Consider the following 226,028-nt stretch of genomic DNA (forward strand, 5'->3'; position numbering starts at 1 on the left):
TGTGCCTCTAGACAAAAAGTGGCTTTGTTGAAAAATAAAGTGAAGGTGTTTGGGTCTAAAAGGCAAAGGGAGAGAAGCTCCTCAGAAGCTGACATGTTCCTGGCAACAATGGGTGTCTTGGTAGGTCTCCGAGTGCCATCGGGGTGTCCTCGACCACGGTGCTACCATGGCGATCACGAGCCTGTAGCATAGGGTCCCCCTAGGGTAGTTTTAACACTGTGTTGTTTTCCTAACCCCTTGTTTCGGTGTAGTTGTTGTAGCAATCGCACAGGCAGCCGTCCACGCCGGCGCCACAAGAGCCCGTTATAGCTCTGCGCGCTGCCCAGACCGGGAGGGAGGGAGGGTCGGGGGGCTGGGCCGGGCCCGGCCGAGGGCTCGTCCCCGGCACCGACCCCTGTGCAGGCGGTCCCGGAGCCCGGTCAAGCGAAGCGCAGCCCGAGGCGCCGGCCGGGCCGCCCCACTGGCACCCGCCCGCTAAGGCCTGGCAGGAGGCTGGGAGGGGAGCAGCGGGCCCGGCTCGGCACCGCTGTCTTGGCTGGACACCAAGGGGCGCGGGGCCGTGCCGGGAAGGCGGCGGCGTGTCGCGGGGCAGCCACAGGCCCCGCTGCCGACCGCCAGCCCCGGCCCGGCCCCGCCCCCGCCGCTCTGGCCCGATGCGCCCCGCCCCGCCCCGCCCGGGGCCGCCAATGGGGCTGAGGGCGCCGGCCCCGGCCCCGCCCCGCGCGCGGAGCTCGCGCCGCTGGCGGGCCAGGCGCGGCCTGCACGTCGGCGGGGGCGCGCGCGGCCGGTGGCTCCGGTCGCGCGCAGGCGCGCACGGAGCCGGTGTCGGCGGCGGCGACGGCGCAGCGGGGGCCGCCGCTCGTCTCGGCCGCGGCTGCGGATGGACGACCGGCGGCGGCGGGGCCCGGGCAGCGGCGCGGCGCCGGAGGAGGTGAGATTGGGGGCGGTGGCGGGAGCGCCCCGCGGGACCTGTCCAGGTCCTGACGCGACGGCAGGTGCCGGTGGCGGCGGGCCCGGCCGCTCCGCACCTGTTGAGCGTGGAGGGTCGGGGTGGGTCGGGGCGGTGCGGGTCGGGGGTGCCGGCCGCCGGCGCGGCGGGCGCAGTGCGGCGCGGGGCCCGGCCGTGCCCGGCGGCGGGGCGGGGGCGGGCTCCCGGGCGGCCTTACCCGGCCAGGGGCCACGGCGGCGGCGAAGCCATTTTGAGGGGGTGGCGGCGCGGTGGGACGTTTGGCCCCGGTCGCCCTACCCCGAGGAGCCACCCCGCCGCGGCTGCCCGTCGAGCCCACCGCCCTTTTCCCGGTTCCCGAGGACGCGGCAGCCGCGGGGACCGGGGTGGCTGTTGTGCCGCCCGAAGCCTGCTGCCGGCGGGAGAGGGTGAGCGCGGAGGTACGGGGACCTGGCCGCCTTCTCGTCCAGCGGAGGGGCTGGGACTGCCGCCCCCCCCCTCCCCGGCACCCGCTGCCCGCCCTCTGCAGTGGGGAAGGCGGGCATGTCCTTGCCGGAGAAGCTCGGGCGTGGAACGAGGGTTCACCGTGTTTCTTCTCGATGTCCCTCCTGGTTAAAATACCCTCAGACCCCTTTTTTTGTGGGGGCAGGGGGTGTTTTAGCGTGCCATCTGTTGTTATGGACCACGATGGGTTTGGGTTTGGTGATTCCTCCTGGATTTCGTTGGATTTAGGAACAAAACTGCAGTCGCAAGGTCTGTCGTGGTGCAAAAAGTCAGTTTTGCTTAAAAAACCCATCCTGTCACACGTATTTTTAGAAATGGAAGGGGGTTGTGTTCCCCTGAAGGTGCCTGGCTGGCCTGGGCCAAGGGTCTGCTGTGGGCCCGCGCCAGCGCTTCCGTCTGCCCTCATCCTCACCTTGTGTCACTCCCAGCTCTGGGCGAGGGAGTGCCGGTGGTGCTCAGCCAGAGAGGAGCCTGTGGAGGAGTTGGGGCACTGGGCTCCTCAGCCTATGGAAACCACAGAACAGGTGGGCAAGCAGTGTAGCCAACAGCAGCCAGGCTGGTCTCTCAAAACACACTTGGCCCGGGCATCTATTTAGTTCTTCGGGCAGATGCATCTATGTGCCACTGCCTAACCTCTTTTTTTTTCCCCCCTCTCCGGTAGGTAGGTTCTCCCAAGCAGCAGCAAACTGCAGTTCATGTTCCCACGTTGCACTGTGTCAGATTTGAGTCCCAGGGCTCTGAACTTGGTGCTGCTGTTCAAGGGCTTTCCCTGCTGTTTGTAGCATGTTTGTTCCCTAGGGAATCTTTTTCAGTGGTAAATTAAAACTTTTTGGGTGTTGTAGCATAAATGAGATTGCGGCATTGTGTTGGTTTATTTTTGGGGCAGGCATGAGCAATGGAGAGCTTGCCCTGCCTGCTGGGCTCATGTGGACACGCCACTCAGTGAGCTGTCTATCAGTGCCATTCGTTGTAGCCTCATTCTCTGAGCCATCGTGCTGGAGGGTGGCAGCAGGCCAACCTGCAGAGCGCAAGAGATGTTTAGAATAATTAGTGATGGAATACCCTTTTAAAATAATTGTTTGGGTTTATCTAGCACTCAGTTGTAGTGATATCTCCCTCTAAAAATAGGCAGGCCTCCAATGTAATGAGTCTCATAGTATAAACAATCATGTCTTGAATGACCGTTGTTACTTTTCGGATGTCCGCGATAGATGCTTTTGGGGGTTTTGCCAAATCCTCTCTCTGTTTAACTTTAGGGTTTTTTAATGTGGTGAGTGATGTAGCTCTTGGCCCTTGTGGCGTGTAGTGGTGCAAGGGCCAGAGGAAAAGCTCGGTGACCCTCACTGTTCAGGGCTGGCACATTGGGACAGAACGCTTCCCACCCTCCTGGGGCTGCCTATGGGTTGGGTAGTCCTGGCTTTTCCACACAATTCGTTCTGTGTTCAGAGATGTGGCCAGCTGTTCACTTTGACGGGTGACTGTGCATCACTTGTGCTTTGGGGTCTGTCCTCGGGTGATGCAGACACAGCTCCCTTGGCTAGCCCTTGTCTGTGCTGGTTAAGCACATGGATCTTGTGTGATGAGGAGAGAACAGCTCTGGCATGATCGCAGCTGTGCTGCTTGCACCAGTGTGCTCACCCCCAGCTCTTCATCCAAGTGCTTGGCTTTGCCGCTGCCTTTCTGGGATGTCCTCCCCAAATTTGCGGAGGCACAGCTGCATGAACGAGCAGCTCCTGCTTTTGGTAATTAAGAACAAAGGGATTTTCTCACGTGTGGCTGTATGGTTTATCAGAGCAGAACAGATGAGCTGTGTCCTCAGCCCCTCGTGCACACATGCTTTGTCAAGTTCCTTTCAAGCAGCCAGCATGCTGGCTGAGGCTTCTCTGGCGTGGCTTGCGTGCGAAAGCTTTGTCTCTGCAGTTGAAGTGAGCACAGCCCAGCAGGAGGAGAATTTCCTTTATGAAGACTTATTTTCTGAGCAGGTACAGCAGAGGACGTTGTGCTTCATGTTTGAAGCGGAGGCTGGCTCCTAGATTTGCTCATGCTGTGCTCACAGACCTCAGGCTATTTTTACATTTGCCCCTGGCTTATTCGGATGTATCTGCTCTGATGAAAGGTTAGTGTCTGTCTGTGGGCTGTGTGTGGTTTGGGAGTGGAAATGTGGTGCCACAAGCCTTTGGGAACAGGTCTCTTGCTTGCTGTGAATACATAAGTCTTCTAGAGTGCTCTTATTTATGGGACTCTTTTTATAAGCCAACTGTTTTGACATAAGCAAGTAAAACCTAGTAAATGGCTATGCTTATTAGCTCAGATAAGACATCATCGCAGTTTGAGGACTTCAGCCAGGTCAAGCTCTGCTTCTCTACAGCATAGTCATCCCTGTGCTCTGCATACCCTGCACCAGTGCCTTCAGTTGTTTGCAGCTGTCTGCTCCCTATATGGGAACAAGGGGTTCCTGTTAGGATGATGGCACACACGCGTGTGGGACAGATCAGAAATGAAATGCGTCCTGTAAGCATCTCAGCATCAGTGTTTTTGGGATGCCCTCTGTGACCTGAGGAAGTTTTGGGGATGGTCGGTGGCCTCATGGAGCATTGCACCAGCTGCAGTGTTAGTGGTTCTCATTGGAGCAGGCTCCCCTGACACTGAGCTCACCCGAGTGCAAGGAGTGTCTGGAGGATGCTCCTAGTCAGGCACTTTAGTCTTGGGTGGTAGTGCGAGAAGCAGGTAGTTGGATTTGATCATCTTTATGAGTCCCTTCCAACTTGAGGTCTCAGGTGGTTCTCTGTGCCAGGGTGATTTTCGGCAAGGCTGGAGTAGGCTGTCTCCAGGTGCTAGCAGCAAGCGTGTCTTACCACGTCGGTGCCACTTGCGTTTGAAGTCAGTTCAATGGGCACAGGACCCTGATGCGTTAGGTGAGGATCTGTGCTTGAACGTCTAAGGACGTTGTCTGGTGAAGAGACACGTGGCACTTGCTGTTTTTGTCACTTCTGAGACCAGTGAGTGCTTGGCACCTTGGAAATTCGGGCCTTCCAGCTTCTATGCTATGGATTTCAGTGTAAGTAGCAAAGATTGAAGCTACAGTTTTGGACTATATTTATAAGGAGAAGCTGTTATTTATATGCCTTGGTTTTCAAGGAAATACCTTTACAGTATAAATGTTGCGTGACTGAGAGGGGAAAAAAAAAAAGCAACTTGGCAAATGGATTATGTAATAAATGAAATTATGTTTTAAAGCAAATTTCTTTCCTGTTTGCATACAAAGTGGCTGTATTTTGCTCTTTCCTACCATTTAACAAAAGAGTGCATTTTTTCAGTCCTTATAGTGAATGTTTTCTGTACAGTAGGTACGAGAAATATTTGATTTTGCAATTTGAATCCTTGAACAAGCCATCAGCAGGCTCAGGGAGCCAGATGTGAGTAGCAGCATCTGTAGCTGACCAAAGCAGCAGAACCTCGGTGCATTCAGAAAATAATAACAAAAAGAGGAAACCCATGTAACTGATATTACTCTGGGAACTGAGCTTGTCTCGGAGCGATGCCTGGGACAGCCATCCTCTCAAGGATATCTGGTTGCAGAGGGAATTGGGATCTCTTTATGCTCTTTGGCTCTGGGTCAGCCATTGCATTTGTCTGTCCCCGTGCCGAGGGAATTGGTCACCTCCGCAGAAGCCGTGCGGGTTACCTTGAGCCTCCCGTGCCGGCAGGGAGCACGGGGCTGAGTCGGCGCTGGTTGCCGAGGGCTGTGACTCAGTGCTGACCCCTCGGGGGCCAATCCAGTCCACTGCCACCAGAGCCAGGGAATAACCTGATGGCAGGAGAGTCTTTTGTGGTGATCTGCTGGTCGGAAGGGTCTGGGAACGCCAGACTGATCTTGGTAACGATGGATGTGTTGGTAGGTGCTGGTCGTTGCTGAGCATTTGGATGTGATACAGAGGGTCTGTGGGAGTGCAGGGGAGCTCAGAGGCCAGAAACTTCTTTCCTTTGTACTTGATAGCAGAGTGTAATGATTTTCTGTCTTTGTTGAGTGTGTTGGTTTTTTTCTTTTTTTATTTTAATTAATGTTATTTTCAATGTGTTGGTTTAAAAAAAAAAAAAGTACTTGAAGAGGAATGGTGCTTTGCTTTCCTTGGGGAGAAATTTCACCCCTGATGTCATAGGTTTAGATCTCTTTGTGTTTCTGGCTCTTAAAGTGAGGATACTGTCCATACTGTTAGGTCAAGATTGCCTCATGAACAAATGTTTTTGTCAGGACCTCCTGCCACTCCCATATGTTTCTGAGCTACATTTGCTATTGCACCAGCATCGCTCTGTCAGTACCTGAATGAAATTAGTCCTCCCATTGAACAGTCCGTCAAATTTGACAGGAGGGTACAGGTGTCACAGGTAGGCATCAAGAAGTCATGTCAGGGCATGATTCTGTGTGAAGGAAGCTCTCAGGCTAGTGCTCTGCTGGAAAAAAGACTGAGTGCAAATGAATGTATTATTAGACATCGGAGGATCTTTGTGGTAGGGAGACAAACAGGACATGGAGTTTCATAAGTAGTTCCAGTAGAGGCTGAGTATCTTTATTTTCCTTTGTGAAAGTGGCGAGGAGCGATTTGATGAGCAATCTTGCGTTGTCAGAGGTGATGGAAGGGTACCGTCCTCCGCCCTGTCTCTTGGGGCTGAGGTGGAAGGCGGATGAGTGAAGATTTTAAATTTCACCATGAAGGCTCTTGCAGTTGTCTGGGAAGATGTCCTTTGATAGGTGCCATGTTACCACTTGGGCCAGGATTTTCTGCACAGAGTGCTTTTGCCAGAGATGCAGAAGGAAGGCCTGCTCAGAACTGAGGAGTATCGCCTTTTTCCTGTTTGCATCAGTGCAAGTATAGGATGTTTGTACTCCTGTTCTTTGCCATTTTGGTTTCTGAGGCTTTTCCTTTGTTAAGTATAGTGAAACAGGAAAATATAGGTTTATTTAAAAAAAAAAAAAATTAAAGAGATTTTCCTAGAATGGAGCTCTTGGACCTGTATCTTGCATCTTATGGGTCTGATACTGAATATCCTGACTATTCCCATAAAGAGAAAAGGTGGGAGGAATATACTGTAGTTTGGATTTGAAGACAAGAAGAAATCTTCCTCATTTGATGATGAGTTTGGTGCTGCGTGTCAGGATGAACTTTCCAATTACCTCGCAATCTATGGCTTTTGTTGTTATAAAACTTCATCTCATAAACAATCTTGTGATGGGCCTCTGGTCATTTTAGGCTTGAGTATTAAACCACTACCAATATATCATTGTCCCAAACTCTATGTGTGCTCGCACTCTTAATTTTCTGGTGTCTCTCCTTCCTCCTTTCTGCTATTAATTTTGTCATATCAACTCTGGTAAGAGATGAACTGTTTAAAATTTGATCAAAAAGAGTATGGAAGCTATGAACTTCTTTCATTTGTCAGGCATAGCATGTGAAAATGAAGTTTTTACATAGAGACTTGTGAGGCCTCAACTAGAAGAATTTTTTTTCTCATTTAATCTGTTTAAGTTTTGAGATTTGCAGAGATAATTAGTACCTTCCATTCTGAAGGGCTTCTGCTGAGAGCATTCGGTGTATCTAAAATGAGATTGATTTTTATTGAGGTTGATTTACTCAGCTCCTCGTCTTTATTAGCAAATGAGTTTTTAGGTTCACTGCCTTTTTCCTTGCTTAATTATACTGTAATATTTGGACACACTCTGCTGGGAGACTATTAGAGGAGAAAAAATACCTTTCATTTCTTTAGATGCAGATTTTATAAAGCTTTGTTTACAAAGCCCTTTCTAAATCGAGTTTTTATTTTTCACCTCAAACATGAAGCATAGATACTGAGTACTTAATAATAATAAAAAATCTTTATATGACTTTCAGCAAGAACATAGCAGGACCTTTAATTGAAAGGTATGATCAGTGCAATGCTTTCATTAATAAAGTTTGCACATCTGTGCAGATTAGCTGGAAAATAAATGTGGACAGCTCTAGCAGACTTCAGGTAGGGATATCATAAACACCAAGGTACGACCTGTAAATCAGACAGTTTGTGCAGCACAAGTTACTGGGGACTTGGGAGAGTCTTGACAGAAAATATCTTTGTAGGCTTGCCCTGTTCTTGCAGCAGCTGGCAAGGGAAATGTGTAGCCCTCAAGGTGATGGAGCCTTGATATGGTCCACCTTGGATGCTGCTAGGATAGTGTGGAAAAAATGTATACTGATCAAAACCAGACTAAGATAATGCACTTCAGCACTGCCTCTGTCCTTAGACTTGCCACTTTTTTCACATGTAAAGATGGAGGATCAGTAGTGGTATATTTAAGTCTCGGAAAGGTGAGAAGAATGAACATGAGCCGATGGCTGAACTGTGCTTTGTTTGTGAGAAACTTGCAGTAAAGCTATCTTCAGGGGGAATTGGGTTTGTGTCTCTCCTCTGCTGCCCTTGTTTTTGAGCTTGCTCTTGACACAGACATGTAGCTTACACTGGGAGACCGAAAGGGGGATAACCTCTCTTTTGTCAGGAGTTCATTCACATTTTTAATCCCCATAGCCTTTGGTCAAGCTTACAGTCTGGAAGGAACTTTGTAGCATGTGTGTTTTATGTGTTTTCTATGCTATGGAAATTAGCAAGGGGTTTTATGTAGGGAGAGACATCCTTTGTGACAGCTGCTTAATCTGCATGAGAAATAGCCTGGCTTTCTCACTTAAATTTTGGTAGTTTTGGTAGCTGAAACATGTAATCTGATTGAGTCTCCCATTTGAACACTGATTCCTTGCAGATTTGTGTCCCCTTGGACCTGTTGCTTGTGGAATCTGCACAGAGTTTGGTTGCTGTTTCAAGAACCATTTGGGTTAGAAAAGACCTTTAAGAAAATTGAGTCCAACTGTTAACTCAGCACTGCCACGTCTGCAGGTATTTTGAATCCTTCCAGGGATGGTGACTGTTCCAGGCCTGACAGCTGTTTCAGCAAAGAAATTTTTCCTGATACTTAACCTAAACCTCTCCTTTCACAACTCATGGCCATTTCCACTTGTCCTGCAGCCTGAAACGTAGGAACAGAGACTGACCCCCATCTCACCACAACCTTCTGTCGGGGAGTTGTAGAGTGTGTGGTCTCCCCTAGCCTCCTTTTCTCCAAGCTGAACACCTGAGCTCAAACACTCCTAAGAATACTAGTGCTCTAGACCCTTCACCAGCTTTGTTTTGAAGGTGTGGGTGGAGTCATATTCCATGTTAGTATGGAGTAATCTTTTCAAGTTATTCCAAAGTAGATTCCTTTTTTTTCCTCTTGAAGCTTTTCAGAGCAGCCATGTGGCACAACGCATCCATTTTCTTGGCAGTGCTGGCTTTGATGTCTTCTCTGGAGCTGCAGCCCTTCCCTTGGTTAGGAGCACTCTTACAGCCAGTAAAGTTATCATTCAAGTGCTGAGAGCAGATATGCCTTCCTGAGATTTAATATGCAATATACAGACATTCTTGTATTGTATTTTACAGATATTTTTTATCTCCTGCCTCTTACCAGTGCTAAGCAGTATTGTGCCACTCGATGTTGCCTGATGCCATGTTTTGATAACAAAGTGGAGCTGGAAATTAATGCTTAACTCAAACCAGTGATCCTGGCAGTTGGGTGTTGTGTTGCTTGTCTCTGCTTCAGCTCACGTGGAGCAGTGAGGTGGCAGCACGAGCCTGGACTTCCTTCAGAGGACAGCAAGTGCCTGCTTGCTGAGCTAGGGGAACACATCCGCTGCCTGTAAGTTTCTGATTGGATTGTGCTTCAATCACTAATGAGCATTCAGCTTTTGATTAATCAGCAGCTAAATTGGGACCCTCGGCTGAGTTAGCAGGTCTTGAGAACATGAAACAGCACAGTACAGCTGACTCAAGCAAAAGCGTTGAGGTCTGGTAGGAAGCGGGTGTCTGTGCTTTTGCCAAAGTGCAGGCAAAGGGGCAAAGTCTCCTGGACCAAAGAGCTTTCAAGAAAGTGCCAAAAGTCTGCTTTTAATTTCATAGTCTACCTTATGCACTCGGACCAAGGAGGGCTTGGTGGCTTCCCCTCCCAGTTCATGAGGCCTGTCAGGTCCTTCTGTCTTAGCAAAGCCAGTGGTCTGATTTTTCCTGTGTCTTTGAACCTCTCTGCAAGAATCTTGGAAGTTACATTAAACCCAGCTCTGCTGTTTCCCGTGATGGTGATAATGAGCTGGAAACACTTCCTGTCTCTGCAAAGGGAGCATAGTCTGAAAGCCTTTGGGCAGTTTATCCCCTATTGATGCTTTTATATCAAAGTTGATTTCCATAGACCTTGCTGCTAATGAAGGCAGATAACGAGGGACAGCAAGTACTACGGTAGCCACATCTGTTTTGTTTTGTTTTTTTTTCTGGTGCAGCCTAGTTTCTCTTCTTTTATCCCCTGAATGCTATTCTTAGTAAGTGGTTGTTTTTGTTGAATTGAGTGAATAATCAGTATTTCATTCACTGTCCTTACATATGCTTAAATATAGTATTAACGTAATCTTCTTATATGCTTTTCCTCCTGCTGCTCCTGAGTTGATAAAGGAACCAGGTTCACTGTTAATAAGATCTACGAATGAACTTGAATGCAAATAAAACAGTTCTTTTGGGCTTTGGCTTGTGTTTATTGCTAAGATGCTAATTTATTTCTGGTTTTGGGGAGAAAGCATCATTCTTCATGTAAATAACTTCTTGTACTGCCCCACCACCACTTGTTTTCTTTGGTGCTATTGAGAGTAATTTTTCTGCGTACAAATTCCTTAGCTACAGTCTGTGAAATAGGTTTGGGGTTTTTTTTTTTGTTGTTATTGCCCTACCTTGACAGTAAAACAGCTGTCTGGTGGCAGACCTCCTATTTAACCTTCGAGGAGGATCGATCGTAATGAGAAGACCCGGGTGGTAACTGACGTCTCTCCATCTCATCCAGCCCCCCTGAGGCCGGGCTGGCAGGGAGCACAGTCTGGGCTGTCCCTGCCACGGTGGGGAGGAGTGTCCCGCAACCACACAGCCCCCTGGGGCCGGCCGCTGCGGTGGGGGTGGGGGGCTGTCCCGTGGCCCCATGGGCCCGGCAGCCGCGGTGGGGCGAGGGGCTGTCCCGCTGCCCCATGGGCCCAGCACCCGCAGTGGGGGCGGGAGGCTGTCCCGCTGCCCCATGGGCCCGGCAGCCGCGGTGGGGGCAGGGGCTGTCCCGCGGGCCCGGGCGCCGCGGTGAGGGGTGTCCCGGTCCGCCGGGCTGGAGGGCGGAAGGAGCTCTCCGTGGTGCCGAGCGCGCACAGTCACGTCTCAGCCGCGCGGCGGGCGCTGGTGAAGGGCCGAGCGGCCGGCACAGAAGCCTTCGCCCGCCCCGCTGGTTTCGGCGTGACCAGGGTGGGATCTGTGGCATGGGAGCAGGTCTTGCTTTGGACGTGGGTCCCGAGGTATCTAGTTTGTGTAGTCGCTGCGTTCGGCGGCTCTGCTCCTTGGCGCTATCAGGACTTTCGGCACACCATAAATGTAAATGTGGACTGTTAGGCCGTGGCCACTTTCCTGGAGACACGGTAAATAGTATAAAGCTTAAATAAATACAGCCAGTGTTCCTGGAACTCTGTACGTTTTTCTCAGCCCTCCCTTGTCCCATCACTGCATTTCAGATGATGAATGGCAGGCTTTTTTGTAGCCCAGACAATGCTCTGCAGTATTAGACTGTATCCCCAAATCCACTGTTCATTTTCCATTTCCTTTGGCTGCCTCGTGTTTTGGGTTTTTTTTCTTGGCCAAAATGTCCTGCTCTTCACATAGGGTCCACTCTGGTTTAACAGTCACAGGCAAGACCTCAGTTTAAGGTAAACGGTGATACTTCTGCAGCCAGTTTTGCCAGCCCTCTTAGAACTGTATGTGGCTTCTCTCGGCATCACTGGTGTCCTGGCTCTTTCAGCGTAAGCCTACTTCAAGTTCAGAGTTGTCCTTTGTTCTTTCGATCTGTTCTTTCCTTAGTAACTCATTCAGTGACTTTATTTTAAAAGAAAGTTGGTTTTCCAGTCTCAAGTGAGCTTCTACTGATAGCTGTGAGAATATTTTTGAAATAGCTGCTCTTGATTGCTTTGAGTGAATCTGGAAGAGACTGGAAATACAACATTTGATTCTTGCAATAAAAGCTCTGTTGAGGAATATGGCTATTGACTGTTACTCTCTTGCCAGAGTATCACCTGATCTATAGGACTGATTGGATGAAACAGCCTGCATTGAATTCTAAAGGAAAAAAAAAGCAATATTTTGAAGGTCACAGCTTTTATAGAAAGTAGGGAAAGGAATTGCTCTCCTGGTAGCTTTCAGTATAACATAGCTCCTTAGCATTAGCTGATGTTTTGGCTTTGCTATTTCTGCTACTTTGTGGCTTCCACATCTTCCTTGCCTTGTTCTAGTTGTTTCTTGCATAGGTTTGCTATGTTCCTATAGTCCAAATGGAACATAAATTGTAAAACAAACATGTTAATTGAGCCAGGATAGTCTCTTTGCCTGGGAAGAGGTAGGAAGCACTAACTCTGTCCATTTATGTGCAGGGCTTCCTCTGATGAGGAGACCCAGAAGAACAACTAGATAGTGGACTGTACTGACAAAAGGTGAATTGTTTAAAATGGAATACTGTACTGTGACTGTAAAATATTTTCTGCTCTTGTTATTAAGCTGTAACAGTCATCTTGTGTGAGTCCTAACTATGCCCATAACTAGCTCTTTGCCTGCAGAGCACAGGGACAGGTTCGTGATGGTTGTTCTGAGATGTATGTAAGTCTCTCTGATGTAGAGGTATGGTAACTGTCCCATGACACATGGAAACAGCACATCCCTCTGAGCAGTCAGAAGCCTGCAGAAGTTTGGGAAAGTGAGTATAAATGTGTATTTTTGCATCCACTGCTACTTAAAATGCATACAAACTCCTCTTGCTCTATCAGTTTGGTGGACTTCGGGTGTATGTCGTTCTGGCAGTACTGTTAATGAATACTGGGATGGTGGAATAGTTTAGAATAAATGACTTTTGGATCAATGTTAGAAGGCTGCTGGCATTCTTCTTGGAGGTTTTCACCTCACAGAGCTAAAGTCTTGATTTCTTATTTATTGCATTGTTTAGGAAACAGCTAACTCCCTACATTTCTGAATAAATATTTTCCTTTTTACTTCACAGAAAATGTGTGCAATATATTAATACCTGTAAAATAATTGCATATATATCTTTTATGTTCAGAACTTTGTCCAAAATAAAAATTTTGGTCTAAAAATAATTTAGATACAGTAAAAAGACACTGAAGTAGCATGATCTACATTCTACTCAGTAACATGTTTTCTTCACATGTGAACTGGCTACATCCTGAGTTAATTGCTCTTCTGAGTTGGTGTGCCAGGAGGATGGAGAATTTCCACCCTGTGGTCTGTACAGAAGCACTACTTGTCTCTATTAATCTCTTGCTGCTTTAAAATTCCTGGAGACCTATGATGAGTGATCTTTAGAATATTATGTATGTGTTGGTGTACATGTGGGATATGGCATAGATGGAGGAGGGATGTGGTGGTGGTATAGGTGTGTATGTGCCTTGTTAGGTGGGGAGGATGGCAGTAGTATCTTGTACTGCAGCAAACAGCTTGGGTGCTGCTGCAGTGCTGTGGTTTTGGCTGGAGTGGAAATGCAACCAAGCAGAGGGAAAGAGACACATGGCTCTCTGGTTTCCAGCAAAGTTGCAGGGAACCTTCACCTTCTTCCCAGGTGAAGGCTGGCTTCACTCAGTTTTTCCATCTGTCCTGCTGGGGGGCTCAGGACTGGGTGCTGCTTAGCTGCTGCCATCCTACAGCATGCATGGAGTGCTTGGCAGCTCTCCTCCTGTTCCTCCCGAGGCCACTTGGAAATGCTTTCTGAAAGGCTGTAGAAGAATGAAGGCTCTCCTGTCTGATCCAGTGTAGTCTTTGCTCTGCCATCATCAGCCATTTGTATCAATTCTGCCTGAAAAGCATAGATTATCTCTTGCTTTTCTATAAAAAGTCCCGTTTGGTTCTGTACAGCTCGCTCTCCCTGAGCTGATAATTGCTTCCCTTGTTTCCTCTCCCTCCTGTATTTGGCAGAGTCATACCCTGTTCTGTGAGACAGAGCACCTCTTGGGAGACTTCCCTTGAACTCCCGATGGCACGTCTCACCTGTAGTCCTTTCCTGTTTGCTTTCTGCTTTGACATGATACCAACTTGCAAGAGACTTTGAAGATGGGCAGTGTCATGTATGCAATTTTGCCATGCCTCCTGCAGTGACAAATCCCTGCTATAAATAATTGTCTTGTATTGGTAAACTGTCACCAACAAAATGTTCCCTCTGACAGGTCTCTGTCCTCTTTTTAAGATCTCTCATTCTGAAAGTTGCCATCATCTTTGCAGAACTAGTTTATTATGGTGTTCAATCAAATACTGTACTGATCTATATTTATCGATATGAGTGGTGTTAACTCTAAGTCTGACGCTTCCTCATTTGACTGATGGTGGTGACCGCTACAAAAACCATGCAGTTTCTTGAGGGGGAGACACTGGCAAAAGCCATTGGAAAATCTGTGTGAGGTCAGTAGTCCTGCTTCTAACCAATGCTCTGCTGATGCACTTGAAATCTCTAGTAAACTGCTATTGTTGACCACTGAGGTCCCATGGGGTATGTGATCCTCGCCAAAGCTTCTCATTCTGCTGTAACTTGGCAACGCTTTCTTTCTGGCCAGTCTTACTCAACAGTTGGCTCAACCAATATGTAGAGGAAATAATTCCCATTCAAAGCGGGTTGTCTTTTTCTTCAAAAAATAATTTTTACATCTTCCACCATAAATATTTCCCCAGCTTTCCCAGTTGTCACAGTTATAAGGCTGCATTGTGTATGAATCAGCACTTCCGTGGGTTCAGAATGAAGTCCTATCACAACAAAAGGCAGCAGCAGCCGCCATATAGATTTCACACTGCCTGGGAAATAGAGATATTGGCAGCAGCACGGATGAAAACAAGCCCAGAAGTACTGACACTGAGGAACCAATGTCACAACAGGAAAACCCCACCAAGATGTTGTAATTATGCTAAACTATAATAAAAATAATATTTGAAGCTCAACATGTGTAACCGAAATACCATTTATCTCAACCATTGTTAAGACTTAGATTTTATTAACTCCATGGGGGTAAAAAACCCTGTGGCTTGTATTTTTGTCCTTTTTTTTAAACCAAAATTTTGTCAGCTCTCTCCTCCAACATGACTGCTAATAGCTGTTACTGCCATAATATAGTTTTGTGAGCAGCCACCAGTTGACTCTGACCTCCTGCTTTCAAGGGAAAACTAAAGAATTTGTAGAGGACTATTGTATACAGATGCATAAAAGGCAGAGAACACTCCCTCATTTCCCTCCCTTCTCCCCCCCAACCCCCAAAGAAAAGTCAGGAGACAGCTTTTGGCATAAGAACCAAGATATTAGCTAGCTAGGATCCAATTTACACTGGAAAGTGGCATTTACTGTGATAGAGAAGTGTTTTCTCTTACTAATCAAAGAGAGATTCATCCCCGAAGTTCCCATGAGGTTATAAAGACTTGTACTTTGGAGAAGCAAATCACCTAGCTTTTGTGGAGTAATATTTATCTTCAGGCCCTGCCATTTCATTGTTTCGATTTTGGGGATCATCTGGATCCTGTATTTGGGTTTTTGCTAAATGTGCTAGACAGAAAATCTGCAAGCTATGAACCATAACCTCAGCATGTGCTGAGCTCTGTGTTTTTAATGTTTCCTTCTGTTTTTGTTGGATTGACTTGAATGTTGGTAGTTTGAAATACAAGCCAGCCTTTGCTCCACTGGGAGGGGAAAAGCACAGCCCAGTGGTACATGCCTGCTGAGTGCCAGCCTGGCTCTGACTGCACTGAGAGCTGCAGCAGGCCCAGACATGGGGAAGCTCCTGGCACGTAGCTATAGCTGTAGCAGGTGTTGCTGCTGGGTAAAGCTGGGCTGCTTGGAATGCTACCAGAGAAAATCACAAGTGACATGGGAATCTTCTGGCTCTGGGAAGCTGTGTGGCACTGGACATCACAAACACAGGGCAAGGTGGGGTTTGGGGTGTCAGGTGAGAGAAGCATTTTGTATTTCTCAGGGATAGTGAATTATTCAATCTTGCTGTGTTTTGAACATCTGTGTTTCTATTCAAGATTACAGTAGGGAGAGCAAGTCTTATGAGGAGCAGCTGAGGGAACTGGGGTTGTTTAGCCTGGAGAAGAGGAGACTGAGGTGACCTGATCACTCTCTACAGCTCCTTGACAGGAGGTTGTAGTGAGGTGGAGGTTAGTCTCTGCTCCTGAGTAATGAAGGATAGGACATGAAGAAACGGCCTCAAGTTTCTCCAGGGGAAGCTGAGATTGGAGATTAAGAAGAAATTTTTCCCTGAGAGGGTTGTTAGACACTGGCACAGGCTGCCCAGGGAGGTGGTGGAGCCCCCATCCCTGGTGATATTGCAAAGCCGTGTAGCTGAGGTGCTGAGGGACATGGTTTAGTGGTGGGCTTGGCAGTGTGAGGTCAGTGGATGGACTCAATGCTCTTGAAAGTCTTTTCCAACCAAAATGATTCTATGATTCTACAGCCCTTGAATCCATTTTTTTTTCAGCTCTAGTTTGTTTTATGGTTTTTTTTTTTTTTTAGTGGAACTTTTCAAACACAGAAGCAAAGAAAAAAATTGCATTGTATCTGGAACTTTCATCACTGACTGATTAATTCTCCCACTCTTAATTATAAATAGTTTCAGATTTCTCTTGCTAGGAGATTATTTGGGGCCACTTTATATATTTTAGTTAGTAGATAAAGTAAAGTATTTGTACTCTCATTAGTCTTATGCCTTTGGCTATCAGGAGCAACTTTTAATACTCAGCAAGAGATGTTGTATTATCTGAAAAGGTATTAATCAAACGTTATCTCAACTCAAAAAGACTAATGAAGAAGAATGTGTGAGTTACCTACTGACAACTCAGCCTATGAGGGTAATGCATCAAAATGGTCCTGTAGTCACAAGTCTCTACCTTGATACAAGTTTTGTTCTGGTTGCCCTCAGCTGTGGTTTCTGCTGAAGAATCACAACATACATGGCTTTTTCAAACCTTTTTCTGCATGCAAGTAATGCAAGCCAAGGGTCTGTTGTAAACATGCCGTCCTGACCAGCATCCTCCTTCTCTCTTGCTCTTCACCTGCCCTATTCAAACTCTACAGGGTTTTTTCCTTTGCTAGTCTTGTCAGGCTCAGGAATGTATTACAATTTCTTGAGTAAGAAGGTGGTAAGCACCATTTCTGCACAACGTGGCTGTAAAATGTCTCATGCTCTGTGATGGCAAACACTCTGCCCACACACCAGAGTGGTGATGGAAGTCAGATTTTACACCATAAGTGTGGTTGGTGGTGTTTTGGGTTTTTTTTAACATACAGATATTTAATATTGCATAACACAAGGAGCTACTCTGGAAGGAGAGATCCCCGAGAGCCAGCTGCAGCTGCCACGTCCTGAGGGAGGCTTCCAGAAGCTCGGAAGACTGACTGGGAGTCAAGCCCTCTCTAAAGTTAACTTTAGTTTCTTCAAATCTGCCCATATTTGTAGTGGGGGAAAAGCAGAAATGTGATTTTAGAAGTGAAGGATAACACTTTTGTATTTTTAGAAGTCCAGCAGCTGGTTCTTGCAGAAACACTGCAATGGTGAGACACACTAAAAAATCCTGGAAGCTGCTGCTGTGGAAATGCAGACTGTGGGCAAGACTTGAGTTACAAACACAGAATGCTTTGAGTGTGGCCTGCCGAGGCTGCTGCCCACATGCTGCAACTGCCTGAGCTCAGGCCTCTACGGGGAAGAAAGATGTAAGATACAGATACTGTGTTTTTGGCTTCCAGCTTGTGTGATCCCCTCTTTCCTCACCTTCTGTGGCAGGGAAGGGCCATTGGGTGCCCACAGGTGGGGCACAGTCCTTGCTTGTGATTGAGCCTCAAAGCTGGGCTGTGAAAATAGCTGTGGTTGGACTGGATTAGTGAGGCAGAGCGGTGGGAGCTGGTACGTAAGTGATCCTGTAAGTAAGAAAGGGCAAAAGTTACATCTCAGTGCAGCCTTTAGCAACTCTTCTTCCCAGCTCCCTTGGAGCTTAGCCCTTCTGTCCCTGCACTGCCCCCCTGCAGGCCCCAGCTCTGCCTGGTGTGGGTATGTAAGCATAACCAGGGAAGCAGCAAGAAACTACTGACCGGAAATGTGATTTCCAGCTAATCAGGCCCCGGTGCTTTGTTCAGGAAAACAATGTGATTTGGGTTTCTTCCATGGTGCTTTAACTTCCGTGTGTGTGGAGTTCCTGTAATGTGCAAGTTAAAGCCAAAGGATTAAAGAGCTCTGAAACCCTCCCACACTAAAGCCATAACATGTATTTAAGTAATAATAATAATAAAGCGTGCAGTGACAGTGACCACAGCCTGTTGCTTGAGCAGGGCGATTGCTGAGATGGTAGAGGCCTTTGGGTGCCCTGGCTTTTGGTACACGTGTGCAAGCCACAGTTTCTGTTTCCCCAGTTTAGTCTGTGCTTCCTGGCTTTTTGTGCATAGTGGGTGCAGTTTCATGCTGTTTCTCCCAGTGGGGGAAGCTGTTGGCAAGCTGCAGGCTTAGGCAGGATGGTTAGCATTGCAGTTCATATCAAAGGCTAAGCCTAAAATGTGCACAAACTATGCCAGTGTTAAGTTCTGTTTCTGACCTGTCCATTTCTTCTTGGTATACTCTTTTTACTAAAGTTGCAACACCCTCTTCTGCTGTTTAATCCCCATATAGGCTCTCCTATGAAGACAGACTGAGGGAGTTGGGGTTGTTCAGCCTGGAGAAGGCTCCAGGGAGACCTTGGAGCAGCCTCCAGTCCCTAAAGGGGCTGACAAAAAACCCAGAGAGGAATTTTTTACAAGGACATAAAGTGACAGGACAAGGGCTGATGGCTTCAGACTGGAAGAGGGGAGATATTTAAATCAGATCTTAGGAAGATCTCATCCCTTTGAGGATGGTGTTCAAGGCCAGGTTGGATGGGGCTTGGAGCAACCTGGTCTGGTAGAAGGAGAACCTGCCCACAGCAGGGACTTGGAATGAGATGAACTTTAAAGTCCCTTCCAATTCAAACTGTTACAAAGGCTGGACTCGATCTTAAAGGTCTCTTCCAGCTGAAATGATTCTACGATTATGTAAACCACAATCAAGTTCTATTCTTCTCACTGATAAAACAATGAAATTAATTGTATAGGCTGCATAAAATAGGTTTTTTTCCTGCAGTCATTTTTGTGTGTGGGTATGCCTATGCCCCTTGTCAACAGGAGGGGTTTTTTTAGTCTCCTTCATGTCACTTGTCCTGTGACAAGTGCAGACAGGTAACTCTAGTTTCAGTGCTCTGCTTTTAAATCCAGCAATAAATCATGTTGGTTCTTCAGGCTGCAGAAGTGGCCTGGGAGCTCTGAGTGAGGTGTGTTTCCTTATCAGGCACTACTTGATGTGCATGTACTTCATCCCACCTTTGCTGATAACTGCTCTGTCTCCCAGCTCTCTTGGCTGACACCTGTTATAGCGGGAGCTGAAGGCAGCTGACAGCAGCGGCTTGGCAATCTCGTCAGAAGTCTGTGAATAAGGTGTGTTGTTTCAGAGGTCCTGAAGTGGTGAACTATAAGGACCGTAGGGAGTGACTTCCCATGGTAAAGCCTAGAGAAGATATTTGTGCATCCCTAATACAGGATATAATCTCATGGTTTTGAAAGCTGTTAGACTGAGTCACAAGTACTTTGCGTCTTTTTACTAAACATTAACAATTTCTGAGACATGTTTCTGAAGCCTAGTGTTAAGGTACAAAATCTTTGTACGTAGAGCATCTCTGCTCTAGGGAGGAAACAGGGATTAAAATAATCAGCCTGCCACGTTCTGAAGTCTTAAAAATATTACTGCTGTTCACATGAGGAAAGGTTTGCATTCCTCTTGGAGACAACAGCTTTCAGTAGCTTTCTCAGTTGGTGCAGGAACGTTGGTTTCTTAGTGAAGTGTCTTCCAGTGCCAGAATTGGTTGGTGCAGCAGGGATGGGTGGACTGCCCCATCCTTGCTGGTCCTCCAGCCCAAGTTCTTCTCCACGGTCTGTCTGTGGTTTCAAAAGTTGCTGCTTATTCTCAAGGTTGCACTATTGTACTATTCCAATTTGACTGACATGTAAAACAGCTAAATGAGTAATGTTAAATGTATAAATGTTATCTATAGTGAAATCATGAAAAACAAGATTAAAGCCTAGGTTCCCCTGAAGACATTTATGGTAGTTTTGCTCATGTGAATAATTCCTTTGGCTTTGGTCACATTCTCTTCTAAGACATCCTCTTACACATGGGATATCATGACCCTGTAGGAAGGAAGAGTGGCATTAAAATCTCTGATTTTAAAATAATGTTCTCTAATGAAATACAATATTGAGGTTTAAGGCTGTCACAAATAACTCATCAGCAGGTTGTTAATAGAATTTCTAACATAGAGGACCACGAATTTAAAAGCCAGAAATGAAAATTTCCTTGCTGGTATGACATGAATATGTGAAAACATTTTTGGTGAATGTCCCTATTCCTCCTTCCCCTGTCTGTGACAGGAGGAAAATGCTGTATTAAAATGACAATTTTCATTAAGGAGACCAAAGCCCAGGTAGCTCTTCACAGTTGGTCTGTAACAGGAGATACCTTTCCCTTTGGAAACTGGTGGTAACAGTTGGAAGCCGGAAAGATGCCTAGATGAGAGACAAGGTGATAGTATAGAAAAATGCTGAGGGCCAAGTTCTAGAAATTAAATACAACCAACCAAAAAATACCTGTCAGATGCATGTGCTTCGCTGCTGGAGCACATTGGCACTTGCCAGTCAGTTCAGGCTGGAGTAAAGGTTTCTTCCAGCTGCTCACCTTAGTCTGGGGTTGAGAGACTAAAGCAAGTTTATTTTAATTAATTAAGCTCCTAGCTCCTCTGGTGCCTAGGGAGGGTGCAAATCAGTTAGCCAAAAACATGACTGTGTCTGCATGAAAAATATACCGTCTTCTGAGTTTCTTGCCTAACCTGCCCATGAAATGCATTGACAGCCTGCATCAGGATGCAGACTAAGCAAAACTGAGCTGAACAACGCAGCTGACTTTATGCCTCTAAGCAGTGCTATTTCCTGAGCTGGGAAGGGCAGAAGGTACTGGATTTAACATACCTCTTGTTTTTGTCATGTAGACATGTGCAGCTGAGATGCCTCAGCAGCTTACCTGTGTTTTTTCAACACCAGAAAAGTAAAATAAATAGGAAAGTAAATATGTAATGGATGAAAGTAGTGGGTTTTGTCCTGTCCAAACAGTAGTGGTCAGTGCCTCCAGACAGCTGCCTTGCATTTGGGTGGTTCTTGCAGATTTGTGCCTTGAGATGGGACCTACTGTCCCTTGTGGGTGGGTGTTTTAGACGTCTCTGTGATTGACCATCCTTTTCCCCCCGAAATGTTACAGAACTGAATCAATGTTTCTAACATCTTGCAGATTTAAAATAGGTTGGAGAATGACTGTAAGTTATTGGAGGGGAACATGGACACATTTGTGTGTGTGCCCAGCACAGGAGTGCCTGCTCCCCTTGACTTCTCCACTGGTGTCACCTGGGGCTGCAGCTCTCCATGGAGGAGCCTGGCTGGGACATCCCATCCTCTGATCCCATAACCTGGGTCCCTGATCATCTGTACTGAAGGAGGTGGGCCTGGGATGAGCTGATGGCTCATGGCATGGGGGCAAGGTGGTGTTCAGGCAAGGTGACAGTGATAGCTATGGAGTTAGAGTTGCCAGACCCCCGCTACTGGCTCAGCCAAGGAGACCTCCAGTCCCTTCAGGGAGGGAGATTTTCATTGCATAAGAAAAGCCCTGAAATCTTTCTCCTTTCTCAAATATTTTAGGACTATTTGTTGATCAATGAAGACCTCAAAATTATAGCTGGATGCACTTCTCAATGCCTTTCAAAAGGCTGACAGGTTACCTCTCAGGAGCTAGAGATGCTGTTTAATAACATGAGATGCAGCCTGTGTCATGAAGTTGGTTATCAGATGTCTGTTTTGATTCTCATTGCCTCAAAACATTTTCAGTTGAAGTTTAAGAAGTTAGTATTTTCAGGAAATCCTAAATATCCAGCATGATGTATTCTTCAAACGAGTTTCAAGGATCCTTTGCTGCCCTGGGCGAAATTGTGTTGAGGGTGTTCCCAAACATTTTTTTTTCCTTTTTTTTTTTTACTTTTTAGTTGTTATTCCAGTCATGTGATGAAAAAGAAGAACTCGTCTCAGGCTTGCTTTTGAACTCTTTTACTCCTGTCTGTGACAGGAGGAAAATTCCATATTATAATGACAATCGCAGTTTTGTGAGGGAAGCAAATGCCAACTGGGTGACTGGCACAGCTATCCTTGGGGCTTGTTTCCTGACATTTGTATGGGACTAAAAGTTGTTTTACTGTTTTTTTGGGAAGTACTGATGTGAATTTTTTTTTCATCAAAAGGGTTTTCAAGCCCTGGCACAGGTGGCCCGGGGCTGTGATGGAGTTATCATCCCTGGAGGTATTCCAAAGCCATGTAGCTGTGTCACTGAGGAATATGGTTTAGTGGTGGCTGTGGCAGTGCTGGGTGAACAGTTGGACTCTATGAGCCAACTTCAGCAGTTCTGTGATGGGGAGATACTGCAGGGAGGTACTGAGCTCGTAGAGGAGCCCATTCTGGCAGGCAGACACTGATCTCTGCAAAAGGTGGTGGGGAAGCACGATATGACTTGAGCGAACCTTGAAGTATCCATCATCTACCAGGCAGAGCCAGGTGGGACATGGAGAAGATGTGAAGTTTGTTTTTATAATGGCAGTATTTCTCTTTCTTTGCTGTTTAGTGTCTTTACTGGTTTAAGGTGTTGCAAGTCTTATTTCTTTCCTTCACTCATCTTTACCGCCCACGACCTTTCAGCAGTGACCCTAGTTTTGTCAGCCCGTGCTTGCTGGTAGAGGTGGGTTAGTGCCAGACCACGGGCTGTGGGCTGGAGGCTGGTTCTCAAGGGCAGAGTGATTTCCTGCTGAGTGAACGCCCTTGGAGCCCCAGGCAGGTGTCTGCACACATACATGGGATTTTGCCCCACAGAAGCAGCACCCGTCCCTGTCTGGGCAAGCTGGTAGCACCCGTCCTGCCTGCCCTGCCTGCTGCTTTTCAGCTCTTTCAGTACTGGCTTGGACTGCTGGGGTTTGCCAGACAGAAAACTAAGAGTTAGAAACATATCTACAGTGAAAATTCGAGTTATTTTCTAAGTAGGATGATAAAACTGTTCCTTATGTGCCATGCCTGTGGGCTGGTTCCTACCCTGTCAACTGTGTGCAGCTGTCAATATGTAAGGATTTTTTTGTGCTTAGTGGTGAACTTATTTTAAGTTCCAAGTCTCCTGAACTGTGTTTGTTTGGAGCTTAAGGAATTACTGGCTGGGGTAATATATAGGAATATAATTTCTAAAACAGCTCAAAGTTCTACTAGTGCAAAAACGCAGTTAAAGACTACAAGCAATGTGTTGTCTCTGGTTTAATTGTAACTTTAAAGCAATGTTCATGTAGAAAGGGAATTATCAAAAAGTCATTTGAAGAAAATGATTTTTTTTGGTAGATACTGAATATTGGATACTAAAATTTCACATCACACACAGTTTATAGCTCATCCAAGGGTTTCAAAGAGTGTTTGTTGTAGATATGGGGCTACCGGCTTGAGAAAATATTAAAGGGAATGGTAAATCATCATGCTGTAAATACTGTATCCTCACTTGGTGGGCTCAAGTATAGGCCATTGCAGCGGGAGAAGCTGACTTCAATTGACACTGCTTTGAGCTTTGTAGGCATTTTTACAACTTCATGCTAAGGCCAATGTAGTGTGGGTGTATTTTTCTAGCTTGCTGGGAAATTGAAATGTCTTTGAAAAAAAAAAAAGCAAGTAATAGAATCATAGAATGGTCGGGGTTGGAAGGGACCTTTAGAGATCATCTAGTCCAACCCCCTTGCTCAAGCAGGATCACCTAGGTCAGGTCGCATAGGAACATGTGCAGGCAGGTCTTGAAGACCTCCAAGGAAGAAGACTACACAACCCCTCTGGGCAGCCTGTGCCACAACTTCTAGTATATAGACATTAAATATCGTGTCAGATCCTTTCGTGTCTAACTTGCCAACTCTAGTGTAATCTATGACATACGCATCCAGCAGTTTGCACTGTCCATAGCTGCGCTGTGCATGTTGTACCACTTAAATTTAGGGAAAGCTTTCATAGAATGCCAGCACCCTCTTGTGGGCAGTGTTTGAGCAGAGAAAGTTTATCTTTTCAAGGTGCACATACCCAAATCCTTCACAGGTATGGATGATGTCCTCACTGTGATTAACTGCTGGACTGCCTGTGGGCTTTTGCAGAACACAGCCACTTGACTGAAAGACTGTTTCTTTGCTTCTGTGATTTGCTGAACCATTTTAGAGTAGTGAGTCTTCACACTCATAAAGTCACAAATATTTGTTTATAACTAGGAAGTTATCTGGGAAAATCAAGCCGTATGTTCCTGACTGAGCAGCTGTGCAGTTTATAGGTATTCATGGAAATAAAAGGCCTTTTTTTTGTAGCATTAGTCCTTCTTGTTATCCTGTATTCTTCTTACATTACATCTGCTGTTTCTTTCCCACCCAGCTGCTGGTAGCTGAGGGATTTTTCCAGTTTTGCAGGCATTTCAGGAGAATGCGAGCTGATGCTGGTGGTACCAAGAAACTGGTGTTTGAAAAGAGTGTTGTAGTATGATGTGTCATTTATATGGATTAAAATCAACCACTAAAAAATAAAATTTAAGATCTATATTAAAAAAAGATTCCAACAAGATGACAATTTGAAATGTGCTTACAGGATAAGTTGGCTGTGCTAACGCAGAAGTTGATTTTAGTTTTAAGCCGTTATTGGCCAGATTTTTTTGCTGACTCTTTCTGCTACAAGGTGCAGAGATTGCAGATTGAGTTCTGCTAAACAGCTGCTTCTACCTCTGGGATGTTTCTCCTGGCCCCAACTACTAATCTTCAGTCTTGAGATTTGGTTGGGTTTTTTTTCACCCAGCCAGGAATGTCCAGAGTTGTTTCTCCCCCTCCCTTGGCTGGGGTTACAAGGGAGTTGGCTCTATGGGTGTGTATATGTAACATATAGTATTTTTTCTTACAGAAACAGAAAATTTGTCCCTTTTAAGGTCAGGAGTGTCCATTTGTAACGCACTTAAGTTTGTTAAAGGAGAAAATGCTAACTGTGTTTCCTCTTTCTGCAGGTTGCCGAATCAGCATGTGTCTCTAATAGTTAAAAAGGTAAGCATGCCACGTTTGCAAATATATAGTGAGATTCTTTGTGTTCTGGTTGATGCATTCAGGTCATAACTTGGAGGGGGAAATTGATGTGAATGTATTTAAAGAGTTATTTGTTGTTTTATATATGTTTGTCCACTGAATCCCTTCGAAGATATTGGATCGATACAGTTTGAAAATAGAAACAGTACAAAGAAATATCTATCAAGTTGATGTACTTATTACACAGAATTACTGTCTGCAAATTTGTGTCCAGTCCATATTCCTTAAATAAATATGCAAAGCTGGCAAGTAGGACCTGAGAGTTTACTGAGTGTTTGAGCCAAGCTTGAAAAGCAATAGTGGTGGAAATACGTCTGATTTGTAAGTCAGCCTTCTAACACCAAATGTCACCCTCCCTGCATGACCCTTTTAAAAACTGGTTTTTGATAACATAACTTTGAGGCTTTTTAACCTCTTTTGAAAGTATTTTAATTTTTTCTTTAATTAGCCATTATTTTCCTTAGCACTACCAGCTAACTACATCTTGCAGAGAATGATGGAAATGCTGATGTTACTTACTGGGGGATATAGGATGCTCAGTTTTCTTCTCTGAATGGTTACCACGTTTTCCTTGGAAGCACATCTTACATACATTTCTGACTTGCATGGGTATTTGAGGAGTCCTTCAGAAATCATGTGTGTTAAAAACTGGAGTTCAGTCCTCAAATTATGCCAGGATACAAACATAGGATACAAACGTCATAATATATGTTCCCAAGTAGTTTAATGTAGAATAAATCTGCGAACATCCTAAGTTATTTTTAATGTGGAGCTAGGCTTTAGTCTTCTTTGGTCAATGGAGTAATGGATGTAAAACTAACTGTGTAGTATCACAGTAGATGGTGCTGTTGGAGTGGGTTTAATCACCCAAGGTGCTGAACTGCTGCGGCATGTAGTATCAGAGCTCTTGGGGCTCCTGCTGTGCAGCCAGCAGCCTTGTGTTTTTAAAATTTGCTCTGCCAAGCACATGCTCAGGCTGTAATTAGCCTATACAAACTCTAGTGGATGCTACTAATTTATATTCATTCTTGCTGCAGTACACAAAACCTGAGGGAAAAGTGCTATTGGCCTGTAATGCTTGAAAAGGGCACGAACTGTATGTATGTATGAAAAAAAACCCCAAAACACTTAAAGTACTTACAAAATCTGTTATGCAATTATTTCACCACAGAGTGTATAAAATAAGCTGATAACAACGGCCATATCTGTAAGTAAGTGAGATTTTTCAAGGATGTGTTTGGTGCGTAGAGATTTTCATATATTACCAAAAAAGTTAGTTTCTTTGTGTTCTGTGGTCAAACTTCTTCTTGTCCTCTTTCTCTGTTCCCCAGAAGCTTTCCAACTTTTATCTGATCTGAAGTGAGTGTCATGAGTACCTAAGATGAGACAGATTGTTCCTGTGAGTTTTGTGAAGAGCGCCAGGGGAAGGAGACACTTGCTAAGTGCTGTATCAGGCAGAAGGGCTGCACTGTGGCCTCTAGCCTCCTGGTGCTAGGGCACTTAGAAAGGAAGGGACTATCGGTGCCACAGCTACAGGGTCTCCATGTTGAACTTAAAAATACTCACAAAAACCTGTCTTTCACAAGCCAAAGTTTGTTTATAAAGAGGCTGGAGAATGCTGCAGTTAATGCAGACATTGAGAAGAGCATGGGAAACAGTTATAAAGGATGCTGAAGGCACCTGGGTTTCACACACTAGCATGTTTAAATGTTTCCTTGCTTGTATCTCTCCTTGTTTCTGAGATATGCATAAGGCTGATGCCACACCAAAGACTTGCTCTCCTTTTTTTAATAACAAAATAAATTGCCTTTCCACACGGAGTAGCAAGGATGTCTTCAATGCTGTCCTCCTAAGAAAACTGTCCTTCCTTGCCCCTTCCACTTCCCAAAGAGTTAACTGTCACATGTGCCTCTCGCGGTGGGTAGGGAGGAGCTGCAGCCGGTTCATCGTTGTTCATCGGCCAGCGCATCCATCGGTGTTCAGCGGGCCAGGGCGGGGAGCGCGGGGGTAGCCCTCCTTTCGGGGACACATCGCTGCCTCGCTCGGCGGGGCGAGGGTGTGCAGCGGGCTGGTGTTGGGGGCTTAAGCGTGTGCATGGCTGTTCCTCTGGCCGCGGCTCTCGGCATGGGGACCCTCCTCAGCGCGGCCCGGCGCCGCTGTAAGCGGAGGCGGAAGAAGCGGTCGGAGCGGAAAGGTAGCGAGTGCTTTAATTGCCGGGCGGCTGAAACGGGGCGGGGGGTCGTGAGCGTGGAAGCTTTCAGGTGAAGTGTGACCCCTCATTGCTATTGCAGTGTTTCAGTACGGGTTTGTAAGAAATACAGTTTATAAGAAATACTTGGAACAGCATCTTCCATCCCCTCCCGACATTTCATTTCACTTAGTCAAAGTTCGGAAGAAGAGCACTTTGTAACAAATACGAAACTTCTCTAAAGCTGCGGCTTTATGACTTGTATTCTCTTCTAATAAGCCGTTTATTTAATCTGGTTTTGGGGGCATATATGCCATTCTCTGTTAACATGCAACTTTGAGTAGTCAATAAGTTTTCCTTTCAGGATATATCTAGTTTTTCCTCGATGCTGAGTGTAAACAAACATAGCTGTTAAAAGAGCCATTTACAGCTTTGTGTGTGTGTGTACAGTGAATACACAGAATATTCCAACAAAAGGAACACAAATTAATTCTTTCTTCTCATGTAGTGCACACTTGCTATAGCCAACATTTAATGAAAAAATCTTTCAAGTAGTCTCTTGGGGAAATAAAAGCAAATAGCGTTGTGTTGGCTAGTGCATTTTTAAGTACTTCTGGTGTTCTTGTCTTCAGAAATAGTCTGTGGGAAATACAGACTTCAAAACCCAGAGAGGGTTAGAAATGTCAGTATACTGTACTTTTTCATGACTCCACTTAAATTAGCATACACTAAGCTGTTGTTTTCCTGTTTGAAGTGGCTGCACGTATACCTTTAGAAAAGGGGAGATTTTTGCAGTTCTGCTTGTGATCAGAATAGTGGAGGGTGGGCTGCTTTGCAGAATCACTTGACTTCGGTTACTGTACTTAGCTAAGAGCTGGGCTTTGGTTTGTCACTGCATGTTACAAGCAGATATCCTCTCTACTACCCCAGCATAGCGCAGTTGAAACCTGAATTTATTTGAGCAGTATACCTGAGTTCATGCAGCCAAGAACGGTCCTATTCCACATGTTCTATGCTGGATATGCACTGACCCAAATGAACTTATTAATATTTATGTCAGTTATTCTTTAGCGTTATTTTTGAAAGCTCTGTAACTCTCTGAGCAGCAATGAAGCTTTTTCCTTTTATTTTTTTTCTTCAAAAAGAAAAGTTTTTCCAGTAATCTTGGAGAGTATTATTCTACTTTTATCACTTGTCCCAAAGCAGGTTTTTAGGATCAAAACCTGAGAGTTCATTCACAGCTATTGTCCAAGGCAAAGGCACAGCTTCAGTGGAGTCCCTTTGGAAGCTGTCCTTGCTCAGATGTCCCCGATGATTACCCAACTTCGATGCTGATGCGATGCGGAGGCTTATTCTGCCTGTGGGACCTGAGAGGTTTCTGGATGTCTGTTGCTGAATGGATCATTTACAGGCAGCAAATGAGTTGTTTGTTGCAGTTTGCTGCATTATGAAAGCTGCTTCAAGTCAAGTTTGGAAGGTCAGAGAAGTGAAAAATGCTGTTCCTTCTTCAAAGAGAAATGATATCTGAATTATTCTGTAATATTAATGATTTCAGAAGTAACCAAGCATGCCTTGGCAGGAGAAGAAGCACCTTTCTGTAGTGATCAGCTGGGTTCAGAATCCCTTTTCTGAAAAAAAAATCTACCTCCAATTTCTGACAGCATACATAGGTCCTATATGGAAGGACTCTTAAAAATCTTTTTTATTAGCTAATTGTGTACCTCTGGAAGCCAAGGGACAAAATTAAAAAATCCATGGACTGCAGTGGGAGCAAGTTTGGAAGATCACTCTCCTGGTTAATGTGTGTGAAAAGTGGTAATGAGTTAGTACTTAGCTGGGGCAGAAAGAATTATCTCCTACATGTTATCAGTACTGCTTAAATGTTATTCCCTAGAAAAAGTAGATGTTATTTGGACTTGATCAATAAGTAGATCTAATTAATTCTCTTCAAAATATTTTTTGACTATATGGAGGTGGTTGTTAGAAGTGAGTTGTAATGGAAATCATCTATAAAAAGCACACGGCCTTCTTGCTGTAGTGATGTGCTTGGGATAAGAGAGTCATAATGAAAAATACACAGATTCCCTTCAGAGCTTCCCACTCACTGACCTCTTAACAGAGACCTTGGGGTGCTTTACTTCAGGTTTTAGGCATCAAAGTCTTAGCCTTGGTAGGACAGTTCTGGAGTAGGGCCGAGTAGGGTCAGTCTAGATCACTTGAGCCAAGCAAAGGTAGGAAGTCTGGATGCTTGTTGAATCCGTGAACCGAGGATCTGCATTTGTTAGTATACTAAAATAATACATACATGTTAGTAGTTCTTTTTCTAGCTCTTCCCTGCCTGGGAAGATGGTGTGCTCATGGCTTTGTATACAGTGGTAACACACTTTGTTGAGTTGAAATGTAATGATGGAATCATGTAGATGGCACAACCCAGACCAATATGCTCTTCTGAAACTTTTCCTCTCTGTGCAGTTCCAGTTTCCGTGCCTGCAGCACAACATCCATGGACCCAAAGCACGGGGAAGCACAGGTTTACTAGCCTGGAATCTGTGCTAGGTGACTTCTGCAAAAAAACAACCAAACAAAAGAAAGCAGGCCAGCAAGGAGAACAGCATGAGGGTAATCCTCTGTTGCAGTCATGGATGCTGGAGGAAAGCTAACTTTTTCTCCAGTGTATTTTTTATAAGGAAAAGTTTGGGAAAAAAATGTGGTCATTCATTATATGCCAAGAATATGTTTAACTCATAAATATATATAGTTAAACATTAAAAGGATTGAAAAGCTTTGTTAGTACATGTAGACTGATGGCTTAGTGTCCTTTGGCTGCAATATTTATTACTCTAGCATTGCATCCTGTATGCACCTTGACAACTCTTCTGTTAACTGGCCTTCTTCCTGGATGCTAATTTTAATTGAGGCTTCCAAAATCTATTTAACACCCATATTTAAACTGTAAAAAAAATAAGGTGTATATTCTGTCTCTTACAAACTTTGGTAATACCAGCAACATGAATTTATACTGAATTTATATAACTAATTATGCAACTTGAGTTCCTTCTAGCAGACAGGAGCTTACTTTTCTTCTGCTTTGAGCTGGAGGAAGAGGAGATTTGACTGAGGGAATGTGATGCTGAGCCCAGGCTGATAACACAGCTCCTTGAGAGGGTGTATCTCTGGTACAGCAGGACCAGGCAACTGTGCAGCCTTTCTACCTTCTGCCTGGGCACAGGAGGGTCTGAGCAACTCCAGAGTAATTAAAAAGGGAATTGACCAAGTCTTTTGTCCTTGAGCATGGCAGTGGTGCTGCAGGAGTAACTGGAGCTAGTTTGATGTGCTAAATAAGGTGACAGTTATTTACAAGTTCTGTTGATTACAGTCAAATAATTTCCTCTTAATAGACTGGAGTTATGCTGATGCTAGATAATGCAAATGTGGCAGTACGGTCAAATATTTCCTTACCAGCTGTAGTACTTCTGCAAGAATATCGGTGATTTGTTGACTATTTTTTTTGAGGGGGGGCAGTGTCTTTATGCTGTCCTTCAAACCAAGGCTAAAACCAATGGAAAAATTAAGCTAGGTCTGAGTTTACCTAGCAAAGCACCGAGATGTGTGCTTAGAGTCAACAGCCATATAAAAGCATAGCTTAATAATTACCTAAGCTTTTAGCAACATCTGAGTAACAACCAGCACACAGACTAAGACGTCTGCTGTGCCAGCTGCCCATCTTGTGCTGCCAACTTGGCCCCTTTTCCTACTCTCTCTCCAAATTTGGGCAGCAGCAAAATTTTGAAAACTGGGTTTGTTAAGACCATGGTGACGCTCCGTCTGGGCTGTGAGGGGTAAATGCATCCGAGCATCATGTTTCTGAGGGCAGCAAATCAAAAGGAGAGCCAAATTCTTCCTATTTTTCTTCTAATTCAGGCTATGACCTAGTACTTGCATCATCTCTCTCGGTGACACTTTCACTTGACTCTGGTCACAGATAAGAGTTTCCCAGCCACCTACTCATGCTTTTAGTCTTTAGTGTAGATGGTGGTGTGGACTTCATAAAAATTGATCTGTAGCTACCTGTTGTCTTTAGGAGTACCTCAACTGCTTAAAGCCTTTAAAGAATTTTATTATCTTGGGAGTGTGGGGGTTTTTTTGCTGTCTCATATGCATTGAAGTAAGTAATTGTGAAAAGAATCTTTATTGAAAAGGAAAATCAAATTTTCAACGACCTTCCATGTCCTTTCTCTAAAAATTAAGTAAACTATTTTCCAGAGAAATTTATCCTGAACTGATACTCATAAGCTTAGAAAACAACACCTTTTGGAATATAGAAGCATCTCACTTTTAAAAAAAATATTTGAACTACTTTTTAAACAATAAATATGCTTTGGTTTCAGTTAATAGTTAGAAATATTTATTATTTATCACTTTGGTTTTGTTGTCTAATCAGTTCAAGGGAAAGTGTACTAAGTCTTCACACTTGCTTCAGCTCTATGTTTTAAAAGCCCAGATATGGTTAGTAAGTACATATAGTTCACGTGTGTACACATGTACAGTGTAAGGTACTGGCAGAGGTAATTTGAAAACATGTAAGCATCCCATTCCTGAATTCAGCATGGTGTATGATAAGCCAAGGCTGATTGTATGAAGTTCAGGAAGGCTCAGTGCTCAATGAGTCACAGCCACCTCAGGCAATGCTACAGGCTGGGGCAGAGGAGCTGGGAAGCTACCTAGAAGGAAAGGGGATTGATCTATGGCCACCTGAAGATGAGTGTGTCCAGGTAGCCAAAAAAGCCAAGGGCATCCTGGCTTGTGTCAGCACTCGTTTGACCAGCAGGATCCAGAGCCAGTGGGCTGTACAGGGCACTTGTGAGGCTGCACCTTGAGTGCTGTGTTCAGTGTTGGACCCCTCGCTCCAAGAGGGACATTGAAAAGCTGGAACATGTCCAGAGATGGGCACTGGAGCTGGGGAAGAATCTGGAGCACAAATCTACTGGGAAGTGGCTGAAAGACCTGGGGGTATTTAGTCCGGAGGAGGATGAGTAGGGAGACCTTCTCTCTGCAACTCCCTGATGGAAGTTACAGTTGACAGGACATGAGGAAACAGCTTCAAGTCGTGCCAGGGGGAGTTTAGATGGGAGATGAGGAACAATTTCTTCCTCAAAAGAATTATCAAGGCCTGGTGTAGGCTGCCCAGGAAGGTGGTGGAGTCTCCATCCCCAGAAGTATTCCAAAGCTGTGTAGCTGTGACTGGGGGACATGGTTTAGTGGTGGCTCTGGCAGTACTGGGGTAATAAGTGGGCTTGATGAGTTTAAAGGTGTTTTCCAGCCTCAGTGATTCTGTGGAGATGTTGCGGTTTGATTCTGATTCTGAAATGCCTTGTTGGTCACTGCTTGTTTGTCATGCAATACACGTCATCACGGTGAAGTAAAATACCAGTGCTTTCATGATGATGCATAAACATTGTTTTTTGTAGCCTTTCAAAGCCAGAATTTTTGCCACAGCTGCAATTTAAATATATGTTGACTGTGGTATCTGAGCTGTTTATCTACTCAGAATGAGTGTTGCTGCTTCTGTTACTGTAGAGAAATGTTTCCACTTAACTGCTGTACGTAACCGTGCATAATACTGTCCATGATATCCATCAGAGATAATCTGTTTGGTGACAGTTTGAGTATGCCAAGATTTATAGCCTTACTGGTAGTACAGAGATAATTAGGATTGGAATCAGGCTTTCTCTATGGTAATAGGAAAGCACATTTAAGCAGCTTTTATAGGACAAATAAAAGTAGCCCATTTAGTAAAAGTTCTGTTCAAATTTTTAAGCTCTTTAAGGGAAAAAGACTTACATGATTTGCATGATCCTCTCCCCTGCCTCTCTCTATCTGCTTTAGCAAGGACAGTGACCAGGAGTGAGAGAGATGCCCAAGCCAGTGCTGCTGCAGTTAAAGCATGGAACCTTTTGTTGTAAAAATCTACTGAGCCAGGCATTTCGAGGGCTTATGAGGACCTGGAGCACGTAGGGGTGTGATCTTGCCCATCTGACAATGGCCCTCCTTGAGCTGTTGCACTGCTGAGGGCCCAGCTGGTGACAGAGATCCTCTTGAATGTGTTATGCTGGTGTTCAAGAGTACACACTAGGATAATATCACAGGTACTCCGAAGTGGCATCTTCTTTCCAAAGTCTGTTGCTTCCCAGTGGAGACTGAGGAAATCTGAACTACTCCATGTCTCTGACTCTTCTTTTGCACAGCACCCCAACAAAACCCGAAGCAAGGCCCCTTGGCATGCTGTCCTTTCCTCCCACTGTGCCCTTGGGCATCCTAAGTGAAAGCAGTTGTCTTCAAGCTGTAGGTTTCTTTTTATATTTTCTCTGGAAAGTGCTGTTTTCCCTTTGCAGTTCAGTCATCCCGTCTTTCTTGGTAAATGTTTCTGGTTTTTGTCAGTTATTGCTGGCACTTGTGTACTTGTGATTGATGCCAAGCATCACTGCTTCAGCCCCTGTGTGTCTAGGGACACACGGTACTGCAAGAAAGGCAATAAAATACATACTTGCCAAGGTTAAAGAATACACACATTTGCAATTTCTTGTTGAGCAAACGCACTAGCATGGCAACACGGTCACCTGCAGGGAAAGGGATGGCAGTTCTTTCAGTATTCAGCAGCAGCAGCTCTGCTGCCCTGTTCAGCACAGCAGGGTGGATTTCAGTATATGGATGAAATCCAAAGGCTGTTGAAGTTGAAAAGAAAGGGAACTCTGATCTACTCCCACTATATGATTGAAAGGATTTTCTGATTCCTAAATTCTGTCTGAAAAAAGACTGATTGAAGTGCCTTGTTTGTTTTACTCTATTGAAATATACCAGTTTGTGGCAATTTCAGGTAGTGGTTTGTTTGTTCCCTGTTATTGCACTGGGACAGATACTGTCATGAGATGAGGACTCTGATAGCCAGCCTGAAGTATTTGGGATTGTGGCTGCTGTAGCCTGCAGCTGGGATAAAACGTGATGGGAAACTCTGCATTCCTCTCATTTTAGCTCAGATGAGGAGTAGCCCACCTAAAATACTTCAACAGCCCACTGATGCTAGAGGGATTTGCATACGGGTTGGAGCTGTCTCGTGCTGTGTCAAACAAGGCATGAGCATCTTGGGGGGTGAAGCCTATCAGCTTTAGTGGTGTGGGAGGAAACAGCAATGGCACGTTAAATGAGACGTGGGCTCACAGACCTGCTCCTGAGAGGCAGTTTCTAGGACTGTTGGGCATTGCAGCAGGAGAGAGCTTTGGGGTAGGATAATAACCCCTACCCCTGATTCTGAGAGGTAAATATTACTCCTTTTTGAGTCCTAGAGGCAGTTTCTAGGACTGTTGGGCATTGCAGCAGGAGAGAGCTTTGGGGTAGGATAATAACCCCTACCCCTGGTTCTGAGAGGTAAATATTACTGCTTTTTGAGTCCTTCAGGGAGTTCATTACTGATGTGATAGTGCTCCTGCAGAAGTCTGATGGGGTGGTCATGGCTCATGTCTTTGGGCAATGAAGTTCAAATTCGTCTTGCAGCTGTATGGGAGTGGTTATGGAGCTGGACTAGACATGAAGAGCAGCACAAATCTATGAATTGAAAGGGGAAGGAAGACCAACCTGCTATGTAGAGAACAGGTGTATGTACATGTACCTAGGTTGGAAACAGTGGTCTAAGAAGCTCTTTGAATCTGTGCATGCTGCCTGGAAAACAGGATTTGTTACAAACCAGTGGAAGTACACAAAAGTGAATGATGACAGGAGCATGGAGGAGAGATTACTTCTCTGAAACCCACAGTTTACCTAAAGCTGTGATACATGTAAGATGGAGTTTACATGGTCATTTTGTACATAGTTTTGGATTTAAAAAAAAAATAGTGATTTTTTTTTTTTCTAGGTGCTTCCAGGAGTCTCAGAAGGAGTATATGTGGGTCAAGTGCTTTAGCTCTGTGCACCTTGAAATTTTGCACTGCTGGTGACAATTAGTGAGAAGTTTTACTGCTTGTATTATTTGTCATATTTTTCTGATCTGCTGGAGTTTACGCTGTCTGACTAGTGGGGAATCTGCACAGCTTCATTGTGCTCAGAAGCATGGTTTTGCATCTTTTGTCACTGCCTTTTGTTTGTGCAGAATACTCTTAGTCACCTGAATCGATGTTGTCTCCAGATAGGGTTGGAGTGTGAAAAGAGATCATCCTGCCTGGGCAAAGACCATCATTTAGGTTACAGACCAGGATGATTGTAAATGTTTTGCAGTGGTGATGGGAGATTCAGGATGTCAGCAGGCGTGTGGGCTTTGTTTTTGAAACGGTGTGAAATGGTGCAAACACAAAGATGTATTTCTTTCTCATTCTGCTAATAGAGGCACAGTGTTACTGTAATGATTGCTAATGGCACATGTTACATTTTCAGTTAGGGCTGCTAGCTCCTGCTGTGAAAAGTAAGCTGTAAAGGTTGCAAATAGTACTGTGCTGAGGGTTTGTTTAGTTGAGGATAAACAGATTTCATTGGCTTAAATTACTGAGTAACAGTATTTAGAATGGATATTGAAGTTGCAAATTTACACATCTATATGTATATTTTAATTTCATTCTTCATTTCTCAGTTTCTGATAGTTGTTCTTGGACTACAAGTTTCTTGATGTTGCTGATAAGTTCCATTTAACATTTGCATGTTAATCACCTATGTGCCAGTGGTTGCAGTTTTACACAGATGAGTGGTTCAGGTGGCTGTTGGAGCATGGCAGTGGCTGGTGCACCTGTGGCTAGGGAGCCAATGCCATCCTGGCTTTTATCAGCACTAATGTGGCCAGCAGGACCAGGGCAATGATTATATCCATGTACTGGGCACTTTTGAGGCCACATCTCAACTGCTGTGTTCAGTGTTGGGCCCCTCACTCCAGGAGGGACATTGAGAAACTGGAACATGTCCAGAGATGGGCATTGGAGCTGAGGAAGGGTCTGGAGCACAAATCTGATGGGGAGCACCTGAGGGACCTGGGGATGTTTAGCCTGGAGAAGAGGCTGAGGGGAGACTGAGCACTCTCTGCAACTACCTGACAGGAGTCTGTGGCCAGGATAGATCAGTCTCTACTCCCAAGGTATAAGTGACAGGACAAGAAGAAATGGCCTCAAGTTGTGCCAAGGGAGGTTTAGATTGGAAATTGGGAAAAAATTGTTCCCCAAAAGGGTTGTCAGAGCCTGGCACGGGCTGCCCAGGGAGGTGGTGGAGTGTCCCCACCTCCCTGGGGGAACACAGATGATCACTTGAGTTTTTTGGTCACGGATGATCACTTCAGTTTTAGGAAGGCTCTTGGGTCAAGATTTAACCCAACCAAATGGACATTCATCAATTGGGGGCTGCGTAAAAAAGTACATCTTCAGTCTTGTGACTTCTTGAATTGACTGTGTCGAAACCTGCAGACTGAATTTGATGTTAGTTTGAATTTAAACAAACAAACAAACAAAAAAACAGAATAAGAAATACCCCAAGCAATATTGACATAAAATAACTATTTACTCTTTTCAGATGAAAAACACTGTGGTTCATCATACAAAACTGAAAATCTTGCAAAACTTGTCAAATTTGCAATTCTGTGGAGTGCACCTCAGCTACAGAAATAAGCACTTTAGGGAAATACTGTGTGAAAACTGAGCAAAACCCGTGGACAGCCCAAAGCAAAGCCAGTCCCCAAGCTGCTGCTTTTAAAGGAGATTTAATGCTTTACCTTATATATCGGTACTTTAAAGCTTAAATATACCACTCTCTGTTTTCCAGACAGAAGCAGTCTCCGCCAGCCAAGAAACCAGCAAAAATATTTCACAATGGATGTAGACGATGAAGAAAACATGAGTAAGATGTGTTTATTTACACAGTAATAAACTACATAATCATTTCTGAAGGTGACTTTTTCTCATGAACACAGGGACGGCTGCAAAGACACTTTGGAAGTGAAAATTAGAATTACTTCTCTGTACATTTTAAAATACAGTATAGAAGAGTACATTGGAGCTTTTGCATTAAAAGTGTTTCAAATACACATGGTTATATGCTGATCTTGTTATATCACATGCTTCATACTTTTTTTCCAACTGGTGACTAATCAAACACAATATTTTCCTGTTTTGAACCAGCAATGAAGAAGAGACATTGTGAGTAGAGCAGATGCCGAGGGTTAGGGATCAGTCAGAAGGGACGGGTGAGGCGAAGGAGATGGACTAGAAGTGTATAAAGTAAATGAGGGAAAACGGAAATGGAGGAAGGAAAAGAGAAAGGAGGAGCTGGAAGAGCTCCTTGCATGGCTGATTATTCTCATTATATGCTGATTGTTCCAGCCCTGAGCTACTAAATTATTGAAGTGAGTTTAAGCACAAAAATTGTCAAATCTAGTGATCATTTAGTGAGCATACGCTGTCTCAGTGCTGCGAGCTTGCCAGCTCTGCGGTATAATTAAGGTCCAATAACCTGTGGAGAAAAGCGTCTCCCTAAAACATGATATAAATATTTTTCATGTTATTGCCCTTTCAACTATCTTTTGTGTGTGTGTGTGAATGAGAAAAAACGTTCCTTTGCTGATGTGCTGTGCCTGAGTGGAAAGAATTGTGTATGATGCAATAACAATTGTGCTTAATTTTCCCCTGAGTGACAATGGCTAAACGACGTGTCTCCAGCAAAGTTGACAATGCCCAGCAGTGCAGGAGGCTTTGGAGCACAAGAGTTGTAGTTCAGTCTGAAGGAGTTACAGAACATTTTTATTGAGAGATAAAGAAGTTTTTAAAAACCCAAACACTCCCCCTTCCACCTCCTAAGTATTATCTGGACTACAATGCATCTTTTTTTCTTTGACTAAAACAGTGAACTCAACTGGAATATGCTTGTTAACACTTTCTTTTCCTTGGTATAAAATAAATTACTTCAGATGGATGCTTTAGCTATTTCTAATAGTGGTCTCCCTAAGGAGGGCTTCAAAAAAAGTAAGACCTGTAATTGTATAATTCGTGTAAGATAATTTTTTGGATAAAACATCTTCTTATCTCAATAAGGAATATATCTGAGCACGAATAAAAGTTGCCTTCCTGAACTGGAGAAAATATCCTTTTCTTTATTAGGGGCATTCTGCAAGTGTCCTTCAGCAAAATACATGATTTTTGACTGCTTCTGGGTAATTTTTTGTTAGTGCATCAATTTGGGGAATCATTCACTGCAGTTTTTGTCTTGTCAGAAGACTGGCTCTATGGAGTTGTGATAGATGTATTTGTGTAATTGGAGTTTTCTCCCAGGAGTGTGTTTTGGGATGTCATCTGTGTCATGTGTTTGAACGGAAGCTGCAGATAAGTGTCTACTTGGATGAGCCCAGTTAATAGAAGGAACAAGAAGACTTTCCTGCATCTGTGTACCCATACAAACATAACAAATTTGAAATATTAGATCATCAGATCTGGGGACAGAAATGAAAGTTCAAATTCTTAAGTTTTCCACCTTCACTTGTGCAAAGGTTTTTTTGTTGTTTTTTTAAAATTACATTTCTGTATTTTTCTATCTCTTAAAATTGTGACATGTGATATCAGAAGTTGCCTTTTAAATTTTTAAATTTTATGTAACTCCTTTCTGAGAAGTATCTTACAAGAAGAGAAGGTGAGCATAGGCAATATTCATGGCTTGCAGTTGCGTAACCAGAATTGCTCTACCAAAGACAGAATTAACTTTGCATTGGTTCAGCTGCAATGCAAGACAGTAAGGAGGTTAAATTAATATCCTTGAGAAAATACAGTTTTTCAGGCTGCAGATTTTAAAGTCTTCCTGAGTTACCTGTTGAACGTAGAGATTAGGGGAAATATATATTTTATTAATGTTTTGATTTGGTTTTCTGTCACTCACTGTGAAGGGTATGTCTGCAGCACTCTGAGCGCCCCAGGAATCCGTGACAGAAACCTATCTGCACGTTGTCTCATTATTAAATCAGAGAACCCTGCAGAAGCATCGATATGATAGAAATACATCATTTAGTAGGTGTAAGTTCACCCTATTACCTGTCCTTACTGAGTACATTGTGGGCAAGGGAGAAGTGGGGCATTGTGCAGAACAGGGTACGATAGCATATTTTCTGTGATCATTTTTCCCCCGGCTTCTAAAAAGATGCTCAGAAGAGGTCACATGTTTTTTTCCTGCCTGTTTTTTTAATGGAAAAAAAAAAGAAGACCGACTTAGAATTTTCCCAGGCCAGTAAATGAGAGCAGCAGTACAAGGGGTAGCTAGAAACATCTTTCAGTTCAGCTAAGAGTCATTTAAATTTAATTAAGTGTGCTCCAGATCCGACAGAGCAGGGAGAGGGTTGTCTCTCAGCAAGCAGGTAATGGAAGTTCCCCAATGGATAAAGCATCTTAATTACAGACACCTTTTAATTATGGGAAGTAAAACAAAACAGAAAGAAATCAGCACACTTGAATGGAAGATTTCTTTCTTTATTGCCATGAACATTTTCTATGCCTCTGTCCTTCTCTCAGGTTTATAAGCTTCTCAAACAAGATTTCAGGGGCAGGACTTTTCTTCCACTGCAGTTGTTGGCATGTGACACTGTCAGCTATGATTTTTTACTAAGGTATACAGGCATCAGTCAAATCTCTAATCAAAACTGACGACTAGTTTTGGAGATTAGAAAATAGGCTAGTCTTAGGAAACGTGTCTTATTCTTAAATCACGGGTAGTATGTGAATGAAAATTAATAATGCAGGATGAAAAAGACTGCAGATGAGAGCAAGAGGAGCAGCTCTACAGTGCATCCAGCTATGGATCCAGTCCTCCATGTCAGAAAGCATACAGGAGAAATAAGGAACTGCTTTTGAGAAGAAAAGGATGACCTCGGGACAAGGGTCAGTTAGAGCCGTGTGATGCAGGGGAGGGATGGCAAGGTTGAAGTACTGGAGATATTGGTACAATCATGTGCAACACAATGCAACACATGTGAAATAAAAAGCAATAGATGTATTGAGACGAGCACGTGCAGATTTGAATGGGAAATCATAGAATCATTTTTATTGGAAAAGACTTTTAAGATCATCAGCATTTCCATGCAATGTGTAATGAAATTGTGAAATGCACTGCCCAGGACATTGTGGATACAAAGGGCTTATGAGGTCTTGAAAAGCAATTAGAAACATTTCTACTGGAAAACCCTCCTTTGATGACTCCCTGCCAGCCCAGGCCTTTAAGGCCACCCTGGGGAAGGGCTGCTGTCTCCTTGCTGCAGTTTGATGCCGTCTCTTGGGATCTGCTGGTGGCCTCATCACAGTCAGGGAGCCAGGTGAGGTGAGGATGGGCTAGTAAGGCCGTTCTTAGCCTCTCTAAAAGGGCAAGATGCCTGGGAAAGGCAGAGGTGTTTCTGGACAGTCAGGAGAGGTTGGACTGGAGGAGTTGCTCCATGTCTGAATGTAGACAAGATTAAATGAGATTAATTCTCTGACTGTGACAGGTAGTGATAGCGAATGTCACTTTTTGACTAATCTGTCAGATCTTCTCTGGCCTTAAGGTAAAAGACCTCAGCACTGCTGGGCAGGACAGTCTAAAGAAAAGGACCAAAAGCACAGTTTCACCCTCAGTCTGAGAAGCAGTTGCTCTTTCTTGCAAGTCCAGTGACTCTGTATATTGGAACAAACCTAGGTCCTTCAGGTTCACACAGAAAGCTTTTCTTTCCATCATGTGCAAGGCTTGGATTACTACCATGATGTAGAAACTTGCTTGCTTTCATGGTCTCTGGATTTAACTCAGGCTGCTAGCTCCCTTCTTGCTCTCTCTCCTAGTTTCAACTCCAAAAGCTAAGAAGCCTAGTAGCTCTCAGGCAAGCGGTAGTTTTCTTTCTTATTGAGACAAGGTAAGTGTGTGAGTTTCATTCCTACTTCCTACAAGTGTCCTCTCTCTCTATCAGGGTACTGTTTCTCCATCTGTATTATGAGGTGTATTAAAGAGTTCCTCTAGCTGCTGTACTTACATGCCAAAATCTTTTTTTTCTACACTCAGCTGGAGTCTATTCAACTCATATCTTCATATCATCATTCCTTCTGGGATTTCCACAGACACTGGTAGTAGTCTTTCTATAAAAAGAAAGATAAAAAATAGAAGCAATTAATTGGTGTTAACTTGAATGCTTTCTGTTTAGCCAAAGTCCATTGGTCAATAGCCAACTTTTGGTGCCACTAGGAAGAGCAATATTACAGAAATGGTGCTTTAGATGAGATGTAATTTTTGGAGATTACAGCTCCAGGTCAAAATTCACTGTAAAGAAAGAATTAAAAATTCACTCTATGGTCCATAGATTTATTTACACACACACACATATATATATATATATATGTATATAAAAAGAATATATATACATGAACACTGTGTGTTGACAGTTAACAGCCCTATTGTACACGTCCTACAGGCAACGTCATTTGGGGCTGAATGTTGCAAGAGATACTTTATTAAATGTCTCAGATTCCTAGTAATGAAATCATAGCTTCAGAATAATTAGTGTTTAATTCTTGACCAAACTTGATTTACTGGAATTTAATGTTCAGTGATGTGCAATTATTTGTTGTGCTATTGTGATTTAACAAAATGTGTTCCTGCTTTGGCTTTTTCTTTTGATCTTTGTTTCTTCCTTCTGTTTTTCTCTTCGAGCACCGAAAGGAGTAACCTATCGAGCTTTTGCTGGAGGATGTTATAAATGAAAATTTAGTAACCATTCCATCAGCTTTGTAACCTGGGTGAAGTGATGTGTGCGTGGTAGGGGATTCTTAGGGAAGACTTAAAACGTGGAGGAAATTTGTCACTGTGGATGAGAGCTCCCACCTTGGTTTGCTCTCATTTCAATTAATATTTATCACCTAGTATCAGTGTAGGTGTAATATAGATATTTTGAACTTTTGTAACACCAGAATTAGAAATACTTGACTTACTGAATTTGTGTTTTCATTCACAAATACAAATATAAAGCACAAATAATTAGTTTCATTAGTTTTAGGGTAAATATGAGGGATTTGCAGTTACAGCAAATATAGCTCTCATAGATCATTACTCCAACTTTGTACTTCAGAAAATAAGTCATTAAATTAATATTATAAAGCTTTTTCTTCCCTCCCATTAAAATATCATCATTGTGATTACACAGCTTTTGTCACAATTCTTGTATGCTGCATAGTCTTGAGGATCTTTATCATCATTTTTGGTTTTGTAACTCCATGACTGCACTTTTACTTACTTTGCAAGGAATTTCAAAATAGCTTGCAAATGACAAGCATAAGATTTTTTGATGGAAGGCTGGGTAGAAATACATCAAGTTGTCTTGTGGTCATGCTGGCACAGCAGGCAGCTACAGTTGCTGAGCAGGGTGGAGTGAGGTGAAAGGAATGTCCAAGGAAAGGCGTAAAAACCAATTTAATTTGGAGAATATGGAATAGCTAAAGAGAAACAAAAAGCATTCAAACACTCGTCAGCCATGGTGCTGCTGAAAGAGCTGCCCAGTTTTTCATGGCTCAGGTTGTATTTATGTAACTTCTCAATTCAAGCTACTAAAATTTCTGAGAAAAAAATTGTAAAAGAACTAAAGAATAACATAGAATTAAATATCCATCCCCTAGTACTGGTCTTAAGCATCCACTTTTATTTTACTGAAGGCACTTCTTTGTTTTGTAGGTGTGTTCTACTCTGACTGATATTTCTATTTTAAAGCATTTTTTTCAGGCCAAACGTGACTTAAAAGTTTGTGATTTGAAAAGAAAGTATGACTTAAATGGAAAAAGAAAGCTGCATTAGGTTTGGGTTTTTTTGCCATACGATTGTATCAAACGTTTAGTTTGAAAATCATTCCTGAGTGTGTTATTTATTGAATTAATTGAGAAGTTCTGTTGCGTTATAAATATCTCTCATCGTATTGCAAAATGTTTAAACTGTGAGCACACATCACTTAACCAGTTACAAAGAGAGATAAAGGAATCTATAAATTTTGCATTTACAAGATCCTGCAACGAAGGCATTGTAAGTTACTCTTTCTGGGCACCGCAGGTTCGAGCAGCACCGATGTTAAAGAAAACCGCAACGTGGACAATGTTCCCCCCAAGGACGGCGGTGGGCAAGGCGCCGGGGAGGGGGTGCAGCTCTCCAACGGTGGTGGCAGCAGCAGCAGAAAGCGTCCCTTGGAGGAGGGCAACAATGGCCACTCCAAATTTCGCCTGAAGAAGAGGAAGAAAACACCCGGCCCCGTTCTGCCAAAGAATGCCCTGATGCAACTTAATGAGATTAAACCTGGTTTACAGTACAAACTTCTCTCCCAGACCGGGCCAGTGCATGCCCCCATGTTTGTGATGGCAGTTGAAGTCAACGGGCAGGTATTTGAGGGGTCTGGCCCGACCAAAAAGAAAGCCAAGCTTCATGCTGCCGAGAAGGCTCTGCGGTCTTTTGTCCAGTTTCCAAATGCCTCAGAAGCCCACCTGGCAATGGGGAGGACTCTGTCGGTCAACACGGACTTTACCTCTGACCAAGCGGACTTCCCCGACACCCTTTTCAATGGGTTCGAAACGCCAGTCCCTTCCGATGCTTCTTTTTACCTCGGATCCAATGGGGACGGGTCCTTTAGCTCTAGCGGGGACTATGGTTTGCCTTCGGTGGCCATAGCCAGCAGCCTCTCCCAGTCACCTCTCCCTGTGCCGTCGCCCTACCCCTCTGCCAGTGGGAAGAACCCCGTCATGATCCTCAATGAGTTGCGGCCGGGGCTGAAGTACGAGTTTCTGTCAGAGAGCGGGGAGAGCCATGCCAAAAACTTTGTCATGGCTGTGGCTGTGGATGGTCAGACTTTTGAAGGCTCGGGAAGGAATAAAAAGCTGGCAAAAGCTCGGGCGGCCCAGTCAGCCCTGGCATCCTTGTTTAACATGCAGCTGGACCAGACCCCATCTCGACAGCCCATTCCCAGTGAGGGGCTCCAGTTACACTTGCCACAGGTGAGAGCACTTTGGGTTTTGTTGATATCTTTGGATAATGAGCAAGAGTAGCCAAGTCATGCATATTGAGTCAGCCTGAACAACGTTTCTGCTGTTTATTTTGCTTCTGTAGATATGTAGATATTAGATGATTTATCCACTTATGGCTTCTGACAATTGCATGAACTCTTTGTATTCTGTTGGACAGGGAGGAGGCTTTGCTGCTGATGCTTTCAGCCTTGATCATGTCACATAAGAGAACACCAAGGCCAGTGCACTGCCAGCCTGGATTATGGTTTGTGCTGAGGAAAGGTTGAACTGCATCTTGCCTGTCTTAGAAGGAGTTCAAGTCAGAATTACTGCTTTAAAATTGTTATTGGAGGTTTTTAGCAGAGAGGAAAATAATTCTCTTCTTCAAACTGAAATTGTTGGCATTAACAGAGCTGAATCATGGAAGTCAAAGGCAGATTAACTGAGGCCAATGCTGTCACCACATATTTCCAGGGTCTAAATAAACAACAGACACGCAGTACATGTATCCAAGATGTGTGGTTGAATAGCTGTCATCAGAAGGATTGTGCTCTAATCAAATCAGTTAATAAGTATATGCAAAGTACTTAGGCAAGTAAACCAGGATGAGAAGCAGTTCAAATCAAATAATTATTGAAGCAGGGAAAGTATTGAACGTATCAGACATAGACCAGAAATTCAGTGTAGCTAGAATGAAGTTGGTTGGTTGGTTGTTTTTTTTTAATGAAGAAAAAAAATCTCTCTTTTTTGCTTGGTTATGTTTCTCCCCAGTGAAACTACCATAATGATTGTTTAACTCTCTCTGCTGTGTCTCTTGGGTCTTTTTAATGATCTTATAGGCCTGTCTAATTCAAACACTTGCCTGTGACTTTTTTGCAACTTTCTATTTGTTTATTATGAGAATTTCAAGGTTTTGACCTTATCTATCTCATAAGCTTTGTTTTAGATTTTTGTTACAGTTATAATATACCAGTCTGATTTGATAATGTGGGGTTGAAGAGTGGAAGTAGGTATTGTGACTATTTTATGTTGTTTTCTCAAAATGCATGGACAAATATGCATCATGTCGAAATCCCAATGTGCTTTCTTTTTTAGTGTTGCACAATTGTAACATTATTGATGAACATTTCCTTCATTTTCAAGTGTAGGACCATGCTATTTTAGGTAGTTAAGATTTTTCAGTAGATTCAGTAATTTCAGACTGCATTCTCCGCTGTGCTTTTAAAAGTAGATTTTGTCCCAGACACCAAACAAAAAACATCACAGCCAATGACTTATATGTTACTAGTTCTTGAATCAGCAAAGTGGTAAAAATTGGATCTGGAATAGGGAGGTGGAAAGAGCACAAGGTAAGATGTGAAAGAGGTGTCATTCTAAGAGCATGAAGCTGTTTCTCCACCCAGCAGCCCAGTGTATAACACCTTACATGGACTCTTTTCTTAAGTGACTTGAATGGGCTGCTGGGCAGTACTGAGTCTTTCTGAGCTCCTTGCCTTTGTCAGGTTTTGACTGAGCCCCAGGTAGCTGTCTCAAAGCCTATGGGATGATCAGGTCCTTCAAGTCTAGGGTATGGTGTTCAATAACAAAAAGCCAACCCATGAAAACACAATTTTAATTTTTTTCCAGTGCCCCTGCAGTGACTGGGATACCAATATTATGTACAACAGTGTACCTCGGGGCTTGCTTGTGTTTCACCTGCCTTACAGAAGCAAGGCAGCCGAAGGCTGCTCCAGTGCAGAGGAGAACCCATGGGCTTCACCCAAATGCAGTGGGTGAAAGAAGGAGGGTACTGGGACTGCCTCATGTAGACCCAATTCAAAGTCAGTTATTTCTTTAGAGGCTTCTCATCAGCTTGCCATCAGGATGCCATCATCTTTTCTGTAACTCACTGTGTTGGATTACTCTGCTTTAAATTATAACGAGCCGCCAGGTTATTGGAATTGTATACATTATTATAATATTGTATTACATAGTAGTGATTTTGGTCTGGTATGTATTAATGATTAATCAGGGAATTAAACATTTGTCATGTTTTCAGGTCCTGCTTTATTTATATTCTTTTTTTTTAAACTGAGTTGTTTTATTTTTTTACAGAGTGTTTACTCAGAATGTGTAAAGATGTAAATGAGGCTAGGATTTGTTATAACTCACAGAATAAATAAAATGCTGATTGGGTTGGAAAAAATGGAAGCTAGAAACATGCAAAGTGAGGAAAAATCCAAATACCAAATGCTTAGTGGAAATACTAAAAGTACAGCGTGGTTGTGCTGATGAATTGACTGCCTGGGTGGCAGGTTCAGAACCTGCCTGTAGCTGGTGTGTTAATTTGTGGTGTCTTGTGAGAAAACTCATGGAGCAGAAAGAGTGGAGAGGAGAGATGATCCCTGCTGCAGTGATAGTCCTGAGTGTCAGCTGAGGATATGTGTGATTCTGCACCTCCCGATAGCCACAGGCGCTCCAGAGAAAATGAAATGCACAAATAATACCTGCAAGGTATCAAATGGTGCAGAAAGGCAGTTGACATCAGAAATCAGCTTATAAAATGGGCATAGGTATAATCTTACAGTCTGCAGAGTGGGTTATCAAGGTGCTGATCCCATTTATAGACAATCTCTGCAAGGCGAGCTTATCGGCTTGCTTGCAGCTTGGCCTTTTGTGAGGCACGGAAGCAGCAGGAAAATCTCTTTGCTAGAAAGTGAGTAAAGCCACTAAGTCACCATATGCCTCAGAGCAGCTGTGAATGCCCTGCTAAAGAATTCAGCCTTTGTGCATTTGTCACCTTGGCAGGGAGTGTGTAACAGTGGAAGAGGTGGCCAGTCTTAGGTTACAGGGACATGCCTCTCCAAAACAAAGAAATCATTTTTATAGTTAGGTACCGCTGTGTGAATTGATAGCTGTCCTCACGTTGCTCCCCACCCCTCAATGCAAAGAGTCGTCCTATATTCTGCAATAAGCCACAGCACATACCAAAGGTTCTAAAATATGTGGCCTTTGAGTTTTATACTTTTCTGTGGAAGAAAACTGCATGTTTCAGCACACTGTGATATATATCTTTAAAAAGTTGACGTGCATATCTTGTCATAAGTCTCCAGAGTTGGTAGGTGATGATAACTGGAGAAGACAGCAAAATGTGAAAACTATTATTGCAAAGTGCAAATCTGATTTCTGGAGCAAAGAGTGTTGTTGAGTATTCAGTCTCAGCAAGAGCCACCATGGGCCAGGCAGACCCACATATCATCCTGTCCCCAGTGCTCTGTCCCTGCCAGCAACCCCAGCACTGGGAAGTGGGAGGTTTGCAGGGGATGCTGTTGCTAGTTCAGGCTGTCTCCAGCTACAGAGCTGGTCCTGCTGCAGAGCATCACCTTGGACACCTCAGGAGATAGGACAAGGATGTCCTTGGACGTCTCAGGAATAGCAAATGTTCGGTTGGACTTCCCTGCTTCCTCTTTTTTGCTGTCTTTACCACCCAGAGATGTCTCCCAGAGATCACTTGTTTTCTCTCCTTTTTTTTTTTGTTTCTTTTCCCTTAGATGCTCTTGGCTTCCAAAGAGAAGCTGTGAGAAGTCTCACACTTCTGTCTGATGGTGCTATCCCTAAAATAAATACTCAGGCCAATACCAAATATCTTGGAAAAAAAACTGAGAAAAGGGCATATTAATTGCAATACTTCCCCAGTACATGCTGCTAACCTTCAGCAGCTTGTACCTCAAGGATGTTCTTGGCCAGAAATGGTGTCTTTCTCTCTGAGAGTCCTTGATGGATTAATTTTTCCTGATGAATTTCAGCCCTTTCTTGAACATGTATAATATTTTATCCTCTACAGCATCTTGTAGCAATAAGTTCCACTGTTTAACTGTGAATTGCGGGAAGAAACATCTCATCTTGTTTGTTTAGAATGTGTGGCATGGATCCTGGTTTGCCCTGGTAAAATGATGTGTCCCACTCTTTATCACCAGTAATGAGGGGCACTTGGTGACAGTTACAGTGGAGGCTGCTGGTCCAGGCTGCCAGCACTGCTGATGGAAAGGATTCCCATCAGGTGGCAGGAATCCACTGGTGAATGTGTCTGCTTTAGGCCACAGGTGGCTTCTGTTAGGAAACATCCCATATAAGCTTTGTAATGATATTTCCTAGATTTCCTCAAGCTATTTACTCAAAAAGTTAACTGATTAGTCAGGATGCAAAGAGGTGGAAATGAGAAAACTGATATTGTAAATATTGAAGCTTAAATACATAGTTATTTAGATTAGTGAAAGCTGGACACGAATAAGCAGTGTAGCTGTTGAGGAAATTACTTTTTTTTTAATCCACTGCAGAAATCTTTCACCTGATTGTGTTGCAAATTCAGTTTGTCCTGTATATCATTGTGGACAGGCATTGAAACAAGACATTAAGCAGAAGAAATGGAGTTAGAACCAGTACTGCAATGGCTACTTTTACTTGGAGTGCTAAGTTAATTCTGTTTCAGCCTGGGCAGGGAAATATAAAAGGAGTATTAAAATATAGAAAAGATATACAAATTAGTGATGAAAATAATCAGAGATCTGGGAAAGCTGTTTCTGCAGAGGTACTGAAGAGCTCTAGGCAATTTGTTGCAATAGACTGCTTAGTGTACACAGGAGGCTGAGAATATAACAGGTTAAAACCTAGCAAAAAGATAATACTGAATACATTTATGGGAATTAGTGGAACATCTTTCATATGAAGAAAGGCTGAGAAAACTGGGGCTGTTTAGTCTATAAAAGAGAAGGCTGAGGGGGATCTTACTACTATTTACAAATATCTAAAGGGTAGGTGTCAGGAGGTTGGGGCATCTCTTTTTTCTATTGTAGCTAGCAACAGGACAAGGGGTAATGGCATGAAGCTGGAACACAAAAAGTTCCATTAAAACATAAGAAAAAACTATTTTACTGTTGAGGTGAAGGAGCCCTGGCACAGGCTGCCACACAGGGGAGGGTGTGGAGTCTCCTTCCTTGGAGGTCTTCAAAACCCACTTGGACACGTTCCTATGTGACCTGATCTAAGTGAACCTGCTTCTGCAGGGGGATTGGACTAGATGATCTCCAAAGGTCCCTTCCAACCCCTACCATTCTATGATTATATGATATGTTGGTATAATTGCTGTGGAATTGGAAGAAATGTAAAAGATACATCTGCATAAGCAGTGAGAGGCCCTACTGCTGGGCAGGAGTTTCTTTGAATAAATACAGGGAACTTTGGAGCTCTAGAAAATAATTCCCTTGTTTTATGAGTCTAGGTGTGAATAGTGCGTACTGGGCACTGCCAGAGGAGAGATAATGGGCCTGACTGACCTTTATTCTATCTACTCTAGGCACTGCCACTGCTCATGAGTATGTGAAAGTTCACATGAGCCCTAAACTGTGAAGGTAAGAAGAAAGAAAGTTGAGGAAGAACATTTGTGCTTGAGAAGGATAACTGGAAATTCAAGGAGAGCACAAAAGATTGGGAGGTCTTGGATCAGTTCCCCAGCGAGAGCTGGGTGCTATCAGCCCATACAGTGCACCTGTTCCCACTGCCTTTGGTTCCACCACACAGGTGATCACCAGTATTTGTCTGAGGCTGTCTCCATGGGCTGCTTCAGGCACTCCTTCAGATCCAGACAGACCTCAACTTCATTAGCTTCAGAATATTTTAAAACTTTCATGGTCAGGGAGGTTCTGCTACAAGATAGATATTGATCAAAATCATTCTGTATGTGTAGAAAAGAAGTAGATTCAACTCTTATCAGAGAAAGGAACAACACACCCAAAATAGCTTTGAGCTCACATGGCTTAACGAGCAAACTGTCAGCTATTTTAGGTCTTTCCTTTTTGGAATTACCCAACTTTGAATAATGATTCAATGCAGGAGCGGGGGTAGAGAAACTGCATGTCAGATGTTGGGACAGTCACTGGGAAGGTGAGACACGAGTTCAATGTCTGTTCCAATTAATCTTATATATGTTAAAGAGAGTGGAGTCAGAATGAGAAGTGAAAGATCCCTACCCAGGCTGGCCAGTGGCCTGGGCTTGATGTAGAGACAGCTTCAAGTCCTTGATTTGGAGATGGGGACAGCAAGGGCATCTTTTTAGGCCAATAAGTCTTGTTCCTGGCACTGCAGTGGTCTGTTCATGGCTTACTTTATTCCCACCTCTTCCATGCTCTGAGTAACTCTTAACTATGTTAAAGTGATAGGCCACCTGGGAGAGAAGGATAATTATTCTACTTTGTCAGGTGGGTGTTCTTACTAAAAATCCAAACCTTAGTAACTGAATTTGTAGATGTTTCACAGATGTTTATTCCTTACCACCTACCTTTTGTCATGCAATTTGAAGACCAAGTAGAATAAAAAAGTCTTTAATGTACCTGCACATTTTCTGGCAGTGGCTCTCTCACCCCTCCCCCAGTTCCTCCTGTATTGTTTGCATGTCCAGTGGCCATATTGTCTCGCTTGAGTTCCACTGCATCCTTCTTATCGGCCCTCCCCAGTGTCTAGGTTCATGTTCATTCAGGCATTATTAGATTTCCTTGCCAGCAGCTTAGTTCCACACTGTTTGAGAGGCAGCCCCATCTTTCTGTGCCAGCTTACACCTTCCCAGAGGAACTCACCGTGTTCTCACTTATATACCAACACCACAATTTCCTCTGCTTTGCTTATTATATGGAAAAAAAAAATCTTTTGGGGAAAACCTGATGAGTCCACCCTGTATGCAAACTTCCTACTCAATTGCTGTTCAATTAGTCTTTTCGTCAACAGAGTTGGAAGGTAAGTTGGCCATGGGTTTCCTCCTGGAAACACCTGGCAGTTTCAGTTCCCACCTCTTGATGAGAACCTCCTCAAGCCACCCCTCTTTCCCCAGGGAACGTGTGCTTGCATGCCTCTGTAGATTAGCCTCAGTTTGGCCAGGTAGGTTGAGGATCTGTGCAGTGAGTTCCCCTCATTTGGTGGTCCTGGAAGAAGCATTCCTCATGGTCACCCTTGGCATCTACTCGGTTTTGATTCAGCATTTTGGAATCATAATTTCTGGTATATGCTGAACTTTGTGCTTTTGTGTAGCTTGGCATCATGCTTTTTGGTTTTGTTTTTTTTTTGCAGGAGGGGTGAACAATGTTGTTTACCACCTGCAAGCCTTTCTGACTGGCTTTGAAGCCTCTCTAAAGCATGTATTCTCTTTGTGGATCAGGTCCATCCCTATTTGGAGAAATTTGTTTCACTAGTATATTCCATCGTTCTATGTGATTTTACATCCCACGGCAGCTTCTCAACTGCCAGCCATGTTCTCCTGTCCAGTATGTCATGATGTAAGGTAGAGCAAAAAATATATATATTCTAGAAATGAAAGCATAAATCTTGCAGCTGGGAAGCACTACCCATAATTATGCAGTGAGGCTATGGATAATAAAACACTGGGATGGGGACTGTTTGTTGTCCCTGCAGTGATCTGCATGCATGGCTGCAGGGAGGTTAATCATTTAAGCCTTTTGTGTATTAATTTTCCATTCTAAAACCAGGGTGATGATAAAACTGTCGCATGTTGTTTTTCTTTTGTATATTTACCCCAAAGTTCAGCTTTCTGCATTAAGTACTGACCTGATTAAATGCAGATTTTGTGCTGTGTGGTTGTGGTGCTGTCAGATTGTAACATGATTTTGGGTCCAGCAGCAAAACCTTGTTTGAAAACAAGTGCCTGACCAGGTATGTTTGTAGCCCCTCAGCAAACTGGTGTCCCTGAAAAATTTCTTAATCTGCTGATAATAGTTTCCAATTTGTGTTCCATTCAAATGCCTCATGTTTGCAATGTTGAGAGTCTTCTGACTTTACAAGTTGTGCAAAATGTTCACCAACTCTTGGTGCAGATATGACCTCAGTCACCACTGACTGCTGGTTGCTACCTCCTGTCAGATTCTGGAAGAAACTGTCGAGCTCTGAAATCATGATACGTGAGCTTTAGTTACTGCTTCTTGGGCTGTTAAAGCTTTTCTAGAAGGAAGTTAACATTGAGAGCTCCTCCACATTGTTTCTAGGCTGTTGGTTCTCATGAGGAGCATTGTAGAGAAAATGGTGCTGAATCAGGTTGACAGTCTTCAAACCCTCCTTTTCTTTTGACCCTGGCAGCCTATTTGTAGAAATGATTGTGTTCAAGAGTTTGTACTGTTTCAAGTGGGTGCCTTCAGGCTCGATAGTCATCAGCCCTGTTGCTTTGGTGTGGCCCCTCTGGAGGGATGAGAGTGGTGATATTCCATTACCAAGAGCCTAAATACAGTTTGTAATCAGAGGACTGTCAGCTACAAGCATCCTTTTGGGCCTGAGGTAGTTGCTTACGTGTTTGTTTAGCCCACATTACATGCCCTTGGGTATCTAAGACCTCTACATGGCACTGACAGATGTGACACGTGACCTGTGTCCTTCTGGTGTGTCAGCTCATGGTGGTTACTGCAGAACATCTCGAGTGCTGCCTGGTGCCAACACAAAGATAAACTGAATTAAGATCTTTGCACCTGGCACTCTGAGGTGGGAGCTGAGCCCCGTCCCCAGCTGTCCACTCCTGCTCTCTCGCTGCTGGGTCCGAGCGCTGGTGGAAGGTAGGTGGAGGTGGGCTGCCCTGTCTCTCTGCCAGCTTGGGGACCACACGTCATGCTGTTGATTATATAAGTCACCTTTCTTGACCACTCCCTTGATCACAACCTGCTGTGCTAGGTATGCTGTTGCATAGATTGTCCTGGGTTTGAGTTTCTTTTCAGGTGAAAATTCAAGAATTTGATCTTGACTCAGCTCTTCTACCTGTTATTGTTCCAGCTGCCTTAAAAACTGGCAGGTGAGATTAGTTGCAGTGTTGAACTGTCATTTGACAGGAGCAGGATGGGTATTTCGAAGTTTTCCTCAATATTGGAAGTTAGCCCCCCTTACAGCCTGACTGACATCACTTGCTGACCCTGCTGGCAAAATGCAACAAGGCTGTGACTAATACAGTTCAAATTTTCCTGAAGGTGAAACATAAAAATCCTTCTAATTCTGAGGTAACTTATTTTTGGTTATACATTGAGATTTGCTACTCCTAAATTTAGGTATGTCTAGTAAAAGTAAGACAGAGAAAGTGTTTAACCAGCGTTGAAAACAGATTTATTCTTATTTATGTAATAGCTAGAGAGTGAATTTTATTGTGATAAAATGTTTACACGATGGTTTGAGGAGCCTGGTTTTTGCACTTCAATCTCCTTGTCAAGTCCAATGTTGAGGATACTGAAATGATGTCTTTTGAGGTTTGAGCATGAACGTATAGACTTATCTGTCTACCCAGTTGTCCTTCTGAGCCTCAAATGTTCATAACGATTGTGAGCATTAGGTACTTTGATGCTTGGCTTAAGGCTCTCTGACCCTGTTTTAACAGATGTGGAGCACACAGGGCTCTGTTTCCACTTAGGAAGAGCTGGCTGTGCTCAGTGTGCCTGAAAACTGGACCCAGCGACCTTGTCGACGTACTACTGATGCCTCAACATCCATTTCTGAAGTGAACAGTAAAAACTCAGTTTAATTGTTGTGTCAGATAATTTTAAAATCTTTATCACATAGTGCTGCTGTAATTTTTCACTTATTCATTTAATTTTCTAATGAATGTTTCTGTGTGATCCTACAGGTTTTAGCTGATGCTGTTGCACGCTTGGTTGTAGATAAATTCAGTGACTTGACAGAAAATTTCACATCTCCACATGCACGTAGAAAAGTCCTTGCTGGAATTGTCATGACAACAGGTAAAGAAAAAAAGAGTACCATTTAAACTGCTTAAATACAACAGCTCTGTTTGCATTCTAGGAAACTATATTTTTGTCAGTCAGTCAGTATTGAAATATGTTTTTACTGTTTAATCTCCAAGCTGCATGAAACATAGAACTTAAGTCTTGGCTAAGGACAATTAGAGGAAAATTAGACCTTCTGTTTTCACAGAGTTCCTGTCTTCTGCCAGATTGAGGCATCTGAGAAAACTCATGGGCTATGAAATACACGTCCCTTTTAAAATTAATTGTGCAACTTTTTGGAAGGGAATCTAAAATAGATTTCACTGCATCGGTCATACAGATGGCATTCTTGGGTTTTGGCATATTATGTAAGAAATTATGTGTGCTTTACAAGTTTTTAAGGTTTTGCACTTCATTAGAGTTATTCTGACTGTGTTTTATTCTTAGTGCTTTGTATCTCAGCCATTTTAGTAAAAATATGTGAAGAAAGCAGCTTCTGTTTCAGCAGCTGACACTGGTGTGCATGTAGAAGCAGCAGTAATGCTCTGGTTCTCTGATTGCTGGCATGAGATCCGTCCTCTTCCAGATCACCCAGAAGGGTGAAGTTCTGCCCTGAGCTGATCTGCAACCGTGCTGCTGCTGAATTTCCCTCAGGCTGAGATTTATCTTGCTCTTTAGTCCATCTGAACCCTTGATGAGACATTCATTCTGGGCCTCTTATGAAGCATTCCCAATTAGTTGTACAAGTCAGACAGGTATCAATGATAAATGTACATCCTTTCCTTGGTGGTTTGGGCAACGCCAGCCCTTTCTGCCTGGGGGATGTTGGCAGGGGCCTCCTCCACAGACCAGAGAGTTCTGAGGGTGCTGATTTGGGTAGAAGATAAGCAGGGAATGTGACAAGGGGACAATGTGACTCGGGCTCTGTCACAGGATATCCGTGGTGGGCTGACCCTGGCTGGCATCCAGACAGCCACCCAGCCTCATTCACTGCCTCTCCTGGGGAGAGCATGGAAGAAGAGCAAGAAGACTCAAAGGTAGCTATTGCCATAACCTTGAACGTCCTCTATTCCTTTCTCTGAGCTCTTACTGCTGAGCACAATGCTTATGGTGTGGGATATCCCTTGTTCACTGTCACTCAACTGTCCCAGCTATGCCCCCCCAAGTCTCTTGCCTGCCTGCCACAAGCTGGCCTTGGGAGGTTGGGAGAGAAAGCCTTGATGCTCCTTAAGTGCTGCTCACTGGCAGCTGAAGCATTTGTGAGGTACCAAGACTGTTTTAGCCTCAAATACAGAGTACTATGAAGAACATTCTGTAGTTTTATTTAATGTATTTTGTGATGTTTAACAAGTTTTTGTAGTCATTACTGTCTCGTGTCCACAATTCTCACAAGAGCTGGCTGACTGAAGAGTTAAGACTTAAATAACACACAAATACATTTTGATTAACTGTAGGAATAACTTTACACTGAATTAGAAACCATCTTTGCATGGATGTATATGTGGGGAACCCCTGGAATTAGATGACCCCGTTGCATAGCCTTGTGTGGCAGAGTAAGGTGGCTCCCTGCTTCCCTCCATGGCCTTCTCCTCCAGCCCAGGGGCAGGAGAGGGCAGCTGGGCTCAGGTTTGGTTTTTTGAAGGCCTTCTGTTTCATTAAGAGGGAGAGCTCAGAGAGTATATATCTCAATTACCTTTTTAATTACTCAGTTACTGATTCCTTTGCTAATTACTCTTTAGAGTCCTTGCATGGGCACTCTGTTGTGCAGCCAGAGGTTCTGGGGAGATCCTCCGGGTGCTTGGAGTGCGTTGAACATGGGATTTCTGCTTTTCCACACCGCAGTACCTATACTGTGGGAGGAAGAGAGCAGAAGGCTTTAGCGGGGCTTGGCCGCTGCCTGCCTCAACTGGTGAGGCCTCAAGAGCTTCAGAGGAATTTGTGTGGCTTGTTGGAGCTTTTTCTTTGCCAGTGTTTTGCTAGAAGGATGTAACATTTTGACCTGTCTCTCTGGATTTCTCACATGACTGACCTTTTGTGTCTATGTGTGATAAAGACAGTTCTTGGTATAGAAAAACCCATAATATGTTTTTAATTCTACTGTATGGAATGGTTTAATACCAAGACCCACACTTCTTAAAAGCATTGTACTACTGAGAAGCTTTACAGGAGTTTAAGCACTTAAACTTTTTCATTCCCTAGTCTTAAGTTTCGTGTTGTGGGCTCAATAGCCTTCCATAACGTGTGGCTGTTGTAATAGATGCATACCTTTCAGTTTCTAAAGTCACTGTGAATGTCTGCAGAGGTGGCCAGAAGGTGCCATGCAAGCAGCTGGCTGGCTGCCTGAGGCTCAGAGAAGCAGCACTGTCTGTGGAGCTCAGACTTCTACAACTCTTCCTGAAGCATCACTTTTTCCCTGCAGGTTTTAATTTTCTAACTAGTCAGAACTCCAAGAAGAAGAACTCCCAGGAACCGTAGACATGCTGGTGCAGGGAGGGTTTGGCTGAGTGAAGCTTTTGCTTTAAAGACAGAGGAAGCAACTTTTTTTTTAAAAGAAGCAAACAAAAAAAAAGTTTTAAAACCCTCTGGTTTCTGCAAGAAGATCCCTTGATAGACTAGTGGTGATTTCAGTCGCGTATTCTTCCCGAAATGTTGTTTTCCAGGTACAGATGTGAAAGATGCCCTGGTAATAAGCGTTTCCACGGGAACAAAATGCATCAACGGTGAATACATGAGCGATCGTGGGCTTGCATTAAACGATTGCCACGCGGAAATTATCTCTCGCCGATGCCTGCTTAAGTTCCTGTATACTCAACTTGAGCTTTACCTAAGGTATGCTGGGGGGAAAAGAAAGATGAGGCGATCACACAGTGCTGAAAAGGTGTCTGTGTGAAACATCTGTCTGAATTATTTCAATGTGAAACACTTGTCCTGTCACATTAGGATGTTTACTTTAGAACCCGAGCCCTTTACCCTCAAGTTTGACTTGAACAAAGCATGTATTCCGTTAGGTGTCAGTCATTAGAGGGGAGGACAGAAAACATAATTGGGAATCATTTTTGTAAACTGTAAACACATAAATCAAAATAATCACAAGGGGACTCAAGGGTGATGATGTCTCATTTGCCTGTAAGTGCCTGGAAGCTTATCTGAGGATGCAAAGGGCTTTCTGTTTCTTGTCTCAATGGTCTTTTAATTTTGTTAGTTGTAGTAACTGTTAAGTTTATTCTGTAAAATTTCCAGACATCCCGTCTTGGTTTTTAATGCCTACTAAGTCTGACCAACTTATGTTTCTTTATGTGATACTGTCAGTTTTGACTCTAGCTTTATTCTCTGTTTCAGCAATAAAGAAGATCAACAAAAATCCATTTTTATGAAGTCTGAGCGTGGTGGGTTTAAGCTGAAGGAGAATGTGCAGTTTCATCTCTACATCAGCACATCTCCTTGTGGTGATGCGAGGATTTTCTCACCCCATGAAGCAGCACAAGAGGGTATGGTAGCAGTCCGGCTCAAGCCAGGGAGTTCTTTGAGCATCTACTAGTAGAACAATTAAACAAAGGTGTCATCTTTCCTTTAGTCTAGATTGTGCCCATGAGACCAAGAAGGCCAAGGGCATCCTGACTTGTTGTCAGCACTAGTGTGGCCAGCAGGATCGGGGCAGTGATTATGCCCCTGTACTGGGTTTGTGCAGAATTAACTGAACTCTGTCACTGCTCCTATTTGTAATGGGGATGTCTGTCTGCCCCTGGTCCATCCAGTAACTTCATTCTAATGCTGCAGCATTCAGAACAGAATGGGAGAGCTACCTGCTGCATACTGCTCCTTCCTGGCAGGCTTGATTTAACTGCAAGTATGTTTTAGAGGACTGTATTTGTGAGAGATGTCTGATGCTGCAGCTGATTTGCAAGAAGCAATAGAAATTGTTATAAAAACCAGCACTTAGCAAGGCAAATGCCTTCAATGCCTTTTCTTTTTGTGATGCTGTCTGTAAAATGTGTTGATCTCCTGACTGACTGTGATTTTTGTCATTTAGACCAAGGGGACAGGCATCCAAACCGCAAAGCCAGAGGACAGCTACGGACAAAAATAGAATCTGGGGAAGGGACCATCCCCGTGCGCTCTACCACCACCATCCAGACGTGGGATGGCGTCTTGCAAGGAGAAAGGCTGCTTACCATGTCCTGCAGCGACAAGATAGCCAGGTGAGATACCGGATGATGGGCTGCTTTGCTGTTGCTCTTGTTTTGGTGCTGAGCAAGAAAGGAAGGTTACAGGATGCCAGCCATGACTGGGTCAGGTCATTGAGTACCTTATGGCCAAGCTCAGATATAGCATTAGCAGTGGCCATAACTCCCGAGATGAAGCTCTCATTCTTCACCTCCCATGGGAGTCAGACCTTCTGCTGGCTTCAGGGGCAAGGTGAAATGATTATCTATCATACCAGCCACTACAAAGTGGGACAGCTTTCTTTTGTTTCTTTATCACTTGGAAATAACAGAGGAATGCTTTTTTCCCCCCTCCCTGAAGTAGTATAATGTGAGCAGAGCAGTGCAATATATATATGTTACATTTGAATAAGTTCCTCTGACCTGCATCCTTGCCCCACCATTGAAAATGTTCAAGATTGGGGATGGGGCTTGGAGCAACCTGGTCTAGTGGAAGGTGTCCTTTCCTATGGCAGGGGATTGAACTAGATGATCTTTAAGGTCCCTTCCGACGCAAACCAGTCTATGATTCTGTGATAGCAAAGATGCATACGTTTTCCGTGGGTAGAGTTGTATTGTTTTATACAGGGGAAAAGTGTTCCAGCTAAAAAATGGGCACTTTTAATTTTTAACTTCAAAAATATTTTCATTTTAGTTTAAATATTTTTGCTGCAATTAAATATTTTGTTTGTGAATATTAATGCTTTTATTAATAGTATGTTCAGTTCTTGATTGTCCTTTTTGACAAAGATTGGAAGATTTTGTTGTTGTTGTTCAAAACCATAAATGGACAAGTGATTACCCCCATAACAGTCTGGCAGCAGTATCCTTTAAGAAGTGTCAGAAACATGGGAGAGTTGCAACACATTTTTTTGAAATGAGCCCATGTTTGCAGCCTCCGCGTTCCTGCAAAATAGATGAGAAATGCCAAGTTTTTCGGCTGATGATATTTTTGTTGTTTTTTAATTAAAATAGCTCTGCTGTTTTGTCGAGTCACAGTTAGCCTGATTCAAAATGTATTGTGTTAGGTGGGAACTATTCTTGTGTACTGCATATGCCAAATCAAAGATCCAGGAGGAAGGTGACGCAGTCGCTTTGCCCCTCCAGCCTTGTCTGAAGTAATCTGCATCTCTGCTGAAGGAATACGTTTTGCTTCAGTTTAAATCCCCATAACATAACTGGATAGGGCCTTTCAAAAGCAAGGACAGTGGGTTGTTGAAAGATAATTCTAAAAAAAAAGTAATTTCAGTTTATTTTATAATATTTTCAATAAAATTCACCAAATACATTCCCCAGCTTCGGGCCAGGGACTTCTCCCAACCACCCGACATGGTAATTGTGCAACATTCATTTGACTTCTTGTATCACATCATCATTGCTGTGAGTTCAAATGAAAAAAATGAAGAAAGTTGTTGAGTTAGAACACATTTGACTGTTTTGTTGATTTTGTGTGATGCAGAACAGAATCCATCTCTCGCTTGCGTAGCTAGCTGTCACCTCTCCTTGGGGCTAATGGGAATAATTTTGTTTGTGCCAGTGAAGGAAGCAAATAGAACCCCTTGACACAGAACAAAGGCTGTATGGACGGGTAAGGAGGCCCAAATTTTCATATTCTTTTTTTTCTTTTCCTTTTTTTTTTGACTTTTCCCTGACACTTCTGACTGTGTTTTGTCCATTTACATTTGAAAGAATGCATTGCTCTCTAGTGCCCAGCAGACGTGTCCTCCAGTCAGCCTGAGGCCTGTGAATTTCCACCAAGCTTTCCCAAAGGTTCACAGTTCCTAGCCTGGAAAAGACATGGATAAATTTGGGATGTAGGATTGCACAAGCAGGAAAACTTCTTCCATCTGAACAGCCTCGTCTGTGTAGGTCATTCCAAAGTCATGTAGCTGTGGGACTGAGAGGGATATGGTTTAGTGGTGGCTGTGGAAGTGCTGGAAAAATGGTTGGACTGAATGATCTTAATGGTTTCTCCCAACCTCAACAACTCTAATTCTGGGATTATTGTGTATAGCCCAAGCTGCTGTTTCCAGCCTCTGAGTGTTTTGTTGCAGTGTGCTGTCTAGCACCATCCTGAGCCTGGCAGGAGCATCCAAAAAAACCTGTGAGAAGTATGGAAAGACCATGACTGTAATCCCATTTGGGTCAGAAGCATTAGAACAGGGTTAGCCTAGGGTGACACTGCAGTGTAGTGTTGGGGTGGTTTCTGTGACCAGAGTAGCTGTTTTAGGACATTAATACACATGCATTCATTTAAAATGTATCCTGACCTGGTACCATGGAACATTGTCCTTTTTTGTCATTCTCCTTTTGATGTGTTTTTCCACCCACATTCATTTTAAGTTTTTGGCTTCAAATACTTACTTGACTTCTCATGAAACAGTCCAGTTGTGGCTAATGTCTTTCTGAGAAGAGCAGAATTTTTTTTTTTCACCCTGTTTCATTGTTAGGCTCTAGGAATTGAGAAAAGCCTTAATGTTAGGTCAAGTTAAAAACGGGGAAATGGCTTTCTATTTTAAAGAAGGGAAAACATTATTTATGATAATCTTTTGTGTGCAAGAACATCACGTGCCCCTGCACTGCCCTCATTTTGTGCTTATTCAGAGTAGAAAATCCAGATGTGCTTTTCCCCAATGACTTTGTCTTCTTCATCCTGCCACCTAATTTTTGGGGACTGATGAAATTGCACAAATGCATTTTACAGCCCTAGTCATGCTCACTACAGGCTGGATGTCTGCAGCTGTATCTATGCACATCCATCTCTGAGTTCAAGAGTTGTTTCTAAGTGGCAAGCTCCACAGCAAAGCTGGTGTCCTTTCTGAAGAGCAATAGAAAGAGCAGTTCTCCACACCAGTTCTTAATCTAAGTGACAGTGGCTGTGTGACATGTCAGTAAAAAACCTAGGCGAGAGTGGTAGGAAACCTCTACCCAAAATATGGCACCTAAATAACCAGATGTAGCCTCGCTTAACCTCTCACACCTGTGACCTGAGTCTTGATCCAGGCCCACTGGTATGCAGCAAATCCAGGCAATGCCAGAAAAGCTGGGATGAGTCCAAGCTGTGTGGTTGCCAGGCTAGGTACAGCTACAAAGGAGACGAGATTATCTTGTCTGTGACTGCAAATTTGGCCTCAGAATACGGAAAAAGATGTTTGTGAGAAGTACTGCTGTCAAAGACCATGGACTTGTTGCACTTACTGTTTTATAGTGTGGGCTGTTGACAGAGCCACTTGGTGTAGAAGCTCTGAGTCCACCTTGTGTAAGTGGCCAGTGAAAGGCATAAACTGATGGTAGAGATTCAGTTAATCTCTTAAGGAAACCGAGATAAATTGGATTTAAAGTCAGAAAAGAAAGCAGACTGCAGTTAGATGAATGAAGCCAACCCTGCCAGGCAATGAGAGTAAAGCCTGTCTGGTTGTGAAGACAGACAAGTGCTTGTCACCGAGCTACAGAGGTGAAGGCTCCCAGAGGGCTCTGCAGGCATCCCTGGGGATGCTGCTGGCCTCAAGCTTGCCAGGCTGGTAAGAGCAGTCTCAGAAGCCACCAATGTGCAAGAAAAGCCCCAGGTGCAGCTACTGCAAGCACAAGTACCTCCTGTTCAGAGCTAGCAGGAGCCCCTGGTCTGTGGCCTCCAATGCCTTTGTGGTGAGAGACTTGTCACCCCACATCTCGGACACAAAGAAGTCCAGGGCACCTCTTGCTTCCCATTGCAATTTGAAAGACCTCAAAATGTCCTTGGTGTCACAGTGAGCCAAGCCTGCCTTTGGGATTACTCCCTGAGGTGCTGCCATCCAAGCTGCACACCTCTGTCATGGAGGTGGGCAGGAGATGCGTGTGGGGAGGCAAAGTGAGGATAGCCTGACACTGTCTCACACACTGATGTCTTCTCTATCTTACCAGCAGTTGCAAGTTAAAGATTGTCAGGAATACATTGTCAGAAAAAATGCCTACTAAGTCATTTTCCTTTCTTCACAGTCATTGCTACTTATAAATTATACAGATAAGTGCAGCACTTTGAATTGTAAACACATGGCTTTGTCACATTTGCATGAATGTAGCTCCATCTTTTTCAACAGTAAACCCTCATTTGGTAGTTGTAGGGCACTATTCATCTTCCTGTGGTGAATTCTGACACCAGCTCCACGTGCACACCATTGTAGGTGCAGCACATCGTGACTCACCTCCCCCATACTGCTGTCTGTGTAGAAATTATTGAGAGGGGTAGCTAAGATGTTTGGTATTAATGTCAAGCTGTATTGCCTACTGCTGTTAGGCTCCCCTCAGTTCTGTGTTTTTCTCTAAAACAGCACAAATAAGAGCACTCCAATGTAGTTTGGGTTTTGGAAAGTTCAGAGGCGAGTTTTTATCTGAAGTGTGTCTTTTCAACCTGAGTTGGTTCTTTTTTTTGCAAGAGATGCACTAGGCACACTCTGTGAAAACATTGCTGCAGAGTTAAATTTTACCTACAGCTTCAAAAGGTGAAATCAGCAGACCTTGTAGGGATCCACTGTAGATACCCTGGCCTCTGAGCAGAAGTGTGACAATACAGCAAGGAAGAAAGGACTCCTTTTGATTTGGTGTAGGTCTCAGGTTTCTCTGCCCTCATTTTTAATGTAGTATGATTGAGAACAGCAAAAGAGTTGAGAAGGTCATCTGTCCTCCAGGTGGTTATCAACAAGATCTAAGTGATGGTTATAGAGTAAGTAGGATAAATAAGTAAAACTCAGGTTTCTGCAATGCAGTGCTCATCTATAAAATCTCAGGTGAGCACACTACACAGAGAGTATCCCCTGTGTAAATAGTTAAGAGTTGGACACAATCCATGTCACAAATCTGCAAAGGCCATTGTTGGGGTCTGGTCTGTAAAGGTGGTGAGAAGTAGTGGTTTGAAAAAGCATTTCCCTGTGTGCCCGAGCACAAGATTACTTTGTAGATGAGGTAGAATATGTGGCAAAATCTTGAGGACAGGGAAAATGTGGTGTTTTGTTCTGACTGTAGCTATGCATGTGTGGGGAACTGAGAAGCTGAGAGCACAGTGCGGGTATGAAGCACTGCAAACTGTGCTCCCAGGGAGACAACTCAGCAGCATTCTGGAACTAAAGTCAGTTTTCATTCACACCTGAAATTTTTCAAATGTCTCAATTTTTCATGTCAAACAAAAATACTCAATGAAAAGCAGGGGTTTTCTATAAGAAAAAGACAGCATGAAAAAAGGTGATCTGCCAGTACAACTTGAAATCAGTAAGATACTCTGCAGGAGAAAGCATCGTTTGTGCGGCGCTTGTTTGCTTTCCAGCAGGAAGCTGCCAGCTGCCCTTGGAGCGTGCTTTCGGCAGCACATCTTCTGACAGAGCCACGGATGAGGAGCCCCCAGCACGCTGCCCCGTGCTGTTCCCTCCTGTGTCCTCCATCTCCCTGCTGTTGGCTCTGACCACACAGTTGTTTGTGGAGCTGTGCTTTAAACCACACTAGAGAAACTGCCTCTTCCAAACACAAGGAAGGGGGTTGGGATTTTGTTTTAAAAAACCTGAATGATGTCACTGAAGGAAATTAGCAAGCTGAGGAGGATCAAGGTGACAATAGGAGAGGCCTCTTCAGTCAGGCTTGGCACTGATGAACTGATGGGGTGCAGCTTCACGCTGTCATCCACTTTATGCTTTTTTAACTGTTTGGAGCTGCTCAGTGGCCAGATAGTTGAATAAGGTTCTAATTTCCTTTCACTTCTCCTGGAAAGGCAGCGGTAGCTCTTAGGTGTTATGATGGGAATAATATAGGTGCAAGCAGGGACCGTTGCAGCATATTGTCTGGCCTGTCTGAGGGAAAAGGAAAGCTGTGAGTTTGATTTGCAGTTCATTTCGCTTCGCATGCTTAGTACGTTTCTAAGTACTGCTAGAAAAACGTGAGAAATGTTGTTGCCTTGTCAACCATAGCAGGGCTTAAGTATCACCTCAATGAGCCCTTGATAGAGTGAACCCAACTGCTTGGTCACTCAAAGTGACCTTCTGTCTCACAAAAGGCAGCTCAAAAGTGAAAGGCCAGTTTGCAATGAGTAATTGCGCCTTCACTTGAATTCTGGCAGCCCCTCAGCTGCCTTTCTTTATGCTGTGCATCACTTGCAAAACTGCAGAGCTGAAGCTGAGAGAGCATAGCTGATGAGCTGGCCACAGGATCCCCATCCCCAGGCACCCAATGTTCCCCAGCATTGGGTGGCCATTGTGCCAGTGGAAAGCTGCTCAGCTCAACAACCCTGGCTGGACTCAGCTACCGAGTAATGCACCAGTGACTGTACTGAGATCTAGGCATCCAGCTCAGATCAAGGCACTTGCGTGGAAATGTTGGCAATCTGGACCTAAATCCTGTGGTTCATGCTTCGTGTCCATATAAAAGCTTGTATTTCAAATGTCAGGTTTACTTCAAAGTCTTTTAAAGGTTGTGAAAGAAAACTCTTATAGTACCTTAAAAGAGGAAACGGCCTCAAGTTGTACCAAGAGAGGTTTAGGTTGGAGCTTAGGAAGAACTTTTTCCCTGAGGGGGTTGTTAAACAGTGGCACAGACTGCCCAGGGAGTTGGTGGAGCCCCCATCCCTGGAGATATGGAAAAGCTGTGTAGCTTTGATGCTGAGGGACATGGTTTAGTGGTGGGCTTGGCAGTGTGAGGTCAGTGATTGAACTCGATGATAATGAAGGTCTTTTCCAACTGACACAATTCTATGGCAAGCCTCTTGGATTTTTCCAGTGACAAGTTGAACATTGGAGGATATCTTTGTGCCTGGGAGGTGTTCTTTCCCCCTCAGCACACCTGCTGTCTACTTGCCTTACCTCTGGTGTTTCCTGTATGCTGCTTACACTCCTACTTTAGTGCTTTTATCTGTTGCAAATGTGGTGCCATCTTCTTGCTTTAAAGGTAAAGAGAGCTTCTGCATGGGTCTAGTCTATGATCTGCCCAGTAAGACTAGACCTGAGATCAGGTCACTTGATGTGGGAGCTCTGTCTTTCTGCCCATGGCTGGTGCAGGAGAGATTCAAACTGAGCTACTGATGGGAAAATTCTTTTTCTGATTTCTTGAGCCATCAAGTGGCCAAGGTCTGTGTCTGCTCTACTGCAGTGTGCAAAGACTCCTTTTTGTGTTAAAAACTACATCTGGGCCTTGGAACATTTGAGTTTATAAGCTAGATGTAAGTTGCTTCAGATACTTAGCCCTTTTCTGGCACTATTTTATCAGGAAGACAGAATCCTTTGCTTAGTTGTTTCACTGGAAAGGCAACACTGACTTTTATATAAAAGTTTTCTGTAGTCAATATTACTCTTTCTGCTCCACACCTCACACTTTGTAGGGAAGTACAATAGAATTTGGCCAATAGCTTCCAAAGAACGTTCATCTCTGCCTTTCTGCTGGTTTCTGATACAAGTATGTGTTTCTATTGATAATTATATCTCTTTTTTTATTACAACAATTGACCTCTAAAGCTGGTTTTATAAACCTAACATCCACCATCCAACCCTGCCTAATCAATATTGAGGCTTTGGTTGTGTGAATGGTTTCTGCAAAGCTTGTCCTTGCAGCAGGCCAGCTGCACCAAATCCAGCACTCACGAGCATGTGATGCAGCAGCCCCAGAAAGCAGCAAACATGCAGACAGCCAAAGAGTAGCTGTTGTAGTACCAGTCTGTACAGCTCAGCTTGCAGGAGCTTGAGCAAGTATCTGCACTCTTCCTCTCCTATTAATCAAAACAAGTTGAGAAAGGCAAACTTTCCTTTTCTGCGCCAGAGGTCTCCAAGTGTGGGAAGAAGCAGCAGAACTCAAGCTCTGCAAACACTGAAGGCTGAAGCGAGGGAAGGGGTCTGGCACAGCTTTTATTCAGGGAGCTAGGGCTTGCCAGAGGAATACTTTGACCTTTTCCAAAATGTCCATCCATCACTCAAGTGCTGTTCATGAAAAGTGAAATGTGATGTGCCTCGTCAAAGGAAACTCACTTCCTGTGTCTGCAAGTTTCAGACACAATCCTAAAGCTCTGCATTTGCAATGCTTGGTCTTGAATTCTTTCCAGGTGTTTCCTCCACAATATTGTCCATGTCTGTAGCAGTCTGTATGCTTCCTTATGCTTGCTGTAGGTAATATTGTAAATAACAACAATATTGTGATTCATTCGGCCTTTGAAATACCTGTGTGCTTACAAAATTCTAGTCATGGCAAGGTCCTTAGAAAGGTGTCTTGGCCCTGGGAAGTAATAACTTTCACTGGATATCTTTACTCTGACATTTAGTTGCTGATGGTATTTACATTGTTCTACTCTTGCTTTTATTCAATGTAAAATGTTACCTTTTTATTAGCACAGTATTTCCCCTCACTCATTAGGACCAGCTCTGTTAAGTACAGGTGAGTAAGCTAATGCACATTGCTTCCATTTTCATCTAAAGTAAAGATGTGCCAAGGAGTTGTTTCCTTGGGTTGCAGGTTTTGTTTGAAGTTTTTTAGGAAACATGTTGTGAGCCTGGTAGCTGACTTTTAGTTCAGTTTTTGCAGTAGTGAAGCAGTTGTGCCACATAGTTTCCAGGCTGAGCTGATGCTGATGTGTAGCTGTGCCTATCCCAGCACAAGCTGCAAGAAACCCTGGTAGCAATATCCAGGTTCACCCGTTTTCCTTAGAAAGCCTTGCAACCTGGTCTGGGATGGGCCTTTTAATGACAACAGCCATTCTGTTACGAGCACAAGAGCTTTCAGCGTGCTCGTCTGGTTTATTCAAGCACCAGAAGAAACTTTCCTGCTGCTCATGTCTGGGTGCTGCAGTTGTGCTCAAGTATGATATTTTGATACTGCCAAGCTGTTTGCAAGTACACCTCAGAGGCAGGGACAATAAAAATACTCTGCAGGAGACTTTGAAGTTTTAAAAAGTACCCAAAAACTTTCAGTGCCTGGCTCCCATGCATGCTATATCCCTGCCACTGGACCTGATCACTTGTAAGTCACAGTGGTGCAGATGGGGATTTATGGTTGGAGTCTAGGAGGCAGCTGAAGTGAGAAAAGAATATGTGCACTGTTTGCATATTTGATTCAGTTTTGACCCTGCCTGTGGATATGGCAAGCAATTACAGCTGTCTTTTCTGGCAAGAGGGTGTGGGTAGTTCGGCCAGGGTGTCAAGGACAAGCTTTCCCTATGCTGACGAGGTGCTGAGGTCTTTCAGGCAAAATCTTTCTTGTGTTCTAGGAGGGGTGGTTTGCCCACTGCCACCACCTTTGGAGGCTTCAGCTACTGTTTCTGACTGAGAATCTCACTGTTGGCTTCCTCTGATTGAATGATTCTGTCCGTTAGGGTGCTGGAAAGTGCATCATCAGACCTCTTAGTGGGGCAGTAAAGTCACGAGGTCTGCTCCTGATATGGGTGCTGACAGTGGACCTCTTGCTATGGGTCATCTTACTCAGGATTTTGTTGAGCATCCCATAAGCCAATCCCTGCAATTCTGTCAGGTGCCACATCTATGCTACCATAGTTCATGTGCTGACCAAGAGGAAGGGTTGAAAGTCTGGTCTGTTGTGATTGACTGCTGTTATGTCTGGCAGATGTTACTTGTTCCATTAAAAAGAAAGTTGTTTTTTGTTTTTTTGTTTTGTTTTTCCCTCCCTCTTAGGTGGAACGTATTGGGTATTCAAGGAGCCTTACTTAGCCTCTTTGTGGAGCCAATTTACTTCTCTAGCATCATCTTGGGGAGTTTATATCATGGGGATCATCTATCCAGAGCCGTATACCAGAGGATAGCAGAGATAGAAGATCTACCACCTCTTTATACACTCAACAGACCTTTACTTAGTGGCAAGTATCTAATGGAGAAGGCCGTGCCGGTAACTAAGTCTGTTCCAGTAGCAATGTGATTCTGCAGTTCTCAAAACCTTGCAAGTTACGTACTGTGAGTAAACTGCTTTCTGGTTATGACAGAGAAGTCATGGTGTAAACCTAATATAGCTACTTGGTCAGAAATGCCATAGCAAGGGCTGCCCATGAGTTAAAAGGTGGCAAGTGCTGGGGTATGAACCTTTGGATGTGGCTTCACGTGATTGCTGTCTGGAGCGGGCCCTAGCAGTATGTGAGGCTAGCTGAGGGCCCTGGCTTAGTGAAACCCCTTCCCACCTGTGAAATGGTGTGTTACCTCTCACTGTGTTAGCTCTCACTGTCACTTCTCTTGCCATTGCAGATACTTGTTGAACTGCCACGTCATTAATCAGTATGCTGAGATAGCCACATTTGGTTCACAATTTCTAGACCAATAACCAGCTAGAAATGGATGGAGAGAACATCTCAGCTGCCCTTGGTTGTACTTTCTTTGTGTCATCAATCTCTGTTGGATGCAGCATTAGCTATAATTAGCATGGCACCCAACTTGTTTGCATGACCCAATAATCGTAATATTTTAATCTCCACTTATGTAGGTTAATGCACAAATGCTGCATTTGAAGCCCAGTGGCACATTTTGGGGAAATGTTTTTAATAGAATATTAAATATACCCGACAGACAGCACTATGGCAAGCCCCAGCCTTAGTGTAGTTAGCAGTTGTCCTCTGCAGCTGCTGTTGAACATTTAAGTAACGTTGTGTGGCTTTGCACTGGTCCTGGGCTCTAGTGAGGCTCAGAGGAATGGCAGAATTTGAATTAACATGCCATAAGCTCTGGGTGAGCCGCAACTTTCAGTGGAAAGTTCCAAAGTGCCTGAAATTCCCAAACTGCTTGTTACAGTAAAGCTGTGAAAGCTTAAAATCCCAAATCTCTTATCACAGAATGGTATCCTCCCTCTTGTTGTGTGCATTGCTTTGTTCTGCGGAGCTTGGCTTTTGGCACGTGTCTGTTTATTTTCCAGAGTGGAAAAAAACAAGAAGAAAAAAAAGAAAACCCTTTTAAAGCATGTTTAAAGATTTACATGAATTTTTTAAATAGATTTAGGGAGAGATTGGGGAAAGACCACAGCGAACAAGCAGCATTCCTTTAGATAAGAAAGGTAGCTAATGTGGATTCCCTGCACTAAGACATACTGAAATGTTAAGTAACATATTTGTCCTTATATTAGCAAGTAAGTAACAGTTGTAGCACTCACAGTACCAAATACCAAATTGTTGTATGGGTGTAGCAGCTGATGTATGGACTGTTTCTGCCTGATTTGGGGGAATTTTTATCAGTTCTTCAAGACAGCAGGTTTGGGGCAGGGTGGGAGGAGGTTTTGTTACCCTTTTCACAACACATAATAGTACCTTGTCTTCTTAAAAATCATCTTTCTGCAACGTTGCTGTCAGCTACTTGCCATGAAATAGCACCATCTGTTTAAACAGTTTAGCTGAGCAGTGGAGAGAGTTCAGAAATGTCCTCAGCTGTTGAGCATTTCATGAAAATGCACATCTCAGAAATGTATGGGAAGTGGATTTGGGAGGATGGGCCAAGGATTGTGTTGATGGATTTTTTCCTACTGTTTCGTTATTGAAAGCTTGTCTTCTGACCCATGCTGTTGGCTTCTGCAGGGGCATTTCTGTAGGTACCCACTTGCCCTTTGATTCACGCATTTTTCAATGTGCAACCACTACTGTCCCAAATTCTGCGTTCCTGCTGGTACTGCACACACAGCTGTGTGATGGTGACTTGTTTCTACCAGAGGGATGAGATAAAAGTAGCTGCCTTTTGCCCACTGCCTCACCTGTTTAGCTGAGAAAGTACTGGAAAAACGTGCTTTTTCCTCTCGTAACACAAGTTTTATGTTTGCAGGGACGATTGCGTTAAGTCAAGCTGGGTTATGGTTATCTACTGCTAAAAGTTGACTTTTCCTCAGCTTTCTCTCCTCATGGGAGATTTTCTACTTATACCTCCTTTTCCCAGCAAGTTAAGTGTGACCACACCTGTCAGAGAAGCCGTCTTTCAGCTGGGGGATATGGGAAACCCCTGTGTTGGTAGAAAACTCCCTCCCCTTGCTGACTCTGGGCAGCTTTTGGATGGCAGGCCCTGGCCTTTTGGGATGCATTTAGCAGCTCAGCACTGAGGGCACATAAGCTCTCAGTGAGAGCTGGGCAGCTCACCTGGAGGGACAATGGGTTCAAGTCTTATAAATTCCTAGAATAATCTGAAAAGGGATCTATTTGTCAATCAAATAGAGGGAGGATGATTGTGGAATCAGCCAATAATAAAGTGGCAGTCTAGGGGGTAATCTGCACAGACTCTCTTTGGAGCTGCTGTGGGAGATGGGCATGAATGAGTTCAGCCAGCATGGCAGCAGGGTGGCAGAGCTCAGCAGTCAGAGGCAGCTCTGGAAAATCCTTGAGAGCAGACATCATTAAATGTAGGAGCACAAATAGAGGAAAAGTTTTCCCTCTTCTGCTGTCGGTCAGTTGACAGTTTCGTATGGTTTAATTTCTCTAAAGCTTTTACCAGAATGTTGTCAAAAATTACATTGTTCTTGATTTCAACCTGTTCCTCATGGTGCCCTAAAAGTATTTACTATTTTGGTTCTTGGCTGAAACATCCTGGAGCAGTGTCACATCTGCAGATGATCTTGTCACCAGCTTAGAACTGTCTTAGGTAAGACCAAGGTGCTAAGGCATGATCCATCCAGCCCAGTACTTTCCCACAGGCAGTTAATCAGTGTAACAAAAAAGAAGAAAACTGTGAGCCTTTGCAACTGCATCCTGAGAGTCACAGGTGTTATCTGCAGACCAGGGACATCCTGAGTCAGACATTGAGAATCTTTGTGTTAGAAATCCTTAATGGATCTTTCATTCATGAATTCCTGGTACTGGGTTTACAACCTTTCCCCTCCTGCAATGTAGTTCAGTGAGGAGGGCTATGGCACATGGAAAGATTTGTGCAATGGAATTTCCTCTCTGCTAATTTAGTTGGCGGCTCCTCAGTGGACTGTGTGATCCAGGTTAGAAGCAGCTGTGTCGTGGTGCTTGTGGCATGGCACTTAGGAATATTGCAGAGGTAGAGAAAACTAAGTCCAGTTGTTTTTTTTTTTTCAAACTGAAAAGTCTGCTTTGTTGTTCCTTGCACAGAGACCCTTCCAAGTAAGGATCGTCCCATCCATTTGACTATCGCAGTTTTCAGCTAGTGAGATCAAAGCAGCAGCTGATAATCAAGACAGACAGCAGCACTGATTTGTATGGTGGCATTGTAACATTCTGTTTGGTTCTGTGATCCTTCAGTAAAAATTCTTAACATTTACTTTGCTTCTTTTGATTACTGTTGATCATTGTCTTGACCTTTTGGTAAACCTGAGTATTAGAAACTAAAATCCCATTCTTGAGTGCTCCAAGATCGGCACTTCTTATGCAAATTTGCTTTGTTTCTTCCTCATACATATTAGTATTTATTTATGAGGAATTTTGTCTGCCTTTTTATTGCCCAGTCATCCAATACTGTGAGGTTTTTTTCTGCTACTCTCTGAAATTACTTCTCTTATTTACCTTCTTAAATAGTTTAGTATCATCAACAATCTTACCTCGTTTCCAGGTCACACACTTTGTCCAAGTCTGCACAGAGCCTGAGGGTTTCCAGTTGCATTGGGTCTTCCCAAGAAGACCATCTTCACCCAGGTGCCCATTAACTCTGTTTTTAAGGCAGACATCAGACATCCAGAGCTCTCTACAAGTTAGTATCACACTGGCCATCTCCATCTTCAGTTACTAAGGCAGGTTTTTGTTGAATTGTTACCAATATTGCTGCATTTACCTCTGTGCCCATCATAGTTCCTGCAGCCACCCTGCTGCAGATTTCACGTTTATTGAATGCTATTTCCCTGGCACACCTCAAAACTCCCTACAAACTGGAGTTGCACTGGTCACCTTTTGTCATTGTGAACTGGCATGGTGAGAGGCTGTGTGCATGGCTACTGTTCAGCTGCCTCCTCTTTAGTTTCCTCGAACGTGGTTGAATAGTGCCTGGGTTCCACCACTGGTGTTTGCTTACCTCATATACATATCCCAGAATGTTTTCACTGGCACTTCACCTTGAGGTGGCTCCTTGGCGTGTTGCTTGTGAAGAGGGGCTCCAGGGTGGGCCTGGGAACCCACCTGCTTTTTGCAAGACGTTCGTTTGGGTTTCGTACACAAGAAGGATTCAGCCACCACACACAGCAAGAGCGGTTATTATAAACACTGGTGCCTCAGCATTCCTCTGATTGTTGTATACATTTGCATTTTTATTTCTTTTTTTAACAAAAATAAATCCTTCAGCAGAACCTTTGGTGCTTTTTGGGCTGTTTCCTTGGTACCTTATCCTCCCATTCACATTGGTGTTTTTCAGCTATCTTCTTTTTAACAGAGTTTTTTTGAGCTCTGTCCTCAAAGAGCTGTCAAGCTTTATTATTTATATAAGCACTGGCACAAGGAGCTGTGACCTTTGCTGTTGCTTATTATACCCCATTATAATGTTATTCAACAATAAGTTCTGAGTGATATTCTCTAAATAGCTTAGTTATGTCAGTTTTCAAAGGAGAAGAAAATGGTTTACTTTCTACTCTAGCTTTCCCATTGCTAGTTTCAGCTTATTGTGTTATGTTCATGCAGGTTTGCATTATCAAAGGTGTTGCTTTTCTGATGACCTTTGTTCCCTGTCCGTGCTACCCATCATCTACCTCCAGGGACATCTTTGCCATCTCTCCAGGGCTTGTGCAGATAATTAAGCAGCTGAACAGACTGTTGTTATTTAATTCTATTTGAAATTCTAAGTCTGGATTTTTTTGTGTATTTAATTTGTCAAAATAACCCGAGGAATGGAACTGTATCATTGCCATGGACGTGTAGTGCATACTGGATGTTCCAATCTGTATTTGGTTTGCTCATGTGGGTGCTTGTGTGGTCCTTGGTGGCTGAGGAGCTGATGGGACTGGAGCAGGCCCTTGGCTTGTGCAGGTACTTGTGGTCTCACAGGCCTTGGAGCAGCCCATGGGGCAGGAGTAAATGGTGTTCTGCAGGACTTGATGAGCTACATTTGATCTCTGTAGTGCATGGAAAGAAAGCAAAGGCAATAGTATTGATGCCATTAAATTAAAGAAGAAATACAGCTGACTTGGTCATGTGGTGGCAAGTTCTTAGCCCTCTTGCCTCAGTAGTTTTGGTAAAACCAGATTTTGATTAAGAGGTTTGTCAGCATGGGCCTGTTTCACATAAGCTTCTCAAGAGCAGCCTGGGTGTACGTGCTTTAGGAGACTCTGAGTTGAGATTTGTCTTGTGTGCACCCACAATTTATTATCTGTTTAGGTACAAGCCTTTTATTACGTGCCTCACAGAGCATCCTTGTTAGCACTTCAGTGGCAGAATTGTGTTGTGTTGAGCAGCAGCTCTGGTTTTCAGGAGGCATGATGCACATAGAATCACAGACTGGTTTGGGTTGGAAGAGACCTTCAAGATCATCTTATTCTAACCCCTCTACCTTGGATAGAGACACCTTCCACCAGACTAGGTTGCTCCAAGCCCTGTCCACCCTACCCCTGAACACTTGCGGGGATGAGGCAGATGTAACCTCCCTGGGCAACCTGTGGCCAGGGCCTCACCACCCTCACAGGGAAGCACTTCTTAAGATCTCATCTAAATCTCCCCTCTTTCAGTCCGGAGCCGTCACTCCTTATCCTGTCACTCCAGGCCCCTGTAAAAAGTCTGTCTCCAGCTTTCTTCTTGACCCCTTTTAGGTATTGGAGGGTGCTCTGAGGTTTGCCCAGAGCCTTCCCTTCTCCAGGCTGAACAACCCCAACTCCTCCACCCTGTCCTCACAGGAGAGGTGCTTCAGCCCTTGGATCATCCTCATAGCCTCCTCTGGACTCGCCCCAACAGCTCCATGTCCTTCTGCTAGGGGCTCCAGAGTTGGAGACAGCACTGCAGTGAGTGACTCAGAATGACCACAGAAATTGTGATGAGGGCTTTTAGATTCTTACCATGTCATAAAGCCTTGTTCTTACTGTTTCTTCCTCAAGTGTTGCTTGCGTATTCCTGATGGCACCTGCTTTGCAGGGACTGCTGTTGGTCCTCCCGGGTCGATGTGAGTGTGTGGGTCCCACATCCCTTCTCACCGATGTACAGATGAGTGGGTGTGGATCTGTGGCATCCTGCTGTATTTCAGCTCTGGATGCAGCATCTCTCCTAAAAGAAGTCAGAAAAGAGCTCTTCAGGAAACCTCTGTTCAGATTCACTTGCTCAGCATATCTTTTAGACAACAGGGAGTGGTAGGGCTACTTTTTATTGTTTACTTACTTATTACTGGTTATCAGTTATCAGCCAGGCTGGCATTAGCCAAGTGTAAAAATGCAACAGCTTCAGGCAGTTCAATGTGATTGATACTTCAAAAAGTTTGTTCATTTATTCTATGAGGAATTGATTATAGGAGCTCCACTGCATTTGGCTGTGTTGTTCAGAGCTTGTGGATCTCATATGCTCTCAGTGCTGGGCCCAGAGGTGCTGTGGGGCCCAGGCCAAGTGGATCAGGCCTTCTACTGAGGTTGCCTTGGCTTTGTTAGAGAAGAAAATTGACTTATTGCTTAGTTTTCTCTTGGTGAAACAAGTGAGGCAGCTGAAAGGCAGTTTTGCCACCCCTCTGATATCTGCAGGATCGCAACCCGTGTGCTCCTCAGCTTTTCCATAGCTCACCCAACCCAAGCTCGTGGCCACAGCTGCAGCTCTTAGTGCCAGGTGCCATCCTGCTGCGTGGGGATGGCAGCAGCTGCCCTGATCTTCAGACATGGTACTGCAGTACAGCCATGGTACTGCAGTCACCAACCCAACCCTGTTTTGGTGAGGGAAAGGGATAAAGCACATTGTGGGCAGGACCTCTCTGAATAGGAGCGCAGTCCAAAGTTGTCAGCTGACCTATAACTATCTGTTAAAACATGGTGGGTTTATGGTTTCACATATGAAATGAGATAAGCAAAATACATCTAAATTTGTACACCAGCAGAGTGACAGAGGACTGATTGGAGAGTTACAACTGTCAAAAGCTCACAGTGTCTGCTCTTTCCTATACTTGGCTTATCCTGATCCTGAGAGGGCTCTGAGAGCAGTGATTCCTTAGGCATGAGCAGAACAGCTCTTTTTCTGCTTCGTCATTATTTGCTGGTTAATAATCATTGCTTTGTCCTGCAAGCAAGACCAGATCCTGCTGAGCCGGTTATGGCAGGGTGTTGGTGTTGCTGTCCTCACAGACCTCTGCCACAGACGTCTTGGCAATCCCCTCTACTGAGGAGGCTGGCTGCTCATGGCAATGCCCTGCTAGGAATCACAGAATCTCAAGGTTTGGAAGGGACCTCGAAAGATCATCTCGTCCAACCCCTTTGCCAGAGCAGGACCACCTAGAGTAGGTCACATAGGACCTCATCCAGGTGGGTTTTGAATGTCTCCAGAGAAGGAGACTCAACAACCCATCTGGGCAGCCTGTTCCAGTGCTCCATCACCCTCAGAGTGAAGAAATTCTTCCTTGTATTTCTTTGGAACCTCTTGTGTTCCAGCTTGTACCTGTTACCCTTTGTCCTATCATTGGATGTCACTGAGAAGAGCCTGACTCCATTCCCCTGACATCCACCCTTTACATATTTGTAAACATTAATGAGGTCACTCCTCAGTGTCCTCTTGTCCAAACTCTCCTCCAAAGAGCCCCAGCTTCCTCAGCCTTTCATCAGGAGGGAGGTGCTCCACTCCCTTCGTCATCTTGGTGGCTCTGCACTGAGCTCTCTCCAGCAGCTCCCTGTCCTCCTTGAACTGAGGGGCCCAGAACTGGACACAATATTCCAGATGCATTCTCACGAGGGCAGAGTAGAGAGGGAGGAGAGCTTCTCTTGACCTACTGCCCACAGCCCTTCTAATACAGCCCAGGATGCCATTGGCCTTTGTGGCCACGAGGGCACATTGCTGGCTCATGGGCTGTCCATTAGGAACCCCGGGTCCCTTTCCCCTACACTACTCTCTCAGAGTTCATTCCCCAACCTGTACTGGTACCTGTGGTTATTCTTTCCCAGATGCAAGACTCTGCACTTGCCCTTGTTAGATTTCAATAGATTTCTCCCTGCCCAACTCTCCAGCCTGTCCAGGTCTCACTGAATGGCAGCACAGCCTTCTGGTGTGCCAACCACTCCCATCATTTTAGTTCCATCAGCAAACTTGCTGACAGTGCCCTCTGTTCCCTCATCAAGGTCATTAATGAACATGTTGAACAGTACCAGTCCCAGCACCAACCTCTGAGGGACTCCACTAGACACAGGCCTTCAACTAGACCCTGCCCCATCGATTACAACTCTCAGCCTTCAACCAGTTAACAATCTACCTCACTACCTGATCCTCCAGCCCACGCCTTCTCAGTTTTGCTGTAAGGATGCTGTGGGAGATAGTGCCAAATGCTTTACTGAAATCAAGATAAGCCACATCTACTGCACTATCACCATCTAACCACCTGGTAACATCTTCATAAAAGGCTGTCAGGTTGGTCAAACATGACTTCCCTTTGGGAAAACCGTGTTGACTGGTCTTGATGACCCTCTTGTCCTTTAAATGCCTGGAGACAGTTCCCAGGAAGGACAGAAGGAGAGAGCCCTTTAGCCAGGATGAGGATGAGATGTATATGGCAACGAAAAACCTGTAGGTTTTCTGGAGTACTGTGTCCAATTCTGGGCTCCTCAGCTCAAGAGGGACAGAGAACTTCTGGAGAGAGTCCAGCACGGCACTGGAACATCTTATATGGAAAGGCTGTGGGAACTGGGGCTGTTCAGTCTAGAAAAGAGAAGACTGAGGGGAGATCTTATTAACATTTACAAATATCTAAATGGTGGGTGTCTGGAGGTTGGGGCATCCCTTTTTTCTATAGTAGCTAGCAACAGGACAAGGGGTAATGGGATGAAGCTGGAACACAAAAAGTTCCACTTAAATATAAGAAAAAACTATTTCACTGTTCAGGTGAGGGAGCCCTGGCACAGGCTGCCCAGAGGGGTTGTGGAGTCTCCTTCCTTGGAGGTCTTTGAGACTTGCCTGGACATGTTCCTCTGTGACCTAATCTAGGTGACCCTGCTTCTGCGGGGAGATTGGACTAGATGATCTCTAAAGGTCCCTTCCAACCCCTACCATTCTGTGAAAAACCCATAGGAGAATGTCCTTGGAATAAGAGGTCTACTTGTTAAGAGAGCACTTGGCAATGTGATTTCAGTAGCTCCCGCTGTAACACCTACTCCTCAGTACAAACAAAACACGAGAGTTGGTACGTACTGCTGTCATTAAAAACAGCTTTTCTTTCAGGTATTAGCAACGCAGAAGCCCGTCAGCCAGGGAAAGCACCGAACTTCAGCGTGAACTGGACAGTAGGCGACACTGGTCTTGAAGTTATTAATGCCACAACGGGCAAAGATGAAATGGGCCGTGCGTCTCGCCTCTGTAAGCACGCTTTCTACAGCCGCTGGATGCGCGTCCATGCAAAGGTACGGCCTCCACGGGGCTGGGGCTTCCACCTCTGCTGCACTTCTTCATTCTTAGTCAAGTAGCTGTGCATGCTGCTTACTGCATTCGAAAGCCACTTCCTGAGCCTATTTTAAGCCAACCCTGCCATTAGCTACTGCTCCATGGAGTAATGGAAAAGGACAATACGTTTCTTCAGCTTATTCTTGAATGTTATGGTCCAAAATATGTGCAAGGATTTAATAATCCTTGGTTTATGGCTCAGGAAACAAAGGGTGCTATCCCCTTTGAGCTTGCCTTCTCAATTTTAATGTATTTGAAAGGCGAATCTGTTTCACTGCAGTCAGACCTGCAGAGATTTAGCTCTGTTCTCTCAGAAGTAAAAGCTACAAGAAGGTATCCATCAGTGGCTTTTCAGCATCTAGATTTCTAATACCTTGTTTTAATAATAGCTGATTTTAATAACTCAGTCACTCTCAAACTGGCTTGATATTTTATCTCTCTCCTTTTCTCATCTTTAATCCATGCAGCTTTCCTCTAGCTTGCGCTCCAAGATCCTCAAGCCTCACCTGTACCACGAAACCAAGCAAGGAGCCACTGAGTATCAAGCTGCCAAAGAGTGTTTGTTTAAAGCGTTCTTGAAGGCAGGACTTGGGGCCTGGGTGGAGAAGCCCATAGAACAGGATCAGTTTTCCCTCACGGTGTAATTCACAGACTGCCCATCACACGGGAGAGGGGGTTGCTCTGGAAATTCCTGGTGTCCAGCATTGCTTTCTGGCATCTCCACCGCCGTCAAAACATCTTTTTACTGTTTGGAGTTGAGTTGGGTTTTTTTTTCCTTTCCTTTTTTGAAACTTCATCGTTAACTGTTTCTGTTTCACCTGAGTATTGAAAATCGGTGACCATCCTACACGGAATTGTATATTTTGTAATGGGAAAGTAATTTCTGGTGTATTTCTAGAAATGCTTTTACTGTAGAAGACCTGCAGTAAGGCTGTCCTTACAGTATCCAATGACTCATTTTTTCTGGGTTAAGATATTTTCTTTTTTTAATTCAATGTCATCAAGTGCATGAGGAAATGAAAATTTCTCCAGGTTTTACACCACACTTTCAGGAAGTAGCTTAATTTTTTAAAACAAAAGCAGGTGGTGAAGCTGATTCTACACCTCTGTTAACTTGGTTTTGAACTGCAGGTATTTATAGTGTGTAGAGCACAGAGCCAGAATGGAGTCTGGACAGCTAGTTTTTCCCCCACTTCCTTGCTCTTTAAAACCAGCTGCTGAAAATTTCATGTCTTTGATGTATGTATTTATTAGTCTGTGGCCCAGTTTTTAACATGCAGCTTTTTATTCTGTTTTTAAAAATACATTTACCTCCCATTTACACACATTGTGAAGTCTTCATTTTTTTTAACCATTGTAAACTGGAAACAGCAAAAATAGTTATTTGTAAGTTAAGCAGTTTAGTCTATAACGTGCAGAAACCTGTTTAGAAGTAGATAATTTGTATATCCCAAGAACTCATCAGAATACATAGAACTGTAGCTGTAACAGTGACACAACAACTCCAGAAAAACTGCATTCCTCATTTTGAGGGCACTTAGCCTGAATTGCCAAAATCAGACACTTGCTTGGGTATTAATTGCTCTCCTCTTGGAAATGGAAGGCTCTCGTAGGAACAAAAAGATGTTAAAACTGCTTTCTGTGACTTCCATCTGCTTTCACCCAGGCTTTTGTCTCTGAGATTTCGTTGCCTTTCAGCTTTACATGTGCGATGCTCTTCGTGAAGCTGAGTGGGTAAGTTGCTCTCAAACGTGCTTTCATTTCCTTTGACGATTGCTTAGAAAGGAGTTTCTCCTAAAGGTGTAGACACTTCTGCTTTATGTAAAAATGTACTATAGAAGGGAAATATTGTGAGATCAGTTTGATTAACTGGTGTATAGGAGACAATTTTAAAAACACTTTTTAGTACATGACATTTAGGAGCGGGTATGGACAATGTCCAGTATTGCCCCTCTGCTCATGCGGCGTTTGCCCAAACACCCCCCTTGGCATGTGCCCGTCCAGCTCTCACCTGTGCTTTCTGAAGAGCACCTCAGACATCCCTCCATGTGCCCTTTGCAAACGATGAAGGTGGCGCTTGTGACATGGAAGTTTGTCTGACAAAACCATACAGGTGCATCCCTGCTCTGGCTGTTGGCTCCCATCTCTCCGCTCTGCTTGCTTGTACCATGTGGGACGTCAGGTCAGCAGGCTGGTCTGTACTTTGAAGCCATGTCAGGGGTTACTTTTAGACCCACATTGGGTCAGAGATGCAGTCTAGAGTTGTGCGGGTGTATCTGCACGGGTAGCGGAGTGGAGCGTGGTTCCCCTCGGGAGCTGGACTTACCGTAGTTCAGCCCCAGCATTGCCAGGTGGTTAGCCAGCACTTGGTGTGTTGGAGACTTTGATGGAAAGCCACTTCTGGCCAAGCATAGATGCCAAGGAGATGTCCTGCTCTTTGTTGCTGAAGTAAGAACTCATTTCCAAGTTCAAAAAAAAAAATCAAGCCTGAAAATCACTTGTGTGTTAGCTGAAGCCTCTGGGTTAGTGTCCTGGAAGCCATGCGTTGAGGTGCCAGCAACACCTTTTGGCTGGCATTGTGGATAATAGCAGGTGCTGCTCTGGGAAAGTGAGCAAGTCCAGTGATGCCCTCAGAACAGGCTGATGCTTCCAGAGATTGCTGACCATTCATATGCCATGGGCTGTGTTAGAAGGGCTGTGCTGACTCAGCTTTGCTGGCTACATAAACCATCCTGTCTGCTTCTCAGACAAACCCCAGGTGCTGGCACGGCCTCTGCAAGCACAACATGGCTTTTGCGGTCAGTCTGACTGAGGCTTCAGCTGGGACCTCTTCTAAAACCAGGCAGAGCTTAATGGCACACGGTCAGATTTTGCAAGCACCCAGGCATCTGCCTTTGAGATCAACCTTGTCTCCATCTCGTTGCAGACGTTGTGTCTGTGCCTCGTTGCAGACCTCCTGTCTGTGGCTGTAGCTGGATATGTGCATACGTTTCTGCAGGATTGAGGGGAGGCTGGTTTTCTTGAGATCGTGACTGCTGTTGGGTGAAATGCACGTGTTTAGTGACAAATGAAGTCTGTTGATAATTTCCAGCAAGTTATTTTCACCCATCTTTCTGAAATGCTCATTCAAAAGTTGGTGTCTCTTCAGGTTTTTTTGACGACTAGGAAAGTATTAGCTCAAGCTATTTTTTTTACAAAGTCATAAATATGAGCAATATATTTAAGTAGTATTATAGACATAGTTTTTTAAACTGTTTGAATGAATGATTAAACTGTAAAGGAAATATGTTCCATGCCAAACCTTTTGACGAAGGAACAGCGTCAGGTTATTTATGAGGAACGAGTTCTCTTGTTTATCATTCCGGGATTTTAAAAAGTTTTCCAGGTTGTATGCAATCCATATCTGTCTTCTGGGAGTCAATAAAATGTTCCTTCCCTTGCTTGTTCCTGTTGGTGCATTTAATACGTGGAAAGCAGTGGGCTGGGGAATGGGAGCTGGCCTGCGCAGGGACTTGCAGTGCTGCTCTGTGAGCTGCTGCGGTTCTTTTAACGATTTTAATGTCTCAGGATCTTCAAAGGACTTGAAGAGTAACAACTTTAATGTCGATGAATACTTGAAGTCTGATTTAAGGTATTTTTCTCTAGATGACTGTGTGGCTGTGTTACAGTTTGTAGGCTAGTAAAATAGATAATTCAAGATATAGGTGTTTGAAATATTTACGTTTTGCAGGACCAATTAAGAAAATTGGGGCCTATAGGTTAACACTTGAACTGTCGGTTACAGCTGTACTCAGGACCTGGTAATAACTATAGATTGTTTTCTACCACTGGTGTATGAAGTGTATTGTGTGACAGAGCTTGTCGACAGCTCCTCTTCCCCAATGGCACAGATGTCCACACTGCTCTCACAGCCCTGCTCACCCTCCGGTAGCCAGTGGTGGTAGTCATAGCTCTGCCTGCTGAGGGATGTACAGCAGCGGGGTTTTTGTGCAGCTGTCCGTTCTCCTGTGCTTAGAGAAACCTTTTCACATCTGGTTGTTGCATGGGAAACTCGGGAGTAGAAGATTTTTCTGGGCTATTGCTCTCTGCATCCTCTAAATCAGAAATAACTTGCATCTGAGAGTCTAAGGATCATGGTGCTGGTGTTGTGTTTCGTCAGCCCAGTTCTCTGATGTCTTAAGAGTGGAAAAAAGCAAACTTCACCCTGCTGGTTCAGTGAAAATGTGCCTGAGAGAAAGCTGCAGCTCCGAGTGCTTGGTGGCACAAAGCAGAGCGTGCATCTTGTGGAAGAGCAGTAGTGCTGCTGCCTTTCGAAACAAAGCTGTCTTAAAAAAGGACTTCCCCCAGGAGTTGCAAATCTGAGGGTTGCTTGGTCACTTCTTAGTTTTTTAGAGATACCCATGGTTTTCTCAATAGCACAGGTGCTGGTTGCCATTCCTTGAGTTAGACTTTGGTGCTTGGGAGGCTCACCTTTGTGGAGAAGCTGCTCTTTGAATCCTTTGCGTTTGCATCGTCATAAACTGACCACTGTGAAAATTACCCCTGAGTTTACTGAGAAGGAAGAGGAGCTGCGATTCAGGTATACAGTCAGAGCAAAAATGTCTAATGTTATTTAAAACCTAAAAATCCACAGAAATAAAATGTATAAAATATCATTATCCTGTCTCAGATTCACCGTGTATTTGGGTTTTGGTTTGTTTTTTGCCTAAAACCAAGTGATTTCAGTTGAGTTTGAGAGATCCATCTTCGCTTAGTGTGCTCCTGTTTAGGGAAGAGTCGAGGTTTTCCCCAGAGTGGCCTAGAGCCAAGAGGCAAAGGTTTTGAGAGGGACAAGAAGTGGATTTTGGAAGGGACACCGGCCTGTGTGCCATGGGGCTGGGAGGGCGCCAGTGCAAGGCAGGTCCCTGCTGCACCCTGTGCAGTGGCCTGGGCCAGATGGCTCGCTGGAGCCCGCTGGGGGCTCAGTCTACAGCACCGTGGCTGTTGCTGAGTCGGCAGTGGGGATGAAGCAGGAGGAGGGAGGAGAGAGAAATAGAAACTGCTGCCTTCTCTAGTTCCTAAAGCGGAAACGATGGGATGGGATGGGATGAGGTTTCTGCTCCTTCCTGCTCTGCTGTGCTGGAGAGGCCTTTGAGCAGGAGATGAGGAGAGGGGCCCAAACCAACGGTCGGCTCAGCCACTCACCCTTCCCAGCACTGCCTTTCCTGGGGCTGTCCCAGCAGGGGTGGGCCCAGCAAGGTGTACATCTGGGTGCCTTCCAGGCTGCACTGGGCCAGCTGCCCATCCCTAATGGAAACCAGCCTGTCTGGAGTACTTGCAACAGCGCTGGGTTGAGCCTCCAAGGATGAAGGTTGCAGGGTGGCTGGGGCAGGCAGGCTGGGTGTCACCGCCACAGGACGTGATGCTTCCATGCCGGGTGGGTGCTGGTCCCTAAAGCATGCCCAGGGGATCAACCCAAGCGCCCTCGCTGCCTCCACGGGCACCACGTGCCCAGTTACGGTGTGCCTGATAAAACACTGCCCCTCATTTCTGCTGAGCTGCTTCTGGCAGGAACAATGCAAACCAAGAGGGGCTGTAGAAAACAAGCTGAAGTCCTGCAATCTTGAACCAGCGAGGGATGGTGGACAGCAGGTGGGACCTGAGTTGCTCCCTGAATTGCACCAACAGATGGTGTTTTTAGCCAAAGGTCTATCCCGTTGCCCCGTAATAAACAGGCAGTTAATTGTGCCTGGTCATGTGCAGGAGTTTTACGGGTAGCCAGGTTTTGTTTCCCTCCTCATTCTGGGACAGAGGAGCTGAATGCCGTGTCTGCTGTCAGTACTGACAGCAGCCGCCTTGGTGGGGGTAGCGATGTGAGGAGCTGCTAATCTCTGGAGGGAGAGATCCCCAGTCAAAGTCACTGCAGTGGGTTTTGAGTATCTTCGTCTTTGTCGTACCAGTGTCATTTTTGTTGTGGTTTGCCTGACTCATACAAATTTAAGATCAAATTATATGTGTGAATATATGTTTATATATATATATAGCTGTATATTATTTGCATTGAGCAGTTATTCTTGCTCAATCTTTGTGTGATGGTGCCAACCCATTAGCTTTACCTACCTGGTATCAGGGTATTAAAGAACACTCTCAGGTCCTGTCCTCAGCAGTTACTTTGTTCATCATCCCACTTTGAAGGCAAGACCTCATTTTACTTCTAGTTTGTCACTTCCCTTCCAGCACACTTGTTCCTGTACTGGTATCACTGCCGAAGCACAATCCATCAGCCAGTTAGTCTAAGCAATGTTTTGCATACTATCTTGCTTTGTTTAATTAATGTTTGTACAGAGATTTGAAAATATAAAGAGCTATATCACTGCTGAGTTTCATTGTTGCTTTTGTGTCTTGGTGTCACCGGTGGCAGCAAAACGGTCAGTGCAACATCACAAAATGCTGTGCGTGTCCTGCGGGTGGTGGGTTGGTTACCCCCCGAGGAGCTGGCGAGGAAATAGGCTGTGGGTGTGCTTCTGAAGCTGCCAGCTTATCTCTGAAATCACAGCTTTTGCAGCGAGGGAGGGAGGGATTGCAGGCCTGGGAAGGCAAAGCAGAGGCTGGCAGAGGATGTGGAGAGCCTGGGGTGTGCATTGCCTGTGGCTGGCAAGGGGAAGCTCTGGGAGCTTGTCCACCCGGCCATCGGACACCAGCCCGCTGTCTGGGTGCTGTGTGGAGCTGCTGGCCAGAGTGTGGGAGAGGAGAGGGCAAGGAAATACTTTGAGGGGCCTGCAGCTCCTGTGAAGACGTGTGTCCTGTGGCTGTGTGCAGGGAGGCCTGTGTGACTGCGGCTGCCCCTGGAAAACGGTGCTTTGCAGCTGTGTACTCACATCCCAAGTGCATGCGTCCCTCACTTCCAGGGGCTTGTAGGTGGTCGCTGGGGCTTTCCACTGACTATGTGTCCTCTGCAGGGACAAGCCGAGCCTGGTTTAGACAGCAGCAGAGCAGTTGCTTTGCTGCCTCATGACCCCCAGTGCAAGAGCCAAGAGGCCCCATGGCCTGCAGTCACCCATTTGGTGCATGTGGGACCTCTCAGTGAAGGAAGCCTGGAGTGTTAACACGTGAGGCACTCAGATGCAGCAGCCAAGAGGGACGTCTGCCCTGGGAGCAAGGAAGCTGTCTCAGCCCTGAGACCTGAGAGGCCACCAGGTCAAAGTGCTGTGACATCAGGGACAGAGGATGACGGAGCAGCGCAGACAGCACATGGTGCACCCGCTTTGGAAGGGCAGCGAGACTGAGATGGGTGCCAGGAGCCAGCCAGGGAGGTGATGGGGGCAAGAGGTGCAACATTCTGGATTCGGTTTTAGAGTAGAGAGAAAGCAAATGCACAGGCCCTTCCTTCTAATCACAGCTAAAAAGAAACACCAGGGCTCACAAGACCCCACAGCAGACCCACGGACACGCCTGGTAGCCATTAATCTTTACTTGTTTCCTTTCCCAATTGTTCACTCAAAAAGGGGGAAAAAAATCATCCCTGCCTCACTGCCTAGCTCTCCCAGTAACCATCCACTAGTGGTTACAGTAATCCACATGCATTCTCAGCATTTACAGGCAACCACAGTTGCTGAAGGGTTTTACACATACCCCAGGCTCTGCTCCAGTGCTGGCTGCAGGGGACAGCTGCTCGGGGCCAGATCTGGTGCTAGGACCCATCACAGACTGCTCTGCTATCTCCACCTTGTGACAGAAGGGCTGTGCTGGCAGCCAGGGAGCTCCAGGGACAAGAAAGAACATAGTGAATAAAACCCCATTGGAGCAGGCTCCCACACTGGCTGTGTAAAGGAGGTGAGCACAGCTCTGCCAGGGCTTTCACTCCCTCTGCAAGACTTCCCCTGTGCAGAGAAGCAGACACAAAACACGTGACACGTAACCTTGAAAGGGGAGAGAAAACCTGTCACAATACTCCCTGGAGATATTCTTGCCTCTCAGAACTTCTGCTTTCTATTTTTGCAGTCAATGTGCCTTCTTGCACTGTACACCGAGACAGAGAGACACCGGATCCTGCAAGTCTGTCTGCTCTAAAAATGGAACGGTACAGCATTACTGCCAAGGATACAAAGCTTCTAAGCTTTCCTGGGCAATGGGATAATGAGGTCTGCTCTGTCCATCTTGCTGTACAATGCAGAAAGCAGCAGACTGTGATAGAACACCAGCACATACAGAACTCCCTGGCACCAGCTGTTTTGGTGCAGATTGGCAGAGGAAAGGTACTGTGGCCACATACACACGCATCAGTGTGGTGCACCTGTGTGCAGGGGTATGTTTGTAAATACATGTCGTTGCTAAATACGTTGTCATGCATGGGATGCTGCTGGAAACCCTTGCCCATGGGAGTTGTCACCCCACACATACCTCTCATCCCTGTTTTCAATCAGAGCTGGAAAAGTGGATGTCATCTATTATTTACTTATATGTGAGCTTGTCCTCTGCTGCCTTTGACTCTTTCAGCAAGGCTGAAATGGCTCAGACCAGATCCACTGCTTCTCACAGCCCATCCTGGTGCTGTCTGGCACTAAGGGCATGGGGCTCTATCTCCCACCTGAGCAGAACTTGTGCCTGGAACTTCTGGGCTTTTCTGCATACTCTAGGTCCCAGCTCTACCTTCCCTGGGACAAGCTTTGTGTCACGAAAGGCACCAGTTAGACTCCTTTCACCTTCTCCAGGCTGAAAAGGCCCAGCTCTCTCTTCCAGCATTGTATGCTCCAGCTGCCGCTGGTTTTGGCAGCCCTCCTCTGGACTCTCCTGTCTGCCTACAACCCTCTTGCAGGAGGGGCACCCAGATGTACTCTGCCCATGCCATGGGCAAGACTGGCTCCATATGCCAATATAGCATCTCATGGGCCAGATGATGGGAAAACCCTTGTCAGGGCATCCAGGTTTTATCCAGCTTTCTCCCACGCTGGAGTCCAATGCCAGGGAGCCAGCACAATGTGGGTTACAAAGAAGTAAGGAGCACACACATATCCTAAAATGCTACAAAGCTTTTATTTTTTCTTAATGAGGTGTACATTCCATGTAAAATGCTGCTAGTGCTTTACACAGCACGCAGGCTAAAGAAGGTTTGATGTGGGAAAAGGCACTGCTTTGACCTGGTGGGCTCCCTGCTTCAGAGCCAGAGAGGCTCTGCTGTCGCACAGAGACAGTAACCAGCAATAAACAGCTGGTAGGAACAGCAGAGCTGCTGCTGTCCAAGAGTCCTCACAGTTTCTGCTGCAGTTGCTTGGGAGGGAAGAACCTAATTGTCTGGGAGCATCTGTGAAATGGCCACTGCACCGTGCAGGAGGATTACACATGCTCCTGCTCAAGCCCAGAGGGAAGAGCAAGAGAAGGGTCTGCTCACAGCAAGGTCATCTGGTAGAACTGACTTGGAGGAAAAATGTCTGCTTCACCTTCTGGAATCTGGATCTCCCAGCCCAACTTTGGAAAGGTTTTCTCCTGCTTCAGAGAGCCACGCAGACCTGCAGGGCAAAAGACCACCTGAAGCGCAGGATGGAGCAGCCAGTTCTGCATTGCAGGAGAGCTCAAGCGCTGGAATCGGAACCTGGAGGGAACCATCCTCCATCGGGTGTCGTGCTGTTGCTGTGCCCTTCCCGTGCTGTCGCTGTGCCCTTCCCCGCAGGCGCCTCCGCCGCCCCCCGCCCCGGGGCTCCAGGCACGCCTGCGCCGGCTGTGCCCGCAGCCCACAGTGTGCTCGCTCCCTCCCACACACCTCAGCCACAAATGCGGAAAGTTCATTTGTGAGTTACTGGGATGCTTCATCCATCGTGGAAACCTGAAAGGCCTCTCTAGCAAAGAACCAGGGCCACTGACCTGTGACTGGGTGTCCCTAAAAGGGTGATGACTTTTTGCATCACTCCCACTCCATGGGCCTTGTGAAAGTAAAACAGAAGGAGAAGCAGAACCTTTCTTTTAGCCCCCTACAAAGCCCGTCTCTGAGCCTCTCTCAGCACAGACCCGCTGGGACTGCCAGTAGAAGCAGCTGGTGATCAGGCAGAAATAGCTCCTCCTCTCAGCAAGCACTGATTGCATCAGGGAATCAGAACAACTACTATTTGAAAAGGGAAGATTTCCCCAAGGGCAGGCAGAGTTTGGGCAGAGTTTAGGCTCAGGTAGCACGGGTTACAAACCCAAGATGTATTTTGTGCGATCAGAGAGGGAAACACTGAACACAAGAAAAACAACAGCCAGAAAGGCGGTACAGACCACGGCTGTGTTACAGTTAGAAAAGTTAAAACTGCCTCTTCTTCCCCAAAGAAGGACACAATTTACTTTGTTTCTTACTCAGTCTCAGGACAAAGTTTTGCCTTTTGGGTCTCAGTTGCAGTGTCTGGTGTTGTCCAGCGATCCTGGCTGGGCTGACAGCTGGGGCTCGGGCTGACAGCTGGGGCTCGGGCTGACAGCTGGGGCTCGGGCTGACTTCGTTTTTCTCACTCCCATCAATGTCTGATGAAGATGAGTATTGCTTGTACTTCAAAACTCAAACGTCAAGGGAACACTGAGAAGAGGGCAGAGGACTGAGCTGTGGTTTGGGCAAAGGGAGGTATTTCTCTGCAGTTTTTCCTTATTCCCTCGAGCTCAGCGGTCTCAAAGCCCTTGGATTTCTCTCTGCTTTAGTACACGATTTTCCAGTGAGTTGGCTGCTCACAGTTTTTCTCTTTTTCCCCACAAAATCTGTTGTAAGTTGTTTTTGGATCAAATCCCAAGATCTCCCTTTCCTCGTGGATCCGGAAGGAAAACGTTGACACTGAGGTGCCTATAAAATACCTGTGAAAAAAAGAGATCAGGATGGGGTTGTGAAAGGGGCCAGGTCTGGAACACAAGTAACTGATTTCAGTCCAGTTAACTCATCGTTGAAATGATGTGATAATGAAATTACACATACAGTAGATTATACATCTGTTTTCTAGATATTAATTATATAACATCATGTCATATAGGATCTGTAAACTACTTGGATCTAAATGAATGTTCAGTTTTGCAAGATTGGCTCTTCAGAGAAAAGTCAGGTTCATAACCTTGCATGAGCACAGATCCACTGGTCAATCACGGCCAAGCCCCCATCTTTGTAGAGTTCCAGCTCCTCCCAAGAAGGTTCAAACCTCACCATCTCAGGCAGCAATTTCCTCAGCAGCTCAACTTCTGAAAAAAAGGAAAGATGCTAATTTACTTCTACAGAATCACAGAATTGTTGAGGTTGGAAAAGACTTTTGAGTCCAACCGTTGCCCCAGCAGTGCCGTGGCCATCACTAAACCGTCCCTCAGCACCTCAGCTGCACGGCTTTGCAATATCTCCAGGGATGGGGGCTCCACCACCTCCCCGGGCAGCCTGTGCAGGTGTCTAACCCTCTCAGGGAAGAAACTGTTCTTCCAAACCTCCAATCTAAACCTCTCCTGAACAACTTGAGGTTGTTACCTCTTGTCCTGTCACCTGCAACTTGGGAGCAGAGGCCAACTCCCCCTGACCACAACCTCCTGTCAGCAAGCGAGGAGGTCTCTCTTCAGCCTCCTCTTCTCCAGGCTGAACACCCTCAGGTCCCTCAGCTGCTCCCCATCAGACTTGTGCTCCAGACCCTTCCCCAGCTCTGGTGCCCATCTCTGGACACTTTCCAGCCCCTCAATGTCCCTCTTGGAGTGAGGGGCCCAACACTGAACACAGCACTTGAGGTGCAGCCTCAGCAGTGCCCAGTGCAGGAGCATAATCACTGTCCTGGTCCTGCTGCTCACACTAGTGCTGACACAAGCCAGGGTGCCCTTGGCCTTCTTGGCCACCTGGGCACACTGCTGGCTCATATTCAGATGCTATCAACCAACATCTCCAATAGCAAGTTGCTGCTGTCATAAACTTCCTTATGTTTCCTTAAGCTGATAAGGAAACCTTGGGTGTACAGTTATGAAGCAGATGAACCCAATATCTACCTACAGACTTTACAATGTTTGCTGGGCATGGGGGGCAGTGGGGCAGAGACACGGTGCCAAGGGGGCAATTCTTGGAGGCTGGGAAAGCTGCATAGGGTAGAACAAAGGCTACCAATGGTCTCTCTGACTAATCCCACGTGTAGGTGTACCAAGAGGCCTTTCCTGACAGCAAAATTATAGCTATAGCAAAGGCAGTGCCCTGCAGGCAGTTCTAACACCAGGCATTGACACAGACCCCTGAACACTACTGGGAGGGAGGTGCAGCCCTGGGATAAGGTCGGGGAGTGGGAACCTCACTCTTGGGGGTTTCTGAGCCTTGAGCATGCACAGCCAGGCCCACCCCAGTCTGACCAGGGGAAGGCTGGGTGGGACATTTCAGTGGACTCTTCCCACCAGCATGCCCAGGAGTCTTTGAAACGCTAAGAAAAGTGGGATGAGGAGGAGGAATGGGCAAATTCCATTCCCAGTTTCCCATCATAGAGACCATCAAACCTCTTTATATGAAATCCCTAATGACTGGTTTGATAGCAACTATTCAAACTGGAAGGAAACTCCTGCCCCCTCCTGCTCACTCCTCCCAAAGTGACCCATCTGCCTACCCTCCTCCACGGCGTCAGTGGCTACAAAAACTTTCCCAAGTTGATGTGTCTCCAGGAGGCTGCGGATTTTCTTTGCTGCTCCTTGCAGGGAAGGCACATCTTCTCTGTGACCCCAAATGAAGTCTTTCCTTCGGAGATGAACCCCAAGGTATGGACCACCTAGAGCTGTGCCCGTCTTAACCTAAGAAAGATCAATTGACTGTGAAACTTGAACACACCACTACTCATGCACGGGCCCGATTGCATAATCTCTGGAGAACGCACTGAATTAGCTACTGAAAGTAATTTTAAGGTACGGATTGGCAATGTTTTGGACCACTTACTGCAACGTTTTGATCTTGGGCAGCTTGTATCATACTGGAGAAACTACAGCTTGAAATCTTTGTGAGCAGAAATTGCTCTCCTTGACAACTGTCAGTTTGCAGATGAACTTTACACACACAGGTGATGCTGAACACAAGAAGGCACGCAAGTTTCCTTCAGTGAAATGAGGAACCAAGTGGCCACACCTCAAGGGGTCCCAGTAACTCACATCACATGGGGAGAAGAAGGTACAGTAGCAACATGCATGATCTGAGCAGTGAGAACTAGATTCACATGTATCTTCCAACGTTCCCTGCAGTGTGCAGCCAGGAGCACACACAAAAAATAAACCCAATTTTGGCATCTGTTATGGGAAATGGACTGTTACGATTTTACCTTCATCTGTGTCCAGTCCTCCTTGTAATGGGTCCTGTCTGCCTCATCCGTGGATTGAAGGTACTTGTTTCTGAACTCGTCTCCCACGACACGCAGGTGTTTAGCAAACACCATGCTCCGACGGGTCTGTGGGGAAAAGAGCAAATGCCGAGTCAGAAAGAGGGAGAGCTACAAATGATGGAGAGTTTCACGCACACAGAGCTTCCATGATGCAGTTGCTTCCAGGATGCACCTGTGCAGCACTACAAGGAATAATTTCTAACAATTCTCATCTGAGCTTTAACTGCTGTATCCAAATCATAACGACATCCACAACCAGCGCAGCTGTCTGGTTATTTACACAATACCAAATGAAGCACTGCAGTGATAGATGTTAGAAGCCTCCCCTGTATCTGACAGGGCCAATGTCAGCTGGCTCTGAGATGGACTCATCAATTAGGCCGAGCCCATTAGCAGTGGAGGTAATGCCTCTGTGATTAACACATTTGAGAAGGGGAACACATTGCTGCACAGAGGCAAAAACTGCAGCAGCAGAGTGACAATGTGAAAACATCTCTGCAGACACCAAGGTCAGTGGAGAAGGAGATGGAGGTGCCAGGCACTGGAGGAGAGATTCCCCTGTGACCTGTGGTGCAGCCCACGGTGAGGCAGCTGTGCCCCTGCAGTCCATGGAGGCCACAGGGGAGCAGAGACCCACTCACAGCCCATGCAGGAGCCCACGTCGGAGTGGGTGGATGCCTGAAGGAGGCTGTGACTCCTTCGCTCCTCTGACAGCAGCTGCTCTGGAGGAACACTTATTTCACACCAGTGTATGTAGAAAAGAGAAGATATGAAGGTGTGACTCTCCACTGATGTACTTTCTAAAGCACATGCTCTTTGTATCTGGTTAGCCTGTTATTTCAAGTATATGTCTCAAATCTGCACCTTTTCCAACTACCTCCAAGTTTTGCTGCTTCTCCCTTTTTGTCTGTGAAGATGAACAGCAGAGAAGGGAGAGAAACTTCTCAGAGGTGCATAAAAAAAGAGAAGAGGTCATGGGCCCAAGCTGCAGCAAAGCAACCTCTCTTGGGCTATCAGGCAAGACCTCCTGCCCGCAAGAGTGGCACAGCTGCGGGACAGGCCCCAGATCTCCACCTGTGGGGACTTTCCACCTTCAGTGAGACACGGTCCCAAACCACCAGATTATGTTCTGGAGTGCAAACCTCAAGACCTCTTCCCACCCATTTTTTTTCTGTGAATCTAAGTTTGAGGGAAAAAAAACCCAAAACAACCAAACGCAACCAGTGTTGGTTATGCTCCTTTTCTTGTAGAGGAACTCAGCTAATAGTACAGATGCTCTCATTCTTTTAGATCGTCCCCTCAAAAATGGTGAAACCAAATGCACAACTGCTGGCTGTTGCAGAGCTTCACTGGAGATCGTTCTGTTTCCATACAGATGGTAACACACTCATGTGGTCTACATGCTAGCCTGGTGCTCTTCAATGGATTCAACAGTTGCCTCTAAGCCATTTTGGGAGATCTTCCCTGCTCCACGGTCATTCAGCCAAGATAAATCTCAAAATAACACCTTTCAGCTTGCAGTGGTAGAGAAGCCTACACAAAAATGGTGACAACAGTGAGGGCAACCCAGCTCAGTAGTAAATTAAAACCTTTTGGGACATCAGAGACAGGTTGATTGCAAAGGGAAGCTGACTTGTAACAGTTTAAAAACTTCTTCGAGACAAGAGGGCAGCTGTTAAAAAAATCCCTCCAGATCTTATCCAGAGAGCTATGGAGAAAAAAAACCCAACCACCAAAAACCACGTGGGTAGCTAAAATTGAAACAAAGCAGAGTGTTTTCCTGGAAGTTGTAAATCATTTTGAGACAAGTTTACATCATCGAGAGGATGTTTAAAGAGCCACTGCTAAGAAGTGTGCGTTGTGGATCCACACGGATTTCATGTCTGCTTTTACAGGAGTACAAGTCAGATCAGCAATGATATGAAACGATAGGTGGGCTGCATTGTCTGTTTGGAAAGTCACTCTCAATGAAAAGTTCTAAGTTAGTAAACTCCCATTTGCTCCATTGCTGAACAACATGCCAAGCAACAGCCAGACATTCACATCTTACAAGGCTGAGGTCCAGGTAATTTGGTTTGTAATAGCATGAGTCACTTTCTCTTAGAAACTGTCATTATAGCAAGCACTCTGTATCATGATTTATTTTATTTCCCACCCCTGGCTGAACCTTTTGTCTTAAAATTTTCCCATATGAATTATTTTACCATAGACTCTTGGTTGGAGGTTCCCAAAGTGCTCGGTGTTGCCTTGAAACCCCTGGGAACTTTGCCATTGGAGCCAATGGGGAGACAGTTGAGCCAGTATTAAGCATTTTTGGGAATTCTTTTGAAAAGTCTAGTCTTGAGGCTGACTGTACAGGAAGCTGTACAAAGGCAGTTGCCTAGTGATGGCAGATGTGTTGCATGGGGAAGTCCTGCTGGACAACTCACCCTGCAGCACCCAGCCTTTGGGGACAAGACATCAGGAGCAACTCCTGCATTACATTAATCCACAGCAGCCTGAAGACCATCATTAGCATACACTCTGAAACATAAGACACAAGTTACTTTCAAGAAAAGAAACCCAAGGCAAAACTGAAGCACATATCAGTTATTGAAGTAGAAAGTCTAGAGAAGCTGACTGGGAAAATACTCACATTCCAATAATCTTTCCCTCCGTAGTGGTCATGAAGAAGGTTTTCAGCTCTGTCTAACATCACTGACCTATTAAAAATTGTAAAACTGAGTGCAGTTCTCTTAGGAATAGAGTTTACATTATGATGTTTCTTTTCACAGTTGCCAAGATAAAGCACAGACTATGATCTGTTTGGGGAATGACAGATAGGCTGTCGACCTGCTCTGCACAAAGCCAGCAGTGACCCATGGCCTGCAGGGAGAGAAGGGAACAACATCTCTGCATGCTCCTGCTCTCCTCCTGCATAAATAGCACTCTCACTTCTGACAGTTAAATACAAACCAGCATTAATCCCTCGTGTATTCCTCACAGCACTCACTGCTGAAAAACAAGATTGCCAACAGGGGGAGTGATCCAAAGGGAGAAGCGACCTGTGAGGTGATGCCCAAGCCTTGGAGCTCACAAAAGCCTCTTGGAGGAGGCAGGAGTCATGCTCACCAAAGCAAAACCAGAGAAGATGTGGAATAAAATGTCTTAACAGGAAAACCACAGATCAAGGAACACACAGAGAACACAAAAACTAAACACAAATTTTTAAATGAAGACTTTTCACTCCCATGAAACCTTTTCATATATGCTTTTCATAAATACAGATGCTTCAGGATTGCGTGCTGGAAACACAACTGAGCCATCCAGGCTCTAAGAAGCAGAGGAATTGTAAGAGTTTCAAGTATCCAGGAGTACAGGGGATTTAAGTATAGTTTGTGCTCCAAACACACTGAAAGTGAGCAAACACAGAGAAATGCTTCTGCTGAGGAGGATCAAAGTAATTGTCTGCATCTTCTTCTACTAAAGTGAGAGAAAGCGAATAAGGACCAACTTTGTATTATCACTGGTGATAATCAGCTGGACACTTGCACATAAGGCCTCCAATAATCTGGGAGAGAGGTTAGACTGCTGGCAGAGAAGCAGCACAGCACTTAATGGGAAACTTGGAGGTGAATCAGATTAATAATCTAAATGTGTCAAGAAGATTCCTGTAAGTGACCACTCCTGAAGAGTGACAATACACTATGAGGACCTTATAACTGACTGTCTGATCAAAAGGGCAATCAGGGAGATTGGTGAAGTCATAGTGCACAAGTCACCATGGCCAGTGGAGATTTCAACTATCCCCAGACCATCTGGGCAAGTGGCACAGCAAGACATGATCAGGCAACTGCAGTCCACGCCAAAAGACAGTTTCATGAGCCAGCTGGGCAGGGAATCGCTCTTGACATCGCCTCAAGTAGCAGCAAGACACAGACCAAAGTCTCACAGTGGAAAAGCTGCTCTGTGACAGTGGCCATAAATGTGCTGATCTTCAGCACCCTACCGCATCCACAACAGCCAACAGAAAGCTAACAGTCGCCTTCAGTTGGACTGTGCAAAAACACACGAGCAGTGTCTAGGAGGAGAGGAGAGGAGAGGAGAGGAGAGGAGAGGAGAGGAGAGGAGAGGAGAGGAGAGGAGAGGAGAGGAGAGGAGAGGAGAGGAGAGGAGAGGAGAGGAGCTTATCAACTCCATGAAGTTAAAAAGAATAAGACAATCCAGGTCAAAAAAGAATTCGAGCAACAAGAAATAAAGGCCTGCAATCATAGAATCATGGAATGGTTTAGGTTAGAAGGAACTGTAAGGATCACCTAGTTCCACTCCCCTGCCACAGGCAGGGACACCTTCCACGAGACCAGGTGTTTCCCAGCCCTGTCCAACCTGCCTTTGAATGCTGCCAGGGTTGGGGCAGCCACAGCCTCTCTGGGCAACCTATGCCAGGGCCTCACCACCTTCACTCCAACACAAAGAAAAAGGAAAGCAAAGATGCACTTGGGGAGGGTTAGGAAAACACAGCGGCAAACCTGATGTCAGTACTCACACACAACTGTGATAAAAACTGGAATTAATGCATACCTAAAGTGAATTGGAGAACTATCAACATGGAGCTCTGAACTCTGAAAAACCACAGTAGTCTGAAGACAGAAGTACATGTGGGGATGAGGGAACTTTCACTGACATGACCCTACCAGGTTAAAGGCCTTTTAAAAAGCCTAACAGCAACAGCACAGAAGTGAAGGTACTTGCACAGGTTAAAAAAAGTTTAAAGACAGAGATAAATGTCCTGTCCTCCTTGTAGAGGGAGGTCACAAGTGGAAGGGAGCTGCTTTTCACCACATTCCCGAACAACGCAAAAGGTCACAGCTTGCCGATCATTTCGAATTGCTCAGAGCAGCAAAGTCCAACTGTGAAGAATTAAGAGAAGTCTGATGACTTGCCAACAAGTGGCAGATGAAATCCAATGTGGGAGTGCACCTAGTTAAAAAAATGAAAATACTGGCTTCATTTGAGAAGGAAAGAGCTCTGTGCTAATCACAGATGCCCAGGACCAGGGCAAGTTTGGTGAAAACATCACGGTAACACCCATCAGAGCTGTCTATTGGCTGTCTCTTCCACGGAGATAGGGACATCAGATGAAAGTTGCAGGTTTGAGTTTCAAAAGGAGGTGGGCTTTCATAGGATGCGTGGTTAAGGTGCAAAACCTTTAGGTCCTGTCCCCAGATTTTGGAGATATTAACAATGTGCATGGGGGTTCAAAGAGAGCTGCACAGACCCATGGACTTACTGAAGGATACGAAAGATGGGGAAAAAGTCACTTTTAGCTCAGGTAGTCTCTAAAACCACAGACCTGAAGGGTGTGACAGGATGCAGAGGAGGCATTACACACACTTGCCCAGTTCTTAATACTTTTCCCCAGACATCTGAGTTTATCCACTCCTGGATTTCACACACTGAACTAGAGCAACTTGAACATGGATCACTGCAGCCACCCTTACCTCTCAGATGTTGGTACTTCTTCCTACTCGTGTCTGATCAGGAAATGTGATCTTGCAGGTAAGGCACCTTGTCTGCCTGTTAGGAATATCTGGGCACCACTTCTCATCTTTCTGTTGACTGTCCTCAGTCAAGAGACTTTTGACAGCTGCTGTGAAAGGGCTAACTGTAGGGCTAAACATGGAGATCTCCATGGCTTATTTAACCCAGTTTTCTGCTGTTGCTGGTGAAGATTATGGTGTAACTCTTACAAACAGAAAATGATCCCTGTTCAAAAACAGGGACTTGACTCCTCTGCTTTTATTGGGAGGTTCTACAAATCCTCACTGCTCTGCTTAAGGGGAATCTTTATCTCATTTTCAATTAAACCGTATAGATGTCCAAGTTTTGGATGTTTCTGCTCTCATAACAAAACTGCACTTCTGCTTACAGGGTCTGTGTTTCTCCTATGGATTTATTCCCCTGGTGTATTCGGAGTGATTATCTCTTCTTTCTGCTCTCCCCTGTACCCTGGCAGCTTTTGCTTTGCTATGATGGCTTCAGCTGTTACAGGGCCACATCTGACTGGAAATACTTTGCTACTGGGATAACGTTAAGTATCCTCCATCTCTCCTAAGAGCCTTCCTTTATTCTGATCATCCTAGTGGCATCTCAGAACAGAAAGATGAAAGGTGCTGCGTGCTTTCTCCAAACCCAGCTTGCACTACTGCGGATGGTTGTCACAGGAGAGCAGGCACCGCACCCTGTGACCTGAGATGTGGGCTTGGGGAACACTGGTTCCACCCTGCTCGTTCCCTCTGGACCCAGCATGGAAGGGTAAAGGGAGGAAGAATAAGCACAAGGTGGCAGGGACACCTGGCAACCCCAGCGAGAGTACCAAAGGCTATTTCCTCTTAGGTTTTAGCACTGTGGCATTTCACTCAACTTACAGTTAGATGTCTCTTACAGTGCAAATTCCTTTTGTAGTGACTTTGACGATTGCAGTGATGAAGTACTGCAACAGTGAGACATGCCCTGCATGTTCCCCCCACTGTTCCTACCCAGCAACAGGTTTGTAAGCCATACAACAATAAACTATAAAACAAGGCAACTCACTGTGCTGAAGTGTTCTTCAAAAGGATGGGAGCCATGATAGAGGCAGATCCTTGGACAGACAAACAGGAGACATTTAGGCCCCTCGTTTCCTCATAACCCCAGAACCATCCCCTGAAAGGAAACACAAAGTATTGGTTCACAGGCTCGTATTTTAGATTAAAGCCATACACAGAATGAAACAAATCAACAGTGCACCCTAGAAACACGCTGTATAATGTAAACAAACCAGTCAGCAGCTTCATACTGTTTCTGTGTGAAATGAGATCTTCTGGTGCCAATGTAACATTCTGCTCCTGATGAGGTATGAAAAACAAAGTGACCCCAAGCACGTCGAGGCTCGCAGACACCGCCACAACACTCACGTAAGTCTGTTCTGTTAGAGCAGGGAAATGCTTCACAGAACACAGCAACAAAGACAATGGAAAGCACTGCTACAAGGTACCTGTAGTAGCCATGCTTGTCTTTGGAGTACATGAGCTGATCGATGCACGGCCTTTCATCTACTTTTTCTTCCCATGTTCCTTCTTTCCATCCCTCTGCATATCCTTGTAGGACATAAATCTGCTCAATGAAGGGCCCACCTGATTCTGAGTAGAAGGCAAAGCAAAGCACTCATGAGCACGAAAAACCACAGACCAAAAGGTAGTGACTAGTTTTACTTGCTGATGCAAAGCTGCTAGAAACGCTAATGTGGCACTGCTCCCTCTCTTCCCTGTTTTACCTGTGAAAAAGGAAAGGAAGTTCTGTGTCAACCAGAAAAGCTTAAAGGGTCAGAGAATGTGACAACCTGCTACTCCCATGCAGCTACGTGTGATTAACATGCCAAACAGAACTGAACTGCCACGGAAAGGTCAATTTGAAAGCTGGGTAAAACACACCACAAAGTGCCCAGGTGTTTGATGCTGCAGGGAAGAGTGCCTCCAAGAAAATGACACATACAAGCCCTTCTTCACCTAAACATCAGGGTTTCCAAAGGCGTTTTCCTGAAAGGCTCCTTTCAGAGCTCGGTGCAGAGGTGTGATATTCAGTGCCCTTTATCTCCTCTGCTGAAGGAGTCTGTGACACTGCTGCAGATTATGGCATTCGGTAATTAGCACAACACAGCGCTAAATCCTCAAGGAGTCAACACGGCAGTTCCCATACTTTTAGGGAGAGTCTCTCTCTCATGTACCCTTTTGTACACAAAAAGCAAGTGGTATTTTGAGTACCTGCAGCATCGATGATAAAACAGTAAGCTCAGCCAAGGACCTGCTACACAGCTTCTACTGTCCAGCCAGCTCCAGAAAAAGGTGGCTTGTCTGTATTTCGACATGTCTCTGTCTCCTGACAGGGTTGTTACTAGGGCCAAACTTAGGCAGAAGTATCTGTGACCTTAACAAGAGGCACTACCTGTCTTCCTTCAAGGTCCCTCAGAAGTCAAAAGGACAATGGTGCTACATCAAATGAACTGCCAAATAACCGGGTTAATTCTACCAGTTATTTGCTCAGCACAGACTCTTGCCTACCCATCCTCTTGCCACTTTTTTTCTCACATAATCCCAGAATGGTGGGGGTTGGAAGGCACCTCTAGAGATTATCCAGTCCAACCCGCTGCTAAAGCAGGCTTCCCTCTATCAGGGGGCATAGGAACACGGCCAAGTGGGTTTGGAAACCTCTGGAGCAGGAGATCCCACATCCTCCCTGGGCAGCCTGTGCCAGGGCTCCCTCACCTGAACAGCAAGGAAGTTTTTTCTCCTGTTCCAATGGAAATTCTTGTGTTCCAGCTTGTGCCCTTTACCCCTTGTTCTGTCACTGGCAACCACAGATAGAGACTGGACCTATCCTCTCAATACCTGCCCTTTAGGTATTTGTAAGCACTGATAATGTGCCCTCTCAGCCTTCTCTTCTCCAGGCTAAAAAGCCCCAGGTCTCACAGTCTTTCTTCACCAGAGAGATGCTCCAGTCCCCTCATCATCTTGGTAGCCTTGCGCTGGACTCTCTCACTCTTGAGCTGGGGAGCCCAGAACTACACACAGAACTCCAGATGAGGCCTCACCAGGGCAGAGTAAAGGTGGAGCAGAACCTCCTTTGACCTGCTGGCCACACACTTCTTGATGCCCCCCAGAGTGCCACTGGCCTTCCTGGCCATGAGGGCACATTGCTGGCTGATGTTAGGTTTACTATCAACCAGAACTCCCAGGTCTCTCTCTGCAGAGCTGCTCTCCATCATATCAGTCCCCACACTGTACTGGTGTTTGGGGTTGTTTCTCTCCCAGTGCAGGACTCTGCACTTGCCCTTGAACCTCATGAGGTTCCTCTCTGCCCAACTCTCATGCTGGTCAAGATCTGGCAGAATAGCAGCACAGTCTTCCAGTGAATCAGCCAGTCCATTTCTCACAAAAGGATAAATCTGTGAAGGAAATATCACAAATACCTAGCCAATTGCAGTCTGCAAAATTCCATACTCTACCTGCAAGGAACTGCTCATATTCAATAACGGGGATGTTCCTGTTGAGGCTTGGGAGATCAAAGAACTCAGACCAAGGGATCCGGACCTGGAGGATATCGGGGCTCTGCCAGTGATAAAGGCGTCCCCAGGGAGGCAGAACCAACACCCAGTTTTCACTTTTCCGCAAGGTCTTTAGAAGGGAAGCAATGCGAATGTAGACGTCTCTGCGAAGGTTGAACCCTTCGGGAGGATTGACATCATACAAGAGGTACCTAGGGAGAACAAATCACTATAATTTCATTGTGGAGTTTAACCTCTTGCATATTTTGTTCTTTTTTTTTACCCCACAATCATGTGACACAACACCGTTGGGATGGAAACTGTTCCTCTTTCGTAAGTCTGTGGTACAAGGAAGACAGAAAGGACTTAAATAGGGGGAAGCAGACCACTGCATACTGCAGGAGCTGTGGGGGCACGAGGGTCCCCTCATGGGACATCATCGAGGTGGCCCATGCCACAACCCTTCCCTGCGGCAAGGTGGGATGCAGAGACCAAGGAGTGAACCCCTATGCCATCTTACTTGTCCCATGAGCAATGTGGCACTAGTTAATTCCCGTGAACTGAACATGAAGGCAGGATGACTCTGTCAGCGGGCACAGGGGACGAGGGGATGCAGGAGGGCAGTGGTCCCGGGAGCGTCAAGGACCGGCCCTGGCAGGTAGAATTGGCCTGGGGCTGCGCTGGGGCTGGGAGCGGGGCGGAGGGGGAGTCGCAGGAAACACAGGGGCTGGGGAAGGGGTCTGCCGGGGCCCGGGGAGAGGGCCCGCTCCTCACCGTGTGCGCGGGGCGGCGGCGGCGGCAGGCAGCGAGGAGGCGCCGTGCCCGGCGCGGAGAGCGGCGGGCGGCGGCTGGGCCACTGCGGGCGGCGGGAGAGCGAGCGCGGCTAGGCCCAGCAGCAGTGGCGGGAGGCAGCGGCCGCGACCCCGCGCCGCCATCCCCGCGCCACGTCCGGGGCGGCCCCGGCGGCGGCCCGGCCCCTCGGCGCGGGGGCGGGAAGCGGCGGCCGGAGGGCAGTCCCGGCGCGGGTCCCTCAGAAGAGGCCGGCGGTGAGGGGCTTGAGGCTGGAGCCGGTTCGCCGGTTCAGCTCTTCCAGGATCTCCGCCTCCTTCCGGTACATCTGCGGGGGAGGGCGCAGGACATGTGCACACAGCCTTCTGCAAAAAACCCGTCCGCAAGTCCAAGGTAGCTGGAGAAGGCAGCTCTGCCGTGCTCCTCTTAGGTCCCATTCATCACCTATTTTTGGATCACTCTACAGGCTGCCCAGGTCCTGCAGTCCTGAGGACCGAGGGCAGCCTCTTTCCTCCCTGTGGCACAAGGCCTGCAACGCTCTGATGAAGCCAGCACGTGAGCCAGGATGACGTTTAGGGTACTTCTAAGGAAAAGCTAACGGCTAAATTCTGTTCGCTGTAAAATTAGTTTGAGCATTTGAAAGGGACGAGGAGCAACTGCGCACAGAAACCCTTGCACGTCTCCCGGGGGTGCGGCATTCCCGGCGCGTTCTCCCGCCCCCGCAGCAGCAGCACATCGCCCCCCACTCCCCGGCTCCAGGCCACCGACATACCTGTTGCCACTCGCGTTTTGTGTCGTGCTGGTAGCCAAGCAAGTGGCATAGCCCATGGGCTGCCGTCACCTGCGCAAAGAGGCAAGAACAACGGTGACACAGGTATACATATAAACATATCTCAGGAACGGAGCCCCAGCGGGGGCAGCCCTGGCAGCAGCGCCGCAGCCACTCCGCGCCGACCGGGGCTCACCACGAGGACGCCGTCGAAGTCCTCCCCGGCGGCGCGGCACTGCTCCTGGATGTACTCCACTCCCAGGAAGATGTCCCCCAGGTTGTATTCGTCGCGGCTGCTCGGCCGCGGCAGGTCCCCCGCCGCCACCCGATGGAAGGGGAAAGAGAGGACGTCGGTGGGCTCCGGGCGCTGCCGGTAGGCGCCGTTGAGACGCCGCATCAGCCCATTACCGGCGCAGATTACCCCCACGTCGAAGCGGGAGGCGCCCAGGGCGTCCCGCAGGGCGCAGACGGCGCGGCGGAGCGGGACCCGGCGCAGCGGCACGACCCGTTGAGCATTCCGCAGCGACACGCTCATGGCGACGACGGCAGCGACGGCCGGGCAGCTAGCGCCGCGCCCCCTCGCGCCCCTCCCCGCCCCTCGCCGCGCTTCCTGCCGCGCTTCCTCCCGCCCCTCCCCGCCCCTCGCCGCGCTTCCTCCCGCCCCTCGCCGCGCCCCTCCCCGCCCCTCGCCGCGCTTCCTCCCGCCCCTCGCCGCGCCCCTCCCCGCCCCTCGCCGCGCTTCCTCCCGCCCCTCGCCGCGCCCCTCCCCGCCCCTCGCCGCGCTTCCTCCCGCCCCTCGCCGCGCCCCTCCCCGCCCCTCGCCGCGCTTCCTCCCGCCCCTCGCCGCGCCCCTTCCCGCCCCTCGCCGCGCTTCCTCCCGCCCTCCGCCTTCCCGCTCCCCGCCCCGCCGGGAAGAGGCGGCGGCCATGAATGCCGGGGGTCCGTTCCGCGGGCCGCCCGCCTTCCCGCCGCCGCTGCGCTTCGGGCAAGCCGCCGTTTTCGGGCAGGGCGGCGGCACCGCCGGCCTTCCGTTTGGCCCCGGGCCCGCCGCATTCGGGCCGCCCTACGGGCTAGGCCAGGCGCCGGCCTTCGCGGCGGCGGGCAGCGGCGGGGCCCCGGCGGGCAACGCGCGGTTCAGCTTCAAGCCGCCCACCAACTTGGGCGGCTTCCCGGGGCTAGGCGAGGGGCCGGGCGGCGGCGGCGGCGGGGCCTTCGCGGCGCCCGAGTTCCGCTTCAAGGCGCCGGAAAGCGCCGGCGCCTTCAAGCCGCTGTCGGGCGGCGAGGCGGAGAAAGGCCCCGCCGCCCCCGCCGCCTTCACCTTCTCGCCGCCCTCCGGCTTCGCACCCGAGGCAGGCCCGGAGGCGGCGGCGGCGGGGCCTTTTTCCTTCTCGCGCCCCGCCGCGGCTCTGGGCCGGCCGGAGGAGAAGGGCCCGCGGCCGCTGTTCGAGGAGGCGGGAGAGCCGGCGCCCAAGGGCCTGAAGCGGAAGGAGGAGCGGGAGCGGTCGCCGCGGCGGGCAGCGGCGGGCGGGCGGGCAGCGGTGGCGCCGCCGGAGAAGCGGCCGGTGGTGCTGAGCCGCCCCCGCGGGGGGGCGCTGTTCGGGCGCATGCTGCGGGAGGTGCTGCGCAGCCAGGGCCGCGCGCACCGCGACCGCGGCGACGCCGAGGGCGAGCGGGGCCCCGCCGAGGAGCCGCCGCCGGCCGAGCCCCGGGAGCCGCCTCGCGAAGGTAGGTTGGGGCGGGCGAGGCGAGGGGAGAGCCCCGGGACGGGCCGCCTAGCCTGGCGTCACCCCCGCTTGCTGAGTCGCCACCTCGCCTCTGTTCGCAGATGCGGCCCCCGCAGCCCACGCCCGGCGGGCGCGGGGTGACAGCGTGGAGGGGCCGGGGGGGCCGTCGTCCGGCGAGCTGACGGCCATCCAGTGCAAGAACGTGCCGGACTACCTCAACGACAGGGCGGTGCTGGAGAAGCACTTTGGCCAGTTCGTGAAAGTCCGACGGATCATGACCAGGCACAACAAAAAGATGGCCATTATTCACTTTTTTGATCATGTGAGTGTTAGAAGCAGCCGATGCAGGAGCAGGCTTACATCCCAGTGCTTGGGATGGAAGAGATCTGCACCTCTATTTGGTGACACAATCTGTCGCTCACCTGAGGGAAAACTTTGTATATTGGGAGGGGTGAAAGAAGCATAGACAGCTGCACCTCCAACATGGGTTTGGCTGTCCTGTAGGCATCTGGCCCAAACACCCAGTGGATCTTCCCATTGGTTGTCTTGGCTGGCCCAAACCTGAATCATGTCTGCTGCTGTGTTCTGGCTTGGGCTTGGCAGTACCAAGGGTGAGATGAGCTCCTTGCAGGGTGACCTCGCTGGAAGGACTGCTGTCACATTGGTGCAGAGCCATGTTGAGGAGACAGCTCAGACACTGTTTTGTTTTCCCCTTTGTGCATAAAAACGCACCTTTTCTATCAAGCTTGGAGCTGACTGGAGTGAAAAGCAGCAGTTTCTGTGGAAACCTGCCTTGTCTTGCTGACAGCCTGTAGGTCTCAAGTGAGAGGTTAAAGGAATTTAATGGGAATTGGTTAATGTCTCTGTGGTAGCAATTGCATGGCACATTTGCTAGTAGCTTTTCATACTCTCATACCATGCTCTTTGGTTTTCTTTCAGGCCTCTGCAGTTCTTGCCAGGAAAAAAGCAAAGGAGCTGCACAAAGACATAGTCACATTTTGGCAAAAGAAGAAAACAAGTAAGCCTGTGTTTCTAGATACGATTACTGGGTGATATATAAATGGCGAAGCATGTCCTCTGCTCTTATTTCCATTGATACAGAGATAGTCTCCACAGTAGGATGCTAGCTGGACTGTTTGGTGTGCAAAGCTTCTGGAGGTTATTCTTTACAGAAGCCTACAAATACTTGTCCTGCATTTTATACGACATCCTGGCTGGCTCTGTCTGTGGCAAAGACAAATAGTGGCTGTGCATAGGAGGGGGAAAAAGATCAGCACAAAGCATGTAATTGCTTCCGGAATAATTTCTTGACCCGTGACTTGGGAACGTGGGGAGCTGGAAGGGGTGTCTTAGCCCTTTGAGGTTTTTTCTCTTGTGAAGTTACTCAGTTGCTTCACTGAGCAACTGAGTGGTGTAAATGTCCCACATCCTCAGTACTGTCCTCTGGTACTGATGAGGCTCAGTTGGAAATTATAGTGTTTCTTCTTTAAATTCTCTTGAGTTAATGCCACCTGCAACAGTGAAGTGCAAGGGGGGTTTTGCAAGAGAATTTGGAAACCATTCATGAAGCCACCCAAGAGGAATATGGTGATATTAACTTTGTGCTCCTACCTAACAGTACGGTGTTTCTTGGGGATGTAAGAAAACCTGATCTCAAATACCTCAGTGCCCACTTCAGAATATGGACTGGCTTGTGGACTTCCAGCTTTCAGGAAAGGGTCCTGAGAACTGAGTTAAGGAGTACCCTGTTACGGAGTTTGCTGTTCTGCCTATTGGCAATTACCTGCTGCTTGAACAAAAAAGAGAACAACCTACAGAGAACTATACTTAGAAATGAGAAACCTGGATTCTGTACCCTGATGGGGGTTAGGGCAAGAGGAGATGTGAATATTGGCTGCTCACCCCAGAGGCAAATACTGTCAAGTGTTTCCCTTGCTTTAGTTGTGAGTGCTGCTTGTTTTCCTCTGCAATTCTGGCCTGGGGATACACTTCAACTGTTGACACATGAAAGGGTTTGCCACAGCTTTGACAGTGGATTATATCCTAAACCTGAGAGAGCTTAAATTCCGATGGTGATCGATCTTCGTTTACTGGCAGTCTGCTGACCAGTTAATAGTTATTGCTGAAGGCTAATTTATTGAGAAATACTTGCTTTTTCTAGAACAGTGAAGATAACTAGCAGTTGGTAGATTTGTTTGATAGAGCTTCTAGTGTGAGTTGTCTGGGAGGTTTTGTACACATGTATAAAACGGTGTCTCTTGTTTTTTTTGTTTAAAAGAAAACTGTTAGAAAAGAAAACTTAAACAGTTCATTGTCACCCACGTGGGGGGAAAAAAGGTTTTTCCTTAAAATATTTGACAAGTACCTGACTTCACGTTTACATGTCTTTTCAGGTCCAGCAAAAAGAGAATTTTCATCTAAGGAGAAGAAAGCAGGGGATGATGAGGGACGGCCAAGCAGCGAAGAGCAGAACTATCAGCATTCCCCACTTCGAAAACCTTTAATAAGATCCTCTGCTGGCAGTGGTGTGACTGGTAAAAGGTACCTCTGCTCCTCTGGGCATCTGTCTGGCAGGAAGCAGGGTGCATGGGGAAAAAGGATGATCCAGCGTGTGCTAAGGAGCTGTGCTGGTGTCAGGGTGTGCTTTCCTCCCCTCCGCTGCTTTGGCAGGATTGCAAGCTTGCTGATCTCACGCTTTTTTGGAAGGAGACTTCTAGCTGCTTTGTAGAGCCTCTTACCTTGCTCTGCCTGGTCTTTTTGGAGTGTTTTGTTCTTCACAGCATGAGCAACACTGCCTGAAAGTGAGGTGTTAAGTGAGCAAAACAGTGCAAAGCCAACTAGGCCCAGGCAACCTTGGCACTGTTCTGTGAGTAGTTTCTTAGAATCGTAGAACCCTTTTGGTTGGAAAAGATTTTTAAGATTGAGTCCAACCACTAACCCAACACTAAACTATGTCCCTCAGCACCTCAGCTACACAGCTTTTCAGTATCTCCAGGGATGGAAACTCCACCACCTCCCTGAGCAGCTTATGCCAGTGTCTAACAACCCTCTCTGGGGAAAAAGTTCTTCCTTAACTCCAATCTAGACCTCCCCTGGAGCAACTTGAGGCCATTTTTTCTTGTCCTGTTGTTTGTTACTTTGTAGAAGAGACTGACTGCCTTCATTGTAGGCAGTTGCAGTTCTGTGGAATGAGAATCCCATTTTCAAAGTAACTGGTGAACTTGGATCATCTTGTCTCTTTCCAAGTGAATGGGGTTTGTCCAGGAACTTTCCTGTTCGTGGTGAGGTTGTCCTTGTTTTGTGGTACCCTCACTGTGTGTCTAGTTTGTCAAAAGTCATTTGGTATGCATAGTCACAGAATTATAAAATTTGAACTGTGCTGTGAAGGAATGAACCTTCCTTGATTTGAAAAGTTTGTATTTGGGCCCTGGAAAATTTTTTCATACTCTGTTGCTATAGGAAGCATTTTCACGTTTTTCACACCAAACAGCAAGCTAGTTCCTGGCTTAAAATGCAAACCGCTGTGCCATAGCCGTGCAAAAATGTTGCAACAAGCCATCTGGTTCCGTCTGCTCCAAGGCAGCCTGAGTAATCCCTTTTCTGTTCTACAAAACTTGAGCCTTCACCATCAGGAGCAATTGGCAGTGATGCTGAGGCAGCACTGAGGATTTAACCAGAGGAGCTCCCCATGCCACTGTGAGCTCATAACAACCCCAGTGCATCAGTACGTGCTTCCTTTGATGTGCTACTTCGTGAGCAAAATATTCTTCTAAACAGAGATGTTGATGTCCTAAAGAATGGTGACCTTGTTCAGGCCAGGGCACGCATTGGTGTGTGACTGATAAAAACCTTCTTGTTTTAGTTCTCCAGCAAAGAAGCCTGGTCTCCGAAAGGTGCTGCAGTTGGAGGCAGATATGTTTGATTCCAGTGCTGAAGTGCAGAGCTCGGAGGCCCTGGGAGCTTCATTGTCATCTCTCAGTAATCTGGTAGGAGTAGTGGCTGAGACATCTGAAGAAAGATACCGTCTTTTGGACCAAAGAGACAAAATCATGCGACAAGGTAACCACAGGAGTTAATGACTGCAATGTTTCCTCTGCTGGAAAGAAATCAGTGTTTGGGGTCTGTTGCGAAACTGTTGTGATATTATGGACATGTCTTTAAAGGGAAAGTTTAATGTGGAGCAGTCTGCAAGATACTCTTTTGTCATACATATGTATGACATACCTTCTTGCAGAACATGCTAAAATCTGTTCTGCTTGTTGTACATGCCTATTTCTTGTGGAAAGTAAATAGCAGACTTCATCTTCTGTGAAGAAGGCCGTGTAGGGAGACATATATCCTTGCAGGCTCTTTGAAGAGTTGCCCAAACCCTAAACTCGAGCTGCTACACAGCTGATAATTATTTCAAGAAATGGCCCTTTGTTTTGCAGTGCTTGGTTGTAAACCCTTCCATCCCATTCCTGCCATCTCAGAGCTGACCCAAGACCTTATTTTTAATACTGAATAGTTTCTCTTTCACTCTGTGGAATTGTGAAATTGCCAGTGCAAGGACACAAAAGATTGATTTAGAGGTTTCAGTCTTTCAGCAAAATAGATGGGATGGTGGGAGAAGCTTCTTCAAAGGAAGGGTTCAGCCCTGGGACAGGCCCCAGAGTGGGAGAATGCTGTCCTTGTGGTTTTCCCACTGCAGCAAGGCATGGGCACAGCTTTGTCCTTAGTATTGGTAGAATGGGAATCTCCTAGAGACCTTCTCTCGCCAGCTTTTTTTGTGAACTGTTGCCCTAGCTGTGTACTTCTTGACATCCATCTGTTGACCAACTGGCAGGCTTCAGCTGGGGCATCTGCCTTGCTTAGGACTGCACTGGCACATCAGGGTAACAGTTTGTCTCAAAGACAAAACCGAGAGATGCCGAGAGTTTGTTTAATTTTGTTGGTTTATTTTTTGTTTTAGCTCGGATAAAAAGGACTGATCTTGGCAAGGCAAAAACTGTTGTTGGCACTTGCCCAGACATGTGTCCTGAAAAGGAGCGCTACATGAGGGAGACAAGAAACCAGCTCAGTGTCTTTGAATTGCTCTTAGGATCTGACAAGGTATGAGCCCTCTGTGTGCAGGGGTTTGTTTTTTCCCAGGATGTTTGTTTAATTGCTGCTTATGTAAAGCTGTTGGTGCTGTTTAGTTGATTGCAGGGTTAATTTTGGTGGAAAAATTCCAGAGGCCATTTTGTTAATGTCTTTCAGTTTCCTGTTGTAAAAAAAGAAGGGTAGATTTTTCACTCTTAAGTCATTTATTTAGCTACAGACAGGCTTGTAGAACTATAGGTCTAAAACTACAGAATAGCAGTACTCATCACCTTGAAGGTTATGAGTTTTAGACAAACACTTAGGATTCTGACATAAAGAAAATCGTATTCGCTATCGTAGTGGAGTGGATGTGGGCTGTTAGTGTGATCAGTGGAGAAACTCCTTTTAATGGTCTGCTCACTACTAAAGTAAGGACGTGGATGGGCTGAAACCCTTTCTGCTTCTGGAAAGTTGACCATACTACTTGGACTTCTGACTCTTCTCCACACCTTGCAGGTAGATCATGCGACAGCCATCAAGGAATACAGCAGGTCTTCAGCAGATCAGGAGGAACCTTTGCCCCATGAACTGAGGCCCTCTGAGGTGTTGAGCATGACCATGGACTATTTAGTGACAAATATTATGGATCAAGGGGAAGGAAACTACCGAGAATGGTATGACTTTGTCTGGAACAGAACTCGTGGAATAAGAAAGGTAAGCACTGATCGATGGACGTGTTTGATGGTGGAAGGCCAAAGATCACTTAATGCTGTGAAAAGGGAAGCAAAAAGCAGTAGTAATTGCAGAGTGACTCTAAGCACCATTGAAATGAGTTTTCCAAAGATAGTGCTAGATGGTCTGTACTCTTCAACTGCAGTTTAAAACTATGTGCAATGCTTTATTACCCTGGTCAGGATATAACCCAGCAACATCTCTGCAACCCACTGATGGTGTCTCTGATTGAGAAGTGCACTCGCTTTCACATCCATTGCGCTCACCACTTGTGTGAAGAGCCCATGTCCTCCTTCGATGCCAAAATCAACAATGAGAACATGACTAAATGCCTGCAGAGCTTGAAGGAGATGTATCAGGACCTGGCTAACAAGGGGATTTACTGCAAGAGTGAAGCAGAGTTCAGAGGTTATAATGTCTTGCTGAATCTCAACAAAGGTGATATTCTCAGGTGAGAACAACAGATATCACTTGTTTTCTCTCTTTGCCTCAGAGAAGAATTAAGATTAGGGGTTAAGTCCAGACAAATCAGAATGGGATTCAAGAATGGAAAGTGTCTGTAGTAATGTTTTATTTGAATTTTGTGAAAAGATCATTTTAACAAGTTTTTGGTTTTCTAAGAAAAAAAAAATCTCTATCTCCTTGAATAACTCACTGGAGCTTCTGGTGGTAGTAAAAAACCCCAACCGACCAAAAAAAATAGATAAGTCTTTACCTTTCTCAGTCAAGAAGATTTTTCTTTCCTCCTAAAGTGGTATCCAAGCGTCACTGCTGTATCTGCTCTGGGACTGAGGAAAGACTGTTTTGTGGGCAGAGTCATGCTTTTCTGGTCATCTCTTAACTGCCTTCCTCTCCAGATGTTAGAGTGATGTACTAAAATAATAACATGCTGATTATGCAAGCAGCATTAGAAGTTTATTAATCAGTAAATAATACTGTGAATTTAATTCCCAGCCGTTTGTTTTTGACAGCAGTTGCATGTCTTGTATAAAGCCCTTAACTCCTTTTTGTTCTAGGTTGCTTTTGAATTGTGGTTGTCAGTACAGAAGTGAAAGGTTTGTCTCTCTTTTTTTCCCCACAGGGAAGTACAGCAGTTTCATCCAGAGGTTCGAAACTCTCCTGAAGTTAGATTTGCAGTTCAAGCTTTTGCTGCATTAAATAGCAACAACTTTGTGAGGTTTTTCAAGCTAGTGCGAGAAGCTTCCTACCTGAATGCCTGTATCTTACACTGTTATTTCAGTCAGGTGAGAAAAAGGGAGAGAGGGAAGTTTTTAAACTGTTAATTGGTAAAACAGTCTGCTATTTTGGGGGGAGAATCTTCTTAGCAGACAGCTAGGTAGATGTTTAGCCTTAAAAATAGTCTTACTCTTGCTTCTTCAGAAGTGTGTAAAAACATGTCAAGAGAATTTTGCCATGATATAAAAACCAAATAGTAAAATACTCTTTCTCAGCACTTTTTCTCCCCATAACTGTCTATAAATACATATTGCTTCCTCTGGAAAAAAATTGGGAAGCAGAGAAGCAGGCCTGAGATTTTATTTTAGAGGAAGTACTGACCCATGCTTTCAGAAGGTCTCACAAGCCTTTTCATCTGCCCAAGAGTCACAGAGGAATTTGCTCAAACAGAATCAAAGAGGAGCGGGGATGTAGAGAGCAAGTGGTTGATGATGTTCTGCAAGGAAGGGCAGAGTCCTGCCCCTGGGGAGGAACAACCCAATACACCAGTACAGGCTGGGAGTGACCTGCTGGAGAGTAGCTCTGTGGAGAGGGACCTGGGAGTTCTGGTGGACAGTAAACTAAACATGAGCCAGCAATGTGCCCTCGTGGCTGAGAAGGCCAATGGCATTTTGGGAGCATCAAGAAGTGTGTGGCCTGTAGGTCAAGGAAGGTTCTCCTCCTGCTGTCTTCTGCACTGATAAGGTAACATCTGGAGTCCTGTGTCAAGTTCTGGGCTCCCCAGTTCAAGGGACATGGGGAGCTTGTGGAGAGAGTCCAGCAAAGGATTACCAAGATTATGAGCAGACTGGAACATCTCTTTGACTGGGACAGGCTGCAGGTCTTGGAGCTGTTTAGCCTGGAGAAGGCTGAATGATTGGGTGGGGGGGGAGGGACACCTTATCAGTGCTTATCAATACCTAAAGGGTGGGGTGTTGAGAGGATGGGGCCAGACTTTTGTTCTGTAGTGGACAGGACAAGGGGTAACAGGCACAAGCTGGAACACAGGAAATTCCCCTGGAACACGAGGAGGAACTTCTTTGCTGTTCATGTGAAGGGACCCTGGCACAGGCTGCCCAGGGAGGGTGTGGAGTCTCCTCTGGAGGTTTCCAAACCCAACTGGATGTATTTGTGTGACCTGATTGAGATGAACCTGCTTTAGCAGGGGGTTGGGCTGGATGATGTCTAGAGGTCCCTTCTAACCACCTATTGTGGGATTCTATGAAATGCATAGTGTAAAAAGAATACTAGATCTGAGTAGGTGTTTGTGAGGATGTTTCATGACAAAGTACTGGTTTCTTTTAAACGTGGGGATCTTTAACTTAGAGGTTAAGTGTCTTTTTTTTTAAATTCTATCTTCCCCAAGATTCGCAAAGATGCTCTCAAATGTCTCAATGTTGCCTACACTGTGAGCACTCAGCGCTGCACGGTGTTTCCCTTGGATCACCTGGTCCGCATGCTGCTCTTCAAAGACTCTGAGGAGGCCGCCGACTTCATAAGTTACTACGGTCTGAGCGTGTCTGACGGGTAAGTGCATGGGTGCTTCTGCCCTCGGGCACCTCCTGGGCTTTGACCCGTAGTAGGTGAGGCCTTGATGGGGATGGATGGGCTGCTCCTCTGATTGGCAACTAGAAAAAGAATGGGTGAAGGGCAGGGGCTGGGATGGTAAGCAAAGCATGAGGACAGTGATGGCTGCAGACTCAAATAATCTGTTCTGGTTTGATTGCTGTTACAATTAAAAGGTATTTAACTTTTTCATCTTTCCTCAAGAAATTAGATTTATGTCCCTGTAACTACAGTGACTCCCCACAATAGCTTTTCTTGGACTTTACATCTTTTGTTGCTTGCCTTGGTAAGGTGACGTGAGGTTTCAAGGTTAAAAAACTTTCAGCTTTCTGGAAGATGGGGAAGAATGGGCAGAACATTTCCCCCAAAGAAGAGATGATATTTTGAGCATGGTCTATTGGAGTCCAGAAGCTTAGAATCATAGTAATTTCTGTTGGAAAAGACCTTTCAGATCATCGAGTCCAACCACTGACCTCACACTACTAAGCCCATCACTAAACCATGTCCCTTGGCTACACAGCTTTTCATTAGACAGATGGGGACTCCACCACTTCCCTGGGCAACCTATGCCAGTGTGTAACAACCCTCTCAGTGAAGAAAGAGACACTGCAGATGACCCAGTAGAGAAGAAGTAAATATAATCCATCTTAGACTCTCATCTTGCAGCTTATTAGGAAAGGAAGATGCAATCCTTCTCAGGGAAGTGGACACATGAGAATGGTGACACGTGCAGGATGTGATGAAGCTGAGCAGTGCAAAGCAGGTTTTGGAGGAAGTTGGAGACCAACAGTTTGCAGACAAGTATCTGCCATGGGAATAGACACAATGCATGGTGTGTCTATAGAGACTGGCAATCTCCAGGGACTGGAGAAGGTGAAATGCTTGATCAGGGCAGTTAGTGCCCTTTTTCCTATTAACATTCCAAGGGAATAAATGAGCCAGGCTACAGTTGCCGAGATGGGAAGGAGGCTGCAGCTTTTAGAATGCTGTCATGGGGGACATCGCCTAGGTACCGTGTGCAGGTGGATAATGGTAAATGGAAGAAAAGGCAGAATAGTCTACAGGGGTGCCCAGAGTTGTGAGTGCATCTTGTGCTCTGTGAGGAGAGTGCTTGCTGCCCTTCTGGCTCTGGTTCTGGCCAGAGATCAAGATCCATGCATAGGGAGTAATCATGAGTTTCCACTGTGTGTCTCACTTTATCTTGCTAAGCTGTCCACCTGAAAAGCTGTAGGTTACTGGAGCTTTGAGACTGTGTTCTGTTTTTCCCCAGTGCCTATGTGGAGCTGAACCGCTCAGCTTTCCTGGAGCCAGATGGATTGCCCAAGCCACATAAGTCCATATTTGTCAGCCAGAAGCTAACCATCTCGGTTGGGGAAGTTGTCAATGGTGGGCCCCTGCCCTCTGTGCCTCACCACGTGCCTGTGTCCAGCTTCAACGGACAGAACAAGTACACAGGTGGAAGCACTGCTGTGGATCAAGCTGGTAGCTGCCAAAAATCCAGCATGGAAGCAACAGGTAAGAGCAAACATGTATTTGGGGGCTGCTCAGGAATGTGCTGCTGGGTCAACTCTGCGAGTAGGTTTATGTTACAAAGCAGAAGCTCTTTTTGACTCACGTAGGATGAAACTGGATGGAAATTTGGATGCAGTGAAAGCATGTTTTAACTTCAACCTGATTGGTTAGAATCTGTTGCTTGGCACAGGAAATGAGGTTGCAGATGAGCACAACTCTGCCAGTGTGGGCCAAATAACTGGATGTTGGACTGCTTCAGGCAGCAGCCAACTGCGCTTCACAGTGTGCAGATTTTGAATTGCAGCTGTTGGTTTGTACTGTGTGTGTAACCATGTTGTTTTGCATAGTAGCTGAACCTGTGCTGGTTTTGTTTGTGGTGGAAGTACAGACGCTTTGCCTTTATTCAAGAGCTGTGTGTAGGTGCTCAGTGTACTTGAATTCAAACAGCTTTCTTGGAAATGTGTGTTCTTGTCATTGCACATTACTTCTAATACTGCTAACATTTCCTATAAAATATTCATAAGCGTAAATGAGTCTTTATGATCTATTTTTAACTTGGCAGGCAGCAAGCCTCTGTTATGGACTTGTTTAATGACCTGGTGACATTTCAGATATGCCAGCTTTCAAAGCTAGCTTTGCTTCTATTTTTGACTGCCCTGGTTTCCTTCATTTTCTCTTCTCTCCTCCCCAGAAGGAAGAGCGGAAAGCAAAGGTGTGGATTTAGATGCTGCTGCTGTAAGAGCCCAGCCCCTCACTCACCTCCTGCCCTCGCTACTACCTCGTCAGCTTACGCCTGTGCTGTCTGCTGCACAGGCAGTCTCCCAACCTGCTGGGCAACCTGAGCCTCTCTCTACAAAGCCTCAGCCCATCTACACAGACACAGTAAGGAAATTAAAACCCATCATCACATATTTAAGAAAGATCTGTGTTAACAGAGTTCTTGGGTCATTGTAGTTTTCCAGAATTTGCATGTAGAGTCCAAAGGAGACACTCGCTGCCTCAGTGCTTTGGATGCTTTGAGTAGTTCTTTCCTTGGACTGTTCTGACAAGAGAAAGCCTTGAGTGATGTCAGATGCAAGCCTGAATTGCCAGTGGCTGCTCAGACTCCTTCATGGGACAAACAGTCCCATCTGCTCAGCATTTACTTGAGAAACCTCTAAGGAGACAGCCAGAAAATGATAGATAACAGTCATTGTCTGACTCAGTAGGTAAACTGTGCTTTAGTGAATATTGTTGAGCTATTTCTTAATAGCGTGTATCTCAAATGAGAGATGACACAGTTTCTTCTTGTGGATGTGACTGTTAATGTTGAGTCTTGAATGTGTGCCCTGTGTATCTGTGCTGTTCCCCCTTTTCTCCATCCCACATGTTAGATGTGTTGTAAAGCTGAACCCACCTCACAGGGTCTCGCTTTCCAAGGCATCGCTGCCATATTCTACCCGAATGTGGCTACATTTCAGTGAAGATTGGACCTGGTCATTTGGAATGAAGTCAGCTAGACTGAGAGAAACTCTCCAGCGAGGAAATAGGAATGTCTCAGAAAATTCACTTTTCTTAGCTATGATTTCCTAACTCAAAGCCTGTATTTGATACAGAAAGCTGCTTTGCTTTCTGAGTGGACGTTAAACCACCATATCAAACCACCACTTTTAAATAGTCTAAAGTTTCCAGGCTCTTGTGTTTGATTAAGGTATCTAAGTTTGTAAGTAGAAATACAGGTGACATTGCAAATTAGTCAGTTAAACAAGGCTGAAAGGCCTTGCTCCCACTTCAAATGTGGGCAGGGCTATGTCTCGCTTCAGCTGGCTTCTTCACTGTGTTGCAGGACATCGCCGAGGTGGTGGACGGGCTTGTGCAGGACGTCCTCAAAGGAGAGTGTAGAGAAGTTGGCAGAGCAGGAGCAGATTACGTCACTGCTGCCATCTGGTAAAGAGCTTTTATTGCTGGTATTCTTGGAGCCTGTCCTCGGGGCAGCAGCTTGCCCCAGCAGCACAATGGGTGAAGATCATAAACCTGAGCAAGGCAAGGACTGTAGTGGAGGTGGTATTGTTGACGCAGTGGAGGGCAGACCTTTCTTCAGATGTCTGCCACCTGTTACACACCAGCTGGCCTCACTGCAGACCTTCATAAACTTTGCTTGCATCACACCCACACTGCTGCCACAAGAAGCATGTGTAATGGAAGGGAAGGTGATTGATGGGGGACGAGAGGAGTGCATGCAGAACTGGCTGCTGCTCTGCTTCAAATGCTGCTTCCTCTCCAAGGCAGTCAGTGGAGTTGTAGATATGCGACCAAAGCAGTGTTATTAACATGCCTATGTTTTGGCTATTGCTGCAAAGCACTGGGTCAAGGCCTGCCTTGTTTCCTACCCTGTGCCCCTGTGGGTAGGTTGTGAGGGGACACGGCTGGGACAGCTGACCCAGGCTGGCCAAAGTCCATACCCTCTAATGTGATGGTCAGCTTAAAACTGAGCTAGAGGTGGGGTTTTTGGGCTTCCAAGGTGGCAATAGGTTGGAGGTGATCAGAGCAGTGGCCCGCATGTGGGAAGCAGTGACTGGCTGCCTTTGCTTTGCATGTGGGTTTGTTTTTTTTCCCTTCATTTAGTACAGTGTCTTCATCTGTGAGTCTTCTGGCTTTTATTCTTCCTGTTTTCTCCTCTGTCTTAATGGGGGGAGTGAGCCAGTAGCAGTGTGGATGCTTGGCTGATGTCCAGAGTCATCCCACTGCCACGGAGTAAAGATATGCTTCAGAAATGCAGAGATATAGGGCTTTGAATTAAAACTTCTTGGCATTGAAAAGAGAATTGTTTGTGCACAGCACCTCGGAGGCCACTGTGGAGGAACTTGTGACTGAAGTGATGGGGGAGATCCTCAGGCGAGTGTCTGGAAGCGTGCTGAGCACAGAGAGGGAGCGTGTCAAAGAGGAGAGGCGCAGAGTGGAGGAAGAGAGGTGAGTCGCTCCTTTGGCTATGGAGCAGGGTGGGCTGTCCCCACCTCAGTGTGGGGCAGGGTGGGATGTAACACCATAGCTGGTGCCACCCTGAGTCCATGCACGTGTACCCAGGCCCTGTGTCTTTCTGCCATGCTGGTGGCACTCGGTGTGCCTCAGCTTGAGCTGCACTGGACAATCTGTCCCTTCCACTGTCTCAGCTGATCTCCTAGTTGGTGTTTTGGTGACCTCACAGATCCACTTGGAAAATGGTGGGTGGAAATTTTGGGAACTTTTATGCACTCAGAGCTTACAGAGAGGGGAATATGTCGTAGTCCTGGTGTACACGGGAGCTTTTCCTTTTCAGCAAGCTATTTGTCTGTAGCTTGCTGGGATAGGAATAAAACAATCCCATTGTGTGTTTGAGGGAAGCCTGGCTCCATGCAAAGCTGCTCATCTTTAGAGAGAGAACCCAGCTAGTGGGAACTGTTTTGGGTCAATTAACCGTCCAACACTGCATATAGTGCTTGTGTAACAAAGTGGCAGGTTTTCCAGGGTAAATCTCTTCACTTGTGTAAATCTTGCTGCTTGTGTCGTGCTGCTTGTGTAAACCTTTCCTCTATCCTTCCAGGCAAAAGCAGGAAAGAGAGCAGTTAATCAAACAGTTGAGCCAGTTGGTGGGTATGGAGTTAATGGAAGAAGTAATAAAGGAGAGCATTCAAGAAGCTTCAGAGAATGAGTTAAAGTATGTACACAATCTTGTGTGTTATACTTTGCTGTAGAATGCTTTCCTAAGGGTATGGGTTTGTCAGGGAGTGGTGGGTTTCTTGCTTGGCCTTCTCTGAGGTAACTGTCAATGAGCTGCTTTAAAGAAGGGGAAAAGGTACCTGATTGTACAGGGGCTGCCAGTGCAGTCACACTGCTGGGCAGTCGTGGCCCTCAAGGGTGGAGTGGGTAGAGGCTTCCTCGAGGACAGGGCTGCCCTTGTGCATATTCTGAGTCCCTTATGGCTCAGCTGTGAGCTCGCTCTTTGGAAGCCTGTGATCAGTATAAAACTTGAATGACTTCCAATCAATTACAGGTCTGATTCAGAAGGGCTGTAAAGTGCAGAAGTGTGGAAAATCCCTCCCCTTTGCTAAATGTGATGATCTTCCCTGTGCACACCTCAACTAGTTGTGCTGGTGTTTACTGCACTTCACCATAGGTCTTGGTTTCTCTTTTTGAACCAGACATGCTATAGAGAGAGACCGCCAAGCACGGATTGCCCGCTGCTCAGAGGAAGTCTGTGGCCATGTCATGGACCTCTTCCTGGAGGAGGAGATTTTCCAGATTGCCAAGGAAACCCTGCAGGAACTCCAGTGCTTCTGCAAATACTTGCAGCGGTGAGTTTCCACCCTGTGGTGCAACTACTTTTCTTAAGGAGCATTGGCACAGGGTGGTGAACAGAGTTTGAACTACAGCTGTCTGGTTGCCTTCTTTTTCAGACAGTGTTTGCTGTCAGGTTGTCCCCACTGTAAGGGTAGATACAGTCTTACTACTAGCCTCTGGTGAGTTGTTCACTGTATGGGGGTAGGGGAGCACACCTCATCGGTCAGGTAACGAGCTTGTAGGAGACTCCAGCATAATTCTGTCTGAACTTTCTCACACCACCGGGCATCCTCTCTCAGACACCTGTTTCCTGTATATGCAGGAGGTGTTCAGGGGCTCCAGGGCAGAGGTTGGTTTCTGTGCTGTGCTGTCCCAGGGTTGTCAGGTTGAGGCACATTTCAAGTGGCATTTATCACTGCTACAGAGGATGCAGCTGGCTGGTCTCTCTTCTGTGGAGCACCTTCCCTTGCAGAGTTCTTTCTGTCCTGAAATCAAGTTCATGTGTCTCTTCAGGGTGTGTGTAAATAGCCTTTGGTGCAGTAGGGAAGACTTGAGGAGGAGCTTTAAAAATCATAGAATCATGGAATTATTTGGTTGGAAAAGACCTGGTACAACCACTGACCTCGCACTGCCAAGTCCACCACTAAACCACATCCCTCAGCACCTCAGCTACACAGCTTTGCAATAGCTCCAGGGATTGGTGATTCCAGGACCTTCTCGGGCAGCCTGTGCCATTGTAACAACTCTCTTCCTAATCTCTAACCTAAACCTCCCCTGGAGAAACTTCAGTCCATTTCCTCTTGTCCTATCACTCATTACTTGGGAGCGGAGATTGACCCCTACCTCACTGTAACCTCCTGTCAGGGAGTTGCAGAGAGTGATAAAGTCCTGAAAATACCCAAGAAAACACATTAAAGGATTTTTAATTCATAAATTAGCATTTTTGTTGTAACTCTGTTGGGTGCCACCTATTTTGAATCATTTGATCACAGCAAAGTGCACAAACATCTAGTGATGAAGGCTTCATTATATGTTCCCTCCTTGTTGGTGAATTTGCCTTTTTTAAATGTTCTCTAAAAATGGAACAAGAAAAGAGAGGCAGACTTTTCTTACCACAGTGGATGTTGCAAAAGTATCCTTAGCAGGTGCCACAGGTGTCAATGGAGTTTTAGCATGAGTTGTTGTAAAATGCTCTGCAGAAATAGTGCCCAAGCCCACCACACCCCATGCTGGCTCTGGGCAGGCAGTGGCTTGTGGGGTGTTGAGGAGCCCAGTCTGATCTGCAAAGCAAAGATGAGAAAGCCTGTTTTGGTCTGCAGGAATGTGTATTCATGTGACCTATTTGTCTGTTCTCTCCCAAAGGTGGAGGGAGGCAGTGGCAGCTCGAAGGAAGCTGAAACGTCAAATGAGGGCGTTTCCAGCTGCTCCCTGCTGTGCAGATCCCAAAAACCAACTGAAGGCCCTGTCCCCCAGTGCTGAGTGGCCTATAGCCATGGAGAACTTGTGCAAGAGAATTGTAAACCTGGGGAACGGAGGAAAGCTGGGCATTTCTTGCACAAGGTAACCAGACTTAGTTGCAGTGGCTGGCAGTCGTGATTTTTGGAAGGTAATTTAACAAAGCAACTCCCTCTGAACATTAATTGTGGACATCAGTGGTTTCACAAAATTGTTCTAAAGCGTCCCCCAAAAAGACTCTGCACAAAGGCTAAGTGCAGAAGAATTACAAAAGACTGGAAACCTAAAGAAACCCTTCTTCTGTTAACAGCAGCTTTCTAAAAGTGTCTGTACTACTCAGGTCTTAGTATTTCTTAAGTTTGGTCAAGGTACCTGCTCTATACCCAAAATTACAACCAAGAATCTTTTGTTTTCAGGTTAAATTGGCAGAGAAAAAGAACAGTGCATGAAATGAAAGTTCAGCACTTCTACCAGCAATTGTTGAGGTATGTTGGTCCTTGATCCTTGTTTTCCTTCTAAGCAAATGTAACAAATGCCAGAGATCATACCTGGCAAATCGTACCTGGGTGTCCACTTGCAGCCTTGCTTCTGGAAGGGTTTTTTAAACATGAGGAACTGGAAGATAAATCCATGAAGTGTCAGACCACCTGATCCCAGTGCACTGAGTGTAAATTTAAGGATCTGTTGGTTTTAATTAGTTGATTTTTGTACCTGGGTGGGATGGTGCCTGGGATGGGGTATAGGGAGAGAAGAGTAAATGAGCTGTTACCAACCTAGTTTGTGGCATGAAGGGACTGATCTAAGTGTTTTACTTGATGCAGGAGGTCTGCCTTCTCATGGCTTCTCAGACTCTCCTGTGCCAGGGAATTTGTTGGAGCAGGCCATTGAAGCAGTGTGGAAAGGAAGCAGTACAGGCCTCAAAGCAAGACTCATCTAACAGACCTAGCAGCTGCAGTTCTTGAAGGCATCTGGACTGGGGTGACTGGTCTAGTGGTTGATAGGGCTAGGACAGAGGCTGGACTTGATGATCTTAAAGGTCTCTTCCAGCTGAAACAATTCTATGAAATGGATGGGCAACAGGTCTAAAAAATGGGCTCTGATTTAGTTGGTTTGGACTGTAGCTACTTACAGTGTTGTAACTTGTTCAAAGCAAGAAAAGTGTTCCCCAGGTGGGAATGAGCGCTAGGACATGAGTCTCTTCACCAACTTCTTTCTCTCTTTAAGTGATTTAGCTTGGACCCCCCTGGATCTCATTGCACTAATCACTGAACACATTCCAGTTCAACAAGAACAGGTTTTTTGGAAGGCGCTGTTGGTTTTGCCAAATGATGATGAATATGCAGAGGATGATCCCAACAAGTAGGTGAAAGTTGATTGTTGGCTCCCTTTCTTCAAGCAGAAGAAAACTAGCAGTATACAGTCTTTGATTCACGTTTTTTTTTTCTGTACTATGTCAAACTTCCAGTTTGTTTTTTTTTCTCTAGAGCACTCTAAAGAATACAGCTGTAACTGGCTGCAGTACTCTGTTATCTTCTCCTGATACATTTCATTGAATTCCTTTTGCTCCTACTGAAAACAGAAAACCTTGAGATAGTAGCATTGTGGATAACGTCAGGACCTTTAATGGCTATATAGCAAAATCTTCGCAATGTGAAAGCTGGGGTTATGCTAGATGGTGGTTATTAGAAGTTTTGCTGCTAAAACCATGAAACAACTTTTTTTTAGAAACAAAATTCCCTAAAGCCACTCTTTCTTGTTTGCAGGGTACTGGTGGATTGGTTGAAAGCTAAATTTATGGGAGACAAAAGCTGGAAGAAAAACTCTCTTCATACAGAAGGCAGAATTCAAACTCTCACGTTATTTAACTCTGCTGGCATGCAAGGCAGCAGAAGCATTAAAATCAGTGTGTGTGTCAAGGTGAGTGAGAACAGTGTTATGATACTGCACAGGCCATAAAAGCAGAGAGTGTGCTTTTTCGAGTGGATGTTGTGCAGAGGCTTTTCACACTGTCCAGTCTGATCGAGGGAGATGATACTGGGAGGGATGGGGTGGTTAAATAGGTCTGAAAAATAGGTAAGATTTTTTTTTTCCTCGTTTCTAGTCACCTGAGTAAATGCCTGCCTAAATGCAGTCAAACCTTAGTCATCTTGATTAATTCTTGATGCCAAATCAGGTGCAAAAATGCTCTTTTGTGCTGTGTTGGACACATCTCAGTCCTAAGACAGGAGCTATTAGACATGCAGAGCTCTTGGCAGTGAACGACAAAGCTGAATGCAATTGAGAGGCAACTGCAGGTTTCGGTGTCAGAATAGCTTTGTTTGGCTTTACCCACATTACTGTTGTTATCTCTGTGACTTGTGTAGGTGGCACACGGTGCACTCTCTGACTCTGAGCTTGACAAGGCTGAGACACAAAAGGACTTGCTTGGAACCAGTGGCCTCATTCTCCTCCTGCCCCCTCGAGTTAGGAGTGACAGTGTTGCAGAAGATGATGTTTACTGGCTTTCAGCTTTGCTGCAGCTCAAACAATTGCTTCAGGCCAAACCTTTCCACCCGATAGTTCCTCTGGTGGTTCTAGTCCCTGGTCAGGAAGAAGAGGCCACTGAGAAAGAGGTAGAAGAAGGTAGGTAATTACTTCTGTGCTGTGGCAGACTCATGTGAATGTTTGGGGCTGCCCTGGGTGAACACGTGGCAGCAGGTGCAACGCAGCATCTGGTGAAAGCAGAGACTGGGGAGTACATTCTTCTCAGAGCTTGGCTAGAGATCCCAAGGCTTTAAGAACTGATCAATGTGAAAGAAAGAAACTTGCTTTTGATTTTTCCTTTGCACACAGTCTTTGATCCTGGGAGTTTGTGGGCAAGGGTGGAGGAGAAGAGCTGTGCTATGAACAAATGCTGAGTGTGAGACTGGGTCAGAGTAGGAAACACCCGCTTGTTCTTTCTCTGTGTACATGGTGGGTTTTCTTATTTTTAAGGTTTGATGCTGCAGGACTTGATTTCAGCCCAGCTCATCTCCACCTACACCATTGTTGAGCTCTCAGGTTCTATCAATGACTTACAAGGCACCAGAAAGGTAAGGGCTGCAACTCACATGAAGTGATACTTGACTGGTTCATCATGAACCTCTCCATTTCTAGTGCTGTATAAGGGATGGTTATGTTCTCTGCAGCTTAAATTGCAACTGAGTCATGTGTAATGAGATGTTTTTTCTCTGATGTTTCTGCAATGTAGTTTTTGTTCAAGAATCTCTCTTACCATGTTATTCACACAACTGAACTGGCTGGAGTTGATTCAACATCACTCAGAGCTATTCTGAAAGTGATGTGCTGCTTTTCCATTATCTGTGACTGGTTTGTTTTAACTGATGAGGAATTAGTGGGATTTGCTGTGTAAAAGATCATTTCATCTATCATACTACACTGAGTTCTGTGGGTTATGTAAATCCATCCATGTCCATCCTACTGTGCTGACTTGCCATATGACAGATGAGGGGTAGTAGTGGGGAAACCTTCATACCCCTAAGCTCCCAGCCCTAGGATGCAAAGGATCCTTTCGTCGCTCCTCTGGTTACTGTGAGATTACCCAGTGCTATTCCATCTTGGTGGACAGGACTGAGGGATGCTTCTGTCCTCTTGCACGTATGAAGGATTGTACAGATCTCTCTGCCTCCAGACACGCCGGTGTCTCCCCTTGTCCTTCAGGTTAGGTTGCTCTGTGCTTGGCAGTAGTGGCCTGGAGATGGCTCAAAACTCACAGTGGAAAATGATGCTTATAAGCCTACAATAGTTTTGTATGTGTGAGTCACAGTTGGGGTAGGGATTTGGATAGGTGGGAGAGGGCAATGGCCAAGAGCAACCAAAGGGAGTCAAACCCAAAGCAGCTCCAGCGCTATATTCCCTTCTTGGGGTGTCTGAAGAAGGTGAGAATAAGACAAACCTGGCACGATGCTCCTTTTGAAACCCTCACCGCTTGGATCTCTTTGCAGTTCAAGGACTGCCAGGACTAGATATGGCTTCTCTGGATATAGTCATCCTGAGCCTGTCCAATTTCTCCCAGATAAGTTTTTGGCATCCCCTGTGTCCTGCAGCAGGGAGTTCCACTGCACGACCGCACCTGGTGTGAAAGCCTCTCTGCCTGCTGCTGAGCCTGCTGCCTATGAATTTTCAGTTGTGACTAGTTGGAGAATTACTGTTGCAAATATTGGGATGACAAGAGTTGATGTGTTCCTGTTTTGTTGTATAGCATCTCGAATAGTGTCATGTCAAACTTGGGGTTGCAGGATTGAGCCTTTCGTGTCCTGATGGCTGCAGAGCGATTTCCAACCACCCATGTTTTGTGTGTTGTAGATCTCTGCAGCTGTGGGCTGGCTGGTTTCCCAGTGCCCTGACTCCCTCGAGCTCTGCAGTCAGACCCTTCGGGAGTATGTCGAGGATGGGATTGATGGTGAATTTGGCAAACGCTTCTACCGTGACTGGAAGGAGAGGCGTTCAGCTGGCCTGCCGTCCCAGGAGCCTGGGGCCATTATAGAGCTGTACAACACTGTGCTGCAGTTTCTTTCAGATGTGGCATCCTCAGAGCACCTTTGTGACTTGTCTTGGCCTGTTACAGAGTTTTCAGAGCCTGGGGGTAACAAACTGTTGCCCCACCTGCAGTGGAACACGCCTGATCACCTGGCCTGGCTGAAAAAGGCGGTGCTGTCCTTCCAGATCCCGTACCTCGATCTGCCTCCCTTAGGTGGTACGTGTCCCATGCCGCGGTGTCCTCTGGGCTGCACGTCACTCGCTCAGACGTGCCTGTGTGGTGTCGGGCTGCCAGTCCAGCCTGTAAGGTGTCTGCTTTGGTCCTGGCAGAAATTCTTGCAGTTCACTTTCTTGGGTTTTTTTCCCGCAGCTCCTTGGCGTCCTGTTTGCCGCATGATTTGCCAGTATGTGTCTCAGATTGCTAGTTCTTCCCACACTCAACCACTGATCCAGTCTCAAGTGGAGAATTTGCTGAGCAAAACTTACCAGAAGTGGAAAAACAATACATCTGGGAACTCTGATGAAGATGGACCTTCTGTTGATGAGATCCCTTGGGATGACCTCCTGGCAGTCTGCATTGATCATAAACTGAGAGACTGGAAACCACCCAAGCTGCCTATTGCTCCAGGTACTGCATGCCCTTCTGGGACATGGGTGATGCTTCTGGCATGCATGTGTTCAATGGTGCCTTTATGTGTGTCAGGGAGGGAGCTGCAGTCCTGGTGTTCTTTACTGCACATATGTCTTGTCTTTAGGGTGTGTGTTTAGTGTTGATTATGATTTAACTCAAGCTTGTGATTAAGAATTCCAACTCTGCGTGGTTGGAGCTTTTAGTCTCTTCTCCTGACAGGAGAGTGTTTACATCCAACCCAAGGCCAAGCACTGGTCAGATAGCACAGGTAGCCAGGACAGCTGAGATGGATGGCAGGCTGCTGCCCTTAATGAGCACTTTACTGGATTAATGAGGTTTGTCTTGGCTTCTGTTTGCTTTCGGTTTCAAGCATGTAGGGCTTTTTTGGCACCCTGTTTGTCTTAGCTAAAGGGAGCCTTTTTTAATGAAACAGCTGTTTAACCCACTGAACTTCTATGCACTAGGATTTTTAAAATGAAGATACAGTAGCATTTTGTAGCCTTTCCTGGCAATCTGGTATGTGGTGAACAAGAAATCAGTTCAAGAGAGCTCCTTTTTACATGCAGATTGCGACTTAAAGCTGCTTGAAGGCAAACTTGTCTTCAAATTGGCTTTTCAGTACTGAGCTTTCCTTCTAAAGGGGAAAATCCTTTCCAGTACTAAACATCAGGTTTGGGTTTCTTCACAGAAGCAGTAAGTGAAGATGGTGAGATTCGTGTGTACTTCTTCAAGGAGCATCTAAAGAACTTCACTCTCCCTTTTTCCTGGGAGCAAGCCAGGCTGCGCACGCAGGAGGAGATCCGGCGAGACCAGGAGAGGTGAGGTGGCCCTGGCACTGTCTGTGAGAGCAGCAGGCAGCTGTCTGCTGTGCCATCAGCATCTCTTGCTCAGCCCCAGGGAGGCTGATCGGGACCTCTGTGAACGTGCAGCACTGTTGCCGTGCTGAAAACCAGCATGTAGCATCCCCCAGGATGTAAATGCCCTTGAAATGATGCACAAGATAGTGTGCATCATCCCCTTGAAATGATGAAACCAGGTGGTGAGTAGACTTCATTCCTGTAGTTACCCAAATCTCAAAGAGATTGATTGCTTGAGAGGTGCTTGAAGTGTTAACAATGCAGAAGTTAACTTCTGCCAGAACAAACGCTGCTGATGCTTTGGAGTTGGACTGGTGCTCTAGGTACACAAAGCACAGAGAAAAACCACTGTGAGGCTGGGAAAGAGCCTCAGGATGGATTCTGAATGTGCCCCTCCCCCTGCTTCCCTTGCATTCACCTTCACTTGTAGCCTGACCCGACAGATGAATTAGATGATTTGCAGATTTACACTTTGACAATTAATGCTAATTTTGACAGCATTTTGAGTTCAAAAGAAAGCTTTGTCCCCAGCTTGTAGGAAGATGTCAGGAAAGTCCTGTTGCTAAGAGAAAATGTTAGAGGCTGAGGAGGGAAGGTGCCTTTGAGCTGTGTGGCATTAAAAGATTGGAGATCTCAGGAGTCCTTCTTCCTTCCTTGGCCTTGTTCAAAGTTAAGCCAGTCTCTCCTCCCTCCTGAAAGCTTAGCTGTTAACCCTGCTGCATAGCAGGAGATGTTGGGTTGGTGCCTTTCCCTGGAGTGCATCCCAACCCCTGTCAGATCAGTTCTTCCCAAACTGCCCCCACAGCTTGTGGGATGTCAGACCATGGTACAAGGGAATTGCAGCTTCAGAGGAGCAATTCTCACTCCCTGTTATTTCCAAACTTCAAGCTAGGAGGGAAGAAAATCTGCATGCTCCTACCAGTTCCTGTGCTTTTGTTTGATTTTGGTTTGCTTTCTTTTTTTCCTCCTCACTCAGGACAAGGGTAAAATCTCCCAACTCTTCTAAGAAAACCTACAACATGTCCATGTTGCCACGTCCATATGGCTCTGGCCTCAGCACGCTCTCGGGTCCAGAGAAGAGCATTCCCAGTGCGGATGAATTCACAGACATGGCCTTGGCCCAGGAGTTACTCCCAGAACGTCTGTTGATGCAGTTGCAACTGGAGAAAATAGAAAGCAGGAGGTAAGTTCCCAGAGCAGGGTTCTTCCTCTGCAGCCCTGGCCCAGGGTTGTAAACAGTTTCTAACATGTAGGTAACAGGAAGCTGGAGCCCAGCAGCACTGGGGAGCGGCCTCAGCCATCATGTTCCAGCTCATTTTGAGTGCACTTTCAATGCAGTTACCTGCTGCCTCCTGCTTGTAGTACATGAACAGCCTGGGGTGGCATAAATACCTGGACCTTTTGAGGAATGACTGTGGTCTAAACACAGCAGCCAGATTACAGTGGTGCAGTGCGTACAGTCATCTGCGTCCTGTAGTATCACTAATGTCTGTACACTCCACTTTGGGTTTCAGTTTGGTGCCTGTGGTGATGCCAATCACAAAGCTGAAGAAATAAAGGTTTTTAGGGCTACAAAGACGATGAGGGGACTTGGAGCATCTCTTTGATGAGGAAAGGCTGTGAGACATGAGGCTGGAGAAGAGAAGGCTGAGAGGACACCATATCAATACTTACAAATACCTAAAGAGCATGTGTCAAGAGGATGGGGCCAGGATGTGGTGGCCAGTGGCAGGACAAGGGGTAACGGGCACAAGCTGGAACACAGGAAGTGCTACTTCCTTGTTGTTCAGGTGAGGCAGCCCTGGCACAGGCTGCCCAGAGAGGTTGTGGAGTCTCCTCTGGAGGTTTCCAAACCTGCCTGGATATGTTCCTGTGCCCCCTGTTCATGGGGATCTTGCTTTAGCAGGGGGTTGGGCTGGATGATCTCTAGAGGTCCCTCCCAGCCCCACAATTCTGGGAGGTTGGCCCAAAGGTTTCTTGTCTCTTCTAACTTCCCTAACAGTCTGCAACTTGTGTAGCTCCTTTTGGTACCACAACCCTCTCTGGTGGGTTTTTGCCATAGACCACTTGGAAATGACCATGAATGTCAGCTCTATCTTGCATACACTTCTGAAACTAGAACTCTGGATTAACCCACTGGTTACAAGAGCACACCCAGGCTGTGCTCTGACCTGTGCTCTTGATCCTTTTGTCCAGGTTTGAAGAACAGTTACAGCAATGTCTAGCTGAGGACATTGAGCCCCTCGGTGATTATGTAGGTCTTCCTCTTTACCTCCCCCAGTCTCTGGTCTCCACTCCATCCGTCACCTGTCCATTGATGAAGAGTTCCACGACATCTGCTCAGGAGGTGAGGAAGGGGAGTACTGGGAATGAGCTGCAGCTCTGAAGGAGCTCTTTCACCTGGGGAGTCATTGTTGTGGACTGAAGGGAGGCTGGGGACAGACATAGCAGAATGTGCTTGTTTTGCCTTACCCCCTTGGGAGTGGGAGTGCTGGCTTCCGTTGGTGTTCTCAAAAGTGGGAGGGACAGCCAGTGACAGTTGCTAAGTTTGTTGTTGGTACATGGTAATGCTCCTTTCTCAGTCTTATCTCTTTTTCCTTCTGCCCAGGCTGAGACTCAAGAAGAGTGCAAACCTTTGGCAGAGGAGCAGAGACCCACGCTGTCAGACAGACTGAAACACTTGCAGTGGCTTCTCAGAGCAAACAAGGAGGGTGAAGCTGCCTCCGAGCTTCATCTGTCTGCACTGGTGGACATGGTGGATATCTGAGCAGGGCTGAGATACCCATGCAGGCCAAGAGGCCTTGGAAAGACCTCTGGGTCCACGAGATTGACAAAGGAGCCTGTCGGGCACATTCCAGAAGATGCAGGTCTCTCAGGAGGAGGACAGAGTAGACGTGGGATCTGGTCTCTTCTTGTGTACTGTGCCTTGTGGTGTCCCTTTGACTTGCTGGTCAGCTCTGACTGCTTGGAGACTCCCTCCTGTGCTGCTTCCCAGGCATGGAGACGAGCCAGATGCTTTTCTTGGAAGGCCTTGAACTGATGCTTAGTTGTGATTGTTCTTTCTGCCAGCTGTCAGTGTGGGTAAACATTACTTCACCAGGAGAAAACTGTAAGGGAGTAGGGGCCCTGGGGAGCAATTTGTTTTCATAGACAAAACCCCAGTACTGCTGTCCCAGCTCTGCTTGCCTGCTTCCTGCAGGACTGCCTTCAGCGGGGCTTGAAGTGGCTGGTTTGTTGCTGGGAAGGTCAGTGCTGCTGTTCTCAGTAGGGTGACACTTGGCCCTGTGTTGTACCTGATGCTGCTCAGTGCAAATCCAGAAGGCGTTGTGTGCTGCTGTGCTCAAGTTTTATTGTATTGAATATTTGCAGCATTAAAACCAGGTAGGTTGCTTATTGTAGAGATCAGTCATCATGCTAGAAAGAAGGTTATGTTCTTCAGGGAACTGCAGTGGAGAAAGGGTTTTGCATCTCTGGAAGAGCAGATTACCTGCAGTCTCCTGTTTAAATAAACTGTGCTTTTGGAAGTCGAAGACCTTTTGTTTTTAGTTTTAATGTGGCTTCACACTCAGTGGTATGGAGATGTCTGTGATTATTCCTGTACAAGGTGTCTTATTATTTTATGCAGTATTTTCAGGTGGAAACTTCTGCTGATGGAATAGCAATTACTGCAGCGTTGAGGCGGATGGTTCTCCCTGCCCAAGACCATTTGTATGACTGGCTTCTCCTCTCTTTGAAATTCTCAGTAACCTGAAAGTGTCAATGGCCTTCAAAAAAAAAAAATTTTATAGTGGTAGGGAAGGGTTAATAGCATTTGTATATTTCTTTCAAACCTAGAAGTGCAAGAACAGCTTGCCCCAGAGGATTTGAGGCTATGGACCTTAGTGCTACTGCCGTCACCTGCTGCCGCTCCGCATGCTGTGCAGTGTTTTCACTTGCCCTGGAATTCAGCTGTGTAACCCCCAAAGTGTTTGTGGAGGTGGCTCACCCTTTCCATGTAAATGTGTTTTGTACCTAATAATAAAATTTTTAGTGGCTGGAAGTGTGCCATCAGCCTCTCTGGGGCCCCAAGCTCCAGCTGCAGGGAGCTGAATGTAAGGGCTCGATGTAGGGGCAGGGGCTGGTCCTGCCTAGGCCCAGGACCTCAAGCCTTGGGCGCGAGATCGGGGGCGGGTAGGAGGGCAGCAAAAGCCCCGACGAGGGTGGGATTCGAACCCACGCGCGCAGAGCGCAATGGATTAGCAGTCCATCGCCTTCACCACTCGGCCACCTCGTCCGCCTCTTGCCCTGCCCCCCGCCCGCCGTGCTGCGGGGCCGCCGCGGGCCGGGGCCGCCGCTTGTTGTCGTCGCCCTCTTAGCGCAGCAGGCAGCGCGTCAGTCTCATAATCTGAAGGTCCTGAGTTCGAGCCTCAGAGAGGGCAGGGCTTTTTGCCGCTTGCTGCGCTGGGACTGTCAACACAAATACCTACAGGGTGGGTGTTGAGAGGGTCAGTCTCTTTTCTGAGGTCGGTGACAGGACAAGGGGTTCCAGCTGGAAGACAGAACTGCCACTGGAGCACGAGAAAAAGCTCCTTGCTGGTCAGGTGAGAGCCCTGGCACGGGCTGCCCAGGGAGGGTGTGCAGTCTCCTCTGGAGGTTTCCAAACCCGCCCGGACGTGTTCCTGTGTGACCTGATGGAGGGGAACCTGCTTTAGCAAGTGATTGGGCTGGATGAGCTCTGGAGGCCTCTCCCAGCCCCACCATTTTGTGACTGTGGGGCTCTGTGAGTCGGACCCGGGCGGCTATTTTGCTGTGACGGGACGCTCACCCACGGGGCCGGCCCTTCCAGCGCCGGCACCTTCCCTCTCCTGCCCTGTTCCGCTCTGGCCCCCTTGCCAAAGTGCCTTCCCGGCGCCACAGCGCCGCCATGAGCGGCTGCCTCAGGTCCGCCGAGGAGGCAAAAAAAGCCTGCCCTCTCTGAGGCTCGAACTCAGGACCTTCAGATTATGAGACTGACGCGCTGCCGGCTGCGCTAAGAGGGCGGTTTGAAGCGGGCCCGCCCGGGCCTCCGGCGGGCGGCGGGGCCAGGCCAGAGTGCGGCGGGAGCCCCGCGCCGGAGCGGCGGGGGCGCGGGCGGGCAGGGAGCGCGGGCGGGCAGGGAGCGCGGGCGGCCGCCGGCCGGCCGGCAGGGGGCGACGGGCCCACGGCGGTTCGCGCGGGGCGGGGCGCGGCGGCGAGGGCCGGACGAGGTGGCCGAGTGGTGAAGGCGATGGACTGCTAATCCATTGCGCTCTGCGCGCGTGGGTTCGAATCCCACCCTCGTCGGGGTTTTTGCTGCCGTATGTGGGAATCGGGGACGGACATCTCGGGCCGGCGTGTCCCATCTGGCACACAGGGACCCCGTCCGTGTTTGAGCCCAGTGTGGGGTCTAAGAGTGAGGGCCGGGTCTACAGCACCCGCATCCTCCCTGGGCTTTGCACCCCCCAGGCATCCCCCCTGCTGCAGCGTTTAGCCCCAGAAAGGAGGTGGCAGGCGGAAGCTGAGAAACCTAGGCAGATGAAACTGAAGAAGCATCAAAAAGATGCCTGCAGGTCGCTTAAGGTCTCTTGAGGTCTCTTATACTAAAAAAACCATCTCAGAACCCCTCAAAAGAGCGGTTTCTGCAGAAGGTGGCCGTTGGGCAGTAAAGCGATAACTATGTGGAAGAGTGCAACCTGAAAGCAAACTGGGAGGAAGGAGGATGAAGCAGTGCTGAGATGGCTACCCAGAGTGGGAGGACGGAGTGAGTGGAATTTCTATCAGAGGGGCTGGTGAAGATGCCCACTCATTTTAACTGAAAAAAAAAAAAAAGAGAATGAGCACAAGACAGAGTGCAGACTCCATCCTGCACGCGGTGAGAGCCTGCGGAGCAGAGGAAGGCGCCCCATCCCTGTGCAGCCCAGCTCTGATGGCACCAGGATGTCTGGGGCTCCGCTTGAGCTGCCCAGGATGGCCCTGAAAAAGCCACTGGGTCAGCTCCCACACTCCAGCTGGTGAAGCCCTCTCCTGCTGCTAATCCCAACCATCAGACAGACCTAGGAAGCTGCTACCAGGCCCTCATGCAGCCCCACTAGCTGTGAGAGCTGCTGCAGGCAGGCAGCCGTACTGTGGATAGGTCCTGCTGCTGCTCGGGGGCTTGCAGGCAATGCAGGGCAGGGTAGGGAGCGGCACCTGGGCAAGAGGAACACCTCAGTCATCACAGTGGCAAATGACGGTCCTGGGGAGGCCAGGCCTGTCTGGAGATAGGCCCCAAGGGCTCTTACTCAGCTTAAAGGTGCAGCCTCTGAGCAGGTGTAGAGGCCAATGGCCAGTCCGGGAACCTGCTTCCATGGAGATTTAACCCCCCACCTCCCTTCCCTCTCAGGTAGAGCCACAAAGGGGGTGATGGAGGATGACGCAGGACTCAACAAGGTTTGGCTGTGCTGCTCTCATGGCGGGGACTCTAACAGTGGCCACGCAGCCAAGTCCCAGAGCGGCAGGTGAGCCCCCGCCATCCCTGTCCTGTCCTTCATGGCTGCCCCTTCCTCTGGCACCTGTGGCCTTGCCACTCACCATTTTCCCTCTCTCCCTGAGTGATCCGTGTCTCTTCTGCTGCCTGTAACATGTTCTGGAAACCCTCCACAGGGCACCTGTTGCCATGATGCAGCTCCACAGCAAAGCCTGTGCCTGGAGCCCCTTCTCCCATGACCTGTCTTCTGGGAGGTACCTCAGCGCCGATACCCTCAGGAGACACCTTCCCTGTGTCCCCATGGGGTTCATCATTGCACAAGTGCTGCTGCTGGCCCCTCAACACCCACCCTGCTTCCCAGAAATGCTCCCAAGTCCTTTCGGCCCCCAACCAGATTTCCAGATATTCCAGATAGTCCATCTCCAGGACTGTCTCCATCCTCCTCCGACATGAGCTTTTGGTAAAAGCATGCATCCAGACAGCATCGGGGCAACTTTGTCACTGGGAGGGGACAAACCGTGGCAGAGAAGCAAAGTGGCTCTGCTAGGACATGAATACATGGACCTCACTGAAGGGGGTCAATGAGAAGGTTCAGCCAGAGCCTTCTCAAGGGGCAAAAGGACGGGAAGCTGTTGGCAGTGGAGGAAACTGCGGAGGGGCAGAAAGGAGCTGAGACACTGAGATCCCCTGCTTGGCACAGTTGTCAAGCAGTGCCTTCAGCTTGGGGCAGGGAGCAAAAACAGCCCCCAGGCACAGGCACCACTGGGAGTCGAACCCAGGATCTCCTGTTTACTAGACAGGCGCTTTAACCAGCTGAGCCATGGCGCCCACAGCCCCTCTGCCCTGGAGTGCCCACACCTGCAGGTGAGCCGTGGCCCTCACACCGAAAGTAGGAAACATACCACTAGACCAATGAGCCGCAGTGCTGTGCCCCATTGCACCCCCAATCTGTGCCCCACATGCATTGGGTTATGGCAGTGGATGCTGTGTGCTCAGGGCATACTCTGGGAGCAGGGGGTTCCCTCTGGCTGTTCCCAGGCCGTGGGGCACTAGATGGAGGTGACCATGGGCACCAGTGCAGCACATCCTGCTGCCAGCACCTCAGGGCTTTCCACCTCACAGCCCTCCTCAGCCCTTGCAGAGGTGAAGGGGCTGGTGCTTTGCAGCAACCCCCATGCCCTCCTTCTCCACAAGGTATCTCCCAAAGGCAATGTCCCCTTCTGCCTTGGCTTTCTTGACACTCCCAAAAAATCCCTGTTGCTGATTCCTTCCCCAGCATCTGAACTGCTGAGCATAGGTTTGGGGGGTTTATGGAGATGCACAGCTTTCTGCAGAGCCTTCCCCCTTCCCAGGGCCCTGGGGGAGCCAGAGGGCTGGGCTTGGGGCAGGGGTCCCCCATCCCCCCAGAGCCTCGACCAGAGCTGTGATGGCCGAGAGGTGAAGGCGTTGGACTCGAAATCCAATGGGGTTTCCCTGCGCAGGTTCGAATCCTGCTCACAGCGACTGGTTTTACGCACCTCTGGTGTGGAGGAGGGGCTGGGGTCCCTATGGAGTAGCTCCTGCAGCAGAAAAACTGCTCTTGGACCACTTACCCCAAGGCCAGATTAAATTGCATATGCTTTTACCAGAGGGTAAAAGCCATCTTGGGAGCTCAATTTAGGCTTGGGACTATATGGTGAACCCAACCGAGGCAGAGGACCTGGGTCCCACCCCTGAGGAGTCCCACCTTAAGACTGAACCTGAACTACCTTTTCTCAGTCTGACAGAGCTCATGTGGGATCAGCCAGTGGCTTTCATCTGTGGGGCAGCTCCCTTTCAGACACCTGAGACAAGGTACAGACACTCAATGAGCATACCACCATGTGCCCATGCCTGTGGGAACTCTGAGGCTTTGCTTCGGGGGGCTCTGCTGCCAGCCAGCCAGCCAGCCAGCCCCCAGGGAGGGCTGTGGGGAAGCAAAAGTAGATGGAGATGCTGGGGCTTGAACCCAGGGCCTCTTACATGCAAAGCAAGTGCTCTCCCGCTGAGCTACATCCCCTGCCCCAGTGGCCCCTCACTGACACTTCTCGTGGCTCCATCCTGCACACAGGGATGTGCCCACACAGGCCCTGGCAATGGCCTCTCTGTGCCCTAGGCTGTGCTCTGGTTGTAAGTCCCAGCCCCATGTGCCAGAGGGAAGGCCGTGCCCAAAAGCAGGGCTCGTCCGGGAGTTGAACCCGGGACCTCTCGCACCCGAAGCGAGAATCATACCCCTAGACCAACGAGCCGGGGTGCTGCACCCCATTGCACCCCCAAATCTGTGCCCCACAATTTGGGCAGTTGTTGAGGGCGGCTGCTGCTGCCCTTGGCCCCTGGCCCAGCCTGGAGCAGGAAAGTCCATCTTCCTGTGCCCAGGAAGTGGGCTGAGTGTTGAGAGGTGGCTGCAGCACAGAACTGTCCTGGCCACAATGGTCTTGGGGCCACTGGAACCCTGGGGGTCAGTAGGGATCCCTGGGGAGAGTCCTATCCTGTCCTGTCCTGCTCAACAGGAGAGCACTTGCTTTGCATGTAAGAGGCCTGGGATTCAACTCTTAGCATCTCCTTCTCCTTTTGCCTTCCCACAGCCCTCCCTGGGGGCTGCCTGGCTGGCAGGGACCCCAAATGCCAGCAAAGCCCTGGGATGCCTGCAGGCATAGCTGGACTGGGGCTGAGCCCCAGCACCTGCTGCTGTGGGGATTGGCCATGGCCCTTTCCCACCCCTACCTGAGCACTGTGGGTCTTGGGATCACCTCATGTCCCTTCCCCTGGGGCTCAGGATGTCTCTTAGGCCAAAGGTGGGTGCTCAGGGAGCAGCTAGATGTGAGCAGAGAAGTGGATGGCCAAAAGGAGGGTTCGTCCGGGAGCTGAACGTGAGATGTTTCAACCCAACATGAGAATTATACCTCTCGACCAACAAGCCAGGGCTGTACCCCATTGCACCCCAAAATCTGTGCCCCACATGTATAGAGGTTGGGGCAGTGGATGCTGTGCTCTGGGCACACTCTGGGAGTGGCACATTGGTCCCTCTGGCTCTGCACAGGCCCAAGGGTCCCAGAAACAGAGGGTCAGGGGCTGCCCTGCAACAAACTCATTGCTGCTTCTATGGGTTCATTCTAGACGTGGGGTGGGGATGTGCCCATCCCAAAGCCTGCCCATCCCCATTGCAGCAGCACCATTTCCACCAGCCTGGCCCTGTCCAGCCACGGGCCTTGGCCGTGCAGAGCAGCTGCTGGGGCAGGTGGGTGCCCAAAAGCAGGGCTCGTCCGGGAGTTGAACCCGGGACCTCTCGCACCCTAAGCGAGAATCATACCCCTAGACCAACGAGCCAGGCTGCTGCACCCCACTGTGCCCCAGTGCCTCTGCACCCCCACATTTGGGGGTTTGATGTGCAGCTGATGCTGTGCTTTTTCCCCAGCACACCCCAGCAGTGAGAGCTGGGGCTCAGCCCTCACCCAGCCATTCCCATGGGCACGCTGGGGCTTTGCTGGGGTTATGGGGGGTCCCTGCTAGCCAGCCAGCCAGCCAGCCCCCAGGGAGGTCTGTGGGGAAGCAAAAGTAGATGGAGATGCTGGGGCTTGAACCCAGGGCCTCTTACATGCAAAGCAAGCGCTCTCCCGCTGAGCTACATCCCCTGCCCCAGCAGCCCCTCACTGACGCTTCTCGTGGCTCCATCCTGCACACAGGGATGTGCCCACACAGGCCCTGGCAATGGCCTCTCTGTGCCCTAGGCTGTGCCCTGGTTGCAAGTCCCAGCCCCATGTGCCGGAAGGGAAGGCCGTGCCCAAAAGCAGGGCTCGTCCGGGAGTTGAACCCGGGACCTCTCGCACCCTAAGCGAGAATCATACCCCTAGACCAACGAGCCAGGCTGCTGCACCTCATTGCACCCCCAAATCTGTGCCCCACAATTTGGGCAGTTGTTGAGGGGGGCTGCTGCTGCCCTTTGTCCCTGGCCCAGCCTGGAGCAGGAAAGTCCATCTTCCTGTGCCCAAGATGTGGGGTGAGTGTTGAGAGGTGGCTCCAGGACAGAACTGTCCTCGCCACAATGGTCACGAGGCCACTGGACCCTGGGGGTCAGTAGGGACCCCTTGGCAGAGTCCTGTCCTGTCTTGTCCTGCTCAACGGGAGAGTGCTTGCTTTGCATGTAAGAGGCCCTGGGTTCAACTCCGAGCATCTCCTTCTCCTTTTGCTTCCCACAGCCCTCCCTGGGGGCTGTCTGGTTGGCAGGGACCCCCAAACCCCAGCAAAGCCTTGTGATGCCCATGGGTTTGGCTGGGCTTGGGCTGAGCCCCAGCACCTGCTGCTGGGGGTGTGCTGGGGAAAAAGCACAGCACCAGCTGCCCATCAAAACCCCAAATGTGGGGGTGCAGAGGCACTGGTGTGCAGTGGGGTGCAGCACCCCGGCTCGTTGGTCTAGGGGTATGATTCTCGCTTAGGGTGCGAGAGGTCCCGGGTTCAACTCCCGGACGAGCCCTGCTTTTGGGCACTCACCTCCTTCAGCAGTGCCTGACACTGGGCCATGACTAGGGCATAGTGAGGGGAACAATGTCCAGGACATGGGACTATGCTCCTCCTGGCTCTGGAGGCTGGTGGAGGATGATGGATGGAGACCATTGAATTGGGAACTGATGGAAAAGGTGGGAAAAGGTGGGAAAGGGTGGTCAGAGGCAGCTCTGGGCACTGCAGAGCAGATTGGGTGTGTTTGTGGATTAGGGCCCTGGGACAGAGCAGGGCATGAGGTGGGCAGAAGGGCAGCATTCAGGGACAGGAGGAGACAGCCATGGTCAGTTTAAGGGGATGTATCTCAGCAGGAGAGAGCTTGCTTTGCATGTAAGAGGCCCTGGGTTCAAGCCCCAGCATCTCCATCTCCTTTTCTCAAAATCCTATTGTGTCCACTGCAAATGTTGACAGATGCTCTGTTCACTCCTCACCTCATGCCAAGATTGTTGCTCCTTTTTTTTCACAGCAGTTGATACATTCCCCCATTGTTCCCTTTTCCCAACCCTGGCACATGTAGGTTCCAGTACTGGGGGTGCTGGGGCCAGGCCAGGCTGGGCTGATAGCCGATCACTCCACTGGGGGATTTTCTCCTGTCGCAGCCCATGGCACAGCGAGATGTCCCCTCAGTCATGGGGCCATGCCATGCTGTGATGGCCGAGAGGTGAAGGCGTTGGACTTGAAATCCAATGGGGTCTCCCTGCGCAGGTTCGAATCCTGCTCACAGCGAGAGGTTTTATCCATTACTGGAGTTGTGGTCTGTGGCTGCCCCATCCTTTGGGGACCAAGGACTTGAGAGGATCAGAGCTGCCCTCCTCCAGCCTGGGAACTATAGGTTGATAAGAGCCCTCCTTTTAGGCACCCACTGCCAGGCACAGCCCTGAGGGGATAGGACTGGAGAGAATGGGCACAGCTCTGAGGGGACAGGGCTAGAGAGAACAATGCCTGGGCACAAGCAGCTTCCACAGCTTGGCCTAGTCCCCGGTGCTGCTGGGAGTGAAGTGCTGACCCTTCCAGTGGGCAGAAAAAGGGATGAGCTGTGGCCAGGGCTCTGGTGAGGAAGGGGCCGGAGGGGGGAAGGGGGTTATGGCAGTAGGGGATGGCAGAAGGAGCCTGGCTGCCAGCATCCCTGGGGTAAGCTCTGCTTAGTGCCACAGGTTGTAAAGACAGGGAATCTCTTTTGGAGGCCTTCAGGTGTAGAAGTGTGCTTCATCCCTTCTGCCTTGGGGAGGAAGTGAGTTTGAGTAAGCAAAAGGAGACGGCGATGCTGCAGGGTGAACCCAGGGCCTCTTACATGCAAAGCAAGGGCTCTCCCACTGAGCTGCATCCCCTGCCAAGGGACTGTCCCACCCTGGGGTCCTGCTGCCCATCCTGTGCTGTGGGCTCCATGGCTTTAAGAGCCTGGGCAGCTGCAGCTCATGGCCATGTCCAGCTGCCAAGTCCTGTGGCCAGAGCAGAGCAAAGGGGAACACTTGGCTGTGAACACACACCAGGGCCAAAAAGAGCTTCTCCAGCTCTCATCGCACCCCATGACTGAAGAGAGTGGTTCCTGACCCTTAACAATACCCTGGCTCGTTGGTCTAGGGGTATGATTCTCGCTTCGGGTGCGAGAGGTCCCGGGTTCAACTCCCGGACGAGCCCTGCTTTTGGGCATGGCCTTCCCTTCTGGCACATGGGGCTGGGACTTGCAACCAGGGCACAGACTAGGGCACAGAGAGGCCATTGCCAGGGCCTGTGTGGGCACGTCCCTGTGTGCAGGATGGAGCCGCGAGAAGCGTCAGTGAGGGGCTGCTGGGGCAGGGGATGTAGCTCAGCGGGAGAGCACTTGCTTTGCATGTAAGAGGCCCTGGGTTCAAGCCCCAGCATCTCCATCTACTTTTGCTTCCCCACAGCCCTCCTTGGGGGCTGGCTGGCAGCAGAGCCCCCCAAAGCCCTGCAAAGCCCCACCGTGCCTGTGGGTATGGCTGGGCTAGTGCTGAGCCCCAGCACTCACTGCTGGGATGTGCTGGGGAAAAAGCACAGCATCAGCTGCACATCAAACCCCCAAATGTGGGAGAGGCAGAGACACTGGGGCACAGTGGGGTGCAGCAGCCTGGCTCGTTGGTCTAGGGGTATGATTCTCGCTTAGGGTGCGAGAGGTCCCGGGTTCAACTCCCGGACGAGCCCTGCTTTTGGGCACCCACCTTCCCCAGCAGCTGCTCTGCACGGCCAAGGCCCGTGGCTGGACAGGGCCAGGCTGGTGGAAATGGTGCTGCTGCAATGGGGATGGGCAGGCTTTGGGGTGGGCACATCCCCACCCCACGTCTAGAATGAACCCATAGAAGCAGCAATGAGTTTGTTGCAGGGCAGCCCCTGACCCTCTGTTTTTGGGACCCTTGGGCCTGTGCAGAGCCAGAGGGACCAATGTGCCACTCCCAGAGTGTGCCCAGAGCACAGCATCTACTGCCCTGACCCCAAAGAGGGTCGGTTGCAGAGGTGGGGGTGCAATGGGCTCAGCACTACAGCTCATAGGTCTAGGGTTGTGATTCTCTCCTCAGATGCAGGAGGTCTCAGGTTCAACTCCCAGACCAACTCTCCTTTTTGGCACTCGCCTGACCCAGCAGCACCTGGGACTCGGGCAAAATGGGGGTGGTGAGGGCAATGGTGCCCAGCACAGGAGCTTATACCCTTCCTGGCTGGGGAGGCCGGTTGAAGATGATGGAGGCTGGTAGACTGGAAGCTGATAGAGAAAAGGTGGGAAAGGTGGCCACAGGCAGCTCTGGGCTGCAGAGCAGAGTGGGTGTGTTTGTGGGTTTTAGGGCCCTGGGGAAGAGCAGGGCATGAAGTGGGCAGTGAGGTAGTAGTGGGGGACAGAAGGAGGCAGCCATGGTCCCTGGGGGCGCCTGGCTGGCTTAGACCCCCAAACCCCAGCAAAGCCCTGGGATGCCCGTTGACATGGCTGGCACAGGGCTGAGCCCCAGCACCCACTGCGGTGGGACATGGCCATGGTCCTTTCCTGTCCTTGCCTAGGCCCTGTGGGTCTTGGGAGCACCTCATGTCCCTTCCCCTGGGGCTCATGGTGTCTCTTCGGCTGAATGTGGATGCACAGGGAGAGGATAGATGTGAGTAGAGAAGGGGGTGCCCAAAAGCAGGGCTCGTCCGGGAGTTGAACCCGGGACCTCTCGCACCCTAAGCGAGAATCATACCCCTAGACCAACGAGCCAGGCTGCTGCACCCCACTGTGCCCCAGTGTCTCTGCCTCTCCCACATTTGGGGGTTTGATGTGCAGCTGATGCTGTGCTTTTTCCCCAGCACATCCCAGCAGTGAGTGCTGGGGCTCAGCACTAGCCCAGCCATACCCATAGGCACGGTGGGGCTTTGCAGGGCTTTGGGGGGCTCTGCTGCCAGCCAGCCCCCAAGGAGGGCTGTGGGGAAGCAAAAGTAGATGGAGATGCTGGGGCTTGAACCCAGGGCCTCTTACATGCAAAGCAAGCGCTCTCCCGCTGAGCTACATCCCCTGCCCCAGTGGCCCCTCACTGACGCTTCTCGCGGCTCCATCCTGCACACAGGGACGTGCCCACACAGGCCCTGGCAATGGCCTCTCTGTGCCCTAGGCTGTGCCCTGGTTGTAAGTCCCAGCCCCATGTGCCAGAGGGAAGGCCGTGCCCAAAAGCAGGGCTCGTCCGGGAGTTGAACCCGGGACCTCTCGCACCCGAAGCGAGAATCATACCCCTAGACCAACGAGCCGGGGTGCTGCACCCCATTGCACCCCCAAATCTGTGCCCCACAATTTACGCAGTTCTTGAGGGGGGCTGCTGCTGCCCTTTGTTCCTGGCCCAGCCTGGAGCAGGAAAGTCCATCTTCCTGTGCCCAGGAAGTGGGCTGAGTGTTGAGAGGTGGCTGCAGCACAGAACTGTCCTGGCCACAATGGTCTTGGGGCCACTGGAACCCTGGGGGTCAGTAGGGATCCCTGGGGAGAGTCCTATCCTGTCCTGTCCTGCTCAACAGGAGAGCACTTGCTTTGCATGTAAGAGGCCTGGGATTCAACTCTTAGCATCTCCTTCTCCTTTTGCCTTCCCACAGCCCTCCCTGGGGGCTGCCTGGCTGGCAGGGACCCCAAATGCCAGCAAAGCCCTGGGATGCCTGCAGGCATAGCTGGACTGGGGCTGAGCCCCAGCACCTGCTGCTGTGGGGATTGGCCATGGCCCTTTCCCACCCCTACCTGAGCACTGTGGGTCTTGGGATCACCTCATGTCCCTTCCCCTGGGGCTCAAGATGTCTCTTAGGCCAAAGGTGGGTGCTCAGGGAGCAGCTAGATGCAAGCAGAGAAGTGGATGGCCAAAAGGAGAGTTCGGGAGTTGAACGTGAGATGTGTCAACCCAACATGAGAATTATACCTCTCGACCAATAAGCCAGGGCTGTACCCCATTGCACCCCAAAATCTGTGCCCCACATGTATAGAGGTTGGGGCAGTGGATGCTGTGCTCTGGGCACACTCTGGGAGTGGCACATTGGTCCCTCTGGCTCTGCACAGGCCCAAGGGTCCCAGAAACAGAGGGTCAGCGGCTGCCCTGCAACAAACTCATTGCTGCTTCTATGGGTTCATTCTAGACGTGGGGTGGGGATGTGCCCACCCCAAAGCCTGCCCATCCCCATTGCAGCAGCACCATTTCCACCACCCTGGCCCTGTCCAGCCACGGGCCTTGGCCGTGCAGAGCAGCTGCTGGGGCAGGTGGGTGCCCAAAAGCAGGGCTCGTCCGGGAGTTGAACCCGGGACCTCTCGCACCCTAAGCGAGAATCATACCCCTAGACCAACGAGCCAGGCTGCTGCACCCCACTGTGCCCCAGTGCCTCTGCACCCCCACATTTGGGGGTTTGATGTGCAGCTGATGCTGTGCTTTTTCCCCAGCACACCCCAGCAGTGAGTGCTGGGGCTCAGCCCTCACCCAGCCATTCCCATGGGCATGCTGGGGCTTTGCTGGGGTTTTGGGGGGTCCCTGCTAGCCAGCCAGCCAGCCAGCCCCCAGGGAGGGCTGTGGGGAAGCAAAAGTAGATGGAGATGCTGGGGCTTGAACCCAGGGCCTCTTACATGCAAAGCAAGCGCTCTCCCGCTGAGCTACATCCCCTGCCCCAGCAGCCCCTCACTGACGCTTCTCGCGGCTCCATCCTGCACACAGGGACGTGCCCACACAGGCCCTGGCAATGGCCTCTCTGTGCCCTAGGCTGTGCCCTGGTTGCAAGTCCCAGCCCCATGTGCCAGAAGGGAAGGCCATGCCCAAAAGCAGGGCTCGTCCGGGAGTTGAACCTGGGACCTCTCGCACCCAAAGCAAGAATCATACCCCTAGACCAACGAGCCGGGGTGCTGCACCCCATTGCACCCCCAAATCTGTGCCCCACAATTTGGGCAGTTGTTGAGGGCGGCTGCTGCTGCCCTTTGTCCCTGGCCCAGCCTGGAGCAGGAAAGTCCATCTTCCTGTGCCCAAGATGTGGGGTGAGTGTTGAGAGGTGGCTGCAGCACAGAACTGTCCTGGCCACAATGGTCATTGCCAAGTGCTGTGTGGGCACGTCCCTGTGTGCAGGATGGAGCAACGAGAAGCATCAGAGTGCATCTGCTGGGGCAGGGGATGTAGCTCAACGGGAGAGCGCTTGCTTTGCATGTAAGAGGCCCTGGGTTCAACCCCCAGCATCTCCATCTCCTTTTGCTGTGGTGCCCGAGAGTCAGTCTTCACTCACCATAAACCTGTCATATGTTAGAGTACTAAGGTGGTACCTCACATGGATTCTTTCCCCATGGTCCTTCTGGGGCTACCCCAGCCTACATGCCAGAGGTATCAAAGGCCCCAGACTTGCCTGCCAGAGAGATCACAGATTCCCTGTGTCCAGCGTCTGTAGGGTTGTATCTCTCCTTCTTTCCTTCTGGTGCGATGCCTGAGCAATGCTCAGTCATTTCTCTGTGCTGGAGTTGAGCCAGGCCTGGAGAGAGTACATGGAGCTGGGTGCACACAGGTGCCACCAGCACCTGCTGCCCTGGGAGCTGCTCTTGGCCTTTCTTCCCCTCTGTCATAGTTTAGGCCTGTCGGGGACAAAAGACCACAATTAGACTCAAGTACCAAAGACCTGAGGATTGCCAAAGGGCAGGGAGAGCTTAATTGCTGCTTATGGTCCAGGACAAAACAGACCAGGCTACTCGGCTGGGGGAAGGAAACAGAAAATAATTTAATGCAACACCATCTAAAGCATAACCATAGACCCCAAAACATAACCAACATAACACAAAACAGAGTGGTACATAATGAAAAGTACAACCAGCCCTTTGAGAACACCTTCTCCCCACCCCTCCCCTCTTCCCGGGCTCAGAGCCTTGATCCCGGTTTCTTTATCTCCCCCACCACTGAACTGTCCAGGGGGGCAGGAATGGGGGTTTCAGTCAGTCTATTCCTGATGGCTTCTGCCATTTGTCTCTCCTCAGGGCAGGTGGGCTCTGCACCAGTCCTCCCTGCTCCTCCATGGGGTACCTCACACACACAGCAGCCCTGCAGGGGCTGCTCCCACATGCGTTCATCCCAAAGGCTGCAGCTCCTCTCTGCCTCTCGTGTGGGGCTGCTCTGCGGCCCGCAGGCTCCACCATGGCCTGCGCCATGGCCGCCTCCTCACACCGTCTCTCGCCTGTCTGGGCGCACTCACCCGGAGCTGCTGGTGGCTCTCAGTCCTGCCATGGCCCTCCATGGGTTGCAGGGGCACAGCTGTGTTCTCACCACGATTTGCAGAGGGGTCTGTGGTCTGGTGCTCCTCCTTCCTTCCTCCTTCTCTGACTGTGGGGTCCGTTTGGTCGCCTCCATCTTGTATCACTCTTACACCTCCTACCAGCACTAAATTCCCGTCCCTAAATACTGATGGCAGAGACGCCAGATTGGCCCAGCCAGGCCAGAGGTGGGTGTGAACCCAAGAGCTGGGGGAGAGTCGAAGAACTTTTTACTGGGTCTTCACTGCAACCCCTTCCCCCCGTTACCAAGCAAAAGCTGCTCCTGGCTAAACCATGACACCCTCGTTGTGACTCATGCATCTCTCAAAAAAATGGAGACTTCAGCGGTTCCTGAATGCTCAGAGGTTGCACTGAGATTATTTGGGTCAAACTGGGGCACTTGTAGGTGAGCTCAACCCTGGGGATCCCCAGAATCCTGGGGTGAGCAGCCAGAGAGAGCCAAGGCAGAGATATGGAGGGAGAGAGAGGCAACAAGTCTCCCCTGGGGGCCAGCACCCCAAACCCCAGCTGATGCTGGTAGGGGCCATGCTTGGCTCCCAGTGCCTGGGGTCTGGGTCAGCACTGGGGTTTTGGGGGTGGGCGTACCACAGACCTGGGGCAGAGGTGTGGAGCACAGGGAGGGGATGCTGGGGAGAGATTGCGGGGTGTGGGGGTCCCCCCATAGCAGTGAGGCTGTGGGCGCCATGGCTCAGCTGGTTAAAGCGCCTGTCTAGTAAACAGGAGATCCTGGGTTCGACTCCCAGTGGTGCCTGTGCCTGGGGGCTGTTTTTGCTCCCTGCCCCAAGTTGAGGGCCCTGCTGGGCAACTCTGCCCTGCCTTGAGCCCCTCTGCCCCTCTGACCCAGGGAGATACTTTCCTTCTACTCTCTCTCCCTAGGCAGGTGACCCAAACAATTGTGCAGACCCCAGGGGATCTGGGAAACAAAGAGGTGCAGCCAGTGCTGGCCTGACCCACACCATCTCCCCCTTTCCTTTGCAGAACTGGTGCTGGATTGTGTGGAAGAACATGCTAGACAGTGGTTGGGGTGGGTGGGGGTTGTTGTGGAGGTGATTTTTACCCAAAATCGGTAACAAATCCAGGGCACACACTTTTACAGCATCAAGAAAGCATGCCACCTTGTCCTTTGCCATTCTCTGGAGTCAGGGACAGCAGGGAATGTGGTGAAGGGCACAAGAGCTGCAAATGATGCTTGCCACATGCCCAGACTTTGCCTGCCCAGTCTGTCTCTCTGAGGACACCTTGAAGAATCAACCCTGGGTTGGCAGCCTTTGGTCATAAAAATAGGGGAAAAAAATCTCTTAAATAAATATGCTGAGCAGGTGATGAGCTGGCTGAGTGGTGAAGGTGATGAACTGCTAACCATTGCACTCTGTACGTGTGGGTTCATATCCCACCCTTGTTGGGCCACTAGGACTCTTGCTCTGCCATGTTTCACACACTTCTGCCCTCAGATGGCTGTTCCCGCTGCCCAACCTGCTCACGACAGCCCAGGACCCTGTGTGGCCCTTCCCTGCAATATGTCAGACCCCACATGCCCGTGTAGGAGCTGGGTACTGTCCCTGAGCTCTCCTGACAGCCAGCTGTCTTCTCCAGGAGGGAAAGCACCAAACCATGGGCAAGGAAAGCCAGCGACAGGCTGGCTGGGCATGATGTGGGCACAGCCTGGCCTATGCTTTTTTTCCCTTCTACTTCCTGTCAACTTATTCCTTTCTGCATCTCATACGCAAACCCTGGGCATCCTTGTTGTGTTGAAGGGAGCCAAAAGCCATCCCTGGACAAAGCTATGCCCTGCTCAGCCATCACCATGGACCGGGGGCCATGGCCAGGGGGGCTTTTTCTGAGGACAATATGTCCACTGTGTAGGCAGCTCCCTCCTGTGTCTGCAGCTGTCCTTGCATCAGGGATTCCTGGGGAGAGGAGAGGGTGAGCTGTGGCAAGATGAAGGGGAAAGAGGTAAAAAAATCCCACCAATTGGGAGGTTTGTAGCTGCTGAAGTCCTGGTGTCTTGCAGAGAGGAAAGCCTTGTGTTTCTCAGAGCACACTTGGGCCATGATGCAGCTGGGGAAACATTCTGTGCCAGGCTTGCAGGTGTCTTCCCTGCTCCCACTCCTCTTTTCTGCAGATGAGGATATGGTCAAGCAGTGCCATGGCTTGGAGGCAAGGCAAGGATGCTCAGGCTTAGCTGCCATTTTGCAAGCCCTACACTGGCTTTTCAACCTTCCTTGGGGCCGTATTTCCTTCCCCTGCCCTGGGGAGATAAACCTGGGGACCAGCTGAGACCTGATACCCTCTGTCAGATCAGCCAGACACAGGGATCAGGCTGGGGGGGAAATCCTGTCCCTGTCTTATCCCTCTGCCATGAGATTCTGAGGGCCTCTGACAGCTCTGCTGTGAGATGCCAGGGGACTTGTCCAGCTCTGCTGTGAGATGCTGCAGGGCTTGGCCAGCTCTGCTGTTCTGGGAAAAGGGGATGTCTGAGCCAGACAGCAGGGCACCCTGTAAGAGGGATGTGGGTGATTTCCTAGGGAAAAGGCATGGGTTTTGGTGCACGGGGATTACAGTCCCAGAGAAATGCTGACTTGCAATTGGAGATGATGAAATGGGACGGGCCATGACTGCAGGGTCCTCCACAGGCAGCGGTGGGTGGCACAGAGGCTGCTGCAGTGACATGGAAGCTGGGGGCTTGTGGGGCAGGAAGAGGAGACAAGCTGAGCCCCTCAGGACACCCTTTGGTCCCGTGGGGCTGCGGCTTCCCTGGCATACATCTGGTATGTGTCCAGTGACGAGCCCTCCCGCGAGGGTATGTGCCAGCCTTGGTGACACTGGGGAGCATCAGCCCACCTGGGGAACCAGCAATTATAGGGGACATGCAGTGGTATGAAACTGGATCACCAGCAGCCCCAGGGCGGCACAGGGCTGCTGGAGCCAGGCTCTGCCCGCAGCTCCCCAGGCTGCATGCAGTGGCCCTGAAGCACCCCAGTCTGTCTGGGAAGGGATGTGGGCAGCCAGGGATGGAAGGGCCACCTGGGTGGGTCTGTCTGCACCAGGATCCTGGCACCAGGGTGTCCCGTTGGCCCGCCAGCCTCTTGAAGTGGCCCTACATGTCCTGCTGCAGCCCCAGGGCAAGCCGCAGGCTGAGCACGCTGGGTGCCGGTGTTCCTCAGAGGTGGGATGCGGTGACTCTGTTGCTGCTGCAAAATGTGTCTTTGCCTTTGGCTTGCAGGAGAAGCTTTGTGGCAAGGGCAAGCTTCCACCTTCCAATCGGTCTCAGAGACACCCAGGCCCTTGGGTTGTTGGAAAGGAAACTGCAGAGTGGTGAACCTGGATTTGCCAAGTGCTGCTGGGGCTGGTGATGAGAAGGAAAACATGACAAGTTGTTGGTCCTGAGCCACGGCTGCATATCCACTGCAAAAGTTAAAACAGTGGGCTGGACGTGTTTGATCCATGACATTTTCTCGGTTTTGTGGTTCCTGCAGACAAAGTCATGTCTCAAACAGAAGGTGAAATGAATGGGGATTGGAAAAAGCAGTCCTTGCCTTTTTCCCAAGCACCTGCATTTTCAAGAAGAGCCTCTTCCCCCACAGTTTTCCTTTGGTTTAATCTCATTCACTGCACAAATCTGATTGTTTTAACCTCCTGACATGTGCCTTTTGTTTCCCCCGTCCTCTTCTCTGGGTAAAGGACTTGTTTCAGTGCACGATCCGATCACATCCAGCAGCTCTAAGTAAGTGCCCACATGCATTTATTTCAAGCATTGCTGCGCCCACGGATGTCCTGGGACATGATAGTCCAACGTGATCAGGACTTCGAGTATGTAAACTGGGTGGTGAAACTGAGATATACAGTGAGGCTGTGAATCGAAGATCCCAGCCTGGGCCTAGAGTTCAGAAGGGAAGCCCCCAGGAAGGACTCTTTTCCTTGGCGTCTCAGGAATGCACAGAGGCACTGAGAAAAAATGAAGTGGAAGATGATTAGTGAAGGGGAAGAAACACTGACTGGCAGAGGAAGGTTTCATTCTTCGGTCGTGGGCCCAAGATGCTCCTGTGGCATTATTTTGTTATTCAAAAGTGTTGCAGAAAGCAGCAAAATAAAGCTGAAAACAGAATCTTGTCTTTCCCTGCCCACCAAATTGTGGTTTGGGAGGCTGAGGTGAACCTATAGCCTCCTGCCTCACCCCAGCAGGCTGCAAGCCTGCTCCTGCCTGATGCACATCTCCTCTACTGCACCTCAGAAAAGTCACTTTCCTCTTTCCCCTTCCAAAATTATGTCAAAAGCAGACAGGTTTGACCCTGGCACCTCCAAAAGGTGTTTTTGCCCTGTCAAGCAGAGCAGGAGGAGTCCTAGGGACAACTCAGTGCTATCAGCCACGGCTCTGTGAGGCCAGGTCACCCTAGGAACTGAAATGACCCCCAAGCCCTTCGAGGCCTGGCGCTGACAGTGATGACAACACCCCCAGCTCCACGTCTGCGAGGGACACGTGTTCTGGGACCTCTGGGGTTTATTCCAGGGCAGAAGCTGTTTGTGCCTTCTGCTGGGGCAAAATGAAAAGCCACCTTCAAGCTTTCCTTGCCCCTAGAGCCTGACGGCTCACTGTCCTGTGTGGGATCATGCCACGCCAGCAGCTCCCCTCCCCAGCTTGCTGGTGATTCACATTTTAAGTGCAGGTTGGGGCTTTAGCTGTTTAGCAGCTAACAGGCTCTGGGCAGAGCGATCTGGTGTCACACTGCACCCTGTAATTAAAATTGTCTTGACAGTGTCTCTTCATCAGGAGGAAGCATGGCTGTGCATCTCTGCTAGCGTGGCCACAGAGCCTGATGGAAAGGCCTTTGCCCTATGAAATCAGCTCACTGTGCAGCCAGGCAGCTTTGGTGCGTGTTGCTTTTGGGGCTGAAAACCAGAGCCCACAAGTGCTTTGCTTTAGAAATCAGACATGCCCTCCAAGCAGAACTTATACTGAAAGCATGAAGAGTAAGAATAAAAACAAGGCAAAATCCTCTGAGTGGACCCAAAGCATTAACGATTTGCTGATGTCAGGCTGGCTCGAGCCCCGTGCCGTGTCTGTAGTCCCTGCGCAGCTGGCACAGCAGTGATGCCCTTGGCAACATCCCCCCGTGCCCTCACCCTGGAAGCCCCCCAGAGTTACCTGCAGATCCCATATCTGGTGCTCAGCCCAAGTCCCCTCTGCTCACCTCAGGTGCACCGGGAGCTGAGTCGGTTGTGCTGGGAGGAGGGTGGGGAGCGATGCGCTGGGGACAGACGCGCCTGCCCTAAATTCTGCTGAAATGCTCTCCTGCCTGGTGGTGTGAGACCTAAAATGTACTTTGGCCTTAGGAAGGAAAGTCATTAATGCCTGAAGCCCGCATCATTTCAATCTTACTCAGTATTAAATGGAAACAAAACATGACAGATGAAAGAGAGAACTGTTTAATCAGCTGGGGGAGCTTTCCAGGAGAAAACTGCCGGTTGTTGGGGACTTTCAGGCAGAAGGTATGCGCCCGCTCCCTGGGGGGCTGTGACATCCTATAAAACCTGACGTGTGCTGGGCTCCAGCACCAGCTCCCAGTTGCCACTGCCGCAGCCTCCTCTGGGTAAGTCGAGTGGCCTCATCTCCTCCCCGCTCCGCCGTTTCTCTCGCCGATGCCTTGTGTCTGGTCCTCTGCAAGAGCTCAAGGTTCGTTGCCTGCCTTCCCTCCTGCCTGCGGAGGATGCTGGGGAAGGGTTCATTTCTGCTCCACGGTTCAAGGGGCTGCGGGATGCATGGCTGGCAGGGTCCGTGACTGTGCAGCCAGGTGCACCCTGCACAGTTTTTCTCGCTGAAGGCAAAAAGAGAATAGCACATGGCTGGGTTGCTGGGGTCGATGTGTCCCTGTCTATGGACAGGCAGCAGAGGTCCTTTACATTTTGGGAAGATATAGCTTAGCTCATGTTAAATCCGTCTCATACGCACAGTGTTGATTGCAGCGGGTTGTGCCACAGCCAGCTTGCCTCAGCAGGCTGAGACAGACAGGCAGACAGGCTGTGTGTGAAGCGGGGCTGCTCTCAGGCTCTGCCTCCAGCTGCCTCCTGCTGCCCCAGACACGCAGCTCACACTGCACTCCTCATTTTCTCCTGAATGGGTTACCGGACAAGGGAAGGAGGAAGCCAGCTCCTGCCTGTTGGAAATCCTTCGCCTGGGGTTTCTAAATCATCCATACTTGCTCTCTAGCCTGCTCTCCCACACTACTTATTACGGGAGTCGCAGGGACGGACCTGCCTCTGCCTTGCCTTTACACCCTGACTCTGGCTTTCAGGTGTTCGTCCTCGCAGAGCGATGTCCTGCTACGACCTGTGCCTGCCCTCCTCCTGCGGTCCCCGGCCATTGGCCACCAGCTGCAACCAGCCCTGCTTCCGTCGCGGCGGGGACTCCACCACTGTCATCCAGCCCCCCACTGTCGTGGTCACCCTGCCTGGGCCCATCCTCAGCTCCTACTCGCAGAACACGACGGTGGGCTCCACGGCCTCGGCGGTGGTCGGGAGCTACCTACGATGCTGCGGGGTGCCCGTGTCCAGTGGCAGCCCCAGGGGGCTGGGGAAGGGGGGGCTGCTGTGCCTGGGCAGTGGGCTGTAGCGGGCTCACCAGCCGTCAACCCCTCCCGCCGATGCTGGCAGAGCGGCTGCATCGCAAAGGACAAATGAAGCACAGGACCAAGACCAGGGAAGAGGACTAAGGAACTGCCCGTGGGTTTTCCAGCTGTGGGGGGCACGCGCAGTCCCCTGAGCCATGCGGGTGTCTCATTCGAGACCATGCCTCTGTACACCTTTCTGTCACTAAGCCTTCCTTTAACTATTCCCACATAGATGTCCTGCCCTGTGGTGCTGGCTGGGAGGAAATGCTTGTAGCTGTAGTCAGAGGATGATAGTCATGCGGTGGTGGAGCAGAGGAAACCTTGTAGGGATCAGCTTGTCCCAGAGTGGGGTTTATCTGCTTCTTTACCGAGAACTGGAAATGCACTTCTCCTACTCTGAATTGATTTATTCTCCTTCTCCTTCTCATTAAAGCCATGCTACATCACAGCCTGAGTCTTGTGGTGTTCCTTGTGCCTGTGGTCTGGAGGGGTAACCTGCTCTACAAGTGACCTGTTGCTGGTGCGAGGGGAGAGGTTTCTTTTTGTTTGTCTGAAATGGGAGTTTCTGTGGCTCAGCTCCGCACTGTGCCCACACAGGCATGTGGTTTGCTTTGACCATCCTGAAGACAACTCTCAACCTGGAAACCTCTCACTGCTTAGGGAAGATTTCCCGAAGGAGCAGACCTGTTGCAGATTTCCTCGAGGAGGTGGGAACATGAAGGTTTGATCTTTCAAAATGGACTTTGCCCTGCATTTTGCAACATTTGTTTGGGGTGAGCTAAAGGAGGATGGTGTGGGGCCAGGGAAAAAAGGCAGAGGAGGGCTTCTTGTGAGATGCTACTTTGGATGGTCATCCCATACCCAACTCACACAATGTTTTATGGGTAATGATGAAGAATAAAAACTTCCTAAGATGTACTGGGGTAAAGCCAGACCTCAAGGATTAGACCTCCTCATTCTTGCCCTTTACAACTGCATGTGGCAAAAGGGGCTTTACACAAATGTGTGTGCTGGCTTCCACCAGGACAGCCTGGGTGACATGTCTGCATCTGGCTGTATCCCATCAAAAACAGCAGAAGTACATTGTCCTGTGCTGCTGCCTGGGCACACAGATACACACATGGTACAGGAACAGCATTTGCCTCAGTGAGTCCTGTGAGCAACACGAGCCCAATGTGCTTGTGTCCCTCAGCAAGCTCAATGTGATGGTTCGGGTGTTAGCATCCACCTTGGCTGCAGGTGCACCCTGTCCTGCAGTCAGTGTCCACAGAGGTACCCACTGCACCTTCAGAGAGAGGGGGCTGCTTGCAATGTGAAACATGTCACAGGGCTGTCCAGGTTTCCTCTGGACACACACAGACATTCAGGGGCCCAGTTTGCTGAGCCCTGTGACTGGCCACTGACTGATCAGAGGTGCTGTGGAGACAGGTACCCTAATGTGTGTTAGGGGTGCTGAGCATGATGGACACTCAAACCTGTAGTAATGCCATTAGGAAAGTGATATAAACAGAATAATAAGGACATGTAGAAGAAATGACAATTTCCCTATGTACAGAGGCAAGAGCAAATGCTGGATTGGCAGTCAGCAGGGAGCTTCACTCTGCTGCAGAGTGGAGAGACCGACCAAGTTTGTGCCTGGCAGCTGGCCAGTTGGAGGAGGAGAAAGGCAACCCCATCCTTGGCCCCACTTCAAGCCCAGTGATCTCCATACTGAGACTGGGACCCGGGGTTTGAGTTGAAACCATCAGAGGGTTGGACAGTAATTGTCTGTCAGGGAGGGGATGTGGGCAGCTCTGGAAAAAGATGTCAGGCTTTGAGTAACACCTCTCTTTAAGATGTTGTGTATCATCCAGTAGAACTTTTTAAGATGATGGAAAGAGGAAAAAAAAGTGCAACTCAATCCTCCATGGGTACTGTTTAAATCTTCTTTCATGCCTGAAGTGTTTTGGTAGTGTGGCAATTTGCATAGAGCTTATGAGTGTCTATAATGAGGGATTATGTTGAGCTTGTGAGCACGTTGGCCTTCAAAAGCCTCTGACCAAGCTCGACTGGTTTTATTGCTCAGGAAAGCTTCACAGAGGTGCTCCTAATTTGAAGAAAATTTATGTGGCAATTGCTTAGCAGTCAGAGCACCAGAAGACAGGTGTGGTTTCACATCCCTCTCCCAAGGACTGCTCAGATATTTTTATCCCAGGTCATGCAAAACAGTCATGAGGAAAACCATGGGATTTCTAGCAAGAGTATCATGAGAAAGCCATAGGCATCTGGGGCTCCTGCAGCTGTCTGACTGAACAGCACAGTCCAAGATGGAGCAGGGTGAAAGAATAATGACATTTTTATATCTCTTTTCACCGAATGACCCCACTGCTGAGGTTATATGGATTTTTTTTCTGAAGATTTGTTGTCTCAAAAGAGATTGAAATCCATGTAGGACCTTGATTTGACTTGAAAATCATGATGTCTCAGTGCAGACAGAGCTGGGGAAGTGAGAACGTCAGTGCCCCGCAGTGCTCCCTGTCCCAAGGGACCTGTTACCCCACCTTCTACAGGTGCCGGGTCTCCTGGCTGGAGCCGTGCTGTCTTGTCTCCCAGCTCAAAACCTGGCCTGAGTTCACCATGTATACCCCCAAGCAGGACTCTCCAGACCTGCTGATCAAGCCCTAAAATACAAGTTCCTGCAAAGGCAGTGCAGCCAAAGGACCTGGTGAAAAACAGGGAGCTACAGACCATGAGTGAGATGAAAAATAATGCTTAGCAGATGGAAGGAAGCAGATGGAGGGAACTGTCTAGGTCCTGGGCTTCAGTCCCAGCAGTGCCTATTTACAGCTTTCAGCAGCAGCATTTCTCAGAAAACCCTGGGTCATGGCCCTTTGGCCATGCCTGCATCTGTTGATGTTCATGTCTTTGTGCTCAACTCCCATCTTCCCTCACCTGCTCACATATCCCTGGAGGAAACCTACTCCCTGCTGTCACAGCATTCTCTGCCAGCAGCAGCCATTGCTTCCTGGAGACCCCTTTTCTTTTCACTTTCTTTTTTCTTTGCTTCAGTGAAGTCAATGGCACCAGCAGAAACTCCAGTGCACTCATCATAGATGGGTAACTCCAGCTCAAGAAGGCCTTGGAAGGTGATGGTGGCAGCTCCCCATTGCAGGGTCACGTTCATAGCAGTGTTGATTGCCTCTTTAGGGTGCGTGTGACCATGGAGACCCCCCAGCCTGCTCCACCTCTTGTGGAAAATGGGCTTGTGTGTCTCTGCATTTGCCTGCTTGGAGAAGCCAACAGGAACAGATAGAGAGCATTTTATACATCAGTGGGTGCTTTGCCCAACTGGGGATGGAATAGGCAGGAAGGAGAGATGAAGCCATGGTTTGAGGAAACAAGTGGAGAAGCACAGGGAGTTGTCATGGAAGGGAGAAGGTTGGTGTGAACATCAAGTGTGTGCGACCATCGGAAGCGGATGCTGCAAGCAGTGTAGGGCTGGTGATAGGGATGGAAGGACTGATTGGTGGTGGTGAGATGCTTTCTAGGTCAACAAGATCCCAGCACATCTGTCTTTGCCTTCTCTGCACATCCAGTTGGGAAGACAAAAATCCTGCTGACTCAGAGCAGTGAGATGGGATGAAGAGAAAGATCCACTGTCAGTGCCTTTGCTGGGTTGCAGGAGGTCTATCCCACCCCAGAAATCAGGCAATGAGCCGAGGGCAACACTGGGAAGGGGAGCTGGCCTTGATGGACAGCATCCCTCATCCTCCTTGCCGGGGCAAGGGCTCCTGGCGAGACCATGTGGGGACATGGGTCCTGGAGCCAGACTGGAGAGACAAAGTACCCAGAACTGGGGGGCTGCAGGCACAGCAGACTGGGGTAGCACTTGTTTGACAATAAAGATCTCCTTCCTTGCTCACAAAAGCCTTCTAAAACAATTTCCCTGCCACTGAAGCAGTGAGGACACCTGCTCCCAGGCTTTAGGAAAGGAAGGGGACATGGTTGCACAGCTGGGTAAGAGGGAAGAGAGGGCATCCCTCCCGAGGCCCCATGGACTGATCGCAGGGCAGGAGCTTGTTTTGCAAGGTGCCCTCAGTTCCACACAAGGGCCCCACATCAGGCTGGGGAGCCAGACAGGCGATGAGTCCAGCAAGAGCTTCAGTTCATCCCCAGGGCTGGAAATCCTATAAAGCAAGAAAATAACAGGCCACTCACATGTGTGAGTCATGAGGGAGGAGGCAAGCGAATCAAAAGGCACTGGCAGTTCAGCCAGCCTGTAGCCTGCTTGGCTCTGCCAGGCCCTGGAGCCCAGAGCATCACCAGACACTGCTTCTGGGTGTCCCACACTCCTCTCCTCTGAGCTGCTCCCCTAGGGGAGGGCAGCCCTCAGGAACAGACCAGGATGAGCACAGTGAAAGTGGAGCACAAATCCCAACAGTTCACAAGGTCCTGGCAGTGAAAATACTGGCAGGGGGATTAGAGATTCAAACTCAAGAATTGTTCAGTTAAACATCCCAGGGCTGTAAATTCATGTTTGCTAAGGAGGAGATCTACCTGCATGTTTCCCAAAGAGAAGAGTGATCTGGTTATTGCTGTGTAAGGTGGCTGATGTCAGCACAGGGCTGTGGGAGCTGGACAGCAGGGGGTTACAAGGTGTGGAAGTTCCAGGGGCATGCAGCCCTTGGCTTGCCCTACCTGCTCCTCCCCATGCCCCTGTCATTTCCAGGGCAGGGGAGGGGAGAGAACCAGGGCCCACTGGAGCTGCTTCTGGCTGTTCCATCCTCCTGCTTCCCCAGGTCAGGTCAAGGGGTTTGGCTGTTCCCCAAGGAGAGAAGGACTCTAAGTCCACAACCAACCTCTGCACTGCCCCAGAGCTCTGTAGCTCCCACAGCACCTGTGGGACCCCCAGCAGCAGTTCTCCCCACACTTGGAAGTTCCTGGGGGCTGAGATAAAGAACATCTGGGGGGATTTGCCATAACCCAGCACTTGCAGCTCTTGCCCCTTAGCCCAAAGTCACACCAGCACCCGTGGGACATTGTCAGCCCAGGGCCTGAGGAAAACAGGTCTCTGAGGAGTTCTCATAGCCACGTGTGGATGGGGCAGATGGGCCAGGGCCAAGAAAGGGATCTCTGCCTTGGCTCGTTGGTCTAGGGGTATGATTCTCGCTTCGGGTGCGAGAGGTCCCGGGTTCAACTCCCGGACGAGCCCTGCTTTTGGGCACGGCCTTCCCTTCTGGCACATGGGGCTGGGACTTACAACCAGGGCACAGCCTAGGGCACAGAGAGGCCATTGCCAGGGCCTGTGTGGGCACGTCCCTGTGTGCAGGATGGAGCCGCGAGAAGTGTCAGTGAGGGGCTGCTGGGGCAGGGGATGTAGCTCAGCGGGAGAGCGCTTGCTTTGCATGTAAGAGGCCCTGGGTTCAAGCCCCAGCATCTCCATCTACTTTTGCTTCCCACAGCCCCAGTGTGCCCACGGGCATGGCTGGGCTGGGGCTGAGCCCCAGCACCTGCTGTTGTGGGTGTACCGGAGGAAAACACAGCATCAGCTGCGTGTCAAACCCCTACATGTGGGGGAACAGAGGCACTAGGTGCAGTGGGGTGCAGCAGCCTTGCTCATTAGTCTAGGGGTATGATTCTTGATTAGGGTGTGAAAGGTCCCAGGTTAAACTCCTGGATGAGCCCTGCTTTTGGACAAGCCCTCTTTTAGGGACTTCATCTCCGCTGCTCTTGCTTCTTGGTGGAGGGAGGCTCAGCTTTGGCATCCCCTGGCTGTTTGCTAGCAGTACCTCATGTTGTGTAAATGGGGTTTCTCTTCCATCAGCACTGGTTTTGGGATGCTGGGATGATGGTGTCCATGGTGTCTGCACAGGGAGAGGCTGTGAGGTGTGAGGACAGTGTGCCTGGTCAGGAATAACCAAAGAGAGGGGATGTAGCTCAGTGGAAGAGCGCTTGCTTCGCATGTAAGAGGCCCTGGGTTCAATCCCCAGCATCTCCATGCTTTTCCTTTCTCATCTTTCCTCCCTGCCATTGCCTATGGTGGCTCCTTTCCCATTTATCAGCCTCTGCCCACTAGGGCTATTGGCATCTGGGTCCATTCTGCCATCCTCCTTCCCCACCTGGGGCAGGAGCCCTGCCCACAGCTCAGCCCTGTCTCTGCCCACGAGCACAGCCAGCATCTCATTCCCAGGCCACCCATGCCCCTCTGCCAGGCACTGCCCCTCCTGCCCCCTTCCACAGGACTGTGCCCATTGGGCAGTGGGTGCCTAAAAGAGGGCTTGCTTGGGACCGAATGTGGGACGGCTCAGCCCTCACTGACAATCAGTCCCCAGACCAAGGAGCCTGGGGTGCACAGCTGCCCAGGCACTCCCTGTGCCGGGCACGAAGGGCTGGGGCACAATGGCTGCCCAGGGAGCCTGCGACCCACAGGTGCAGCTTTTTTGTGGCAGGCCCTGCCACCAGCCCCTGGGGAGCAAGATGGGGCTGGGGGCATCTGGGGGATGCACCAGTGTCCCCGGAGCCTTTCCCCTTCCCAGGATAACAGGGCTTGGGGCATTGCTTGGGAAGGTCAGGATAAGTGGGGCCAGGGGAGCACAAGAGCCCTGCAATGCCCCTTCCCGGGGTGCAATGACCCCAGAGCAGGAGAGGCACAGCCCCCACCCAGGGCTTCCAGCTCTGCAGCCCTGGGGAGGTGGCAATGTGGCGTTTTGTTGGAATGCCAAGCAGATCTCTGTCATGGTGCTGTGCCTGGTGTGTGGCTCTGGGGTAGCCAATGGCGGGGGCTGAGGGCATGAGAAGGCAGAGCCTGGGGCAGCTCCAGCTGCGCCGGCCCCACTGGCCTCTGCGGTGACCGGGGCCGTGGGGCAGGCTGGGCCAGGAGCAGGGCTGAGGGCCAGCTGCACACCCCGGCTCGTTGGTCTAGGGGTATGATTCTCGCTTAGGGTGCGAGAGGTCCCGGGTTCAACTCCCGGACGAGCCCCCCTTTTGGGCAAGGGCATGGACGTGGCACATCCATGCTGGCACCAGTGCCCCCACCCGCCCTTGGCACAGCTCCAGGCAGCCCCCCAACACAGCATCTCCATCCAAAAAAACACAGCCATGCTCTGCCTCACAGATGACCCCTTCTGACCTATCCAAGGGACACAAAGTCCCAGGGCAAAGGGGGACATTGCTTTTGAGATGTACCCTGTGGGGAAGAAAGAGGGCACAGGGGGGAATGAGGGGGGCAATTTACTGCAAAGCACCAGCCCCTTCACCCCTGCAAGGGCTGGAGAAGGCTGTGAGGAGGAAATCCCTGAGGTGCTGACTGTGGGAGACGCTGCACTGGTGCCCACAGCCACCTCCAGCTGCTGTCTCACAGCCTGGGAACAGCTAAAGGGACCCTCCTGCTCCCAGAGTGTGCCCAGAGCATGCAGCATCCACTGCTGTAACCCAATGCATATGGGGCACAGATTAGGGGTGCAATGGGGCACAGCACTGCGGTGCATTGCTGTGGGGAGGTAAAACGATAGTCAGAGGCAGCTCGGGGTACTGCAGAGCAGAGTGGGTGTGTTTGTGGATTTGGACCCTGGGGCAGAGCAGGCCATGAGGTGGGCAGTAGTTCAGGGACAGGAGAAGACAACCATGGTCATTTTAAGGGGATGTAGCTCAGCGGGAGAGCGCTTGCTTTGCATGTAAGAGGCCCTGGGTTCAAGCCCCAGCATCTCCATCTCCTTTTGCCTCCCCACAGCCCTCCCTGGGGGCTGGCTGACAGTGAGTCCCCCAAACCCCAGGAAAGCCCCAGGGTGCCCGTGGGCATGGCTGGTCTGGGGCTGAGTCCCAGCAGCTGCTGCTGTGGGCGGTGGCCACAGCCCCTTCCCTGCCGGGGGAACCCTGGACCTTGAAGGCACCTCATGTCTCTTCTTCAGGGATTCCAAGTGTACCCTAGGGAGAATATGGATGCTCAGGTAAGAACTGAGTGTGAGTGGTTGGTGGCTGCCCAAAAGAAGGGCTCGTCCGGGATTTGAACCCGGGACCTCTCGCACCCAAAGCGAGAATCATACCCCTAGACCAACGAGCCAGGACGCTGTTCTCTATTGCACCCGCAAACCTGTGCCCCACACGGGGTAGGGTCAGGGCAGTGGATGCTGCATGCTCTGGGCACACTCTGGGAGCAGGAGGGTCCCTTTAGCTGTTCCCAGGCTGTGAGACAGCAGCTGGAGGTGGCTGTGGGCACCAGTGCAGCGTCTCCCACAGTCAGCACCTCAGGGATTTCCTCCTCACAGCCTTCTCCAGCCCTTGCAGGGGTGAAGGGGCTGGTGCTTTGCAGTAAATTGCCCCCCTCATTCCCCCCTGTGCCCTCTTTCTTCCCCACAGGGTACATCTCAAAAGCAATGTCCCCCTTTGCCCTGGGACTTTGTGTCCCTTGGATAGGTCAGAAGGGGTCATCTGTGAGGCAGAGCATGGCTGTGTTTTTTTGGATGGAGATGCTGTGTTGGGGGGCTGCCTGGAGCTGTGCCAAGGGCGGGTGGGGGCACTGGTGCCAGCATGGATGTGCCACGTCCATGCCCTTGCCCAAAAGGGGGGCTCGTCCGGGAGTTGAACCCGGGACCTCTCGCACCCTAAGCGAGAATCATACCCCTAGACCAACGAGCCGGGGTGTGCAGCTGGCCCTCAGCCCTGCTCCTGGCCCAGCCTGCCCCACGGCCCTGGTCACTGCAGAGGCCGGTGGGGCCGGCGCAGCTGGAGCTGCCCCAGGCTCTGCCTTCTCATGCCCTCAGCCCCCGCCATTGGCTACCCCAGAGCCACACACCAGGCACAGCACCATGACAGAGATCTGCTTGGCATTCCAACAAAACGCCACATTGCCACCTCCCCAGGGCTGCAGAGCTGGAAGCCCTGGGTGGGGGCTGTGCCTCTCCTGCTCTGGGGTCATTGCACCCCGGGAAGGGGCATTGCAGGGCTCTTGTGCTCCCCTGGCCCCACTTATCCTGACCTTCCCAAGCAATGCCCCAAGCCCTGTTATCCTGGGAAGGGGAAAGGCTCCGGGGACACTGGCGCATTCCCCAGATGCCCCCAGCCCCATCTTGCTCCCCAGGGGCTGGTGGCAGGGCCTGCCACAAAAAAGCTGTACCTGTGGGTCGCAGGCTCCCTGGGCAGCCATTGTGCCCCAGCCCTTCGTGCCCGGCACAGGGAGTGCCTGGGCAGCTGTGCACCCCAGGCTCCTTGGTCTGGGGACTGATTGTCAGTGAGGGCTGAGCCATCCCACATTCGGCCCCAAGCAAGCCCTCTTTTAGGCACCCACTGCCCAATGGGCACAGTCCTGTGGAAGGGGGCAGGAGGGGCAGTGCCTGGCAGAGGGGCATGGGTGGCCTGGGAATGAGATGCTGGCTGTGCTCGTGGGCAGAGACAGGGCTGAGCTGTGGGCAGGGCTCCTGCCCCAGGTGGGGAAGGGGCTGTGGGGCAGGGCGATGGCAGGGGGAGTCCAATTACTGACATCCCTGGGGTTAGCTATGTGTGGGGCTTCAGCTAGATAAACATGCCCATGGTGTGTCCCACAGCTGTTTCCCTGTGCCCACCCCTGCACCGCTCTGCATGGACCCAAGGGACATCCAGTGCTGCAAGCTTCTGACCACTGTGCTCGGCTGCTCCGGGCACTGAAGAAGGAAGCAGCACCTGGGATTTACTTGGAGTGTCAAGAAAGCCAGGGCAGAGGGTCTTTTTGAGGGATGTAGCTCAGTGGGAGAGTGCTTGCTTTGCATGTAAGAGGCCTTGTGTTCAGCCCCCTGCATGTCCATCTCTTTTGCCTCCCCAGAGCCTTCTCTGGGGGCTGCCTGGCTGGCAGAGACCCCAAATCCCCAGTGAAGTCCCAGAGTACCTGGGTTGGGGCCCACCCCTGGCACCCGCTGCTGCGAGGAACTGCCACAGGCCTTTCCTTCCCCTCCCTAAGCCCTGTAGTGCTCAGGGCACCTTGTGTCCCATCCCCGACAATTCAGGGGGTAGTTGTGGGGGCTGTGGGAGCAGCTGGTGGGTGTGGGGTGATGGGTGCCCAAAAGGAGCACTTACATGGAGCTGAATTGCAGGACCTCTTGCCTCCTCAGTGACAATCACTACCCAGAGCAAGGAGCAGGGTGTGCAGCTGTCCGGGTACCCCCTGTGCCAATCGGTGAGGTGGGGAGCTGGGGGAATATCGCTGCCCAGGGACCCCACTCCCCTGGGCACTGCTTTTTGGGGCTGGGCCCTGCAGAGCGATGCACTGGCGTCCCCAGAGTCTTTGTCCTTCCCAGGACCTTGAGGGAGCCAGAGTTCTGGGCTCGGTGCAGGTGTATCCCCACCCCCCATTCCGCCCCCCCTCCGCCCCCCCCCAGAGCCTGGGCCAGAGCTGTGATGGCCGAGAGGTGAAGGCGTTGGACTCGAAATCCAATGGGGTTTACCTGCGCAGGTTCGAATCCTGCTCACAGCGAGAGGTTTTACCCATCGCTGCGGGTTCTGGGGAGCAGCTGCCTCTGCTGTGGGGAGCCAGGGCCTTTCTCTGTGCCCTCACAGCCAGTAGTACTCAGGCTGTAGCCACAGCATGGTGCCAGGCCTAGCAGATGCTTTTCTTCAAGTGGCATCATCTTCTCCCTGCAATTGATTGTTACTTGTGGGTAAACAGTGCTGTAGGATAGCCCTGTGCTAGTGCCTTATTGTTTATCCACAGCCTGGCCGCAGATCGATGCAGTTAATGAGAAACCCTGGTTTGGGGGAGAGGCTGGGTGGCTTTTGCTCGGCACTGGGACAGGAGTGGGCAGGCAAACCCACAGCGTGTGAGGAGCTGAGGCAGGCTGGCAGCAGACTCAGGGACCATGGCCAAGCTGGTGGAGTGTGTCCCCAACTTCTCGGAGGGAAACAACAAGGAGGTAAGCGAGTGTGCGGAGGAGCTGTGGGTTGGGTGATGCTGGGCTGTGTGGTAAAGGGGCTGTGCAGCAGCACCTGCTGCCAGATCCTGCTTTGCCTTCTCCAAGTGCTGTGTGTCTTTTCTTGCCTGGCTAACACTGGAAGTTCTCAAGGGTAGCCACTGTTCCCTTAGGCTTCTCAGTGAGGTGTGGGGGCTCAGATGGCTGCCCACACTCCCCCACTGCAGCAGCAGGGCTTGGGGTGGTCTGACATACCCTCAGAGAAACAGTGCTTGGAGTTGTTGTGCCAAAACACTGTCCAGTTTAATGGGATCTGTGCTGGGCACCAGCCCTAGGCTAGACTTTGTCCCTGCTGAGGGAAGGGAGTTCAGCAAACCCAGAATTGTAGTAAAACCACTGCTTACCCCAGGCTCTTGCAGAGTCTGATCTGGTGTGAGGCTGTCAGGGGATGGTATCCTCATGAGGAGCAAGCTGTGCTGGTGCTCTCTGACACACAGCAGCAGCTGAGCCTCTCTCCCTCACCATGGTGGGTTTGGGGCTCACAGGGAGCTGGGATGTCTCAAATCCCCTGCATAAAAGTGGGATGCTCCTACCTTTGGATCGTACATCCTCTGCAGGACAGGGCTGCATCTCCACTGACGGTGGAGTCATCTTCAACCCTGGAACCAGTCGTAGGGGGCAGAGCTGAGGGAAGGCACCTACCACCATGCAGAGGCCATCTCAGCAGCCTTGCCCTGCTCTGCTATCTGGCAGGTGATTGATGCGCTGGGCCAGGCCATCTCCCGGACGCCGGGCTGCGTGCTGCTGGATGTGGATGCCGGAGCCTCCACCAATCGCACTGTCTACACATTCGTGGGGCCCCCCGAGGCAGTGGTGGAAGGGGCACTGAGCGCAGCCCGTGTGGCTGGGCAGCTCATCGACATGAGCCAGCACACGGGTGAGTGCGAGGGGCCATGCTGCAGGGGCGGCATTGGCTGTGCCTTGCGTGCCTGGAGCTAAAATCAGTTGCCAGCGGCCAAGTACTGCACATTACCATGCCTGCAGCAAGCAGAGCTGCTGGGGTGGGTGGTAGGGAGACCCTGCAAGGCTCTCGCTTGTCCTCCCAAGCCAGAGAGGCTGAATCCCTCCCTTTCCTGCAAACCCAACCTTCCTCACAGCCCAACATGCAAAAGATCAGGAAAGGGCTGTCTTCCCTCCTTGTCTGCTTGCTTTCATCTGCCCTGTAACCAGGAGAACACCCTCGTATGGGGGCCCTGGACGTCTGCCCCTTTGTGCCGGTGATGAATGTCAGCATGGAGGAGTGCATCGCCTGCGCCAACCTCTTTGGGCAGCGCTTGGCAGCAGAGCTGGGGGTGCCTGGTGAGTGGGGACCCATCCCCTCCCACTCCACGTACTTTGAGCTGTGGAGAAAGTCCACGGCTTTTGGAAAAGCTTAACCAAATGGGGAATGTTCCCAAATGGGCAAAAGCAGACCCTGGTAGCTGACACGTGCTGGCCGCTGCCTGGTGGTGCTGATCCCCAGCTCTGCCTTGCAGTGTACCTGTACGGAGAGGCAGCGCGGGAGGAGAGCAGGAGAGCTTTGCCTGCCATCCGTGCTGGGGAGTACGAGGGGCTCCCCGAGAAGGTGAGCTGGGCAGCACCCAGCTGGGGGGCACAGACTAGAGAGAGCCATGCTGTACCCCTGGCTTCAGGGAGAGTGCTGGGGACTGACACCGTCCCTTTGCACCACGACAAGCTGATGAGTCACTTTGGATGCTGCTGAACAGGGTTGTGGCAGATGCCGACTGGATGGGGGCATGCCATTCCCAGGAGGGTGGCTTGTGTTGCTTGGCAGTACCAGCCCAGGTGCTTTCCTTCCTCCTCCCCAGCTTGCAAAACCAGAATGGGCTCCTGATTTTGGGCCTCCAGCCTTTGTCCCCCGGTGGGGGGCCACAGTGACTGGCGCTCGGACCTTCCTTATCGCCTACAATGTCAATCTGCTGTGCACCAAGGAGCTGGCTCACCGCATCGCCCTCAACCTCCGCGAGCAGGGTCGGGGCCCCAACCAGGTACCTCTGTGCTGGCAGCACGCTGGGAGCAGACCTGCTTGCCCCTGTGCCTCCCAGGCCATGCCTTGACTACTGCAGTTCTTGGCAGCCTGGGCGCTTGAAGAGGGTACAGGGCATTGGCTGGTATTTGGAGGAAGAGAATATGGCCCAGGTTTCAACAAACCTTCTGGACTTTGAGACCACACCACTCCACGTCGTCTATGAGGAGGTTTGCCAAGATGCAGAGGTGAGTGGCATGGGGTGGCTTTCATCGGGGTTTCATTGGGGGCTTTGCAGAGCAGGTCTCGCTCCAAATGATCACTGTCTACACCTTCCTGAAAGGAGATTGTAGTGAGGTGAGGGTTGGTCTTTTACCAAATAATGAGTGATAGGACCAGAGGAAATGGCCTCAAGTTGCACCAGGGAAGGTTGAGATTCGAGATTAGGAAGAACTTTTTCCCTGAGAGGGTTGTCAGATCCTGTCCCAGGCTGCCCAGGGAGGTGGTGGAGTCCCCATCCCTGGAGATATTTCAAAGCTGTGTAGCTGAGGTGCTGAGGGACATGGGTTAGAAGGCAGACTTGTCAGTGTTAAGTTAGTGGTTGTACTTGATGATCTTAAAGGTCTTTTCCAACCAAAACAATTTTATGATAAGTTTTTTTTTCCGCAGAGCGCTTGAATGGCACAAAAACCCCAAAAGTTCAGCAACTTGCCACTAACCCCCAGCTCCTCCACTGAAGGCTTTTTGCATGAGCTCCCCAGGCCCTGTGGGGATGAGGATCACCAGACTGGGGTGGCAGTGGCAGCAGGGCAGGTGGCTCTGGAAACGGTTAAGTTTCTGATGTCCTTCACAGGCACTGAACCTCCCCGTGGTGGGGTCCCAGCTGGTGGGACTTGTCCCCAAGAAGGCCATGCTGGACACAGCTGAGTTTTACATCAGGAAGGAAAAACTCTTCATCCTAGAGGAAGAACAGAAGATCAGACTGGTAACATGGCTCCTCCTGGTACCAAGACAGGGATGGGATCATGAAAGTGACACAATCACTCTCCCAGCCTCCCAAAGTGACAGAGATTTTGGGCCACAGCAGCCTCCAGGTGTGACACTAGTCCCCAGGGAAGGTGCCTGGCCAGCTATGAGGACACATCGAGGGGAGACAAGCTGCTTTATTGTCCCGAGAACCCTGAGACACTCAGGGAGCAGCGAGTTTGTACTGTGCAGACAGAGCACAGCAGCAGCTGCCAAGATCACCAGTGTGGGGCCCAGCAGGGGACAGAGACCTCCCCAGGGCTCAAGGACAGGAGGGGACAGAAACCTCCCCAGGGCTCAAGGACAGAAGGGGACAGAGAACTCCCCGGGGCTCAAGGACAGGAGGGGACAGAGAACTCCCCGGGGCTCAAGGACAACGCGTGGAGTTGTGGGGAACATGACTGGCATCAGCTGGAAGCGAAGAGAGGAGGAGACAGGCCCTGCTCCTCAGTTGCAGGAGGGAGGGACTTTTCCCTCCTGTAGGGAACGTGCTAGATAAGAGCAAGCTAATTATTTATCGGTGCAGTTTCCAGACATGTGTAGGTGGCTGGCTGGCGCACCCAAGTCTGCGATGAGATGGGCTGGTGACACTGGCTGTCCTTTCACTAGGTAGTGGCCCGAGCAACTCTCTCCCAGGGTTAATTAACAGCAGGGAATGTGGATGGGATGAGACACACGGTGATGGTGCTGCTCCTTGCAGGTGGTCAGCCGGCTGGGCCTGGACTCTCTCTCGCCATTTCACCCCCGAGAGCGCATCATCGAGTATGGATTTTCTCCCTGCTTCTCATCAGGGAGCCCATCCCTGCCTGGATGGGGGGATGCAGCTTGTTTTGGGAGTGGTGCCCACACCCAGCCCAGAGGACATCCCTGCTTGGCCTTTGCACAGGCGTGGGGTGGCCCCTGCTCCCAGACACTGATGGCTGTGAATGTATGGTGGGGGCACTCCAGGTCACCTGGGCAGGCAGTGGGGGCAAGTTTTGTGGCCAAACTGGAGTATGTACCTGTTAAACCCTCCAACTCAGCCCTGGTCCAAATTTCCCTGCCTCTGGCTCACAAGCTGCCTTCCAAGAAGAGATGCTGTGCTGCAGGGCCTGGTGTAAGACACGTCTTCAGGAAGAAAGGGGTGGAATCCCCTGGTGCTGAGGTGCAATCAGGATATGCACTTTAAGTCCTTGTCCCCTGTAAAAGCAGCTGCAGGCATATTTCTGCCCCACCAAACATCATTGTCACAAGCCAATCCCGCCTAATGCAGAATAACCACCTCCACCCTAGTAGGACGTGCTTCTAGCTGTCTATCTGTCCCCGCAGAGCTCCTCATCCTCTCCCCAGCCCTCTGGTTTTTGGGGGTTTTTGAGCTAGCTTAAAAAAAATACCCCAGGTTTTTGGGCTAGCCCCTTTCTCAGCCACCTGCAGAGCCACAGGGTGGGTGGAAACCTGTTGCAGAGGGTAGTTCCATGTGAGAAGTGACCTGGGGGTGATAGTGGGTGTCCCTGCAACTGAGGGGCTCAGACCCATGGAGCTTCTGTGCCACAGGTACCTGGTGCAGGCGGGAGAGGCAGACGGGGGGCTGGTGGCCAAGCCGCTGGGTGCCTTCGTGCGAGCTGTTGGTGGGAGGTCAGCGACGCCGGGAGGAGGCTCTGTGTCTGCAGCCACGGCTGCCCTGGTACATGCTCCATGCTGTGATGGGGTTCTGGGTGTGCCAAGCCCCAAGGGAAACCGGTATGGTGGGCACTGCATTGACTGGGAGATTTATCCCCATGCCCTGGCAGGGAGCAGCGCTGGGCTGCATGGTGGGGCTGATGAGCTACGGGAAGCGGCAGTTTGAGGAGCTGGACCCCATCATGAGGAAGTTGATCCCTCCCTTCCACCAGGCCATGGGTGAGCTAGTGGCGATGGTAGATGCTGACTCCCAAGCCTTCAGCAGCTACATGGTGAGGCCCCAGGGCAGATGTTCCACAGGTAACCGGAGGGACCTCCGGCTGGGGGAGGGGGGCAGCAGCTCTGCGGAGCAGGGCTGTGACCTTTGCCTGAGCCAAGACGGCACACCATCATTTAAGGAGGTTTGCAAGACCACAGAAGCCATCAGGACTGCTCTGGCCTGCAATGCAAGGCATGCAGGGCCTTGGAGCAAATGGCAGCCAATCTGCTTTCCTTTGCCTGCAGGAAGCTATGAAGTTGCCAAAAAGCACCCCTGAAGAGCGGGAGAGGTAAGCTGGGCAAGTGAGTACTTGCAGCCCCGGGGGGCACAGCCACCCAGTGCTCACCCCAGGGCTGTTCCTGCTCCCAGGCGTGTGGCTGCCATGCAGCAGGGGCTGAAGACTGCGGTGAGGGTGCCCTGTGCCCTGGCAGAGAAGGTCAGCGAGCTCTGGCCCGCTCTGAAGGAGCTGGCGTGCCACTGCAACCTGGCCTGCAAATCCGACATTCAGGTACAGCCCTGGGCTCAGGTGCTGCCCCAGCTGGGGCTTCAGAGGCTGTTGGTTTCCCACTGGTAACTTCTTGGCAGATTGCAGCCCTCATAGGAGAGCTGACCTCCACCAGCCCTTGCCTGAGTTTTGGCATCTGTGTAGCAAGGACATGAATGGTTCCCACTGCCAGAGCCATGTTCTGAAAATCTCAAGTTGGGCAGCATTGTCTGGGGCTGGGTCATGGGGAATCTTGGGTTGGGCAGCGTTGCATGGGACTGGGACCCCCCAAGTTCTGGCTCAGCGGGAGCTGCTCACAAGCCTCTTTCCCTAGGTGGGAGCCAAAATGCTTGAAACAGCTGTATTCGGAGCTTACTTCAACGTCATGATCAACCTCAAAGACATAACAGATGAGAAGTTCAGGCTTGCGGTGAGCAGGGGCTGCACCTGTGCCCTGGCCCTGGAGGGGTGAGATGGGGTGGGATGGAGATGAAGCCCCTGGGAACCCTCATGCCCGGGTATCTCCTCCCTTTGCCATAGTGGGACGCATGGAGCAGGTGATCTCCTGTCCTATTGAATGACAAACGATGCACTTCTCCCTCCCCTCCCCCCCCTCCCCCCTCCATGCAGATGTCGCAGAAGGTCTCTGGGCTGCTGGAGGAGGCGAAGGAAGGCTCTGCACTTGTGCTGGCACTGCTGGAGAAGCGAGTGGCCTGAGAGGGGCTGGGGCTGGGGCTGAGGCGGGGCTGGGGGCTCTGTAGCAGCAAATACAGCAAAGAAACATGTTCATCTCTTCCTGGGCTCCTTTGGTGTCTGCCTCGGGACAGCCTTTCCCTGGCCAGGGGTGATTTTTTGCTGTCTGGAGCTCAAAACCGGGTCTCTGAGGCAGAAGGAGCCAGCTGGGCTGGCAGTGCCAGGAGCCACGGGGATCCCAATGCAGGTGACGGCTGACACCCCCAGGGCACTGCCCAGGAAGGGATCCTGGTGCGTGGGCACCTCCTGACTCCACACACCACTGTGTGTCTATGTGCCCAAAACTTCCCCCTAGGACACAGCCCTGCCCACAAGGCAAGGCCAAGAGTTTCCTAGTCCCTTGCTGTGAGGCATGTTTTTGAGGGTGCAGGGTGAGACCAGCACGTTGCACTGCTCATGGGCTCAGGAAGCGATCTCTGCTGAACACGGGGCAGCATCAGAGTGTTAGCAGGGAGATGTGGTGGGATGGGAGAGGAAAAGCTGAGCATCAGGGCATGTTGTCTTGTCTCCCATCTCTGCCAACGCAGTTCAACGGCAGACATCACCTCCTCCACCTGCACACCATGGCAGCACCCTGAGCAGTGGGACAGGGCATCACTAGCTGAAACCAGAGCACAGCTGTCCCACGGCAGCCCTGTGCCAGCCCTCCCCAGACACTGTGCCCATGCTGGGGCCACCAAGCCAGGGTTCGTGGTAGGGACACCTGACTCACCTGTCACCTGACATGGGGAGGTGAAACCACCACCCTCTGTCCCCTGTTTTTATCTGTCCTGAGAGACCTTTGTGCCGTGGGAGCGGCATGTTGACATTTCCCACGTGCCCATGGTGACGGCCCAGTGCAGGGAGTGGTGCAGCCGGTTCTGCTGCTCGCTGTGTCACCCCTGATCACCGCACCCCTCCTCACCTGGCCACGGCCCCGATATTTAATGGGCACCCACCAGCCCGGGAGACCTGTGCCAAGGACGTCAATCGGGTTGCTGCTGGTGGCTGTGCTTACAGAGAGTGCTGCCAGTATCACCTCCGCTGGGAGCTTCTCTGCAGGTCAGGTGAGAAAAAGCATTTCCCTAAGGCAACAACCCTTGTAGCTGGGGAACATGGGGTGGTGGGAGCATGGGCATCCCTGAGCCAAAATGCACCGGCCCAATGGCTGACGCTGCAACAAGGCATGATGTTCTCAGCCCATTGTGATCCATGAGGACATGGGCAGGGAGCTCAGGCCCATCCAGATTCAGTTTAATATTTCAAGTAATGATGGAAACCATGTGTCTGGGCTTTGGGGATGCACAGAGGTGGGAAAAGCTGCTTTTGGGGTGAGTGCTGTCACCTGACGGTATGGGGCAGCTGCTGGGGTCTGAGGGGGGATGGCACTCTGAGGAAGGGAGCACAGCCTCTGTGCCCAGAGCAGAGGAGCTGAGTCCCATCTGCTGGCAGGGCAATGGTGTTCTTGTGAAAGGAGGTGCCACAGCGGAGCACTGACCCTGCCTGTCCTTCCCTTGCAGCTCACAAAGGATGTGGAACCCCAACTCAGGTGAGGCTCAGGCTGAGGTAGGGCTGGGGCAGGGCTATGGGTACCACATATCCATCAGGGCTCAATGCAATTGCCAGGGACACGTGGGGGATTACCTGTGTGTCAAAGGGGAGTGTGGAATAATTTGTGAGGAGATGGGAGACCAGAGAGGTCCTTTGGGTGCCTCATTATGCCAGCTCTCTGCATTGCTTGTCCAAGGAGAGCTTGGCTCTACTCGCTAACGGCTCCCCTCTTTTCCCTAGGTACTCCAGGAGGGGTGCCACCACCCCAGGTCCAAGTTTGCCCTCCAGCCCCTCAGGGATACCCTGGTCCTGGCACACCCGGGGCCTACCCCTCAGCTGGTTACCCCGGTGGCCCTTCTCCCTATCCTCCAGGACATCACCCCCCTGGGCCCCCACCACCGGGACATCACCCCCCTGGGCACCCACCACCGGGACATCACCCCCCTGGGCACCCACCACCGGGACATCACCCCCATGGGCACCCACCGCCGGGACATCACCCCCCTGGGCCCCCACCACCGGGACATCACCCCCACGGGCACCCACCGCCATGCCCCCCTCACTGCCATAAGAAGCACAAGGAGAAGCATCATAAGAAGGACAAGAAGCACTCCAAGCACCATGGAGGCAAGGTAAGAGTGAAGTGGCAGCAGATCCCTCCAGATCTCTGCTATGGTCCTTCAGACCCTCGTGTGTGCCGCAGCACCCAGCCTGCACAGCTGGGGCTGCCCCGGGCAGCTGGAGGGGACTGCCAGGACCCCAGTGCTTTTTTTTGGATGTGGAGATTGCCATTTGGTTAATAAATAGGCAAGTGTGAGTCATTTACAGCATGAAACACCATCTGTGAAATTCCTTGCAGCCATTCTGGGCAGTGACACAGCTCTGGGTGCACAACACAGTGTATTAAAGCCCAGAACTTTGTCCTCCTCACCCCACAGCAAGTCATGGCTCTGTAAGGGACATTGGCTCAGTGTTGCACAGCAGAGGAGCAGTTTGGCTCCATCTTAAATACCACAGAGAAGGGAAAAGCAATAGAGGAGGTGCCAAGAGAGATACTGCAGGAAATGCCCTTCCAGGCACAGGCACCATCTAGAGCAGGTCTGAGTGACAGACTGCTAAACCAGATGCCAGTTCCTCCGTCATTGAAGGCAGGAGCATTTCCCAAACACAGCAAGCCATTGGCTCCTGCTATTGTTTAACAGCTTGGAAGGCGATCTGCTCTGACATTTGCTCTCACTGGCAGACAGCAGGACTTTGCTCAATTGGCCTGAACAGCCTTGTAAAATAACAAAAACCAGCTCGCCTACCATACGCCCATCATATTCTCCAAGGAGAAAAACAACACCTCTGAACTCTAAAGAGTGGTGTCTGTCAGCATTGCAACAAACACTGGAGTGGTGTTACTGCAGCTGGTTATGGAGGGAGTTTTGCTGTGGGGAGCTGAGAGGTCATGCTGACTCCTACACTGGCGCATCCTCTGCAGAGCCCCAGTGCTTGCTACCGGGCAGCCTGCAACAGCCAGTGTGAGAGCCAGGGGCTCACCTCACCCTGGCCCACAGAGGTACCTGGGAAGAGGGAGGGCCACCCTGTGAAGGTCACCTTGTTCAGGGGAGGGAGCCCTGGCACGGGCTGCCCAGGGAGGGTGTGCAGTCTCCTTCTCTGGAGGTTTCCAAACCCACCTGGATGTGTTCCTGTGCACCTTGATGGAGGGCAGCCTGCTTCAGCAGGGGGTTGGACTGGATGAGCTCTGGAGCTCCCTTCCAACCCCCACAATTACATGATTAAGTAGTTCTGTGATTCTGAGAGGGGAGGCTGCAGTCACTGCTGATGCAGGCTCAGCGTGGTCACTGGCACCAGACATCCACTGCAGGATGGTTACCACCTGCCAGGAACAGTGTGAAAGGAGGCTGCTTCTGTGTTGTCCTAAAGACATTTATGTCTCCTCTAGCACTCAAGCAGCTCAAGCAGCAGTTCTGACTCTGACTGAGGAGGATGTCTTCCACCCACATGGCCATGAAGTGACGAACCATGAAGACGAACGTGCTGTGGGAGCTATACACTTGTTGCTTCATGCCTTTTCCTTTGCTCTGAGCACAGCATTTCACCTGCCAAATGGTTTTCTTGCTTTTAGCTGGCAAATTCCTTGATCTGGGAATCACTGTAAGTTGATGGGCAGCACCCCTGTCTGCTTGTCTTTCTGGAGAGTCCACTAAAAGCTATCCCCAAGGCTGCAGGCCTTGGTTGGTGTGCAGTTTGCTGTGTCTGTGTGGTTTTTTCTGTGTCTGTTGTTTTTCCCATGCCACGATGCTGGTTGCTAACGTGGATCCCATTGCCTGTAGACGTCCCTACAATCTCTGTGAGCTTTCCCTGCTATGGCAGAAGGACTGGCTGGGGAACACTGTAACTTTCCCCTTGCTGTGCTGTATGCTTTGCCACCCTTCATGCCAGGGTGATAATCAGCAGGAAAAAACATAGAGCTCTCTTTACGAAGCCCGTGGGACTGTGGCATGTTCACATGAGAGAGGAGAAAGCCTGGCAGTGCCTTCACCATAATTTTAACACAAAGCTGCTCTTGAAGCTGTTTTTGTTTTGCTTGTTGTCACAGCTCAAAAGGAACCTTCCCAGCTCCATTATCAAAACAGCTTTGCTGCCAGATAGTGCCACCAGCTACTGGACCCCGTGGCACAGACAGAAGCAGTTCACTGTGGCAGCGGGAACTGCCAGAAGTGCTGGCACAGCCTGTCTCACTTGTCTCACAGGTGCTGGCCATGGACCTGTGTGCTGGGGCAGTGGGATGCCACTCCTGCAGCTCCTCCCTGGTGCAGTCATGTTTTGTTCTGTTCCCCAAAACTCCCCAGCAGCACTGCTTGTGAAGGAGAGGCCTTGCAGCAGAGACATCGTGGCTGCTTTCCACCACCGTGCTGGTCCATGCTGGGAGCCCGTCCCTGCACCCACACTGCTGGCCCCTCGCCACCTATGCTGGGGTCTTCTATCTATATCCCGCACCCTGCTCAGTCTCTAGCCCCCATCACGCCGCCACCACCTTTCAGAAATGCCCCTGTTCTCAGAGCGTTCCCTGCCCCACTCTCCTGGCTTGGGACACGCACATGTTGAATGTGAGAGTGGCTGCCAAATGCATGGCAAAGCCCGACTCAGGTGCACTGCCCCCTTCACAGTGGGGAAAGAGACAGCCCCCTCAACAAGAGGCACCTGAGCTCTCCTCATCCATGAGCAGGGGAGGAACGTGAAGCAGGTGAGGAATGAAGATGCGGTCTTTGTTTTGCTGAGAGGTTTGGATAGGCACTGAGGGTGTACAGGGCCAGGGGCCAGAGGAATGGGTCTGCGATGGGGTGCTGGAGACAGTGGCGAGGGCTGTAGTGGCCCTGTCAGCCTTCTATGGTCCTTCAGGTCCTTGGCCTCTGGCTTTGTGCTCCAGCATGTGCAGGGAGAGGCAGAAAAATTTATCCTTAGCACCAGGAGAACCAGCTACTCGTTAAAAATAGAGACAAACTCCAGAAACAAGAGGTCTTTTCAGGTTAGGGTAAAAAGGGTTGGTTTGTTTATTTTTGCAGACAGTTTAATTCAAGTTCAAATCTGGGCATTGTTCAGCAGAAACCAGTGAGAAGGCGGCACCACGGCTGCCTTGAACAGGTTGGGATGCCAGGGGGACAGCTCCAGCTGCTGCCTGGTGTTCTGTGAGATGCTGGGAAGCATGCTGCCCCTCTCAGCCCGGGTGCTGGGTGCAGCAATAAATGAACAGGTTCTATGAAGGCCAGAATGGCAGAAGGAAGCAGGGGTGATAGGGCTCATGGGAAGAAAAAAGAGATCTTATGGATGCTCTGTGAAATTCTGAACAGATAAGAGCCCCAAAAGGAGCATCTACAGAAAACTGTAAAAGGCAGCAGAACCTCTCACCATCTCATTGCTCTCAGGATGGAGGAGCAAGCCACCAAAGGCCAAGCAAAAGGAAAGTAAGCTGCTGACCATTTCAAGCAACACGTGATGTGTCATATGCTCTTTCATTCCTCTCAGGGCAGAAGTACTGAGAGAACAAAAAAAGATGAGATAGAGAGGCTTGCTAAAGAAGGGGTGTCACAACTGTAAAGCTCCTCACGGGACACTGAGAGGTATTGAGAGGTTTTGCCAACTAGAGATGATCATTTGTCCCGCTACACTCGGAGGGTTTCTCGCCTCTTTGACAAGCCCCCCTGGGATTACCATATGTATGCAAAGCATGGCTTGGTGTGCATAAAGCTCTATGGAAGTGTGTCATATGGCTCTGTATCCTGCTTCAATCTTGGTTTTAATTAGCACCATAAATGTAAGATACACGACTTTTCATCAGGAAAATCAAAAAAGAGCTCTTGATTTTGGCTAGAAAGGAGGGCCCAGAGGACAGCAGCTTTGGGCCAGCTCAGAGTGGCTAGCAACCATACAGAGGGAAGAAAATAAAACAGGTAATATCAGGGTGTGTACACTGGTGAGAGGAGGACATGTGCACTCCATTTAACATATCCACCTAACAAACCTGTCAAAGAAGCCAGGCTGGGAGAGGCTGTCATAGTCCTTCTCCCGGAAGATAGCTGCTCGGTCCCCGAGGCCAAGCTTCAGCAGGACATCCATGTCTACATCACTCCCGAGAGCCACTACTGTGGGCATGACGTCTTGCTTCTTCATAGAGTTGATGGCCTCCTCGAGGTTCTTGTTTCCCGTGATGCCATCAGTGATGAAGACAAAGGAGAGCTCAGCATTGCGCCGGGCCAGTCGCTGCCCATCTCCCGGGCTGAGCACGATGTTGTTGATGGCATGTATGATGGCTGATCCGATGTTGGAAGATGAGTCCAAGTACTTGATCTGGGCCAAGGCGTTGGAGATTTCCGTCAGGTTGTAGGTCAGTGGGAAGACGACGTCCTGGTCCCTCTCGCTGCCGTACTGTAGCAGTGCGATGCGGGCGTTCATGTTGTCGTTGTCGCTCCTGGCCAGTGTGAGCTGGCGGGCCACGTCCTCCACAAAGTGGTGGGCCCTGCGGAAATTCTGCTCCCCGATCCTTTCAGAGCCATCCAGCAAGAAGACAACATCAACAGGGCGCTGCGTGCACTGGGCCACTGCAAGCTCTGCAGAAGAAAGAAGACAAGCATTGGGAGCATAAGAAAGCCTAAGGACAACGTTTGGGCTCGCCTTGGGCAGTTAGGACTGGAGTTGCCTTGGTGCATCTTTGTCCCAAGAAGGACCAGCCCCACTCTGCTGCCAAAGCCTGTCTTTGCAGCTGGCAATGTAGGAGCTTTGCTTCTGATGCCCTCAGCTCCTGGGTACTAGGCTTTAATGAATGTTAATTCTGGGGCCAATGACAGAGCTCCACGAGATTAGGAAAGTCTGTGCATTTCAGTCACAGAATTACATCGTCTTCTCACAGCAGTGCTCAGCCCTTCTCTGTAAGAGGAATATCCAGAGATTAATAGCAAGAAGCATCTGCAAACCTCTTAGTTACTTCTAGAGAGCAGTTTACTTACTCTTCACACAGAAATTTTTAGGATGAAAGCTGTTTTCATCCTTTTCACCCAGATTAATCATCAATCTCTATTTCCCGAAGAGCTTATAAAGGTTGGGTTGTACAGTTGGAAAACAAGACTACCCTTGTCAGTGCACCTGTGTATAGTAAAGTAGCTTTTCTAACGTACAACAGACCAGTGTATGAGTGAAAAACAACAGGATGTTGTTTGTTGATCACTGCGAACATCACCTGGCCACAGTGCATGCATGTGGGCATACAAGTACATGCAGTGAATGGAGTCAGGAAAAAAGAGAAGAAAACAGCTAATTTTGGAGCCATCTGGTGGTTAGGGACTATTATTCTGTCCCTTTGCCATAGTTATGTGTATTTCATTTGGATTTCCTCTGCTAGTACACTTTCTCTGAGAAACACTTCTTTTACTGCACTGTTGGATTTTCTTCTTCTTTTGAGCTTTCTTCTCTGCTGAAGCACTAAGCAGAAATATGACTGTGGCAGAAGTATTGATTTGTGATGCACCTGCTGGTAAAAAGGGTAAATGCCAAGCAATTCTGTGGCTCTAAGATTGAATCTTGAAAGGGTGGTGTCCTGGAGTAGATATCATGTTGTCCTATATCACTGGCAAGGAACAAGAGAGACTGGAGCAGCCCCAGCTTGAGCATCCATTTCTGGGAATGAGGGGTAACTTTTCAGATAGAAGTATCAAATTAGGTTGAATTTCCATGCTATAAGTCCAGCTTGGGAAAGTGCTTCCTCAGTGCCAAACACTGCTATGTCTGGATTCAGCATGGTAAGAGGCTGAACCGATGTGGTTCCTTGTGTAAGCTGAGCAACAAATGGATCACTGTTTAGTACAGGAGCACTGTGGTTATAGCCAATACTTGGCAAAGAGCAAAGTTATATTTTAAGCAAAGACAGCATCCAACATGAACTTGACAGCACGAGCCAGTGTAGCAGAAACTCTGATGGTGCATTTAATGGAGCTCACACACTATTTGGCCCCCTATTCCATCCATGATAAACCAGTCAGATCTGATGCAGGAACTTCTGCTGGTACTTGTGGTTTAGCCTAACTTGTTGGACATGGCAATTATCGATGGTTGTTTCAGTATCATGCTCCCTGACCTTCTAGATTTGTATTTCTCCTTAGCCCACACTGTAAAACACCACTACGATGATGCCATGCCTCGAATTGTGCTTACTGTGCACTGTCTCACTGCCAATGACAGGCTTTTGCAATGCTAGTTCTGACTGCAGCAGAAATCAACCTCCCAGCTATGCTTTTTCTCCCATGAGCTTTCAGAGTATTTCCATGTGCAACTGTGATACTCCACTCCTTTAGAGCAATAAAGGTGTGTACTCAACTCTGCCCTACCTTTCTTGAGAATGTTGTCTAAAGGTATATTGATGCTGCAGTTCCTGGTACATGGGCACTGCTGCCACAAGGATACTTTGCCTTGGCAGCACCTGCACTCCTTGTCCTGCAGCCGTGGAGGGGCAAAGGCAGGAAGGCATGCCCCTTGCAACTACACAGCCCAAAATCTAAGCAGGAGTCTGCAAAAGCAGGAGGAAATGGGCAGGTGGGAGCAAGGCCTGCACAGTCTTACCAGGCTGCCTCTCTTATTGCTTTTCTATGTATGGTCATGTTTCTTGTGATGACAAACAAAATCCAACACTTTTCCACATGCCCCAAAGCAAGGCTTAAGAGTGAATCATTGAACAGACAGCATCTGAGAGAAGCAGCACTCCACAGAGTTTCAGTGAGCACCTAAGGCATGGCCAGCTCTCCTGGCAGCCTCTGCTGCAGAAGCACAACCCCAAGACTCCTCTTGGCACTCATCCCTCACGGCCGGAGAGGGTCGCCTTTGAGCTGTGTGACAAGATGCCTTTCCATCTGAGTTACCTCATGGGGACACAACATAGGTGCAAGCAGAGCAACAAAACCCAGGGTTTGTCCTGTTCAGCATCACACTGGTTGCAGCTTGTTCCCATTCCTGAGAGGCTGAGGACCCAAGTCCAAGAATCAAGATTCTTGTCCACTTTCCCTAACTGGGAGAAAAGCTCCCAGAGCTACCACAACAAATTAAGCCAACTAAAATGCATACTGGTTCTTCTCATGTAGCTTACAACACGGCAGGAATATGCTGCTCACCATACTGTACACACACAGCTCAGGACGTCTAACAGAGGCAGCACAAAAAGCAGAAATACCATCGATTCTCCTGCCATTGGCAACTCATCCAGCAACAACACGTGCAGAGCAACCCCACTCATCCACATCACGGTCCTGCTTCTCCTAAAACCTGGCTAACTCGTATTTCCTCTATTGTTACAGTGTTGGCAGTGGAGATGAAAGCGACAGTCCGAAAGGGACTGACCTCCCAGCCCTTTCTATGGCTTCCCCCTTTCACACTCCCTCCCATGTTTCTAGGGAGGTGTGGACTAGCCTGTCCCCAGCCTCTGATCTGTGTCCTTCTTTTGCCCTTGAGCTTTATTGATGTAACTGCTTCTGTGATGAAATCTATCTGGTTTTATCAGAGGGATTGCCCAGGATTTTGTTAGCAAAACTCCACTAGACCCAACGCAAAATATTGCTCAGGTGGAGTAATTTTCTCTCCTTCTCTTCCCCCACTATAATTAGCTGAGGTTTTTTTTGAGAGCTGAAACACTTTGTTTCCAATGCTGTACTACATCACAAGGAAATATTTCCAAAGGAAGTGAAATAAACAGTCACTGTGTGATGGAATAAATACCCACTTTGCTGAAGTATTGCTGAACCCTCAGCATGCAGACACAGCCCTGAGGTGTTCTCTTTTGGAGGTCTTTTCCTCAATGGGTTTTTGGGGGCTGCTGGTTGGAGCAGCTTAACTTCTGTGAGTCTAGTCCTCTCACTTGCACAGCATCAGGCTAAGTCACATGCGACTTTGGGGGTGAAAATCAAAACCGAGTAGGGAGCTTGGCTTTGCACAGGCTCTCTGGAGTACATGGACTACGACCAGCATATGGCCTTGGACACAGGCTGATCCTTTTGCCTTCACCTAAAACACAGAGCATGCTACATAAAGTTCTCTGAACTCTTTTCCCTCTATAATATGGCAACAGCAGAGTTCTCTGAGCTCCCTACTCTGTATAGTGGGAGCAAAAAGTGATGAAACAGTGGGAGAAAAACTATTTTTTGCAGCATGTCCGATCTACTCGTGTGCTGAGTGACACAGGCATCTCCCCGTGTGCCTGCTGCTGGATAGCTTCTAGCCTAGATGAGCAAGCCCCAGATGCTGAAGCAGAGCTTCAAAGTGGGCAAGTTTCTGCAGTGCAGTTCCCATGCCTGAGCTTGGCAACTGGCTCGGCTTTGCACACCTGGAAACGTTACATCCCAACCACACTTCTGAAGATTGTACATCTCCCTTCTGCCCATTAAGTATGACATTTGCTCAATATACTTTATTGCAATAATACCACGTCATTTAGAGAGGCTGCAAAATTCACTTGCTGGCAGTAAAGACTTCTACTCTTGTGTCTGTACATGAAATGCCATTTTCTTTTCTCATGCTTGAGAGGGCAGCAGTGATGCTGGAGGCAGGAATGGCAGTCATCTGCCTGACATTTTGTGAAAGCTGAGCTCATAGGAACATCACTCCTTGTCTAAAACGCATGTACCCACAGTGCAAATGATGGGTCTGTAGTCCCTCTGAACTGAAGTATCACTGGGTATGGATACTACATTGAATTTAAACACTTGCTTTTAAATAGTTCACGTGATGCATCACAGAGGTTTGACCTCAGTTGTTGGTTGCTTTGGACTGCCTGGCTCTACGTAGCCTTCAACTCTTGGCTATGAACAGGTACATGTTACTAATGAAGATGGAGGAAACACAAATGTACAAGCAGATGAAAAGGCAGAGGGAGCTCATACAGCTTCTGAGAGAAGCACTCCCCAGGTTTCATGCTCTCAATGGAAAGCCAGGGATGCCCCCTCTCCCACACTACTTCCTCCTTCCCCTCAACACGCTCAGCTGCCCATGGAACGGTTGCTCAGAGACACAGGCTGACACACCTTGCTTTGTGAGTCTTGCCAATGGATGGTTTGCAGGACCCGAAGAGAGTCCTCACAGCGAGAGGTGCTTCGGAAAAGGTCAGCACATCCACGCGTAGAAAGGCGTAGGAAAGGCATTGTTAGGCTCTCTGCAAGCGAGGTGCTAGCTCCGGCCCTCGCCACACACGGGCTGGTGGCCTCCTTTGCTGCGGGCTGGGGCCGTGTGGCTGTGGGGCAGGGTGAGAGCGCAAGAGCGCTGGAGGGGAGCGGCACGGCTGGATCAGGGGATGAGGCAATGAAGCTCCTCTGCAGAAAAGCAGTGGGCAAAGCAAAAGCATCTCTTGATGTTGGAGAAAGCTGCCAAACTCATCAGCCAGCCAGGACTGGTGTCCTGTCCCTGACTGAGCACAATCAAGCTGTTCCACTGCCTGGGTTTCTCCTAAACTAAAAGCATCTATCAATGTACCCCTCCCCTCTGCCAAACAAGCACTGGAGGAAACACCATTGCCACCTCCACTCAACCTCTGCCTCTTCATGATCTGTAAGATGTCAGCAAAGCCCTAGCACGGTTTCTGGGTCCCCCACAATCTCGTTGTGCACCATTTTGAAGGTGTCAATGAATAGGTCCATCCACTCTTGCCGCTCATTTCCAGTGGCAAACTTGGCTTTTTCGGCGGTAAAGGCCAAGGTGGCCACCAGCTGGGTGTACATGCTGGGGTCCTGGGTTTCCCGCGTGGAGTTTAGGAACTGGGCGATCGAATGTATGGTGCTGGGAAAATCTATGTTGACCCCCTCTTCCATGGGGCGGAAAATAAGTGGGTTTACGTTCCCAGGGTTCCTGTCATCTGCAAGTGAGCGTCAAAAGAATATTTTCAGGGCTTGCTAGCAATGGCTGTGCCTCCGAAAGCTACCTGGCTTTACTACCTGCACTGCACAGAGAGAACTCCTGAGGTCCCTTCCAACCCCTACCATTCTGTGATTCTAGCGAGGGACAGAGAAGCAAAGACCAAAGACAGATTTTAAATCTTCCTGCCATGTTTATGTCTGTGGAACCATGTGATTTGTACTGAAAACATTCACATAGCAACTGAGACACTTCAAAAAATTACATGGAACCTTAACTGTCCAGTTCCTTCCTACTCATAGGATAAGCACAATGGAGGAAGAGCAGAGCTCAGGAAGAGGGCTGAGGTGTCCAATTTCTTTCTGCTTATAGGATTCAGCCATCATGTAGCTTTGAACTCTGCTGTGTTCAAACCCTACACATAATGCTGTGTGGCCAGAAAGACATTTAAAGGGACAGCATTATGTGAACTCCTGGGCTGGCACTCAGACACTACACTGTGGCTGGAGTCACTGCCCTTGGTGTGTAAAACTCCCATGTACTGTGTCTGAGCTGGTCAGAACCCCGAGAGCCTCCATCTCCACCTGCTCCCTGAGAACCTCTGCCTCTTCAAATAACATCTCAAAGCTCAAAGCAAAGCCTTTTGCATGGGTTAGAAAGAGCTTCACAGAGCATCATGCGGTTTCTATTGAAGCAAATGGTCAGTTCAGATTTACTCAGCATTTAACCCATCCTGTTTGCACCACAGGCATCAATGCCGTTAATGGGGGAGAACAGGTCTGCCCTGTGAGATGGAACACCTGTGCTTCCTCAGGCCAAGCAGGGGGCCAGTGCAGCCTCCAGCTGCAGTGGTGAGCCTGAAGCAGCAACGTGCCTGGCAGAGGGAGGAAGCCAGGGTGCACTTAATGTCTGTCCCTCTCTGTGCTCTGCTGGTAATCCCAAGGCTAGAGCTGTGGTACCTGTCACGAGCAATTGATTTACTCCTAAAGGTGCCAGGACTGCAACTCTGATAGCTGTGGAGCCAAGAACAAGGCTGGGTGTAGCTTCCTGCCTGACTTCAACCTGTCTGGCCTGTCCACGACTGGACATACGCATTGGATGAGCTCAAAGCTCACTGACACACTGAAGAGCACTGTCCCCATCCAAATGTTTTGCATGTGAATTGGCACCGACCCTTGACATGTTTTTGAGGAACCAGAGGAAGCTGAGCACTGAGAAAAGCCCGAAGTTCTGTCACACGCCATACAGCACACCCTACCCAACATGTTTCCTTGCCACTAGGCAAGGTGTGATCATTGCAAATCCTCCTAAATCACGAGAGTGATGCCCCATCGGCCATCCAGTTCAGCAGGCAGAAGGTTCTCTGCCCAAAGGCCATTGGATCCCTGGGTACCACTTAGAACTTAACCTACTGCGACTGGCACAGATCCTTGTATACCAGGACAAGTTTTGCCCATACTGGGATGGGTGTACTGGCACTTTCACATCTACTCAGCCCTGTCATTTCACCTCTCATGTCCTCTGTCTGGGGCGCAGGCATAGGACCTGTGTTTGACCTGGCCTCCCTGCAGCATGGCTTGCCCAAGAGGGAACTGCCTCAGATATCTCCTCAAGCTATTTCTATTCCAGTCCTCAGGGCTGTCAGGTACCAGCAAACCGTTCTCACCTTGTGTCAGGAAGAGAAACACCCAAGTGTGCTACAGGGAAAGGATCACCAACTTTGCCTTTGCTTTGGAGGTATTTGCTGGCCCAAGCCTAGGAGAACATGAGCTTGCCACTGCTTGGGCTAGTCTCCTGTAGTGTTCCTCAGAGACAGGGAGGCTGCAAAGATCAAAACTTGCGAAGACATCTGAGCAGTCACCACTGTGGCATGGGGAAGTCACCTCCTCGTGCACAGATCTGTAAGACAAAGCTCCTCAGAGGACACTGCAGAGGAACCTGTGGGGATAACTCAGCTTTGTGTTTGGACACTGCTTTCTGCATGGCCAGGTGCAAGTACCAGTGAGAGATTTAGATGGAAGGAATTATATCATTTCTGTCTTCAGATTTCTCAACGTCCTGGGATCAGTTTTCCTTAGCTTTGTATGGAAATAAAAGGACTTCTTTGAAAATGGAAGTTGAGACTGTACAACATTGAGTCGAGGCTGAGGACTTTCACAAAAGCATCCATGGCAAGAGCAGAGAGAAAAATTGCAAGAATTGGCAAAATGTTGCCCCCTATAAGCTTTGTGTATACCAGCAAATACTGCATCTACGGTATTTAAACAGGCACAGAGACTCAGACAGGATCTCTACGAGTCTGGGTTGCAGATCTGACCCTTAACAAGCAAGACATCATCAGGTAAAGCAGCAAGCAGCAGCTGTCTCGTTTATACCAGAGGATCCTTACAGCCTTTTTCTTTAACCCAATACCCAGAGTTAATTGTTAATTAAATACAGCCAGCATGACAGAAGCCAAAGCTTTGGGTCCACTATGGTGTCATTTTCAAAAAGGTCTGAGCCCCCTTCCCTGTCCTTCTCCAAAAGGCCACATGGATGAGTGAGTTTAGTGATATCGTACTTGATGTACAATAGAGACATGGAAAAAGTGAAAAACTAACTGCTCAGTTTGCAGGTCAAAACTTGGTGTCTTCCAGGAATTGGGACAGTAAGAAATATCAGGGCTGAGCCATGCCGGTGCACTTGCTCGGTGCACTTGTACCTACGTGTGCAAAGAACTCAGAGAGACAGGAAAAGCGCAGGAGAAGAAAATGTGGAACCTCTCCTCATGTGAAACATCACTATTTCCCAAATCCTTGCCATCCAAAGGGAATGAACAGAACTGCATGCCTCCCTCCCACTCCCGAGCCTTGGGCACTCCCCTCTGGACCTACCACTTCGAGCAGATGACATGAAGCTACTAGTAAAGTTTACCTGTTTGACAGGGCAGCTCCGGACAGATGATCTGTGGATCTGGAAGGAAAAGAAACAGAGAAAATTGAGTGAGGTGCTACCATCCCCCTTCATGGTGTGCACAGTCAGGGTGTCAGAGTGAGATCTCTTACAAGGGGAAATGACCCCAAAGGGCTACTCCAAAGATTTGGCTCGTATCTCAGGAAGGACTGTTCAACCATGGCAACAGAAGGGTCAGCCTGCACCCATGAATGACCCAACTTATGAGCTACTTATGAGCCCCGTTCCCCACAACACCCGGGAGTGAAAAATCCAGCTCAAGTAAGAGCAGTGCCAGAGTGGGTACAGACCTGGGCAGAGCACGTCCTCCATCTTGTCGATGAATTCCTCTGCCACCAAGTCTGAGAAGAGCCTCATCTTCTGGACTCGCTGGGGTTCATTGCAGGCAATGGAGACCAGGGTCTCACTTTGTTCTGGCTGATCAAACATGTCTCCAATGCCAATGGTGTTGACGACCACATCTCTTCCACAAAGAGCCCCTAAGTTCTTGTCATCGTCCCGGGGGTCGTAGCGACCATCTGTGATCACCACAGCAAACACTTGGGCTTTCTCTCGCCTGCTTTCCTTGATGAGCTTGTTGTAGGCAAACTGAAGGGCAGAGGGTGTCCAGGTGCCTCCAGCAATCCACTCCAGGCGCTTCACTGCTTCCTTGAAGCTTGACAGCGAATCAATGCGCTCATCATCAAGCTTGATGGCTTCGAAGGTCCCCTCGTGACTGTACTGCACCACCCCAACACGGGCACCTGCCAAGGAAGTGTCATGTTACTTGGCTTTACGTCCTCAGTGGAAAGGGGACTTTCTAGTTGGCAAACTTTTGTTATTGGCAATGAGCTGCCTGATTGGCCTACAAAGCTGGTAGAGGGAGAGAGAAGAGTAGAAGCTGCTGAGAAAATTGTAGACAGATGGATTGCAGCCCAAGGCAGCTACAGACAAAAGGAAGCTGGGAGGATCTGAGACACTTTTCTTCTCCCCAGGTCCCCAGACAGTCCAGACCTGTCTGAGACTTGGGGTCCTTGGCAATAGAGCCCAGCCGGCTGACCACGTTGACCACAAAATTCTTCTCCAGGGTGAAGTTGGTGTAGCCAATGCTCTCTGAGCTGTCTATGACGAACATGATGTCCAGGGCACCACAGCGCTTCTCACAGTCTGGGGAGAGAGACAGACAGGAAACACAAAAGTCAATGACAGTGTGAATGAGAGCCACTGGGGCAAAAGAGACAATCTATGGGAAGATGGACACAGTCTGCATCACACCAAGCACCTACACGGTTTGTGGTGCTGCTGGCAGCACAGGGAGGATTTCACACGCATCTTTCTGTGGCCTTTTTAATCTGGCTGTGTCATATGCTCTACCTATCCTACCATTCAGACCATGCAACTCTGTCTTACAGCTTGCTGCTCCTGTGATGGTAGAGTTAAATTTTGGGGGATAAGCCAGGCTGTCCCTCCAGCATCCCTGCACTCAGTAGTGGGCTGAAACTGGGGTGAGCAGGGAAGGATCTCCCATGGTGCCTCCTCTGCTACGCAGAGCAGCAAAGAGTCCACTGTTCCAGTAGCTCAGTGCAAAGGACAGCCACAGGGAAGAGCTCACTGAAGTTGCTCCTGAAGGAGGCCGCTCTGATGACCCCCTTTTCCCTTCCCTCGAGTGGTCACTTCCCTGCTTTAGGTGGCCCACTCACCACAGCATCCACATGTCTCTCGCACGTAGGTCATCACATCGCAGTCCTGCAGTGAAGGGATGTGGGGTGAGTGCCTTCTTCCCCCTACACAGCAGCTGCCCCCTTTAAGGAAAAGGTTTCCCTTTCCCTTTCCACCCTGAAGACCCCCTCTCCTCTTTTTGTGGTTCCTGTGGGAAGCCGTGAGCCACCTCTGCCAGGCAGTGAGAGCGTCAGGACCTGATGCCCTGTTTTGTTCTCAGGCTGAGCACAGCAAAGCCACAGTTACCCCCAAAGGAAGTGCAGCAGGGGCTGCAAAGCAGAGCTACTTACAGTCAGGCCAGGATCTCCTGGTGGGCCGGGCGTCCCCTGGAAGGAGAGCACAGGAGTGTCAGGCACAGTTTTCCCATGACTTCCCTTTTTGAGAACTAGCTGTCAGAGCCATCAAAAGCATGGCTTTTTGCATAGGTCTGCCACACAAAAGGTAGAAATGCCTTGCTGGAGGCCAGCAGACATGTCTGGCAGTTGATGTCTGCTCCAGCAAGTCCCACTATGGGGAGACCTGCTGGGTCCTCTAGGCTTTAAAGCTTTGAGGAGCAGGGGGGAGGAGAGGAGGGAACTGCAGCATTTGCTCAGACACAATGGTATGGTACTTTACCTCAGGGCCTGGTTCACCAGTTGGACCACGGGGTCCAGGCTCACCTCCTGGGCCAGGATCACCCTGGAAAAGAAACAAAGAAGGGTCAAATATCTCCCCAGAGAGGCTGGCAGGGTGGCTGCTGGTGTTTGGGGCTCTTCCTGATCCCTTCATTGGGCACAGTCCTGCTAAGCACAGACACCAGCACTCTGGGCAGACGTGTGGGAGGAGGACATTGGCCCCACAGGCAGTAAGGGATGTCTGCTTACCGGTTCCCCCTTCTCTCCTTTGGTCCCTTGCACTCCTTTTAGTCCAAGCTCGCCTCTTACTCCCTGCACAAAGGAAGAAGAAACAGATTCAGTATGGAGCACATCTGGATGTGCTCAGGCAGAGGCTCTGTGGCTCTGAGCCCACTAGAAATCACATGCCTGCCTGGCCTGGGAGAGCACCCTCAAAATCAGCAGCTCTGTGCAGAGCAAGTAAACAGTGTCTACATGGGCGTTAACTAAGAATAAGAAGTTTTGCAAAACATGTTTCAGATGGTTTCAAAAGGAGAAGGGTTTGGGAGACACAGGCAGGCTCTGCAGCTGCAGGGAAGAGCTAGGGTGGCAGGACATGCACCTGGAAGGCTGGGTGACAGCTACTCAGCACTTCAGCCAGTAACAAAAACAAGCGACTGAGGTAAATACACTCACCTTGGGTCCCGGCTGCCCCTTCTCACCCTTGTCACCCTGCAAAGGAAGAGGAGCGAGAGGTCAGCACCTGAGCAGTACTGGCCACACACTGTGCACACTCACATTCAAAGTCTGCAGCAAGGGACACAAAAGCTGCACTTCAGGATGGTGGTTGGAGTGGTGGGTGCAACCACCTCCTCATCAGCACCTCTGCCGTGAGGCTGATAGAGCTGCAGCCAGGTACAGTCCTGCTGTGAGACCCCCTTGCCCTTTCCATGGGCTCCACGTTTTTGCCACCCTGATCATATTTCTTGTTCCTTCCCTCTCCTCCCAGGTTGTTCAGGAACTCCAAGCTCCACCGAAAAGCAGCTTCCTTGCAGCACGTATGCCCGTGCCAGGCAAGGCATACACACCTGCGGCCCTCGAGGTCCAGGGTAGCTAAAGCCAGGTCTGCCTCTGTCGCCCTTTGGTAGAAAAAAAAGATGGCCTGTCAGAAACCAAACCTGGCCCCTCTGACTTGGCAATGCCAGCAGCAATCAGAGCCACTTCCATTGTCTCTTGGGGTGAGAGAGCACCAGGAGCCATGAGTCCTGCAGCCTGCCCTGAAACACGGGAATGTGAGGCAAGGCTTTGCAGGGTCTTGGGGATGTCGCAGGTCAGGGAGGGGGGCAATCAGAACTGCCTTGGACAGAGTTAGACCTACATCCTGGCCCCACAGGGAGGCTCAGGCTTGAGCCCTTCTCTTTTGAGGCACACAACTTTCTTCAGTGGATACCGTCTTTTTTTTTACTAATAAAAATGAAAAACCCACCACGTCAAAATACCCTTTGGGATGTAGAGTTGCATTCAGGTGCTTTACCTTTGGTCCTGGTGGTCCAGCGTCACCTCTTGGGCCCAAGTCTCCAGGGTCCCCTCGTGATCCCTGCAGAACAGTGTTGGAGAGAGCAGAGGATGTAGGTGAGGACGGCTCCCCAGCTGTGCAGGGCACTGTGCTGGAGAAACTAGCTCTTGAGGTGATGCTGTGAGTGAGGACTGATTCACCACTTGGGCTCCTGCACCCAGTGGAGCCACAGGGATGACATGGCAACACTGACATGGTGGGGTGCTGGACCATCCACAGACCCACGACAAATGGACACCTAGGTGGGGAGCTACATATTTCCTTGACTCATGACCTGCTCTGATGTGGTCCCTTCTATGTTGTCATGGGAATACCTGGGATCAAGAGTGATGCAGAAGCAGGAACTTCTGGGTCCTGCAGTTTCTCCTCGTTCAGGGAAGGGCTAGCTAGGAGCCTCTGGACTATCCCTGAGAAAAGGTCAGGCAGGGTCTCCTCGGGAGAGAGAGTGCAGCCAGCTTATGTCAGTAGGGTAAGCTCTCACTACAGAGGGAGGACGTGGTCACACAGATACTCCAGGATGACTTACTATGTTGCCTGGCTCTCCCACAGCACCTGAAGGGCCTCGGGGTCCGGGCAGTCCTTGGTCTCCCTGCAAAGAAAGCAAGATGCAAGAACGTCCAGAGGCAGATACAGGCAAGTGTGTGTGAGGAGGGAAGCTGGGCGAGCTGCCCCAGACAGCAGCAACTCTCTTCCCCCCTCCTGGCTCTCACCAACACCTGTTCTGTGCTTACCCTTGCTCCCTTGCTTCCAACCTCACCGGGCAGACCACGAGGACCCTCTGGACCAGGATCTCCCTGTAAGGAGAGTAGAGATATTCTTGGTCAGGGGTGTCTCCAATGCTGTTTGTGTGCATGGCAGTGCTCCTTGGAGCAAGAAGGCATGATGCCATCCTCAAATCTGGTGTTTCTCGGCTTGAAACATAGTGTCAGGGCAGCACACCCTCTGAACATGCCTCAGCCTTCAACCTTTCTGTTCGGCATCACTTCTCTCGATCAAGCCTTGCCAGGGCAGGCAGTAGGCACCATGGGAGCAGAGCACACAAGCAGAGCCCACTGGGATCTGCAATTCCCTGGTGTTGGGCATGTCATGGCTGAGCAGTAGTGTGGCACACACACCGTTCCCGTGCACCCTGGGCTCTGTGGCAAGGGTCTGGGCAGGTGGTTTACTCACCCTTTCTCCTTTGGTCCCAGGACTGCCTTTGCTGCCTTTTGTCCCTGGATCTCCACGCCGACCCTTGGCAGATACAGAAGGTCACATAAATAGAATGCAAAGATGGATGCTACCTGAAGGGTGATGTTGGGATGCCCTGCCTGCTCCCTCCTGGCCCATGAGACATCCCCTTGCCCCCTTAGCGAGCATGTGCCTGGCAGGAGGGCAGCAGGCACTGTTTGGGTGACCTTGCCTTTGGCTTTTGGGATGCCACAGCCAGACTGTTCTTTCAGGAGGATGGTCACCGCAGTGACCATAAACACTTGTGGTTCATTTCCTCAGGGTTAAAGACCAATGATTACTTCCAGCTCATCTGTTGCTTCCCTCACCAGATCTTGCACAAGGGCACAATCAGGTTGGGCTTTGGCCTCTTGGTGCTGGTGGAGCCATGCTGTTGTATTCTGTCAGAAAACATCATCTCCAATCCAATCTCCCAATTTTGCACTGCCCCATCACATGAGTTTGGATCTGTGACACCATCAGTGCTTTCGTTGCCCTTTGATGCTGCTCTCTTCAGACAGCTCTACAATAACATCCACCAGATCTCATCTCTGTGAGCTCCTGTGAGAGGCCAAAGGTCTGGGAAACTTGCTAGAGTGTAGCCAAAGGGTTCCTGTGCATCCACAGGAGCATTTGTGGTTAGTGTGAATGCAGGATGCTTCTCTAAGGTGAAATGCCCAACAGCAGGCTGCTCTATGAAGATGGGGGAGATCCAGGAGATCAGCACCTGCACATCTCTGAGGATGTAGAGGCAAAGCAGGTGGGATAAAGGATGCAGTTTCCTAGAGCTTATCTATGAAACTGCATCAGGCTCCTGTGGTGTGCCCACTGTCCAGAGCTATTCAGACGCTTACAGGCTCTCCTTTGGGTCCCGGACCTCCCTGTTCACCTCTTCTTCCCTTAATTCCAGCAGGTCCTTGAGCTCCAGGGTTGCCTGGAAGTCCCTTGGAGAAGAAGAAAAACAGTATGTCAGAAGAGAGGTCAAGGTGCAGACACAGAACCATCCTGTCCTGTGCCACCCTTGAGCAGATGTGTATATGAGCACACAACTTGTGCTCCCGCACACCCACTGTGCCTGACAAAGCCACGTGCACAGGCTCCAGCCTCGGAGCAGTGTGATGCTGGGTCACCTTTTCCTTCATCAGACATGGAAAAGGATTCTCAATCTTCCTTAAAGTAGCTGTCCAGCCCTGCCAAATCTGATGGGCTACTTCAGCCAACTCCATCATGTCTGAAGTAACTGGCCGTCAGCACAGCAATCCTCTGACTCTAAGGTCAAGCACAGTGGGTACAGCCTGTGTTAGACCTCTGAGTAATTAATGGTTACAGTTTACTGACATAAAACCAGCCTGCAAACACTGGCACTGACACAAACTCTGTGTAAGTCGTGGGGCTGGGACAGGGGCAACCATGGCCAAACAGGGCCTTTCTGCTCTGAAGATGAGAAGGAAAAGCACAGAGCAAAAGATCAGCTAGAAAGGCAAATCTTCCCAAGGCTGTTTAGCCTGGTTTTCTCTGCCCTGGAAGATTGTCCATTGTCGTTTTGCTCTGGGCAACTGCAGGGATGCTGCTCAGTCCCCTCTCCTGTTTCCCACTGTACTAGTGGGGATGTGCATGATGGGTGAGCTCATTCAGTCATCCAGGACCTGCGCTTTCTCTGTGCTGGTGGGTGATTCCAGAATCACCGTGATGCCTTGGCAAGAGTCATCTCTGCGCTGCAGCCGCCCCATGGCCTGCAGCTAGAACCACCTTGGCTTCATACCACATGGAGCAGACTCTAGCAAGACACGGGAGACATCTGAAAGCTGCATGAACCTACCGGGCTTCCTTTTTCTCCTGGAGGTCCTGGGGGTCCACTGCGACCGGGCCGGCCAGGGTCTCCCTGAAAGAAACAGAGAGCATCTGTCACCAACTGAATCCCCAGCTGCTGAGGTGCAGCTGGCTCCTGGGCCTGCAAATGAGATCCAGACCCTGAGCAGACAGAGCCTGCAGGCTCCAGTAGCAGTGAAGGATGTCAGAGCAAACACAGCCACTCCACGGGTGGCTGCTGCCCACACTCTGCTCTCCATTCAGAGTACTTGTACCTTTATGCCTTCATCTCCTCTTTCACCTTGGTCTCCTGCATCTCCTGGGTAGCCCTCAGGGCCCTAGGGAGGGGAAGGACAAAGAATCTCACATTTTGCCGTGGCAACAATATGCACTTTCCCAGCAGGATAAATCAACAAGCTTAGACAGTTGCTCTAGAGCCTAAAATAGTTTTTGCTTATAGCTAATATTGATGACAGAAGCTGTTCCTCCTCTCTGTGTAGAGGGGAGGAACACTGGGGGATCCCAGCTTGCCTGTCCATGGAAAGGAAGCACAAAAAATCCCAGGCTCTGCTCCTCATTCCAGGGAATCAGTAGGATAATGTAAGTGCTCATTGGCCATCTTTTGTCATGTGCCATTCAATCAGCAGCAACAAAGCTGATGTGCCCAGTTAGAGTAAAGCCATCCTACCTTGTCACCAGGGTCTCCCTTGCAGCCGGGTGGTCCAATCCTCCCCAGCTTGCCCTGGAGAGAGAGTATTCAAAAGCAAAGATGCTGTAGGTAACTGAGGGGAAAATATGGCTTTTCTTGTCAATGGTTACTAATTTTTAACATCATACCTGTATTCAGCTAGAGAATAAAGACCAAGTACATTCCTTAAACAGGAGCATGGTGTGCAGAAACAATTAGATGAAGAGAAAGTAGTCTAAATTCCCTGAGGGGGAGCATGGGTGTTAGTGGGAATTTGAGCACATCCATTCTGCACACAGAATCCCAGAATGGTGGTAATTGGAAGGGACCTCTAGAGCTCATCCAGCACAACCGCCTGCTAAAGTAGGCTCTCCTTGATCAGGTCACAAAGGAATGTGTCCACGTGGGTTTGGAAACCTCCAGATAAGGAGACTCCACACCTTCTCTGGGCAGCCTGTGCCAGGGCTCCCTCACCTGAACAGCAAAGCAGTTTTTTCTTGTGTTCCAGTGGCACTTCCTGTGTTTCAGCTTGTGCCTGTTACCCCTTGTCCTGTCACTGTCATCCACTGTCATCCACAATCCTCCACCCTTTAGGTATTTATCAGCATAGATAAGGTCCCCTCTCAGTCTTCTCTTTTCCAGGCTAAACAGGCCCAGTTCCCACAGTCTTTCCTCATCACAGAGACGTCCCAGTCCCCTGATCATCTTGGTATCCCTGCACTAGAGTCTCTCCAGCAGATACCCGTCTCTCTTGAGCTGGGGAGCCCAGAATTGGACAAAGGACTCCAGAAGAGGCCTCACCAGGGCAGAGTACAGCAGGGAGAGAACCTCCCTCTATTTGCTGGCCACACTTTTCTTAATGCCCCTCAGGATGCCATTGGCTTCTTGGCCACAAGGGCACATTGCTGGCTCATGGTTAGTTTATTATCAGCCAGGACTCCCAGGTCTCTCTCTGCAGAGCTGCTCTCCAGCAGGTCACCTCCAGCCTGTACTGGTGCAGGAAGTTGTTCTTCGCCAGGGGCAAGACTCTGCACTTGCCCTTGTTGAACTTCATAAAGTTCTCCTCTGCTCATCTCTCCAGCCTGTCCAGATGAATGGCACAATCTCTAGTGAATCAGCCCCTCCTCCCAGTTTCCTGTCATCAACAAACTTGCAGCACCCAGGGTGATGGACACATCCCTTTAGGCTGGATTTGGCATTCACTCATACCCATGGTGTGCCGCTCCTCCATCATATATCCTGTGCCAGACTTTGGTCCACAGTACCCTGATGAGACCATCCTGCTCTGCACCCCAAAATGGCTCTGCATCTGCTACAGAATGGTGGGGAATGAAGGACTTATGTGCATTAGAGCTGCAGCAGGCCTTTGAGGAGTGTGCAGAAGAACTGGTACTATCTCACAGATGCACTTGGCTGGGTATATAAGAATGGGCAGAGCAAACCCAACGTGTGCTGGCCAGCAGATAAAGCCCATGGAAACCACCTCAAATAAGGCTCTTCTACCGTGGTGCTTCTGCATGGTGCACAGATCCATGGAAAGGGCCTGACTCTCCAGTCATCAGAGGGGACAAAGGATTTCAGATACTTGGTCACAAGGTACTTGAACGTGGCTTTAGGGCATTAATATTGAGAACAAGGGGTAGCTTAGAGATGAAATTTCAGCTTCTGTGAAAAACTGCCTTGAAACCCAAATTTCTGCAAAACACTCTGTCAATGCCCTGTGTGGGTCACTAATACTCAAGGTGAGACACTTAAACCCAGATAATCTGGCCATGTCACGTCTTGCTGCAGGAGCACACCTGGCTTACACACCTAGCTCCTGCAGAGAGCTTGCTGAGGAGGGACAACACTTCTGAGACCTGCATTAATACATCTCCAGCTAGGTGGAGACAGGATATGCGGAATGATGTGCAAGTAAGTTAACAGAAACTGCAGCCAGAACAAAAAAGCTAGCGTGTGGGATGGGAGACATAAAAGAAGCTGTGGAAACAAGGGTGGGTAAAGGATGAAACAGCTGCAGTGACAATACAGGTGGCTCTCAGGTGGTGTTACCTTCTGTCCATCGGTGCCGTTCCTGCCTGCCAAACCAGGGGCTCCCTGGGATCATGGGAAAAAATGAGAGAGATCAGTGATCTGTTAACACACACTCAAGGGTTGGTAGCTGGAACAACATGCAAGTTAGAAAATGTCCTTTCTTACCCTCCGTCCGTCAGATCCAATCTCGCCCTGGGGGAAGAAGAGGACAGGAGTCAGTCACTCTGCCCACATCCCTCTTGTTTACATCATGAAAACATCAACATGTCAAAGGCCGTGAGCAATGCCCTAAGGAGGAGGCAGGCTTGGGGATGCCCTTGGAAACCCCTCCCCATGTCCGCAATCATATATTAATCATATTGCTATTCTCCTCATCACAGGTAAACACTCCCTTTTTGTGACAGAGAGGTGTCCCTCCCATTCCCCAGTGCCCAAACACACCATTTGATCTCTTCTTTCTCACCTTCTCTCCTTTCAGCCCTGGGACACCCTAGAGAAAAAGAAAAACCTCATGTTAGTGCCTGGGATCAGGAGGAGCAGAGGCAGCAGAGGGTCTTGGGTGGGAAACAGGCAGGTGGAGGGAGAAGCAGCACTCCCCCTGCTTTATCAAAAATCAGCAAATGCCATGAGCTCAGTCACTGGCTATGGGATTCTTACCTTGGGACCAGGGTACCCGATCGGCCCTTCGATACCTGGGTCACCCTTCAGGGAAGAAGACAGGGAAGGTCAGGAAGAGCGTGGCAGAGGTGCGGCCCCTGCCACTGCAGGGACAGCATTGCTGGCTGTGGCAGGTCAGAGGACTTCCCACAACTCACCTGTCGTCCCTTCAGCCCAGGAGAACCTGGCTCACCCATGTTTCCCTTTGCACCCTAAGGAAAGAAAAAACCCAGCGTAAGCCCAGGCTTAGTGCTGACTGAGCAACTGGCAATTTCTGGGGTCATCAGGCTCACTGTGACCTGCCTTGTTCTGGGGAAGCTGGAGAAAGGCTGTATGGGGAGGGGAGAGTGGGGCACCCTGCAGAGGTGAGAGCTCTGTCCCAGGGTGGGACGATCAGAGGCAGTTGCTGCCTCACTCCTGCTGCCCTCAGGTGCTGTCTGTAGCTGCCATGGCTACGTGCTCAGTTGCCTCTCTGTCAGTGCATCAGCCTTGACATAGACATGAGGAAACACCAGTGCTGGCGTGTGCTCCATTTGCTGCAGCACAGCAGCCTCCCAGGGCCAAGCCACACAATCCCAGAATGGTGGGGGTTGGAAGGGACCTCATGCAGTCCAACTCATGCTCATGCAGTCCAGCTCCCTGATAAAGCAGCTTCCCCTGAATCAGGTCACACAGGAACGCATTCGGGTGGGTTTGGAAACCTTCAGAGAAGGAGAATCCACACCCTACCTGGGCAGCCTGTGCTAAGGCTCCCTCACCTGAACATAAAAGGTATTTTTCCTCCTGTTTCAGTGGAACTTCCTGTGTTCTAGCTTCTGCCTGTTACCCCTTGTCCTGTCACTGGCCACCACAGAAAAACAATTGACCCCATCCTCTTGATACCTGCCCTTTAGGTATTTGTAAGTGTTGACAAGGTCATCCCTCAGCCTTCTCTTCTCTGGGCTAAACAGCCCCAGGTCTCACCAGAGCGATGCTCCAGTTCCCTCATTATCTTGGTATCCCTGTGAAGGACTCCAGCAGTTCCGTCTCTCTTGAGCTGGGGAGCCCAGAACTGGACTCCAGATGTGGCCTCACTAGGGCAGAGTAGGGAGAACCTCCCTCTACTTGCTGACCACACTTTTTAATGCCCCTCAGAATGCCGTTGGCCTTCTTGGCTACAGTGGCACATTGCTGGCTGATGTTTACTTTGCTTCCCACCAGTACTCCCAGTTCCTTCTCTGCAGAGCTGCTCTCTATCAGGTCAACCCCTTCAGATGTTGAGTTACTTCCCACCTGGGTGCTACGCCTGCAAAGGCTGCTGCTGGTGATATGAGATCTAGGGCATCCCACAGTGCCTGTGTCAGGCATGGGCATTATTCTCTTCTCACAGGTTAGGGCAACTTACCTTCTGCCCTCGGTATCCCTTGGGACCAGGTGGACCTGCAATCTCCAGACAGCTCATCTTGTAGCACTGAAATACAAATTAAATGGGAGGTGGTAAAAGTCCCTTGGCTTTAAAGAAGTTTTCAGCTTTGCACTCACAGCTCAGCTCTGTGCTGTGGATTTTCACACACCTCTCCCTCTCCATGTTAAAAACTACTGCAGCTTCAGCCAGGTCCCAATGCAGGCAGCAACAAGCATGCAGAAAAACACTGCCCATAAATTAAAAGCAGAAATTTGCCACAAGCATGTTCATTATGGCTTGGCTCTCACCTCAAACTGAAGGAATGGGACTGCTGTGTCAGGTGAGGTGGAGTGGGCTCACTCATCTGGGGTCACTGTGGATGTGCATGCCCAGTGGTGCATCACCCTGTGAGCCTGTTCTGGTTTTGGCTGGGAAAAAGGGTAATTTTCTTCCTAGTAGCTGCTAACAGAGCTCTATTCTGGGTTTACACCAACTTTTCAGTTATCAAAAGTTATCCACTTTTCAGAATGTTTGTAACACAGGGACGTTTTGGTTATTGCTGAGCAGTGCTCACGCAGCAACAAGGCCACTTCTCACCCTGCCTGACAGTAAGTGGACTGGGGTTGGAGGTAGGCCAGTGTGTGCACAAGAAGCTGGGAGGGAATATGGCCAGAACAATTGACCTGAACTAGCCACAGGGCTATTCCATACCACAAGATGTTATACCCAGTATATAAACTGAGAGGAATCAGCCAGGAGGGGCAGATCACTGCTCAGGCATCAGTCAGCAGGTTGTAAGCAATTGTGTTGGGCATCACTTGCCTTTTTCTCTTGAGCATTTTTCTGTTATTTACTATTACTATACTTTATTCTTCTTACTGTTATTATATTTTATTTTAGCTTGGTTATTATACTTGTTTTTATCTTGGCTGTGTGGGACTGTTGCCAGTGGGCTGGAGCCACAATGGCCTCTCCCTGGGTATGCCCACCCTGTGACATCAGCAGTGCAGAAGCTCTGGTCTGTAAAGTACCTGCAAAGCGTACCTCCAAAGCAATAAAATGAGTCTTTTCAATTGAACTCAACTCCTTGTAGGTGAGGGGCAGGCAGAGAGTGAAGAGTCCACTGTGCCAGTTTAACCATTGGGTAAGGGGATGGATTCCCAGGCTCTGGGCAAAGAGATCCATCCTGTGCAGCTCACTACAAAACCTGGCCTGCTGCTTTGGGGCATGAGCTGTTCTTCTCTAAGTGAGGCAACTTAAACCCGTGTGGTGTGACATAAAGACACTGTTCACTCACCTCTCCGTAGGCTTCATGTTTCTGCAAAGGAGAAAACAGGATGAATAGAATCAGTTAAGGCTGTCAGTCCTGAGAGAAAAAACAGTATCACACCTTCGGAGGCATGTGTGATGGCAAGGGAGGGGAGGTGGTGAAGGTCCCCTTAAAGGGCTTTAAAGATGTTCTCAGCAGACCATGCTGATGGTAAGCACATGTTTCAGTGCCACACACCCTTCCACGTATCCCTGGATGGGGGGTGGGCTGTATTTTGGGTCTGGCAGGAGCCAGGAGCAGGGTGGCAGCCACCCAGATACGCTGGGCAACAGAGGTGCAAACCAAGGAGTTCTGCTTAAGCACCCAACCAGAGAACTTAGCAGTGCTCCAGACTCCATTTGGCCTGTAAGTGCTGGGAGGACATAAAAAAGGAAGAGAAATGAAACAGAGGCTTTTCCCTCTAGAGGTACTCTCTAGAGCCCTGCCAAAACCCACTGGAGAGATGCTTGGAAAGCACCCCTCCAATCCATGTGCTGCTTCTTGTGTCTCCCATGGTCCTAGGGGAGTATAACACTGCACTCCATACCATAGCTTGGATTATCCTGTCGATGGTGCTCTCGTCGATGTCCAGGGTGTCCTTCTGCGTGATGGCGTAGTTGTTGCGGTAGAGCTCGTGCGGCAGGTTGGCGATCTCCCGCAGGCCCTGCTCGTAGACGTTCTGGCTGGGGGCCACTGCGAAGAGCTTGATCCCCATGTCTCGCGCCCTCTCAGCCTGCACCTTCATCCCCCCGCAGGGGCTGCCCGTCACATGGCCATCAGTGATAACTATCGCAAAGTTCACACCCGAGGCCATCTGGGTCTGGATCTGCTCTGTCATGTTGGAGATGGCACAGTCTGTGAAGGTGCCCCGGCCAAGGTAGTTAATGGCAGAAAGCCGGGGGTTGTGTATGTCTTTGCTGCTCGTTAACGGGCTGTAAACTTCCACCACATCTGAGTAGTGAAGCCCACCAAACTGCCAAGTGATGTAGACCTGGTTCTGGTAGAGCTCGCTCTCCAGTTTATCAATGAACCGAGGGATGAACTGCTTTATTTGATCCACAAGGCTCTGGATAGGCACGGTCTGCAGAGCAACGCTCTCCGAGGTGTCGATGATGAAGTACACATTGATGGGGCAGTTCCTCTTTTCTGCATGGAGACAGTTATTCAGACTGTGTCAGAGCATTTCATGCACTGCGACACCCGCTTTGCTGTCCCCCCGAAATCTGCAGTGAGAAGCAAATGAAGGCAGCACATAGAGGACAGCACTTAGAGCTGTGAAAAGAGCAAACCACAGCATGAGGCTCGAGGTTCAGCCTCCTGCTAGGGTGTTGCAGCTCTTACTAAAATCAGGAGTTATTTCCACCTGTCTTGGAGGAAATGGGGAAACTGAGGACTAAGTGTCAGCTTTGAATGAAGAATAGGAAGGGTGTGAATTTTGCTCTCCTGCACTAACAGCTGTCCTGCCTGCCAGACTGCTGGTTGCTCTCTGATTTATAAACATCTCTCTCCTGTGAAGACATGATGAGAGAGCTGGCATTGTTCAGTCTGGAGAAGGCTCTGAGGAGACCTTAGAGCACCTTCCAGTACCTAAAGAAGCTGACAAAGAAGCTGGAGAGAGATTTTTCACAAGGGCACGTAGTGACAGGAGAAGGGGTAGTGGTTCCTAACTGAAAGAGGAGAGATTGAGATGAGATATTAGGAAGAAGTTCTTCCCCATGAGGGTACTGAGGCACTGGCACAGATTGCCCAGCAAGGCTGTGCACCCATGGCTGAGCCCCATCCCCGGAAGTGTTCAAGGGCAGGTTGGATGGGGCTTAGAGTAACCTGGTCTGGTGGAAGACGTCCCTGTCCATGGCTGGGGAGTTGGAATTGGATAACCTTTAAGGTCTCCCCCAACTCAAATCATCCAACGATTCTATGATTTTCACAGAGATTATACCCAAGTGTGATGCTGGATACATGTCCCACCTAGCTCTAGCAGTAACATCTGTGTTCAGGTCAGACGACTTCTTCAGTGGCCAGGTCTTCAGAATCCCCAGATCTGATCACTATTGAATCAGTCTTGAAAATCTTGCTATTTTTTTGTAAAAGAAGTCGGGCTGGACACATAAATCAGCTCCCCACCTTGCAACTGAAGAGTGCCAAAATCAACAAATCCATAATAGGCTGTTGGCTGAGATCAGATACAGACCTGAGCTCAGAAGACTCCCTGCTATTTATCATGCATCAGCTGAGAGAGGCCCCCATGGGCAGCTCCTCCATCTCTACCTCTCTGTGCTCCAACACAAATCCCAAAGTGAGTGTTTCGACAGTGGACAGAGCTCCCTACAGATGGATCACTACCAAGTACAAAGGGGCAGGAGAGCTGCTACGTGTCTCTGTCAGCTCCGAGTGAGCAGGGCCTACAGCTGAGCAAGGCCACTGCTGTTGGTGAAATTGTTGCCTACAAAGGAGAGAGACACCCTAATTATATGGTTAATACCTGCACAGGAGGTAGGAGTGACTTCTCCAGGATCCACATCAAACTGAGCATGCAGAGGAACTAGTGCCACACAAAGGAAAGTGCAGAAAAAGGCTTCTCGGAACATCTCAGCAGCTCTTCTGGATATTTAGATGCCTATGGGAAAGCACAAGTTACATGTTAAGCACAATACATGACCTTGTAGCCCTGTAGTGAGGCTACCAAGCCAGCCAATGCTCCTTGTAAACTCTGTGTGTGACTAATGTGACCTCTCCATTGCTGGGCCACTAATGTCGCCTTTCATAATTGACTTGAAAGCTAAACAATTGAAAAATTTCCTTTGTTGGAGTGTGTACTTCAGCTTCTCTGCCAGTCTGAAGGGAGGGATCGGGTGGTGAAGTTATGGACAATGCATAAAATCATAGAATTCTTTTGGTTGGAAAAGACCTTTAAGACCATCAAGTCCAATCACTAACCTAACTCTGCCATGGTTTCTCTCCAGATGTCTGTCTGGCCACTCCACATCCACATCAACCTCACTGCCCCCTCTCCACACTGATATGAGCATCCCTGCTCCTCTCCTTGCCTGTTCACCCAGACCATCAGTCAAGGCACGGGGCAGGTCTTCTCCACCTCCATGTGGATGTGACGACGCCTGCACCTACCAAAAGGATACAAACCTCTTCCTTAACAGTGCTGCTTTGAAGTCTGCACAGTCTATGGAGCGAAGGGGAGAACAAACTAACACCTGGAGAAGGGCACACCTTTTGCATCCAACTTGAGGTTGTTCAGCTGGCCGTGGGAGTATGTTTATTAGGGTTATGAAAAACATCAGAAGAGCTAGAGATCTTGCCTGAAAAGTTCATGGAGATGTACTTGGAGGAATCCAGGTTTTGAGAAGATATTCCCAGACAAAATCCAAGTGACACTCATGGGCCTGCCTGGATGCATTTCTGTGTAACGTGATGGAGGTGAACCTGCTTTAGCAGGCAGCTGGACTTGATGATCTCTAGAGGCCCCTTACAACCCCCACCATTCTGGTATTCTGTGATTCTGTTATGAAAAGAAGGCCTGAATCCAGTCCAGAATGAGAGTTTGCTTACTTGACTTCTTCTTTTGGACAGCTGTTGGAAGAGCCTAAGGCTTGAATGGATATGGAGATGGCATTCAGTTGCAGTGACAGTGCAGGGGGAGGGCAAGTCAGTAATACAGCTGAGCTGTGGCCTCAGTTGCCCAAGAAATGGCATTGCCTGAAGAATACAGGCAGCTCAGCTCCCCCTGAACCTCTCTAGAGACCTCTCTCCACAGGATGACAGGCTATTCCCTGATGGGACGTCCCGCTCCAGTTTACACTGCAAGCTACAGTGCTTCATGGAGGGTTTACACTAGGAAGGACAGTTGGTGTCAGTGCCATCGGTGTCCTTATATCAGTGACAGCCTTCCCCCTCACTAAGCTTTGTGCACATGCTGATAAGCCTATGAGAGCGTCTGCTTAGGCTGGATTTTAGACGGGAAGAGGAGAAGCCCTCATGTTCTTTAGAGATCTCCTGGGGAAAAGGGACAAGATACACAGATACCAGTTTGAGTTGTTTCACAGAGGTGGCTCAGCAAAGCCCTTTGTCATCAAAGGCCTCTCATGTGCCCCCAATTCAGCTCCCAAATGTCCCTACTGAGTAGTTCCTGGGTCCTTTCCCCCCCCCTCTAGCTCAGAGAGGCAGAGAGGTCTCTGTTGGCAGAGACCTGACTGTGGCCTCCCAGAGTCCTTGCACAAGTCCCTGTGGGTCAGTTTTCAGTGTGCTGTGGAGAGCAGACGAGGTATTGCAAGAGAGGAGTACTTAATGCTAAAGAATTACTGTAGTTAAGATCAAGACTTCCTCCCTCCAGCCTTATCACAGCCTTCCCTTTATCTCCTTTGCCCTCCACGAAGCAGAACTGCAGTAGAACCTGATCTCTCACAGGACACAACAGCTTTGTGCCTTCAGACAGCACCATTTTAGAGTCAGCCTTTTGGGACGGGCTGAGGAAGTTGGAGACATCAGCTTTTGGAGAGGCTGGGAGCACTGGAGGCTTTGGCCAAGTGTCTGACTCACAGATCACTGCGTCCTGAATTTAACCACCTCCTTCCCCGCTGCCATGTGTGTGTGGGTGGGAAAGGCACTATGCAGAAGAGCTGCTCTCTGGGCAGAGTGATGAGGAGCAGTTCAACAGCACAGGCAACCAGGTCCAGCTCTGGACCTGGACTACCCACAGCCCTCAGGTTTTGGACAGGGTCAACAAGGCACCATGGCCTTTGCCTCTATGCCAATGAAAACACCGGGCATGCTTCACTTCTCTGTTGTCCTGTCGCAGGGTCTCCTCTGTTTCCCTCAGAGGAGATCCCTGTGCCTCAAGCTGTATTAACCTTCTGCTACACCAGCATCCCATCTGGTATTTACAGTTAGTGGACCCATGGTGGGGAAGCTAAAGGGTTGGCAATGGTACAGTGGGCAACACTGCCTATTTTTTCAACCTCTGAGCACTATCAGCTGCTCTGAGTCTATCACAAATCTCATAGCTTTGGATCTTTTCCTTCAAGCTCCATCTCCTCCTGTGAAACGCTCAAATGGAAATCTCAGATTTCACCAGCAAAAGGGTGTACTTCAAATTGACACATTTTCTAGATGTTGAAGGTAACTTTTAAACACCAACAATCCAGAAAACTAACGGAAAGAGCAAATTAGAAGCTGGCTCATCACGTTTGAACACTCGGGTCTACCCATCCTTTTCTTCCTTGACTTTTCTCTCTCTGCAAGAGCAGGACCACTATATTGTAGGACCTGGGCCTTACAAGGATTTCTCTTGAAACGACTTTCTCTCACTGTTTGTATTTTTGAGGGATGCAGCTCTTTCCCCATGCAATGCACAGAAAATGAAATAAAAACCAGTAGGGGATCTTGAACAGAGGTTTTGGATCCTCTGAAGAGATTTCAAGGGCACTCCTTTGCACCACCCTCCTTGTATTGGGGTCTGTGCTCTTACCTAATTCCTCAGGTGCTCAGCAGAAAAATGCACAGTCTTCTCTGCAGCTCCCACTCTCAGATCCCAGGTGACCTGGTTGTTACCCACACAACTGCAAAAGTATGTGGAGTTCTCTACACAGAGCCCTGTCAAAATGGTGGTCTTGCAGGAGGACTCAACCCCTCTGCTTGTGGGCACCTCTTCCCACTCTGAGCAGCTAAATCAAACGTAGCATTAGGGCAAAGAATCAACTGGAAATGCCTCTTTCAAACGTACAAATTATAGTCAGCTTTTTTGCACTCACATCTGATGATCAGGTTTTAAAGCACCAGAGAGGTCACCGCATGCGCCAGGCCAAGCAGAGCCATGGTCTGTCTTAACCCACCCATCGGTATTTCTGAAGTTCCTCCTGGTGCTCTGCTCTTTCAATACTGCAACACCTATTAGAGCTGAGGAAATTGTTCCCAAATTCACCAAAATTCATGTGCTCTGCTCTTTAAGCTAACTCTGCCCACAAGGAGCTTGTTTTAGGCAACAAAACTGGCATTCCTCTCAGGAAAGGAGAATCATGCTAGCTATGACAAATGCAAAATAAAGTCTGGAACTGGACTGCTGCCCTGACAAAAACCAAGCCCCAGCTTTTTTCATGGCTGAGCCCAGTGGGCAGTGCCCCTGCTGTCACCCACTTGTGCAGACAGCATTTTTCTCCACTCAAATCTTTGCTAAATAAAACTAAGAAAAATGTGCATCCCATTTGGAACAAAAGCACCTCCTCTTCTGTGTTCCACAGCATGTGGACAGAGCTGTGGCTTGTGGCAGTGGCCAGGGTGCAAGACCCTGGCCACACTACCCTGGGGAAAGGTTTTGTGGTGAGGGAGAGCCCAGCTCTTCTCCAGCTCTCCTGCTGCAGCCAGCCCAGGTCTCCAGCCAGAAAGACACAGGCCACACAGCCTGCAGCCTAGGGGAATGCTGCAGCTCCCCACAGCTTTAGCTTCAGCTTCAGCAGCCACACACTTGTGTTGCCAATGCTTGTGCAGACCCCCTGACACCAAAAAGCACAGCTGACTCCAGGGAGGTAAGCACAATGAGCCTGCAGCCGTTTCCAACTCCCTCCCAAAATAGAGGAGCTTGTGCTGATGAAGCTCAGCACAACTAAGAGACACAAATCACAGGCCAGTCTAGTCTGCATCTTCTGAAACTCTGAAAATCAGAGAGGACTCGTGCAGCAGAGCGACTGATCTGCGGCACAGCAGCAATACTACTGTGGCCATCCCTTCTCTCTCTGGTAGCTGAGAAGCCCAGCTCCGTTGCCCCAGGGAAGAATTTGTTTCAACAGGTTCCCCCCCTCTCCCCCGCCTGAGTTTTTCTAGATCTTCGGCCCTGGCAGATCAGAGTGTGTAGCTCACACTCCCTGCACCTGGAAAAAACTCTTGGAAAACCACCCAAAGTACCCCAAAGCCGAAAGCAACGGGAAAGCAGCTATTCTCCCGCGGCCGGCAGGTATAGTGCGGAGCCGATGAGCAGCCGCCCAGCCAGCCGCAGGGCCGCGGCCGCGCAGCCCGCAGCGGCACGGGCTGGCATCTCTCGGACAACCCTCAACGAACAGCCACGGGACCGCTGTGCAGGGAGAGAGGAACTATGCCTACCTGGGAAACGAGGTCATCAAAAACTGCCTCTGGAAAGCCTCCGAAATGTCAGACAGAGGACTCGGCTGCGGAGCTGTGGGTATCAGGACGGCTCCTGCATCCCGGGCTGGAAGGCTGAGCACCAGACCAGTCCCTCTATTCCTTCGCAGGCTGGAACTGCCCCTCTTTTTCCTCCTCCTTCCAAATCAGGCGAAACCTCCTCTGTAGTAGCTGCAGACATCCACGGAGAGTCACTGTGGGTCCACCGACGCCTCGGAAGGCCTCCTCCCACCGCTCCCGCCCATGGCACAGGCCGGGCTGGGCGAGGCTGTCGGCTTCGGAGATGAAGGCATTTTTGTGTGAAACAAGCTGGAAGAAGTCTCCTTTTTCCGTGATGAGAGGCCCCTTTTCGTGGTTGGCATTGCTGCCCCAAATATTTATACCGACAAATAGCATTCCTCTTTCTTTCCCCCACATCTTCCTCTTCCCGTCCTAGTAACGTATTCTGAATGGAACAAATACAACAAGAACTTAAAAAAAAAAAGGAGCAACTTGCATCTCATCCTTTGCAAATATGCAAGTCTTTCCCAGAATCATCGCAGTCTGAGTATTACCTCTTTCTTTTGATTCATTTCTGTGTTTTGGTTTTTTTTTTGTTGTTGCAGGGTTTACAATTTTATAGTTTTATTTATCTTTTAATTTCACAGACAATTTTAGCTGTGCTAAATAGAAAAAGGGGCAAACTCCCTAAGAAAATATGCAAAACAGCATGACTTTCAGGAGCATGGCCAGTCATCCCTTGAGCCATGACTTTCTGTCTCCACACTTCTGTGTAAATGGACAGTGTGAAGGGTCTAGAACCAGGCCATGGCTGCCAGACAAGGTAATCACAATGAGGAACCCCAACTTAACTCTCATTCTGCTCCACTGACTCCCAAAGAGTGACAAAAGCAAAGGATTTGTCTCAAGAGACCTCAAAGTAAGCTGCTCAGCCAGCAGTCCTGATCTACAGGAACAGGCTGCTTAGGCTATACGTGTTTGCAAAAAAAACCCATCTGCATTACCAGCTGAAAATAATAAACCCAGTTCTGTGTGGCTGTAGTGCTTAAAAAGGTACATTTCTGGAGTATCTTCTGTGTCTTCATCTTCACCAGGAGAAAGCTGATGGACTTGGCAGTGTTAGGTTTATGACTGGACTCAATCTCAAAGGCCTTTTCCAACCTAAATGATTCTATGATGCTCAAGCGGTGACTACAGGAACCACAGCCATAAGCTAGAATTTTACATGCCTATTTCCTTATTCACCTCAAAGCTCCACAGCAGAAGCAGGACTCATTCTGGAGCAAGAAGACACTGAAGAATATACATACTTGAGAAACAAGATATTTCTCCAACAATTCCTTGGAAGAGGAAAAGAGAATGTTGTGAGGCCACCCCTTTGCAAGGGCACTCTTGCATCTGACAAGTGACCAGAGATCATAGAATGGTAGGGGTTGGAAGGGAGATGGCCACTTCTCTGGAGCATCTTAGTGGAGAGGTCCAACTTCTGATGCAGTGATTTAGTGGACAGTAAGCAAGACGAAAAAGTAAAGCATTCACCTTCCAGTAGCTCAGAGAACACACCACATACCAGGCCATTTATTTTGCCTACTTTGCTCTATGTCTAAGCTGTGTTGTATCCATGAGTCTCCATTCAGTGCTGCTCCTAATTCACGTTCAATACATCTGTTTCTAGGTGAACTGCCCTTGCAGAAACTGTTTCTCCAGCCAGATGCCTTATCACAAACTAGACTGCGCGTCTTGACTCCTGCGTTGCTGATGAGTGTCCAAAGTGCAGAAGGGACGAGAGCACAGGCCCACACCTCCATATCTCCCTCTTCCTCCACGTCTTGTGAACATTGTCTTATGTCTGCAGTTCCTTGACCAAAGGACCTACAGACTTTCTATGTGTGCTTTTTGAAGTTTGTCATGTCAAATGAAAACCTTCTCCTGAAGCTCAGCATGACATAATGCCTTGTTCCCAAGAAGATTCGTGTATATTTTACAAAACAGCCCCTATTGCATGCTTTCTCTCAATGTAAAAGGTTAATTTGGTTTCTCTCTCTTACCTAGGCATCAATTTTCATGACATTTGTAGGAATATTATCTTCACACTTCTTTCATAGATGGCCACATCTGGCAAGTTAATTTCTTATGTTGGACTTATCTGACATACAGGCACACTGAAGTGGCAGCATGTCTTGTTTACATGGAAACTTGGCCAAAATTACCTCAAAACTAGATGTTGCTTTTTTCCTGAATCTGTTGGGCTTCTGTGCAATCTTCTTTTGTCACTGTCAGCATTAAAGGCCTGAGATAGTTCTCTGCAACTGGGTTTTTGTTCTTCTGAATGCAATGAGGACATAGGAAGCTCTAGAGGAACATGGATGTGGGGCAGGAACTTTGAGTCAGTACCAAAATTCTGCCTAGAGTCTTTTTTGTAAGGGGAATCAAGATGGGCAAAGACATTTCTTCCTGTGCAGAGTTATCTTTTTTTTATACATAGTTTTTCCTACATATATATATGTGTGTATATATATATGGAGGTCTGTCCAGGTGAGGAATCACTCTCTCTTACTTATGGCAGCCTCACCCACCATCTTCTGTTCTCTCTTTGGCCCCTCTTCCCAATCTTAGAATTGATTGCCTTTTTCTTCTCTCTCAGTGGAACTGCAAACCTCATGGAAAGATTTTTGCAGAGTGACATGGATTAGTTGCTCACACTATTGCACATACTATTATTGCAGCCCAGAGAACACACTGTATGATGAGCAGATATTTAGTATTTAATTACATTTTAAATGGAGAGAGAGGAAATGGAGGAAGATGAAGAGTAGAAAGAAAGAAGAAAAAAAACTGCTTGATTTTTCTGCACTCCTCTTTGGTTCTGTACAGAGCTTGAAGTAATGGAGTCAGGCAGGCGGACGTGGCTACTATTTCATTTACATCCCCTTGTAGATTTAAATGTGATTTATGGTATGTTTAGTTGTACTTTGTGTAGCTGTTCCTTTTTTTTTTCCTATCTGACTTGCAGCCCCCAATAAAAAGGCAGTCTAGTTTTAAATCACGTGCATCCATCTGAAACAGCTTTATGGGACTGCTGTGGTTCTCTGGAAAGCAGCTACTGCAGTTTCTGTGCAACTGTCTGCAGTTGCACCCACCCTTTACGTGTTTCTGAGATTATACAGTGGTCTCCAAGGGTCTCATTTTCTAAATATGTGAAGAGAAACAAAAATGAGGCCAAGATTGTTAAGTGCTTAGTGAAAACAATGAATGCTGGTTCTCAAATATTTACAAGTATGCAGTTGACAATCTTGATGTTTTTGCTGAAGACAAACAGAAGGGTGGATTTTACATCCTTTTGTAGTTGTCATTTTCTGAAATTCTAGCTCCTTAAGTCAATGCTCCCCCACAACAGGCAAACCCATTCTCCTCTGATATTTCAAGTTGTCAATCTGCTCTTTACCTTGTTAATTTCTCTCAGCACTTTTAAGTGCCACAGTCTTGTAGCCACTGCAGACAAGGCTGCCTTTGGCCTTCTCATTTTTGGCTGGTTCTTGCCTGTGTTTGAGTAGCAGATCCAAAAGAGCATCTCCCCTACTCGGTTCATTCCTCACCTCCATCACAAAATTGCATTCAAACCATTCCAGAAACGTCTGCCCAGCCACATTGCTCTCTGTGAGGTGGTTAAATCTGCTCATGAGTAGCCAGGTCTATGGCTGTAAGGATTCCTCCAAGTGCCTAAAGAAAACTCTGTCCACCTGCGCTTCTTCATCGCATGGACTGCAGCAGACACCTACTACAACATCACCAGTGCTGGCCCACCCTCCAACCCTCTCTGCTCTTTGTGGGGATGCTGAGCGCAGGCTCTGAGACACTCCTGGCAGCTCTTGCTCACCCTCACCCATGCCTAGGAGAAGATATCTTTTAAAGAGAAAAACAAACAAACAAAAGATCTGTATTTTTCTAGATGAACCCAGGTCATGTATGTGAGTAACAGCACCTGCTGTGTTTGACATTCTTGAGTTGTGGTAAAAGGTGACAGAAAGGGGAATCTTTCTGAAGAAAAAAGAAAATGTTCATTTGATACTGTATTTTAGCAGCACTTCCTGGGATTTAGGTTATTAAAGCCAACTGCTCCAGGATGTTTAGAGAATTATCATGAACACTCAAATGCAATCTGAGGCTTTGCGTACTTTTTCCTATTTTAATATTCTGGTGTTAACTTTTAAGTCCCCTGTGCCATTGCAGTTCTTACTTAGCACTCAGTTTTTATTCACAGCCTTTGCGTGCTTGTAAATTGTTGCTCACTAACACATGAGGAAGTAGTGTTTGGAGCTTCTAGACTTTTATTTTAAACAGCCCCAAGGATTTCCCAACCTACAGCATTGCTGAAGCCTTGCCAGACACAGGCCCCTATCTGTGACCCTGTGTTTTTTCAGTCAAGCTCAAGATCCTTAGAGGAGGGTGACATCCCAGAGACTCTATGTTGTTTAGATATAACAATGTGATAAGGAAGATCCAGTAGTGGAGCTGGCAGTCTCCATCTTCTAGCTGGTCCTGTGCTGTGCAGACTGCAGAGATGGGAGCCAGTCTTAAAAGCCATCAGCATGGCACCAGCATGGTGCTGCTTGCTGTCCTTGGTGGGCCAAGGACCCATTGCGGTTCTGCCTTGCTCAGCAGAGCTTTCACTGTGACAGACTTGTGCTCACAGTGTGCTTCTGGCGCTCTGGCTAATCTCCAGGTTGCTCCTTGCTGAGGCTTTGCTCCCACTGCCAGCTCCACGCCTGCTTCTCCACCATTCCTAATAATCCTCCTGACATGTTCATTTAGGCTTCATTAGTGCAGATACCCTTGGTCCAACTGTAATTCACCTCTGCTCAAGACCTCCCTTCCCAAGGGCAGTTTGAGTACACTGGCTCAAAGAAAGGACCCAGGTATGCTCTGAGGCTCCTGTGCCAAGCTGCTCTTGCTACAAAATTTCTTTGGGGTTTTTCAAGTTTGCCCTTTTGAAATTGAGGCTATACTTGTGAACTTGTTAACATTTTACCTTCAGTTGCCCAGTCCAGTCCTATTGTCTAGAGTCAGCCTTCCTACAGTACCCTTAAGGCTCACTGCTTCTGGAGCTGCTCCCTCCTACCAGGGAGAAAGTCCAGGGCTCCTAGCTGACCATTTCTAGGCCTCCTTGCCACTGTGCAGTGGGTGGAAGAGCCAGCTCAGGCATCTGAATACTAAGGCACTGAGGGTGCCAGGTAGCAGCATCATGAGATCCTATATGAGCCCAGGAAGCAAAAAATGGGTGATGACTGAGCAGAGAGAGTGGTGAAAGGATGGACTGAAACCCTTTCTTCCAAAATATTCCCCTTTTACCAGTTTCACAATCCTTGCATTTTGATGCTTTCATCTGTTGCAGCACAATTTTTCCACATAACTGGTCAAGATGGTTGGGTCCCAAAACTCTTTGACTCATTGGGAAGAGCCTCTGTATAGTGAAGCAATTGCATTCCAGCTCCTTGGCAAGGCAGGACTCCAGAGATGTGCCTGATGCCTTTGTGGCTTGCAATATATGCTGGATAAACCCAAGCTGTAGAGATTTCAAGCCACCTTTAGCTTCATAGCCGAGGGTAGTGAAAGAGTTAAAACACACAGTTTGCGTCTTTGAGGCTGCGTGGTGAAATACAGCGAGAGCAGAGTGACCCAGCTGCATTTGTTTTATTTTCTTGTCACCAGAGAAACGAGAAGGAAAAACTTGCAGTGGTGTTTCCATGAAATTAAGAGAAAAAACCCACATAGTTTATAGAGGAAACCTCATTCCCCTCCCCAGCTTTTTACCAGTGATGGTTCAAAAAAAATGTGCATTTTTGAACTTAGTCACATCCCACCCCACCCATGGTCCTTAACACCATGTACAGAGCTAAGAAAGAGATTTCAGTTCCCTTCTTCTGCTGGCAAATGTCTATCTAAACGTTTACTTTTTTCACTGATGAAGCCTGGAGGTAATGCCTCCCCATGAAATGACTACTCTGGTTAAGGTTACTAATAAAATAGAGACTTGCTCTGTTAGATTTCAGCTAACTGTATGAATAATATTCCCTCAAGACACACTCATTATATGGAACCATAAACCTACTGGGGGACACTTTTGCAATGACTAATGGGTATAAATAGAAAGGAAAGGAATTAATTAGTGCTTTATCCTGAGAAAAGAGGGGGCAGAAAGGGATCAGATAAGGGAAAAAAACCCCCTTTCCTCTGAATGTGAGGGTTCAACAGTGTGGGCTGCTGGGCTGGGAGGCGGTTGGCCCTGGTTAGAGTGACTTCCCTCAGGAGTCTGGTGGCCTGGCAAGGACACACTAGGGCCCAGCAATTGAGGTGCTTTATTTGAAATGCTAATCTTGCCTTTAATCCCAGCTTTGTCTCTCTCTAACCAGGTCTTCTACTGTCTTCAGGTCTTAAACAAATCTTTCCAAAATTCATTAGTGTATGGAGCTGAATCCTTGGGACAGATTGTGTGAAACTTCCCTTTCCACAGGAGCAGTAAAAAGGAATTAGAAAGGAAATATGAAATAAAAACACTTGAAGCCAATGAGAGGCTTTTTACTGGCCTTAGGGACCTGTGATTCAGGTCCTTAATGAAAAACTGTGACTTCAAGGTTGCAGCTTGCAACTAGAAATGCTCACCAAGAGAATGCATGAAAGTTTAGCTTCTTGAAAAGCCCTAATCCTCACAAGCTCCCAGGAGGCATGGGGGGAGCTGGTAAACGAGCTTGACTGTCCTCAGCTGGGATGCTTTAGCACAGTGTGTGATAGCTCTGCTGTCAAATATGAGCCCAGGTGGATGCTGAAGGCAGGAGGTAAGGTTAGCACTGTGCTGGTACACCTCCAACACCACCTGAAAGAGGCTATTAGGAAGAAAATTAACTGTATCCCAGCCAAAATCAGGACACCTTCCCTTCAGTATCTCCCTAACTACACAGTAAGCTTTTAGCTTTTATCTTGCAGGGGAAGAATATAAAAGTGAAAACATATTCCTTCCCCCCTCAAACTACAGGACATGTTGGATGCAGGCAACAAGGAGGCCAAGAAGGGTCTCGAGGATCTGATCCCTGCTCCTGTGAATCAATGGGCAAAAGCCACTGCACAGAAAAACAATAACAAGTAGCATCTCTGGAGAGGTAAGGAATCCTATTTAGCTACTCACCAACAACATTGACCCCAAACTCTCTGAAAGATGAGTGCAGTCCTGGAGCACAGGATTCCATCTGGGCCCCTTTCACAGCATGAATAGGGGGACACATTTGCCATTAAACTAACAATTCAATGTCACACATTTTCCACCATAATAAGTTTGAGAAAACAAAATTTTGCAAATAATTCAAGTCTTGCTAACAATGTATGCCACAGGCATACAGATGTGCCCCTGAACAGGAGGAAAAGAGACCTCTGAAATCTATGCCCACCTCAGTCATCACGACAAGGAGCAAAAGCCCAGCATGTCTCCAGCCCTCCTTGGACTGACTACGTGCTGAGCCCTCCCGGGACTCCCTTTCCTCAGCTAGGTTAGAGGCTATGAGGAGCTGCCCTGCTCCCTATCCCAGGGAACGTGGCGGGCAGCCACCCAGCTGCTGTTCCTCGGCTTGCAGAGCTTTTCCACTGCTCAACGGCTGCTGCTTTTCACGTATTTGATGTGAATCCAGGGAACCCTCTGCAGCTCTCCAGCTCAGCCCCAGGTCACGTACAGCAGAGCATTGCTCGTCTGCTTTTGGCATGATGCTCAACACCTCCCCTTCCCTTACGCATACACTCACATTTTTGCTCTAACACAAAGTGTTGGAGGCCCTGGGATCATTTGTAGCTATAGACTGACACTCTAGAAATGTCTAATTCTGTAACGAAATCTCCCAGCAGCCAAATACGGCATCTCAATAAAATTCCCGTCTACCATCAGGCGAACTTGCTACTGCTGACAAGGGAAGTGGAATTTGCATCATAAAACACGGAGCAGGAGTTTTGCGCATGTAAGAAATGTAGTATGATTAGATGCATAATCAGTGTCAAAAAGGTTCTTATCTGAGTTGGTTTCAAAGGCCCTCTTGCAAAGTAAACAACAACAAGAAAGGCAAACCAAGAAATATGCTGCATTACCTCATATTCCTCTGAAACAAACCAAACAAACAATCTGCAAAGCAAGTTAGCGATACAGAGGTACAACAGGAGAGCAATATTCCATGCTTCCTTGGATTCTTTTTTGTCAGTACCTTAAGTCAGCCCAGAGATCAGAGTCACAAGGAAGATAAAATATTTTTTTCCAGGGATGTGACATACCATTTACAGAGTAACTGAATGTGCTCTTCACTGGAGAACTAACCTGAGTCCAGCCTCCCACAGCTAACACAATCATTTTGATCACATTCGCACAATAAATAACATCTTCTGTTTATACTGCGTTTCCTTAAGACTGCCAGTGGAACTCAAATGCTTATCTGTAGTCCAAAGAAGCTTGAGATTTTCCAGCTTCAGTGTGTAATAAACAAAATGAACAGCAGGGAGGTGAAAGTGCAGGCCTGTTCCATACAGCTCCTTGCAGCTCTTTGCCCTCCTTTCTGCCCTCTGACAGCCTTCATCTACAAAGATAAAAAACACATCTACAAAGGTAAAAATATAAAGAGAGAAGCACAAATGAGCAAGAAAACATGCATTATTTGTTTCTTTTATAATTAATTCCTTGGGCACAGAACCCAGATTTTCATTTTGCATTGAGATTTCCCCTGCACCACTCTGGCATTTGAAAGGTCCCTGGAATGGTTGACAATACCCACCTCAGTGCCTCCTCACGTAGCAGCATAACTGATATAAATGCATTACAAATGTACCCTGCTGTGAAACCACACAGTAAATTGTTTGCGCTTCTCCTTCAATCGTGGTAATGATCTCAGCAGCTTCACCAGTCTGCTCACAGGAAGAAGCTTTAAGGCTTAGAGCTGAACCAGGTATGAGACCTGGCATCCTGAAAAGCACCCAATTGTATTTGCACACCACGCTGCCCCATGAAGGCAGAATCAACATCCTGTCTGCTTAGCATAGCTCTGTCACAGAATCCCAGAATGGTGGGGTTTGCAAGGGACCTTCAGAGCTCATCCAGGCCAACCCCCTGCTAAAGCAGGTTCCCCTCAATCAGGTCATACAGGAACATGTCTGGAAACCTCCAGAGAAGGAGACTCCACACCCTCCCTGGGCAGCCTGTGCCAGGGCTCCCTCACCTGAACAGCAAAGAAATTTCTCATGTTCCAGTGGAACTTTCTGAGTTCCACCTTGAGCCTGTTGCCCTTTGTCGTGTCACTGGCCACCACAGAAAAAAGACTTGACCTCATTCTCTTGACATAAAATCATAGAATCATTCGCTTTTTTAGGTATTTATGAACACTGATAAGATTCCCTCCCAGTCTTCTCTTCTCCAGGTTAACCAGCTCCAGGTCTCACAGCCTTTCCTCATCAGAGAGGTGTTCCCTCGTTATCTTGATAGCTCTCTGCTGGCCTCTCTCCAGCAGATAACCTGTCTCTCTTGAACTGGGGAACCCAGAATTCAGTGCAAAAAACAGTGAAACAAAAAGTTGCATCTGTGATCAAGCTATGATCTGGCATAGCCCACCCTTGGGGATGCACGTAGAGAACCATGGTGGGAAACAGTGAAGAGTTCTGAAAAAGGGAACTGGAGAAGGAAAGGCTTGCAGGAGCTGCTGGGAACCCTGTGAGGAAATCAGCCTCCCACATCTCTTCTGGGGAATCCAGATAATTATAGACTGTAGGAGTGCTTGATAGAAAACCCCAGACCAGAGATGATTAAGTTCTCCAGGCCTCTCATCAAGAACACATGGATCCTATCAAGGGACCACAGCCTGGCTGGTGGTGAACAGAATTCTCCGTGCAGGAGGACTAGGGGCTGGCAGCGTCTGGCAACAGGAGATAGCAGGCAGTAGTTGGTTTTGGCAAAGCCTCTGTCATCTTTTGTTTCTGTGAGCAGACAGCAAGCTTGCCTCTGACTGGGGGCTTTTGCTCTTGAAACTTCTGGGAAGAGGCAGGCGAACATGGGAGGTGCCAGGTCCTTGTTTGCCCCACTGCAGCCTGGGTGCTGCAGCCACCACAGAAAGCCTGCGGCAAGAAAATGAGCTGGTGTGGGCTGTTAGGCAAAACACAGGAGAGGCTCTGAACCAGAAATGCCAGCATAGATTACAGCCTAGGTTTGCTGCCTCTTCACTGCTGATACCCATGAGCAGCCTCAGCCCCAGTTTCAATAGCATCATGCAGACTTGATAGTCCTGCTTTCAGGGGAAACATGTTTTCGGTACCCAGAGCTGCTTTCATGCAGCCCAAAGTCCACATTTCAGGGGAACACATATTTAAGAGCTGATGTTTGAGTACAAATGCATTACAAAGACTTATCACAGCATTAACATACACACATTACAAACTCTATCTGTCCTCCCAGATAATTCAGATGGACATAGAATCATTTTGGTTGGAAAAGACCTTTAAGATCATTGAGCCCAACCACTGACTTCACACTGCCAAGCCCACCACTAACCTATGTCCCTCAGCTACACAGCTACATAGCTTTGAAATATCTCCAGGGATGGAGACTCCACTAACTTCCTGGGCAGCCTGTGCCAGTGTTTAACAACCTTCATAGGGAAAAAATTCTTCTTAATCTCCAATCTAAACCTCCCCTGACACAACTTCAGGCTGTTTCCTCTTCTCCTAGACTGATAACACTGTCTATGCACTCAGCATACAACTCACCCTACAAAACACTAAAATGATGAAAGTTACACATTCAAACACATAGACAGAAAGTCTACACCCTTTGCCCCTGTGGAACAGGACACAGGGTTTGTGTGATAACTTCCACTCTTGCCACATGAGGAACAGATATCCCAGAACACGACGGACACTTGGATAGTCACCTACTGCAGGTGAACACTGGATATTCACCTGTTTCTCTCTGTGAGAACAGCAGGTCTGATCCACTGCTCCACATATCTCTCCACGATTTGCTCCAGAAGATTTCTCCCCTGCACACAACACTGTCCCCCACAGCACCCAACTCTCATGAGCTATCAGCTGCATCCCACAAGCTCCATTGTCCCAAGGCCATGATAGCTGCTGCAGGAGCATTTCCCTGTTCGAAGTTTTGGGGTCCCCCTCTGCTCCCACATAGGAGCAGCATACATTTTTTTGGGGGTATGGCACTCTGCACAACCCCACTGCAGCACCCAGGGCTGGTGCCTCTGGATCCTTCACGTTATAATAGGGGATGGACTGGATGATGTCTAAAGGTCCCTTCCAACCCTACCATTCTATGATTCTGTGAATCCAGGCCACCAGCCGGGGTAGGGGCTTGGAGCAGAACACATCCAAGGTCTGGCTTCCCATCTGGGGAGAGTGCTATGGGGTCTTAGATGTCTCTGAGTTTCTCTCTTGTTCCTCTCCCTGCATGGGCAAAGAAAGGACTGTATAAAACTCAAGCTCTTGAGAAAGAGGTGACGCATATATTCTCTGCATCCCGAGACCTGGGAGGAACGCTATGCCATGACGTGATGGTTTTAAATGGCTCCTGTCTTCTTTTCTTAAATCCTTGTCATAACATAGTCCAGAATGCCATGGGCTGCAGACAGGACTTCATCAGCAGGGCTGGGCAGTAATAGCACATTTGTTCTTCCCATGGTGGCTCCCAGTTCCTAGGAGCTGAATGCTTTGATTGTAGAGGAATCAGCTCTGGCAAACATTAGGCTTTTTTGGCTGGAAAAATCAATGTTCTGTTTTCAAAAAGTTTCTCCAGAAATCACATGTTCCTACAGAATACCCAGAACTGAGCCAAACATTTGAAAGGAAACAATTCAGACAAGAAGAGATTATCCATGACCTGGTGGAAAGGCAGCTGCCAGGCAAGTGCTCCTGTGTTTGCACCCTTTCTGCCTGGATGGGGCAGGAGGGGAGTCCTGCTTGCTGCAGCCTCCTCTGGCCTGTCAGTCCAGGCTTCACTGAGCCATGCGCTTAACTTCCACAAACCTATGTGGAACAAGAGTGAAAACCACACGGGTTTTTGAGCCTTGCTGAAACCTGGCCTTAAATGAAAAATCAGTTATTTTTCCCGTTTAGTGCCCTGAGTAAGGAAAATGATTTTGTTTTCCTCAGTTGTTCTCAGTCCCACTGCTCCATGTTATGCATGAGCCAGGGAATTGGCAAACTGGTGAGTTAGACAAAGGGTGAGAGCAAGTTGGGGGTGCAGCATCCTCAAAAGCTGCTCCCCTAGAAGCTCTGGCTTTAGCCAGGGCAATAAACTGGCAGCAAGCACATATCTTTTTCAGCCCAGGTCATGGCCTTACTTTATCTGCCCTCAAGCTCTTCATAAGCTCAGAATGCTTTTTTTCCACAGGCTCACTGGAGCACAGTGAATCGTAAACCTCCACATCTGTAATGCATGGAGGAAACCTGGATCCCACATGCTGCATCTCTCTGTAACTGGATCTGCTCTTCCTAGAGGCCAGCAAGGAGCTTTCAGGAGCTACAGCTTTGGGAAGAGGATAGGCAGAACCCCAAGGGTCTCCAGCACCACCTGTTCACACAGCCCCCTCCTTTGTCAAGGGCACCCAGATGCTAGCAGGGACAACCAGGTCAAATGGATGCAGCTTTCTCCTTTACAGTCTATCTGACCCCTGGGCAAGGAAAATATTGACAGTCACAATGATATCTGTGCTTCTGCCACCAGACAGGCACAGCACCTGCTTCTGGATGAAATAATCTCTGATGACTCCCTTGAGCATCCCTGGTGGTGTCGTCTTGCAAGGGAGACTGGAAATGCAAGGTATGAATGCACACAGCTGGTTTCTCCCCGTGCAAACTTACGGCCTCCCCTTTTGGGGACTTTCCATCTGTGTTGCGATCAGAGGCAAAGGGAAATAAAAATCCCAGCCATAAATGGAAACATTTGCAAGGGATGGGGCAAGACCAGCTGCCAAGTTACAGTTACTGCAGTATGACTAAGCAGCAAAATCGGCACACAATATTGTCCTTTCTGTAAGCTGCTGCTCTTTCACACAGACAAAACCCATGCATCTGCCTGTACTCCTCGCTGCTGACTCCATCCTTACTCCCTCACCATCCCCAGTTAGAGCTTAGTGACCAGAAAAACAAAGACACTGGGAGCTAGTAAGCAACGAGGTGTCCGGCTACTGAAGCCTGCCTCCGAGTGCTCTGAAGCAAATTCAGCAGAATTGCCTTGAAGGAAGAAGTCAGGAACCATTTTAGAGTTTATAAACCATACCTTACACTTTCAGAGTTTATTCTGAGACAAGGGAGAAGATCTCTCTTTAATTTTCCCCTACTTGATGTAGTGCCATGGGATGGCAGAATGCTTTCCTCTGAAACCCTGATCAGCCCAGAACTCTGCAGAGAGGCAGAGGAGACAAATAACTTTCTGTTGACTCAAGTGAAATGAGAACCAGCAGAATCCCAGTTGAATGTTTGAGGCTGGCAGGCACCTCTGCAGATTATCTAGTCAAAGCCCTCAGGTTGAGCAGGGTTACCCAGAGCAGGCTGCCCAGGACAATGTCCAGTTGGGTTGAGTATCTCCCCAGATGGAGACCACACAACATCTTTGGGCAGCCAGTTCCAGTGTCTGATAACTCTCACAGTAAAAAAAAGTATTCCCTTGTGTTCAAGTGGAATTTCATCTATTTCACTTTGTGCCCCTTACCTCTTGTCCTCACACTGGACACCACTTCTTAGTTACTTCCCATCAGGTTTTCATACATATGCATAAGATCTGCTGAGACTTCTCCAGACTGAACAGTTCCAACTCTCACAGCTTCTCCCTATATGAAAGACTTTCCAGTCCCTTCATCATCGTGATGGCCCTTTTTTGGACCTACTCCATCTCCCTTTCATGGGAGCCCACCACTAGACACAGCACTCCAACACTAAGCAGAGAGGAAGAATCACGGAAGGATCACCTCTCTTGGCCTGCCTGTGGCAGCCCAAGATTCTGTTGGCCTTATTGTCTGCAAGGGCACGTTTCTGGCTCACTGTCATAATTTGACCCCAGATGTCAACAAAGGACCATGCAGCAGCTCACTGAGTCCTGTAGGACAGGGAGGAGAGTCAGAAAAGAAGATGAAACTCGTAGGCTAAGAACAATGTAATAACTAAACTAGTATAGCAATAATAAGAATAAAATATAATAATAATAGAGAGAAACAAAACCTAAGGAAAGACAAGAGATGCCCAATGCAACTGCTCACCACCTGCTACTGATGCCCAAGCACTGATTTGCCCCTCTCTCCCAGCTTCCCCTAGTGTCATGGTTTAGGCCCATCAGGGGACAAAAGACCATGATTAGACTCAAGTACCAAAGACTTCAGAATTGCCAAAGTGTGCTTAATTGCTGCTTAAGGTTCAGGACAAAACAGACCAGGCTACTCGGCTTGGGGAAGAAAACACAAAATAATTTAATGTAACACCAACTAAAGCATAACCATAAACCCCAAAACATAACCAAAATAAACCAACACAGAGTGGTACAACAATGAAGAGTACAACCAGCCCTTTAAGAACACCTTCTCCCCACTCCTCCCCTCTTCTCAGGCTCAGAGCCCTGATCCTGGTGTCTTTATCTCCTCCACCACTGTTGAATGGCCCAGGGGGGCAGGTAGTGGGGGTTTCAGTCAGTCTATTCCCAGTGGCTTTCTGCTGTTTGTCTCCCCTCAGGGCAGGTGGGCTCTGCACCAGTCCTCCCTGCTCCTCCATGGGGTACCTCACACACACAGCAGCCCTGCATGGGCTGCTCCAACATGCGTTCATCCCAAAGGCTGCAGCTCCTCTCTGCCTCTTGTGTGGGGCTGCTCTGCGGCCCGCAGGCTCCAGCACGGCCTGCGCCATGGCCATCTCCTCACACAGTCTCTTGCCCATCTGGGCGCACTCACCCGGAGCTGCTGGTGGCTCTCAGTCCTGCCATGGCCCTCCATGGATTGCAGGGGTACAGCTGTGTTCTCACCACGGCTTTCAGAGGGGTCTATGGTCTAGTGCTCCTCCTTCCTAACTCCTTCTCTGACTGTGGGGTCCGTTTGGTCGCCTCCATCTTGTACCACTCTTACACCTCCTGCCAAGCACTTCAAATTCCCGTCCCTAAATAGTGATGGCACAGGGGCCAGATTGGCCCAGCTGGGCTGGAGGTGGGTCTTAACGCAGGAGCCAGGGGAGAGTCCAAAAACTCTTTACCGGGTCTTCACTGCAACCCCCTCCCCCTGTTACCAAACAAAAGCTGCTCCTTGATAAACCATGACACCTATTTTCTATACTGGGCATAGAAATCCTATGGTATGGATTAGCCCTTTGGCTAGCTGGCATCAGCTGTCCTGGTCATTGTCCCTTCCAGCTCCTTATGCTACTCCAGCCTCCTCAAAGCATAGCAGAGTGAGAAGAAGAAAAGGCCTAGAAGCTGTGCAAGCACTGCTCAGGAACAATCAAAACATTCCTGGGTTGTCAACATTCTCTTCACTGTAAACCCAAAATACAGCCCTGTGGCAGCTACTAGGAAAAAAATTAACTCCATCCCAGCTGAAACCAGGACACTCCTCTGTTCAGTTACAGAACTCATCACATCATGTTGCACAACTTTAAAGCCAGAACTGGTAGCTTCTTCACAACATAGACCTAATTCTGGTAGAAACCATTTAGGTTGCAAATGAAGACGAACCAAACTATTCAAACAGAAACATTATTTTCAGTTCAGCAATGAGTTCCTTACAAGATCCTGTTAAAATCACTTGTTTGCTAAATTTCTCCTAAGATATCCGTAAAAACTGTCAGGTTCCTATTTACTGAATGATTATTTAAGACACAATATTACATTTCAAATGTTTTAATAAGATTAAAGCAAATTTTTGGACTGTTTTGATGCAAATTTCCTGAAAAAACATGCAAATTAATAAATCTGTTTTTCAAGTGGCTACTATACAATTGCTACTTTAAGTGCAGCACAGCAATAGCATTCAAGGGTCAGCTGAGTACTTCAGTCCCAATGTTGCAACTGCACAGTGAACATGTGCATCTAATTTGGCTATCGAGATCAATGGCCTGTAAACAAATCCGGAGTCATAGTGATCACAGGCTTGATTTGACTATCTAAGCTTATGAAAAAATAGCACAAAAATACGTGATAAGACTATAAAAGAGGTGGGTAGTGTCTACTCTTGTGATCACAAGGAGCCACACACTTCTGAAACAGCCACCATGCATGTTTTTATAACCAAGGGAGAGAAATGGGATGTGTGTGGACCTTGAATTCCTGAATGATGGGGATTGGAAGGGACCTCCAGCCCAATCCCCTGCTAAAGCAGGTTCCCCTGAGCAGCTGAGGTTTAAAGCACCAGAAGGAGTTAGGCCCTAGTCCTCACAAAAGAAAAACCCCTAAGGCTCATATATCTGAGAAGTCCAGAACTGGACACAGTACTCCAGAGGAGACACCAGGAGACACCTCCTGACTTGTCTGAAGTCTGAGTTTTACTCCAGACCTGCTTATTTTTTGTCCATGCTTTGAAGAGGTCCTAAAAGATTACACTCAAGCGTCTTCACTGAAGATAGCTCAAGCTATAGGAAATGAATACTCCCCGAAAAGGCTTGCAAAAGAAGGCAGTTGCCCTGGCAGTGATTTATGGACTCAGACAGCACAGGTGTCTCAGTACGATCCTCTCATGCTCCACACACAACAGAGAAAGAAAATATCATGCTGGAAGTGTGTCTGAACAGAAGGTGGATTTTTTTTTTGAGATCACTGCCTTTGTATTGCATCCTTTGTACTGTTCAGGATTGTTTTCACTGGATCTCTTGCTTACAGGAAGCAAGGAAGAGAGGTTCAGCCCCTACATCTCCTATGGCCTTGAGTTACGGGCAATTCCTTTCTTTTGCAACTCCTTGCCAGTGAAAAAGCTCCCATAACCTTTTTTCTGGCTCTTTATATAATAACCCATAGGCAATAAATACTGTCTTTGTCAAACAGTATTTTCAGTATTGTACTTGGCACTGGTGAGGGTGCACATCATGTACTGTGTTCAGTTTTGAGCCCTTCACTCAAAAAGAGCATGTCCAGAGATGGGCACTGGAGCTGGGGAAGGGTTTGGAGCCCAAGTCTGATGGAAAGTGGCTGAGGGACCTGGGAGTGTTCAGCCTGGACAAGAGGAGGCTGAGGGGGAGACATGAAAACTCTCAGCGACTCCCTGACAGGAATTGTAGTGAGGTGGGAGTTGGTCTCTCCTCCCAAGTAACAAGTGACAGAACAAGAGGTAAATGCCTAAAGTGGCTCCAGAAGAGGTTTAGATTGGAGATTAGCAATAACTTTTTCCCTGAGAGGGCTGTTAGACACTGTCCCAGGCTGCCCAGGGAGGTGATGGAGTCCCCACCCCTGGTGATACTGCAAAGCCGTGTAGCTGAGGTGCTGAGGGACATGGTTTAGTGATGGGCTTGGCAGTGTGATATCAGTGGTTGGAAGCGATGATCTCAAAGCTTTTTTCCAAACAAAATGATTAAATGATTCTATGATCTTCTGGCATTACATGTAGACCAGGCACAAGTCAATCAGAAATTGAATTGCTGATATCAAAGCATTTGAATTGTGCAGTGCCCTCCCTGCCCCCATACAGATGTGATCACATCTGTGTTTGCTATGCAGGCCAGACACTGCTGCTTTACAATTTCTCATGCCAAATTGCCTTCTGTTGGGAATTCCCTTCCCTGCACCAAAGAGGAGACAGAAATCTCTGCAGATAGCACACCTGCTGCTTGTGAAGCTTGAGCAGAGCCTGTCCAACAGCCAGACTCTGTCTTTTGGAACACCCACAGAGCTGCCTGTCATCAGCAGGATGAGACAGCCCCTGGAATATGACAAGGCCTCTGTCCCGCATACCAAATGCCAGGGGTGACTTGCCAGTCAGTTGTGCAGTGTCTACCAGCAGAGTATTTCTTGGCCATATCTTGCCTCATGCATGATTGGCTTCCCAGAGCCTGCACAAAACATACAATAATGTTAACCCAAGGAACCTGAACTACCTGTCAGGAGGTTGTAATGAGGTGGGATTAAGTCTCTGCTCCCAGGTAACAAGTAATAGGACAAGAGGAAACGGCCTCAAGTTGTCTCAGGAGAGGTTTGGATTGGAGATAAGGAAGAATTTTTTCCCTGAGAAGGTTGTTAGACACTGGCACAGGCTGTTAGACCCTGGCACAGGGACATGGTTTAGTGATGGGCTTGGCACTATGTGGTTAGTGGCTGGATTCAACAATCTTAAAACTGTTTTCCAACCAAAATGATTCTATGACCCTGAATTTGCAGGAGAACCCAAACTGCCTTGTGATTGGGAAGAATAGAGCCACTCGATATGGGTTTGATAACTGAGTTCCAAGTGCCCATCCACACTCAAATGAGCCAGTAGGATAACCAGCTTTCACAGCAATGGGGACAGTGTGGGCTAGATGATGAGATTGAAAACTGGAAACAGTGGGCACCCTTGGACAAGCTTGGACAAGATTGGACAAGCTCAGCACACATATAGTCTCAGAGCAATATTACCATCTTTGCAGGCATCTCTCCTCCTGCACCATGAGAGCAAGCAGTCTTCCAACACCCATGAATCTTCCCATGGGATGGGACCTGTGAGACCCAGGATGTCATGGAAGAAAATGGATACAAGTCTGGTCTGCCCCTGCCTTGCTTTGCAAGGTGGTAGATGACACTTTTGTCAGGATTTTGCAGTGCCCCAGGGGAGGCATTTGGGTCGCATCCCGGGCTGCTGTTGGGATGGCTGGTTTTGAGTGCAGTAATCTGCCACATGTTCTCATTTCCCCTGAATGCCAGACCCCTTTTGACACACTTTTCAAAGGAGCTGCTGAGCTCCAGATGGGACACATCCAGCCACCCTGGGCTGCGTCTTGTTAAGAATGTGCCCAGTGCTTCCGTGCTGGGTGCTCAGAGCCAGAACAAACTGCAGTCTGCTGCTCACAGCCTGAGCTTCCTCTGGGACAGGCTTGCCCTAGAAAAGCAACACACTGGTTTTACAAGCTGCCTTTGAAATATCTGAAGCACTTCAGGTCCTGTGGAAAATATTGTAACTGTCTTTAGTTCACACATTAACCAAGACATAATTTTATGTGCAGGGATAATTTTATCACCAGAGATACTATCAGAAATCCAGAGCCCTCAGAAGTTCAGTCCAGGCTGAATTTCCCATTTCTGTAGAAATAACACAACTCAGATGACAGAGCAAAACATTTGCATCTCCTGAGGGTTTCGATTCTTTCAGGGAAAGAGAGGGATTTACAGGGATTTCAGAAGCTATAGACAAGCACTTTGAGCTAATATCCATGTTTATGAAGGTTTCAGCTTCTTTCTAGAGCCAAGCCAGGAAAGAAACACCAGCCAGGGTCTGACAGATACTCCATGCTTTCTGAGAAGTGAAAAACCGTGGGATCTAGGGGTCCATATTCCTACCCTATTTGCTTTCCTTTAAGCCTTGAAGAAACCTAGTTGAGGGGTACAGGATGTCGTTGAGAAGAAGAAAAGACAAAATTCACAGGCAACTGGCTGAAAGAGATGCATTTCTGACATTGCAGAAATCCCTTTCTGTCTTACAGCAGCAGCAGCAGCTGAGGTTTAATGCACCAGAAGAAGTTAAGGCCCTAGTCCTGACAAAAGAAAAACTCCCCAAGGCTCATATTTTCCAAGAAAACAGGCCAGATTTCAAATTTCAGCTTCAAAAAGGATTTGGTGCTGGCTGGCATAAGCTTGTGACAGAAGATGGTTAACTCTGAGCATTTCTGCTGATCCATGCGTAAAACAGAGGTTGCTTTCCACAAAGGTTGTTCAAAGCTGCTCGTATACAGACAATTTGGGCCTTAATCCCTTCCTCATCTCTAGGACAACTATGTAAAACCAACATCTTTAGATTCTCTTCCAGAAGTCTAGTCTGGGTTATTAATTCATTCGGTAGAGGCTCATAAAGGCTTTTCCCTGTCCCTACAAAATCTTAATGATTTGTAGAGGTCTCAAAATTAAACAATCACTGTGTAACTAATCCGTGGGCCAAACAGGAAAAAATGTTTGTCTGCAGACTGATAACAAATGAGAACAGCCCCAAACAGACCCAGGACCAAGGTGGAAGAGTATCCCTACTGCCATCAGATTCCTTACCACTTCAGAAAAGTTTTTCCAGACTGCTGCTGTGATGAGCACATCTGCTACAAGGACCTTCTTCATAGATGCTATGGCTGCCAGCAGACCACAGGCTTCAGGCACTGTGAATGAGAACTGGATGTTTTGTCATGAGAGAAAACCCAAAAACATGAATAAGAGACCTCAGGTGATAAATGACTGTAAGGGAAGGAGGAAGCTGATCTCTATGTCCAGAGTGGAAATGACAAGAAGTAACAGGCTCAATGGCTGTAGGAGATAATTCGGCTGGACATTGGGACACATTGTTCAGAAGTAGCACCAGCTGCATTATTTGCAGCACTGTAAATAGCAGCAGTGATTTGCAGTAAATCAGACTGCCTGCAGATGTGTCAAAGTCTCTGTGTCCAGGGCTCTTTCAGATTGGGTAAACATTCATCTGCCAGGGAAGCAAATATACAGCCTGTAGGGTAAAACGTATCTTTTGAGGTAGAAGAGGAGCTAAATGACCATCTCTATACCTTGTTTATTGGTGTTTCTGTGACTAAAGAAACCTAAGTTAAAAGAGGGAGCATCTTCACAGAATCCCAGAACAGTCAGTGTTTGAAGGGATCTCTAAGAGATCATCTAGCCCCTTGCTAAAGCAGGTTCCCCTCAATCAGGGGGCACAGGAATGTGTCCAGGAGGGTTTGGAAACCTCCAGAGAAGGAGACTCCACATCCTCCTTGGGCAGCCTGTGCCAGGGCTCCCTCACTTGAACAGCAAAGTTTCTCCTCGTGTTCCAGTGGCACTCCCTGTGTTCCAGCTGTGTCTGTTACTTCTTGTCCTGTCACTGGCCACCACTGAAAAAAGACTGACCCCATCCTCTCAACACCTGCTCTTTAGGTTTTTATAAGCATTGATAAGGTCTCCTCTCAGTCTTCTCCGGGCTGAACAGTCCCCAGTCTTGCAGTCTTTCCTCTTGTATTTGGCCAACACATTATGAAAAAAAAAAAGGTTTTTAGAGGGTGAAGTAGGTGGTGATAGTGCCAGGACTGCACAGCGTACGCTTTCTGCAGTCAGATCAGATAGTGTCATTCAAAAGATGGACCCCAAAGTTTCATGAATGACTCTTCCCCACTAGAAAATTCACCTTATTGCAAGAAACAATTTATCTCCCAAGAGATTTGGAGTCACCCAGAGTAAAGTGCCCCAACCAAAAAGTGTCCTCGGAGAATAAAATAAAAAACCCACACAAAATTTTCACCAGAAGCATGGTGTAAGGGTAGGATGCATCTGCATTGCCTCCTGTTTCTGTCATTTCATTCTACGTTCCTCTTTAATACAATGCCATCAAGCAGAGACACCGCAGCTGCATTTTCATTTGATTCAGTGGCTTGGATGTGAAACTAACTTTTTCACAAGGATGACAAAGCTGAGAGGCATTTCCTGTGGGTGCCTGCAGCAATGGATGGGAGCAGCAGTGCTGCTCTGCTGAGGCAGTGGGCAAGCAGAAAGGCAGTGGAGTATTTCACAGGGATAAATCACTCCCTACATTCCCTGTCCTCATCAGAAAGGCCGTGTCACCATCTCAGGGTCCTTCCGTGAACACCTATGTAGCTTCCATGTCTGATAGAGATGACCACATGTATAAGAAACTAAATGAAACATGAAAACCAAAACCACAAATGAAACAGCATTAATTGCTCTGTTCAGAAGGACATCGACAGTCCTCTCGGGTTCTTGGTGAGTTGGCTGCTGGGTCCCCCAGCTTCCTTCATGCCACGGTCCTCCAGAGCACTCGGCTGCTATCAGTCTCAGGAGCTCTGCCACTGACCACTGTGTCACCTTGGGCAACCCAGGAACTGAGTTGGTGCAACATAGGGTCTCTGTAGAAAAGCGTGGAAAGCAGGCACTGTGGACCCAGCTTAACCTGCTGACAGAAAGAAAGGAGAAATTTTGAGGGGAAAGACCCCAGCAGAGCATGCTAGTTGAGTGTGGGCTTAGCTACAGGCAACCAAGGATGACATTGTTCAGTGTAGACTTAAGAATCTATTGTTGGTCTAATAAATGTCTTGGCCTAACCAGACTACAATGACTTATTTAATCTGGTACCTAGAATCTAAATAATTATTGGTAGAAATCAGCAAAAACTAAAGTTGTTATATACGTGTAAGCTACATGATGCCTTGGCGATGCTCCCTTGTCCTATGGAATGTTCAGCTTCTCAAATCCTTTCCCTGAAGAAGGATGATGATGCCAGTGTATGCTGGGAAGGAGGGCATGATCTTCTTCCATGGTCTTGAGTGTGCTCAAAATTACTTCTGCATAGCAACCCTGTATTTCTTAAAGGAATCCCAGTCTTTCCTCTGCTGTTCACCCACAAGCCTACACACACCATAAGTCTTTCTCCTTATACAATATGATTTCTTTTAGAGGAGAGATCTATGCAATTAGGCAAAATAATGCAAAGCTTAAAGAAAAAAACATTTGGGTGTAACAGAATTAATACAAACCCCAGATCCCAGGAGAGAAAGAAGCACGTGAACATTCAGTTATTCTGCTGTTCCAGCTAGGAGAGGAGAGACAACGGGCCTCTCCTCCTTGGGAAAACCATAGGCAGAGGAAAGGCTCTAAAATAATTTTGAAGACACAATTCAAAATGATCCTCAGGCGGCTATTTATGGTTATACAGCTCAATCCAAGTGCTAGTATTGTCAACAGCAATTTAGCTGGGCCACAGGACTGCAAGCTGGGGGAAGAGTTGCTCTGACAGCCCTGTGGTCTCCAGTTGTACTATGTTGTCCAGGGCAGTGCCTCTGGGGAGTGAGGCTGTCCAGGGGTGTGGAAGTAGCATTCACAATGCCTTCATGCCTCCCCATCGGTAGTGGGGGCAAGCACAGACCAGGACACAGGGAAACAACCCACACCTCGGGGCTGTGCAGGTACACTATATGGTGCCAGGCAGGACCTCATGCCATACATGATGTCCATGGAGAAACGACTTGGACAATCAATTCATCTGCAGACTTGGTCCAGAGCTGACACCACAAAGGTGTGTAGGTCTGAGCAGATGAGTGGTGCTGATAGGTGAGTGTAGCTGAGCCTCTTGGGGCTTCCCAAGTGTGAGCAATCTTATATTCTCTTTTATAAGTGCTAACTGGGCAGGATGTTTACCCCTCATTTACCAGTTTACCTCTGTCAGTTTTTTGGTCTGTCCTTTGGGACTGCAGTCTCACAGTACTGTCCCAGCCTACTGTGTTCTTGAGTTTTTTGCATTGCTTGTAGGGTACGTGTTCTAGGAATCCTACCACATTGGTAGAGTGGTCTCAGTGATTCCCTGCTTCCCCAGCCACCATCTTGTCATGAAGAGCTGTGAATCAGCATTGCCTAAAATGAGGAGAAATTAGTCAGAGGAAAACAGAAATGTGGCCCAAATTCTGTCTTTGTTACATAAAGTCCCTTGCTGAACATCTGGAGAACATCTGAAGTTTAACAAAGCAGGCCCGCAGGCAGAGGCATTTTTGACGTTTCCTGTAATGGAAGCATAAAAATTGAGACTGAAAAGAGGGAAGTAATATAACTAGAAATGGAAGACAAAATGAGTCTGGTATATCAGGGCTGACTTTGGCCCAAATACCCTTCAAGGGCTCCCATGACCCTCCCTGGACCATGCGCAAGTGTGGGGAGAGATAAGGCAACACGAAGGTGCTTGGCACTGCTGAAAAATCCCTGCTGAGGAAAATCCCCTGTCTTCTGGGGAAGGCAACTCTTCACCTGGTTGTGTTTAAAACTGTATTTCTTCTGGGCAAACTAGAATTTAAAGGGAATGTGTAGATTTTTCTCATGGGTAAAACTGACCAACTCTCCAGAACTGAGGCTTGGAAACAGGCAATTTTTGCTGTTTTGGGATTTTCTTCCTCAATCAGCAAGAGGAAAAAGCAAGGGCACGGTCAGGGAGTGGTATGTGTGAAGCATGCAGAAGCAGAAAAACAATCTCTCCTGTCACCTGCTTTTTCAGCAAAACTAGTCAAAGTCAGAGAGATGTCTTTTGCATCCCTGCATTTGACATGGCCTGACTGGGGCATGAGGGGGGCATATTCCCCAGAGGGTACAGGAGGTGAGGATGTGTGGTCATCCCCTTTTTCGCATCCCCCCTTGGCAAGCAGCAGTGCATGCCACCAGCCTGGCAGCCCTAGCAGTAGGTGTGCAACTCAGGGGCTTGTCTGTATCACCTTCCCTTCCTCCATGCATGATTCACACCGATGGCTGCAGTGGGCCATTAAGAAGTTTTTCTTCAGCTGTAACAATAACCGCCTTTATGAAGGCAGACGTGAAAGCATTTTTTTCCTAACTCTCCATGGAGAGGAGAGCAGGACATAAAATGCAAACTGCAACCACTAGCAGAGCCTCCCCAGAGGTGTTGCTCAGACTTTCCAGCTGTGAGTGAGCTGTCCCCAGCACTGCGGAACAGCTGGGGAGCTCAAGAAGCATCGTCACTGAGACGCTTGGCCAGGAGAAAGCATGACTAAGAGGACGACATGAGACAAGAGGGAAGCAAAGTGCC

General features: G+C 48.6%; 7 protein-coding genes and 32 non-coding genes across 47 annotated transcripts; 22 read left to right on the forward strand and 17 right to left on the reverse strand.

Annotated features, from left to right (window-relative positions):
- The first annotated feature begins 844 nt into the window (after positions 1-844).
- Positions 845-80,893, forward strand: ADARB1 (adenosine deaminase RNA specific B1). Its single transcript, XM_062002349.1, has 11 exons — positions 845-931; positions 24,811-24,847; positions 36,861-36,935; positions 43,125-44,056; positions 53,700-53,814; positions 56,460-56,628; positions 57,139-57,287; positions 57,830-57,998; positions 67,628-67,809; positions 77,236-77,414; positions 77,922-80,893. Exons 3-11 carry the CDS (start codon positions 36,908-36,910, stop codon positions 78,096-78,098), a joined length of 2,100 nt encoding a protein of 699 aa, XP_061858333.1. The 5' UTR covers positions 845-931; positions 24,811-24,847; positions 36,861-36,907; the 3' UTR covers positions 78,099-80,893.
- A 5,567-nt stretch (positions 80,894-86,460) lies between these two features.
- Positions 86,461-101,964, reverse strand: POFUT2 (protein O-fucosyltransferase 2). 6 transcript variants are annotated; one of them, XR_009819262.1, is made up of 12 exons: positions 101,571-101,964; positions 101,378-101,446; positions 100,591-100,970; positions 99,778-100,028; positions 97,771-97,915; positions 97,329-97,439; positions 93,391-93,457; positions 90,696-90,821; positions 89,997-90,177; positions 88,497-88,620; positions 87,763-88,245; positions 86,461-86,939 (listed from the first exon to the last, which is right to left on the reverse strand). XR_009819262.1 is itself a non-coding variant. In XM_062002510.1 (11 exons), exons 1-11 carry the CDS (start codon positions 101,907-101,909, stop codon positions 88,092-88,094), a joined length of 1,947 nt encoding a protein of 648 aa, XP_061858494.1. In that variant the 5' UTR covers positions 101,910-101,964; the 3' UTR covers positions 87,674-88,091. The 6 variants fall into 6 exon arrangements, 4 of the variants coding, with proteins under 4 accessions (XP_061858494.1, XP_061858497.1, XP_061858498.1 ...); XM_062002510.1 differs by lacking the exon at positions 86,461-86,939 and having other exon boundaries at positions 87,674-88,245; XM_062002513.1 differs by lacking the exon at positions 86,461-86,939 and having other exon boundaries at positions 87,674-88,245; positions 100,591-100,933; positions 101,571-101,651.
- Positions 101,965-102,267: 303 nt separating this feature from the next.
- On the forward strand, positions 102,268-128,471 carry MCM3AP (minichromosome maintenance complex component 3 associated protein). Of its 2 annotated transcripts, XM_062002246.1 has the most exons (28): positions 102,268-103,099; positions 103,200-103,420; positions 104,038-104,116; positions 105,492-105,639; positions 106,961-107,157; positions 108,050-108,189; positions 108,676-108,873; positions 109,074-109,342; positions 109,973-110,135; positions 111,473-111,633; positions 112,943-113,187; positions 113,876-114,066; positions 115,010-115,110; positions 116,002-116,133; positions 116,744-116,857; positions 117,342-117,494; positions 118,843-119,040; positions 119,352-119,420; positions 120,160-120,294; positions 120,699-120,852; positions 121,299-121,557; positions 121,909-122,006; positions 123,280-123,670; positions 123,824-124,081; positions 124,773-124,902; positions 125,918-126,124; positions 127,138-127,288; positions 127,550-128,471. In XM_062002246.1, the coding sequence occupies exons 1-28, from the start codon at positions 102,301-102,303 to the stop codon at positions 127,706-127,708; spliced, it is 5,520 nt and encodes a 1,839-aa protein (XP_061858230.1). In that variant the 5' UTR covers positions 102,268-102,300; the 3' UTR covers positions 127,709-128,471. The 2 variants fall into 2 exon arrangements, with proteins under 2 accessions (XP_061858230.1, XP_061858231.1); XM_062002247.1 differs by lacking the exon at positions 116,744-116,857.
- A 661-nt stretch (positions 128,472-129,132) lies between these two features.
- Positions 129,133-129,214, reverse strand: TRNAS-GCU (transfer RNA serine (anticodon GCU)). The gene has a single exon. It is a non-coding gene; the product is annotated as a tRNA-Ser (tRNA).
- A 72-nt stretch (positions 129,215-129,286) lies between these two features.
- On the forward strand, positions 129,287-129,359 carry TRNAM-CAU (transfer RNA methionine (anticodon CAU)). The gene has a single exon. It is a non-coding gene; the product is annotated as a tRNA-Met (tRNA).
- A 527-nt stretch (positions 129,360-129,886) lies between these two features.
- TRNAM-CAU (transfer RNA methionine (anticodon CAU)) lies at positions 129,887-129,959 on the reverse strand. The gene has a single exon. It is a non-coding gene; the product is annotated as a tRNA-Met (tRNA).
- A 201-nt stretch (positions 129,960-130,160) lies between these two features.
- Positions 130,161-130,242, forward strand: TRNAS-GCU (transfer RNA serine (anticodon GCU)). The gene has a single exon. It is a non-coding gene; the product is annotated as a tRNA-Ser (tRNA).
- A 1,916-nt stretch (positions 130,243-132,158) lies between these two features.
- TRNAT-AGU (transfer RNA threonine (anticodon AGU)) lies at positions 132,159-132,232 on the reverse strand. Its single transcript has one exon. It is a non-coding gene; the product is annotated as a tRNA-Thr (tRNA).
- Positions 132,233-132,824: 592 nt separating this feature from the next.
- Positions 132,825-132,906, forward strand: TRNAS-CGA (transfer RNA serine (anticodon CGA)). The gene has a single exon. It is a non-coding gene; the product is annotated as a tRNA-Ser (tRNA).
- Positions 132,907-133,370: 464 nt separating this feature from the next.
- On the reverse strand, positions 133,371-133,442 carry TRNAA-UGC (transfer RNA alanine (anticodon UGC)). The gene has a single exon. It is a non-coding gene; the product is annotated as a tRNA-Ala (tRNA).
- A 157-nt stretch (positions 133,443-133,599) lies between these two features.
- On the reverse strand, positions 133,600-133,671 carry TRNAP-CGG (transfer RNA proline (anticodon CGG)). Its single transcript has one exon. It is a non-coding gene; the product is annotated as a tRNA-Pro (tRNA).
- Positions 133,672-134,677: 1,006 nt separating this feature from the next.
- TRNAP-AGG (transfer RNA proline (anticodon AGG)) lies at positions 134,678-134,749 on the reverse strand. The gene has a single exon. It is a non-coding gene; the product is annotated as a tRNA-Pro (tRNA).
- Positions 134,750-134,982: 233 nt separating this feature from the next.
- On the reverse strand, positions 134,983-135,054 carry TRNAA-UGC (transfer RNA alanine (anticodon UGC)). Its single transcript has one exon. It is a non-coding gene; the product is annotated as a tRNA-Ala (tRNA).
- A 158-nt stretch (positions 135,055-135,212) lies between these two features.
- On the reverse strand, positions 135,213-135,284 carry TRNAP-AGG (transfer RNA proline (anticodon AGG)). The gene has a single exon. It is a non-coding gene; the product is annotated as a tRNA-Pro (tRNA).
- Positions 135,285-135,821: 537 nt separating this feature from the next.
- TRNAP-AGG (transfer RNA proline (anticodon AGG)) lies at positions 135,822-135,893 on the forward strand. Its single transcript has one exon. It is a non-coding gene; the product is annotated as a tRNA-Pro (tRNA).
- A 319-nt stretch (positions 135,894-136,212) lies between these two features.
- Positions 136,213-136,284, forward strand: TRNAA-UGC (transfer RNA alanine (anticodon UGC)). Its single transcript has one exon. It is a non-coding gene; the product is annotated as a tRNA-Ala (tRNA).
- Positions 136,285-136,563: 279 nt separating this feature from the next.
- TRNAS-UGA (transfer RNA serine (anticodon UGA)) lies at positions 136,564-136,645 on the forward strand. The gene has a single exon. It is a non-coding gene; the product is annotated as a tRNA-Ser (tRNA).
- Positions 136,646-137,485: 840 nt separating this feature from the next.
- Positions 137,486-137,557, forward strand: TRNAP-CGG (transfer RNA proline (anticodon CGG)). The gene has a single exon. It is a non-coding gene; the product is annotated as a tRNA-Pro (tRNA).
- Positions 137,558-137,715: 158 nt separating this feature from the next.
- Positions 137,716-137,787, forward strand: TRNAA-UGC (transfer RNA alanine (anticodon UGC)). The gene has a single exon. It is a non-coding gene; the product is annotated as a tRNA-Ala (tRNA).
- A 223-nt stretch (positions 137,788-138,010) lies between these two features.
- On the forward strand, positions 138,011-138,082 carry TRNAP-AGG (transfer RNA proline (anticodon AGG)). Its single transcript has one exon. It is a non-coding gene; the product is annotated as a tRNA-Pro (tRNA).
- A 964-nt stretch (positions 138,083-139,046) lies between these two features.
- On the reverse strand, positions 139,047-139,118 carry TRNAP-AGG (transfer RNA proline (anticodon AGG)). The gene has a single exon. It is a non-coding gene; the product is annotated as a tRNA-Pro (tRNA).
- Positions 139,119-139,341: 223 nt separating this feature from the next.
- TRNAA-UGC (transfer RNA alanine (anticodon UGC)) lies at positions 139,342-139,413 on the reverse strand. The gene has a single exon. It is a non-coding gene; the product is annotated as a tRNA-Ala (tRNA).
- A 157-nt stretch (positions 139,414-139,570) lies between these two features.
- On the reverse strand, positions 139,571-139,642 carry TRNAP-CGG (transfer RNA proline (anticodon CGG)). The gene has a single exon. It is a non-coding gene; the product is annotated as a tRNA-Pro (tRNA).
- A 1,002-nt stretch (positions 139,643-140,644) lies between these two features.
- On the reverse strand, positions 140,645-140,716 carry TRNAP-AGG (transfer RNA proline (anticodon AGG)). Its single transcript has one exon. It is a non-coding gene; the product is annotated as a tRNA-Pro (tRNA).
- A 233-nt stretch (positions 140,717-140,949) lies between these two features.
- On the reverse strand, positions 140,950-141,021 carry TRNAA-UGC (transfer RNA alanine (anticodon UGC)). Its single transcript has one exon. It is a non-coding gene; the product is annotated as a tRNA-Ala (tRNA).
- A 494-nt stretch (positions 141,022-141,515) lies between these two features.
- On the forward strand, positions 141,516-141,587 carry TRNAA-UGC (transfer RNA alanine (anticodon UGC)). Its single transcript has one exon. It is a non-coding gene; the product is annotated as a tRNA-Ala (tRNA).
- A 1,748-nt stretch (positions 141,588-143,335) lies between these two features.
- On the forward strand, positions 143,336-143,409 carry TRNAT-AGU (transfer RNA threonine (anticodon AGU)). The gene has a single exon. It is a non-coding gene; the product is annotated as a tRNA-Thr (tRNA).
- Positions 143,410-148,968: 5,559 nt separating this feature from the next.
- Positions 148,969-149,265, forward strand: LOC104550551 (beta-keratin-related protein). Its single transcript, XM_010202615.2, has one exon. The coding sequence runs from the start codon at positions 148,969-148,971 to the stop codon at positions 149,263-149,265; it is 297 nt and encodes a 98-aa protein (XP_010200917.2).
- Positions 149,266-154,382: 5,117 nt separating this feature from the next.
- TRNAP-CGG (transfer RNA proline (anticodon CGG)) lies at positions 154,383-154,454 on the forward strand. Its single transcript has one exon. It is a non-coding gene; the product is annotated as a tRNA-Pro (tRNA).
- Positions 154,455-154,612: 158 nt separating this feature from the next.
- Positions 154,613-154,684, forward strand: TRNAA-UGC (transfer RNA alanine (anticodon UGC)). The gene has a single exon. It is a non-coding gene; the product is annotated as a tRNA-Ala (tRNA).
- A 484-nt stretch (positions 154,685-155,168) lies between these two features.
- Positions 155,169-155,240, forward strand: TRNAA-CGC (transfer RNA alanine (anticodon CGC)). Its single transcript has one exon. It is a non-coding gene; the product is annotated as a tRNA-Ala (tRNA).
- Positions 155,241-156,149: 909 nt separating this feature from the next.
- On the forward strand, positions 156,150-156,221 carry TRNAP-AGG (transfer RNA proline (anticodon AGG)). The gene has a single exon. It is a non-coding gene; the product is annotated as a tRNA-Pro (tRNA).
- Positions 156,222-156,878: 657 nt separating this feature from the next.
- On the forward strand, positions 156,879-156,950 carry TRNAA-UGC (transfer RNA alanine (anticodon UGC)). The gene has a single exon. It is a non-coding gene; the product is annotated as a tRNA-Ala (tRNA).
- Positions 156,951-157,229: 279 nt separating this feature from the next.
- TRNAP-UGG (transfer RNA proline (anticodon UGG)) lies at positions 157,230-157,301 on the reverse strand. The gene has a single exon. It is a non-coding gene; the product is annotated as a tRNA-Pro (tRNA).
- Positions 157,302-157,804: 503 nt separating this feature from the next.
- TRNAP-AGG (transfer RNA proline (anticodon AGG)) lies at positions 157,805-157,876 on the reverse strand. Its single transcript has one exon. It is a non-coding gene; the product is annotated as a tRNA-Pro (tRNA).
- Positions 157,877-159,601: 1,725 nt separating this feature from the next.
- TRNAS-CGA (transfer RNA serine (anticodon CGA)) lies at positions 159,602-159,683 on the forward strand. Its single transcript has one exon. It is a non-coding gene; the product is annotated as a tRNA-Ser (tRNA).
- Positions 159,684-160,065: 382 nt separating this feature from the next.
- Positions 160,066-166,287, forward strand: FTCD (formimidoyltransferase cyclodeaminase). The gene is made up of 14 exons (XM_062002862.1): positions 160,066-160,119; positions 160,870-161,053; positions 161,347-161,475; positions 161,652-161,740; positions 161,985-162,164; positions 162,253-162,390; positions 162,996-163,127; positions 163,869-163,930; positions 164,702-164,831; positions 164,938-165,099; positions 165,332-165,375; positions 165,456-165,594; positions 165,905-166,000; positions 166,201-166,287. Exons 1-14 carry the CDS (start codon positions 160,066-160,068, stop codon positions 166,285-166,287), a joined length of 1,626 nt encoding a protein of 541 aa, XP_061858846.1.
- A 760-nt stretch (positions 166,288-167,047) lies between these two features.
- Positions 167,048-170,104, forward strand: LOC133626010 (uncharacterized). Its single transcript, XM_062001945.1, has 5 exons — positions 167,048-167,055; positions 167,161-167,369; positions 167,823-167,851; positions 168,094-168,485; positions 169,802-170,104. Exons 1-5 carry the CDS (start codon positions 167,048-167,050, stop codon positions 169,998-170,000), a joined length of 837 nt encoding a protein of 278 aa, XP_061857929.1. The 3' UTR covers positions 170,001-170,104.
- Positions 170,105-171,389: 1,285 nt separating this feature from the next.
- COL6A2 (collagen type VI alpha 2 chain) lies at positions 171,390-201,424 on the reverse strand. Of its 3 annotated transcripts, XR_009819238.1 has the most exons (29): positions 201,253-201,424; positions 196,631-196,765; positions 194,696-195,294; positions 194,137-194,157; positions 192,840-192,905; positions 191,614-191,667; positions 191,456-191,500; positions 191,262-191,288; positions 190,964-190,990; positions 190,817-190,861; positions 188,765-188,818; positions 188,352-188,414; positions 188,087-188,149; positions 187,122-187,211; positions 186,229-186,291; positions 185,790-185,852; positions 185,585-185,647; positions 185,017-185,079; positions 184,571-184,621; positions 184,179-184,214; positions 183,753-183,815; positions 183,505-183,567; positions 183,180-183,215; positions 182,871-182,916; positions 182,185-182,337; positions 181,482-181,934; positions 181,153-181,191; positions 179,906-180,138; positions 172,881-172,967 (listed from the first exon to the last, which is right to left on the reverse strand). XR_009819238.1 is itself a non-coding variant. In XM_062002101.1 (28 exons), exons 2-28 carry the CDS (start codon positions 196,734-196,736, stop codon positions 172,360-172,362), a joined length of 3,060 nt encoding a protein of 1,019 aa, XP_061858085.1. In that variant the 5' UTR covers positions 196,737-196,765; positions 201,253-201,424; the 3' UTR covers positions 171,390-172,359. The 3 variants fall into 3 exon arrangements, 2 of the variants coding, with proteins under 2 accessions (XP_061858085.1, XP_061858086.1); XM_062002101.1 differs by lacking the exon at positions 179,906-180,138 and having other exon boundaries at positions 171,390-172,967; XM_062002102.1 differs by lacking the exons at positions 172,881-172,967; positions 179,906-180,138 and adding an exon at positions 176,238-178,240.
- Between the last annotated feature and the right edge of the window lie 24,604 nt (positions 201,425-226,028).

Source organism: Colius striatus, chromosome 9, assembly GCF_028858725.1.
Source record: "Colius striatus isolate bColStr4 chromosome 9, bColStr4.1.hap1, whole genome shotgun sequence".
In the NCBI taxonomy this organism is placed as follows: domain Eukaryota; kingdom Metazoa; phylum Chordata; class Aves; order Coliiformes; family Coliidae; genus Colius; species Colius striatus.

Excerpts from the sequence above, each read along its gene's own strand:
- LOC133626010 (XM_062001945.1), top strand. Across the intron at positions 167,852-168,093 it reads GATGTGGAACCCCAACTCAG|GTACTCCAGGAGGGGTGCCA; the intron begins GTGAGGCTCAGG and ends TCTTTTCCCTAG. Across the intron at positions 168,486-169,801 it reads CCAAGCACCATGGAGGCAAG|CACTCAAGCAGCTCAAGCAG; the intron begins GTAAGAGTGAAG and ends TGTCTCCTCTAG.
- POFUT2 (XM_062002510.1), bottom strand. The coding sequence starts at position 101,909 with ATGAGCGTGTCGCTGCGGAATGCTCAACGGGTCGTGCCGCTGCGCCGG. Across the intron at positions 100,971-101,377 it reads CAAAACGCGAGTGGCAACAG|AAGGCTGTGTGCACATGTCC; the intron begins GTATGTCGGTGG and ends GGTTTTTTGCAG. Across the intron at positions 100,029-100,590 it reads GCCGCCGCCCCGCGCACACG|GTACCTCTTGTATGATGTCA; the intron begins GTGAGGAGCGGG and ends TGTTCTCCCTAG.
- COL6A2 (XM_062002101.1), bottom strand. The coding sequence starts at position 196,736 with ATGTTCCGAGAAGCCTTTTTCTGCACTTTCCTTTGTGTGGCACTAGTT. Across the intron at positions 183,816-184,178 it reads AGGGGCAGCCGGGACCCAAG|GGAGTAAGAGGCGAGCTTGG; the intron begins GTGAGTGTATTT and ends TCCTTTGTGCAG. Across the intron at positions 181,192-181,481 it reads GGAGGACGTGCTCTGCCCAG|ATCCACAGATCATCTGTCCG; the intron begins GTCTGTACCCAC and ends TTTTCCTTCCAG.
- MCM3AP (XM_062002246.1), top strand. The coding sequence starts at position 102,301 with ATGAATGCCGGGGGTCCGTTCCGCGGGCCGCCCGCCTTCCCGCCGCCG. Across the intron at positions 114,067-115,009 it reads AGCCCATCTACACAGACACA|GACATCGCCGAGGTGGTGGA; the intron begins GTAAGGAAATTA and ends ACTGTGTTGCAG. Across the intron at positions 124,903-125,917 it reads ATCCGGCGAGACCAGGAGAG|GACAAGGGTAAAATCTCCCA; the intron begins GTGAGGTGGCCC and ends CTCCTCACTCAG.
- ADARB1 (XM_062002349.1), top strand. The coding sequence starts at position 36,908 with ATGGATGTAGACGATGAAGAAAACATGA. Across the intron at positions 36,936-43,124 it reads AGACGATGAAGAAAACATGA|GTTCGAGCAGCACCGATGTT; the intron begins GTAAGATGTGTT and ends TGGGCACCGCAG. Across the intron at positions 57,999-67,627 it reads TGCAGCGACAAGATAGCCAG|GTGGAACGTATTGGGTATTC; the intron begins GTGAGATACCGG and ends CCTCCCTCTTAG.
- LOC104550551 (XM_010202615.2), top strand. The coding sequence starts at position 148,969 with ATGTCCTGCTACGACCTGTGCCTGCCCTCCTCCTGCGGTCCCCGGCCA.
- FTCD (XM_062002862.1), top strand. The coding sequence starts at position 160,066 with ATGGCCAAGCTGGTGGAGTGTGTCCCCAACTTCTCGGAGGGAAACAAC. Across the intron at positions 165,100-165,331 it reads AAGCCTTCAGCAGCTACATG|GAAGCTATGAAGTTGCCAAA; the intron begins GTGAGGCCCCAG and ends CTTTGCCTGCAG. Across the intron at positions 165,376-165,455 it reads ACCCCTGAAGAGCGGGAGAG|GCGTGTGGCTGCCATGCAGC; the intron begins GTAAGCTGGGCA and ends TCCTGCTCCCAG.